Raw genomic sequence first — 288,358 nt, forward strand, 5'->3', positions numbered from 1 at the left:
TAAATGCAAGTTCCATTTTGATCTGTCTAGCAAGAGACAGATGTCTACGGCTTACCTGTGTCAGGATACCATGTATGTCATGTGGGGTGTAGATCACCATGGTGTGATCTAAGAAGTTTCTCTTTGCTGGCTTTGCAGCCATTCTACTCTGATGGAGGAAACACAAAAGGCTTAGTGATGCATTGAGGTAACTATTTGTGTCAGCAGTACATAAAAGAAAATAAAAACAAATCATCAACATATTACAAGAGGGTGGTGCCCTCGGGAATTGGCCAGGCGTCTAATACCAGCTTCATGCATCTGGTGAACTGGTATTGGACTATTCTGTGCCCCTTGTGGCAGCACTATTCAACAGTACTGCTTTCCTCTGAAATTAAATACAAACAAATACAGACAGTCTGTCGAGGTCCATCTGACTGGTAGCCCAAAGGCTCGAAGGAACGACACTAAGAACTTGTTTCTCTGCGTGCGTAAAATTGAAGACAGGTAGAGGTGTCGCTAGGTCTGCTGCCATCCGACAGAAGGTCGGGTGACTTTCAGACCTGGGGTGTATACGAGCCTCACCGGACGAGTGAAGTTCGATACAACATCCCAAGGATCCCATCATTTCGGTTCCCAATATGCTTTCAGGACTTTCCAGCACAAGGAAGCGCATGAGGCATCGTGACCCTTTAAACATTACCTCTAGTGGTTCAGTTTCTGCCAGCTGAATTGGCACTCCTGAAACCCCTTGCACCGATTACTGCTAGACAATCAGGCTGGTATTCTATTTAAAATAGATCAGAACCTTGTTGCAAAAAAAAAATTTAAATTAAAATTTTAGAAATTGCTGACCTGCAGTACCTGGATCAACTATGTCAGATGTCCAGTTCCTTGTGCTAAGCAATGACTCAGGAATTGGAGTTTGTCTTGGAGGTGGCTTACTATTTGTCAGGACCTGCGGAAAGCTGAGTTTCTGCAGTAGCTATCAAGACAAATACATGAGCCGGATCTACCAAGAGAGCAGTTAGTTTACAAACCTCCTCTGAACTGTAACTTGAGGTCTCAACCCGTATCGATCCATCCGGTGAAAATTTGATGGATGCAGATAAGGCTTGTAAGATATCAATACAAATAACAGAGACATGAATTACAACAAGGCAGAATAATCCACAAACATCTATCCACATTGAAATATGATATTCCTTAAGCAAATTCATTATTAATCTGATCCTGCCTGCAATGTCTCGTCAAATTTGAGAAGAGAAAAAAACTTTTCCTAACTGCCCAAGCTCCTCACCCCCTCCCTTTGTAGACAATAGAAGGATGAAACATTACCTACTTTTACATTATCTAGCTCCACCCCTTCGATGCTGGTCGTCTGCATGTCTCTCCTACAGAGCATTCTCTCAGAGACAGTGCAGTACTAACAGCATTTAGCAGTGATATAGACGTCCAACCAATCACAGAACTGACATTTACACAAAAAGAAAAAAACAAAAATATATCTTAAAATCCCTATGTTCTCTATTTTTAAGACCGTATAATTCACATAATTCATTACAAGTTTCTTATTTCATCAGTGTCTGTCTTCCTTTCTATGACACTGAATTTTATCTCTATGAAACAGAACAATAGCTAAGATATTAATAAGCAACTAAAACATTCAGGCTTTAAACAGCATTAATTATTAGTAATTACAAGACGTATACTTCTCTCCTAGGCTGGTCTGTGTTGAGGGTGGAGCAAGACCTCTTCCTATTGTCCTTCCCTCCCTTCTCCTTACATCACCTAGCTCCACCCCCTGTGGTCTGGCTCAGCGTTTGGTCTTTCTTGCCTCATTTTATTTCTAGCCACCGGACAGTATATACCATATAACACAATCTAACTCTCATACGGGCCCTTCATTAATACACGAATTCACACTCACTGGGGTTTTCATTCACTCATATACAGACTGATAAGTATCTCATGTGAAGTAGAAACTGGGATTGTATTTACTGTTCATAGAACTTCCCATATTGAACAAAGTATATATATATAAGAAAAACTCTTATGTACCGCGGTTTTTACATATTTTGTTCAGAATAGGCTATCCAATGACAAACATAATACAACTTATGCCCATTTCCACCCACATACTTATATTCACCCCTCCAGATAGCAACTATTATCACCGTTCATTGTTAAACCTTCTACCTTTCCTTAACTCATTCTTTGTTCTCTATTAACCTGCACAGTCTGCTCACACCATTCACTACTACAGAGACAATACAAAACCACACAGTATATTTACTTACACTTACATGAAGAAGACTAAGACGTACAACAAAGATTAGTTTACATAACAACAAGACATACAAGACAAATAATAGTGGTTATTTGTCACATAATTGTCCACAGATTTTGCATGAACTTACTTTATGCCCCCGAGGGACACAAACTATAAGAGGATTCCCTTTCTCTGATAACCCCTTACTGCCGTATCTATACTTGCCTTAATCCATCTGTCTAACATATTTTTATACAACCTTTTTGACTATCTCTGAATCTTTTCCCCAAACTTGCTGGTCTAAGACTCCCAAAATTCTAAACACCTTACTACATTCTTCTTCCCACAGCTAACGTGCCTTATTTGTCTTTTACTATTTCTCTAGCTGATTTCCATATAGGCATACTGCTTGCCCTGTACGTTTCCCATATTGTCTGTTCCTTTATCTAAACCGGCGTCTCTGATATCTTTCATATGCTTTTTCCCGTACTGTTACCAGAACTCATAGTTAAAGGTTCCTGCTTTTCTAAGTCCTATCTTTCTATATTTTATACACTTGTCTGCAATCGTCTCCCCCTTCTCTCTTTTTATTTGCCCCACAGACCCCTATTTGTCACCCAGACCCCTATTTGTCACCCAGACCTCTATTTGTCACCCAGACCTCTATTTGTCACCCAGACTTCTATTTTTAAGGGAACTTCTGGTGATATTATAACAGACTCAGTAAAAGCAAATTATGGCTAACATGACACAGACTATCAACTTACAGATTTCAACAATTACTACAGGCAACATGGCAATATACACACAAGGGTTCTTCCGTCTAGCACGGTCACTAAGAACACCGTAAATAACAGGCAGAAGCGTCCTATATAACATGCAGCAACTCACCCCCTGTCGACACGAGACTGAATGAAGCCAGGAGAGCCCAGAGCTTGAGTGGCAAGTCAAGAGCTTACCGTATACCGGTGTTTTGTAGATCTGGGGTCCCGTGGCCTCTGGTCCGGCTGGTCGGCAGGTAGTGTAGTCAGGTATCGGCTGCAGGTAAGGAGTTAGCTTCTGCCCCACGTTGGGCGCCAAATAAACTGTGGGGGGTCTGGAACGCAGACCCAAATGCGAATGTTGCCTGTATCCAAATTAAGAGGAAATATTATATAGAGTACTCATAGAGAACCATAATAAATCACTACACAGACCATCTAGTGATCAGAATGAATCCTGTTTATTATTGTACATTGCTAGTTTATATGCAAGATGAAAAGAAGGCGTTTCCAAATGTTACCTGATGCCTAGTTACAAAGTACTTTTGGTGACCAGACCCTCATTCCAACAGGTTACAACATGACTGTAAATCAAAAAGCTTTCTAAACAAAAGGTATCAACAAAACTGTTTGAAGTAGACATAAAACAGTTACAATGTGATAATAAAGGTTGACTCCTGGCTGTCTACTGGCTGAGTACTTTTGTTAATTACATTTCTTGTTTGACTAGAAATGTAATCTTCAAGGTCCATCAACAATTTGCACATCAAAAGAGGGGACATTGTTTCTAGTTTACACATAGACAAAACTGGTTCAGCCACCTACTCGGGAGTCAGCACAAAGTTGATAAGTTGGTATTCAGTAAGATAGCTGAATAAAATCTAATTAATCATACATCTAGTATTCTAAAATCAATATTCAAATAAACGCTTGAATATACCTTTTTACATATGATTCTATATCCAAATTCTACTAGCAACTTCCGGAATGTTTTACATATAATACATAACATTATATAACCAAATAACTAATGTCACATTTATTATACTGTTCCCTTATCTTTCTTATGTTAGGTTATTAAAAATATTGATTGACCCCTATCACTAGCGACCAGGCGTCCGGGATCCTCAAGAACAGAAAAGAAAAAAATATCTCTATTTAAAAAAAAAAAAAGTAAATAGAACTAATATAGGGGTCCAGTCTGAGCACCGGGGGTCAGTGCAGGAGTCAATGATCAGAGGTCCGTCCGTGCGTTTGCTGCATTGGGAGCATACTTGGGCATCTGCTCGTTGATCTTGCGAATGTAGTCAGACTTTTCTGCACAGCCCTTGCAGGTCTCACCCCAGTCGTCCAGGATTTTCTTCAGTTCCTTCACTCGCAGTTTCTTCAGGTCCACCGTGCTCAGGTCTATCTGCTTGTCTGTGGAGAGAATGGAGAGCTCATACCGGGACCCCTGCTGGTTCTGGGGTTGGCTTTGCCGTAGCCGATCTTCATGGCGTTTCTCCCCAGCAGGCGGCCGCTCATGGCCAGCTTGGCTCGATGCGCCATGTCCAGGTTCTGGAACTTGAGGAAGCCGTAGGCCGCCCCCTGGCCCCGCGCCGGCCGCTTGATGACCACTTTCTCGATGGGGCCGTACTTGTCGAAGGCTCGGCGCAGGTCGGCCTCCGACACGTTGTAGTCCAGGTTGCCGATGAACAGGTTGCGGGTGGCTCGGTGGTCGTCCTCGGGGGCCAGCTGTTCGTGGTCATCGTTGGCCTCATACAGGCTCTGGTAGTAGGCCTCTGCGGAGGTGCTGCTGGACGAGCTCAGGGCAGGCGCCAGCAGCAGGTGGCGGGGGGTGGGCAGGGTGGCACTGCTCAGGGGCAGCGGCCGGCTGGGCTGTTGGGTGAACACAGGCTCCACCAGCAGGGGGCGGTCGTACAGGAGGGGGCGCAGCTTGGCGTGTCGGGCTTGTCGGGCCTCGGCCGGCCGCCGGAAGTTGATGTACGCCACTCGGCCCAGGTCTGGCGTGTGCGACAGCTTGACGCTGATCTCCCCGAAGCGCTGGAAGTGCCGGAAGAGCCAGTCCTCCAGCAGCGGCTCCGGCAGCGCGGAGCCCAGGTTACTGATCAGCAGCGTCTTGTACTCCGGCACGTCCGCCTGGCTGGGGAGGAGCAGCGGCCGGGGAGGCGGATTGTCGCGGGGCCGCCGGGAGGAGGAAGACGAGGAGGAGGAGGCCCCGGCCTGGTTGGGCCTCTCCCGCCTTCCGGAGCTCTTGTGGTGTCCGCTGCCGGCCTCCTCCCGCCGCTCCCGGGCCCGCTTAGCGCGGCCAGGACTGGACTACCGTCTCTCGCTCTGCCGCTTCATGCTGCTCGTGGACTGGCCGTGCGGGGAAAACGCGCTCACCCCGCGGCCGCCATCTTCCACAATGAGTCGAGAGGGAGAACGCTTGACGTCATCAGGGGGCGCCAGGAACAGGGCGTGGTCCGACATGGTCATGTGACGTGCGCGCCAAGATTCGCTTCAAATTTGACCTCGGGGCGGGAATGACGTCAGTGACAGCAGCGCCGCGTCGCTATGGAGACGGGCAGGAGCTGTAGGTGGGTGGAACAGGTTCTAGGCGCCGGTGTGCGAGTCTGTTATGTCCCCTCACCTGTCATGCCGGTCAGTTTCTGAGCTGGACGGAAGGCATGTATTTATTTTCAGCACAAGGGAGGATACAAAGAGGGAGGCAAAAAACGGTGGGTGTTTCACTGTGCCCCGCCCATTTATGTAGGACACGCCCAACATCCGAGACGAGGCGTTTTACCGCGATTTTTATCGGCGTTTTCGAATGTACCTTGTTACTGCGTTCCATAGTGTATCTTTTAACGCACATCATCATTCTGATAGGTGATGAGGTGCGAGAAAAAGCGCCAAAATAGAGCAGACTGCTTGAACATTGTGATGTCTGAGTGCCTATCCGCAAGGCCCCTATTAAAATGAATGGGGGAGTCGCACCGCGATAAGCATGGCGTTCAAACTACCGCGGTAATCCTGGCATGTGTTAGGCCTCTCTCACACAGGCGCTTTTTACCGCGCTTAATGCGTTGTTCAGCGCTCCCATTGAAAGCAATGGCGCCGCAGACATGCGATTTTCGAGCAGAGTCTTATCCATATTTGTCTGTTAAGCGCACCTCGGCACCCATCACAATGTTGGGGTGCGCTAAAACACGCTGTCGGACGCCGACAGCACAAGTAAAATCGCGGCACTTTGCCGCATTTGTGTGTGTGAGAGCGGCCGTAGAGTGGCCTTTTTACTGTGATTAGCGCGGCATCGCGAGCGCGGCGATACAACGCTCCCCCTGATTTTAATCTGGCTTCTCAGACCTGTGTTCAAGCGATTTTCTAGCGCTGTTTGTTCTATTTTTCGTCATTTTTTAACGCACCCTATCACCCATTACAATGATGCGGGGCCATAAAAAGTGCCGTCGAACGCTGTGCTGTGCAGTCAAAAATGCTGCTTAAAATTGTGGTAAAATGCCGCAGTTTCAAATGGCGTTTAACAACATTTGTCCGTAAGACGCAGGTTTTGTCAAGTAGTGCGGATTTTACTGCATTTTTACCTGCGGAATGCTTTGTGGGATTTATAGCGTTTTTACATCAATTGCGCTAGACGCCGTAAATAACCCAAAGCTCTTCCACTGCGGAAGTTAATCTTGCGGTTTTGAAGTAAAGACGTACGGATTTTAACTGGCGCGGAGTTCAAGGTCCATAGGGATAACACTGTGACACAGAAAAGTCCGTGTGTCCTAATTCTGGCACGTCTGAAGGGTACCTGAGCGACCTGTACACGGGTTGGAATAGGCGCACGACGCACCGCAAGCAGCGGTTGTGGATTTTGATGCGGAACTGAAAATGGCGTAAACCTGCCTGCAATTCTGCATCAAAATTTTAATGTTGAATTTTGCCGCTGCAGATTTGGTTGCGTCCTGCGGTGGAAATCTGTCCCTTGCAGGTACCAGAATGAAGGTTTTTAACCCCTTACTGACGCAGCCTACCTTGGACTTAGTACATGAAGATTTTTGGTGTATTTTCTATTTGTCCATGATTTTTGTGTAGTTTTCATTGTTACCATTTTGGGGTACATATGATGTATTGTAGAACTTTTATTACATTTTTGTAGATGGCAGGGAGAGAGAACAACAATTTCTTTTTGGGGGGGGCGGGGGGGGTTAATCATGCAGCATGAATGCTGGAGAAAAAAAACATTCAGTGGGTCTCTATGGCTACAACAATACCAAAATTGTTATTTTTTTATTTTTTTAATAGTGTTTGCGGGATAAAAAGTGTGTTCACTCTTTTGTACAGGTCATTCTGGATGCGACAATATCAAACTTCAGATTTTTTTATTATAACTATATTTTTTTAACCACGTGCCCCCAAAGATAATTTTGGCCTACACGACAAAGCCCAATTTTTCAAACCGGACACGTTTCACCTTAGGGCTCCTGAACACGCGTGTATTTGTGCGCACAATATGCAGAGAATAGAACCCACTGATTTCACGTGGTCTTTCACACAAGCGTATTTTGTTCTATTTTCTGTTTGTTCTATTTTTCTGCGAATTTGCGCACCAAAGTTTCCCATAGAAGTCAATGGGTGTGAGAGTGGGGGGGGGGGGGGGGACCAGCGCAGATGCGTTCAAGTGAATAAGCCCTAATAAGTTTTAGGTTTTGTGTAAAACGTAGAGTTATTGGATCTATAGATTACAAACCTGCAACCGGGCGGCCTAAAATACATAAAAGACAATGCTGGTAAAAGTAAAGAACTGAAAATAAATTATTATCTTCATGTATATTGATTTTTTTTATTTTTTTTTTTAAAGATATTTAAAAAAGAATAGTATGTATGTATACATATAGGAAACGGACTCCCCACCACAGATGTGAAGGCAGCCGTACTCTGTTTTGAATACCATGTTGATTATAGCAATGGAGTGACATCTATTGGTTCGAAATTGCTATTACATGTAATGTAGACAGAATGGAATCAGATATTTATATTACTTCATAATGAATTGTGGGAAATAAATAATCTTTTTCTTTTAATCCATTTATAGAACAATAACACGTATGCATGATAATTAGAGATGAGCGAGCATACTCGATAAGGCAAACAATTCGAGCGAGTAGTGCCTTATTCGAGTACCAGCCCGCTCATCTCTAAAGATTCAGGTGCCGGCGGGGGAGGAACGGAGGGGAGATCAATCTTTCACTCTCTCCCCCCCTGCTCACCGCCGCAACTCACCTCCCACCCGCGCCGGCACCCGAATCTTTAGAGACGAGCGGGCAGGTACTCGCATAAGGCACTACTCGCTCGAATAGTTTGCCTTAGCGAGTATGCTCGCTCATCTCTAATGATAATTCATTTTAATTGCTAAGAATGTGCAAATATAATAGAATCCCTCTTTTATTTAACATTTGTTTCTTTTGTTATTAAATTCTGTATTAATTGATTTTAATTGCTGACTAGGCTAAAAAATAAGACAAAGTTCATATTTGCATAAAGCTTTGTCAGTAGAGATGAGCGAGCATACTCGCTAAGGACAATTACTCGAGCGAGTCTTGTCCTTAGCGAGTACCTGCCCGCTCGGAAGAAAAGATTCGGGTACCGGCGTGGGTGAGCGGTGAGTTGTGGGAGTGAGCAGGGTTCGGAAGAGAGAGAGATCGATCTCCCCTCCATTCCCCCCTGCTCTCCCCCGTCGCTCCCCGACGGCACCCGAACCTTTTCTTCCGAGCGGGCAGGTACTCGCTAAGGACAATGCTCGCTCGAGTAATTGTCCTTAGTGAGTATGCTCACTCATCTCTATTTGTCAGCAAAACAGCGGAGACAGAGGGCGGCGTGGCTGACCTATGACCCTCTGCTCCGTCGCATTCGACCGCCAGAGTTCAAATGTTCCTCCACCACTTTTCATTGTAACGGCTTGACAAAACCAATGGTCCATGACAGAGAAATGTGTTGCCTGATTCCTGCATGGAATTTTTACCTTTTAAATTGAATAAAAGGATTAATACTTACACCCCCCACACATCGCCTAGTCCCGGCACTGTTCTACTTAACTTCATTTTCCAATTGCATGCACCCCTAGTCAAATTACTAATGATGACCTGTCCGTCTGTGCTTGCTTGCGTGCGTGCGTGGGTGGGTTTGTGAGTGACTTACATGCTCCGCCCCTGATCATATGATGGTGATGTCATCATAGGTCCTGTAAGCACACGGCTGCTGTCCAGCTAGGTGTTCGTTAGTATTCCATAGCAACTGAGGCCACAGGGAGTTTGTAGTCCGCCGTAATCTACACAAGGATACAGGACCTTTGATGACGTTACCATCATGTGATCAGAGGCGGAGCACGTAAGTTATTCTCTCGGGATGAGTGTCACCGTCATGTGATCAGAGGTGGAGCATGACAGTGACATCATCACAGGTCCTTCATCTCCACTGCTGTGCTGCTTCTGATCTCTTGTATGGGATGAACAATGTATGTAGCAGTGCTGTGTGTGTGACGTGCATGTAGCAGTGCTGTGTGGCGCAGAAACACTGGTACTATAATTTCCTAATAATTACTAGTACTAGTACGAGGGACAATGCCAGCTCAGTGATATGTTCAGGACATCCTGGAGCCACATGTGTTCCTCTCATGGCGGCTTCCAAGAGGAATTTCCCAGCAGGATAATGGTCGGCCGCACACACAAGGGGGTCACAGGAATGTCTCCACGACATTGTCACACTTCCATGGCTGCCCGGTCATCAGATTTATCACCAATAGAACATGTATGGGAACATCAGGGATGCCAACTCTGTCAGCCTATGAGTCTGCACGATCTAGAGGCTCAGTTACAGCAAATGTGGAGCGATATGCCGCAGGATACCATAAAGAACCTGTATGCCTCCATGCCTGCCTGTATCACATCTTGTATCCAAGCTAGAGGCGGTACAACAGGGTACTAGAGCCTCCATGACCACCCTTTTCACACCTTGTATACAAGCGAGAGGCAGTACAACAGGGTACTGGAGCCTCCATGCCTGTCCGTATCACATCTTGTATCCAAGCTGGAGGTGGTACAACAGGGTACTAGAGCCTCCATGCCCACCTGTATCACATCTTGTATCCAAGCTAGAGGTGGTACAACAGGGTACTAGAGCCTCCATGCCCACCTGTATCACATCTTGTATCCAAGCTAGAGGTGGTACAACAGGGTACTAGAGCCTCCATGCCCGCCGTATCATATCTTGTATCCAAGCTAGAGGCGGTACAACAGGGTACTAGAGCCTCCTATCAAGGGGTCAGTTTTCCACAATAAATTCTCCTTTTCCCCTGATATTGTAACCACTTATATCAATGTTATAATCACACAGAGACAGTCTTATCCCCTCCGATAATGTCTGAGGAGTGATATTACTGACAAGGAGTGTATCAGGATGTGTGGCCTCTTCATATATTAGTCACATCCTACTATGGTGCATTGTGTGAAACACCAGTCTTAATAAATGTGCCCCAGTGTATTAATAACTTCCGATCCATTCTCCCCGTCTGTATCCATGACACACAATACTGTCAATGGCCGCCTGCTGTCAGGGTACATCCTGTCAGGTGAAAGCCAAAGTCCTTTATAGCTCTTTACAGTTCTGGACATCTATATAGCAGATTAACAGACAGTGCCGTTGTGGTCATTTATGTCCGGTAGAGGAACTCTTCTGCCAGTTGGCGGGGAACAGATGCCATTAATGTCAGGAACTTGCCACTAAATTCCTTTAGACACAAGACACCCTCGTCACCCTTTACATCTGGAGGAAGTGTGAAAACCACTTGTTAAACACAAACAGATATAAGAGCCGCCATGTCATAATGTATAAATATCCATTCTAATTGAATGGCTGTGATTGGTTCATCAAGCGCTGGCTCTTATTGACTAAGCCGTGGTGCTTAGCCAATCAGAGGCGCTTCCTGGAGGCGGGGTTTTAAAAAATCCTGACCAGGAAGCTGTGCCAGAGAACTTCAAGCAAGTACCAGGGAGCTTCGGAAGACATGCGGCAGACACAGATAGTGTCTTTTAGGTGATGTATGTGGGTTTTTTTTATGCAGCTAGGGCTTATTTTCAGGGTAGGACTTATATGTCAAGTCCCTCCCCGAAAATCCCGGCAAAAGATTTTCTCACAGTGATATCACGTCGCCCATATGAAACAGGTCTAAACCTCTACATGTCAATAGGGCCCTCCATCGAAGAGCTTTGGATGCAGAGCAAGTCTATCTATCTATCTATCTAATCTAATCTAATCTAATCTAATCTATCCTGGCTTCTGTAATTCAGACACAGGACTCATCCACTTATGTGGCAGCATTGAGCAGGCCTGATAAATCTTTGGTAATAAAAAAGGAAGAGATTTTAGAAACTTTTTTTCCCTCTATTTTAAAAACCTGATGCTTCTAAGTTAAGTGAATTGTGAAGCTGTTTATGAATATTTGGCTCCGGTGCAGTTGCAAATTGTGTCCGACACTGAATGAGTTAAGGGATAGAACACTTCCTAGTGACAAGTCGCCCGGGTTTGATGAACTTCCAAATGTATTTTGTAGAAATAAAAGAAAAAGATGAAGTGGGGCAACCGCAGTGTGAAATAGTCTGAAATGAGGAACAGGAGCTTGGTAGCAGGGATAGGATGGGGAAGACTTATTTTCTTAGGAAGGTGCACCCCCCCTGCGAAACGGTCTACCCCTAAGGTAAACATATGGAATAGCAGACAAAGAAGGAAAAGACTTTCTTTATGTCAATAATTTTTATTTGCATTAACAGGGTTATAGTAACATAACAATCAGCCTTCACTTTCAGTACAGATGTTGAAATCTGATTTATCAGTTGAAAGCACAAAATTATAGGAAAAAACTTTTTGAAGGGGTGAATATGGCGCAACCTTCAGACAAAGATGACTGTCACATATGTTTTTCCCTAAAGAGATCTTAGCTTATTGATAAGAACCAGCCTGTAAACATGTTTCAAGGTAAGTGAACCTCTTCCTTAGTACTTGCTGGGGATACAAGTTCCTGACAGTGTATCTTAGAAAAAGTTCTTTCAGCATGTAAGGGTACGCCACATGCAAGTTAACAGCGGTCCAGTGGGCAGGCCGGACTGTCAATGGTGGGCTGGTCGGATCATCTGCTGGTCTCCGTACCTCCCTAATCACCGCCCCTCTTTGCCACAGTTACTTGACGTCGCACCCCCTGTGTCTTCGCTGATCGTAGGACCAGACGTGGGGAATTGGCGGCACATGCGCAGGTGATTCTGATGAATTTGCGCAAATCAGGCACAGATGAACTGCGCATACACCAGACCTGGAGCTCATGGTGCAGAAGTCTGGTCGCAGTGATGTTGATGTGGGGGACATCTCCACGTCACTGTAGCAGAGACGGGTGGTGTTAAGGGAGGTATGTAGGCCAGCACAGACGATCCAGCCACCCACCAGATATGGGCTGGACTGCTCATCGGTAATTTGCATCCGGCACAGGAAGTTTAAAAACCAAAGGTATGTTTTGCGCAGGATGACTAACAAATTAATTGTGGAAATGTTTTAACGCTGTTGGGGGTTTAAGAGCTTCAAAACTGATGATGGGTTCACTTTAATAAAGATATGGACCCCACACCGCAGTCCCGACCGTACCCCTAAATAAGGATATAGGGGCCTATTTCACACGCTTGTCCAAGTAAACTGCACTCGGCTACGAGTAATAAATGTGCTAAGAGCCCTAAGCCTCTTAATACACTTGTTTCATCTGGTGACCCCTTCATCAGCCAGATGGAAACTTACACCATCTATGAGCTGGAGGAGGCTGTTGATATAATCTACGCCAATTTCTGGAATGGTTTACAGTAAATAATGGGCTGCACATGAACACACCCTGTAAAATTGGCCCCACACACTAAAGAAATGGGATGTAAATGCCCAAAAAGGAACACTTTTGATGCATTTGTCAAAACTGACTTTTGGATGCCAGCATTCCCCTAAATAGAGACTCAGCCCCCTAATAAAGATATAAACTCCAGACAGGAATATTAGGTCAGAGAAGTATGGAGGGGACAAGTTGTGGACAGATTTGTATGTCCATTTTTTGAACTGGCCTCTATGGACATTGCCACTATTGATCTGGATTATGATTTCTCCAGCAGGCTTTGGGGTATTTTGTCGCTTTCCGAATTGAGTGTCGTGTGCACACATCGTCGACCAGAATCAGACACAAATGCTTGTCTAAAACCGGGAGAGTCTCTACACTGTGTAGAGGCTCAGGCTTTTTATTATAACACATGACAACCGCCCTTCAATGGGCGTGCAACAGATTACATCAGTAACATATAAGATTCTCATTTGTTGGATCATATAGAATCCCCCACCTCTCTGCCCACCCCCTCTCAAGTCCAGTATAATGTGGACTTTTGTCCTAGCTGAAGTCATCTCCGTGTAGTGATGAATCATTGTTTACCTAGCTTCAGGATGAGAGTGGAAGGGGGCCTAGGTAAACACTCAGTATTGAACACAGGATATACACGACACTATGGCCTTTTAACTCTTAGAAACTGGTTGAGCAACTTCTATGTACTTAGAGCAAATACATCACCCATCCATTGGCTAGCAAATACCATGATTAGATTGTGTGTGTGTCCTTTAAACTCTTGAGCTAAAAGTCATTACAACAACAAAATACATTTGGGTTATATTAATCGATAGACATTTTATAAATAATCATCATGTCTATCACAATCCCCCCTTAAAATGTCTATCCTCTAATTCTCTATCTAATTTTCACAGTTTTCTGCGCATGAGCCTATAACTGGAGCGCGTTGAAGGTTCGTTTTAGGGTCTTCAAGGGGGTGTAGGACTTGTCCACTCCTTCTGGGGATGCATCCAGCAAACTCATGGTGGGGGCGGCTTTTCCAGCATCAGTTTCACAGGTCTCTCTGACACAGGGGATAACACAGCAGACTAGAACAGAAAAGGTAACCATCAGTTCACATACAACAGCGACGCCCGTCTGTGCCAGGATCCTTTACCACCCGCTCATCCATGGCGAGTGCTGGTCCCAAAAGTTAGCTCTTTTTAGTTAGTGCGGTCAGCTTCTTAATGACAACTGCGTCTTTACCCGCGGGTCACGTGTCGTCTAGGATGTAGGTACAACAAGTCTCCCCTATCATCTTACAGACACTCCCCTTTTTAGCTAAAGTCATATCTAAGGTCACTCTATTTTTAAAAAAGTCATAGTCGAGGTAGGTCCTATTGGTCGACTAGTCCCTATAAGGCGTCTCTAGTATAATTTATAAACCACTGCTAATTATAATAAACATAATTAATCCAGTCAACATTTATTTACCCTAATGATCAGGAAAATGGACTCGAATCTAGTTTTAACTTGGTCTCTAATTTTTAAAACTTGTCAGGTACCCCCCTTGGCTATCCTATGACGTCAATGTACACGTGTAGATCAAAACTACCACCAGGGGTCTCTCTTCTCGCTCTAGCATAATGTTACAATACTAGTAGCGTGAACAGGTACGCACGGCGTGGGACTCCCTAATCTTCACCCACACCAAAGTCCCTCCTGGAGATAGTCCTAATGGTGAACACGTCCAAGTCGCCTCACCCTTGCGTCAGGGTTTTCCCACTGCCCGTAAGTCCCTACTCCTAGGAGGGGGGGGGGATCCCTACCTTACCTCAGAGGGAGGCCATGGATTCCCTGGGCTCATTTCCGGGCATCCATACCCTCTATCTGTACAAGTTAACACCCCACAGGGTGTGCCCTCGCCGGAACCTAAGGTCTTCTGCACTATCCCTAGGCAAATGGGAATTCCACTGACAATCCATCTTAGGAGATCGGGGCAGGCACAGTACTAGTACATTTCTCCTTTTCTTTGGTAGCGTATGTGGTTGGCATTATCGGAACTGGCTCTTCATCTTTTTCAAACAAGGGAAACGTTGGTGTCTGACAGGATGTGGAGGAGCATAAGGGCTTTACTAAGGCACACTCCCCTGTCCAATTACCCTCCAGGCGGGTCCTCTACCTCATGTCTCCACAATGCCAGTAAACGTCTCCTAAGGACTGGACCTGATTCTGCATCTATTCCCCTCCTATCATACTGTAGGAGGAGCAATACCCGTTGGTGAGTTCCCCAAAAATCTCCCTCCACCCTGCCTAATTGCCTGGCAGGTGTGGTTTCCAGGGTAGTCAGTAATACTCTCTCCGGTGCAAAACACTTAAGTAGTTATAGAGTATTCCTTCTTCCATTTCTCACGGACAGTGTAATTAGCGGAAATGTTCGTGAAGAGACTAATAAACCACTCTTCAGCATCTACAGGGAGATTTAGGGGGACCATCCCCGAGTGTAGTCGGGCACTACCGCACACGCAACAGTTAGACTTGTTGCTCCTGTTAGCATTGTACCTCATCAACTCCAACCAGAGATTCTGGTCAGAGTAGCCAGTCGCTACTGTCAAGGTGTCCTCAAAGGTAGGGTCGGCTATGATCATCATGTTCGTCAAGGTCTTTATCTTACGGCGGAGGGGGTTAATTATGGGCACGGGACTAAGTGAAGGCTTCCATTCGGCTGCATCTACCATATCCCTTATTTTAAACTTCCCTAAGGGATCTGTCCTCCCGTACCGGTATGTCCCCAGACTATAAGTCTCCCCGTCCCCCGGGCTTGGATCTCCCATGGTTAATGTAAAAACCGCATTAAAACCAAGCAACATACTAAGTTCAGCCTTCCAATACCTGCTGTCCTTATTATTCTCAAGGAGGGTTATACGACTAATTAGGGATTTCCCGCTCTTATCTTTCTTATTTAAGGCACTTCACGGTTTATAGGACTAGTCTGTTCCTGCGTTACATCCCACTAATCCCCAATAACGGCAGTCTTCTCCCCAGACGTTATCAGTGGCGCAAACATATTGTATTCCCCGGGTATATAAGTCATATAACCAGCCGGACTGGGCTAAATCTGGCCTGCGGTGGGATCTTGCGCCTAGACACGGGACCACAGTACAATAGTCGAAGGAATATGCGGCTACTTGAGCATTGGACGAGTTATACTAGAAGGTAACCATACCCTCATATTCTTCCGACTAAGGATTCCAGTTGCCACCCTCCTCTCTCACTAGCCCTAACCAGAGTAACGTCTTTGGCACAACTAAGACTGGTCTCCCGGATCTGAAGCTTTCTTACAGTATGAAGCATGGATCCATGTAAGTCTTTCGGCTAGTTTCACAGCTGTGGCAGTAGTCAGAAGCACCTGGTAGGGGCCATCAAATCGGGGCTCAAGAGGGTGCTTCCTGAGGAACTTCTTGACGCACACCCAATCCCCAGGCTGCAAGATATGTGTCCCAGTGTCTGCCTCTGAGTCTGGAAGAGAACACCTGTGCATAGGCTTTGGTTAGTTCTTTAACAACGGAAATCACATACTTAGTCAACACATCAGATTGTAATTGTAACTACTGAGGATAGTAAAGACCTAGCCTTGGGGCTAGCCCAAACAATCTCGTAGGGAGATAATGTATAATCCCCCCTAGGTTCATATCTAACACTGTATAAGGCTATTGGATGACAGTTTTTCCAAAGTGGCGTCATTTTTAAGTATCTTACTTTTTAGCGTGCCACTACGTCTCTCCACCTTTCCACTACACTAAAGGTGGTACAGTATGTAAAAGGCCTGGGATACACCCAGAGCAGACATGACATGTTACATTCACCTGTGAAGTTTATACCTCTGTCTGACTCTGAATCACTTCTGGTACCCCATATTCACAGTTTACCTCGTTCATGAGCTTCTTTGCGGTTACCTACTTGTTTGCCTTGGTAACAGGGTCGGCCTCCAACCTGCAAAGACATCAACAACAACAAGCACGTATTCATACTTCCCAACAAGTGGGAGCTGAACGTAGTCAATTTGCAATCCCTGAAATGGGTAGAGTGGTCCCGGCAAGTGTGATGTGGCAAATTTACTTCTGCCCTGACTCACCTATGGCATAGATCATGCTAAACCGGACAAATGATGCAGCAGCTACAGAGAACCCAGAAGTCGCCCAACCTCTTTCAAGCGTCGTCGTCAGTGCTGCTTTACTGGGTGGGTCTTTGCGTCCATCAGCTGGGCCATCATGGGATACAGGAACTGTGGTGGGCAAGTGCTGTTGACCGTTCACCACACGCTGTCCTGTTTCTGCTGCTCCCATATTAGTCCATTTATTCTTTTCTTCCTTGCTGGCTTGTAACTGTAAAAGTCTTTTAGCATATCAAAGTCCAAATTTTTGTCAATGTCCAAAGTTTTTTACCACTGACTCATGCTGTCAGTATCTTTCTTCTTTCTTCCACGGCTTGAGGGCCGCTGCCTTTGCTGCGCTGTCAGCGAGGGTGTCGTCTCTCGCCTCTCCAGTGTAGGACTCGGTGCGAACTCTCAACTTTGTCAGGTAGAAGTAGGGCCTCCATGCGACTCTGTACCGCTGCACCATTCTCAATTGGTTGTCCTGCTAAGGTAAAAAAACTGTCTGGCCTTCCATATTGGGCCGTAATCATGAGCTGTGCCAAATGCATACCAGGAGTCAGTGTAAAGGGTTACCGGTCTTACCTCTCGCCACTCTACTCGCCTCAGTGAGGGCCTTCAATTCCGCTTATTGTACTGTGACATGCGGAGGCAGAGCTTCTGCTTCTAGGACATCTTGTGTGACCACTGCATATCCGATGTGGAGTCATCAATCCTCACCCTGGTACCATCTGCAAAAAGCTCAACATATGCATTATCAACAGAGGTTCTGATAACTGTTTGCATACCTGCAGTTTCTTACTGTATTAGTACTAAATAATCGTGCTGATGTTCTATTTCACATGGCTCGGAATCTTGTTATCTTATTCCATTTATTTATTTTATTTTTTTCAAACCCAATAGCTGATCTACAACACCTAGATCATCTATGACCCAGATCACCTATGCCTCCCCCCTTTTGAAGCGGAATACTCAATGGAAAAAGAGTCATTGCGTTCAAACTAGTAAACCAAGAGGCACAAAAACAAGCACTTTGTAGGTCAAGGTGACATTGTATACAGCGAAGTCTGAGCGAAAATCTCCTTACAAAAAAAATGTTGTTTTTTTTTTTTTTTTTTCCTTTCAGGTCGCAGTTAGTATTTTTTAACACAAGGGGGCGCCACACAATTCAAATTTTACGTCACCCAGTGTAATAGTATTTCAGGGTATGGCCAGCGTTTAGCTTTTACTCTCCTGTCGGAATATAATTATAGCTTCAGTGTAGACTGACACTAGAATATACAAAAGACTTAAAGAAAAACTAAAGAATACGGATGAATTAACATCCTACTCTGGGCAATTCAGTCCCTCTTTCTTCACATTAAAAGTAAAATTACTTCATCAAATTGCATGAAAAAGTTTGCTGGGTGACTATAGGGAAATTATTCCATCTGTAGGAGCCTTCCATAACATCATCTGTCTGAGCATCCATTGGAGAAGCGGGCAGTGGAAAACAGAGCCCCTGGAAACATGAGAGAGCGTCCCCTGTCATGTATTCCTGGTCTCTGCCCCCCATGCATCAACTCCATTCTTCCATGCACTATAAACCAGCTTAGTCCTCTACTATGTCCCAAGCTGCATCTCCACAAAGGTTTGTTTCCCTGAACTTATCACACATCCAAAGTGGCCACATCTTGGAGCGTAACAAAGTCTGGTCAAACAAAACTTTACTTCAGACAATCATGATGTTAGCACTGGATACAGTGGCATTGGGGAATATAGGCCTCCCAAGTGCAGCAAAATGGCCGCCAGAGGCAGAAAGGGGCGGGGCTACAAATCTCCCAGGTGAGGCAAAATGGCTGCCGGAGGACCGGGCGGGGCCAGGGGCAGCAGCACTTCCAGGTGAGGCAAGATGGCCGCTGGAGGAGGAAGGGGCGGGGCCAGGTCCTGTCCCGGATGGGGAGGGACCGGAAGTAACATCACACACCCTGAAAGTGAGCACATGGGGGGAAGTAACTTCAGGGTGGGGGCAGGCCTCACTACATTTACTGCAGAGTCACACTATGTTGGATTGTAAACATTGCAAGCAGGGCCGCCATTACAGGGAGGGGCTGTAGTCAACACAAAGACATTACATTGTTCATTAGCAATACACATACCCCCCTACATGCTTTCCCCTCTTCAATCTCTCAACTATGTTATACCTCCTCCTAGCAATCTAAAAACACCTTTCTTTCTGCTAGGCTTCCTGCTCATCTTCTGAAAACTTTCTACAGTCTATCTTACCTGTCCATACTCATTTCTGCTTATCTGTCCATGACCTAACATTTCTTTCTGCAACTTTTCCTTGTCCTTTCCCATTGTTCAGTAAACTCTGCTCCCTTCAGCAACCAGATCACAAGCTCTATGACCTTTGTCCTTGCTCACTTTGCTCAACTCTATGCTACCTGCTTATTCTAGCCTATTCGAAGTTTCTGGACACAATAGTGTTCCTCTTCTAAAATCTGCTTTCTTCAAATCCTTCCCATATAACCTCTTTCCCACTCAGAAAAGACAAAGGAAACAGAAAGGGTTAATTGAAAAAGCTTTCAGTTCACTCTCTTACCAGCACCCCTCCCCCAATAATCAACACTGCACATTCTTTCTATAATACCAGACAGACGGGATTACTGGAGAATACCCACAACGGCTCAAGGTATATATATATCTCATCCACCTTTATATCAACCAACCTCTACTAGTAATCCCCAAGAGCACTCCTTATACACGATCTAGACAGGACATTTAGCTATACACAGAGACTGACGATTATTTTCAATGACCAAAACCTCAATAATATTCTGGAGAAATCAGCCGTCACAAAGCACGACTATACTTCATACGTATATACCTTTCCACATATGAGAACATAACACGCTCAATCATAAAGTTAAGTATACGTATCATAAATCTTCCTAACCTCACACTAGTTTTACCTAGGAGCACGTGTCACTGGCGTGTTCCCTCAGACTTAAACAGCCGAGTCCGCCCTCCTGACACATTAACCCTCACAGAATTTATCTCTTGGTCTTGCATAAACAATTTTTAACCGTCTCAGACACAACAGCATACACAGCGTACAAAATACCCCTAGACAGGTAAAAACTGTGGTTTTTCCGAGTGGACAGACCTGTCTTTCAGTGAAGGTCCAGTCTGGATCAGGAACAGGCAGAAAAGCAGTCAGAACCCAGCTCACAGCGGTAGATTTACATAAAGCAATCTTACCGTGTTCTGTAGATTTTCGGGCCCCTGAGTTCTGCGTTCCATCTGCCGATCTCTGTACGTTCCAGGCTGTGACCTCACAGATCCACTCGCTCACCCAGGGACTCCACTGATCTGGATTATGATTTCTCCAGCAGGCTTTGGGGTATTGTGTCGTGTGCACACATCGTCGACCAGAATCAGACACAAATGCTTGTCTAAAACCGGGAGAGTCTCTACACTGTGTAGAGGCTCAGGCTTTTTATTATAACACATGACAACCGCCCTTCAATGGGCGTGCAACAGATTACATCAGTAACATATAAGATTCTCATTTGTTGGATCATATAGAATCCCCCACCTCTCTGCCCACCCCCTCTCAAGTCCAGTATAATGTGGACTTTTGTCCTAGCTGAAGTCATCTCCGTGTAGTGATGAATCATTGTTTACCTAGCTTCAGGATGAGAGTGGAAGGGGGCCTAGGTAAACACTCAGTATTGAACACAGGATATACACGACACTATGGCCTTTTAACTCTTAGAAACTGGTTGAGCAACTTCTATGTACTTAGAGCAAATACATCACCCATCCATTGGCTAGCAAATACCATGATTAGATTGTGTGTGTGTCCTTTAAACTCTTGAGCTAAAAGTCATTACAACAACAAAATACATTTGGGTTATATTAATCGATAGACATTTTATAAATAATCATCATGTCTATCACACTATAAGAGAGAAATAATGCCTCCATAATACAGCATCACCAAATACGTATATGCAGAATGTGGTGCAAAAATGCTCACCTCACTAAATTGAGCAATCCAGACACAACACCAGCAAATAGCAAATATCAGCTGTTGCCTTTCTGGAAGTGACAGATGGAATAACCTCCATAACGTGGGAATGAGAAATGAAAAACAGGTGCCCCAGGCATGGCTGATAGAAGACGATGAATGGTTCCAGAAGGTGAAGAGTAAATTACGCATTTCAGCCCTGGACGGGTACCTTCATCAGATTGTTTAATTTGGTGAAGGTGGCCATCCGACACTGAAACGCGTAATTGCGCCTGGGATCACTGGTTTTCATTTCTTATTCTATGGACATTGGGCAGGCTGTGAAGCGGGGAGAGGCAGATTAGCTGGACAGCAGAGCTGAGGATGGATTGGAGGGGTGCAAGAGTGTTGGATGGGAGGCCACAGAGAAAGACATTGCAGTAGTATAGATGGGAGGTGATGAGGGCATGCACTAGCATTTTTGTTGACTTAAGCCACTCTCACACACGGCGTCGGTAAAACGCAACGATTGTGGTAAAACATTTTAGCGCAATTTTTATTAGCGTTTGCAGTGTTTTTTTCACGTACCCCATCATTATGATGGGTGATGAGGTGTGTTTAAAAAACGCAGCAAAATCAAGTAGACAGAGCTCAAAAATCACGAAGTTAGAAAACCCCATATTCTTGCGCAGGTCTGAGAGGCCACATCAAAAGCAATGGGAGCGTTGTACTGCGATTATCGCAGCATTCAAAACGCTGCAATATTCGTGGTAAAAGCTCATGTGTGATAGTCGCCTGAGGGTAGCAGAAAGATCCTACTGAAGAGACATTTTTGAGTTGGAGGTGGCAAGGACCTAGAACAGTGATGAGCAACCTTTTGAGCTCGGTGTATCAAAATTCACCAAAAAAACGAGCATAACTCGGGTGGTGTGTCACTTCGAGAAAAAATCCATAAATTTGCGATATATATAGCTTAAATAACAAATATGTATAATTGTAATGTATAACTGTATTTAATAAACCCAAAACACCCATAGCACAAGCCCTCGCCTCTCCCTCAATTATCTCAGTAATGATGAGCCCCCAGCGGCGACAGCGCCCCCCAGCGGCGACAGCGCCCCCCAGCGGCGACAGCGCCCCCCAGCAGCGACAGCGGCCCCCCAACAGCGCCACCCACAGCGACCCCCCAACAGCGACAGCGCCACCCACAGCAGGCCCCAGCAGTATCTGCCCCCACAGAGGCCCCCAGCATTATCTGCCCCCCCACAGAGGCCCCCCCAGCAGAATCCGCCACCCACAGAGGCCACCAGCATTATCTACCCCCCACAGAGGCCCCTCAGCAGTATCCGCCCCCCACAGAGGCCCCCCAGCAGTATCCGCCCCCCGCAGAGGCCCTCAGCATTATCTGCCCCCCACAGAGGCCCCCAGCAGTATCTGCCCCCCACAGAGGCCCCCCCAGCATTACCGGACCCCCAGCGGTGACTGCCCCCCTAACCGCCCCCCCCCCAGCGGTGACTGCCCCTTTACAGCGGTCCCCCAGCGGTGACTGCCCCCCCACGAGACCCACGTACTTACCTTGTGGAAGCTCTGCTCCTCCTGTGCCCGGCGCGCCGCCAGCAGCGATGATCTCCGGCGCACACTGTGACGTCAGTGTGTTGCAGGACGCCTCCTCCCCCGGACGCTCTCACGGAACCAACAGGTAGGAGACGTCGGGGGACGGGGGGAGGAGGATCCTGGCTGCACACTGACATCACAGTGTGCGCCGGGATCAGCACTGTTAGTAGTGCTGGTTAGTGAATACCAGCAGGGAAGTCACGGCCCCTGCCGGTATTCATTAACGGGGTGAGCGGCCGCGTGTCAGCGACTATGGCTACGCGTGTCATAGGTTCGCCATCACGGACCTAGAAACATATAAAATTGGCTTGTTCAAAAAACCCCATGTTTCATCTAGTCTGCCCTTATAATATTTCTCATAGGTTCGATCTATGCTCGTCCCCAGCAGCTTGAATTCATTTATTGTTGATTTTCCAATCACATCTGCTGGAAGTTTCTTCCAAGCATTTACTACTCTTTCAGTAATACAGTATTTCTTGGTATTGCTTCTGAGTTTTCCCCAACTAATCCCCGACTGTGCCCCCTTGTTTTAGTGTGTAGTTTCTTCACTCCTGAACCGTATTTATACCTGTAACATATATACAGGTTTCGATCATCGCCCTTTGTGTCTTTTCTGATTAATTTTGCAAGCAATGAGTTGGCCGGGAATCAAATCCAGGTCAGCTGCTTGAAAGGCTGCTATGCTCACCACTATACCACCAATGCCCAAACAGATGATAGGGACCCCATATGCCTCTTAGTATAGCGAGAAGCTGTTCTTCATGAGATCAATTATGTATAAAATGGTGCAATGTTGACAATCTTGGGAAAGCGTTCGATAGAAAGTCAGGTTAAGTGCAGGAAAATTTGACCAACTCTTCATCTGGGATTCGAACCCCAGTCTTTCACGTGACGGAAAATATAATACTAAAGAGAAACAACCTTCTATATAGTATAGAGTCATTGATTGTGATTAAAGGGGTTGTCTCGCGGCAGCAAGTGGGGTTATACACTTCTGTATGGCCATATTAAGGCGCTTTGTAATGTACATCGTGCATTAATTATGAGCCATACAGAAGTTATTCACTTACCTGTTCCGTTGCTAGCGTCCCCGTCGCCATGGATCCGTCTAAATTCGCTGTCTTCTGGCGTTTTTAGACGCGCTTGCGCAGTCCGGTCTTCTTCCTGGTGAATGGGGCCGCTCGTGCCGGAGAGCTGGTCCCGCGTCGTCATCGTAGCTCCGCCCCGTCACGTGTGCCGATTCCAGCCAATCAGGAGGCTGGAATCGGCAATGGACCGCACAGAGCCCACGGTGCACCATGGGAGAAGACCCGCGGTGCATCGTGGGTGAAGATTCCGGCGGCCATCTTGGAGAAGGAAGAAAGAAGTCGTCGCAGAGCGGGGATTCGTGTAAGTAATATATATATATATATTTATTTATTTATTTTTTTAACCCATCCCTTGGGTTTGTCTCGCGCCGAACGGGGGACATGTTGGAATTCTGGATAGCAGTCTGGGATGAGTTAGTGAATCCTGCATTGAGCAGGGGGACAGACCCGATGACGCTGGATGTCCCTTCCAACTCGACTATTCTATGAGGGCAGGTCAAAAGAAGGACCACATAGTAATGTAAAAGGGCAAATAAGTCTAGAAGGAGCACAGATTAATGTAGAAGGCAAAGATGTTTAGAAAGAAGAGCACAGAGTAATGTAGAAGGTAGAGAAGTTGAGTAGGAGGAGCACAGAGTACAAGGTGTAGGACAGGTCTAAAATGGGGAGCACAGAGTAATATAGAAGACAAACAGAGTCTAGAAGGAGGAGCACAAAGTATTGTACAAGACAGTGGACATGTCTAATAGAAGAGCAGAGTAATGTAGAAGGCAGATGACTTGTCTTATAGAAGGAAAACAGAGTAATGTAGAAGGCAAGTGACTTATCTTATAGAAGGAAAACAGAGTAGAAGGCAGAGGACTTGTCTAAATGGAAGAGCACATTGTAAGTGGCAGAGGGCAAGTCTAACATGAGAAAGAGCAGAAAGCAATGTAGACGTCAGAGGACAGGTCTAGGAGGAGCACAATAATGTTTGGAGGCTTTTGCCGTTAGCAGATCATTGGTGACTTTAGTTAGGACAGTTTCGGTAGTGTGGTGGGGTCGAAAGGCAAATTGTAACTCTGCAAATAGTAAGCTGGATGAAGTGGAAGGACAGTTCAAACTGGACGTGCTGCTTAAGCTTTGAATTGATCTGCAGTAGTGAGATCGGACAATGGCTGGACCAAGAGAAAAGATCAAGGGATGGCTTCTTAAGGACAGGTGTGATGGTTGCATATTTAAAAGATGGGGAAAGGAAGGGGGGGGGGGGAGAGACACCAGCACTTACTGAAAGATTGAAAAGGTGGGTTAGGCCCGGGATCAACACAGTGGTAAGGTTGAGGAGAGATGGCATTGGGTACGGGTGTTGAAGTGCAATTTATAAGTAGAGACGGAGAAGCCGGTGAAGTGGAGAGAGGACTAGTCAGCTGTGCAGAGGGGTTGTGGGGATTTCAGTTTGAAGCTTTCTCTGATGTTGTCAATTTTGTGTTTAAAGTGTGTGGCAAAGTCTTCAGGGGAGATGAGAGGTGTGGGTTGGGGCGTCACGGGATGGAAGTGTTAGTTAACCGGGATTGCGGGAGAAGGGACATATGAGAGTAATGCAGTACTGCTGTTTTGAAGAAGTGATTACCAGTTGAGGACTGCTTGTTTGTATGTTGTGAAGTCTTCTTTGCGGTGGGTTTTCTTCTGAGCCCTGGAAGCTTGCCTCAGTTTCCTCATCAGGGCGTTGTGCTAGTGCTGTCTATAGATTTCTTGGGTTCTTTAGTCTAGGAGAGGGGTTACCAAGTTGAGAGCTAAAAGTGGTTTTCCAGGCAGCACTCGCTATCAGTGCCAGGATGCACAAGGGTCGGAGCGGAAGCCACTACTCCGACCACTGTGTAGTGGCTGCCACTCGTAATTACAGGTCTCGTTGAACTCAATGGAAACTGTACCTGCAATTACATTAACTGTGGCATTATAGAAGGCAGGGCTTCGTCTGGCTTGGAGTGATATGATAGAGCATAGTGAGTGTGCGACTGTCACAGCTTTTAAAGTTTCCATGTGGGTGCGCTATTTCCTGGACTGGGGGAGACGTTCATGAGAAACCGGAAGAGATTATAAGCTGTGGTCAAATAGGAGAGACAAGCGAGAGAGGTTAGATAGGGAAGAGAAGGGATGAAGATAAGTTCAGTTTGTGTCTCTGTGAGAGGCGGAAGGAGAATGTCCGTGATAAGGTGTCTGGAGGCAGCTGCATGGTGCGTGACAATGTGTCATGATGATGGTAGGAGCATCAGATGAAGGAAAGTGGAGGAGCCAGGTAGTGAAGCTGCTTATAGTATCAGACATAGCACATTTGTTCTGATAGGGTCCCTACGAACGCTCAAGAGTAACGTACTGCAGGTAAGAGGGCTGCAGCAGCAGGGAATTGTAATGTGTGACACGCATCCTGCTCGATTTATACAATGAACCCTTCAAGAGCCGCTGCAGATAACAACAAGGGTTAATATAACCCTACGTATCACATCACAGTGTAATGTTATAATATTCAGATTGTGCATGTGGCTGTGGAGCACCAGCTCCATCCTCAGACCATTCATAGGTACTGCATGAACTAGGGAAACTCAGCAGCCTGCTAACGAAGGTTAGGATACATAGAGTATGGGGATGAGCTATATTTGCAGATTGATATTTCAGTTTGAAACGTGACACATTGGTAACATACCGTCAAACTCGGGTATAGGAAAATGTCAGTAAGATAACTGATGTGATTGTCATGGTAGCCAGTGCATATAGCCATACCTTGGGGAGTCCGGGACCACTGCTATAATGCAAGAATGGCGCATATCACAAGACCTTAAGGTACTTTTACACAGAACTGTCAGGTGCAGAAGTGCTGAACAGTTATCGTACCGATCATCGCTTCTGTGCTTCCACTCAGGGGTGAGAGTTGTTGAGTGAATGGAAGTGGAGCCATAGATCTCTTCCTGCGCCCACCTCCATGCACTGCTTACACAAAGACAAGTTGTGGACTAGTCACTTCATTACAGTGAGCTGAAACTAAGCGACTAATGAGCGATTTCTCCCTCAGTGCCGTCAGATCCCACATTTGCACGGAAGAATTGAATTGATTTAAAATGAATAAATAAAGCGCTCATTTCAGTGATTTTTCGGCCGCTAGTTGGCCCATGTAAATGTACCCTCACACTGTAGGGAGCCCAGCTTTTAGCCAAGCAGTGCAACGTTATATAATGCATCAGTAATCCTTCCTACAACATTTTCTGATTGACCCATCTTAAGGGTATCTTTACATGTAGATATTTGATTTGAAATTCGCTGTGCTTCCGCAGTTGATTTAACAAGATACCGTGCTCCCCCTCACCAAGAGTCTTTGCGCTCTTATCACTTCCTTCATCAGGCACCCGGCGGCCTCTAGGGAGCGTAGCAACACTAGTCAGAGGCTGCGGAAGAGGCCACCGATGCTGCAGTCACTAGAGACTGCTAAGCGAAGGAAGCGCCAAGAATACGAAGACTTTGGATGTGAGGGGGAGCGCGGCTTCTTCCGAATTCAGTTGTAGAAGCATAGCTAATTTTGAGTCAGAATCCACATCGATGGGTCAGATTTTCACTCTGTTTTGCATGTGAAAATCCCACTACATGAAAACATACCCTAAAAAGAGTTTTCTGACACAACCCATCCTCAGGATAGGTCATCAATGGAGGATCAGCAGGGGTCAATTGCTCAACATTCCCACCAATCAGCTAATTGAAGGGACACCAGCACTCAGGGGAACGTCACGGTCACTTCAGTCCTTACTAGGCACAGCAATATGCACTGTCCAGCAGCTGTGCCTGGTAGTGCATCTCAGTCCCGGTCAATTGAATAGGACTGAGCTGTTCTCAGGCCCTGTGACCAATGAATGTGAGACGACAGGTGGGGAGCCCAAGTGGCAGACACCATTGATCACCTATTGAAGACATTTCCCGAAGATAGACCATCAATAGTGTGAAAAAACAAAAACGTTTATCTCTGGAACTGATAAGCTGCTGCATCTGCTCAGATCAGGAAATAGAAGCCGAGCCGGTATATAACGGAGTGGACAGAATCTGTGATATTTAATGTTAGCAACACCACACACAAACCATGAAAAACTGTGACCGGCAAGGAGTAGGGCAACGGTCTCCCTGGTGTAAAACAACAGTCAGCAGAGAAGCGTGCAGCTCGGTGTAGGATCAGCACTTAGTGACATCCTCGGAGATCCTGAGTAAATGCTTTGCCGAGTTGCATCCACAATTCTGCTGCTCCGTTGTGAGCGCTCACTGCTGCTTCCCACAAGCGTTCTGTCCGAGAGACATGGAAGATATCTGCATCAACTGAGCAGCGGTCCAGTCAGAGCAACACATTATTGGATGTCTTCTCAGTTCAAGGCTGATGGATGCTCTATGCAAGCAGAATTGTGAATGCAGCTCTGGAATATAGGATATGATGTAACAGTCGATTCATAACTGCATGTCATACATAATAAGTAACGTAAGGAGATGCACACAGTTTGCTCTGCCGCGCTCTCCCCGCACCGTACGATGGAGTGTAGCAGAGTGCTGCGTTGCCACCACTGCGGGGCATTTCATTTTTAATACAATTTTTTTTCTTTGCTTCCCTAGAAGAATATTTTTCTACAAGCGTCAGTAATACATAAAGAGGAGTGCGGGCAAAACAAGTCTCCTCCTGCGATATCTGCGCCAGGCCCTGTCCCCGCTTATGGCGGCATATCTACAGTGCTGCTACCGACTGAAATACTGATGACATCCAGCTAGCAACTGTTGGATAGAGCTACAGAAGTGATAGTGGGCAGCAGGTAGACTCATATCTTCGGGTGGGTTTCTGATGAGGTGCAGATCAGTGCGGCGCCGCCGCTGCTCTCCCCGGGCCATGACACGCGCAGCAGGACACAGAGCGGATTCTTTTATTTTCATAGAAAAAAAATACCACTCGAAGGAAACAAAAACTATATAATAAACCACCGCTGTAAACGGCCACAGCACAAAGGAATAACCGTGAACTGCGTTCTCCGCTAGCGACCAGGCGTCCGGGATCCTCAAGAACAGAAAAGAAAAAAATATCTCTATTTTAAAAAAAAAAAGTAAATAGAACTAATATAGGGGTCCAGTCTGAGCACCAGGGGTCAGTGCAGGAGTCAATGATCAGAGGTCCGTCCGTGCGTTTGCTGCATTGGGAGCATACTTGGGCATCTGCTCGTTGATCTTGCGAATGTAGTCAGACTTTTCCGCACAGCCCTTGCAGGTCTCACCCCAGTCGTCCAGGATTTTCTTCAGTTCCTTCACTCGCAGTTTCTTCAGGTCCACCTGCTTGTCTGTGGAGAGAATGGAGAGCTCATACCGGGACCCCTGCTGGTTCTGGGGTTGGCTTTGCCGTAGCCGATCTTCATGGCGTTTCTCCCCAGCAGGCGGCCGCTCATGGCCAGCTTGGCTCGATGCGCCATGTCCAGGTTCTGGAACTTGAGGAAGGCGTAGGCCGCCCCCTGGCCCCGCGCCGGCCACTTGATGACCACCTCCTCGATGGGGCCGTACTTGTCGAAGGCTCGGCGCAGGTCGGCCTCCGACACGTTGTAGTCCAGGTTGCCGATGAACAGGTTGCGGGTGGCTCGGTGGTCGTCCTCGGGGGCCAGCTGTTCGTTGTCATCGTTGGCGGTGGTGGCCCCGCGGCCACGGTCCTCATACAGGCTCTGGTAGTAGGCCTCTGCGGAGGTGCTGCTGGACGAGCTCAGGGCAGGCGGCAGCAGCAGGTGGCGGGGGGTGGGCAGGGTGATACTGCTCAGGGGCAGCGGCCGGCTGGGCTGTTGGATGACCACAGGCTCCACCAGCAGGGGGCGGTCGTACAGGAGGGGGCGCAGCTTGGCGTGTCGGGCTTGTCGGGCCTCGGCCGGCCGCCGGAAGTTGATGTACGCCACTCGGCCCAGGTCTGGCGTGTGCGACAGCTTGACGCTGATCTCCCCGAAGCGCTGGAAGTGCCGGAAGAGCCAGTCCTCCAGCAGCGGCTCCGGCAGCGCGGAGCCCAGGTTACTGATCAGCAGCGTCTTGTACTCCGGCACGTCCGCCTGGCTGGGGAGGAGCAGCGGCCGGGGAGGCGGATTGTCGCGGGGCCGCCGGGAGGAGGAAGACGAGGAGGAGGAGGCCCCGGCCTGGTTGGGCCTCTCCCGCCTTCCGGAGCTCTTGTGGTGTCCGCTGCCGGCCTCCTCCCGCCAATCCCGCTTAGCGCGGCCAGGACTGGACTCCCGACTCTCGCTCTGCCGCTTCATGCTGCTCGCGGACTGGCCGCGCGGGGAAAACGCGCTCACTCCGCGGCCGCCATCTTCTACAATGAGTCGAGAGGGAGAACGCTTGACGTCATCAGGGGGCGCCGGGAACAGGGCGTGGTACGACATGGTCATGTGACGTGCGCGCCAAGATTCGCTTCAAATTTGACCTCGGGGCAGGAATGACGTCAGTGACAGCAGCGCCGCGTCGCTATGGAGACGGGCAGGAGCTGTAGGTGGGTGGAACAGGTTGTAGGCGCCGGTGTGCGAGTCTGTTATGTCCCCTCACCTGTCATGCCGGTCAGTTTCTGAGCTGGACGGAAGGCATGTATTTATTTTCAGCACAAGGGAGGATACAAAGAGGGAGGCAAAAAACGGTGGGTGTTTCACTGTGCCCCGCCCATTTATGTAGGACACGCCCAACATCCGAGACGAGGCGTTTTACCGCGATTTTTATCGGCGTTTTCGAACGCACCTTGTTACTGCGTTCCATAGTGTATCTTTTAACGCACATCATCATTCTGATAGGTGCGAGAAAAAGCGCCAAAATAGAGCAGACTGCTTGAACATTGTGATGTCTGAGTGCCTATCCGCAAGGCCCCTATTAAAATGAATGGGGGAGTCGTACCGCGATAAGCATGGCGTTCAAACTACCGCGGTAATCCTGGCATGTGTTAGGCCTCTCTCACACAGGCGCTTTTTACCGCGCTTAATGCGTTGTTCAGCGCTCCCATTGAAAGCAATGGCGCCGCAGACATGCGATTTTCGAGCAGAGTCTTATCCATATTTGTCTGTTAAGCGCACCTCGGCACCCATCACAATGTTGGGGTGCGCTAAAACACGCTGTCGGACGCCGACAGCAAAAGTAAAATCGCGGCACTTTGCCGCATTTGTGTGTGTGAGAGCGGCCGTAGAGTGGCCTTTTTACTGTGATTAGCGCGGCATCGCGAGCGCGGCGATACAACGCTCCCCCTGATTTTAATCTGGCTTCTCAGACCTGTGTTCAAGCGATTTTCTAGCGCTGTTTGTTCTACTTTTCGTCATTTTTTAACGCACCCTATCACCCATTACACTGATGCGGGGCCATAAAAAGTGCCGTCGAACGCTGTGCTGTGCAGTCAAAAATGCTGCTTAAAATCGTGGTAAAATGCCGCAGTTTCAAATGGCGTTTAACAACATTTGTCCGTAAGACGCAGGTTTTGTCAAGTAGTGCGGATTTTACTGCATTTTTACCTGCGGAATGCTTTGTGGGATTTATAGCGTTTTTACATCAATTGCGCTAGACGCCGTAAATAACCCAAAGCTCTTCCACTGCGGAAGTTAATCTTGCGGTTTTGAAGTAAAGACGTGCGGATTTTAACTGGCGCGGAGTTCAAGGTCCATAGGGATAACACTGTGACACAGAAAAGTCCGTGTGTCCTAATTCTGGCACGTCTGAAGGGTACCTGAGCGACCTGTACACGGGTTGGAATAGGCGCACGACGCACCGCAAGCAGCGGTTGTGGATTTTGATGCGGAACTGAAAATGGCGTAAACCTGCCTGCAATTCTGCATCAAAATTTTAATGTTGAATTTTGCCGCTGCAGATTTGGTTGCGTCCTGCGGTGGAAATCTGTCCCTTGCAGGTACCAGAAAGAAGGTTTTTAACCCCTTACTGACGCAGCCTACCTTGGACTTAGTACATGAAGATTTTTGGTGTATTTTCTATTTTTCCATGATTTTTGTGTAGTTTTCATTGTTACCATTTTGGGGTACATATGATGTATTGTAGAACTTTTATTACATTTTTGTAGATGGCAGGGAGAGAGAACAACAATTTATTTTTTGGGGGGGCGGGGGGGTTAATCATGCAGCATGAATGCTGGAGAAAAAAAAACATTCAGTGGGTCTCTATGGCTACAACAATACCAAAATTGTTATTTTTTTATTTATTTATTTTTTTAATAGTGTTTGCGGGATAAAAAGTGTGTTCACTCTTTTGTACAGGTCATTCTGGATGCGACAATATCAAACTTCAGATTTTTTTATTATAACTATATTTTTTTAACCACGTGCCCCCAAAGATAATTTTGGCCTACACGACAAAGCCCAATTTTTCAAACCTGACACGTTTCACCTTAGGGCTCCTGAACACGCGTGTATTTGTGCGCACAATATGCAGAGAATAGAACCCACTGATTTCATGTGGTCTTTCACACAAGCGTATTTCGTTCTATTTTCTGTTTGTTCTATTTTTCTGCGGATTTGCGCACCAAAGTTTCCCATAGAAGTCAATGGGGGGGGACCAGCGCAGATGCGTTCAAATGAATAAGCCCTAATAAGTTTTAGGTTTTGTGTAAAACGTAGAGTTATTGGATCTATAGATTACAAACCTGCAACCGGGCGGCCTAAAATACATAAAAGACAATGCTGGTAAAAGTAAAGAACTGAAAATAAATTATTATCTTCATGTATATTGATTTTTTTGATTTTTTTTTTTAAAGATATTTAAAAAAGAATAGTATGTATGTATACATATAGGAAACGGACTCCCCACCACAGATGTGAAGGCAGCCGTACTCTGTTTTGAATACCATGTTGATTATAGCAATGGAGTGACATCTATTGGTTCGAAATTGCTATTACATGTAATGTAGACAGAATGGAATCAGATATTTATATTACTTCATAATGAATTGTGGGAAATAAATAATCTTTTTCTTTTAATCCATTTATAGAACAATAACACGTATGCATGATAATTAGAGATGAGCGAGCGTACTCGCTAAGGCAAACAATTCGAGCGAGTAGTGCCTTATTCGAGTACCAGCCCGCTCGTCTCTAAAGATTCAGGTGCCGGCGGGGGAGGAACGGAGGGGAGATCAATCTCTCTCTCCCCCCTGCTCACCGCCGCAACTCACCTCCCACCCGCGCTGGCACCCGAATCTTTAGAGACGAGCGGGCAGGTACTCGAATAAGGCACTACTCGCTCGAATTGTTTGCCTTAGCGAGTATGCTCGCTCATCTCTAATGATAATTCATTTTAATTGCTAAGAATGTGCAAATATAATAGAATCCCTCTTTTATTTAACATTTGTTTCTTTTGTTATTAAATTCTGTATTAATTGATTTTAATTGCTGACTAGGCTAAAAAATAAGACAAAGTTCATATTTGCATAAAGCTTTGTCAGTAGAGATGAGCGAGCATACTCGCTAAGGACAATTACTCGAGCGAGTCTTGTCCTTAGCGAGTACCTGCCCGCTCGGAAGAAAAGATTCGGGTACCGGCGTGGGTGAGCGGTGAGTTGTGGGAGTGAGCAGGGTTCGGAAGAGAGAGAGATCGATCTCCCCTCCATTCCCCCCTGCTCTCCCCCGTCGCTCCCCGACGGCACCCGAACCTTTTCTTCCGAGCGGGTAGGTACTCGCTAAGGACAATGCTCGCTCGAGTAATTGTCCTTAGTGAGTATGCTCACTCATCTCTATTTGTCAGCAAAACAGCGGAGACAGAGGGCGGCGTGGCTGACCTATGACCCTCTGCTCCGTCGCATTCGACCGCCAGAGTTCAAATGTTCCTCCACCACTTTTCATTGTAACGGCTTGACAAAACCACCGGTCCATGACAGAGAAATGTGTTGCCTGATTCCTGCATGGAATTTTTACCTTTTAAATTGAATAAAAGGATTAATACTTACACCCCCCACACATCGCCTAGTCCCGGCACTGTTCTACTTAACTTCATTTTCCAATTGCATGCACCCCTAGTCAAATTACTAATGATGACCTGTCCGTCTGTGCTTGCTTGCGTGCGTGCGTGGGTGGGTTTGTGAGTGACTTACATGCTCCGCCCCTGATCATATGATGGTGATGTGATCATAGGTCCTGTAAGCACACGGCTGCTGTCCAGCTAGGTGTTCGTTAGTATTCCATAGCAACTGAGGCCACAGGGAGTTTGTAGTCCGCCGTAATCTACACAAGGATACAGGACCTTTGATGACGTTACCATCATGTGATCAGAGGCGGAGCACGTAAGTTATTCTCTCGGGATGAGTGTCACCGTCATGTGATCAGAGGTGGAGCATGACAGTGACATCATCACAGGTCCTTCATCTCCACTGCTGTGCTGCTTCTGATCTCTTGTATGGGATGAACAATGTATGTAGCAGTGCTGTGTGTGTGACGTGCATGTAGCAGTGCTGTGTGTGTGACGTGCATGTAGCAGTGCTGTGTGGCGCAGAAACACTGGTACTATAATTTCCTAATAATTACTAGTACTAGTACGAGGGACAGTGCCAGCTCAGCGATATTGTGAGGGTATATATATATATTGCCATATGTTCTTTAGACTTTTATACCTATATGCAAGTTTTATTCAATTCCAAATGAGAAAAAAACTTATATGTCGCCTTACATCAGATATTCCAAGGCTTTGCAAGGCTGAGAGAGATGTTCTAGAAATTCAGAGATGATACCGAACCAGACATGAAGGACGCGTGTACTTGGCCGTTTTCCCAGAAGCAAGATATCAAGATGTTCCACTATGTACATAATTTTCACTGTCTTAGGCCGGAAATCCGGACTGCCCATATATGGTTATAAGCCCATCACCCCTTGTTGGTGATGGGACAAAGGGTATAAGATCTCATGTAATCTGTAATAAAGCTCGGCAAAGCGCAGCCATGTCCCGTGTGAGGAATGATACCAGACCTCTGTGTGGTGTTTTTTTCTTTACCGCCGGCAACGGGGCAAGTGGGGTGGGCCTGATTGGTGCTGTACTTAGAATATATTACCCTGACAAATGGCGCAACCAACTGGGGCGACAAAGCCAGAGCCTACAACGCATTCCACCCGGATCCACGCCACTGAGAAGCCGTCCTGCTGCAAACCGAGCCTGATCAACTCAGAACTCCAGGTAAGGCCAGCATATATTTGTTGTGTTTTACACTGCGAGTCTTGCAGCAGGACTGACTATCTGTGGTTTGTGACCGGACGGGTTGGGTTAAGAGTTCTACACGGTAACTCGTGTGGGCTCCGGGTTTGCCGTCATGGACCACTGACCGTGATATGCGCACCAATCGGTCACCCGGAAACTAGTCTGTAGTCTCTTTGTACTTTGAAGTTTTAACGTTTTAATAATAGTGGAGATTGTTGTATCTGCAGAAGTTTTTTTTTCTCTTACTTTTCATTTAGTCTCACAAGAGAAGGGACCCTCAGTTTAGTTTAGTTAGTTGTTAATGGTTTAGCAGAGAGGGATGCATTTTGTGAGATAGGCTTCATAGGAGAAGGGACCCTCGGTTGGTTTGCCTTATATATGGGGCTAACGATTTGATTTCAGAGGGATGCATTCTGTGAAGTTGGTTCCATAGGAGAAGAGACCTTCGGTTGTCTTGCCAGTATATAAGGGCCTGACAATTTGGAATTAAGAAGGATACATTCTATGGAGCGTGTTATTATTATTATTGTTGTTGTTGTTGTAATATGCGTAAGATCTTATTAAAGAAGATAGAGCCCCTCAAGGGCTGCCGCCGTGCGGATGAATCTGTAAAATGTAAGAAAACTCTAATGAAAATGTGTGACACCGACCCGCACGGCAGATTACAAAATGGTGTCTGGGAGGGAGGTCTTTAGGACCCAGAGGCACCTTGAAAGACCAAGGTTTGCTAGAAAGTGCTGGAGAGGAGAGAGAGAGACAGTCAGAGAAAGTTAGGTATGTACACATTATTTGTTTAAGAAAGTATCCGTAAGTGAAATGTTGAAAAGTACAGTAAGTGATCAAGAGGGCGTCAGGAGAGTGTCTATTGAAGGTTATATTGGCAGTTAGGTAGGGGAGAGAAGTATGAGGAACAAGCAAGTCGATAAGAAAGTTACAATGCATGTGATTTGTTGCCAAAGAAAGAAGAAAATGTGTATAATACAAGATAGATAATAGATATGGATATATATGTGTATATATGTATATACTGTATGTGCAAATAGTTAACTGAGCTTGCTTTTAGGGGAGAAGAGTTTTGTTGACATGTAGCTGCGAGCTTGTGTTCAGTCTTCAAGGTCAAGAGATAACGAAGCAAGAGAAAGAATGCAATAATAACCCTGGATAATATCTCTGCTTGCTGTAAAGGAATGAAGGCTTGAAATGAATTTAATTAATTATACCGTCTTAGTAGGCAGGAAACCTAGCATTCTAAGGTATATTCTTACTTATACAGGGGTTGAAAATGAAGAACATGTTGCGCTGTAATTATGATTTCAAAATGCAGGCAATAGTTTTAGCTAAAACAATTCAGTCTGTGTTTCATATTCGTAGAGAGATAACAGTTTGTTTTAAAAAGGTGGGGGCTTTCAGACTTCACTCCAAATTCAGGGTCACAGATTCTAAAACACTTCAGTGTTTAATACAGCATATAATAGCTTCAGTAAATAAGAAATATAGAATATCTCAGTCACTCAGCAAACTTTTTTTTCACATAATTTGTCATAAATAGCGCTCATTCACAATCTCATCTCAATAGAATCATGTACTTTATAAAATTAAAAGCACTCACCTCAATGTTTTTCAACTGATGATGTATGTTTGTCAAACTTTTTTTTGTCTGTGCATCTGTATGTACTGGTACACCTTCAATAGGGGGTGACGGAGCAGACTTGAGAGCATGGATGGATGAGAGTTAGTGACCCGTGTTCGGGCTGTATGGAATGTGTGATGCAGATAATGACTGGAGATAAAAGCCCTCCCCATGCATGGGACTTTGCTTGGTTGAGATGTGGACGTGTGGACTGTTACGCTGAAATGGAGCTGGGAAGAAAGACGCACGGAGCCAATATCGAAGGGGTGGAGCTAGATGATGTAATAGTACTTAGTAATGTTTCATCCCTCTTGTCCACAATGGAGGGGTGAGGAGCTTGAACAGCTAGTAAAAGTTTTTTGTTTTTGTTTTTTCTCCTGTCTCAGATTTTATAAGATATTGCAGGCAGGATCAGACTAATAATGAATTCACTTAAAGGGATCTCACATTTCAAATATGAATAGATGTTTTGTAGGGTATTCTTCCCCGGTGTAACTCTCTGTTATTGGTGCTAGCATTTTACAGGCCTTATCTGCTTCCATCAAATCTTTTTACAATGTTGTACTACCTTAAACCGGGTACTCTTGTTCCAATTGCGTACCCTGGTTTAAAGGGGGGAAGAAGAAGGCATAGGTGATCCTAGGTATTGCAAATCAGCCATTTTTAAATTTTTTGCAAGTCAGCCATTTTTAAATTTTTTGCAAGCCATTTTTAAATTTTTAAATTTTTTTGCAACAAGGTTCTGATCTTTTTGAAATAGAATACCAGCCTGATTGTCTAGCATTGATGCAACAAGAAAATTTTAAGTTTAAAAAAAAAAAAAAGTTACTGAAAGCCCTTGTTAATAATGCGTATTTTGAGTTGTTTTTTATAGATGGTACCCAGGGTGATTGACGACTCCACACTGGATATACAGTGGTTACACAACAAGATGTCCTAAAAGCAGAATGTCTCCGCATGTCGCAGTACAAGAAGCGGAATTAAAAGCACTCGCTGAGGCGTGTAGAGTGGTAGAAGGTAAGACGGCAAACATTTACACTGACTCCCGGTATGCATTTGGCATAGCTCATGATTACGGCCCAACATGGAAGGCCAGACAGTTTTTTACCTCAGCAGGACAGCCAATTAAGAATGTTGCAGCGGTGCAGTCTCATGGAGACCCTACTGCTACCTGACAAAGTGGAAAGCTCACACCAATTCCTACACCAGAGAAGCAAGAGGCAACGTCATCACAGACCAAACAGTAAAAGCAGCGGCCCTCAAGCCGTGGAAGAAAGAAGAAAAGAAGAATTTGACTAAACTTGGACTTTGATAAAAACTTGGACTTTGATAAAAACTTGGACTTTGATAAAAACTTGGACTTTGATAAAAACTTGGACTTTGATAAAAAATTTGGACTTTGATATGCTAAAGACTTTACAGTTAAGAAAAAGACAAATGGACTAAAAAGAGACGGCGTATGGTGAACAGTCAACAGCACTTGCCCACCATGATCCCTGTGCCCCATGATGGCCCAGCTGATGCACGGAAAGACGCACCTCTCAAAGCAGCAATGATGTTGATGCTTGAACTAGGACGAGTTGCTCCTTGGTTTTCTGTAGCTGCTGCATCATTTGTCCAATTTTGCATGATCTTTGCCGTAAGCAACAGGGCAGAAGTAAAATTTGCCACATCACACTTGCCTAGACCACTCTACCCATTTCAGGGATTGCAAATTGGCTACACTCAGCTCCCACTTGTTGGGAAGCATGAATATGTGCTTGTTGTTGTTAATGTTTTTCAGGTTGGAGACCTACTCTGTTACCAAAGTAAATAAGCAGGTAACCGCACAGAAGCTCATGAATGAGGTAATCCGCAGATATGGGGTACCGGAAGTGATTGAGTCAAACAAAGGTACACACTTCACAGGTGAAATAATGCAACACATCATGTCTGTTTTGGGTATATTCCAGGCTTTTCACACACCCTACCATCCGCGGAGTAGGGGAAAGTAGAAACAAAAGGCAATAGAGGAAATGGGCAAATCTTGAATTGAGTGTCTTCTATTAGTTTTTTCTTTTTCTCAGGAGGGTACATGCCACAGTATCAGAGTTTGGTGAATGATTTTCTTGTTAATTTTGTCATGAGCCTCTCCAAGGAATTGTTAGTAATCTATTCTGCAGTCTCTGCTTTTCTCCCAGGTCCTACAGATGAGTGTCACAATCTGAAACCAGGTGACAGGGTCTATGTGAAAAAGTTTGAGCGAGAAACCCTGTTTGAATGGCCTTACCAGATGTTGCTCACCACCCCAACTGCAGTCAAGCTTGAAAGAAAGTCCACTTGGATCCACACTTCGCACTGAAAAAACTAATGATCCTGCATATCCTTTACATGCTATAATGTGGTACAATTCCTCTAACACACACCTTTGACTACTGTACACTAGCCCCCTGTTTCAGAACAAATTAATACAATCAAATGTGCAATATGAAGACTACACTGAGGGTGAGAATCAAACACCGCATCGTGCTAAGAGAGAAGTTGACACTCAAGGTGGTAACTTTGATCCACATGTATACATAGATGCAATAGGAGTGTCAAGGGGGGTGCCAGATTAATTTAATACTAGAGATCATGTCTAAGCAGGTTTTGAGTCCTTATTTGCTTTTATCACTGTTAATAATAATGTAGATTGGATGAATTATATCTATTACAATCAGCAGAGGTTTGTAAACTACACCAGAGATGCTTTACAAGGGTTAGCTGACCAGTTAGGGCCCACTGCAACCATGGCGTTCCAAAATAGAGTGGCCCTGGATATGGTTTTAGCAGAAAGAAGTGGGGTATGTAATTTCCTGTTTGTGTATTATCCCTTTAATGTGACCAAAATTTCCCTTGTTTGAAAAAGATGAAGAGCCAGTTCCAATAATGCCAACCAGATACGTTACCAGAAGAATGTAGAGATGGACTAGTACTGTGTCTGCCTCGGTCTCATAAGATGGACTGTCAGTGGAATTCCCATTTGCCTAGGGAAAGTGCAGAAGACCTTAGGTTCCGGCGAGGGCACACCCTGTGGGGTGTTAACTCGTACAGATAGAGGGTATGGATGCCCGGAAATAAGCCCAGGGAATCCATGGCCTCCTTCTGAGGTGAGGTAGGGATCCCTCCCCTTTAGGAGTAGGGACTTACGGGCAGTGGAGAAAACCCTGACGCAAGGGAGAGACAACCGAGGAAGAGTGCAAAGTCTGATGCTTGATCTCCATATTAAGTTTTTTAGGGGGGTTTGTGAGGGTATATATATATATATTGCCATATGTTCTTTATACTTTTATACCTATATGCAAGTTTTATTCAATTCCAAATGAGAAAAAAACTTATATGTCGCCTTACATCAGATATTCCAAGGCTTTGCAAGGCTGAGAGAGATGTTCTAGAAATTCAGAGATGATACCGAACCAGACATGAAGGACGCGTGTACTTGGCCGTTTTCCCAGAAGCAAGATATCAAGATGTTCCACTATGTACATAATTTCCACTGTCTTAGGCCGGAAATCCGGACTGCCCATATATGGTTATAAGCCCATCACCCCTTGTTGGTGATGGGACAAAGGGTATAAGATCTCATGTAATCTGTAATAAAGCTCGGCAAAGCGCAGCCATGTCCCGTGTGAGGAATGATACCAGACCTCTGTGTGGTGTTTTTTTCTTTACCGCCGGCAACGGGGCAAGTGGGGTGGGCCTGATTGGTGCTGTACTTAGAATATATTACCCTGACAATATGTTCAGGACATCCTGCAGCCACATGTGTTCCTCTCATGGCGGCTTCCAAGAGGCATTTCCCAGCAGGATAATGGTCGGCCGCACACACAAGGGGGTCACAGGAATGTCTCCACGACATTGTCACACTTCCATGGCTGCCCGGTCATCAGATTTATCACCAATAGAACATGTATGGGAACATCAGGGATGCCAACTCTGTCAGCCTATGAGTCTGCATGATCTAGAGGCTCAGTTACAGCAAATGTGGAGCGATATGCCGCAGGATACCATAAAGAACCTGTATGCCTCCATGCCTGCCTGTATCACATCTTGTATCCAAGCTAGAGGCGGTACAACAGGGTACTAGAGCCTCCATGACCACCCTTTTCACACCTTGTATACAAGCAAGAGGCAGTACAACAGGGTACTGGAGCCTCCATGCCTGTCCGTATCACATCTTGTATCCAAGCTGGAGGTGGTACAACAGGGTACTAGAGCCTCCATGCCCACCTGTATCACATCTTGTATCCAAGCTAGAGGTGGTACAACAGGGTACTAGAGCCTCCATGCCCACCTGTATCACATCTTGTATCCAAGCTAGAGGTGGTACAACAGGGTACTAGAGCCTCCATGCCCGCCGTATCATATCTTGTATCCAAGCTAGAGGCGGTACAACAGGGTACTAGAGCCTCCTATCAAGGGGTCAGTTTTCCACAATAAATTCTCCTTTTCCCCTGATATTGTAACCACTTATATCAATGTTATAATCACACAGAGACAGTCTTATCCCCTCCGATAATGTCTGAGGAGTGATATTACTGACAAGGAGTGTATCAGGATATGTGGCCTCTTCATATATTAGTCACATCCTACTATGGTGCATTGTGTGAAACACCAGTCTTAATAAATGTGCCCCAGTGTATTAATAACTTCCGATCCATTCTCCCCGTCTGTATCCATGACACACAATACTGTCAATGGCCGCCTGCTGTCAGGGTACATCCTGTCAGGTGAAAGCCAAAGTCCTTTATAGCTCTTTACAGTTCTGGACATCTATATAGCAGATTAACAGACAGTGCCGTTGTGGTCATTTATGTCCGGTAGAGGAACTCTTCTGCCAGTTGGCGGGGAACAGATGCCATTAATGTCAGGAACTTGCCACTAAATTCCTTTAGACACAAGACACCCTCGTCACCCTTTACATCTGGAGGAAGTGTGAAAACCACTTGTTAAACACAAACAGATATAAGTGCCGCCGTGTCATAATGTATAAATATCCATTCTAATTGAATGGCTGTGATTGGTTCATCAAGCGCTGGCTCTGATTGACTAAGCCGTGGTGCTTAGCCAATCAGAGGCAGCGCTTCCTGGAGGCGGGGTTTTAAAAAATCCTGACCAGGAAGCTGTGCCAGAGAACTTCAAGCAAGTACCAGGGAGCTTCGGAAGACATGCGGCAGACACAGATAGTGTCTCTTAGGTGATGTATGTGGGTTTTTTTATGCAGCTAGGGCTTATTTTCAGGGTAGGACTTATATGTCAAGTCCCTCCCCGAAAATCCCGGCAAAAGATTTTCTCACAGTGATATCACGTCGCCCATATGAAACAGGCCTAAACCTCTACATGTCAATAGGGCCCTCCATCGAAGAGCTTTGGATGCAGAGCAAGTCTATCTATCTAATCTAATCTAATCTATCCTGGCTTCTGTAATTCAGACACAGGACTCATCCACTTATGTGGCAGCATTGAGCAGGCCTGATAATTCTTTGGTAATAAAAAAAGGAAGAGATTTTAGAAACTTTTTTCCCTCTATTTTAAAAACCTGATGCTTCTAAGTTAAGTGAATTGTGAAGCTGTTTATGAATATTTAGCTCCGGTGCAGTTGCAAATTGTGTCCAACACTGAATGAGTTAAGGGATAGAACACTTCCTAGTGACAAGTCGCCCGGGTTTGATGAACTTCCAAATGTATTTTGTAGAAATAAAAGAAAAAGATGAAGTGGGGCAACCGCAGTGTGAAATAGTCTGAAATGAGGAACAGGAGCTTGGTAGCAGGGATAGGATGGGGAAGACTTATTTTCTTAGGAAGGTGCACCCCCCCTGCGAAACGGTCTACCCCTAAGGTAAACATATGGAATAGCAGACAAAGAAGGAAAAGACTTTCTTTATGTCAATAATTTTTATTTGCATTAACAGGGTTATAGTAACATAACAATCAGCCTTCACTTTCAGTACAGATGTTGAAATCTGATTTATCAGTTGAAAGCACAAAATTATAGGAAAAAACTTTTTGAAGGGGTGAATATGGCGCAACCTTCAGACAAAGATGACTGTCACATATGTTTTTCCCTAAAGAGATCTTAGCTTATTGATAAGAACCAGCCTGTAAACATGTTTCAAGGTAAGTGAACCTCTTCCTTAGTACTTGCTGGGGATACAAGTTCCTGACAGTGTATCTTAGAAAAAGTTCTTTCAGCATGTAAGGGTACGCCACATGCAAGTTAACAGCGGTCCAGTGGGCAGGCCGGACTGTCAATGGTGGGCTGGTCGGATCATCTGCTGGTCTCCGTACCTCCCTAATCACCGCCCCTCTTTGCCACAGTTACTTGACGTCGCACCCCCTGTGTCTTCGCTGATCGTAGGACCAGACGTGGGGAATTGGCGGCACATGCGCAGGTGATTCTGATGAATTTGCGCAAATCAGGCACAGATGAACTGCGCATACACCAGACCTGGAGCTCATGGTGCAGAAGTCTGGTCGCAGTGATGTTGATGTGGGGGACATCTCCACGTCACTGTAGCAGAGACGGGTGGTGTTAAGGGAGGTATGTAGGCCAGCACAGACGATCCAGCCACCCACCAGATATGGGCTGGACTGCTTATCGGTAATTTGCATCCGGCACAGGAAGTTTAAAAACCAAAGGTATGTTTTGCGCAGGATGACTAACAAATTAATTGTGGAAATGTTTTAACGCTGTTGGGGGTTTAAGAGCTTCAAAACTGATGATGGGTTCACTTTAATAAAGATATGGACCCCACACCGCAATCCCGACCGTACCCCTAAATAAGGATATAGGGGCCTATTTTACACGCTAGTCTAAGTAAACTGCACTCGGCTACGAGTAATAAATGTGCTAAGAGCCCTAAGCCTCTTAATACACTTGTTTCATCTGGTGACCCCTTCATCAGCCAGATGGAAACTTACACCATCTATGAGCTGGAGGAGGCTGTTGATATAATCTACGCCAATTTCTGGAATGGTTTACAGTAAATAATGGGCTGCACATGAACACACCCTGTAAAATTGGCCCCACACACTAAAGAAATGGGATGTAAATGCCCAAAAAGGAACACTTTTGATGCATTTGTCAAAACTGACTTTTGGATGCCAGAATTCCCCTAAATAGAGACTCAGCCCCCTAATAAAGATATAAACTCCAGACAGGAATATTAGGTCAGAGAAGTATGGAGGGGACAAGTTGTGGACAGATTTGTATGTCCATTTTTTGAACTGGCCTCTATGGACATTGCCACTATAAGAGAGAACTAATGCCTCCATAATACAGCATCACCAAATACGTATATGCAGAATGTGGTGCAAAAATGCTCACCTCACTAAATTGAGCAATCCAGACACAACACCAGCAAATAGCAAATATCAGCTGTTGCCTTTCTGGAAGTGACAGATGGAATAACCTCCATAACGTGGGAATGAGAAATGAAAAACAGGTGCCCCAGGCATGGCTGATAGAAGACGATGAATGGTTCCAGAAGGTGAAGAGTAAGTTACGCATTTCAGCCCTGGACGGATACCTTCATCAGATTGTTTAATTTGGTGAAGGTGGCCATCCGACACTGAAACGCGTAATTGCGCCTGGGATCACTGGTTTTCATTTCTTATTCTATGGACATTGGGCAGGCTGTGAAGCGGGAAGAGGCAGATTAGCTGGACAGCAGAGGATGGATTGGAGGGGTGCAAGAGTGTTGGATGGGAGGCCACAGAGAAAGACATTGCAGTAGTATAGATGGGAGGTGATGAGGGCATGCACTAGCATTTTTGTTGACTTAGGCCACTCTCACACACGGCATCGGTAAAACGCAACGATTGTGGTAAAACATTTTAGCGCAATTTTTATTAGCGTTTGCAGTGTTTTTTTCACGTACCCCATCATTATGATGGGTGATGAGGTGTGTTTAAAAAACGCAGCAAAATCGAGTAGACAGAGCTCAAACATCACGAAGTTAGAAAACCCCATATTCTTGCGCAGGTCTGAGAGGCCACATCAAAAGCAATGGGAGCGTTGTACTGCGATTATCGCAGCATTCAAAACGCTGCAGTATTCGTGGTAAAAGCTCATGTGTGATAGTCGCCTGAGGGTAGCAGAAAGATCCTACTGAAGAGACATTTTTGAGTTGGAGGTGGCAAGGACCTAGAACAGTGATGAGCAACCTTTTGAGCTCGGTGTATCAAAATTCACCAAAAAAACGAGCATAACTCGGGTGGTGTGTCACTTCGAGAAAAAATCCATAAATTTGCGATATTTATAGCTTAAATAACAAATATGTATAATTGTAATGTATAACTGTATTTAATAAACCCAAAACACCCATAGCACAAGCCCTCGCCTCTCCCAGCCTCCCCCTCAATTATCTCAGTAATGATGAGCCCCCAGCGGCGACAGCGCCCCCCAGCAGCGACAGCGGCCCCCCAACAGCGCCACCCACAGCGACCCCCCAACAGCGACAGCGCCACCCACAGCGGGCCCCAGCAGTATCTGCCCCCACAGAGGCCCCCCAGCATTATCTGCCCCCCCACAGAGGCCCCCCAGCAGAATCCGCCACCCACAGATGCCACCAGCATTATCTACCCCCCACAGAGGCACCCCAGCAGTATACGCCCCCCACAAAGGCCTCCCCAGCAGTATCCGCCCCCCGCAGAGGCCCCCAGCATTATCTGCCCCCCCCACAAAGGCTCCCAGCATTATCTGCCCCCCACAGGGGCCCCCCAGCAGTATCTGCCCCCCACAGAGGCCCCCCCAGCATTACCGGACCCCCAGCAGTGACTGCCCCCTAACAGCGGCCCCCCAGCGGTAACTGCCCCCTTACAGCGCCCACCCAGCGGTGACTGCCCCCTTACAGCGGTCCCCCAGCGGTGACTGCCCCCCCACGAGACCCACGTACTTACCTTGTGGAAGCTCTGCTCCTCCTGTGCCCGGCGCGCCGCCAGCAGCGATGATCTCCGGCGCACACTGTGACGTCAGTGTGTTGCAGGACGCCTCCTCCCCCGGACGCTCTCACGGAACCAACAGGTAGGAGACGTCGGGGGACGGGGGGAGGAGGATCCTGGCTGCACACTGACATCACAGTGTGCGCCGGGATCAGCACTGTTAGTAGTGCTGGTTAGTGAATACCAGCAGGGGAGTCACGGCCCCTGCCGGTATTCATTAACGGGGTGAGCGGCCGCGTGTCAGCGACTATGGCTACGCGTGTCATAGGTTCGCCATCACGGACCTAGAAACATATAAAATTGGCTTGTTCAAAAAACCCCATGGTTCATCTAGTCTGCCCTTATAATATTTCTCATAGGTTCGATCTATGCTCGTCCCCAGCAGCTTGAATTCATTTATTGTTGATTTTCCAATCACATCTGCTGGAAGTTTCTTCCAAGCATTTACTACTCTTTCAGTAATACAGTATTTCTTGGTATTGCTTCTGAGTTTTCCCCAACTAATCCCCGACCGTGCCCCCTTGTTTTAGTGTGTAGTTTCTTCACTCCTGAACCGTATTTATACCTGTAACATATATACAGGTTTCGATCATCGCCCTTTGTGTCTTTTCTGATTAATTTTACAAGCAATGAGTTGGCCGGGATTCAAATCCAGGTCAGCTGCTTGAAAGGCTGCTATGCTCACCACTATACCACCAATGCGCAAACAGATGATAGGGACCCCATATGCCTCTTAGTATAGCGAGAAGCTGTTCTTCATGAGATCAATTATGTATAAAATGGTGCAATGTTGACAATCTTGGGAAAGCGTTCGATAGAAAGTCAGGTTAAGTGCAGGAAAATTTGACCAACTCTTCATCTGGGATTCGAACCCCAGTCTTTCACGTGACGGAAAATATAATACTAAAGAGAAACAACCTTCTATATAGTATAGAGTCATTGATTGTGATTAAAGGGGTTGTCTCGCGGCAGCAAGTGGGGTCATACACTTCTGTATGGCCATATTAATGCACTTTGTAATGTACATCGTGCATTAAATATGAGCCATACAGAAGTTATTCACTTACCTGCTCCGTTGCTAGCGTCCCCGTCGCCATGGATCCGTCTAAATTCGCTGTCTTCTGGCGTTTTTAGACGCGCTTGCGCAGTCCGGTCTTCTTCCTGGTGAATGGGGCTGCTCGTGCTGGAGAGCTGGTCCCGCGTCGTCATCGTAGCTCCGCCCCGTCACGTGTGCCGATTCCAGCCAATCAGGAGGCTGGAATTGGCAATGGACCGCACAGAGCCCACGGTGCACCATGGGAGAAGACCCGCGATGCATCGTGGGTGAAGATCCATCTTGGAGAAGGAAGAAAGAAGTTGTCGCAGAGCGGGGATTCGGGTAAGTAATATATATATATTTTTTTTTTAACCCATCCCTTGGGTTTGTCTCGCGCCGAACGGGGGGCCTATTGAAAAAAAAAAAACCCGTTTCGGCGCGAGACAACCCCTTTAACCCTTTGCAATCCAATTTTGGATTCAGGGTTTTCTAGGGGGCTTTCTCTTTCTGCCACCTGCGGGCTAGAGCCAGTGCTGGGATATGGGACATGCTGGAGAAGCTCCGACAACAGAGCGGCCAATAATATACAGTAAGAATACCCTGCCGGACGTCTTCGGACATTGGAGCTGTACAGGCTTCAATCAGAATGTCTTCAGACGTCAGACAGTGGATTGGAAAGGGTTAATAGGTCTGGTGGGGTGTTTTTGAGTGATGAGTTCTGTTTTTTGCATGTTGAACTTTATAAAGCAGGAAGAGAAGAAGAATATGGTTGATGGACATGTTGGAATTCTGGATAGCAGTCTGGGATGATTTAGTGAATCCTGCATTGAGCAGGGGGACGGACCCGATGATGCTGGATATCCCTTCCAACTCGACTATTCTATGAGGGCAGGTCAAAAGAAGGACCACAGAGTAATGTAAAAGGGCAAATAAGTCTAGAAGGAGCACAGATTAATGTAGAAGGCAAAGATGTTTAGAAAGAAGAGCACAGAGTAATATAGAAGGTAGAGAAGTTGAGTAGGAGGAGAACAGAGTACAAGGTGTAGGACAGGTCTAAAATGGGGAGCACAGAGTAATATAGAAGACAAACAGAGTCTAGAAGGAGGAGCACAAAGTATTGTACAAGACAGTGGACATGTCTAATAGAAGAGCAGAGTAATGTAGAAGGCAGATGACTTGTCTTATAGAAGGAAAACAGAGTAATGTAGAAGGCAAGTGACTTATCTTATAGAAGGAAAACAGAGTAGAAGGCAGAGGACTTGTCTAAATGGAAGAGCACATTGTAAGTGGCAGAGGGCAAGTCTAACATGAGAAAGAGCAGAAAGCAATGTAGACGTCAGAGGACAGGTCTAGGAGGAGCACAATAATGTTTGGAGGCTTTTGCCGTTAGCAGATCATTGGTGACTTTAGTTAGGACAGTTTCGGTAGTGTGGTGGGGTCGAAATGCAAATTGTAACTCTGCGAATAGTAAGCTGGATGAAGTGGAAGGACAGTTCAAACTGGACGTGCTGCTTAAGCTTTGAATTGATCTGCAGTAGTGAGATCGGACAATGGCTGGACCAAGACGAAAGATCAAGGGATGGCTTCTTAAGGACAGGTGTGATGGTTGCATATTTAAAAGATGGGGAAAGGAAGGGGAGACACCAGCACTTACTGAAAGATTGAAAAGGTGGGTTAGGCCCGGGATCAACACAGTGGTAAGGTTGAGGAGAGATGGCATTGGGTACGGGTGTTGAAGTGCAATTTATAAGTAGAGACGGAGAAGCCGGTGAAGTGGAGAGAGGACTAGTCAGCTGTGCAGAGGGGTTGTGGGGATTTCAGGTTGAAGCTTTCTCTGATGTTGTCAATTTTGTGTTTAAAGTGTGTGGCAAAGTCTTCAGGGGAGATGAGAGGTGTGGGTTGGGGCGTCACGGGATGGAAGTGTTAGTTAACCGGGATTGCGGGAGAAGGGACATATGAGAGTAATGCAGTACTGCTGTTTTGAAGAAGTGATTACCAGTTGAGGACTGCTTGTTTGTATGTTGTGAAGTCTTCTTTGCGGTGGGTTTTCTTCTGAGCCCTGGAAGCTTGCCTCAGTTTCCTCATCAGGGCGTTGTGCTAGTGCTGCCTATAGATTTCTTGGGTTCTTTAGTCTAGGAGAGGGGTTACCAAGTTGAGAGCTAAAAGTGGTTTTCCAGGCAGCACTCGCTATCAGTGCCAGGATGCACAAGGGTCGGAGCGGAAGCCACTACTCCGACCACTGTGTAGTGGCTGCCACTCGTAATTACAGGTCTCGAACTCAATGGAAACTGTACCTGCAATTACATTAACTGTGGCATTATAGAAGGCAGGGCTTCGTCTGGCTTGGAGTGATATGATAGAGCATAGTGAGTGTGTGACTGTCACAGCTTTTACAGTTTCCATGTTGGTCCGCTATTTCCTGGACTGAGGGAGACGTTCATGAGAAACCGGAAGAGACTATAAGCTGTGGTCAAATAGGAGAGACAAGCGAGAGAGGTTAGATAGGGAAGAGAAGGGATGAAGATAAGTTCAGTTTGTGTCTCTGTGAGAGGCCGAAGGAGAATGTCCGTGATAAGGTGTCTGGAGGCAGCTGCATGGTGCGTGACAATGTGTCATGATGATGGTAGGAGCATCAGATGAAGGAAAGTGGAGGAGCCAGGTAGTGAAGCTGCTTATAGTATCAGACATAGCACATTTGTTCTGATAGGGTCCCTACGAACGCTCAAGAGTAACGTACTGCAGGTAAGAGGGCTGCAGCAGGGAATTGTAATGTGTGACACGCATCCTGCTCGATTTATACAATGAACCCTTCAAGAGCCGCTGCAGATAACAACAAGGGTTAATATAACCCTACGTATCACATCACAGTGTAATGTTATAATATTCAGATTGTGCATGTGGCCGTGGAGCACCAGCTCCATCCTCAGACCATTCATAGGTACTGCATGAACTAGGGAAACTCAGCAGCCTGCTAACGAAGGTTAGGATACATAGAGTATGGGGATGAGCTATATTTGCAGATTGATATTTCAGTTTGAAACGTGACACATTGGTAACATACCGTCAAACTCGGGTATAGGAAAATGTCAGTAAGATAACTGATGTGATTGTCATGGTAGCCAGTGCATATAGCCATACCTTGGGGAGTCCGGGACCACTGCTATAATGCAAGAATGGCGCATATCACAAGACCTTAAGGTACTTTTACACAGAACTGTCAGGTGCAGAAGTGCTGAACAGTTATCGTACCGATCATCGCTTCTGTGCTTCCACTCAGGGGTGAGAGTTGTTGAGTGAATGGAAGTGGAGCCATAGATCTCTTCCTGCGCCCACCTCCATGCACTGCTTACACAAAGACAAGTTGTGGACTAGTCACTTCATTACAGTGAGCTGAAACTAAGCGACTAATGAGCGATTTCTCCCTCAGTGCCGTCAGATCCCACATTTGCACGGAAGAATTGCTGATTTAAAATGAATAAATAAAGCGCTCATTTCAGTGATTTTTCGGCCGCTAGTTGGCCCATGTAAATGTACCCTCACACTGTAGGGAGCCCAGCTTTTAGCCAAGCAGTGCAACGTTATATAATGCATCAGTAATCCTTCCTACAACTATTTTCTGATTGACCCATCTTAAGGGTATCTTTACATGTAGATATTTGATTTGAAATTCGCTGTGCTTCCGCAGTTGATTTAACAAGATACCGTGCTCCCCCTCACCAAGAGTCTTTGCGCTCTTATCACTTTCTTCATCAGGCACCCGGCGGCCTCTAGGGAGCGTAGCAACACTAGTCAGAGGCTGCGGAAGAGGCCACCGATGCTGCAGTCACTAGAGACTGCTAAGTGAAGGAAGCGCCAAGAATACGAAGACTTTGGATGTGAGGGGGAGCGCAGCTTCTTCCGAATTCAGTTGTAGAAGCATAGCTAATTTTGAGTCAGAATCCACATCGATGGGTCAGATTTTCACTCTGTTTTGCATGTGAAAATCCCACTACATGAAAACATACCCTAAAAAGAGTTTTCTGACACAACCCATCCTCAGGATAGGTCATCAATGGAGGATCAGCAGGGGTCAATTGCTCAACATTCCCACCAATCAGCTAATTGAAGGGACACCAGCACTCAGGGGAACGTCACGGTCACTTCAGTCCTTACTAGGCACAGCAATATGCACTGTCCAGCAGCTGTGCCTGGTAGTGCATCTCAGTCCCGGTCAATTGAATAGGACTGAGCTGTTCTCAGGCCCTGTGACCAATGAACGTGAGACGACAGGTGGGGAGCCCAAGTGGCAGACACCATTGATCACCTATTGAAGACATTTCCCGAAGATAGACCATCAATAGTGTGAAAAAACAAAAACGTTTATCTCTGGAACTGATAAGCTGCTGCATCTGCTCAGATCAGGAAATAGAAGCCGAGCCGGTATATAACGGAGTGGACAGAATCTGTGATATTTAATGTTAGCAACACCACACACAAACCATGAAAAACTGTGACCGGCAAGGAGTAGGGCCACGGTCTCCCTGGTGTAAAACAACAGTCAGCAGAGAAGCGTGCAGCTCGGTGTAGGATCAGCACTTAGTGACATCCTCGGAGATCCTGAGTAAATGCTTTGCCGAGTTGCATCCACAATTCTGCTGCTCCGTTGTGAGCGCTCACTGCTGCTTCCCACAAGCGTTCTGTCCGAGAGACATGGAAGATATCTGCATCAACTGAGCAGCGGTCCAGTCAGAGCAACACATTATTGGATGTCTTCTCAGTTCAAGGCTGATGGATGCTCTATGCAAGCAGAATTGTGAATGCAGCTCTGGAATATAGGATATGATGTAACAGTCGATTCATAACTGCATGTCATACATAATAAGTAACGTAAGGAATTTACTCCTTGCTGTTGGAGATGCACACAGTTTGCTCTGCCGCGCTCTCCCCGCACCGTACGATGAAGGAGTGTAGCAGAGTGCTGCGTTGCCACCACTGCGGGGCATTTCATTTTTAATACAATTTTTTTTCTTTGCTGCCCTAGAAGAATATTTTTCTACAAGCATCAGTAATACATAAAGAGGAGTGCGGGCAAAACAAGTCTCCTCCTGCGATATCTGCGCCAGGCCCTGTCCCCGCTTATGGCGGCATATCTACAGTGCTGCTACCGACTGAAATACTGATGACATCCAGCTAGCAACTGTTGGATAGAGCTACAGAAGTGATAGTGGGCAGCAGGTAGACTCATATCTTCGGGTGCATTTCTGATGAGGTGCAGATCAGTGCGGCGCCGCCGCTGCTCTCCACGGGCCATGACACGCGCAGCAGGACACAGAGCGGATTCTTTTATTTTCATAGAAAAAAAATACCACTCGAAGGAAACAAAAACTATATAATAAACCACCGCTGTAAACGGCCACAGCACAAAGGAATAACCGTGAACTGCGTTCTCCGCTAGCGACCAGGCGTCCGGGATCCTCAAGAACAGAAAAGAAAAAAATATCTCTATTTTAAAAAAAAAAAGTAAATAGAACTAATATAGGGGTCCAGTCTGAGCACCAGGGGTCAGTGCAGGAGTCAATGATCAGAGGTCCGTCCGTGCATTTGCTGCATTGGGAGCATACTTGGGCATCTGCTCGTTGATCTTGCGAATGTAGTCAGACTTTTCCGCACAGCCCTTGCAGGTCTCACCCCAGTCGTCCAGGATTTTCTTCAGTTCCTTCACTCGCAGTTTCTTCAGGTCCACCGTGCTCAGGTCTATCTGCTTGTCTGTGGAGAGAATGGAGAGCTCATACCGGGACCCCTGCTGTGTACCCGGACCCCTCCCCCCTGCCGTGTACCCACACCCCTGTCCCCTCCCCCCTGCCGTGTACCCACACCCCTGTCCCCTCCCCCTGCCGTGTACTCACACCCCTGCCCCCTCCCCCTGCCGTGTACCCACACCCCTGCCCCCTCCCCCCTGCCGTGTACCCACACCCCTGCCCCCTCCCCCCTGCCGTGTACCCACACCCCTGCCCCCTCCCCCCTGCCGTGTACCCACACCCCTGCCCCCTCCCCCCTGCCATGTACCCGGACCCCTTGCCCCCTCCCGGGTACCCGCACCCCTGCATGCTGCACTCACCATATTTCAGATCACAGATCTGACTGTCCTTCTTCTTTAACTTCTCACAGATCTTCTCAGCTGGGATGTGGTTACTTAGCGGCTTGGAAACCTCATTGGTGATCTTTGTGGCTGCGTCACTGGTGGCTCCGATGTAATAGCACTGAAGAGGCAAAATCTGAAGGTTAGAGGTCATGACCAACAAGGAATGTTCTAGAAATCTGTCTCCCCCCCTCCCCCCTTTAGTGGTGGCTGCATGCATGCGTATCCAGTAAAGTCCCCCCTAGTGGTGGCTGCATGCATATCCAGTAAGGATCCCAAAAGCAGTGGCTGCATGTATGCGTATACAGTAAGGACCCCCCCCGCCCATCAGTGGCTGCATGCATGTGTATGCAGTGAGGTCCCCCTAGTGGTGGCTGTATGTAGGTGTATACCGTGAGGTCCCCCTAGTGGTGGCTGTATGTAGGTGTATACCGTGAGGTCCCCCTAGTGGTGGCTGTATGTAGGTGTATACCGTGAGGTCCCCCTAGTGGTGGCTGTATGTAGGTGTATACCGTGAGGTCCCCCTAGTGGTGGCTGTATGTAGGTGTATACCGTGAGGTCCCCCTAGTGGTGGCTGTATGTAGGTGTATATCGTGAGGTCCCCCTAGTGGTGGCTGTATGTAGGTGTATACCGTGAGGTCCCCCTAGTGGTGGCTGTATGTAGGTGTATATCGTGAGGTCCCCCTAGTGGTGGCTGTATGTCGTGAGGTCCCCCTAGTGGTGGCTGTATGTAGGTGTATACCGTGAGGTCCCCCTAGTGGTGGCTGTATGTAGGTGTATACCGTGAGGTCCCCCTAGTGGTGGCTGTATGTAGGTGTATACCGTGAGGTCCCCCTAGTGGTGGCTGTGTATAAAGTGAGGTCCCCCTAGTGGTGGCTGTATGTATGTGTACACAGTGAGGTCCCCCTGGTGGTGGCTGTATGTATGTGTACACAGTGAGGTCCCCCTGGTGGTGGCTGTGTATAAAGTGAGGTCCCCCTAGTGGTGGCTGTATGTATGTGTACACAGTGAGGTCCCCCTGGTGGTGGCTGTATGTATGTGTACACAGTGAGGTCCCCCTGGTGGTGGCTGTGTATAAAGTGAGGTCCCCCTAGTGGTGGCTGTATGTATGTGTACACAGTGAGGTCCCCCTGGTGGTGGCTGTATGTATGTGTACACAGTGAGGTCCCCCTGGTGGTGGCTGTGTATAAAGTGAGGTCCCCTTAGTGGTGGCTGTATGTATGGTTGTTGGTAAACAAAGTCATATGATAAACTATGTCCAGGATTTGGAGCTCTGTATCAGCTAAACTGAGCTGTTTACAGTGTAAAGATAGTTTAGGAAAATTAATCAGCGTAGACTTTGGGACCAAAACATGAAATTGTAAGTTGTCATTTACTTGAAAGGGGTTCAGTTATTAAAAAAGGAAAAAAGAAAAATTCTATACTTACCTATTCCTCCCCGTCAGTCTTCTTACCAGATCTTCTCCTGGCTCCTCCAGTCCCCTGGGTCACCTCCCCTCCTGCCGGCCGGATCCTCCTCTTCCTGTGATGAGGCGTACATCGCTGGCATTCTGCTTCCTGCAGGCAGTGCCCGGTCACTAGTGATGTGGCGTTCACTGCCTACAAGGGAATGCCGAATCTTCAGCAGCCTGCTTTAGCGCGACTGTGCATGCATGATGTCTCAGCACTAGTGTTTCATATACTATAAAAGAAAACACTGGCGGCAACATGTTGCATTCATTGCCCTGCAGGAAGGGAACTGCAGCTACTGGACGCTCCAAAACAGGAAGAGGATCCAGCCGGCTGGAGGTGAGGTGACCCGGAGGGCTCAGAAGATCAGTGAGGAGAAGATCTGGTAAGAAGACTGACGGGGAGGAATAGGCAAGTACTGATTTTTTTTCTTATGACAGAACCCCTTTAAGAGTCCGTCCTGTCCTGCAGATTTCTAATACACTTTACATTTCCATGCCCGACTATTTTCCGCACGCGGTGTGAACCGGTCGGTGACAAGAGGGATTTTCAGGCTTTGGACGTAAAAATAAATAAGATTTCCCTTCACTGACAGCAAGCAGAGACTGTGAGGAATACATACATATGTATAGTAGAACGGTTAATGAACGTTTCATTAATTAAAGGGACGTTCCCATGTCCGCTTTCCAAACCCAAGATGGGAAACCGCTGCTATGTTTACCGGCCACCACTCACGGCAAGAGCAAGCGGCGTTTCCGTAGCGCGCACTGAGGTGAATAGGAGGTAGCGGACCGCCCTACAGCCTCAGAGGCTCTCCTTCATTTCAATGAGAGCTACGAAATCAGGGCTCAGCATTTTCCGACAGGCGGTCGGGTGGAGTGACGGGTTTTTCATATCGGCCATGAAAAGCTGAGATGGAAAGACCCCTTTAAGCCTCATCTGCAGAAGACTAGATGATCCGTCGGGGCAAATAACCCCCAACGAGGATCAGGCCTTCAGGCTACGTGTGCCGTAGATAGACCGTCAGCTCATGTGTAATTTGCGCTGGTCGCCATTGACTGATAAATGTCGCTCTCCGCTCAGACGGACCACAGAGTCATAAGATTCTATTCCTCCTCTGGGAGAGCTGGGTGACCACCGATGGCCGGCCAGGATTCCTGATCCGCCGCTCCCAACACCACGTAGCGTGGAGACCCGCCGCTCTGCGGGAGCCGAGAGCCATGGATGACATTGTGTATACCCCGCACATTGTTACTACAGGACAGCGACGGAGCTGTTGGGCGCCATTCACACGGTACATACAAATCTGTTCTCTTTCCCCTTGGCGGCGTCACATGACTTGAGCAGCTCCTTGTCCACCGCGGCCGCCGTGAACTCCACGTTCTTCTCTTTAAGGGACTGATAGAAGCGACTCAGAAACGATACGCACACTGCAAGGAACAAACATGGCGTCAGATCCGGCGCAAATCACACGAACACATCATCACAGCTCAACTAGGATGTCCGGTGGTATCCTGGGGAGACCCCCGAATCCCCTCGCAGGCCGACACCTGCACCATCTACAGGACTCTAGAGACCCCCAAAACACGCTAGGTTACAACTATCAGGGGCTTCTGCTGTGGACAGCTTGAGCTCTGTAGGGCCAACTGTAGGGAGTAGGGGACCCCTAGGACCCCGCAGATCAGGCATCAACAGGAGAGCTAGTCAGATCCCCCCCCAAATAACCTCAACAGTCATAACAAACCACCCCCATAATAATCTGCCCCCCCTCCTCCCTTTATCACAACAGACTCCCCCCTCCCCTAATAACGTGCCCTCTTATTTATAACTACAGTCCCCCTCACCTGTCATCACAGACCCCCAACGTGCGCCCATTTACCACTACAGACCCCCTGTAACAATGTGCCACTCACCCTCGCACTCTCCCGCTCTCAGCGTCTGGCCCCGGCCGGGCAGGAGCAGCAGGATGCCGGTTACCGTCAGGACGCACACAGTCCTCATCGTGGTCCGCCGCTTCCTCTCACACTGAGCTCACCGGTAACTCCAGCCCTGCTTCTCCTAGCAACCCCCTCCCGCCCCCGCCGCCTCACCCCTATTAGTCAGGCCGGTTCCACGCTGCACGTAGTGATTGGCTGGATGTGCCTGCCTGTTACACGTCACGTTCTCCTATTGGCTGATGCCCGGGACACGTCAAGTGCGGATGCGGGATAGTTGTCGACCGCTGATTGGCTGTGACGTGTCCATTCATACTGCGGAATGTCTGCCGTGAGTGCGGAAGTAAGCGGCCATCTTTACTAAGGGCAGACGCCCTCAGTGCTGTGAGTCACTTATTCTCTATGCCTATAAACAGGCTGGTGGGAATAGGAGTCTCAGCACACTGCTATGAACGGTTCTGGGGCTTTTTATGTGAAAGGGATGAAGCTCCAGCCTGCATGTCAGCTGGAGAAAAGTGTGGTACGGTGTTAGCCAGTAGACCAAAATGTGATTGTTCCCAGCAAGAGAAACCAAGTAATCTAGTAGATAGGATACCTTTAAATAGCCAACAAAAGTACATGATGCTATTGCGAGGTTTCGAAACTCCCAGTATTCGGATTCTTCCTCAGGCATAATGAAATAGATCCAAAAAGGTATGCATGTGTGTGTGTGTGTATATATATATATATATACACATACATATACACACACACACATGACAAGGCACAGACATGGATGTGATTGATTTGCACTTAAAGGGGTTGTCTCGCGAAATCAAGTGGGTCTATACACTTCTGTATGGCAATATTAATGCACTTTGTAATATACATCGTGCATTAAATATGAGCCATACAGAAGTTATTCACTTACCTGCTCCGTTGCTAGCGTCCCCGTCGCCATGGTTCCGTCTAACTTCGGTGTCTTCTTGCTTTTTTAGACGCGCTTGCGCAGATGGATCTTCTCCCTTCGGCTGGTCTTGGAAGCATCGGCGTTTTGGCTCCGCCCCCTTGTACGCGTCATCGCGTAGCTCCGCCCCATGACGTGTGCCAGTTCCAGCCTCCTGACGCCGATGCTTCCAAGACCAGCCGAAGGGAGAAGATCCATCTGCACAAGAGCGTCTAAAAAAGCAAGAAGACACCGAAGTTAGACGGAACCATGGCGACGGGGATGCCAGCAACGGAGCAGGTAAGTGAATAACTTCTGTATGGCTCATATTTAATGCACGATCGATATTACAAAGTGCATTAATATGGCCATACAGAAGTGTATAACCCCACTTGATTTCGCGAGACAACCCCTTTAAAAGAATTCCACAACAGGATGAGTAGAGAAATAAATAAATACTTAAATAGTCCACTAGTAAGAATGTGAAGGTTTTATGGTCCCTGAATTAGTGTTAGGGGGTCACCAGGCCAGAGTGTTATCTGATCTATAGAGTTCTCATACTTCCCAGTCACGTGTGAATCTTCGTGAAGAATTTAACCCTCTGTTGAAAGTTGTTATAAATTTGTATTCCCAAATTCTTCTTTGGCTTTGTGACTTGAAATTGCCTTTAAGTATAAGAACTTTCATGTGTTTTATGTAGTGTCCGTGACTAGAGAAGTGCTCAGCCACAAGTAATTATGTCTTTCTCTCTTTAATTATGTGGCGATGAGATCTCATCCTCGCTTTCAGTTTTTGTCCTGTGGAACTGGTTCACTGGAACCGCCATGGGCAGTAAAATGGCACCGCAATATGCCAACTTTTACATGGCAAAACTGGAGAGTGACTTTCTGGCCTCCTGCTCCAGGAAACCATTGGCCTACTTCAGCTACATTGATGACATCATAATCTCTGGACTAACACCGAACCAGAAGTAATAAAATTCCATGAGAAATTCAATGCATTCCACCCCACCATAAACCTGACATTAAGCTACTCGTATACTGAAATCAACTTTTTGGACACCCCCATAAAGATTTTAAAAACTCAATACAGACATCCCTACACCGAAAACCGATTAATTGACCTAGTGACCTCCTAACACTAATTCAGGGACCACAAAACCTTCATATCCTTACCAGTGGATTATTTAGGTATGCATTTATTTCTCTACTCCTCCTGTTGTGGTATTCTTTTACATGCAAATTAATCACATCCATGTCTGTTCCTTGTCATAAAGATGTGTGCGTGTGTGTGTGTGTGTGTGTGTATATATATATATATATATATATATATATATATATATATATATATATATATATATATATATATATATATATATATATATATATATATATGCCTCTTTGGATCTATTTCATTAAGCCCGAAGAGCACTGTGTTGGTTTGAAAGCTTGCAATAACATCATGTACTTTTGTTGGCTATTAAAAGGTGTCATATCTACAAGATTACTTGGTTTCTCTTGCTAGGAACAATCAGCTGGAGATCTATGGTGATTCTTTGTCTGCCCGAAGCAATTCTTGTTACTATTGTGAGTCAACGCCACACGCCAAACGTATCTCACAATTCTCATCATCATTTATTAGATGTGAACAATCACTATCTTCTGATTACTCCCAGTGTCATCTTTTGACTTCAGAGTTGAAATCTCGCAGCATCCCCTGCTGCTTCAGTGTCTGCGCAGAGCGTTCTCAGGGACGAATTACATAGTTGTTATCTTTATACCGTGGTACGAAAACATATAATTTCACAACTTCAGAATATATTTCAGTACTTTACTTGCAGCCGATTTACTCTTTCAATTGCAATGAGTGAACTCCGCAGTAAATATGGAAGAAATCCACCACAGATAAGACATGCGGCAGGTTATCACCGGCAGCTGGGCCGCCCCCTCCATGTGCGTTGTCAATGCACTGAAGCGCTACAGATATATTATTGTGTTCCAGATCAGGGGTTAAATGCGAGCTGCTGTAATCACCACTAATTCCGTTTATTTGTTAATAAGCACAAGTATTTATAGTCCTTCTTGACAATAAAAAAACAGCGATGTTTGTTTGATAACTGTTTCTGGGATTGTTAATTGGTTAATCTGTAAGCATTCCTGAGCTTGCCAGCTGGCAGTGTTTGGCGATCATTAATCAGTTACTGGAGCTTAGTTAGGCCTCCTGCCCACGGCTGTGTCGGACTCCGCCAGCGGAATATCGCAACGGGGTCCGACACGGAGCCCCCCAGAGAACCCATAGTCATCTCTCCGGATCTGCTGCGAGAGCCCTGTCCGGCACGCATGACGCAGTGGGCGGTGACGCGTATTACTGCGATACTTCCACTGTGCTCACAGCGGAAATATCGCAGGACAGACAGCTTCCATTGACTGCAATGGAAGCCGGCCACACGTATTTCCGCGGAAGATAGAACATGGCGCAATTTCTTTCACAATGTGGAAATTTGAAGTAGAATTCCGCAGCGTGAGCATTGGAAGGCAGAAAGCTATTAGGTTCAATAGAACCTAATAGCTGCGGATTTCCGCCGCAGGAAACGCATTAGTCCTTAAGGCTAAATATATGTATAGAGCATGAAATGAAGAACTCTTTATCATCTGTTTTACTATTTGGTCATACAACAAACTTTAATCAGCTGTCTTCCCCTGAATACACACGTGTGTGAGTGAAGATCAATCACAGCTTTTATTCTTCAGGCCTCGTAAACATCCTTGTAAACTTCTAATTGTCCTGTTTGTCACGTACAGTGAGGCTTTAGATTGTGGAGTGACTGGTACCCAACTTTCCGAGACACCGGACAAGCAATCATGAGCCACAGCCACAATTCTACAGCAATCTGCCTGGCCCTGCACTGTAAACCAACTTGTCCTGCACTGGACAAGAGGAAAGTGGATAGGACGATACCTATCGATCCTGCCTCTGTCCTCAATCACTCTGCAGTATTGCAAGCTGGCAGTTGTTAGAATACAGGCTGATTTGTACCCAGCTTTCCCAGGCTTCTGCATGCATGCAAAGCGAAAGCTCAAATTATCCACCTGATCTGTGGATAATAGCACTCCAGAGCTATACAATATGCATACAGCTGCCACCACCAATTTCTTAAAGGTAAACTAGAACCCGATTTATGAATACGATCTTCGGAGAATTTTGTCTCGTGTTAACACGGATGAGACTCACTAATTATTTTAAAGTTTAATTCTCAAAAAAAAGAGCAGTGCTTATTTATAGAAAAATACAAAAATGATGTTACAAGATAAACGGAAAGAGAGTTACATATGATATCCCAGACAGTAAAATAACAGGGATTAAAATAAAAGGTGTTACCATTCTTTGGCGTGGAGTCTCGCCAGGAAATCCGAACAGTCCTCTCGTAAGTGTCCTCCAAGTGGCCGACCCTGATCACACGTCCGTGTGTGAATTTTAAACTCTCACTGGGGTACTTCCATTTAGTTCCTTCCAGCCCCCGTGGGCGTCTGGCTTACCTTGGAACACATAATCCCTGGAATACATATTTTCTTCATAACTCCATGTGGGTGTGACCCACACCGAAAATATGACGACGACGCTTCCTCTCATGAGTTTACGTGCGTTTTGAGCCCACACCTGAGTGCTTTGGGTGTATCCCGTCCAAGATATGCGATTCTCGGTTTCTGAGCCTTTGTGCAAAGATGGGAGTCCCTGCATCTTATTCACGGTGATGCAACATTTCACAAAATATCATTTTCAGTGGGCTGCGACGTACAGATCTTTTATAATTTCTAAATTCCATTTTTTCTTTGTCTTGAGCCCTGTCCTTTGTTAACTTTGCCTCCAAAAGTTATCAGGTCAGCTGGTTATGGCCTTTAGGAAATGGGGCGGGGAAGTTCCCTGTCCTTATCTGCTAGTATACACATTTTCTAGCTGAAGTCTACTTCAAAGGTTTTTCAGCACTCAGCTTTCCTGGATGCTGAAAAGCATTTAACTAGAGATGAGCGAGCACCAAAATGCTCGGGTGCTCGTTACTCGAGACGAAATTTTCGCGACGCTCGAGGGCTCGTTTTGAGTAACGAACCCCATTGCAGTCAATGGGCAACCCGAGCATTTTTGTATATCGCCGATGCTCGCTAAGGTTTCCATTTGTGAAAATCTGGGCAATTCAAGAAAGTGATGGGAACGACACAGCAACGGATAGGGCAGGCGAGGGGCTACATGTTGGGCTGCATCTCAAGTTCACAGGTCCCACTATTAAGCCACAATAGCGGCAAGAGTGCCCCCCCCACCAACAATTTTTACTTCTGAAAAGCCCTCATTAGCAATGCATACCTTAGCTAAGCACCACACTACCTCCAACAAAGCACAATCACTGCCTGCATGACACTCCGCTGCCACTTCTCCTGGGTTACATGCTGCCCAACCCCCCCCCCCCCCCCGCACGACCCAGTGTCCACAGCAAACACCAAAGTGTCCCTGCGCAGCCTTCAGCTGCTCTCATGCCACGCCACACTCATGTCTATTTATAAGTGCGTCTGCCATGAGGAGGAACCGCAGGCACACACTGCAGAGGGTTGGCACGGCTAGGCAGTGACCCTCTTTAAAAGGGGCAGGACGATAGCCCACAATGCTGTACAGAAGCAATGAGAAATATAATCCTGTGCCACCGCCATCAGGAGCTGCACACGTGGGCATAGCAATGGGGAACCTATGTGCCACACACTATTCATTCTGTCAAGGTGTCTGCATGCCCCAGTCAGACTGCGTTTTTTTATAAATAGTCACAGGCAGGTACAACTCCGCAATGGGAATTCTGTGTGCACCCACAGCATGGGTGACTCCCTGGAACCCACCCGCTGTACATAAATGTATCCCATTGCAATGCCCTGAACAGCAGAGCTAACGTCAAATTAAATGCAGGTGGGCTTCGGCCCAAACTGCATGCCCCAGTCAGGCTCGAGTTTTTTATAAGTATACACAGGCATGTACATCTCCCTAATGGGAAGTCCATGTGGACCGACAGCATGGGTGGGTCCCAGGAAGCCACTGGCGGTACATAAATATATCCCATTGCAGTGCCCAGCACAGCTGATGTAACGTCAGCTTTAATGCAGGTGGGCAAAAAATTAATTGGATTACACTGTAGGCGAGGGCCCAAAAAAATTGGTGTACCAACAGTACTAATGTACCTGAGAAAAATTGCCCATGCCCAACCAAGAGGGCAGGTGAAACCCATTAATCGCTTTGGTTAATGTGGCTTAATTGGTAACTAGGCCTGAAGGCAGCCCAGTTAAAATAAAAATTGGTTCAGGTGCAAGTTTCAACGCTTTAATGAGCATTGAAACGTATAAAAATTGTTTACAAAAATTATACGACTGAGCCTTGTGGGCCTAAGAAAAATTGCCCGTTCAGCGTGATTACATCAGGTTTCAGGAGGAGGAGCAGGAGGAGGAGGATGAATAGAATACACAGATTGATGAAGCAAAAAGGTCCCCGTTTTTGATGGTGATACAGAACGATGCTTCCATCCGCGGGTGCAGCCTACGTATTGCTTACGTATCGCTGCTGTCCGCTGGTGGAGAAGAGAAGTCTGGGGAAATCCAGGCTTTGTTCATCTTGATGAGTGTAAGCCTGTCGGCACTGTCGGTTGACAGGCGGGTACGCTTATCCGTGATGATTCCCCCAGCCGCACTAAACACCCTCTCTGACAAGACGCTAGCCGCAGGACAAGCAAGCACCTCCAGGGCATACAGCGCGAGTTCAGGCCACGTGTCCAGCTTTGACACCCAGTAGTTGTAGGGGGCAGAGGCGTCACCGAGGATGGTCGTGCGATCGGCAATGTACTCCCTCACCATCCTTTTACAGTGCTCCCGCCAACTCAGCCTTGACTGGGGAGCGGTGACACAGTCTTGGTGGGGAGCCATAAAGCTGGCAAAGGCCTTGGAGAATGTTCCCCTGCCTGCGCTGTACATGCTGCCTGATCTCTGCGCCTCCCCTGCTACCTGGCCCTCGGAACTGCACCTTCTGTCACTAGCGCTGTCGGATGGGAATGTTACCATCAGTTTGTCTGCCAGGGTCCTGTGGTATAGCATCACTCTCGAACCCCTTTCCTCTTCGGGTATGAGAGTGGAAAGGTTCTCCTTATACCGTGGGTCGAGCAGTGTGTGCACCCAGTAATCCGTAGTGGCCAGAATGCGTGTAACGCGAGGGTCTCGAGAAAGGCATCCTAACATGAAGTCAGCCATGTGTGCCAGGGTACCTGTACGCAACACATGGCTGTCCTCACTAGGAAGATCACTTTCAGGATCCTCCTCCTCCTCCTCCTCCTCCTCCTCAGGCCATACACGCTGAAAGGATGACAGGCAAGCAGCATGGGTACCCTCAGCAGTGGGCCAAGCTGTCTCTTCCCCCTCCTCCTCATGCTCCTCCCCCTCCTCCTCAACGCGCTGAGATATAGACATGAGGGTGCTCTGACTATCCAGCGACATACTGTCTTCCCCCGCCTCCGTTTCCGAGTGCAAAGCGTCTGCCTTTATGCTTTGCAGGGAACTTCTCAAGAGGCATAGCAGAGGAATGGTGACGCTAATGATTGCAGCATCCCCGCTCACCATCTGGGTAGACTCCTCAAAGTTTCCAAGGACCTGGCAGATGGCTGCCAACCAGGCCCACTCTTCTGTAAAGAATTGAGGAGGCTGACTCCCACTACGCCGCCCATGTTGGAGTTGGTATTCCACTATAGCTCTACGCTGCTCATAGAGTCTGGCCAACATGTGGAGCGTAGAGTTCCACTGTGTGGGCACGTCGCACAGCAGTCGGTGCACTGGCAGATTAAACCGATGTTGCAGGGTCAGCAGGGTGGCAGCGTCTGTCTTGGACTTGAACCACCAAATTAAAGACATGGGCCAGGCATGGCACGTGCGTGAGGCTGCCGAGCTGCAGAGCCGCCACCAGGTTACGGCCGTTGTCACACACGACCATGCCCGGTTGGAGGCTCAGTGGCGCAAGCCAGCGGTCAGTCTGCTCTGTCAGACCCTGCAGCAGTTCGTGGGCCATGTGCCTCTTCTCTCCTAAGCTGAGTAGTTTCAGCACGGCCTGCTGACGCTTGCCCACCGCTGTGCTGCCACGCCGCGCGACACCGACTGCTGGCGACGTGCTGCTGCTGCTGACACATCTTGATTGCGAGACAGAGGTTGCGTTGGAGGAGGAGGAGGAGGAGGAGGGTGGTTTAGTGGAGGAAGCATACACCGCCGCAGATACCAGCACCGAGCTGGGGCCCGCAATTCTGGGGGTGGGTAGGACGTGAGCGGTCCCAGGCTCTGACTCTGTCCCAGCCTCCACTAAATTCACCCAATGTGCCATCAGGGAGATATAGTGGCCCTGCCTGCCTGTGCTTGTCCACGTGTCCGTTGTTAAGTGGACCTTGGCAGTAACCGCGTTGGTGAGGGCGCGTACAATGTTGCGGGAGACGTGGTCGTGCAGGGCTGGGACGGCACATCGGGAAAAGTAGTGGCGACTGGGAACCGAGTAGCGCGGGGCCGCCGCCGCCATCATGCTTTTGAAAGCCTCCGTTTCCACAAGCCTATACGGCAGCATTTCCAGGCTGATCAATTTGGCTATGTGCACGTTTAACGCTTGAGCGTGCGGGTGCGTGGCGGCGTACTTGCGCTTGCGCTCAAACAGTTGCGCTAGAGACGTCTGGACGCTGCGCTGAGAGACATTGCTGGATGGGGCCTAGGACAGCGGAGGTGAGGGTGTGGGTGCAGGCCGGTAGGCACTCGTGCCTGTGTCCTCAGAGGGGGGTTGGATCTCAGTGGCAGGTTGGGGTACAGGGGGAGAGGCAGTGGTGCAAACCGGAGGCGGTGAACGGCCTTCGTCCCACCTTGTGGGGTGCTTGGCCATCATATGTCTGCGCATGCTGGTGGTGGTGGCTCCCCAGCTGATCTTGGTGCGACAAAGGTTGCACACCACTGTTCGTCGGTCGTCAGGCGTCTCTGTGAAAAACTGCCACACCTTAGAGCAGTGGTCCCCAACCTTTTTGGCACCAGGGACCGGCTTCAAGCAAGACCATTTTTACAAGGCCCGGCAGGGTTGGGCGGGACATGGGCGGGGTTTTGGTTATAGGGGGCGGGGTTATGAAGGGGGTTGGAGTTTAGTGCATTCTTATTTAGTTATGACATTAGAATGTCCTGGCAGTACACACATAGGGCAGTGTATAATCTCCCCCCCCCCCCCAGCACACACATAGGGCAGCATATAATTTATCTCCCCCCCCCCAGTAATAGACAGCCCCCATCCCTCAGTAATAGACAGCCCCCACCTCTCAGTAATTAGCAGCCCCTCCCCCTGTAATAAGCAGGTCCCCCCCCCCAGTAATAAGCAGGTCCCCCTCCCAGTAATAAGCAGGTCCCCCCCCCCCAGTAATAGGCAGCGCCCCACCCCCAGTAATAGGCAGCGCCCCCCCCCAAGTAATAGGCAGCCCCCCCCCCCAAGTACTAGGCGGCAGCCCCCCCAGTAATAGGCAGCCTCCCCAGTAATAAGCAGCCCCTTCCCCTGTAATAAGTAGCCCCCAGCCCACCCCAGTAATAAGCAATCCCCCCCAGTAAGCAATCCCCCCCCAGTAATAACCAGGTCCCCCCCAGTAATAACCAGCCCCCCCAGTAATAAGCAACCCCATTCCCCTGTAATAAGAACACCCCCCCCCCAGTAATAAGCAGCCCCCCCCAGTAATAAGCAGGTTCCCCCCAGCAATAAGCAGGTCCCCCAAGCCAGTAATAGGCAGCCCCTTCCCCTGTAATAAGTAGCCCCCCCCCCCAGTAATAACCAACCCCCCAGTAATAAGCAGGTCCCCCAGTAGTAAGTAGCTCCCCCAGTAATAACCAGCCCTCCCAGTAATTGGCAGCCCCTTCCCCTGTAATAAGTAGCCCCCCAACCCATATACTTACCTCCTCCCTGCTGTCGCTCTCTGTCTGCTTGCCCTGACGTCAGCCCGGAACGCTTCCTCCCCGAGTCCTCTCCTGCGGAACTAATGAGCAGGGGACTCGGGGAAGAGTATCCTGGCTGCACAGACGTCAGTGTGCGCCGGCATCAGCGCGATTACCAGCGGGGAGCTGCGGCGCCCTCGCTGGTAATCGCTTCGGTGGTCAGCGGCGTCGGCACGCCGCGGGCCACATAGCACAAGGCAGCGGGCCGAATTCGGCCCGCGGGCCTTGTGTTTAGAGTAAAAGTTCCCGGCGGTGCCGCGGACCGGCGCTAAACACCCAACGGCCCGGCCCCGGTCCGCGGCCCGGCGGTTGGGGACCCCTGCCTTAGAGCACCTTGGCCTCTGCAGGGTGGCATGGCGCGAGGGGGCGCTTTGGGAAACAGTTGGTGGATTATTCGGTCTGGCCCTGCCTCTACCCCTGGCCACCGCACTGGCTCGGCCTGTGCCCACACCCTGACTTGGGCGTCCGCGTCCTCGCCCGCGTCCACGTCCTCTAGGCCTACCCCTACCCCTCAGCATGCTGTATTACCAGTAGTGCAGAAACAGAACGCTGTAATTAAATGTGCCGCTTATTGGCCTGTGGTTGGAGGCTGACTTCGCTTACGGAACGTACAGCAGAGCCAGGAAAGAATTTTGCGCAAGCCTGCTGTAACACTTAGCTGGCTGCGTATGAATTAGGACAACTACCCCCAGCAGAGACCCAGTACACTCAGGACGGTCACAGGCCGCCCAAATAGATTTTTTTTCCCAAATGTTTTTGGAAAGGCCCACTGCCTATATACACTAAATATGTCTTCTGTCCCTGCCTCACCACTACTGGACCTGCACTATGTAAAATTACTGCAGGGCGCAATGCTCTGCACGGCCGATATACAAAAAAAAAAGTGCAACACTGCAAAAAGCAGCCTCCACACTACTGCACACGGTTAGATGTGGCCCTAAGAAGGACCGTTGGGGTTCTTGAAGCCTAAAATAACTCCTAACGCTCTCCCTATAGCAGCTCCAGCATCAGCAGCACTGTCCCTGATCTCTGTCAGAATGCATCTGTGGCGAGCCGCGGGAGGGGCCGATTTATATACTCGGGTGACACCTGATCTCCCCAGCCACTCACAGCAGGGGGGTGGTATAGGGCTTGAACGTCGCAGGGGGAAGTTGTAATGCCTTCCCTGTCTTTCTATTGGCCAGAAAAGCGCGCTAACGTCTCAGAGATGAAAGTGAAAGTAACTCGAACATCGCGTGGTACTCGTCTCGAGTAACGAGCATCTCGAACACGCTAATACTCGAACGAGTATCAAGCTCGGACGAGTACGTTTGCTCATCTCTACATTTAACCCTTACACAGCAGTTTGCCAAACCACATGTGACTAAGGTAGCCATCTCATCCTGCATGGGTTAACATAACAATAGCCACTGAGACACACACAGAATGTCTGACAGGCCAAGTCTTTACAATATCTATCTAACTTATATTTGTCTACCTCTCTGGTATCTATCTACCCGTCTAATATCTATCTATCCATATATCACCTTGTCTAGTAAGGGCAAATTCAAAAGGGGAAGGATGTCAACTCAGCTTTCCCAGTGTCCTGAATGGCAGCTGATTGATGTTGGACAGCTGGGGGGACACTTTATTTGTCTCTTTATATTACACCGTTCATGTGCCAAACTATCTGAATACGTGTGTCAAGTAAATTACAGAATGGAGTGGGGAACAAGATACTACTGCTTGTTCTACATCTGTAGTATGAATGGGCTAATAAACCATATTCCTGTTAGCCATGTTCATAGACATCACATGAGGCTCACCATGTGGCCTCGGCGGTGTGTGTTCAGCACTTACCGTTTATGACAGACCATCATGCGGTAACACAAAGGTGTCAGGTGTAAGCCTAGCAAGGGTACAAAGGCCTGTATGATTAAGGAGGAACCATTGGTATGCTTCATGATCATGACCTGATCTCCTCCACAGGTGGGGAGGGGGGCAGGCATAGACATACAAAGGGCGTAGAGGATGCTGTAGGGGCATGAGCACACATTCAACAGTTTTTCTGCATCATCAAATGTTACAACCAGTACTTCGTGATTCTTAACAAACTTACTGTCCCAATCACCTTTATCACAGCAGATAAAGTGACAGCATCCCAGGCGTATTAGCAAAGTGTAGATTTTATTCCTCCATATAACTGCTACGTTTCGACCCTCTTGGGGTCTTTATCAAGCAAAGATAAAGACCCCAAGAGGGTCGAAACGTAGCAGTTATATGGAGGAATAAAATCTACACTTTGCTAATACGCCTGGGATGCTGTCACTTTATCTGCTGTGAATTGGATTTACTGTTTGGGGGCTCTGACGGCTCTGACCCCTCCACTGTGACGTGCATTCCATAGACTTGATAGTCTCTGGTTGACAGGTTTAAACATCCAGAAGTGTGCTGTGAGTTAACAGAAACGGATTCCAATCACCTTTATCACATCATTGAGTCTGTGTATGTGCGGCAGCAGCACATAGCACTGGTAACAAGAGTCTTTCAGGAACGAGGACTCTCTTGCAGCGGCTGGCATGTATCCAATAGTCTCTATCTTCCAATTTGACTGAAGTGTCACTTGTCAACTGGATATCGCATGGACCATCAGATCTTGGTTCTAACCTTTTTCTGATATGTCCATTTGAGGACAACCCAGTCACCTGAAAACAAAACTATGAGACTTCTCTTTTGAATCTGGATCTGGAATCGAAGAAAATACACGTTTATGAATGACAGTTAACTACTGATATAAAGCACTCATGTGGGAAGTGAGATCCTCATGCTGAGAACAGAGAAAGTATAGGCCCTACTAAGCAAAATTTTATAGGACTCAACTCAGCTGTAGGATTAGGCGTGGCTCTGAGTAGAGGGTTAATAAATGACTTCTGGTACACAATATGTACAAATTACTTCATTCTAAAACTTCTTAGCTGTAGTTTTAAACGTTAAATAATGTTCAGTACCGAGCACCCAAAAAGCAATCCTTGCACTCCTTTGAATGTAGAGGAGAAATAAATGAACTTCACTGGGGGGAGTTTGAATGACATCCAACTTTCTCTCAAAATCCAGGTCAGCCAAACGAAAATGAGGTAAGTAGTGAGAAATTCTTCACACAAATGTTTAAAAAAAGAAGAGATATCCGAACCTGAATCAGTTGCAACCATAGCAATGTCTGATGTATGAAGTGGGAGTAGGACTGCTGCATCCGTCCTTCGATTCCTATTTGGGAAGAGCTTAAGCCTGTACAACTGAGACACTGCTTCCGCGTTCTGGATTGGTCTACCCGAATGCGATTCCAAACTGTACCTCGAATCGGTGCAGACATTAACAGTCTTACCTTCAGCCAGTTTACATTCAACGAGCGCCATCAACTCTGCCTCCTGAGCAGACTTCCCAGGAAGGGAGTGGTTTTTGTCCAATTACCTTATTGTTGGATACCCCTGTATAGCCTATTTTTCTTGCCCATTTTCATGGTACCTGGAACCATGTATGAAAAACTCAAAATTTGTATTAGCAATGGGAGTTTCAACAACATTTTCAAGACCCCTAGTTCACTTTCCATTAATTCCAGACAATTATGTGCTTGAGATTTAATGTCATGGTCTACCCTTGCCGCCCCTACCTCTGCCACTTCCAAATTTAGCAGAAGTAATGGAGCTGGATTTAGAGCTGCCCTGATTGTAATGTGAGGGTGCTAGTAGGGTGGTCTCATATTTAGCTAAAGGATGTTTAATTTGTGCTCTATGCAGTATTTTTATGGCTGCATGAGGGATCATGACAGCGAGGGGACTCACAACACCTTGGGTACCTGCATAAAGACTTGTTACACATAGGGGGAAAAGATTTTTCATTACAATCTGCAACCATAAGAACTACACAAATGGTGCTTAACTCCTGATTCATTAAGGGACTAATAACCCTAATATCATTTGGAGTATTATCAATTATTGCTTGTATCACTGGAAGTATGTCTTCCCCTAATAAGTTGACTGGGCAGGTCTCTGACATCATAAATCTATCCTCATTGGAAATGTGCTACCCTTTAACCCCTTAAGGAACAAGCATGGTAAATATATGATGCTTGGTCCTGGGCTTTAATCTCGGCCAATAGCACAAGTATGGCCTGAGATTATACCTTCTGCTCCTGCAATCAAGCAGGAGCAAGTGGGATTCTCGGCTCGCAGACACAGCCGAGGACCCAGAGGAGGAGAAAGAAGCAGTTTTTAATTGCTTCTCCTTCCCAGGCTCAATGAGCGCTATGTACTAAAGAGAGGAAGCGGAAGTGTTACTTCTGTTATTCAACCCAGCGTCACGTGACCACCGGGTGCCCACTGGCACAGCAGAGCTACAGGGTCCTGTCAGAGCTTGATTAGCTCTGTTAGTGACTACTGTCAGTAAATGAGGCTGCTTTCCCCTGTAATTGGGGCTACTATGGATGCACTAGCTACTTCGGAAAAGCGTGAAATAATTAAAAAAAAAAGACAATGTGAATGACCCTCAGAGGTCTTCTATGATGTCATGGAGACATAGATGGTAAAAAAATTGTCACAAAAATAAGTTAAAAGAATAAAATAAAAATATATACATAAAAAAAGAAAATTACCCACCACCGACGCCAACCAAAACCGTCTTAAACAAAATGAGGAACCCATTCCTGTACTTTATTTAGTGTAAATACACTAATTTAAAAAATAAACTATGAATAAAATAAACAACTTTTTTTTAGCTTTTTACCCCTAATAAAACTAAAAGTGGAAAAAAAAGTCACTGAAAAAAGATATAAAAAATAGCCATATGTGTCACAGGAAAAAAGCAGCAAAAATAACTTTGGTAACTGAAGAAAAAAAAATAAGGCAGTAAAACAACCACATGGGTAAAATCCCTAAAAAGTGTCTGTTACTTTAGTACCAAAACACCCTGGTCCTTAAGCGGTTAAGTAACTCCTTGTTATTAATTTAATTCTGTTTGTAATGTACTTATTGGGCTTGTCAAGTACATACATATCTCATTTTAGCTTAATAATTCAATAGCAGTACCCAATATACTGCATACTAAATTATACATATATACATACACATACACATTCACACATACTACACTCATACATACTTCTTCTCTGCTAGGCTGGTTTGTGTTAAGAATGGGAGATAACCATTACATACACTTCTTCCCTTCCCTAACATCACCTAGCTTCAGCCCCTGTGGTCTGGCTAATTGAGCGTGTTTTTTCCCATTGAATGTCTAAAGGTCAAATGGTACACATCCCATATACAACGTGTGGACGGGGCCTTCACACATGCAAAGTCTCACTCTTACTCTTCAACTTTTTCAAGAACTCCACCCTGTTTAAACTATACGGGTCTCGGCATTGCCGCTTTGCACCCTGTATATTTGGGTGTCTATTTGGGTCATGATCAGGAGGGCAAAACACTACAGTGATCCCTCGTCTATTGCGTTGGGTTATGTTCCAGAGACCCCCGCGATACGTGAAAATCCGCAAAGTAGCAGCGTTATATTTACACAAATTATTCTGTTGGATGAACTGCCAAACAATCTCAAAAGTGAACAAACAGAGCGATGCTACGATCAGTAAGCCAATCAGCGCCTGATACAGAACACATTCCATCAGCCAATAGTGTGCCGTGTACAATCTCGCATTGGCAAGCGCTAGTGGCGTACTGTATTTCCTGTATGTACTGCAAAATTCCACAATGTAGCAAAAAACTGCGAAAACAGAATTATATATGGTCTATCTAAAATCCACAATGCACTGAAGCTGCAATCATTGAACAGCGATACAGCGAGGGATCAGTGTACTTCTATAAAACTATAGGGGTCTAGGCGTTGCCACTCTGCACCTCCTTAAGACACAACCTAGGAATCATACAGGCCTAGGCGTTACCACTCTGCAACCCGTATAGAGCTTCTTAGATGAAATAGATGTTCGGTTACCCTTTTATTTAGTCAGTCACAGCTTTCTGCAATAATCAAGCGATAAAAGCAAACAGGATGGACAATAATCCTATGAGAGTAATTTCCGTGGCTTCCCGTAATAGGAACAGTCAGGTCTTACATGGATGTTAAATTGACAATAGGTGCGTCTACCCTCTCTTTCCACATTATTCCAGGTTCAAGTACATTTGATGAGCTGTTCAAACAACAATGCCTTATTTCTCTTTCGTGATATTATCACACTGCAGACACAACCGTAACACCACTCCACCATTTGACAATCATATGCACTTCAAACAATCACAGAACTTACATTTACCCAAATAACAAGAACATACCTCTTTCTGGTTCTGTCCAGTTGATAAAAAAGTTATTTCGCCTTGTCCTGGGTTTTGTCATCAAATTTTGTCAGCACAATGGAGCGCTAAAGATGTATTATTGTGTTCCAGATCAGGGGTTAAATACGAGCTGCTTGGAGAATCACTGACAGGTCACACAGCACCCTGTGTAATCAAGACTGATTCTGTTTATTTGTTAACAAGCACAAGTATTTATAATCCTTCCAGACAAAAAACATTGAAAACGAACCTAGAGGGCACCTGACTTATACATATGCATAACTTGTTACAATTCTTTATTATTAGTTACTAAAACCTAGCGCGTGCAGTGATGTCGGTCTCTGGGCAAACTCTTCTCTAGTCACACGCTGTTTGCTAACTATTTCTGGAATCGTAAAGTGGTTAATCTATATGCATTCCTGAGCTTGCATGCTGACAGTGTTTGACGATCATTATTTAGTTACCCTAGCCTAGTTAAGGCTTACATAGTTAAATGTATGTATAGAAGATCAAATAAAGAACTGTTTATCATCTGTTTTACTATTTGCTTAGCACACTGATCATACAGCATGAATATATTTCTAAACAAAGTCCACCTTTAATCAGGTGTCTTCCCCTGAGTACACACTTGTGTAAGTGAAGGTCAATCACAGCTTTTCTTCTTCAGGCCTTGTAAACTTCTGATTGTCCTGTTCATGAGCCAAAATATCTGAATACATGTGTCAAGTCAGTTACAAAATGGAGTGGTAAACAAGACGGTTTCTCTCACAGCGTCATCGCTGTAGTTATGGTCTCCTCTATGGTATAAATGCTCATATCCAGCACAGTGGGGGAGGTAGTTGTCCAGAGATGAAAGAAGGTGACTGGAGTGTTTGCAGTGAGTTGTAAAACAATCCTTCAGTCATGGTGGCCTTTTTTATATAATGGAGTTGTGTTGGATCAGGCATGGTGAAAGACGTCCAGTGTAGGGATGTGGTTCAACACAATGTGAAACATTCTGCAACCAACTTGTATCGTGATGATTGGGTGTTCCAGTTGGGCGTTGCCCCATGCTAGACTAATAGTGTGAAAAGAAAAAAAGTTTGAAACTATGTTAGCCAGTAGAGTATAGTGTGATTGTTCCCAGCAAGAGAAACCAAGTAATCTTGTAGATATGATGCCTTTTAATCCCTAACAAAAATACTTGATGTTATAGCGAGCTTTCCAACCTATGCAGGGTTCTTCCTCGGGCTTAATAGAATAAAGCCCAAGAAGTATATATTAATATATTATACACATACATATAAAAAGGCATAGACATGGCGTCATTAACTTGCTTTTAAAACAATTGCAGAACAGGATGAAAAGAGGAGTAAATACTTTATTAGTCCACTGATAAGGAGGTGAACGTTTTATGGTCTCTAAACTGGTGTTAGGGGATCACCAAGCCTGTGTGTTATCTCTGCTCCAGATTTCTCATATGCTCCACTCTACCATGAAGCCGCCTGAAATATTTAGGCCTGTGTTGACAGTGTTAAAGATGGTTAAAAACTACCAAATTCTTCTATGACGTTTAAATTGGAAGTTGCCTTTTAATATAGTAACCTTCATGTGTTCTACGTTGTGTCCATGACTAGAAAAATGCTCTGTCACAGGTAAATCGGTCTTTCTTTCTTTAACCCCTTAAGGACCAAGCACTGTAAATATACGGCACTTTGTCCTGGGCTTTAATCCCCGCCGATAGCAAAAATACAGCACAGGATTAAAGTCTCTGCTCCTGCAATCAAGCAGGACAAGGTCAGGTCCTCGGCTGTTAGTCACAGCTGAGAACCAGGAGGAAAAGGGAGAAGCTGTTTTTAACCGCTTATGCCTTCTTCTTTCCCGATTCATTGAGCGCTATGTACTAAGAAGTGAAAGTGGAAGTGTTTTTTCCAATACGCATCCCAGTGATCACGTGACTGCTGGTTACCCATGTTACAGCAGAGCTGCAGGACCCTAGTAGACGCTGATCAGCTCTGCCAGTGACTATTGTCCTATGAATGCCCCAGCTACAGTGGAAAAATGTGTAATAAAGAAAAAAAGACCATGTGATTGACTCCCAGTGGATGTCATGGGGGTCATAGATGGTAAAAAAAAATAGTTAATGGAAAAAGTAAAATAAATTACAGAATAAAACAAAAAATATATACATGAAAAAGAAAATGACCCAAAGTCAATGCCAACCAAAACCATTGCCGTTTGTGCCCTGTAATCTGAAACCCTACATATTATATGTCAAAATGTCTGAAACAAAATGAGGAACCCGTTACTATACTTTATTTTAGCGTAACTATACTAATTAAAAAAAGACAACTATAAATGTTAAAACAATCATTTTTGTTAGCTTTTTACCCCCAATAAAACAAACACAAAAAAAAAAACGGAAAAAAAGTAAGTGAAAAAGATATTTAAAAAAATAGCCTATATGTCATGGGAAAAAAACGCAGCAAAAATAATTTTGGTATCTGAAGAGAAAAATAGGCCAGTAAAACCAGCACATGGGTAAAATCACTAAAAAGTGTCTGGTCCTTAAGGGGTTAATTGTATGGCGATAAGACCTCATCTTCACTAAGTTTTTGTCCTGTTTTTCCAACATAAAGGCCCCCAACAGGACATTCACTGCACCGGATCAGGTACACAACATTGGATGAGGAACATGTGAATGTCCCCGGATCTTATAGTCCTGCTGTGTGTTGGGGATCTGTATCCTGTCCGCAGTCAGTACATGTGAGCAGGTCTTACAGCTCCTTATATTACAGGGATAAGTTCCTTTTTGTGTGTCAGAGTGCAATGCACTCCTGATTATAAAGTTCCTCAAATTAGGAGGTTGCCTGTAACATAGGAGGGGAGGGTCCGGGAATATGATGTTCAGACGATCATCCTTGTGTAGGGTATGAGGGAGTTTCTTAGTACCTTTAGCTGTTGATTGCAGGTCACTAATAGAGGTACACAACCATTTTCTTCCTTCTCTGTGTATTAGAGTAGTTGATTCCTGGGTATCCTGGTGGCTCTGGTGATTTGGTCATCAATTGAGGTGGGATGGTAGCCCTGATTTAGTCCTTTTAAGATTGCATAAATGTTCCTCTCTGTCTGATGGGTTGGAGCAGATCCGGTCGTATCTGACAGCCTGGCTGTAGACAATGGACTTTTTAATGTGTTTGGGGTGCAAACTGTCCCATTTGAAGTATGTGAGTTGATCAATATATTTCCAGCAAAGGGATGTTTGTATTGAGTTAAAATTTTTATAGTGGTGTCCAAAAAGTTGATTTCAGTATAGGAGTAGTGTAATGTCAGATTTATGGTGGGGTGGAATGCATTGAATCTCTCATAGAATTTTATTAGTTCTTATTCACTGTTGGCCCGGATGATTATCCTCTTAACGACCAGCCCATAGTGTTTTTACGTCCTGCCCAAGTGGGCTTTATTCTCTGAGGACGTAAAAACATGCATCCTACAGAGAATAAAGCCCCGTGGGCTATGGACGTGACAGCTCCATGCTGTCGGTGCCCGCAGGTAGCCGACAGCATGGAGCTGTCATCCCGGGCTGCGGGGACACCCCCCCCCCCCGGCATTGCGATCGGCGCTATCCAATGGATAGTGCCGATCGCAATAAAGTAAATAAAAGTGCCCAAAAAGTTAAAGTTTCAGCTGCCCTGATGGATCCGATCCATCAGGGCAGATGAAAATACTCACCCACCTTCTCAACGCTGCCCGCTGAAGATCTGGTCCTCCCGGACCCGCCGCCGCTCTTCTGCGCATGCGCGCCAGACGATGACATCACGCGCATGCGCAAAAACCCCCGGCAAATTCAAAATCTCCTGGCTCCCGCCTCCTGAAGGTAGCGGTATCCATTGGATAGCGGCGATCGCAAAAAAGTTTAAAAAGTTTTTAAAAAGTGCTAGTTTCACCTCCCCTCATGGATTGGATCCATAAGGGGAGGTGAAAATACTCACCTCAGGTCCGACGATGTCCCCGGTGTTCCGGGACCTGAAGTCCCCCTCTGCGCATGTGGCCCGATGATTGACATCGGGCGCGTGCACAGAGGGGCTCGAGCCCTGAGAAATTCAAAATCCCTCTGCTCCTGGCTGGCATGTGTAGCCAGGAGCAGAGGGATGTCACTGGGGACATGATCACTGTCATCCAATGGATGACAGTGATCATGTAAAGTTAAAAAAAGTGTAAAAAAGTTTTAAAAAGTTTTTAAAAAGTTTAAAAAGCGTACGTTTCATCTCCCCTCACGGATCATATCCGTAAGGGAGGATGAAAGTACGTACATAAGGCCCCCAGATTTATCCGCGGACCTTACCCCAGCTTCTGCGCACACGCCCGTCGCCAAAATGGCGGACGCATGCGCAAAAGCTGTGGATTGCCAGGATAATTTAAATTCTCCCTGCTCCTGGCTACAAAACTTAGCCAAGAGCCTGGAGATTTCACGGGGGGCCGCGGTGAGCGGTTCCTGGTCACGTGTTCGCCGTTATACAGTGGATAATGGCGATCACGTAAAAGTTTTAAAAAAAAAATTGAGGTTTCATCTCCCCTCACCGATGCGATCGGTGAGAGGAGATGAAACTTTTTACCGGAGGCCTCCGTATTTGCAGCCTGACGCGATCCTCATCCGTGAACTTACCCGGATTCTGCACATGCAACCGCTGGGAAAGCACAGGACACATGCGCAGGAGTCGGGGAGCCCAGGAAACTTAAAATCTCCCTGCTCTCAGCGACCAACGGTCGCTGAGAGCCTGGAGCAGTGACGGGTGGCCTCGTTGAGCGGTTCCTGGTCACGTAATAAAAAAGTAGCGCTCTAACATAGGTCAGTCTCACATGACTGGATAGGAATTACGGATTCCGCATGCGTCTGATCCGCGGTAATACGCAGATCAATCGCATTGGATTACACAATTCCGCTCACATTAGCGGGTCGGAATTGTGTAATCCACTCGCAGAAAACAACGCAGCAGGTTCTATTTTACCGCGGATAGCCGCAACATAGAGCCCATTGTGCTCCATGGTCGCGGATATACCCGCTGCCCATACGCAACTACGTTGTGTACGGGCTGCGGGTACCAGTGTCATCGCTAAGCGACGGTGCGGGAAATACAAACAAAAAAAAGGTGTACTGTGCATGACCGCCTGTGTGAGTAGGCAGTTATGCGCAGTACATTACGTGGCCGTACGCAGGGGGTCACAGCCGGACTCACAGATGGGATCCGCTGCGGGCCTCCGCAAGCAGATTCCGCCTACGACTGCGTGAGCCCGGCGTTATTCAGACCGCTACCTGTAATCCGTAATTTACAAGAAGCCCCGGGAACGCTCGCCTTCATGCAGTTCCAGGAGCAGCTTGTTGAGCGCCTTCTATGTGAGACCGCCGCACCTCAGCAAGCTTACGGAGACTCACGGAACGCCACTTTTTACACAGAATACCCGCCACTGAGGTCATGAAATACCCCCAAAAAGCGGAGGAGGAGGGGGGATACATGGTTTTATTGCCCCATGGGCCCATTCCAACCAGCCTCCGTAATTACCCCTATCTTCGGAAATACCACACAGTTCACATTATTACTTTTATCTAAGATTTGCGAACGCCAAAAAGGGCGCGGAGTGGGGGAAAATTTTTAGGGAGTCAATTTTTATTCCGTACAAATAAGCAATGGGGCCTGGAATTTATTCAGTTGTGCCCTGAAATGCAACGGGTGTTCCCTCCTTTATAGGCCTTGCCATGCGTCCTGTAAGTAGATGAGGGCCACAATGGGTATGTTTCTGAACACGGGATAAACGGGGGTATCCATTTGGGGGTAAACGTCTTCATTCCTATGTACACTGTACAAAAAAACAGTTTTTAAATTTAAAAAATTGCCAAAAAAATTGAAAATCGTAACTTTTTCCTTCTGCTTTGCTTAGATTCATTCAAATACTGTGGGGTCAAAATACGCAGTACACCCCTAGATGAATTTATTAAGGGGTCTAGTTTTTAAAATGGCGTCATTTGAGGGGGTTCTTTATAGTTTTGGCCGCTCAATGGCTCTATAAGTGGGCAATTGGGCCTGGAATTTATTCAGTTGTACCCTGAAATACCAACGGGTATTCCTTTCATTGTAGGCCTAGCCATGTGTCCTGTAAGTCTATTAGGGCCACAATGGGTATGTTTCTGAACACGGGACAAACAGAGGTATCCATTTTGGGGCGAAAGTCTTCATTTATATGTGTGCTGTACAAAAAAAACTGTTTTTAAATTGACGCAATAGCCCACAAAATCGTAATTTTTTCTTACTGCTTCGCTTAGATCTATTCAAAAATTGTAGGGTTAAAATACACAGTACACCCCTAGATAAATTCTTTAAGGGGTCTAGTTTTCAAAATGGGGTCATTTGTGGGGGTTCTATATGGTTTTGGGCGCTCAAGAACTCTACAAGTGGGCAATGGGGCCTAAAAGGACTTCAAGCAAAATCTATGTTCTGAAAGCCACTGACTACTCCTTTCATTTTGGGCTCCATTGTGCATCCAGACATAAGATTAGGGCCACAATGGGTATGTCTCTGAACACGGGACAAACAGGGGTATCCATTTTTGGGTGCAAGTCTTCATTCATATGTGTGCTGTACAAAGAAAGCTGTTTTTAAAATGACAGAATTGCCAAAAAAACGAAAATCACAATTTTTTCCTTTTGCTTGGCTTGAATTCATTCAAAAACTGTGGGGTCAAAATATGCAGTACACCCCTAGATAAATTCCTTAAGGGGTCTAGTTTTCAAAATGGGGTCATTTGTGGGTTTTTTTTATGGTTTTGGGCGCTCAAGAACTCTACATGTGTGCTATGGGGCCTAAAAGGACTTCAAGCAAAATTTCTGTTTTGAAAGACACTGACTACTCCTTTCATTTTGGGCCCCGTTGTGGAATCAGATATAACATTAGGGCTACAATGGGTATATTTCTGAACACGGGAGAAATAGGGGGATCCATTTTGGGGTGTAAATCCTCATTTTCATGTAAACTATAGAAAAAAAAAATATGTCTTTAAAATGATAGATTTCCAAAAATATGAAATTTTACTTTTTCTCCTCTAAATTGAATTAATTCCTGAAAAAAAACTGTGGGGTCAAAATACTCATGACACCCCTCAGTGAATACACTAAGGGGTGTAGTTTTTAAAATGGGGTCATTTGTGGGGGTATCTATTATTCTGACACTCATGAGCCTTTCCAATCTTGGCTTGGTGTAGGAAAACAAAGTGCTAAAAAGTAATGTTAAATTTGTATGTCTCCTAAATGGTTAAAAAAAAAAACGAAAGTTGCTCCAATGTGCGCCCAAAATAAAGTAAACGGGTGGAAATATAAATCTTAGCAAAAATTTCTATATTATGTTTCCACATATTTAAGATATTGCAGTTGGAAATGTGAAAAAATGATGATTTTTTTCAAAATTTTCCCAATTTTGGCGCTTTTAATAAATAAACACAAGTTATATCGGACTATTTTCACCACCCAAATGAAGTACAACATGTGGCGAAAAAACAATGTCAGAATCGCTTGGATATGCAAAACCTTTCTGGTGTTTTTCCATGTTAAAGTGACACGTCAGATTTGCAGAATTTGGCCTGGTCATTAAGGCGCAAACAGGCTTGGTCACTAAGGGGTTAAGATGTTATCAATTTAGCAGAAATATGCCAATACTTTGATGGAGCAGGAGGCCATGAAGTCACTCTCCAGTTTTGCCATGAAAAGGTTGGCATATTACGGTGCCATTTTACTGCCCATGGCAGTTCCGATGAGTAGCAGGGATATCTCTTTACTATAGATGAGTGAGTATACTCGCTAAAGGCAATTGCTCGAGCGAGCATTGCCTTTAGCGAGCATCTCCCCCGCTCGAGACTAAAGGTTCGGGTGCCGGCAGCGGGCACGGAGCTGCGGGGGAGAGCGGGGCGGAACGGAGGGGAGATCTCTCTCTCCCTCTCTCCCTCCTGCTGACAGCCGCTACTCACCGCTCCCCCGCACCGGCACCCGAACCTACAGTCTCGAGCGGGGGAGATACTCGCTAAAGGCAATGCTCGCTCGAGCAATTGCCTTTAGCGAGTATACTCGCTCATCTCTACTCTTTACCAAAGCAGAAATAGTTGTGTGAGGATGAATCTTGTGAGTTGTAACACTGACTCAGAGGCAACCCCATTGGCCTCAAGGTGCGCCTGGCAGGCGGTCAGTCCATCTTTGTGCTGGAATCTAAGGATTCCATATGCATGGTGGCCAGGATGGCGCCATCGGGGAGGGGACCTATGTTTGATAGTTTGTTCAGTAGGTCCGTGCTCTCCTGCAAGTAGCTGGTTGTATTTCTCTACAAGTGGTTGTAAGACACCTTCTACCAATCTATCTTATTAAACTTGAGGAAGAACCTTAAGTAGTTCTGAAAGCTCTCCATATCATCTCTTGTTGTTAGCCAGTACAAAGTATCATATCTACAAGATTACTTAGTTTCTCTTACTGAGAACAATCACACTTTAGACTAACAATGGTGACAGTACTATAACTCTCGTCCTTACTATAAGGACGAGCTCACACGACTGTAATTCGCGGTGGCCACCCGCAAGAGGCATGTACGCGACACATAATGACATTATGAATCTGCTGCGTGCCACCCATCGCCATATACTATCTTGGCATGTATGGTCATGCAACATGGCCACCTGTGGGAGATTGTTACAGCATGTCCTGCGCAAAACCCATGCGTGGAATACACTATACCAACACTGTTGTGTGAGCCCAGCCTAATTCTTATCAGAAGGGGTAATTATCGTGCACTCCTAACCATGATAACTGGATGGTCAGAATTCCCCTGATCCAAGGTTCACAGGAAGAGTTGAGAACTTACGGCAGATTGTTACCTGTAAGGGCTCACTCACACGGCCGTGTGTTTCGCGTATTATGAGCGTATTTTTAACATGCGTAATACATGGTGCGAAGAATGCATTCATTTCTCTTGTGCTTGAAAAAAAAAAACGCATTTCCTATTTTGATGCGTACTATGAGTGTAATACACACCAATATAGGTAATCAGGATTTAACACATGCAGGGAGAGCAATCACACTGTGCAATGACAGCGTCAGAAGATCCAAAAATACTGTTGTGGGCACCACAGAAATACATATACGATGGCAGGGTGCTGATATTGTGCGCAACGGCGTAGAATAGAAGAAAACAACATAAAATACCAAGAGCACACCCAAAAAGGAAAAAATCATTTTATTAAAAATCAAGACACAAAAAAAAATAAAAACATCTAAAATCCATGATACAAAAAGCACACCTGTAATGGCCATATGATAAAGGGCAAAACCCACTGGAAAATGAGCCATCCTCCCAGGCTTGTACTGACACATAGTAGTTGTTACACGCCTATTCATTACTATACTCCCTAATAGTGCACCATTATTGAAGGTCACTGAGCTTTTTTTATATTATAGTTTGCTCTAAATTACTCTTTTCCACATTTGTGCAGGAAATTCCTTTGGTTTTTGATACACACACTGCGTTCCACGATGGCCGTGTCATAATGTATCTTGTTACCTTTGCTGATTTGCATTACTATGGGCTACTTGCCTTGCCATGACTCTATTTGTCTCCCTCATAAGGATGTCCGTTCCGCCCACCGCTGTGGACGTTTGCAGTTTCGGACACACATTGGGGGTAATAGGCTGAACTGGATGGACATGTGTCTTTTTCAGCCTTACATCCTAAGTTACTATCTTAGCAGGTGATACCCATCTATCTTGGATAGTGATACGTGTGGGAACACTTTTTCTCTGAAGTCCTCAGATGCATTTTGTTGATTCGGGCTCCTTGGCAGCATCTCCAACTTTGGGGGTTTTGGTAAGATATGATCTAATGTATTGGATGCCATATTATAAGACCGTCTTTTCATTTTAGATGTATTATTCATTGCACTTTACCTTATGGATTAGAGGTGTTCCCATCTTTGTATATATGTGTATATATATTTATATTTATGAATTGTTATTTGATCGCAGTATTTATTATATCAGTGTGAGATTTCATGGTATATTTTTCTAGGAATAGGATCCTCCGCTGTGAATATTGTTCATTCTATGTCTAATTGTGACAGGCTGCAGTGGGTTTTGCCCTTTATCATATGGCTGTTACAGGTGTGCTTTTTGCATCATGGATTTTAGATGTTGTTTTGTGTCCCGATATTTCTTTAAATTACTGTTATTTTCTCATTTTTGGATGTGTGCATAGGATTTTGTGTTGCTTTTCTCTCCTTTGCTTCACAATGAAAGCATCACAGAACTAGATTTGCCTCACTGTGCCTAATATTATCACACTAGTGCAAAAATATTCAGATTTTCGAAAGCATGTTAGGAAATACAGAGACCTCACATATGATGTCACCAGCGGAGAACACCAAACCATGTGTCCCATTATATACATAGGGGCCTCTAGAGCACGTCAAACTCAATGCCTGCTGGCTGACTCTGGCCCCATGATTTTATGTGGAGCTTGATAAGGTCCGGATACAGAAATATCGTCTCTCTGCTTTCTCCAGAGGACGCAACCAGCACTTGGCAGAGGGGGTGATGCCAGCACAAGGAGCACATCTTGGATTCTGAGCTCTGGCACACACTTCCACACTGCTCTGTTCTTCAGCTCACAAGTGGTGGCACAGCTCTGCCAACCTATCCCGGGCACCCTAGCCACCCTCCAAGGTAGGAAGCTCACTCACTGCTGAAGAGGTGGAAGGGGAGAAACCTCATCAGACTGCATAGAGCTGCACATCCATGGGAAGGAGTAGTTACAGTTAGGGCTCATTCACATAAACATATGCAATTTCAGTCCATTAAATCTGCAGCGTTGGCACAGAACAAAACTTGGCGTATTCACTGCGTATTTGGACATTCTTGCATTTTTTGTGGATATATTCACTGTTTTTCACATACGCAAAAAAAATGCAAAATGGTCCCATAGATTTCTCATGCTAATACAATACTCATGTATTGTGTACGTTCACTGTGTATTTACACGATCCCATTGACTTCAATGGGCAATTTTGGTTCATAATACAAATCAAAATAGGATATGTAGATATTAACTCAATGGGAATTAAGTGTTCGTATTACCCATGTAATATGGAGCAGAAAGACGCCTGTGTGAATGAGTCCTTATAAACGTCCCTTTGAAGGCAATCAGAATGCTGATGTGGCCCTCAATGAAAATGCGTTTGACACCCCTGATATATAGGGAAATTAGGGGGCGTCCATATGAGGTTATAGTCCCTAGAGGCCACTAGAGGGCATGAATGTGCAGTCATATACAGAAAGGTTGCTAGAGGTTGTGAACGTAATGTTACATACACAATGGCCACTAGAGGGCGTGCATATGTAGTGCTACATACCTGGAGACACTAGAGGGGGTGCTTATGACATTATATCCTCAGGGGCCACTAGAGGGTGTGCATGTCCAGTTATATACTGAAAGGCCACTTGCATGTAATGTTACATATACAGGGCCACTAGAGGACATAATGTTGCTTACACAGAGGCCACAAGAGGGCGTGCATGAGATGTGAGATAGGTCTTGCGCATACAGGTGTTGATGTGTAACATGATCGTACATCACAGTAATCGCAGGCGGCGTTCTCAGGGCGGTAAACTTTATTTTCATATAACAACCATCTGAAGGAAAAAAAATATCACAACAGAAACAGTGAATCGTATTTACACATAAACCGGACGGCACGCTGTGTGCGAGGGACATGCGGACACCGTATATACAAACACACACCCTGCAGGAAGCGGAGCATCAAAGACACAACACAGCACCGCCGGAGGCCTACAATATGAAGACAAATAACGAGGGTGCGCCCAGTCCCGTCTGATGGTGACAGAGGTGGGGGCAGGGTTACCGTTCCTCGCTACCCTCGTAGACATCAAGAGGTGAAACCTGGGGGCAGGAATCACCAAGCGGTGACAGGGCGGACAGGCCAGAATGTGCCCAGAGTCTGGGGCAGGAGCAAGAGACAAGCTGGAGATAACACAGATGACTGGAAGGAGCTCGGGGCGGGAGGAGCCGAGGAGCTGACGCTTCATCACTATCATACATGCAGGAACTCGAAATACTGAAGTCTAGCACTGATACCCAATACACAGACCTCTCCGCCTCACGTACACAGCGACCCCCATATACCAACCTCACGCTCCTAACACACAGATATACACACTGCCCCCATATACCAACTGCACACTCCTAATACACAGGTATACACGCTGCCCCCCATATACTAATCCCACACTCCTAACACACAGGCATACACACTGTCCCCCATATACCAACCCCACACTCCTAACACACAGGTATACACGCTGCCCCCCATATACCAACCCCACACTCCTAACACACAGATATACACGCTGCCCCCCATATACTAACCCCACACTCCTAACACACAGGTATACACACTGTCCCCCATATACCAGCCCCACACTCCTAACACACAGGTATACACGCTGTCCCCCATATACCAACCCCACACTCCTAACACACAGGTATACACGCTGCCCCCCATATACCAACCCCACACTCCTAACACACAGATATACACGCTGCCCCCCATATACCAACCCCACACTCCTAACACACAGGTATACACGCTGACCCACATATACCAAACCCACACTCCTAACACACAGGTATACACACACTGACCCCCATATACCAACCCCACACTCCTAATACAGGTATAAACACACGGACCCCTTATCCATACATGCCCCCTTACTCATACATCACTTCACAGTACTGACCCCCAACACTTCACATACACTGACTCATTACCCATAGACCACCCCATACAGTGATCAGTCACTCACCGTACATGCTTACACAAAGCTCTAGACACATGGACCTCCGTACACTAACTGCACTGTTCCCTCCTGCCCCATGCACGCTCCCCACAGACCCACCCTTGCCCCCCAGACTCCTCCACTGCAGTCCATGACTACGGTTTTCCCATATTGTGATCCCATCCGACCCGTGCCGCCTGCTCTTTGGACATGTGGCAGTTCCTCCTGGACCTCCGTAGCCGGTCGTGCTCTAAATTTCCCTCATCGTGCTCCCCGCTGGGCGATCGGGGTGGAGTGACCCCACTGGGGGCTGAGAGGCTTCGACAAGGTTGGACTTTGGGAGCTTCCAGCCCATTTGGGTCAGATAGGCTGTACCGCACAGGGGGGTAGTGCTGGAAACATCCGCTCTGCTGATCCTCAGTCCGGGAGTCTGTGCTGGGCGTTACATCAGGACAGCCGGGGAAGGTGCCCTCACTCAGGGAAGAAACACCACTGCTGGCGCTGCCCGAGAGCGGAGAGTTACTCCCGTCAAGACAAGACTGGGGGCTGGTGGGCGAGGCCGGGATCGTGTGCAGGGGGCTCTGCGGAGAAAGAACATAATGTGTAGTCACATGGCCTCATACAATAATGTACACTGTACATCCGCCACTATCTTACGAGACCAAGAGTTCATCCTGAGCCCCCTGGTTCATTAACTGACTGACACTGAAGCAGCCAGAGCAGAACGAAGAGGTAGATGGATGCAATGTAATCTACATAACAGGCTTATATATCATGTAGGAAAGCCAGGTAATGTAATAATAGTACCTTGCGTAGAGATCTGCTGGGTAACGCTGGACCCCCATCACCCACTGAGGGGTGAAATGCATCAAAGTGCAGAGAGTAATGGCCTGTGAAAAGACAAATTCAGGTATTAACGGCACTGTGACATTATCCTCCAGAGCTGTATTCACTATTCTGCTGGTGGAGTCACTGTGTACATACATTACTTATCCTGTACTGATCCTGAGTTACATCCTTATTATACTCCAGAGCTGCACTCACTATGCTACTGGTGGAGTCACTGTGTACATACATTACTTATCCTGTACTGATTCCGAGTTACATCCTTATTATACTCCAGAGCTGCACTCACTATTCTGCTGGTGGAGTCACTATGTCTATACATTACTTATCCTGTACTGATCCTGAGTCACATCCTGTATTATACTCCAGAGCTGCACTCACTATTCTGCTCGTGGAGTCACTGTGTACATACATTACTTATCCTGTACTGATCCTGAGTTACATTCTGTAATTATACCCCAGAGCTGCACTTACTATTCTGCTGGTGGAGTCACTGTGTACATACATTACTTATCCTGTACTGATCCTGAGTTACATCCTTATTATACTCCAGAGCTGCACTTGCTATTCTGCTGGTGGAGTCACTGTATACATACCCTGCGTCAGGCCTCTGGTGGTTGGTGTCAGGACGCTTCCGACATGAGAAGTGAGAAAAGGAAGAGACTCCCTGGTTCCACTGTCCAAACTCCAACTGCTGGGAGCTGCTAGCACTGTGACAATGCATCAGAGTGGCCAGAGGAGGCGCCAGTGACATGTCCAGGAGGCAAGAAGCACATAAAAGGCATAAAAGACAGGATTAGAAATGATGACAAGAAGACTAGAAAATACAAAGCACAAATCCACAACTGAATTATATATACAGCAAGAATAGCCTTTATTGGTCATATCTCCCACTCCCAATGAAGCTCCACCCACTGGGTATTACATATGCAATCAGCGCTCCTGCATATTTAACACTCAGTCACAAGACCCGTCAGCCATCTTTCCTATGACATGTGTAGTAAGTGGTGGGTAACGTCTTCACCTTTCTCCGCTACAGAGAGATTGGGGTCACTGCACGGCTTGCACGGTCCGAGGACCTGCTGGAACAGAGCTCGGGGGTAGACGCAACGCTGAAAGACCACCAGCAAAGGAAGAAAAGAAAGACATGAAGAAGAGAATACGGCCAACACAAAAGTTCCCTCCACCCACCCAGCTGCATTGCATTTTGGGACGAGTAGCGTTTTCTATACCAGACTAAATGTAAAGTACCTGGTATAAACACTACATATCCCAAAATGCACTACAGCCGAGCATGCACAGCATAGATGCTAATCTAGAAGGTGACAGGAGTGAGTTGCTGCCACCTGAAAGCTAATAGAAAAGCAGCAGAATTGTGAGTTCTGCTCTGGATACTAATGGAGTAAGAAATGATGAGATGGGATGACTCCTAGAACCTAATCTATCTACATGACGGCATTAACTCTTACCTGTCCGCTGTCTGTGCCTGTCTGATACAAGGCGCTAGTGGGCCGGTCCCGCGGAGCAGGAAGCAGCATCACCAGGTCACGTGAATGTCTGTACTTATCTGGGAGGGAGGGGGAGCCTACAGAGGGGGAAATACTGCTGTTACCACCCTATACCCCACATGATATGGGCGGCCATGCTCAGCGGCTTCCATTACCTCGTGTGCTGGAGGGAGCAGAGTTGATAAGCTGTGATGGTGCAGAGTGGGTGGAGCTGAGGCTGGAGGAGGAGGGGCTTGTGTACGATGAGGATAATGCGGAAACATTGGTGATGGATCCAGCGTGGAGGGAATGTGGGAGGAGCATCTGCAATAAAGTAGAGAGTCCAGATTATAGACTGCGGAGTCATCGCCTGTCACTGACATCTGCCCTAGACAGTCACCTGCATGCTGTACGGATCCTCTGTCTCGCTGTCCACAGCGGTGGGCGTGGTTCCGGTGTCACTGGAGGCGTGCGACGAGAGAGAGGATGAGGAATGGCGGACAGAACTCAGGACAACTAGGGGGCTGAGGAGGAAACACGGGAGAGTCACACACAGAAACAAATAGGAGGGCGTCTAATATATCACTCTGTGTCATATAAACATCTTTTAATTTGCTGTCACTTCCACTGCTCTCGGTGTGCAATCTTTTCATCCTTAGTGCCGGCTCCCCCTCCTGTACTCTCCCTGCGTGCAGGCTCCCCCTCCTCTACTCTCCCTGCGTGCAGGCTCCCCCTCCTCTACTCTCCCTGCGTGCAGGCTCCCCCTCCTCTACTCTCCCTGCGTGCAGGCTCCCCCTCCTCTACTCTCCCTGCGTGCAGGCTCCCCCTCCTCTACTCTCCCTGCGTGCAGGCTCCCCCTCCTCTACTCTCCCTGCGTGCAGGCTCCCCCTCCTCTACTCTCCCTGCGTGCAGGCTCCCCCTCCTCTACTCTCCCTGCGTGCAGGCTCCCCCTCCTCTACTCTCCCTCCGTGCAGGCTCCTGCACTCTTGTGCAGTAAATGTGTGCAGTCAGTATTCAGTCTCTCCCAGCCTTACGCGCCCTGTGCGCAGTCGCTCCCTCCCTTACTGTGCGCAGTCGCTCCCTCCCTTACTGTGCGCAGTCGCTCCCTCCCTTACTGTGCGCAGTCGCTCCCTCCCTTACTGTGCGCAGTCGCTCCCTCCCTTACTGTGCGCAGTCGCTCCCTCCCTTACTGTGCGCAGTCGCTCCCTCCCTTACTGTGCGCAGTCGCTCCCTCCCTTACTGTGCGCAGTCGCTCCCTCCCTTACTGTGCGCAGTCGCTCCCTCCCTTACTGTGCGCAGTCGCTCCCTCCCTTACTGTGCGCAGTCGCTCCCTCCCTTACTGTGCGCAGTCGCTCCCTCCCTTACTGTGCGCAGTCTCTTCCTCCCTTACTGTGCGCAGTCTCTTCCTCCAGTGTGAGTTATAGCCCCATTAGTTACCTGTGTCGGTGCAGCATCCTCATGCTGTCATTATTTAATGCCCCGTGTGATAATAAGATGTTGCTGCGCGGTAACGGCGGACAAGATGGGTTCATTTTCTCCAGCATGGGAAACTCCTGCAGAAACAGAAGATGTTTTAATGGCGGATTATTATAGTCTGCCTGTCACATATGGTATATACAGGCTTCATCCATTAAGTGGTGCACAGAATGTGTGGAAGTGAGTGGGTTCCATATATACAGTTAAGATAAGCGGAGGATTATTATAGCTATATACGGGGAATGGGCTATCTATATACAGTTTCAGTGAGCAGAGGATTATTATATCCTTCTCTCTTTACCTGGTACAGACTGGTGCGCATCACCTGGAACTGATCCACCAGCTTCTTGTGAAGAGGCCTCATCTCTGGGTGAACACAGCGCTCATGTACAGCCAGACCCACTCCCAGGACATGCACCTGAGGGACAGAAGACCCCCATCCATCATGGTCACAAGATTAAATACATCAGCATCCTGCATTCTGCAAACTGAACACTAGGGGGCAGCATTGTCATTCAGCCACAGGTTGCAGTCTTCTGCATTAGATGGATGATCCTGAGAGCTGCACAGTATAATCAGGGCTGAATGGAGGCGGACGCTCCGTACCTGCTCCAGCATGAGCTCCTTCAACTGACTGATCTTGTCGGCATCCTCAGGGTGTTGCGTGATGTAATCCTTATCAAAGAATGCCTGCCAGGAAGACAAGAGACAGTGAGAGGGGCACGGAGTGACGGAAAAGAAGGGATTAGGAGAGGGGGGAGGGATACATCAACAGGGACATCCACAGGGAGGAATATATAGGGACCAATAGAAAGACATTCAGAAGGGTCTACAGAGGAACATATAGAGAAGGCCTACAGACATACAGGGATAATTCGCAGTCTCTCACCTCTTGGTATCGGGTGATCCCCCCATTCACAGCAGCGTCGATGACTCCATTCAGACACATGCTGAGGAGGTTGATGTTCCCATGCAGATTGTGGTGCTGATACTGCGTGATGAGCGCTCGCAGCTCCTGAGTCTTGTTCCCCAAAACCTGCAGAGCGTTCTCCAGGGGGCTGACCTCCACCTGCAGAGCCACATTATTATACATCTGATGTGTGATTATCCCCACCTCCACCTGCAGAGCCACATTATTATACATCTGATGTGTGATTATCCCCACCTCCACCTGCAGAGCCAGATTATTATACATCTGATATGTGATTATCCCCACCTCCCCCTGCAGAGCCACATTATTATACATCTGATGTGTGATTATCCCCACCTCCCCCTGCAGAGCCACATTATTATACATCTGATGTGTGATTATCCCCACCTCCCCCTGCAGAGCCACATTATTATACATCTGATGTGTGATTATCCCCACCTCCACCGCCACATTATTATACATCTGATGTGTGATTATCCCCACTTCCCCCTACAGAGCCACATTATTATACATCTGATGTGTGATTATCCCCACCTCCACCTGCAGAGCCACATTATTATACATCTGATGTGTGATTATCCCCACCTCCACCTGCAGAGCCACATTATTATACATCTGATGTGTGATTATCCCCACCTCCACTTGCAGAACCCACACTGATTTTTATACATCAAATCTGTTATCCACCTTCTTTCACCTGCAGAGCCCACAGTGACCACTATATATCAGACATGTAATATGCCCTCACTTGCAGAGCCTACACTGATTATTATACATCGGAAGTACAATCATCCCTCATTCCCACCGGAGAGCCACACTGATTATCATATCTGAAGTGTGATATCCCCATGCTTCCACTTGCAGAGCCAACATTGATTATTATACATCTAATCAGTTATCATCCCTCTTCCTTCATCTGCAAAGCCCACACTGATTCCAGGACCACTACATATCAGACATATGATATCCCCCCACCTCCACCTGCAAAATCCACACTGATTATTATGCATCTGGCCTGTTTTCATCCCCCTCCCTTCGCGTGCAGAGCCCACAGATTATAGGACCACTATATATCAGACATATGATATCCCCCCACCTCAACCTGCAGAACCCACACTGATTTTTATACATCAAATCTGTTATCATCCCCATTCTTTCACATGCAGAACCCACAGTGACCACTATATATCAGACATGTAATATCCCCCCCCCCTCACTTGCAGAGCCTACACAGATTATTATACATTTGAAGTACAATCATCCCTCATTCCCACCAGAGAGCCACACTGATTATCATATATCTGAAGTGTGATATCCCCATGCTTCCGCTTGCAGAGCCGACATTGATTATTATACATCTGATCTGCTATCATACCCCTCCCTTCACGTGCAGAGCCCACAGATTATAGGACCACTATATATCAGACATATGATATCCCCCACCTCCACCTGCAGAACCCAGCTGATTTCTATACATCAGATCTGTTTTCACCCCCCACCCCTACAGGTTGCGCTGATCATTTACCAGCTCTCTCTTCTGCACTTCAAACCAACAGGAGATTCCCGGGAGGCTATGAGACAGTGTGAGGGTGCTGCGCTCTATCCATAGACTCTGAAGGTGAGAGATTAGACAGTCAGGTACTGGTTGAGACCCGGACAACCTTCCACAGGTTCGTCACATCACCCACCTTAAACTCATTGTCTTTGTCCCGGGCTCCGCGGTGGAAAGGTCGGTCGTAGCGAAACCTGCGGACGTTGTTTACTCTGTAGAAGCTTTTTATCCTCTCAGGGACCTGGTCCATGTTTAACACTCTTGGGGTGTCAGGTAGAGGGGTGACTGCATAAATCTGCAGGTCTGAGTGTAAGAGTCAAAGAAAAACCCAACAAAGCATCATGGAAGACCCCAACACTGCAAGTACACAGCTATGACCTGCACTAACACACTGTAACAAACCCAGCAGCTATATGAGCAGCGCTAGAGCAGGACATGTTCTCAACAGATGTAAGCAACTGCTGTTTCCATTCACTGACAGTCAGAGCTGTAAGGATTGGAAACACACAGGTAGTTACATTATATTTTACATTAGTCCTGGTATTTTCAGTGTTAGGCATGGTCATATAACACCCCCCCCTCGTGTATAAAGCCACGTGTAGGATACACTGAGAGTCGCTCTGCAGGATCGTGTCATCGGGATGGTTGAGATGTTGCATTGCAATGGCCTGCGGGAACTCGCTGAGCATCCTCTGCTGAAAGGCCTCCAGACGCTCGTAATCGTGACCTCGGCACACAAACTCTTTATTCTGCAGATAACAGAAAAAGGACGCCGTCGGTGAAGACAGCACACAAGTGGTGATCATTCAAGAGACGATCGTAAAGTGAAATAGGGGTGGTGTATTTTGGGGGGGGGGGGCAGCGCAGATGGGGCCATACACATGGGGGAAGCTTGGGAGTACATGGGAGTGATGTGTAGCTGGGGCCGAGCAAATGGAACATGGGATGTGAGGGAAGTCAGGGAGTACATGGGAGTGCTGTGTAGCTGGGGCCGAGCAAATGGAACATGAGATGTGAGGGAAGTCAGGGAGTACATGGGAGTGATGTGTAGCTGGGGCCAAGCACATGGAACATGAGTCGTGGGGGAAGCCTGGGAGTATATGGGAGTGCTGTGTAGCTGGGGCCGAGCAAATGGAACATGAGATGTGAGGGAAGTCAGGGAGTGCTGTGTAGCTGGGGCCAAGCACATGGAACATGAGATGTGGGGGGAAGCCTGGAAGTATATGGGAGTGATGTGTAGCTGGGGCCAAGCACATGAAACATGAGTCGTGGGGGAAGCCTGGGAGTATATGGGAGTGATGTGTAGCTGGGGCTAAGCACATGGAACATGAGTCGTGGGGGAAGCCTGGGAGTACATGGGAGTGATGTGTAGCTGGGGCCGAGCACATGGAATGAAGGACATGTGGGGTTGGGAGGAATTTACCCGCAAGAAAAACGGAAACTTCTTCCCATAAAAGCCCACTCTGAAGAACTCAGGCTCCAGTCTCTGTTGGTCCATTATATGGTCGTAGTAAGAGGCCTCCATTTTCTGCAAGAGAGAAGGAAAAGAAGAGGTTGGGGGACAGAACACATTTACCCCGCAAATATGGGGGAGCTGCAAGGTGAACATCCAGAACGAATGGAGTGGTGGTCACACATACTCTGTTGCTCCATTTATTTCAAAGGGATCACCTAGACTATCTCTGGAGGTCCAATGGAAATTAATAGAGTTGCGATGCACATGCTCAATCAACACATCATTCATGCAGGGATGCAGGGGCCTTTGGGACTCCCATTCTCAGGATCAGTAGGGTTCCTGGGAGATGGACCCCCCATGAACAGATAATTATTCCCTATTTTGTGGATAAGGAGTAACTTTCAATCCTGGCACAACTCTTTTAATGCACATCATGTATCCTAACAATGGTGGCCCCCGATGTAGAGTGCGATCCTGGACACAGCTAAAGGGGGATCCCACCCCATTCAGAGGACTCACCAGTATCCAACTTAAGCTCTGGTAATCATACAGCTTCTCGTACTGAGCTGCCAGCTCCCTGCACAGAGGAATCCCGTACTCCCAGCACTGAAGGTAGGGGAGAGGAAAGTCAGATGCATTAATACCGGAGCAGGAGGAAAGAAAAAGGTCAACTGTTACATATGACTAACATGTCATGTATATGTTGTCTCTGCCGTCCTGTATGCCAGTGTTCCCCAACTCCAGTCCTCAGGGACCGCCAACAGGTCATGTTTTCTGGATTTCCTTAGTATTGCACAGGTGATGTAATTATTGTCGGTGCCTCAGACATTGCTACAGGTGTTCTTACTATAGGATATCCTGAAAACATGACCTGTTGGTGGTCCCTAAGGACTGGAGTTGGGGACCCCTCCTGTACGCGCTCGCCTCTGGCACACGCCCTCCTGTACGCGCTCGCCTCTGGCACACGCCCTCCTGTACGCGCTCGCCTCTGGCACACGCCCTCCTGTACGCGCTCGCCTCTGGCACACGCCCTCCTGTACGCGCTCGCCTCTGGCACACGCCCTCCTGTACGCGCTCGCCTCTGGCACACGCCCTCCTGTACGCGCTCGCCTCTGGCACACGCCGTCCTGTACGCGCTCGCCTCTGGCACACGCCGTCCTGTACGCGCTCGCCTCTGGCACACGCCGTCCTGTACGCGCTCGCCTCTGGCACACGCTGTCTTGTACGCGCTCGCCTCTGGCACACGCCGTCTTGTACGCGCTCGCCTCTGGCACACGCCGTCTTGTACGTGCTCGCCTCTGGCACACGCCGTCCTCTATGCCTTATTTCTGTTATCCGCAACCACCACAGAGCCTGACAACACTGATGTATGCTGCAGCATTTCTCAATAGTATAATTTTTTCCCTCATTTTACAGCCAGTAGGTGTCGCTGTCCAGGAAGTGATCTGCTTCTCAGATGCCTCCCACAGACATCAAATACTGCAACAGTCACACCTGCCGCCTGAAAGTGGGAATTGAACCTTACAAACAGCAGGAACGAAGCGAGTAGTCACAGTCACTGAACTGTTCTATTAGCTATTGCTTACTTTCCCCTTGTTGAAGTAATGTATGATTTTGCGGCTCAGACTTTCTTTCCGCTGCCACTCGTTCTGGGCAGGATAATGAAGGAACTCCCGTAGGGAGCGATCTTCCCACTGCAGCGTCTCCCAGTACAGGAGCAGAGTAAACGCAGCTTCTGAAAAGGAAAAGCACATGAATGTTCAATGGATGTGTGTCCCATCACAGGTAGTGGCACTCTGGGATCACAGAGTTTGGCCACATGCACAGGGGCGGGTCGGATTCCGCATGTGGAATCCCACAGAGGAATCCGGCCCTAGCAGCAGTGGCGACCGTGCGTACCCGCTTTCTTTCTCGGTACTCTAGCACTGTGGATGGTCCGCACGACAAACATGTACAGTACAGATTTTTTTTAAACTCCTACTTTTCCAGCTTCATCGCTAATCCATTATGGAAGGGCCAGGGATCGGACGGCTTCCATTGGGTTCACTGGAAGCCATCCGCACAGAATTCACGCAAAAATAAGGCATGCTGTGATTCCGCTCATGTGTGAAGAATCCCTTTTCCATAGCATAATCTGGGCGGTATTTGTTGCAGTATCCGGAGGCGGACACCCGCTCCAGATTCTGCAAAGCAAATCCGCCCTGTGCATTCACCCTTTCTGTCTTCCCCTTGTGGTGGGGTACCTGTATAGCTCTCGGCCTGTAGATGTAAGTCGCAGAGCTTATGGATGTATCTGATGTACATCTCCTCCTTATTGATCTCAGATTTGTAGAAATTCTGTGTAGGGAAGAAGATCAGAGGGTTAAATCTCCTGTTGTCACATCATCGGAGGCGCTGCTGTAGGAGGAAACCGCACCGCTCACCATCAGATTCACCGTGCAGCCGATCTTCTTATTCTCAGTCTCTTCACCTTTCATGCAGTCTCTGCAAGGTAATACGAAGTGGTTATGCTATAGACAATGAAAGAGAAAGTAAAGGTGCACCTACTCCAGTCACATCCAAAGCTGCATTAAACATTCCATTAAGACTTGATACTCGACGTAAATACAAATTCTTAGGGTGACATTATATGGTCGGGTGAAGCTAACACACTACATCAATTGCAATGCAATACAGCAGAGGACTGGTATGGAGTGTGCCAAAAAGAGAGCTAACACCGAAAAAATCAATGAATGCAGCTCTGGATGCGACTGGAGTATAACACCTGTAAGAACTCATTGCACCTGTAGTCCAGCAGTCTCTCCATGAGGCGCGTCACTGACGTCACGAAAGAGGCACCCGGCTCTCTCCACGTCTCCTGCTCGATCTTCTCCAGCAAACTGTGGGGCGATAGAAAAAAAGAACAAACCATTTATGACTCTGAAATCTGAAACCGAAATACATAGAAATGGGGGAACACAGATAGAGACGCATGATGACTGGAGAGGAAGAATACACACAAACACACTCCTGTGATCCGACATCCAATAATCTGGCACAGAAAGCCACAGCAGGAGCAGGGAAGCAATGAGCCGATTCTGTCACACATCACAGAGATGCACAATAAAGTATACAGAACAGAGTGCACTTACCTTGGATATGGACCAAACAGCTGAGAGCTGCTCCGGCAGCGGGGGTTGGGACAAATACAAACATATCACAATGTGTCGCAATATACTGCCCCCTAAAGTACTGCAATAAAACATGCCTACAGAATAAGTGCATGCATCCTCTGCTGGAGAACTAGTAGTCCCAGAAGCACTTACAAGGCTGTACTAAGGATACAAAACAGAGTGAGAATAACTGCTGTAGTCTGTAAACTATTATTAAAGGGGTCTTTCAGGGCTTTGAAGTGAACCTCCAGTTAAGGGCGCCTACCCACTTGTGTTGCCGATTTTCACGCGTGAAAAACGCGGCGTTTTCTGCGCGTTTTTTGCAGCCCTCCATTGACAATCATGGGTCTAAAAGGTGCATTTACACTGAAAGATGATCGCTCAAAAATCGTTAAAATGACAGTTTTGAGCGATCATCTTTGCATAACTCTTAAGTAGCTAATTAGCTACCTAAACAGTTAAATGCAGGCAGACCAGGACACTGCTGATAACTCAGAGAACAGCAGCTGCTTTGTTCTCAGAGCTTTCGGCTGGTATCTCGCTGGGAAGTCAGGGTGGGATACCAGCTGAAAGAATGCTATCAGCGCCGCACGCTGAGAAAATCAGAGTGCGGCGCTGATAACAGTCATTGGTGATTTCTATCTTGCAAGAAATCAGTGATGAACGAATAGTGCACGATGGCCACATGTTTAGACACAACGCTTATCGCTCAAAATCTGATATTGATCACCCATCCCCAGTCTAGATTATCATTATCTAAGTCCTGGAAGACCCCTTTAGGAAAAATGATTTGCCACCTGATGATTAGTACAGATCTAAGAACACCTTTGGCGCTGACAAGATATTTCTATCCTCATCATTCCCGCTGTCTGTTAGTGACAATTTTCTCCTTTATAGCCAAAAACTAATTCCATTCTATTTCTGCTCACGGCTGAGGGTTTGTTACAGTGTATCCAGTCTAGACTGATACAGGTTATCTGCACTGATACAATGTAACAAACTATTAGGACAGGAGAGGGATTTGTGCTGCTGATGTGTTTACCTCACTGACGATTATATGGTCTGAATACAAATGTAACAAACCCTCGGGTGTGAGAGCTGTTAGGCCAGGAGGGCTTTACAGCAAGCAGAGATCTTGAAAATGAAGATAGTAAAACACAAAGTACAGTAGAGGACTGCAGAACTTTTAATACTTCCAGACAACTGGACCGTCCCTTTCACACAGGTATGTTTCCTGCCTGTATTATGTCTGTACTGTTTATGGACATAATACAGACAGCGTAAACCCCATTGAGTTTCATTTGTGTATTCAGACATGCATTTTTTTACACATGTAAAAAAATAATAAAATCGCAGCATGTCCTGTTTTGGTCCTTATCACAAACCTAAATTGACCATTAAAGTCTATGGGATTGCATTAAAAAAACAGCAGGTATGCAGTTGCATGCATCTTCACTGCGCGTTTATGCATGTTGGCAGGAGAAAGTGGGTAAAAAAATGACATCAATTGGGCCCTCCTTTTTATTGTACATACGTGGATGCAACACGCATGTAAAAAAAAATGCATACGCACCAAAAATGCACTAAATACACATGAAGTGAAGACTGTGCGATTTTTCATGCAGTAGAATTGCATATGCCCGTATGAATGTGCCCTTAGGATAAGTTCACATGGCACAATTCACCCCAGAATTTTCCGCATGAATTCCACCTCTAAAAAAACACGACAAAATCTGAGTTTTTCTTCTGCAGCTTTTGCTGCTGATTCACACACAGATTTAGGGCTGTTTCAGACGACCGTATATCGGCCGGGTATTCACGCCGGCCGATATACGGCATCTCTGCAGGGGGAGGAGGCTAGAAGAGTCGGGAGCAGTGCTCTGAGCTCCCGCCCCCTCTCTGCCCCCTCTTCGCCCCTCTGCACTATTTGCAATGAGAGGAGGTGGGACGGGGGCGGGTCTAAGTTCTGGGAACTAGCTCCCCCCCTGTCCAGCCTCCCCTCATTGAAAATAGTGCAGAGGGGTGGAGAGGGGGCGGGAGCTCAGAGCACTGCTCCTGACTCTTCCAGCCTCCTCCCCCTGCAGACAGAGGCGCCGTATATCGGCCGGCGTGAATACCCAGGCCGATATACGGTCGTCTGAAACAGCCCTTAGCCCTGTAAATGGGTAAAATCTGCGTGTGGAATTCTAGCATGGGAACTCGAGTTTCCGTGTCATGAAGTGACATGTCATTTCTTCAAGATGAGCAGAAAAGGGTTGAAATTCTGCACGCGGATTTTGCCAAATGACGGGGCTAAATCGGCGTACGGATCTGCAGCAGGAAGACGCGGCTCTTGCTGTGCTTTATAGAGGTGGAATTTATGCGCAGAATCGTGTGAGCAAACCCTTAGGCCTCATGTCCACGGGGAAAATAAGATCCGCTGCAGATTCTCCATGTAGAATCTGCAGCGGGTCCCTCCTGCCCCGCGGACATGAGCGCTGAAAATAAGAATTTAAAAGCATTTACCTATCCGGCGCGGGCGGAGAAGGTCAGCTGTTCCTCACGGCCGGATCTTCATTTTCGGCCGGCGGATGAATTCCTGACGCCGGCGGCACGTCGCCGGCACGTCGTCGACGTGCCGCGCGCATGCGCCGGGCACATCCGCCGAGCCGAAGCAAGGGAGATGCGGCCGTGAGGAAGAGCAGAGCTTCGCGGCCCGCTGCGGGTGAGTAAATGCTTTTAATTCCTATTTTAGGTCTCCCGCGGATCCGGACGGCTTCCATAGGCTTCAATAGAAGCCCGCGGGAGCCGACCCCGCGGGAGACCCGCACGAAAATGGAGCATGGTCCAGATTTTTTCATGCTCCATTTTTTTTAAAATCACTTTTATTGACCATCCGCGGGTATTTATCTACCCGCGGGTGGTCAATGCATCCCTATGGGGTGCGGATCCGCGCGCGGGAGATCCGCTGCGGATTTTAAATCTCATTTTGCCCGTGGACATGAGCCCTTAGGGTATTTGCATATAATGAAATCCAACACGGATTTTTCAGCGTGGATTGCGCCTCTAAAAACAAAGAATTATGCAGCTCAGCTTTGTATTTCTGCTGTTTCCCATGTGGATTTAGCTTTGCGAATCGGTAAAATCCGTGTGTAGGTTTTCTAACACAATTCCATGTGGATTGGGGTTAAGAAGTGAAATGCCACTTTTTATTGTGGATCCGCATGGAATCGCATTGGGAATCCCACACACGGATTTTGCCCATTAACAGTAGATTTCTGCTGCGGTTTTTGGAGGCAGAATTCACAAGTTAAAATCTGCGTTGTATTCCGCCATGTGCCCATACCCCCCACCTCCCCCTCCTGTGCTGATACCACCACTCTGGCTTACAGGAGACTGAAGAGTTCTCGATAATTTTCGTCGCCTTTCCCTTCGGACACCAGGGAGTCCAGTTTATCAATGAGCTCCGCCTCCACCTGAGGAAATGCATAGTAGGAATAATTAGATAAAAGGCAAAATTCATATCCGTCACATGAGTCTGTAAGATATGATACTATGGAGCTCAGCGCAAACAGCATATTTCATCACACACACTGCGCCATTCTATTTTCTGTCTAAAAATGGAGTGTGAACTACAATCACCCGATACACTAGTGTGGTCAACAATGGTGACCATCTACGGCCCAACTGATGCAGGATTTGGGTCCGCCTCTCACCTGTTTGAAGTTCCCATTGCGCCGCTGTTCACAGTCCATCATATCATGAAAAATGGGGATCATGATGTTGCGCACCTCAGGCTGCGGGACCAGCGACACCCCTAGGAAGGGTCCGATCATGCCTGGTATGAAGTGGTATTTGTGCTCTCCTAGAAAGCAGGGAGAGGAGGATATAAGACAGGGAGCAGGAGACGGGTGACAGCCGAGGAGACGACCCCAGAAGTCACTTACCCAGGTTCTGCCACATGTTAAACAGCTCGTATGTCATCATGACCCGCATATCACCGTACCTGGAGAGCAGAGCAGCGTAAGGGTTAATAATCATCACAGACACATTCTGAACCAGTCCTACTCACAGCTGAGGGTTTGTTATAATGTATCAATCCAATGCAACAGTACAAATGTCTCTCCTCTCCTGGACTGAAACTCTTAGGGCTTGGTCACATCAGTGTTTTGATTTCGGTTTTGAACCAACCCGTTTTTTTTAAATAGAACAGATCGCATGATGGAATTTGACCGTAAATAAACGGACACCAGTTTCCATTTTTTTGTAATGGATCTATTATACAGAAAAAAAGAAAACAGTTTCTATCAGTTTGTCTGTTTGCTTCCATTAACATCAGTTTTTAATGGATCAGTTTTTTATTCTTTTGTCTTTCTAATGCTCATTTAACCCCATAAGGACATTTGGTGATGAGGACACAACAACTTTTGGGGGAATTTCATCTCCACTTTTCAAAAGCCATGACTTTTTTATTTTTCCGTCTACACGGCCGTATAAGGTTTGGTTTTTGCCTTGTGGACTATCATTATTATTGGTACCATTTTTGTGTGGATATAATGTGTTGTAAAACTTTTATAATTTTTTTTGAGAGCAGGGAGAGAAAAGACAACAATTCTGCCGTTGTTTGTTTTTTTAGAACGTTAATCATGCAGCACAAATGACACAATACATTTTTTCTGTGGGTCAGTATGATTACAACTATATGAAAAAATATTATAATTTTTTTTAGGTTTTCCACTTTTGCACAATAAAAATACCTTTTTTAGGATGCATTCAGATGACCGTATATCGGCTGGGTATTCACGCCGGCCGATATACGGCGCCTCTCTCTACAGGGGAAGGAGGCTGGAAGAGCCGGGAGCAGGGCTCTGAGCTCCCGCCCTTCTCTGCCTCCTCTCCACCCCCCTGCACTATTTTCAATGAGGAGAGGCGGGACGGGGCGGGGCTAATTCCTGAAACTTAGCCCCTCCCCCGTACCGCCTTCTCTCATTGCAAATAGTGCAGAGGGGCGGAGAGGAGGCAGAGAGGGGGCGGGAGCTTAGAGCCCTGCTCCCGGCTCTTCCAGCTTCCTCCCTCTGCAGAGAGGGACGCCGTATATCAGCCGGCGTGAATAGCCGGCCGATATACGGTCGTCTGAATGCTCCCTTAAAATTATAATTATTTTTATTTGGCTGGATTCAAAGTCCCATAACTTTTTATTTTTCCCATGGACAGAGCTCTGTGAGGTCTTGTTTTTTGCGTGATGAGCTATAGCTTTTATTTGTACCATTTTGGGGTACATATGTCTTTTTTGATCACTTCTATTGATTTTTTTTGTGAGGTAAACGGACAATAAGCATTTCACGTATGTTTTTTTTTTACGGTTTTTGCTGCGCAGGATAAATAGTGTTCTCAAATTATAGTACAGTTCATTACAAACACGATGAAACCAAATATGTGGGGTTTTTCTTAATTTTTTTACTTTTGTATACAATTAGGGGAAATTGAGCAAAAAATTGTTTTTTTTTGTTTGTTTTTACATATTTATTTTTCTTATACTCTTTATGCTCCTATAGGGGACCTGAACCATAGCAGCTATGATACAGCATTGCAGGACTTATGTCCTGCAATGCCTTATCGCTTGAAATAGCGATTATAGGCAATGGCAAACCAGGATGCCAGTATCTGGCATCCTGTTATCATGGCAACTTCTTGGCCCTCCCTAAATTCACAGAGGGAGCGCCCTCCCTCTGTGAGCCCTTTACATCCTGTGATCTACAAGATGGGGGTCGCTGTCCTAATGTACCCCCACTGTTACAGCGGGAGTCGGCTTTCAGTAACAGCCGGCTCCCACTGCGGGATAGTGCGGGCTTACCTCTCTAATCTCGCACCATCCAAAGGATGTAAGTCCTCTTGCGTTAGGTACCCCACAGCCAGGACCTAAACTTTCGTCCACTAGCATTAAGGTGTTAAAAATGGATCTATTAGAAGGACATCAAAAACAGAACCAAACTGAAGCCTTTTCTCCAGTTCCGTCTTCCATTGGCTATAATGTAAAATGGATCAGTTTGATTTCAGTTTCTAATAAGAAATAATAGCACAGACTGCTGCGCTACGGTTTTTGTGAAAAAAACCCCCAAACAACTGAAACCAAATGGAGCGGAATTGAACTGAATGTAACTGAAGCTCAGAAAATCTAATTAAAATTGATGGGACTTAAAATGAAACAATTTTTCCCATTTTCTAGCTGCTCTGATGGAAATGAAAAAACTGTGATGTTAAAGAGGCCCTTACCTGCACTGATACATTTTGACAAACCCTTGTCTGTGGCAAGGGATGTAAATTAAGCCAAAATTACCCAAAAATCCAATCCGAGCAAAGGTAGCATAAAGTCAGACAAAAGTGGTTGGATATGCACCAAATTTATCATTCAGTGTAACATATCTGACCATTGGTCTAAGTCTAATCTGTCTGACTATTACTCAGGATTAATGAATCCATCCCAGTGCTTCACGTTCTCAGTATTTTCTGTGGGGGGGGGGGGGGGGGGGGGGGAGGCACTTACTTATCTAGGATCCTCCTTCGCTTCCCTGTTGCAAAGTTCTCTAGCTGCAGACTGGGCTGGTTAATGAACAGGACTGCTAGGCTGAAATAGGAGTTCCACACCTAAAAGGCAAATGACAGCAAATTCGTAAGGAGGGCCCCCTGTAAGCACTACAATATTATAGGGGCTCTATAACGCGGGAGGGGGAAACTTACCTTAAAATCAAAATCCTCTTCACAGAAGTTCTTGTGCACAGCGGGGGACACGTACTGAACGGTCGTCACAATGATGCTGGAAGAAAACAGTGGGAATAAGGACCAGTGACACTTTATTTTACAACTGCTGGGATTAAAAGGGGTTTTATCAGTCTTATGTAAATATCGTACAATGAAAAGTTCAGAAACATTCACTGACAGTAAGCAGAGTTCTTGGCAATGCTTGGTTTATTAGGTAGTTGCAGGGGTATATTACACCTGATGACATCACTAGCTGCTCCCCCGTACACCGGGCTGTAACACGGCTGATGACATCACACACTACTCACCTGTACAATGGGATATATTACATCTGATGACATTACCTGCTGCTCCCCTGTACACTGGGCTATATAACACCTGATGACATCCCCCTTTGCTCCCTTGTATACGGGTCTATACTACACCTGATGAAATCACCCTCTGCTCCCCTGTACACTAGGCTATATCACATCTGGTGTCATGACCCTCTGCTCCCGTGTATACTAGGCTATACTAACCCTGATGACATCACCCTCTACTCCCCTGTACACTGGACTATATTACACCCCATGACATCATCCTCTGCTCCCTTGTATACTGGGCTATACTAACCCTGATGACATCACCCTCTGCTCCCTTGTATACTGGGCTATACTAATCCTGATGACATCACCCTCTGCTCCCCTGTACACTGGACTATATTACACCTGATGACATCACCCTCTGCTCCCTTGTATACTGGGCTATACTAACCCTGATGACCTCACCCTCTGCTCCCCTGTACACTGGGCTATACTAACCTTGATGACATCACCCTCTGCTCCCCTGTACACTGGGCTATACTAACCTTGATGACATCACCCTCTGCTCCCCTGTACACTGGGCTATATTACACCTGATGACATCACCCTCTGCTCCCCTGTACACTGGGCTATATTACACCTGATGACAACACCCTCTGCTCCCTCATACACTGGACTATATTACACCTGATGACATCACCCTCTGCTCCCTCATACACTGGACTATATTACACCTGATGACATCACCCTCTGCTCCCTCATACACTGGACTATATTACACCTGATGACATCACCCTCTGCTCCCTCATACACTGGACTATATTACACCTGATGACATCACCCTCTGCTCCCCTATACACTGGACTATATTACACCTGGTGACATCACCCTCTGCTCCCCTATACACTGGACTATATTACACCTGATGACATCACCCTCTGCTCTCCTATACACTGGACTATATTACACCTGATGACATCACCCTCTGCTCCCCTATACACTGGACTATACTACCCCTGATGACATCTCCTGCTGCAGACGTGGCTCTTACTTGCTGGCCAGAAGTCTCATCACCGTCCAGTCTGGAGGGAAGACGCTCAGCTTCAGCAAGTTCCGAAAGACACAGAAAATTTTGAGCAGGAATTCCTAAAGAAACATGGGACATGAAATAGTTTATTCTCAAGAATTTACCCCCCTTCCCCCCCAAAAAAACACGAAAATTGTACAGTAAAGTTTCAGAATCTTCTGCTTGAATCTCAATTAATTCCTTATCTGCATCTGTTTGGAGATAAGCTGGGTGACAATCAACATGGCATCCCTCAGGGGCCACCACCCAGCTTAGGTAGCATTCAGTGATAATTCTCATACCGCCCCCATACTGCTTTATAACTAGGTCAGGTAACTGCTGTGTGGTCTCATTTTTACAGGGGCTTCTTTCTACAGGGCAAGGGCCTTTTTACATGGGTCGATAAATAGTTTAGATTTTCGCATCCAGTGGGAATCTGAACGTTCTAGTTCAGTGTAAATGCACGCCCCGACTGTACGCCAAATGAGAATTTGCTTGCTAATCGTTCAGTATCTGTATGCAGAAGACCGAACAATGGATCAGCCCATGTAAACAGGTAGTCGGTCACTTATGACCAACTGCCTGTTTACTTTTGATGAAGCCGGGCGGACCAGAACAATACCCGGCCGCTCAACCTCCATTCACTGAGCGACAGGTCATCCCATGTAAAAGGGCCCTTAGTTCTAGTCCTGTCCCATAGCGGCCACATCTAAGAGTAGCCCCCCCCCCACCCCACCTCAAGCGTCCCAGCAGGTGCTGATTCCTTTTCACTCACCTTCAGCTCTTCTTTGCTCTGGAAGTTGTGCAGCAGATGCTGGTAGTGAGTGTCGGACATCAGACGGAGCAGAGAAAGGAGACAGGAAACATACTCCCCCTAATGGGGGACTAGGGTCAGTGCAGTCATAGGGAGGGGGAAGGTGATGTGAGGTGGTAGGAGGGTCAGAGGTCACACTATAAGGCCACTCTCACACAGGCATTATTTAACCAGTACTTTACTACGTTTTTGTCAGGGTTTGTCTGCGTTTTTACTGCATATGCTGACAGTAACAATGTAGGCTAAGCGAGCTGACCATGTTACCATTTTTTTCCTCTTCCTGGTGGCATAAAAAGCAGCGTTTTAACTCACCCATTCATTTCAATGGGTAATGCATGGTGTCAAAAAGGGGCTGCAACACTGAAAACTAGATATAAACGCTGTACTAAAACGCTCATCTGAGAAGCCCCACTGAAATGATTGGCGGCTTAGGGCAGCGTTTTTAGCGGGTATTGAAAACGCCCACCAATGCTGTAAATAGACCCGCCTGTATGAGAGAGGCCTTAGGATCATATATAAGTCCCCCCTGCTTGTGTAGAACATTTATGCAGAATCTAGCACAGATGGTGATAACATCTAGTTACAGCGCCCCCTGCTGTCAGGATTTCGGCAGCACAAGGTTGTCCTGTATACAGTCCGTCAGCTGCGGGGAGCAGTCAGTCCTATATGGGTGCAGTGATGAGAGTCATGAGGAGAGCAATAAGGAGGATGATGAGGGTGATATGGAGGATTAGAGAGAAGAGAAATGGGTTAATACTAACAGTGATCTCTGCTGTACACTGCGGGCAGCGCTGGCCTCTTACCGCCTCTTGGGACTGCGATTTACTCATTATAATGAGCAGAGTCTGCAGAAGAACATCCAGCAGACTTTCCTGTAACATCTGCACCTCTTCTCCAACATCCACCTCCTGCCGGAAGACAACAGCGTCAGAGGGCATGGGGGCCAAATGCATCCTGGGACATACAGTACTGTGTTTTAAGCAGGTGTGGAAAAAAGGCTACAAGGTAAGAGCCCTTTTAAACGGGCGATAAGTTATTCAGATTCCTGTATCTAGCGGGAATCTGAATGATTATCTTCAGTGTAAATAAGGGAGATGGAATACCTCTGCAGCGCCACCTATTGGATGGCAGCATTCCTTTAAATCAATGCCAGACCCTTTATACAGGTCTATAGTGCAATGTTTGGGAATTGAAAACCAAACCAGAATCCATACACAGACAGCTGTTTCGGGGTTTTGCCCCTCATCAATGTGCAGTAGAATCCTGGTTTGGCTAGTGAGAAGCCTATGATGTGGGTTGGAAAGGGTATCATCACTCCTTAGGGAAAGCACTAAGAAGGTGAGTGAGGAGCCTTATAAGGCCATCCATGCTCCTCTGGGTAATATGTAAATAAGGGATATGGAACAATACTTCTATTGGGTGGCAGCATTCCTTCAAATTAATGCTTGACCCGTTAGACAGGACTTTTACAGCAATGACTGGGAATTGAAAACCAGAATCCATACACAGAAAGCTGTTTTGAGGTCTTTGCTCCTGATAAGTGTGCAGTAGGATCCTGGCTTGGCTAATAAAAGGCCTATGATGTGGGTCGGGATGCACCAAATAAAGGGCGAATGATAATTTGTTCGCTTCTCATTCGTCGTCCAGTTTCTGCATACATAAAACTATTTGCAATGGGAGGGGCGGGGCAGGGCGGAGCTAATCACCGGGACTTAGCTCCGCCTCTGTCTTACCCCCTCCTATTGCAAATAGTGGCAAGGGGCGGGGAAGTGGTGGGAGCTCAGTTCCTGCTGCTGGCTCTTCCATCCCCCCCCCCTGCACACAAGGACACCGTATATCGGCTCAGCATGAAAACCGAGCCGATATACAGTCGTCTGAATCCACCCTAAGTATGGTGAGGTTATGGCTGCCACTGACATCTAATACCAAATAACCAGCAAAAGCAAAAAAACTAACCGGTCTGAAGTGTCTTTTGGGTTCAACACAGATACTGCTTTTGGAAAAGTGTTGCCTAATTCTGGGCTAGAATAGTGGAAATGTTTTATTCTACTGTCCATGGGCGGAGCTGGTTAGTGTCACATGACCAGGGGGCCCTATAAGTGACTCCCCTCAACATTAGTCCGGGTTTAGGTTAATGCCTTGTCAGTGGATTCTCACAACCCTCACCGTAGAGCTGCTTTTGATGATAGAGAAAATACTGCTGAGTATCCCAGAACAGACAAGGAGCTCTTTCTGCTGACGCAGGTGGAGGTGGATGTGGTGCAGCACAACCGGTAAGAGGATGCGACGAGCCTCTGTGGAGGAGACACAGGACATGCAGCAAGTCTTAGGTCACATACAAACAGGCATTAAAGCAAGGTATTAAAAGGTACCCCCCAATTGTGAGTCATCCTCATCCATCCATCATCTCCCGAAACCTGCGCCATCCTCACTATGTGTATGTCATGCAATTCACTCTGACTTCCTGGCGCAGTTCATGAGATCTCAGTTCAACAACCACCATCATCCCGTTCAGTCAGTGCCGCACCTGGATAGGAGAAGAGTCGGCAATCCACGGTTCGGCCAATTGACTGTAACTTGACCACATCCATAGACTGGCCCAGGTGCAGGGTGCTGGGGAGACTGCTGAGCGTGCCACGTACAAACTCTGCCACCTCCGTCACCGAGAACATGGCCAACAACTCTTCAAAGATGGCAGGAAAGGAACTGAGGAGGGCGGCCTGCGGGAAGCAACAATGCATCACCAACCAAGGCAATGCAACAATGTAACAAAGAGGACCTTCAGGAGAACAGTGACTGCTGTATGGTTGTGCAGATCATGTATGTGTGGCCAATAATCTGATGCATCAAATAGTACATCAATGCCTGAGAACATTAAATATCACCCCGAATCCCACACACAGACGTAGCATTACTGGTGACAAGGCTTATGATATGTCATGGATGTATAATATACTGTTTTTCTGCATCTTCCCACTATTTCCTGTACTGCAGAAGTCACCTATATAGGTGAGACCTATAGCTCTGCCAATCCTGAGCTTCCAGGTTCATGAACAGAATGTCTAACCAATGTTAAGAATGACACATAGAAAGGGCAATAATAGAGAGGAGCGATGTAACCATAAATAAGAGTGCAGCCCTGTTATGGTCAGCAAGAGAAATCTCCTACCGCCTCATTATCTCCCACCTTTACATGGGACAACTGTCACATAAGTGCCCAATAGTCGCCCTAGTTCATTCACTGAAAGATCATCGCTCCTGGGCTTTCACACAGTGATAGTCATTCAGTGACTGGAGGCGGAGCTCACTGGAGATCTCTTCCGATTGCCTGCCTCCATTCAGTTGTCCTAAGTTGAACGACTGCCTGTTTACATTGATCAATAGTTGCTTGGCTTTAAGGTGAGCTAAGAACCAAGCAACTCCGACAAGTGAGCGATTTCTAGTTCAGCGCCCTATTGGTGGTTGTTTGTGGACGGGCTGACTATTGTCTAAAATCACTCCATGTAAAGGTAGCTTTAGCTGTTGTTGGGGCAGTTGATGCGACTCGTTGGAGGTGATCAGCAGACCTCACTGCTCAGCCTCATTACACAGAGAAGAGTCTGACTGATTTGTCTCTATAAATACATTTGTTTTCTGCAGTGCTGTGCAGTTGATAGCTGTGACAATATGCGTTCTAGCCAGTATTCCTTGTTTCAGTTCTCATCCAGTTTTGTCTAGTCTGTCCAGCCAGTTTGTTTGTTTTGCTCCTTGGTGTTCTAGTCCAGTCTTGTCTAGTCCGTCCAGGCACTGTCTCTTGCTCCTTGGTTCTCTAGCCCAATCTTTTCTAGTCTGTCCAGTCAGTGTGTCTTGCTCCTTGGTTTTTAGTCTAGTCTTGTCTACTCTGTCCAGTCAGTACATCTTGCTCCTTGACTTTCTCATCCAGTCTTGTCTAGCTCATTGAGTCACTGTGTCTTGCTCCTTGCTTTTCTAGTCCAGTCTCTGTTTCCTAGTTTGTCGTTTGCCTAATCTTTCCTTGTTTCTTTCTGTATGTCTTGGATCATTACAGAATTTGCTTCTTTAGCCTCTTGTCTGGGTCCTAGTGCTCTCTTGTGCTCAGGGATAGTATTTCAGACAGGGTCATCCATAAGGACAACTTAGGGCTGTTTAGTGAGATTGGGATCTGGTGTGGAGAGACAATGCCAGAGAGAGTTTAAGGAGAGACATATCTAGAGCCAGTGTTAGGGTCACCACTTCTTTAGTTGTTATTTCTGCTCCAGATTTTTGAATTTTCAAATGGTACGATTTTGATGTGCTTTCTCTGCTGCGAAAAATCTGCAGCAAATCTGCCATCTGTGAAAGCACCTTTAGGGTATGTTCACACAGGGTGGATTTGCCACAGATCTTCAATGTAAATCTTCCGTAGAAAATCCATGGCATTTACAGTAGTATCAATCTTAATGAGATTTTAAAAATCTTGTTCTTACGCTGCAGAAAAATCTGCTGTGGAAATGGACATGCAGTGCGGAATTTAAATCTGCAGCATGTCATTGATAGCAGCGGATTTTCGGTGCAAAATTCACCTCTTCAAATGAGGGGGCAAATTCTGCATCAAGTTCTGCATTAAAAACCACACTAATGGTGGGGTTTTTGATGTAAATTTTCCACTGTGGATCTGCCGTGTAATGTACACTATGGACACACTGCAGCAAATCCATCCCATGTTGACATGTCCTCAGCGCGCATTCACACATAGCACATTTTCAGGGGATTTTAGTGCAGATTTGCTGTGGATTTTCCCCAGCTGATAAAATCCAAAGCAAATCAGCTGCGTGTGAATGTTGAACGCATCCCAATAATAAGTCACTGGTATAATTTATGTTTCACTTTGTTGATACACGATTCATATAAATTTCTTGTGACTGTCTGGTTGTTGCGCTTTTCTGTTCTGCCATAAGTCCTGGGGGTATTTGAGTGTTGCTAAGTAAACTTGTCGTACACGTAAAAAGGTAAAGACATTAATTGCTGACTGCCATCATAGTTTGGTAATGAAGGTTCAGAAGTTGATGACACCAGAGACAAGTGAGACCCCAGGATCTGATGCTGAACAGTCAGCCCTGACACTAATTATGACATTGAACAAGTCCATAAGGAAGGGGAGTGAGGAGAGACATAGTGCACTACACAGGGGGCAGATCGGTACTCAGAAGTGGGGTGCCTGGTAAACCAGGGATAAGTGATGACTTTGGGGACACTTTCAGGTACTGATTAATCAGTTGCGTAAATAACAATTCCCCGGTGTGATGCTATATCTGGACTCCACTGAGGCTGCCTCAGATCCAGTACGGCTGTGAACGATGCCGATGAGTACATTGTGCCAAGGAATTGTCACTTATGCGACTCTCCAATATATCTTTGAAAGTGGCTCCAAGCTTAGGTTGATGTGCAGGGAAGAAAGTGACAGGGAACAGGGCGTGAGTCAATCATTCCACATACTGGGTCCTGGTGGGGTGTGCAGCAGGATATGGGGGGCTTTACTTACACAGCAGACTGTTGGTGGGCTTGTAGAGCCCGCAGTCTTTTGAGAATCAGACTCCCCTGCTCCGCTCACCTTTTCTCCAGCCGCGGGCTGCTTCTAATGTATTGGGGAGGACGAGGAGAAAAAAGGGAGTAGAAGGAGAAGCAGAGGGGCAGGGGGAGAGCAGATATGAAGCAGCAGAAAATAAGGAGATACTGCAGAACAGAGACATGAGAGATGGAAGAAGTGACGACCACAGCTCCTTGTCCAGAGCACCCCCATATAATGCCGAAGAGAGGAAATCCTTCACCTGTACTCATCATGGCTTAGACTCCAACTTTGGAGCTACATTCATAATGCTGCTACATCACACCTTATACTTCAGCCACATCTAGAGCTGCATTCATAATTCTGCTAACACATTATCTTAAACTCAAGCCACATCCAGAGCTGCATTCATAATTCTGCTGCTATATTATCGCTTATACTCCAGCCAAATTCAGAGCTGCATTCATAACGCTGCCATTACATAATCTCTTATAGCCCAGCCACATCCAGAGTTGCATTCATAATTGTGCCGTTACATCACCTCTTATACCCCAGCCCCATTCATCTGCTGTAAAATTATGGCTTATACTCTAGTCCCATCCAAAGCTGGATTCAAAATTCAGCCGTTACGTTGTGGCTTACAGTTCAGTTCCATCCAGAGCTGCATTCATAATTCTGCTGTTACATCATGGTTTATACTCCAGTCACACACAGAGCAACACACATAATTCTGGTTTTATGCACTACATACTTCAGTCACATTCAGAGCTGTAGTTTCAAATCTGTTAAATCATGAGATGATATAACACAAAATTGTAACAACAACTCTGGATGTTACTGCAGTATAAGACATAATATAACAGAATTGGAACTGCAGCTCTGGATGTGACTGGAGTACAAGACATGATATAGCATCAGGATTTTGAGTGCAGTTCTGGATGTCACTAGATTCTAAGACATTATGTAACAGCAGAACTGTGAATGCAGCTCTGGATGAGAATTGTGTAAAATATGATGTAACATAATTGTAGCTGCAGGTCTGGACGTGACTGGAGTATAGGGCAACGTAATTCTGGATCAGTACAAGATGCAGACCATTACTGGACATCAGGTATAGATTTCAAAGAAAAGTAAAATGATCTTCTATGGAGGAGGAAAACAAAGCATGAATTGAGAGATGAGAACCCATGACATTATTCCGTCTTGTCCGCCCCTATGGCTCAGTATGTGGACATGTCCCACTCACCTGTGTGAAAAGCAGCGTATCAGAGCTCCGTGTGTCCAGGCTCAGCACGAATCGCATGGACTGGAACAACTCATGAATGCTGCAGCGGAACTGTTCTTCCTCCAGGCCGCCCGTGGAGCGAGCGAAGAGCAGGCGAGACTGGACGATGAACTTAAAGAGGTTCTCCAGCGCCTGCAGAGAGATGAAGCACAAGGACTGTGAGCATGTGAGGATACAGAGGGTATACGACACAGTGAAGGGATTTACTTTACAGAGGCTACTGGAAAGAAGACAGGAACAAAGCAGAAAAGCATCATCAGCAGAGTTCATGGCTGCACGATACATAGGTGGCGCTGTGAGAGCTTAAAAGGGGCTGTACAAAAATAGACTTTTATCACCTATCCACTGTGGGTGCAGGAGGAGACAGGACCCCCATTCTCGGGATCGAGAATTCACACCTGCTGATCAGACTTATCACCTATCCTCTGGATAGGTAATAAAGTTGATTTTGGTAAACTCCTTTAATTAAAGGGGTTTTATATATATATATATATATATATATATATATATATATATATATATATAAATAAATAAAATGAAAAGTCATATAACTTTCTATTAAACTTCACGCATCAATTCTTCATTCTTTTGCAGATCCAGATCCCTGTTTTCTGTCAGGGAATAGAAACACTCCTGTTTAAATTCAGAGACCAAAGACTTGTACAGACCTAGTCCACGACGGAGGGTTTGTTACAATTGTATTGTGCTTGCATGTTCCTACACAGTGCACTCTTTGGTTCTGACTTTCTACAGTGTAGGAATGTACTAGTGCTGGACTTTCTATACAAGGTCCCATAGCGCCACCTATGTTCAAAAAGCAGAGAGAAGTATCTGCTATCTACAATGTCACTTCTATTGCTGCTGTCCCTACATCAGCAAATAACCAGTGTCCAGCATGCCGTCCTCACCCTCATAGCCTCCTGGATGTGGTCTTGCCTCACGAGATCTGCCGATCGCTCCATGTACCACTTCAAGCACCGGATCAGCTCCCTGCATAAAAAAAGAGCAGAAGACCTGAAGCACATCTGCTGCCAGGTATGAGCCCAGTCACACTCACAGAGCGTCAGATATCATGAATGCACCATGTGTATCAGGCTCCATATCAGCACCCATGGGCCCTTCCTCTCACCTGATATGACATTGTACCCCGATCCTGTACTTTACCACTCACCTATAGGCCAGGGCACCAGCAAAATGCTTCTGTATGTAGGTGTCCAGCACAGGCCGGAAGTGGTAATATTTACTGTCGCGCAGCAGGTTAATGATGAAAACCTGGACAGGAGTATAATGTAAGATATGAGCAAAACGCATGAAACATAGACTGATATGAGAAGAGGTAGAATAGCAAGTACAAAATATAACAAGCAGCATCCAAGGGGGAATACTCCAATGTTACTATCTATTACTCCTTGTTATCAGCCATTTGAGGTTGGGGAGAGGCTGATGGTAGTGTTCTTACATAACATGTGTGCTTACCAGGGACTGGAAGACGAGCAGACCGTACTTCTCTGTATTATCATCAAGGATGACAAAGAGTGTGTCCAGTATGTCCTGCAGAAACTGAAAGGCACAGAAGAGAATCCACCATTATCTGTATGTCTTCACCCCAAAACGCCTGCCAACCATCACGGTTTTGCTTAATGGGACACCAGTCACCTCCTTTTATTGATCTTGCACAAATGTATGAAGAAATTGCATAAGTAGCAACACCCCCATGTATATTATCCCTCCTCATAACACAGCAGAGAGGCTGCTGGTATCTCCACATCTATCAGCAGAACACAGGCTACTGTCCGAGCTGCAGCATTCTGAGGACATAGTAAATGACGGTGTCCTGGAGACCGCAGCCTCGTACCTTTACAATCTCCTCGCCGCTCACATGCCGCAGATGTCCGAGAATGTCCAGTATCCGATCTGGGTAAGCCTTCCACTTCAGAAGAGCCAGAAGGTCAACTGCGAGGAGAAAATGTAGGGTACAACCATATATTATGTAGTCATGACAAATGCTGTGCTAGCAGTGTAGGGGTAGATACAGCCATGGACGAGGACCAACTGTCCCTGAAAAATCGCTCAGACAAGCAATTTCCAGCAGTAGTAACTAATAAGTGTCTTCTCATCTCTGAATGGTCTATTCACAGTGATTGTAAGCAGAAAGAAGAGATCTATAGTGCGCTCCACCTCCATTTACTGGACTAATCGCTTCTGTATGAGAGCATGGGAGTGCTAGTCATTGGGACAGCTGATGTAGAGAAGTAAGGGCAGCAGATTTTGGTGCAATATCATTGGGACAGATCGCAGGCACTTAGGTACCAGACAGTCATCTCAAGTAAAAGTACTCTTGTATATGGACAGGTGTGGTACGTGCTGTACCCGCTGTTTGTATTAGGTATGGATACGTGTAAGGCCTGCTGTGCCTTCTGGTATATTAGGTATGGATAGGTGTGAGCCCTGCTGTGCCTTCCGGTATATTAGGTATAGATAAGTGTGAGCCCTGCTGTGCCTTCTAGTATACTGGGTATGGATAGGTGTGAGCCCTGCTGTGCCTTCTGGTATATTAGGTATGGATAGGTGTGAGCCCTGCTGTGCCTTCCGGTATATTAGGTATAGATAAGTGTGAGCCCTGCTGTGCCTTCTAGTATACTGGGTATGGATAGGTGTGAGCCCTGCTGTGCCTTCTGGTATATTAGGTATGGATAGGTGTGCGCACTGCTGTGCCTTCTGGTATATTAGGTATAGATAGGTGTGAGCCCTGCTGTGCCTTCTGGTATACTGGGTATGGATAGGTGTGAGCCCTGCTGTGCCTTCTGGTATACTGGGTATGGATAGGTGTGATCCCTGCTGTGCCCGCTGGTTATATTAGGTATGGATAGGTGTGAGCCCTGCTGTGCCTTCTGGTATACTGGGTATGGATAGGTGTGAGCCCTGCTGTGCCTTCTGGTATATTAGGTATGGATAGGTGTGAGCCCTGCTGTGCCTTCTGGTATATTAGGTATGGATAGGTGTGAGCCCTGCTGTGCCTTCTGGTATATTAGGTATGGATAGGTGTGATCCCTGCTGTGCCTTCTGGTATATTAGGTATGGATAGGTGTGAGCCCTGCTGTGCCTTCTGGTATATTAGGTATCGAAAGGTGTGAGCCCTGCTGTGCCTTCTGGTATATTAGATATGGATACGTGTGAGCCCTGCTGTGCCTTCTGGTATATTAGGTATGGATAGGTGTGAGCCCTGCTGTGCCCGCTCGTTATATTAGGTATAGATAGGTGTGAGCCCTGCTGTGCCCGCTGGTTATATTAGGCATGGATAGGTGTGAGCCCTGCTGTGCCTTCTGGTATATTAGGTATGGATAGGTGTGGGCTGTGCTGTCTGCTGGTTATATTAGGTATGAATAGATGAATGCTGCGCTGCACTTGCTAGCTGAATCAACTATGGATAGATATGGGTCATGCTGCACTTGCTGGTTGTATTAGAAATGGATAAGTGTGAGCCATGCTGTGCCCGCTGGTTGTATTAGTCACGGACAGGTTTGGGCCTTGCTGTGCCTGATGGTTGTATTAGGTATGTATATATGTGGGCCGTGCTGCACCCCGTACCGTTCTGTGTGAGCTTGGTTGAGGACAGCTGTGTAGAGATGGAGAAGGTCTCCTTTGGACTGCGTTGAAAGATGAGACTGGACGGGATGTTGGGGCAGCCGCTCAGGTCGTCCTTGCAGCATGGAAGCCCCAGGTAGAGCGCATGGTTATTGAAGGTGCTGTTCTCGTCACACTGTGGAGAGATGCATGATCAGGGGCTGCGGAGTGACAGTGGCAGGAGGCGTTCTAGAATAAGTTTGTACCTTGTAGACATAAAGCTCATGGATGTCGTCAGACAGCGTCGTCCCATCGTCTCTCATCAGTGGAGTAAAGGAAAAGCCAAACAGCTTCTTCTCCCCCTTATCCTTGGCTGTAAAAATGAGAAAAGCAACAGTCAGGTAGTGGGAGACTCAAGGTTATTTAAGGGGCGTCCACACAAAGGTCACCCATGGGGACAGATTGAGCTACTACTGTGAGAAGCTCTGGCTGCTATAGGGGGTGCAAAACTGTAGACCCCCATCTATAAGACTCAATTAATGCAGTAGCCCAAACTACACAAGCCATTCCCCAGAACCCATGCTGCCTGCTTTGCATGGGTTTGTATGTCGATTACCAATTATCGTACCCTAAACCTCCCCACCCTGCCTGCTATCAGCCCTTTGAGCATTGCTAGGACATACTGGAACAATGTCGGAATTCGAAGCGTAGATGCGACCCCCGGAATCTGTCGATAGGGATGGGCAGTTTTATCAGCTCCCCCCACCGGGGACTGTTGTTGTGATACAGGACGAATGAATGGTACTGCGTGCGGGGGGGCTCCCCGGTTCCCAGGCTCACGCAATCCTGCAAAACACAAGTCACACATTAGTAACCAGAAGAAAGAAATATACAACCTCACCCCTGGCACTTGGATCACATCATGCCATTGTCTGCAGGTGGAGTATTATGCAGTGTCACTTAGAAAACATCATCTGTATTTGCAGGGTCAGTTCTTCAGAGAAAAACATACATCCACATCAGGTGATTGATCCGCACATATCAAAATTTGATGCACTCACCCCATGACATAGAGTGACCTTACCATGTATGTCATAGGCCAGGATCATTCTACCTCAACATACAGTCTACAGATCAAGTAACAGTTTATAGTCTTGTACCATGACCAGGGCCGAATTATCATTGGTGCAATTGGAGTTCTGGTTCAAGGACCCACGATATCTGAAGTTCAGAGGGGTCCCTGGCGGCCTGCTCTCCGGTGGGCTGAGGGAGACCTCCAACACTGGTTCTCATTAGTTTGGCCGCTCTGGTCTGTTCCTCCTTACCTCTAGGTACATGTACGTGCTGATACACGTGACTGGCACTGGTCTCAGATGCTGAGACCAGGGACTTTCCAGTGTCAGTCACATGTCTGGCACATGCCGGCACTATCCGGGAGTACGTCCAGAGTGGCGTAAGGAAGAGTGCAACAGGTATGGTTTTTTTAAAAGGAAAACATAGGGGCATAATTACCTTTATGAGGCCCAGTAAAGGGGCATTATTTCTTTTATAGGGGTCAGTAAAGAGGCATTATTAATTATGGGATAGAGGTCCCTGTCCTCTCCATTTCCATGCCAATCCCTTATGGTGCACATTACTGTCATTCCAAAACCTGGCAAAGACAGCCCTGATGTGCACCATTGTAAGGCAGCGTTATATGCTGATGACCTCTCAATGTATGTGTCTCAGCCCCCAATATCCTTCCTGGTAATTCTATTTAGAATTTACGCGGTTCGGACTCTTGAGTAATTTTAAAGTAAACCTTAGTAAAATAGAGATCCTGAAGGTGTCCTTTCCTGATGAGGAAGTTGGTCACTTGACCAACCAATTTGATTTTGGGTGGTGATCATCCCCTCTTCAGTACCTAGGGGTATATATATCTGCAGACTTATCTTCTCTGTATCATTTGAATTACGTCTCCCTGTTGGAACGAACGATACGAGACCTGAATAATTACTCTAAGAAACACCTGTTCTGGTTTGGGCGGATAAATGTTCTAAAAATGGATATTGTTCAACACTTTCTTTATCTATTTCAAACACTCCACATTAAAATCCTGACCCAATTTTTTAAGCAGACTCAGATGGCTTTCTGAAGGTTTCTGCAGGAAGGACAAACCAGCCTACTCAACTATCAGATGCTGACTTGCACTAAATCTCGTGGAGGTGTCGGCATACGCGACCTTAAATTATACCACATGGCATCTCTACTCGCCAGACTGATTGACCCGACATTCCAAACAGTGGGTTGGCCTTAAAACAGCTCTGCCTTGGCCCAATGTCCACATACTACTGTGGTTACTTCCTAAAGACAAACCCTCCTGTGCTCCCCATTCCTTTTTCTCCGCTACCTGCCTATGCACTTGGGACAGGCTCATTACTAAAGTTGATCTCCTGATTCGCACAGATGCTCTACCCCCATTTCTTCACAACCCAGCTTTTCCCCCTGGAATAAACACTCACTGTTATGATGGCACCCGTCTAAATTGCATAATGGCAGCTCCAAGCTGCTTGCCCAGATTTTAAACTCTCCTGGTTGAAATACCTAAAGTTATTCTCCTTCTTAAAAACCACTTCTGGGACTTACCAACATAAATCCTCCCCGACTCTAATAGCAGATATCATTCCTACAGTAAAACCCTCCAATCACAAAAATGTACAATATTTTACTGGCACAAATCCCTCCAGGGTACCCTCACTTCATCAGGTCCTGGGAAAAAGAGCTGTCTGTCATAATTATGAACTCTGATTGGGATAAGGCCTTTGTGTTCACACATAACTGCTGCTGGCTTGTGCTGAGCAGGAACAACATGACAAGCCGCTAATTAGGTGGTATGTGTGTCCAGACCTCATTCATCGTATTTATCCAGCAATATCGGACTCTTGTTGGCACTGCAACTCCAAGGGAGAAACCATGCTTCATGTCTGGTGGGAGTGCCCGGCTCGTTGGCCTTTTTGGGACATGGTCTTCTGGATATATAAACAGGTTACACACAGCTCACTGGTTGCGTCTCCCCAACTGGCCCTACTTGCCATTATTCCAGTTCCTTTGCTCTGGTAAAAAAGGGCATGCTTTGCCACTCCTTGACAGCAGCCTATGGTGTAATTCCTTACCATTGGCGGAGCTCCCATCCACCATCGGTAGTGGAGTTTGTTCAAGAACTGCTAAGATTACGATGGCCACAAATTTTAGAATTCAGAATGGGGCGTGTGCGTGGTGATGTCTGGGGAGGGGGCATCATAATTGACTGCTCCATAAAATAGGCAGTCTCAATCTGCCCTGTCAATGACGTCATGCCTCCAATCACATCTGAATTGAATTGCATTGTGGAAAACGTAGCTTTTCCACATTCGAGGACTGTACTGTGTTTAGTGTAAACACTACATTTCCCACAATGCACCACAACACAGCATGCTCAGTGCAGGCAATGAAACTGCAGAGAGATGCTAGAAGATAAGAGCTAATAAGAAAGCAGCAGAATTGTGAATGCAGCTCTGGGGTTGACTGGTGTACAAGACTTGATGTAACATTATGTAGAGATATACAGTATCCTTCAATATTACATGATACAGATCTCTAATATCTTACCCTTAAGTTCTCTCCATCGGCATACAGAACGTGCATGATGACCTCGATATTCTTCTGCACGCTCTTCCCTCCTCTCTCAAAGTCTCCCCTCTCCAAAGTTACATACAGGTCGTTGCGTATGTCCCCTGTGATGATGATACACACGTTTCAGAAGTACTAACAAATTTGCAGAGCAGCGCACCAAAGCAAAAGCATCACCAATCAGCTGAGAAAAGCATCCCTAGCATCTGCAGAACATGAGCGCACCACAAAACTGCAGAGTATCACTCATGTGTAGCAATGTCAATGTCTGCCACGCCATGCACAAAAGACATAACACAACCCAACATCGTGCTGTACACTGGTCAGCTGGCAGAGCTCAACTGTGCAGAGCTGGGAAAGCATAATACGAGGTCACTACGTGAAAGTGGCGCCCTCCTCAGGCAGAAGATCAATGACTGGGCCCAAGCAGCGGTATGCAGAGAACTTACACTCTACTATCTGTGTTTCTAAGACACAAGGGACAATGAAAAAAAAAGAAGAGAGTGAGAGATGAGATGACCAGAGATGACGAGAGTGGGCGAAGGAAGGAAGAGACAGAACAGTGTAACACCAAGTCTGTGTGGCTACAGAGTGAGCAGAGCCGTGTGAGCGCCACTAATGGCCCTTTTACACAGGCGGACAGTCAGCTAAACGACTGTGCGAGCACTGACGTCACCACCAGGTCGTTAGCACTCGTGCAGAGCGTTTACAGACTTCACTGCTTGTTTGCAGGCTTCTCGCTCACTTTCTATGTGAAGTGCTGGGCAGGGAGCATTTACATAGAACGACAAGTCCGCGATCCAGCGATGGTTTTTAAGCTGAGTGAATAATGAGCTATGTATGATCACTTACGCTGCACAATTACTGCTCAAATTAATTTATTTGGACGAATTGTGAGCAAAAATTGTCCTGTGTAAATGGCCCATAAGACACGCAGCCAGGGAAAAGAGCAATCAGTGATAAGAGGAACGGGGCAGTGACAGTCACTGATGGCACGGCTCTCAGCATAGTATACATGTGCTGGAAGGACCCTATAAACAACACAACTCACACAGAAACCGAAGACAATGAACAGGGGAATCGGTCAGGACTGACATAATGGACAAGTGTAAGTATGTAAGTGTATGCACATATGTGTGTATACATACATACACTACATGGCCACTTTATTAGTGACCCCCATGTAGTAGCACGTTGGACTCCTTTGGCCTTTAAAACAGCAATTTGCGTAGCGTAGATTCCAGTAGGTGTTGAAATTGTTCTGTAAGAATATCGGCCCCTGCAGACAGGAAGCTTCTTGTAGTTGTTGCACATTAGATGGAGGCGCTTACATGTTCTGACCAGTTCATAGGAAAGGGTCATCAATTCATGCTGCTTGTGCCAAATGAATTCCCAACAGCATGGGGCAAAAGAAATCTGGATTTCTCTTACCAGGCAATTTTTTCTGCTGCTCAATGATAATCATTTTACGCTTTTTTGCCCACTGGAGTCTCGCCTTACTGTTTATCTTAGACACAATGGTGCGGGAACTGGTTGTCTGTTGTTATTGCCCATCTGTGCTAAGGAATGGCGAGTTGTGTATTCGGACACGTGAGTTAGAGCACCAGTAATGTTTTCGGCTGCTTCTGACTGTGCAGCGCCTGTTGTTCAGAACGATTCCTGACATCCTCCTCTGACCCATTTTGGTGCCGAGTTGTTTCCATCCATAGAATCCCCTTTCGCTGGATCTTTTCCTCAATCACGCCATGCGCAGTATTCTCTCCACACTATTACATAAGAAAATCCCATGCCGTTCACTGTGAAATCCCAACTACTCTAGCACCGATGACTAGGACTCGTTGGAAGTCACGCAGCTCGCTGGACTTTCCCATCTAATGTGGATTCACACTGACAGTGATCCACCGAAAACTGGTCACATGATTTTATACTGAACTCCGGGGTCACGGGGATCATTTCCATACAGGGAGGCACCAATCATTAGAGGGCCGGGGCTCTAATAAAGGGGCCATGCAGAGTATGTACATTCCCTGTACTGCTATCTCTATATTTTCCTGCGTCCTTCTCCATTTAAGACATGACACCACTTATACCTGGCATGATGACATCAGGGAACCCCAGTTTCCGGGTAACGGCTGCCCCTCTGTTGAACAGCAGCGGGTTTTCCCTGCGGATCTGCTCCATGTCCCCTCGCAGAAGTTGTAAGGACACGATAAGACCTGGATAAAAAGAAAAGTAACTATAACCTGTGACAACACCTACATATACCAGAAGGTCCGCGGCAGGTAACCTGGAAACGCTGTAAGGACAGTATCTGGAGAATCCCTGCATGCTTTCTCCCTTGGAGAGCAGTCTGTGGTTGGAGGAGCTCTCCGCAGTGCTGAAACCAGTTCAGCCAATACATACAGTAGTAGCACTGGTGACATAACATCAGGGGGTCACAGAAGGCTCCAGTGTAAAGAGTCTGGGGCATCAAACACTTGGCCAGGCAAATCTGCTAAAAACCTACAGACCTGGGAAAAATGACCCGGGACTGGGTAGGGTGACTCTGGTCTGTTGAATGGGACCCCGATCAGGTGGGGGTGAACCTGTTCTGTGAAAGGAGACCCCGGTTTGGAGAAAGTGACCCTGCTCTGGGGAGTGAGACCCAAGTCTGGAGAGTGAGACCCAAGTCTGGAGAGTGAGACCCAAGTCTGGAGAGGGTGGTCATGCTAAGGCTGGTACCGTAGTTGGAGCTGGGTGTGGAGTACTTGGTGCTGGTCTTCCGGATTATATTCTCATGGATCTGATACCATTCATTCTCATTATTACACCTGAAAGAGAGAATAACAAAATGATGCCATGTGAGTGACAGGGTGATAGATCGGTGAATGAAGTGTGAATGACAGTGTGGGCAACAGGAGGGGTGAATAACAGGGGGGACTGAAGGGGATGAGAGACAGCAGGGAGTGACAGGTGGTGACTAACAAGAATGCGTGACGGGGAGAATAACAGGAAGAAGAGTAATGAGGATAAGTAATGAGGTGAGTGACAGAAGTGCGTGATAGAGGGAGTGACAGGGGTGAGTGATGAGGATGTGTGAAGGGGGTGAGTGAAAGGGTGACACCTCAGCGCTGCACCCGGTCTCCCGCACCCACTGCTTGTAACATGCAGAGAAATGTGACAGCCTCCAATCATGCATTGCTTAGTTCTGATATTTGTATATTTCTCAATACTTAAAATGCTAGGTTCACTTATTGTATAAAAAATATATACAGACCCCCAAGTAAAGTATGCTACTCCATCCCCATGTTTTACACTGCTGCTCTGCTCCTTTAGAGCACAGTTATGATCAGTGACTGCAGTTCACCAGTATTGTTTATTGGGGTCTAATGTAGTCTTAAATCCACCTCCTGCCTCATCAGAAGCTCAGACTGTAACTTTTCTTTCCCCAGTACTTTACAGTGCAGCTCTGATTGTTCCGACTGGTGGCTTTGTATAAGTGAAAACATGGAAAGCAGGTGAAAATCATCATGTAATTGGTGCACTCCCAGATCTAAACATGAGTCAGACAGCTTTTATATCCTACACTCAGGGGCCAATTGCTCCATAGAGGCGTTTCTTTCTTGCATATCATACTGTTGAGCCAGTTTGCTTGGACCTTCTCCAAGACTCAATACATGACCTCTACACGGACCTTACCCCATTGTCAGGGAGATATGGAGGGCTTACTGAAATCCCCAGCACCTCTGTCAGGGGTCACTCTGCAGTTGTGTCAACATTCAAAGGGTAATGACCCCTAGGAGGGAACAACATTTCCACAGGGGTCAGTGTACTCACAGTAACCATGTGCTCATATACCACCAATAAGCCATACTTTAAAACCCCCCCTGCTAATATTGTGTGGGCTTCCTTCTGACCTGTCGAGGCTCAGACCCTACAAGAGCTCTGAAACGTCCTGTGGTGTCAGCAGCGGATCCGGTAATTACTCAGTGCCGCCTCCAAGGATCGGAGTTCTTCCCCTTGATCACCTGGGAGGAGAAGTCATCACCTTCATCTCTGTCATGGTCCTAAGTAGTTCCCGCAGTGAGGCCGGGCACATTATCCTGCTGAGGACGCTGCCATTAGAGCATCCCGCTGCCATGAAGGGGGGGCTTGTCTGTACATTATATAGGTGGTACGTGTCACATCCACATGTTTCCAGGACACGTGCCCAGCAGGACATTGCCCATCACACTGCCCAACTGGCTTATTTTCTTCCCACCCTGGTGCCATCTCTTCCCTTGATAAGTGCCGCACCCAGCAGTTCACATGATGTAAACCGTGATTCATCTGACAAGGCGCCTTTTTCCACTGCTCCATGGTCCAGTTCTGATGCCAACATGCCCATTGTATACACTTTTTGTGGTCGACAGGGGTCACGTGGGCACTCTGACCGGTCTGTGGCTACACTGCCTTATACACATGATGTCCTGTGCGATTCGAAACCTTTCTATCATCACCAGCAGAGACTTTATCAGTAATTTGTCCTATAGTCGCTCTGATGTGGGATCAGAAAAGACAGACAGCCTTCACCTCACACATATGAATGAGCCTTGGACATCCATCACCCTGTCACTGGTTGTCCTTCCTTGGAGTACTTTAGGTAGGTACTAACCACTACATAGCAGGAACACCCCATAAGACCGGCCGCTCTGATCCGGTGGTCTACATATCACAATTGGGCCCTTGTCACAGTCGCTCAGATTCTTGCACTTGTCCATTTTTCCTGATCACTTACTGCCTGATATATCCCACCCGACAAGCGCCATTGTCACCAGATAGTCACTGCTATTCACTTTACCCATCAGTAGTTTTATGTTATTGCTGATTGGTGCATACACTGTTATATTCTATGTACTCACATATAAACCTTCATGACAAAGTCCTTCTCATCTCGATGTTCGCACAGAGCCGGCAGCACTTCCCCCAGACTCAGTACAGCGCATCCGTAGGGTCTCCGGTAATGGATATGAGGGGGACCTTTCCGGGAGTCGTTTAGCAGCATTCGCCCTAAAAGAGAGTGAGAGGTAAAGTGACCTGTCTTCACATGAGCGACGATTCTTACATGGAGCACAGCGAAGGGGTCACCAACCTATCCGGATGACATGGACGATGAGGTGGAGGTCGCGCTTCACATCCTTACTGCTCAAATCCTGACAAAAAGAATAAACAAGTCACACATCATCAAGAGCAAAACCTTACTAACAGCAAGAATCAGACATCAGATGTCAGTAACAAGTTCCCTGAGCCCTGTCACTGTGCACACTGCCATCATAGCTGTGGATGAATGGAACGAGACAGGCGAATCAGGAAATTATAACTTCAAGGGCAGAATGTACCCGGCACATTATAGGGACTGACAACCTATAATATAATGTCATATCAAGGAGAACATAACACTATAAAGTACATCTCACTTCTAATTAGTGGAGTACAGGTTATATACAGAATTAATCTCCATTTATAACTATTTTACATTACTTATCCTGTACTGCTCCTGAGTTACATCCTCTATTATACTCCAGAGCTGCACTCACTATTCTACTGGTGGAGTCACTGTGTACATACATTACTTATCCTGTTCTGCTCCTGAGTTACATCATGTATTATACTCCAGAGCTGCACTCACTATTCTGCTGGTGGAGTCACTGTGTACATATATTACTTATCCTGTACTGATCCTGAGTTACATCCTGTGTTATACTCCAGAGCTGCATTCACTATTCTGCTGGTGGAGTCACTGTGTACATATATTACTTATCCTGTACTGATCCTGAGTTACATCCTATATTATACTCCAGAGCTGCACTCACTATTCTGCTGGTGGAGTCACTGTGTACATATTCTACATCCATGTATCACGTACGGTGAATAAGGCGCAGAGTCGCTCCAGCTTCTCCGGGTTCCTGGGGCCTCCGTTCTTGTTGAGTCGCACCATGAATCGCTCACTAGAAGGGCAGACAAAGTTTAATATGCCAGGGGCAGACAGGGGGTATGTAGGTGGCATGGATATAAGGCTGACGGGCAGAGACTAGCAGGGTGAATGATGGAGATGGAGTGTTATTCACCTGATCTGACGAGTCTCCCTCATGTCGTATAGTGAGAAGAAAAGATCCACATCCTCCCCGATGTTGCTGTGTGTGAAGCTCTTCAGGTTGAGCAGCAGGTGGTGAGGGATCGGGGCACGAGGTTCCTTGTGCCTCTGCCTCAGGGTGTCCGCCTAGAACAGTAAATTAGGTTCCAGGTCAGCAGCCTGGATCCAGAGTCTGTACTCTACCTGCCAGTCACCCCAGTGCCACCCGCATCTGCCATAATGCTCTGGTGTGACCTGTCAGGTACGGACAATGTCACAGCTGAGCCTGCTGTCTGCCCAGTCGTGTTCTGTCTGCCCAGTCGTGTTATGGGGACGCCTTAAATCAGACTGGGGGGTCCACTATATTCCCACAGAAATCAAAAAGCTGCCAATACTGATATCAGGGCAGATTTGCCATTCAGAATCTAGGAAAGCTGGGTCCACGGCATTATGGGAACTCTAATGGCTGCCATATTTGTTGTCACTCAGTTTTCCTAGGATGGGGGTGACTCCCTGGTCACCATGGAGCTGTCATGGCAGTGCCTGCAGACCTGGAAGGTATTTGTGTTATCCCATCGGCCACCCTCTGTCGCCCCGTTTTCCGCAGCCCTCCCTTTACCTGGTTTGTGCTCTGCTGAACACTGTGTCGACTTGACAGATGCTGCGGAGAAAATAATAGATTGTCAGAGCTGCACATTTCCCTGAAGTGACGAAGGGGTGAGAACGTGAGCGAAGAGCCGAGAGGCCTGACATCACATAACTGGAGGCAAATAACCAGAATGAACGTAGAACATGTCAGTGAATGGCAACATTGAGAGTCTGAAAAGGTGTCCTGATCCAAGACTTCTCACAGCTGAGGGGTTGTTACTATGTAGCAGTTGACCGCTGTGTGAGCAGCACTAGGTCTTGGGATCGGTGCGGGAGGGGAGTTATACTGTATTACCTGCTGCCCCCATTTTTCCTGGTTTGCCACCGATCCGCTTCTTCCTGACCCGTCTCTTCATTCTTCCAACATGGTTGTACACTCCTGCCACTACTTGATGTATGCAGTGCATCGGTAGTCTGACATTTCCTGGTGCTTTCCGATTGGCCAGTAAAGCTTGTGTGAGCACCACTGGCCAATCAGAGCAGTGTGCAATGTCTTAGACTAGCGATCCACCTCCAGTGCGCTCCATGTGCATCAGGTAGTCGAAGAATCGCTGCGGCTATGTTGTGAGAATGAAAAGTGGCCCCAGGAAAAGCTGGATCAGCAGATGAATGGAAAGAAAGGATGGCAGCAGGTAATATAACTTCCGCTTCTGGTCCCTTTGTCGAAGGACTGCAGGTTGCTTTAATATTTACAGTCACTGACAGCAAGCAGAGATTTTGTACGACAAAATATATTATAAAATAGCAGAATCTTCAATCGCTGATGAGCAACGGCCTATACCACTATTGACTTTTATCCCCTATCTGTAGTATAGGCAAGCCTGCAGTGAAAAGGAGAGGGGGACATGGGACTCCATTCTCAGGATCAGTTGGGGTCTCCATGGTGAGATGTGTATTGATCAGACTTGTATCCCCTATTCTACAGATAGGAGATAAAAGCCGATTTTAGTAGAAACCCCTTTAAGTAGAATTCCTAATCATGTAGGATACCAGTGTGAGCTCTCCCCGAGAAATACTGGGGGCGTTATTATCCACTAAACAGCCCCCTAAAGTGCCAAATAAGGGAGCTGAAATGGAAGCACTCCCTGGTTGTGTGGACTCACATGGTGTATCACATGATCCCGCTCAGCCAGTCAGTTTTGAGAATGAGGAGTATAGGTCAAATGATCCTTTTCAAAGCAGCTAACTGGTTGATAGGGATCATGTGATGCACCATGTGACTCCACAGAACCAACAAGTGCTTTCTAAAGTATAAAGGTTGTCACAATGAGGGAATCCCATTTAAAGGGGTTTCCCATTAAATACATTCACCCTTTTTATCCACCGGGGATAAATGCCTAATTGTTGGGGTCCAACCACTGAGACACTCAGCATTCCAGAGAACTATGCACCCCAAATGCCCCGTGGGGGGAAAAGCCTGAGGGGGTGAGGGCTAGGCCTTATTCACTCGGACGAGTGTGATTTCAGTCAGTGAATGATTTCCCTTCGAGTGTATGTGTGTTTTAGGGTGCGGGCAGACGAGCGCATAAACGGCGCGTTTTTGCGACCAAACGTATATACGTGACCATCTGAGGCAATGGTTTCGAATTTATTCGTTCACATGGGCGATTTTACGGCGCGTAAAAACGGCAATTCGAAAAAAAACGGAACATATGCGACCGAAATACGCGCCAACGCATATTCGATCGCCGAAAAGACCGTTTGCAAAGTAGGAACAAACGAAAATACGCTTTCTAGCTCTGGTCGTGATCGGTGAAAAACGATCGATCGCTCGGGCGATTATACGTTGCGCTCGTGCGAACGTAAATATGCCTACGCTCGTCTGCCCGCACCCTAAGGGTGCATTCACACGAACGTATATCGGCTCGGTTTTCACGCCGAGCCGATATACGTTGTCCTCATGTGCAGGGGGGGAGGATGGAAGAGCCCAGGAGCAGGAACTGAGCTCCCGCCCCCTCTCTGCCTCCTCCCCGCCCCTCTGCACCTAAGGGTGCGGGCAGACGAGCGTAGGCGTATTTACATTCGCACGAGCGCAACGTATTATCGCCCGAGCGATCGTTTTTCACCGATCACGACCAGAGCTAGAAAGCGTATTTTCGTTTGTTCCTACTTTGCAAACAGTCTTTTCGGCGATCGAATATGCGTTGGCGCGTATTTCGGTCGCATATGTTCCGTTTTTTTTCGAATTGCCGTTTTTACGCACCGTAAAATCGCCCATGTGAACGAATAAATTCGAAACCATTGCCTCAGATGGTCACGTATATACGTTTGGTCGCAAAAACGCGCAGTTTATGCGCTCGTCTGCCCGCACCCTTAGGGTACGCTCACACATAGTGGATTTTGGTATGGATCTGCACCAAAATCCAAACCACTTGGTGCAGATTTTGACGCGGATCCGTAACAGATTTCAGCCTTCAATGGAAGGGGTGACGTGCGCTGTGGATCCGCGTCCAAATCCATGTGAAATTCCATTGCAAATTTTAATGCAGATTTGAAACAGATTTTGGTGTGGATTTTGAGCGGTGGAAACTCCATACCAATTCCGCTTCATGTGGATGTACGCCCACATCAGTCTTAGCGCATATACGGCGACCGTGTTTTCACGCCTGCTCTGTATAAGCGCCTGAAGGTGCGTTTTTCTACGATCACGGCCAGCGTTTTTGTGTCCATTTACACAAGCATCCCTTTTAGCGAAAACAAAACGCAGCACCCCAGAAAACCCTCACCCTGCGAAAAACCTCCGGGTACCTTCCAATGCCTATATAAAGGCACCTGTAAGCTTTTGGCAGGGTTGGATGCTGCAAAAATGCCTCCCCCTCCCTTCTGTTTCCCTACTCCCATGGGAGTCTATGGGACCCACGTGCGTATATTGGCCAAAAGATAGTTCCAGAACTATCTTTTGGCTGAGCGTATATGCGCCGGCTGCGTATATGTTCTATTTTTCGCGCTGACGGCATATATATATGCGCTGTATATTTGCCCATGTAAACGGCTTAATGGGAAACCAATGCTTCACATGGGTACCATATATAGGCCCAGGTGTGAAAACGCCGCGTATATGCGCTCGTGGGAATAAAGCCTTATTGTGGATTTGTGTTTGTAATATACGAATGTCATCCGAATGTAATTTTTTTTTCATGCCCGTTGAACTCAATGGGTGCATTAAAAAAGAAGAGCAGACGCGCATGCCATAAGAGTGAATCCCATTTTCTTCATGCACCTATTGACTTCACACGAGCGTATGCACATTTGCGCGTGTCCTAGCACTGAAAGAAGCTTTTTGCATGTTTATGAGTGTATTTTACTGTACTTTTCTTGCCCGCAGGCATGTTCATTTGAGTGTAGTAATCAGGACGCACCACTTGAAATGGTTAATGAGTTCCAGCAGAATTATGCAGTATATCAGGCATCTTCCTGTGTATTTTGTGAGCATTTGCGCAGCGCCATTGATTTTTATGTGGATCTCTGGTGCGCAAATGCGCAGAAAAATAGGACAGCATGCTGTGGTTTTTTTTTTGCGTGTCTGAAATGAATGTGGATAAAACAGACATGTAAACCAACCCATTAAAAATGCTGGGTTCTATTCTCTGCATATTGTGATGCATAAATTTTGCGTGTGCTAACGCTCGTGTGAAGGGGCCCTAATGGGTGATTTTGGTAAGAGAAAGCACACCAAAATTGGACATACTACAATTTTTTTTAACACGAACCAGCAGTCTGTGAAAAAAAAATAATCACACGTGTGAACGGCTGCATTCGCTTTAATGGGTCCGAGATCTGACAGCTGTAAACTTGCCCGTCTGAATAGATCCTAATAGTCAGGTTTACGCCACACACCAGTCTATGTGGACTCCTAACAAGACCCGAGAGCCAAAAGCTGTCAGAGCATGCTGAGAGTTGTAGTCATACAGGAGTTGCTATGGTACTACTTTACTGCCACAATCCCCAGAGAAGAAGGAGCGACTGACGTGTCTTACCATCTTGTACAAGTCAGAGACGCTGATCTGGTCAGAATCTACGGCTTCAAACTCCTTGCGGGGAACTAAGTCCAAACCCAGGTGTCTGCAGAGAGAGAAGATGGTCAGAGGATGGTCCCACGCACCCAAAGCCCATCGGGTCACCCAAATCAGTACTTACTCATTGCCCCAGTCGAGCCGCACGGTCAGATGTCTTTTGACCTCTCGCACCTGGTCCTGGGTAAGGTGACCCGACAGCAGCTGCCTGCGCAGGTCAATCACCTCGTTCATCACATGCCGCAGCTTGTAGAAGAGGTCGACCTTGTGCTTCTGCAAGGGAAGAGACATCCAGGGCGGAGAAGAGATGATAGGAGTTAATGACAGATTTGTGAGAGTCGGGGCACATGACTGTTCGGGATCAAAAATACAAACATTCATGTAATTTTATATAACACACTGTTCCTCATCATTTTCAAGATCTTTGCTTGCTGTCAGCAAATAGAAGCTTTTGCAAATTATAATCCTCTTTACAATCTTCTGGGAGGTAAGGCTGGCGGCAGAATAAACCTCCCTCCTGTCCTGGGCTTCAGGGTGCGGGCAGACGAGCGTAGGCGTATTTACATTCGCACGAGCGCAACGTATAATCGCCCGAGCGATCGTTTTTCACCGATCACGACCAGAGCTAGAAAGCGTATTTTCGTTTGTTCCTACTTTGCAAACGGTCTTTTCGGCGATCGAATATGCGTTGGCGCGTATTTCGGTCGCATATGTTCCGTTTTTTTTCGAAATTGCCGTTTTTACGCGCCGTAAAATCGCCCATGTGAACGAATACATTCGAAACCATTGCCTCAGATGGTCACGTATCTACGTTTGGTCGCAAAAACGCGCCGTTTATGCGCTCGTCTGCCCGCACCCTCAGGCTGATAGATCTTACCTGCACTGATACACTGTAACAAGCCTTCAGCTGCAAAAGCAGGACAAGACCAAGACAGGTTCACTGGATGTCAACAAGAATGGTCCCATTCACTGACAGCAGGCAGAAATCTTGAAAATGGCAATGAGCTGTGTTTTAAGCAATGAATGAAGCTTCTATTCACCCCTAAACCCCACTTGTCACTATAGTGAAGTCCTCAACAGGAGGAGTAACAGTGAATAGACTGCTCTAGTGATTATCAGATTGTTCCAGTGGTTATTAGACTGCTCTAGTGATTATCAGATTGTTCCAGTGGTTATTAGACTGCTCTAGTGATTATCAGATTGTTCCAGTGGTTATTAGACTGCTCTAGTGATTATCAGATTGTTCCAGTGGTTATTAGACTGCTCTAGTGATTATCAGATTGTTCCAGTGGTTATTAGACTGTTCTAATAATTATCAGATTGTTCCAGTGGTTATTAGACTGCTGTAGTGATTATCAGATTGTTCCAGTGGTTATTAGACTGCTCTAGTAATTATCAGATTGTTCCAGTGGTTATTAGACTGCTCTAGTGATTATCAGATTGTTCCAGTGGTTATTAGACTGCTCTAGTGATTATTAGATTGTTCCAGTGGTTATTAGACTGCTCTAGTGATTATTAGATTGTTCCAGTGGTTATTAGACTGCTCTAGTAATTATCAGATTGTTCCAGTGGTTATTAGACTGCTCTAGTGATTATTAAATTGTTCTAGTGTGTATTAGATTGCTACAGTGATTACTAGACTGCTTTAGAGAATATTATATCTCTCTAGTAATAGACTGCTCTAGTGATTATTAGACCCCTCAAATGAATATTAATTAGACCACTTCAGTGGTTACTAGACCGCTGGTGTGATTAGTAGACTGCTCCATTGATTAGATAATTCTAGTGATTAATAGACTGCTCCAGTGGATATTAGACAGCTCTAGTGAATAAGCGCTGTGGAATATGTTGGCGCTATACGAATAAAGATTATTATTATTACTAGACTGCTCCAGTCATTATTAGACCAATCTAGTGATTAAGAGACTGCTCCAGTGCATTCATATGGTATATTCTGCTGTCTAAATCCGCAGGTCTAAGTGCAGATTTTGACACAGAATTGCGGGAAGACTTCTGACACTTTCAATTCTGCATCAGAATCCGCACATGAGACTTGCAGCTTTTGGTACATATTTTTCTGCACGTTGGAATATTTGCAGCGTCCTCTGGAATATTTTGTCCCGTGTGCAAGCTGACTCCAGTGATTCTGATCTGTTCACTTTACTATGACTGTCCAATAATCCGGAAGATCTGATAAACCCGCCTTGCATCTTTTGACAGGCTTCAGCCACAGGCTCTATGCTCATTTATTCCTGCACTCCCCTCTGCTTCAGGGTCTCTCCACTGTGCTGTATTACAGTGCAGTGCAGGCTGGTGCAGTCCCCCGCGCTCCTGGCACTGCAGTCACATTCTTCGCCTCCTCTGACCCCACTTACCGTCATTATGACATTGCACTGACATGAGATTCTTTGATTTGCCGCCTGCAGCTGTCTGTTCTCTATTGTGCCATCGTGTCATTGTCTCACCTGCCACTCACTGTATCAGATCTGCAGCAGTGAGTGGGCAGCAGACAGGCACAGATCTGCTGTATCCACCCACCAGTGACATCATCAGAAGAATGTACAGAGAAGCCAATCATGGCCCAGCGCAGATGGGAACGAAGCTTCCAGCTCTTTTACAGTCTGCACTTAAAAAGCCATCTTATATTTTGCCGTACTTTGCTTTTATTACCTAGTCACATCCAGAGCAACATTTATAATTCTGCTGGTGATTTATTCCTATATGACACTTCTGTCCAACCTCTTTATTAAACACAGAAATAGTCTCTACTACTGTACAGAATGAAGGCACCTGAGCAGAGCAGGCCATGTAGAGACTGAACCAGCAGGGGGCAGCAGTAGATAGAAGGTTCTCCATACTGTGCAGACACTGAACCAGCAGGGGGCAGCAGGAGATGAAATTTCTCAATTCTATAAGTTTTGAAAGGAACCAGGCAGAATTGTGGCTGCATTTAGAGTATGATGGGCCCCCTAACATGACATAATTCTCAAGCCTTTGCGAATGAGTGACAATCGACAAAGTGTGGTGATCAGCGCTTGTTTCTGCTGTTCACGTGCATCACTGGTGTAGGGATGAGTAGTCGTTACTATGATTGGTCATTTCTATACAGAATTCATTTAATGGCGGCACATCTACCCATTTACATGAGGCAATGATCATGCATGAAAGTTCGGCCGAAGATTTGTTTCCCTGATCGGCAGCCTGTGTGAAAGTACACATAATCAGCCAACGAGGGAGTAAGCACTCGTTCATCGGCTGAGCATGTTTTTTGTGTGGTCATGCAAATACTAGTTCATGGCGGCAAATCTATCCATCCAAATGAGCATAGGTGTAGCCAACAAATGCATTGGGGACAAAGGATCGTAGTAATAATAATCATATATCCCCCTATCAGCAATCGTCTGCCACACGTGAGCACCAATAAATATACCTTGTCAATCAGTGCTCATTTACAAGGGCCCAAGAAGCATATACAGTAATAGGGCCTTCAGGACATATTCACACAAGCGAGTGCGATTGGCCAGTGACCCACTTCACTGTTTACGTGTCTTACATCAGGTTTTTTTTTGATGCATCAGTGGTATTTGAGTGTAATCCGTTTTTTATGCGCATCCAAAAAACTGGAAGGTTACCTAACTGATGTTGCTTAAAACTCCCACTGAAGTCAATGGGTGCATGAAAAAAAAGGAGCGTGCATGCATGCCATGCGAGTACATTCCTCTTTTTCACGCACCTATTGACTTTAATGGGCACATCATGCAGCTCTGGTTGTTATTTTAGTAAAAAACAAGATGCAGCCGCAAAATTATGAGTGCAGCTTTGAATGTGACTAGAGAATACAATTTAGTATTTCACTAAAACCGTAGGATTTCCCCAGACAGTATCTGCTTGGAGGATGTGCGTGACATAAGTCAGCCCTGATCCATGTGCGGAGGGCGACGAGCGGAGGATGCGGAGGCTTTACATGACCCCAGAATTCCATTTCAAGAGCATTTTGCATTAACAACATTTGGGGCCGGGATCTGTCAATCACACAAAGCTGCTCAGATCCACGCCGGCCGCCCTCTCGCTCTTGATCGCTTTTCTGGATCTCAGCCAAGGCTACAAGTTTCCATCTCCTCTGTGAGTTGCTTTGGTAACTGAGATCCTTCCTGGATGCACCAGTAACAATGCGCATTAGTAGAGCGTTCCACGACGTGGCCGGACTGCGGTTTATCTTTCTGCCAGTGGCGCTCACGTTTACGAGACATGTATAACATTCAGTTTGACCCATAAAACTAAGGCCAGACACAGGAGGCTCGATCTATGGCTCTGTTCAGAAGGGAAGATGCGTCGCAGTGCTGGATAGGTCATCCAAAAATGGATCCCAACGGCACCTGACTTACAATGACATCCGCTGAGATTGTCTCACTATTAGACTAGCAATGGTGAATCCGTGGAGACCAGACAGAAGCATGCGCCAATCTGATAGGTAGACAAATTGATTTCCCCAGATTACAATAAATCGATTGGAATAGCCATTTTCGGCAATAGTCGTATTGTGTCCATACAGCCACAGGATACGGAGTGAGAAATTGCTCAGTAGTCACTAGTCGCTTCGTTTCAGCTTACGGAAAGGAAGCGACTGGCGAGCGGCTTCTCTCTCAGTGTAAACAGGAGTCGTTCAATCTCTGAAAGACTGCCTGTTTACTGTCAATGAAGATGGGAGGCTGGAAGAGATCTCTGGCGCGCTCCACCTCCATTCACTAAAAGGTAAAGGGTACTTTTGCACGAGGCAACTCTTGGGCTTATGCATCCAACAGTCTTCCCAATGGTTGGCACTTGTGCGCTTGTACACCTTTAGGGCACTTTTAATACATGCCAATTGTCGGGCACTTAAGTGCATGACAGTCGCTCCAATGACCATCACCCTCGTGCTTTTATACAGCAGCAATAGTCATTCAGTGAATGGAGGCAAAGCGCGCTGAAGGTCTCTTCCGGCCGCCCACCTCCATTAACAAAAAACAGGCAGCCACTCAAAGATGAACAGCTGTCCATCGCCTTTTTAGTGTAGTTTTGCATGGGCCAAAAAATTGCTCAAATGAGTGATTTTTAACAAGAGTTGTCCCATGTAAAAGCGGCATTCTGGGAAGTGTCGTCTTTACACCAGACATTGTGCCGTCTTCAGATAGAGGAACAACTAAGGTTTAATCTGAACCATGTAATGTGCGCCAATCAGCGAGATCGGTGATGGCTTGTCTGGCCAATTCAGTATGTATGAGGAAAGTACCATCGGTGATCCCCCATATGGTTTCATCGCTGCCGGCAGCACATCCGCAGTTTACATGGGGAGAGTTCTTATCGCCAATGATTTTTAGTGCCACATGAAAAATGCGATGACCCGACGAATGAGTGTTTGCATGTTCTTTGGGTGATCAGCGGCACCTTCACACGGGCAGATGAAATAGGGCAAAAGCCCTTAAAAAAAGTCCGGTCACCGAAAAGTCACATCCTACACCAATCGCTATCCCGAGATGAGGGGCTGTAGACAACTTACTGTGGCTTGTGGTGCATCATGCGGCCTATTCTGTCCCGTGTGTAAGGTCCTTCAGAGGAGCTCAGCTGGAAGTCTGTGTACAGGCATGCTGACTGTTTCCAATAGATATTAGCAGAACGGTATGTGTCCATTTATAAACATGTTAGGGGAATGTACCATAGAGGCAGACCATGCTACGAGGCTGCTGCCCATGTAAGCCAAATCCCTAATAGTACTGTGTGGTTAGAACTGCTGCAGGTATCCCTCAGGCCAGCAACCAATGACGCGGGGATTAACCCAAGGGTCACAGAGCGCAGATAGGGCAAACAAGCCTTCCTATAGATGTTAAAAGTACACCCCATATACCCTTAAACACAAAAGAGATGAGACTGTGTGCGGTCAGCACAGCTGCGCGATGTCCTGGCGAACGGTGATCACTGGCAGGCCGGCAGCTGTCAGCTCCCATTAGTGACTAATAGCGGGAGGTCAGACATAATGCAGCCTGGCACCTGGCAGGTAACTCTTGGCGATGTGTTTATAGGCACCGGCGGGCATCTCCCATAGAAGACGGAGCGATGAACCTGTCTGAAGTAATCGTGTGATCAACCATGTGGAAGGAATCCTCACTATAATCATAATGCCGCCAAAACGCTGTAAAACGTCCGCTACCTCATCCTCCTGGCAGCCGCACCGAATCGCGTCAGGGAAGGTGACCCATCCTTCAACACAGCTAGGCAGACAATTAATATTCTACTGCACCTGCCACTGAAAATAGTTTATTTGTCGGAGCGCCCACGCGGTGCTGGAGACATCCAGAGCTGTCAGAAATACACGAGGCCTGCAAACGGCGATCCGCAAATCCTGAGTATGGAGATTCTCCAGATGAGCGCCTCCTGTCAATCTGCAGGTTTATTCAAGGCTGATAGCAAATCCCATCACCTGTGTAAGTAGGTCAGTGGACTGTGTACACTAGATACAGTGTAGCAAACCCTCACCTGTGAGAAGTTTTAGGCCCTGTTCACATGGCGTTTTTTTGGCGCGGATTCGACGATGAAATCTGTACCGTTTTAGGATTCAAGTGAATGCTATGGAAATCTGAACTGTAGTTCACATGGCATAGTCTTTCTGGAAAAGTCAACATCATGGAAAGAAAAAGAACTGACATATTAAATGGTGGTAAATCTATGTGTGAATCCGCAACAGAGGCTTATTGCAGCAGATCCATGTTGGAAAACTTCAACATCAATCTGCCGCATTGATCACAACGCAAATTTTACCTCCTCATTTGAAGAGGTGAAATCTGAGCTAAAAATTGGTAGCATTTCCGCTCTGTGTGAACATAAACCTCAGTCCTCAGTCACTGACAGCAAGCAGAGATCCTGAAGATGGTAAAAAAAGTACATTAAGAACAGAAGAGAGAAAGCAGAAGAAAAACAACATAAGGGCGCTCTCATATGGGACGGAATATTCCACTGCGACAAAGTACCCTGCACCACGATCTGTGGACATCCCTCAAGGATATGTTTCCACGTAAATTATACCTAAAAAATATGGCGTCAAAATCTGCATTTTGTTGCTGCAGTTTTGCAGATCTGCACCTGGAATTTACTTTTGCAATGGGAAAAATACATGTGCGAAATTCTGGTGCGGAAAGTCGCATTCCTGCATCGGAATTCCACATGTGGTTCTTGCCCATTGACAAGGTAATTTTTGCATGTGGATCCTCACAAATCTTGCGCAATTACGAACCCCATTCTTTTGAATGGAGTCGTATACATGAGTGATGTTGAAAAAAATCGTGGCATGTCCTATCTTTTGCGTTCCTCGGAAGGCTTTGGCCATTATCTTCAATGTGACAGTGAAAGGCATTGCACGCCATGTGATGTGCATGTAAGTACAATGGGAAACACTTGCTGACACTCTAAAACTCCTAAAAGCCACGCCGGAGGATCGCTACTTCACAGAAGTGATGGGAGGTTCTGTCAGAAAGACGCCTCACATCAGCGTGAAAACGCAGTTTCTCGTCCCGGTATCGTGCCTGTGTATGGGTATACTGAGGGTCCTTTCCCATGGAACAGAATTATCCCCAACCTGCAGCAGATTTTGCAGCCATACAGAAAAATCCACACAAAAACTTGCATGTCGGTGATGCGGATTTTAGTGCAAATTTGAAAATGGCAGAAATCAGCGGGCAATTCTGAGCCAAAATCCACATTTAGACCTGCCGATTTTTACAGAAGGCATCCTGAGGGTATGTTTTGCATGGTGAAATCCAATGCAAAATTTTCCACACGGATTCTGCCTGTAAAACCAGAAATCCACGACTGTGCAGCCACAGATCTGCACATGGATCTAACCCGGTCAGTGTTGTATTTAGGCATGCAGATCCACAGGAAATCGCATCAGAAATTACTCAAATGGATTTCGCCATTCGCGGGGCTAAATCTGCCTGTGGACCCGGGCTAAAATACGTGGCAGAAATGCATTGGCGTAGCCGTAGATTTCTTTTGTCAATTTAAGAGGTAGAATCTGTGCAGAAAAACTGTTGGATTCCTCCAGTGTGAACATATGTGTAGGGCCCATCCACACGAGCGGATGCAGCCCATGACAGAATGCACTGATTGCACTGCATGTGTGTGAGTGCGTGTGTGCATATGTGTTGCATACGTTTTGCTGTGTATTTGAATTTCCTTTAAGCCCGTGACCATCTGTGTGTCATCTATTTTTCAAGCGCTCAAAAAAAAAAGAAAAAATTACAAGGCTGGCGACTGATGTCATTTTTTGTTGTTTTCACTACCTCTTGGCAACGTGTTAAAAAATACGCAGCCCACAAGCGTGTAACATCTACGTTCACTCGCTGCATTTTTTACATTCCCAGACTTTCAGGGCCCAAAACAGGACGTGCTGCAATTTTTATGCACGTTTGAATCTACCAATTTATTTTAATGGTGTCGCATTCAGGCAGTAGAAAAGACGGACAGCGCCCAGACAGTAACGGTCAGCCCCTACGAATGGGCATGAAGGCGCCTGTTCACTTTCCAGCAGCGGTTTGTGTCCCAGAGCTGTTGTTCCCACTTCGGACAGTTGTGGCTACAGTCGGCCATGTTTGAGGCTCTGACGCGGAATCTTCTGGTCACCCCGGCGTATACAGAAACTTCCTGCTCTGATCTCTATGGCAGATAACTTGCAATATACGCCGTCCGGAGAAGGAAGCGACAAAGCGAGAATCATCTTAAATATTGTCCTATAAAACATGCGATGAATTTGTGCCTCCTGTACTGAGCGGCGTCCTCTCTGCGGGCATTACGGGGCTCCTGCGGCCTCCCGTTCTCAGGCACAGTCGGGGTACCAGCCAGGAGGAGGAAAGATGTGAGTGGGCACAGACAGAAAGACAGGAGACGGTGCGTGGGAAGCGCGGTTTGCTGGGTCTCCATGGAAACACATAGCACAGAGCCTGGATACAGTCACTCGCGCTTCTTGCTACCAGAAAAGGGTTAAAAATGCTGAACTTCAGATGTGCAAGTTCAGACCAAGAACCCAAAGAGAAAAGAGTGCGAACCAGGGAGGCTCCGCGCATGCAAACCGCAGAACGCCATGTTATTACATGTCTGTGACAAGTATCTTTGTAAATACTTTACGGATTTAGATCGTATCTCATACTCTAGTCACATCTAGAGCTGCATACATGGTGGCCACTCACAGACGCAGCTTACGATCTGCACCGAAGCATGATGATTTGTACTAAACACTGCATCTCTCACAATGCACCGCAGCAGAGGAGCTCCTGTGATTTCAGCTACATCATCGCGCAATGCAACTAATCCGATAAACAGTTATTGGCACTTCCTACACCAGTCTTTAAAAAAAGTTTGTGGGAGTAAATTGCGCCAAAGTAATCAAAGGAGCGTATCGCCTAAATTTGGAACATTATGACAAAAACTGGTGCAAACTACTTAATACGTGTGGGCCATTATGTCGAAACCTCCAATTTATATATAGGGTAAAAACCATCCTATATCATGTCAGGCTCTCACAGCTGAGGGTTTGTTACAATTCTTCAGTATAGACAATCCTCTATATACAGCAGCACAAATCTCTCTCCAGTCCTGATAGCTTGTTACAATGTATCAGTGCGAGTAAAATGTATCAGTCCACAGTTCACAGAGGATTGTCTAGACTGGACACAGTGTAACAAACACTCAGCTGTAAGCTGTGTTAGTGCAGTGTTCACACAGCGGATCTCTCTGTGGTTAATGCAGAATTAACATTGATTTTGCTTAAAATCCACTGAGAAATCCAATTTCAAAAGTGTCATATTGTGACACTGATTCCCATTACAAACAGTCTTTGTCCACACGCAGATTTTAAGTCTGGAATGCAAAAAAAAAAAAACAAAAGTAGTGACCTGTCGCTCGTTGGGGTGTGTTCACATGGAGGACTCCGCTGCAGGATTTTCTGTGCAGACTCCGCTTGTCAAACTCTGGAAAAAATCTGCAGCTCCACGTGTGGATTTAGTCCTGTCAACGTGCAGAGTTTCCAACACATTTTTGCGCTCTTTGTGGAAAATATGTCAGAAATTCCGGATTTTGCCCATTGACAGGACTCAATCAGTAAGCGGATCCACAGCGGAATCTGCCATGTGATCATACCCTTAGTGCATGTTCACACGCAGTGGATTTTGGTGCAGACCGCATCTGCAACATATTTTCCGCTGCTGATTTATGCGCGAATCTGCATCAAAATCCACAGCATTTGGTGCCGATTTTCATGCAGATCCACAGCAGATTTAACCCTATCAGTTTAAGGCCAGGCTCACACGGGCAGATTTGTATTGCGGATTCTGCGATCGCCATCCTCGCAGATGATCCGTGGTAAAAGGCGGGCATTGAAAGGCGGCATGTACTTTCGATTTCTCATTCACACTGGTGAATATGAATTGCGTATTCCATGAGTGGAAGAAAAATCCCAGAATGCTCTATTGTACCGCGGAATCCGTGCGGATGGCCTCCGTTGATTTTGACAGACCCATGCTCCGTATGCAATTAACATTGCGGATTGTCTGTGGGTACTAGTATCATCGCTAAGTGACAGCGTGGGAAATACAAATGAAGAAAAAAACTATACTACGCATGCCCACCTGCGAGCTGCCACGGTCACCTGCAATACAGGTTAATGAGGTATGCAGGGTCACTGGTGTGGACTCCGCTGTGGGCCTCCTGAATGCGGAATCTGACCCACTCGTGTGAGCCCCGTCCTAGGGAAAGGGATCGTTATGTCCTGGCAATAAAGGATATTTGCCCCCATTTTCTGTGCCACTTTCCCACGTTGCCTCAATCAGGGCATCGCACTAGGTGATGTCACAGAGGATCCTTAAGATACGGAGACACCAATAAATGAATGGCAGAACTACTGGCATCGCAATGTGGGCAACATTGCAGTGGTTTTTATTGCCATGCATCATAAACATTTGCACAATGGATAAGGGATACGCGTTGATGGCGCTGCATCTTTTACACCGAGTGTTGATGAGATTACAAACACTCCCATTACTCAAACAGTTTTCACATACAGGAAATATGAACCAAAAATACCCATCACTCTGCCATGTCCAATAGTCAGCTCAGCTGGTCAGTACAGGCGCAAACAGGATTGATATATTTACTGTTACACTTACCCGCCTCCCCTCCAATCCTGGAGTATGGGGAGGTAAGTGTATTATAAACTCCTTTTATTGCGCTATGGCCAAATCTGAGAACTAATGCACTTAAATCCCAGGAGAGTCACCAGTGGCGGGCACCCCATGTAGCCTCTGACCGATGCCAACATGTGGGGGAGGGGGCGACTGGGGATTAAATCCATGGTATCCAGCCATGGCAGGAGGACGGAGATAATATGATGAGGGGATTTACACATTGGTAAGGGTCAGGCGGAGGGGGAGGGGCACAATGTAAAAGATGAAGCTGCTTGGGGGCTGCAGTCCCAAACGCAGAAACTGGGTCACCGTAATAAGGTCACATCAGCACACGGGCGGACGAAGCTTCTATAGAGGCAGAGGAACACCATGATGGGGTCTGTAGGTCTGGACCGTGCTCAGCACCAGGATGGTATATGATAGGCTTAGATACACAGCTCAGCAGACAGTATTATACATAATCAGATTAGATACACAGCTCAGCAGACAGTATCACATATGATAGGATTAGATACAGCGGCTCAACAAACAGTATCTCATGAGACAGGATTAGATACATGACTCAGGAGACAGTTGGTCAGGAAGGGTATAAGGAGAGCACCTAGTAGGTGTGACGAGACTTATAAGGCCATGCATGTACTTCTGGGAAATATGGAAATGGACAGATTGAACAATGCCTCTATGGCGCCACCTATTGATAGGCAAATCTGAGTTCATGGCAGTATAGTTCCAGTTGTTCCCTTGGGGTCAGTGGAGGGGTAGGTGATGGGTCAGTGACTGTCCACAGGGAAAATGGTCAATCAATGGACGTTTCAAACTGACGTTGATGCAAATGACAGAGAATCACATGTACAAGAGTTAAACGCCTGCATATATGGAAGCAGCCGCTTCCACTGTTCTGCTGCACTGTGAAATGACGCACAGGTTGGTTATGGCAGTTCTCCATCTTGCTGGTTACATATGGGAAATGGGGATAGTGAACTCCAGGGATGAAGGGCTAGCAAACCCTCCTCATCTTCAGAGGAATAGAAGGGGATCATCAGCCATCTTTGGAGAAGGAGCTGCAGTCTGTACCTTATCCACTGGGCACAAAGCTGGTGTTGGGGCAGAAGAGTGGTGCCCATGAAACTGCCGTGTGTACAAGGCGAGACGGGTTCAGAGGGGTCATTCCTAGAGAGGGAAAGAGCTGCAGAGGCTGGCGAGTCTGAGACCCGTGTAAGGAGCTGGTGGTTGCGTGCCATCCAGATCATTGTAATAGCCCCTAAACAAGGCCAACATCATCCTAGGACTGGTGACCCCATGGTTGAGCACACTCTGTGCCTGCAGCTGTGAAGGGACGTGGGCAGCTCCTGAAACTGGTAGTGCCCAGAGACCTGTGGGGGCACCAGAGCATACAAGGTTGGTGCATCCCCAGGAATAATGCTAAGTGAGGCAGAGACCCCCCTCAGAGGAGGGTCTGGAGAGACTGCAGAGACACCTGGGAGGAGAGTCTAGAAAGACTGCAGAGAGACCCCAGAGAGAATAGTCTGAAGAGGCTGCAGAGAGGCCCCTGAGAGGAGATTCTGGAGAGTCTGCAAAGAGACCCCTGAGAAGAAAGTCTGGACAGGCTGCACCGAGACCCGTGAGAGGAGAGTCTGGAGAGTCCACAAAGAGACCCCAGAGAGGAGAGTCTGCAGAGAGACCCCAGAGAAAAGAGTCTGGAGAGGCTGCAGAGAGGCCCCTGATAGGAGAGTCTGGAGTGTCAGCAGAGACTCCTGAGAGGAGAGTCTGGAGAGGCTGCAGTTAGACCCCTGAGCGGAAAGTCTGGAGAAGCTGCAGTGAGACCGTTGAGAGGAGAGTTTACAGTGAGACCTCTGAGAGAAAAGTCTGGAGAGGCTAGAGTGAAACCCCTGAGAGGAGAGTCCGGAGAGACTGGAGTGAAACCCCTGAGAGGAGAGTCCGGAGAGGCTGGAGTAAGACCCCTGAGAGGAGAGGCTGCGGTAAGACCCCTGAGTGGAGAGTCTGGAGAGGCTGCAGAGAGACCCTGAGAGGAGAGTCTGGAAAGTCTGCAAAGAGACCCCAGAGAGGAGAGGCTGGAGAGTCTGCAGTGAGACCCCTGAGAGGAGAGTCTGCAGTGAGACCCCTGAGAGGAGAGTCTGCAGTGAGACCCCTGAGAGGAGAGTCTGCAGTGAGACCCCTGAGAGGAGAGTCTGCAGTGAGACCCCTGAGAGGAGAGTCTGCAGTGAGACCCCTGAGAGGAGAGTCCGGAGGAGCTGCAGAGAGACCATGAGAGGAGAGTCTGGAGAGTCTGCAAAGAGACCCCTGAGTGGAGAGTCAGCAGCAGACTAAAAGAAAAGCTTTTTTGCCCATAGCAACCAATCACAGCGCAACTTTCATCATACTTCAACAGAATAAGCAACATTGACAGCTGTGCTGTGATTGGTTGCGTAACAGTGTGTTGCAGAGATTTTTTTTTTAGTCAGCTTTCATAGCAGTGTGTATTGGGCTAATTTTCCGTGGCCCATCCTTTTCAACAGACTTTATGCCTCACATCATCTACATCCACACAAACAACATGAAGCCACCTCTCTCAATCACGCACAATCCTTGGGGTAAATGTACATGGTCCCATCACACTGAGCTACACTTCCTGAGCATGGATATATATATATAGACTGCAGTCACCGTTCTCGGACGGGCTCTCTACTAGTATTTTATATCCACCACATGCCTGAATTTTGCACACATATATGTTATATCCACCATCTGCCTGATTCTTGCACACATATATGTTATATATCCACCATCTACCTGATTCTTGCACACATACATGCTATATCCACTACCTGCCTGATTCTTGCATACATATATGTTATATTCCCCATCTGCCTGATTCTTGCACACATATATGTTATATCAACCATCTGCCTGATTCTTGCACACATATATGTTATATCAACCATCTGCCTGATTCTTGCACACATATATGTGTTATATCCACCATCTGCCTGATTCTTGCACGCATATATGTTATATCCACCATCTGCCTGATTCTTGCACACATACATGCTTTATCCACTACCTGCCTGATTCTTGCATACATATATGTTATATTCCCCATCTGCCTGATTCTTGCACACATATATGTTATATCCACCATCTGCCTGATTCTTGCACACATATATGTTATATCAACCATCTGCCTGATTCTTGCACACATATATGTTATATCCACCATCTGCCTGATTCTTGCACACATACATGCTTTATCCACTACCTGCCTGATTCTTGTATACATATATGTTATGTCCACCATCTGCTTGATTCTTGCTTACATATGTTATATCCACCATCTACCTGATTCTTGCACACACATATGTTATATCAACTACCTGCCTGATTCTTGCACACATATATGTTATATTCACCATCTGCCTGATTCTTGCACACATATATGTTATGTCCACCATCTGCCTGATTCTTGCACACACATATGTTATATCAACTACCTGCCTGATTCTTGCACACATATGTTATATCAACCATCTGCCTGATTCTTGCGCACATATATGTTATATCCACCATCTGTCTGATTCTTGCACACATATATGTTATATCCACCATCTGCCTGATTCTTGCATACATATATGTTATATCCACCATCTGCCTGATTCTTGCATACATATATGTTATATCCACCATCTGCCTGATTCTTGCACACATATTTGTTATATCCACCATCTGCCTAATTCTTGCATACATATATGTTATATGCACCATCTGCCTGATTCTTGCGCACATATGTTATATATCCACCATCTGCCTGATTCTTGCACACATATATGCTATATACACCATCTGCCTGATTCTTGCACACATATGTTATATATCCACCATTTGCCTGATTCTTGCACACATACATGCTATATCCACTACCTGCCTGATTCTTGCACACATATATGTGTTATATCCACCATCTGCCTGATTCTTGCATACATATATGCTATATGCACCATCTGCCTGATTCTTGCACGCATATATGTTATATCCATAATCTGCCTGATTCTTGCGCACATATATGTTATATCCACTCCCTGCCTGATTCTTGCACACATATATGTTATATCCACTCCCTGCCTGATTCTTGCGCACATATATGTTATATCCACCATCTGCCTGATTCTTGCGCACATATATGTTATATCCACCATCTGCCTGATTCTTGCACACATACATGTTATATCCACCACTTTATTCATATAGAAAACAAAATGGTATGAGGGGTGACATCCTGGATATTACTAAACGGGGCTGACTGAATCCAGGGTGGAGGTGTAGCGAGTGTGAAGCTGGTAGTGATCACACCACATCAGACCTTTAGGCTCCCTGGGTCATGTACGATCCATATCAGTTCCCCAGGGTGCTGACCGTGTAGCACATAATATGCACATTCACGGCTCATCACATATGTGAAATCTCAACGTACGGTCTGCAGCCACAGATCCCACTGCTCCACTGAGGCGTGAGTCACAATACGCCTCAAGGTTACACTGCTACTGATGTTGCACAGGGATAGCGTGCATATAATAAAGGGGAAACTAGCTGCAGATCTCTATTATAATATGCACCCCTCTGTGCCTATAGGACCCTACACTGCCCAGCCTCTATATGACCCTACACCGCCCTGCATCTATAGGACCCTACACCGCCCTGCATCTATAGGACCCTACACCGCCCTGCATCTATAGAACTCTACACTGTGCTGCCATCACAGAGTACAATACTTGTTACTACAGCAACAACTACTTTGAAGAGACCGGAACACGTCAGTCACATAACCCCTTCATTACCAGAGGTGACAGCCCCCCAACAGCATGATTAGTACAGTAATGCACATCCTCCTCCGCGTTGTCAGCGCGCTATTTAGCTTGTCACGACTCCATCAATGTCGGAGACTTACCACGTACAGCTGCTTCCAGAGAGAGGCCCATTCTTGCAGCGTGGATGTCACCTCTGTGACAAGAGGGTCTTCCACAGGAACCACGGTCTCATACTGCCTGTAGGGGAGAAGACAGAGGTCACATGAGGCCAGTCACATCTTAATACCACCGTTGTCTGACTTCTTCTACTTGGCCTGGACCTCCAGCACTGATGGCCGGAGCCACTGATTGCATATTCAATAACCGAGGTGACACTCAGATAGTTACTCTGGGAAATCAGTGACATTTGTGTCATCTGTAATACATTTATTAAACAAGTGCACAAATCCACAGGGTCATATAAGAAGATGCAAAGAGCCTCCTCACTTAGATACGGTTACCATATGGTTCCTACATTATAACAACTCATAGCTGCCATCTCCATGACAACTATTTTCCCACAGCAATGATCAAGTCAGGCTCCACCCCCTCAGGTGCAAGCAGTCATGTGACAGGCTCGCTCGGACCAAAAAGGTTAGCTGAAAGGGACTAAAAAAAAAAAGGAAAACGGGGTTCATTTAGCTCCGGTACAATTGATGATGTAATGCAACGTCCGAGAACATATTGTTCACAGCGTTCTGACGCCGACCTGCCTTATAACCCATAGATAAGCCTCAGAATTCTGCTGCGGATTTGCATGCGGATCCACGCGCAGATTTGATTTAGGGCGCGTTCACATTGACGCCACATAGTTCAGTTCTGCTACATCATAGGAGCAACGCAAAGGTGAATCCTGAAGTGCCGGTGAAAGGTGCCATTTACTATAATGGGATACGTCTGGATTCATTTTCCAGGATGACGTAACACTGCGCTATTTCTTCCTTAACCCTTTCCAATCCACTGTCTGACGTCCGAAGACATTCTGATTGAAGGCTGTACAGTTCCGATGTCGGAGGATGTCCAGCAGGGTATTCTTACTGTATATTACTGGCTGCTCTGTTGTCGGGGGCCTCTCCAGCATGTCACATACCGCAGTACTGGTTCTAGCCAGCAGACAGCGCCATAGTATAATGGCAGAAAGAGAAAGCCCCCCGAGGAAACACTGAATCCAAAATTGGATTGCAAAGGGTTAATATAAAGTTATCCCCAACCTGCAGGATATTGGCTAACTTCATGATAGGTTGGGGTCTGACTGCTGGGACCCACACCAATCCCGAGAACTGAGCGATCGAAGCGGAAGTGGCACAGGCATGCCGCCACTCCAATCTCTTCAATGACAGAGCTGGAGATTATTGAGCGCAAGTACTTTGGCAATCTCAGCTGCAATGGCTGAAGTGAATGGAGAAGCGATGCCTGTGCAACCTCTGCTCCGTTGATTCGGGGGCTGATTGGACCCCAATGTTTAGGAATGGTGGGGTTGACCAGCACTTACCATAAAGTTAGTCCCTATCCTGTGGATAGCAGATAACTTTATAACTTGGCACAATCCCTGCAATGGAAATCTGTGATGCAGGCTCTGAGGAAGAGGTAAACAAGCCTTTTGCCTCATTCAATGTAGCTAATCCGTATACAGCCACCCCATGTGGTTTACACGTGGAAATCACGTTAAGGCTCATTCCCACAGGCGTATGCATAAAACACTGTGTGGGTTCACCCTGTAAGCTGGTATCGCTACGTATGGCAGAAGTAGTGCACTGTGCATGACAGCGTATCTCACGTACGCTGTCATGCACAGTGTGACTAGGGGCGTTGCATATGCAACGCTGCCCATACGCAATGTATTGCACATGGACAGTTTGCATACACTACCCATAGAAAGCAATAGGGCTGTTTGTGTGTGCTACGTGGTAGAGCATGCTGCGATCTTCTTCATGAGCGCATCTATACGCTAATGTGAATCGATCAATGAAAATCAATGTACTTTCCTTGATTCCATTCACCATGTACTACGCAGGCATGCATAATATGCGGTGAGATCATGGAAGTGTGAATGGACCCTTAAGAATTGACATGTGAATTCTTTTTTTTTTCTGTGGCGCAGATTTCAAAATCTGTATGAACTACAGTGCGGATTTCCTTTGCATTCAAAGGGATCTCAAAAGGATGGGGATTCGGACGCAGGTTGTGGCTCAAAACCGTCATCCAAAAAACGAGAATGAGGAGGACTCTACATCATCTGTGTATCAGTACATTTACAGGACACCTCCTCGCCTCTATGTCATTTACTGACTCCAGTGTCCACTGATGGTTCTCTCTCCTCCATTACTGTATAACTTTGATGTAGTCTGAAGTCCACCCCCTGCTGTAGGAGATGCTCAGTCTGCTCTTCAGTCCCTTCCCCATGTTTTACACTGCAGTTCTGCTCCATAAAGGCCCAACTCTGATCAATGTCTTCAGCTCAGCTACAGTGCCTGTTGTCTGAAATCCACTTCATCAGATGCTCAGGCTGCGGCTCCTCCATGTTTTACACTGCAGCTCTGCTTTACTGGGCCTTTGGCACTATCCGTACCTTGTCTACAGAAGTCTGGGGGAGTCACTGAATGTGTCACTTGGATCCAGCTGGCATGGAACACCAAATTAGCTTTACATGCCATAATACAGAGAATTGGGGAATGAATGGCAGCTGCTGTCTTCAAACATTCCGGTCACGGGTTCAGTTCCCAGACAGGACCCTAAGGACTAGTGCAACCCAAAATGAGTGGCGGTCGTGCCAACAGACCACCAGAGCCAGAGGGCCAGGAAGGCACAAGTAGAGACATAGGCGCAGAGTCCCTGGCTAAGGACGGGGTACAGTAGGAGAGGGAGTCTTCCCCCTGCTGAATGTATGTGGGACTTCAACACTATTCCTAGTCAGGGAGCAGAGTGTTGCCTTAACTGCGGAGAATTGCAGATGGCCAGATATATTCAAGCAGCCCAAAGAAATCTATGCCCATGTGCAGAATGAGTGGAAGTTTCCCTTCCGCTCAATTGATGACCAATTGAGCAGGGTTCCCAGCATGCAACCACATGTACCAGTGCGGCCTGGCAAGAACACCCATATGCATGCCAGGAGAGAAAGTCTTCCTTCCAGCTTGACCAGAGACTAGATGGCCACAGATGACGATGACAGATGGATGCCTATCATTGGTCACCCCAAAAGCAGAATGAGGACCTGCGAGGGGAGTGTGGCCTGCTGTGATGCAGAAGTGGACAGGAACCTCTCTGCACTTGCGCATTGGGTGCCCATACCAGAGAGTAACCAGGGAGGTTGTCACCAGTGGTGAAAGGTGGTTTTGGGCCAGAGAACATGTCCCTGTACCAGGGAGGTCCTTCGGGACTGCAGGACAATTAGAGACTGTGTATACAGTTAACCCTTGGGACTGTAAGGCCATTGACCTGAGGACTGTGGACTGAGACCTGTTACCCCATGTAGCCACAAAGTCGTCGCCCCAAGGACTGTGGACCGAGACCCTTTACCCCATGTAGCTACAAGGTACTGAGACCCATTACTTGAAGCAGCCGTAGGGCCTAACTGAAATTGTATTAGTAACGCTACGGTTTTCAGTGCCCCCCTATGGAGTGTAACCAGTAAGTAGATGTTCAGTAAAAAGTTAATATTCGCTGTAAATCATCCTCGCCTCCGCCTGCCATTTATTTCCACACTATCCGAAAGAACAAGCTCCCCCACGATATTACACCCCCATGATGTGGTACTACACACACTCCCCCTGCCCCCGCACATACATCATATAACATATTGAGCAGCTACAGTTCCCAGCATACAACCACATGAACCAGTAGAGTGTAGCGCACCAATATATATGTATAGACACATCTATAGCTAGCAATGCCCCCTCCTCATGGTACATACATTCCTCTATATCATCAGGTGTAATTACATGTAGACATATCCTAACATACACATACCATCACCTATCCTTACATATCATTCATAAGATGGCACTGCCTGGCATATATTAACATACACTGACAATCACATGTCCCGACTCTGCGCAGCCTGGCATTTCCTAACATATCATACATGTAATCACATACAATGGCATATCCTAGCATATATAAAGAATCCCATATTACCTATGATGTTACAGGCTGGCACATATGGACATATCATACAAATAATGATCTCTCTCATACTATGGCACCAACTGGCAAATCCTGACATGTCATACATACTGTGATAATGTAAAATGTTACATCCTGACATCATACACAGAACTAGAGCCCGGAATATCCCACTATATTATACATACAATCACATATCTCATACAATGGCACAGCCTAGTATATCTTAATATATCATACATACACTCACATATACAATGGCACAGCGTGGCATATCCTTACATATCATATATACAATCACATATACAATGGCACAGCCTGGCATATCTTGACATATTATATAAAACAATCATATATCTCATACAACGGCACAGCCTGGCACATAGTGACATCACATATATGGTGGCACAGCCTGGCATATCCTAACATACCGTATATACAATCACATATCTCATATAATGGCACAGATAGATAGATAGATAGATAGATAGATAGATAGATAGATAGATAGATAGATAGATAGATAGATAGATATTTGATGGCATAGCCTGATATATCATGCATACAATCATATAGGATGGCACAGCTTGGCATATCCTGATACGTCACATATACAATCACACATCTCATATGATGGCACAGCCTGGTATATCCTGATATATATACAATCACATACAATGGCACAGTCTAGCATATCCTGATATATATATATATATAAATATATATATATACACAATCACATATCATGCGATGGCACAACCTGTTATATTCTGACCTATCATACAGTCAGAAATCTGATTGATGGCACAGCCTGGCATATTCTGGTACATCATACATACAGCTGTGCAGTCTTGTGGTGCATTTATGTGGCAGTAAATGGGTTAAATGACAAGAGACTCCCCCACTGGTGCCATTGCCACACACACAGCATGCCCCCTCTGTGCAGACGTCTGCTCCCGTCCCCCCATGCCATACATGCACAGTACGCAGGGCACATCTCGGAGGTCGGGCTGTCTGGATCTCTGGCCAGGTGGATGGAGATGAGAGAAGGATGGAGGCTCCTACCTCTGCTGTATGGCTGCCTCCTCTCCGATCTGTGCAGTAATGAGGCATCCAAAAAGGAGCGAAACATAAACCTCCCACGTACCCTGCACAGATCCCCAGAGCACACACACAACCCGCAGCAAGGCACACACAACCACAGCAAGACACACACACACAACACACACACAGACACACAACCCGCAACAAGGCACACACAACCACAGCAAAACACACAGACACACACACAATCCGCAGCAAGGCACACAGACACACACAATACAAACCACACACAGACACACAATCTACAGCAACGCACATACAGACACACACAACACACACACAGACACACAACCGGCAGCAATGCACACACAGCAACAGCAATGCACGCAGACACACACAATGCACACACAGACACACAACCAGTAGCAATGCACGTACAACCTGATGCAGCACACACACAACCATAGCAAGGCACACAGACACTCAACCCATAGCAAGGCACACAGACACACACAATACAACACAGACACACAACCCGTAAGAATGCCCACACAACCACAGCAACGTACACAGGCATACACACAACCCGCAGCAACGTACACAGGCACACACACAACCTGCGGCAACGCACACACAACCACAGCCTGTAGCACCGCATACAAACACACAACCCGCAGCAACATGCACACAACCATAGCAAGGCACACAGACACACAACCCGCAGCAAGGCATACACAAACACACACCACCACAGCAAGACACACGTAATTCAACGCTTACACAAACACATAACCTGCAGCAATGCATACTCAACCACAGCAAGGCACACAGACACACACACACAATGCAATGCACACGCAGACACACAACCTGCAGCAAGGCACACACAACCACATCAAGACACACAGACACACAACCTGCAGCAACGCACACACAACCTGCAGCAAGGCACACAGACACACACAATACAACGCACATACAGACACACAACCCGCAGCAATGCACACACAATCTGCAGTAAAGCACACAAACACACAATACACACAGACACAAAACTCGCACTAAGGCACACACAACCACAGCAAAGTACACAGACACACAACTCACAGCAAGACACACAGACACACAACCTGTAGCAACGCACACACAACCTGCAGCAATGCACACAGACACACACAATACAACGCACACACATACACACAATCCGCAGCAAGGCACACACAACCACAGCAAGGCACACACAACCACAGCAAGACACACACAACCACAGCAAGACACACACAATTCAACTCACACAGACACACAACCTGCAGCAAGACACACACAATTCAACTCACACAGACACACAATCTGCAGCAAAGCACACACAATCACAGCAAAACACTCAGACACACAATCAGCACTAACGCACACAACCACAGCAAGACACACACAATTCAACGCACACAGACACAGAATCTGCAGGAAAGGACACACAGCCGCAGCAAGGCCTACAGACACACACAATGCAATGCACATGCAGTCACACAACCCACAGCAACGCATACACAATCATAGCAAGGCACACAAACACACACAATACAACGCACACAGACACACGACCCGCAGCAACGCACACACAACCACATCAAGACACACACAACACATGCACAGTCACACAACCCACAGCAAGGCACACACAACCACATCAAGACACACACAGTCACACAACCCACAGCAAGGCATACAGACACACACCCTGCAGCAATGCACACACAACCACAGCAAGGCATACAGACACAACACATAACACGCACACACAACCACAGCAAGACACACACAGACACACAACCAGGAGCAGAGCACACAGACAGCAAACCAAATGCACATACATCCAACAACAGCAACAGACACTCAACCAACAGCAAAGCTCACATATATGCACACTTTCTGAACAATTTTGTCTGTTATGGATGACAGATGCTGGGCGACAACCACTAATCTCACATCATCCATTATACTGCCTATAAAGGGTTATCACCTAACTTTGCACATGTCCAGAAGGGTAAATGTACCTGCACTGCCGTGTAGAGCTACGATTAACTACCCTGTAGTTCTAGCATTGTATTCATGTACCAGGAGGCTCAGGATGAACAGAACTCCAGAAAGAGGAGTGCTGCAGTGAAAGGGATTCTGGGAGGACACAGGTAAATGTAACACTGCCCGTCATCTATAGTCAGACACTTCAGTCGCTTTTGTTGTATGGCACAACTTCCACTATAGAGGGAGGAAAAAGCCAAGATCTGAGCTCTGCAGGAGGACTTAATGAGATGAGCCCCAGTGGAGGAGCCAACCTAGGAGGACAAGTGTTCTTATTACACCAGCGTCTATCAGTCCAGCAGGAGTAGTCACCCAGCTTCTCCAGAGTCCTGAATGACAACTCTGTCAGTGAATTCCCTAATACAATGCATCGTGGCTGGGCGACAACCACTAGTAGAGCTGGAATGGTGGCCATATGGGTTGTCACCCGACTTACAACCAGAAATTACTAATGCGGTGGTGCTGGCATCAGACCGTACTCTGACAGCTCCCTGTATGGAGAAGAATCTGAATTTCACATCTTGTAGGATCCAGCAAGTGAAGGTGAACGTCCTGTCAATGAGGATGTCATCTTGACAAGTGTGTTAATGCCTGGCGCTCATGAAATATGCATGTTACAGGGCTGCATCACCATCAGAGTGGCCTGGAGAAGATGAATATTTCATGTCCATCCTACTAAGTGTTCACCTTGCTGGAGAAGCAGCTGCACAGGACTGCCTGGTGTCCGGGAGAAGGTAGTGTATTAATAAATGCAGCGGCACCGACACCTTCACAGATTGTGACCGTCGTCTCTTGGAGTCTTCCGCTCTCCGCAGGCGCCGACCTGTCACACTGATCACCGGCGCAACCTCATTCTGTGGCAGCCGATTACCCTGCAGGGGCTGAAAATGTCATATACTGGATCCACTTACAGCTCGTCACTAGGACAAGCCGAGACTCGGGGGCTTCTCCGTCAGGTACCACAGAGGCAGCAAATAAGTGGCGGAAGGGCAACCTCTTAGAAGTTAATTTTACGTATTGGGTTACGTAACTTTGTATATACTTTACTGGTCTTGATTTACATTGTGTGTTATACTCTAGTTGCAACCAGAGCTGCATTCACAACTCTGCAGTTATATCATGTCATACTCCAGTCACATCCAGAGCCACATTCACTAATTTGCTGTAACATGTCTTATCTACCAGTCACAAGCACTATTCCATTCACAATTTTGCAGTAACGTCATGCCTTATATTCTAGTCACAACTAGAGATGCATTCGCAACTATGCAGTTCTGTAATTTCTTAAATTGCAGTCACAACCAGAGCTGCATTCACAATCTGAAGTTATATCATGTCTTATACTTCAGCCAGAAACAGAGCTGCATTCAAAATTATGCTGTTATATTGTGTCTTATACTCTGGTCACATCCAGAGCTGCATTCACTATTTTGTTGTTATATCACATCTTATGCACTGGTCACAACTAATGCTGCATTCACAATTCTGCTGTTACATCACACCATATATTTTAGTCACAACCAGAGCAGAATTCACTATTCTGCAGTTATGTCATTTCTTAAACTGCAGTTACAATCAGAGCTGCAATCACAATTCTGCCGTTACATTGTGTCATATACTCCAGTCACATCCAGAACTGCAGTCACTATTTTGTTGTTATATTACACCTATACTCCGATCACAATCAAAGCTGCCTTTACAATTCTGATAGCTACTTCTTGTGCTTAAGCACCCACCTTTACCACCTCAGCAGAAGTCCCAGAGGGCACTATAGAAAATATATGTAAGAACTACATCTCCCACAATGCAACATATCAGAGCAGGTTCTCTACACACAGTGATCTGATGAGGCGAAGATTTGGGGTATAAGAAGTGTGAACAAAAAACAAAACAGCACAATTATGAATGCAGTTCAGGATTTCCCTGGAGTATATAAGAAATAAAATTGTAATAGTCAACTGCTGCTTTGGATGTGACTGGAGCATAAACATGTTGTAACAGGAGCATTGGGAAGGCTACTTTGAATGCAACTAAAAAGTAAAAGATATGACAATGTCAAAGTTGTGAATACAGCTCTGGATGTGACTAGAGAAAGCGCAGAATAAGTAAAGGATGTTGTATATAGATCTGAACAGAAACTGCGTCTTGGTGACACTTCGGGAATCTTCATCTCATTTGCGGCATGGATCACGTCTGGACAGAAGGCTTGTACGGTTTGCAGACACAATGACGTTTGGGTTATGGCTTTGCCAGACGCCATCTTTTATGGAGATTAGTAGTCTATGTAAGGGGCCTGATGATTCCCCCGCCAGTTCTCATGTAAACTGCATTATTGAGCTACTGGAATGGGAAGTAGCTGCCTGACCACCACCCTCAGGTGTTTTTGCTCTCAATGAGCTGCTATTTCTCAGTCATCCACATGCTCCCACATCCTCATACAGCTCTTCCTGGCAGTCAGTCATAGTGGTACAACCATCATCCGACATCCCCGACACTGATCAGAGTCCTGCACCGGTACTACTACCCCTCTCAGCTCCTGTGCAAGTTGTCATGGTAACTACATTGGTGTCACAGAGCTTTCCCATAATCCAGTGATAGCCCCCCCCATTACATCACATATGGTGTCCGCTCGCCTGACTCACCCTCTGTTGCTGACTGTGGCTTTCTTCAGGTGAATCACATTGATGGGGAAGATTCCCTGCAGAGAGAAGATAAGAAATGTCACAGAAATGTTCACAGGAGTCTCATTACTTTACCTTCCCAATGAGGAATTTAAGAAATCAGCAACACGACCTAGCGAGGAGACCCCCATCACCAAATGAGAAGATTGCTGGAAGCCAGTGAAGAGCCCCTAGAACCCAGCAAGGAAATACCCAGCAAGGAGACTACTACCGTGTTTCCCCGAAAATAAGACAGTGTCTTATATTAATTTTTGTTCACAAAGGTTTAACTTTTTTACATGTATAGCTGCCTGGACACTATTTAAATTGACTTTTTAAATTAACTGTTAGCAGGGCTTAATTTTGGAGTAGGGCTTGTATTTCAAGCATCCTCAAAAAGCCTGAAAAATCATTTTGCATCCTCAGAAATTCTGGAAAATCATGCTATGTCTTATTTTCAGGGTATGTCTTATTTTCAGGGAAACAGGGTAGCAACCAGTGAGAAGATTGCTGGAATCCAACAAAGAGACCCCCAGCACCCAGCCAGACGACCGCTGGAAGCCAGAGAGGAAACCCATGGAATCCAGCACAGAAACATCTAGCAAACAGCAAGGGGACCCCCAGTGAGTAGACACCCTGGAACCCAGAGAGGAGGAGAGCCCAACACCCAGCGAGGAGACCCCTGACACCCAGCGAAAACACCTCCCAGAACCCAGTGAGGAGACCCCTGGAACCCAGCATGTAGACCTCTAGAATCCAGCGAGGGAGATCCCCTGCACACAGCCGAGAGAAACCTGGAATTCAGGAAGGAGACACACGGCACCCAGCCAGGTGACCCCTAGTAACCAGGAAGGAGACCCCCGGCACCCAGTGAGGAAACACCAAACACCCAGCTAGCAAACCCCCAAGCACTCAGCTAGAAGACCTATACTATTGATTACTCAATCTCAAAATAGGTTATCAATAGTTGACCAGAGGTGGTCCACTGATTGAAATCCCTGCCAATCAGCTGTTCGCTGGGCCCACTGTCATTGCGAAAGGATCCGACTGCGCCGCACACACTGCAGTGGTCTGAGTTGGTACACTGTTTCCCTGAAAATAAGACCTACCCCAAACATAAGCCCTAGCATGATTTTTGAGGATGCAAAATGCTTTTTACGGATTTTTAACTATTCTTGAACTATTAACTATGCTGCTTCAAAATTCGTGGCGAAAGGCTGCAGATTTGAAGCTGCATTACTCCCACTGAAATCTTGCTGTATTTCCATGCGGTCATTCCGCGAGATTTCTGCTGGATTTTGCTCCCGTGTGAACCCAGCCTTAGGGTGCATTCACATGTTGCGGGTTCATTTTGAACGCAGTATTACATTACACTCATATGGCATTTGGGGCCCATATATGGTGTCTGTCCTGGGGTTCTGTCTGGAATGTCACAAACATCAGACGGAACCCAAAGCCGCCATTACTAAGTTGGTGACCAAAGCCGCCAGCTCTCCTCAGGTACAACAGGTTTCTGTTAGTTTCGGGCATTTTAGCGAAACAGGATAGCGCAATCACCATAGTGTAAAGAAAGTGGGTCTGGAATGTGGCTGGAAGCTGATGCCAGTGTGACCCGTCTGTAGAGCTCAGTGCCAGCGGGCACATCAGCCCCTACTGGAGGTGGTCACAGGCGTTATGTGCCCCTGGCACGTGGAGACGATGGCCAGGGATACTCAGGCTGTGGAGAGGTCGCTAAAGTGTCACCGATGAGCTGGGAAGCCGTCTCCAGACCCCACTGGTCCCCACGTGAGGACCCCGGCATCCTTTAAAGGTTTCTATGGAGATGTGAAGAGAGAGTCTGCAATGAGTGAGTATAAAGCGGCCATTGTGCTGGCCCTCGCCCACCCCCGCCTCTCCTCGCGTCTATCGTCCATCTATACGGATCTCTTCTCTTCCTGTTTTTCTCACGCTGGTTTTTCTGCATTTATCTTGTATCTATCGTCTCCTGTCAGCAGGAGGACACCAATCTCTATAGGATGGTGGGAGAACTACAGATCCCAGTACAATGCTTACAGCGCATAGACTTCTCACTGCCCTCATGTTTAAGAGTAATGATCTAAAGGGGGCAGAAAGTTCCAGCAGAATATACAAGAACTACAACTCCCAGCATGTACTGTCACACTTTACAAAAGGGGGAGGGAAATGAGGAAGAGGAGAGTTATGGTCCTTTTTGATGGGACAATTTCAAGTGCTGAAGTGTCCAAAAGTCATCCCAGCGATTACTGTTGCTGTGCTTTCACACGATAATTGGTCAGTGAATGGAGGTGGAGCATGCCAGAGATCTCCTCCACCCCCCCACCTCCATTCACTGTATGCAGGAAGTTGCTCGTAGAACTTTACACGAGCCGATCATCATCTGATTTTTATGCTTGCCAAAACTGAATGACCAGCAAATTATGGTTTGTTGTTCAGGCGCTGGCAGCGCCAACATGTGTGATTAGTGTTCAGACTCACACAATCCAGCAATAATTTGAACATTGATCGCTCTGTGGAAAAGGGCTCTAATGAGGAGGAGTGAGGAATAATGAGGAGGAGAGGATAATGAAGGGGGAGGGGACAATGAAGAAAGGGGAGGGGACAAATAAGAAGCTGAAGCAGACAATGGGGAAGGAGACAATGAAGAAGGGGGAGGGGACAATGAAGGGGGAGGGGACAATGAAGAAGTGGGAGGGGACAATGAAGAAGGGGGAGGGGACAATGAAGAAGGGGAAGGGGACAATGAAGAAGGGGAAGGCGACGATGAAGAAGGGGAAGGCGACGATGAAGAAGGGGAAGGCGACGATGAAGAAGGGGAAGGCGACGATGAAGAAGGGGAAGGCGACGATGAAGAAGGGGGAGGCGACAATGAAGGAAGGGACAATGAAGAAGGGGAAGGGGACGATGAAGAAGGGGAAGAAGACGATGAAGAAGGGGGAAGGGACAATGAAAAGTGGGATAATGAAGAAGGGGACAATTAAGAAGGGGAAGGGGACAATGAAAAAGGGGGGGGGGACAATGGGGAAGGGGACAATGAAGATGGGGAAGGGACAATGAAGATGGGGAAGGGACAATGAAGATGGGGAAGGGACAATGAAGAAGGCGAGGGGACAATGAAGAAGGGGAGGGGACAATGAAGAAGGGGGAGGATAATAAGAAAGAGGAATAGGATAATGAGTAAGGGGGGTATAAATGAGGATGGGGAGGGTGTAATGAGGATCGGAGGAAAATGAAGGAGGTGAAAATGAAGGGGGGGAGGGTAAGGAGGAGGGGTCGGATGAAGATGCAGAAGGCAATAAGGAAGAGGAAGGGTTGAGGGGATGGTAATGAGAAAGTGCAGGGCAATGAGTAGGCTGGAATGATGAGGGGAGGATAATGAGAACAAGAGGGTAAGGAGTGGGAAGGGTACTGAATAGAAGGGGATAATGAGGAGCTAGAATGCAATGAGTATCAGTATTCTAAATCAATACACAAAATATAAGAAGGAATGCATGGAGGTGGAGCTTAGTCACAGTCCTGGTTCTCACTGTGCGCTTATTTCCACAGCCCCACCTTCAAACACGAATGGTAAATAATCTGATATAAACTTCTGCAAAGGTGAAAAAAATTCCAAAAGCATCAGGAAGCTGAAGAGTGAATTTCGCCCAGGAGGCGCCACCACATCTCTATTCACTCGGTTTACTGCATTAACTCGACTGCTGCGCTCTTGGCTATGTGTCGCTAAGTGCCTGCTCTGAGAGGAAAACACGAGAACACGGTGAAAGAGAAAATCCCTTCTGCAAGAATTCACACAAAGATATTCACATTTGCTGCTTCCACATCCTAAAAAGTATTTGTCCCCCATACTGTTAGACATAACAATTACTAAAAATTTTGTAACTATAACCTATATAAAACATAGAACTGGGCTTGGCCCCCAGGACTACAACAACAACTGGGCTTGGCCCCCGGGACTACAACAGCAACTGGGCTTGGCCCCCGGGACTACAACAGCAACTGGGCTTGGCCCCCGGGACTACAACAGCAACTGGGCTTGGCCCCCGGGACTACAACAGCAACTGGGCTTGGCCCCCGGGACTACAACAGCAACTGGGCTTGCCCTGAGAGGACAACAACAACTAGGCTGGCTCCAGGACTACTACAACAACTAGGCTGGCTCACAGCATGCTCTATGTTGTCACAAACGGCTTCCATTGAAGTCAATGGAGGCTGTCCAACCCGCGTCATCACTTAGCGACGGCATGGGTAATAGAAACAGTAAAAAAAAAAAAAATCAAAAAAAAAAAAATCGATCATCCGCAATACAGATTAATCAGGTACACAGGGTCGCCGTCCAGGCTCACAGCTGGAATCCTCTGCGGGCCTACCACATGCGGAATCTTGTCTGCCCGTGTGAGCCCGGCCTAAGTGTGTTTCATGTAGCTTCCACGTTGAAATTATGTTATGGAAGAAAAAAAAGAGACATGTGACACCTTGACATGGCTTCCAAATCTGCATTGGGTAGCCACACATGGTAACCACTCAATGGAGATAATCTGCATGCGGATCTGCATCAGTGCAAAACTGGCAGAAATTCGATACTCCGCCTCATATTTCAGCCACGGTTTTCCACCGCAAAATCCGCACACGTTACATGTGAATTTGCTTTGGATTTCACCCCAGTCATCACTCCCCGTCTAAGTTACAACTACAGGGGGACAATGACTCCACTTACTATGGGGGAGGATTTATGAATGACTCTGATCATCGTAATTATAAGGGCGAGTTCAGACACACACAGCATCATTGGTTTGGAATTTCAGCTGCAGAGTGCGCGCCACAACAATGAAAGTACAATGTAAATGAAAGGAATCTTTACGAACCCCATTCACTTACAGCAGAGGAAAGGAAAATAGACATGCTGTAGATGTGAAAACCATCAGCATGCGGTTGTGGAAAAGAGATGGATTTTTGCCACGAATTTCATTCCCTGCAATGCAATTGTAACGTCCCGCAGCGACCGAGACACGAGGAACATGCTGAGGAGATGGTGGGGTAGAGATGGCACTTGTCACGGTGGCTCTACACAACTCAGTCAAGGCACCGCTAGGCCTCTTCCAGGCAACGCTGGGGAAGCAGTTACCCTAATAAGTACTGTGGTGGATCTGAAGAGTTGTCACGCGTGATGCCACTATTCCTTTAGGGCTCATGTCCACGGGCAAAATGACATTTAAAATCCGCAGCGGATCCCCCGCGCGCGGATCCGCACCCCATAGGGATGCATTGACCACCCGCGGGTACATAAATACCCGCGGATCGTCAATAAAAGTGATTTAAAAAAAAATGGAGCATGAAAAAATCTGGACCATGCTCCATTTTCATGCGGGTCTCCCGCGGGGACGGCTCCCGCGGGCTTCTATTGAAGCCTATGGAAGCCGTCCGGATCCGCGGGAGACCTAAAATAGGAATTTAAAGAATTTACCTATCCGGCGCGGGCGCGGAATGTCAGCTGTTCCTCACGGCCGCATCTTCCTTGCTTCGGCTCGGCGGATGTGCCCGGCGCATGCGCGCGGCACGTCGACGACGTGCCGGCGACGTGCCGCCGGCGTCAGGAATTCATCCGCCGGCCGAAAATGAAGATCCGGCCGTGAGGAACAGCTGACATTCCCCGCCCGCGCCGGATAGGTAAATACTTTTAAATTGCTATTTTCGGCGCTCATGTCCGCGGGGCAGGAGGGACCCGCTGCAGATTCTACATTTAGAATCTGCAGCGGATCTGATTTTCCCCGTGGACATGAGGCCTTACTCCGTTGGATGTCCAACGGGCAAATAAGAAAGTCCACACAGTTGAATTTGGAAACTTCAATCACTGGGAACGGGCAGTGACTGGAACTTTACTTGTCCACTTGAAAACAACTTCACACACCAGTGCAGGAAGAACTGTTCAACGAGGTCAGGGAGGAGGACACAGGATGACACTGGGCCTACAGTCTAGGTTATCAGTATGATTCCACTCCTGGACACACATACCGGAGGAGAACACAACGCTCCACTGACACTCACTTGCAGGTGGACACTTGAACACTGCACGGCCGCTCCTTCTCTCTCTCTCCTAGGATAGGGGTCCTGGGATTATGTCATCAGGGTACCTCTCCTCTGCTTCCATCACTTCAACACATGAGGGTTGAAGGTACCCCCATGTGGTCGGCACTCTCCCTCCACACTCAACTGTTGAAGCCAAGGATCTCCAATGACAGCCAGCCAGAACAGAACACACATTTTGGCTTGCACTCATATTTATATCTTACATACCCACGTGACAAGACAATTGGTTACAATTTCCAGACATACCCCAGCCATTCACAGACATTAACCACTTACATGCTGCAGCTGTGCAATACACATAACTAAAGACAAGACAATTTGCACAGTGCATCCACATTGAAGACATGACATGTATGACAGTTATACAGATATACAGACTTTTGGCCACTACACAATAATTGAAATCTGCACAAAAATCCACGCGAAAGTAATGTGACGCTTAGCCAATCAGAGCCAGTGCTCGATGAACCAATCACAGCTATTCCATGAATGAATGAATGGCTATGATTGGTTCGTCGAGCGTCGGCTCTGATTGGCTGAGCCCCCAGCACTTGTGAACCAATCACAGCAGCCCTTCCTGGAGGTAGGGATTTTGATTCTCTAATCCATAAAGGGCTGAAAGAAGACTGAAGACGAGTGCCGGACGTTAAGAAGAGACCCGCGCTGGAGCCGGACAGCGCTTTTTTTAGGTGATGTATTATTATTATTATTTTTTACTGCAGCTAGGGCTTATTTTTAGGGTATGGCTTATATTTCAAGGTCCCACCCACCTAAAAAAATCCTCACAGGTTGGGCTATAAAGTCGTGTGACTTTGTAGCACCATAAAATCGCAGTATAGCAGTGAGAAAGCTCAGCGTTATCACACGGACCACCAATGTAATATTGCTGCAATTTTTTCACATTGTTATTGTGTCTCCCGTGTGGATGCGGCCTAAAAGCTGTCCAAAAAAAAAATCTGTGTTCCCCATAGCAACCAATCACAGTGCAGCTTTCATTTTACCTCAGCAGTATAAGAAATAGCAACCAATCACAGCGCAGCTTTCATTTTACCTCGGCTGTGTAAGAAATGAAAGCTGGGTTGTGATTGGTTGCTACAGGCAAAAATTACAGGGAAAGTCAGTGAGTTTTCGATTTTTAGTTACGCCAATATTCATCACCTAGTGCTGAAGAACGCTCAGGCAAAATTTCACTCAAATCGGACCAGAACTGAGGATTTGTGTACTGCACAAACAGATTTTGCCTTTTATATATAAGATTACTGCAGGATTTCCCTGTGAAATCTGCAATGGAACTTCCACAGTGAATCTGCGATGTGTGAATCTATGTACATACGGGGCGGAAATGCTGCAGAATGCGTGAGAAGCTATGTGGACAAGATTGAAAAAGTCTCATTCACATGAAGCGGAGAACTTCTGCACCAAATCAACAGCGCATTAGAAATACACTGAGGATTCTAAATCCACAGCATGTCATTTTGGTGAGAAAATCGTGCGAGATTTGTGCTTTGCGAGACTCACAAATTTCGCACAGCTATGAAATCCATTCTTTTGAGGCCCCCTTCACATGGACGACACGATATCACCGCGAGAAAATCGCAGCAATACGGTATCGGATTGGTGGTCCTTTTAAAAAGGACTGCGAGGGCGATATCAGGCTGTGAATCACAACCCAATATCATCCTTGCCATTGGCAGGAGCCCTAACAGCAAAGTGAATTAGATTTTAAAAAACTGCTGCAGAAAAAAAAAGTCAGCTGCGGAACTAGATATGCAATGTGGAATTTAAATCCGCAGCGTCAATTACAGCTGTGGATTTTGGGTGCGGTATCCACCCCTTCAAACGGGGGGATGAATTCTGCATCAAAACCTGCATAAAACCCACACAAATTGGTGCAGTTATTGATGTGGATTTTGCGCTGCGGATTTGCCGCTGGGAGGACAATCCGCAGCAAATTCCTTCCTGTGTCAACGTCAACAAATCTCACAACATTGCATTAGTGCAAACGTCGCAGATGTGAATGAAACCATTGAAAAGCATGGATTTCATAATTCTGTTTTTTCACTCGCTATCGCATTGCACAATTTTACTGCCAGTGTGAAGGCAGCCTGAGGGCTTTTAGCCTCTTGCGTTTTTTTAACGCTGCGACATCGCTGAATATTTTTTTTACTGTGATTGTCAATGGGACGTTCTAATGTTAAAATTGCATTGCAGGGAAAAACAAAAACAAACACAAAAAAAAAAAAAATTGAAGAAGTGCAGACTTGCGATTTTTGTGCGATGCTATTTTAATATTAGATAAGTCCCATTGACTTTTGCAGTAAAAAAAACGTAATTGGGTAAAAGCCCTAAGGGTTTTCGCGCGATGCAAGAGGGAGTAAAAATGCAGAATTATAAAACCCATGATTTTCAATGGTTTCTTTTACATTTGAGAGGTTTTCACTCCTGCGATGGTGAGAGAAAAAAAAATTGTGACATGCCTTAACTTTCGTTTTGCGTTTTTTTTTTTTTTTTTAAATCTCCCATATTTCCCTATGGAGCATTTTTTTTATGACATCGCAAAGCATGTACTTGCAATTTTTCTATTGTGACAAAATCACACGATAAAACGCATGAGAAAATCGTAAGTGGCAGCGATGTTTTACTGAGAAAAGCATCGCTCATGCTCAAAGATCACAGGAAAATGACGCGATTAGCTCGTGTGAAAGAGGCCTGAGGGTATGTTCAGGCGGTAGAATTTTCCATGCGAATTCCACCTCTAAAGACTGTGGATGTCACTTCTTGGCAGTAAGCCACGCAGAAATGCATCAGAATTCTGCACAGGGCTTTTGCCCATGGCCAGGGCTAAATATGTGTGCGGATCCACAGCAAAAACTAAGGCAGAAAGGCGCGGATTTTGATGCTTTTGGAAGATGCTGAATTCGCACTAAATATTCTGTAGCAAAATCTGCCATGTGATCATACTTTAATAAGGCCACGGGCAAATTGTGGAATCTATGGGGATGATCCGCAGTTCAAGCTGCCCATAGGAAGGCATAGGCGTCCACAGCTGCATTAAAGCATGCGCATTTGCTTTGTGGACCTTTTGGTCTGGAAAACAAATCGCAGCATGCTCCATTTTGCTGCGGTTTCCACACGGACAACTTCCATTGAAGTCAATGAAATCCGTCCGATCCACAGCCTGTCCGCAATTCCGGATTCCACAGGGGAAGCAGGAGAATCTAAAAAAGAAAAGGCACTTCCGCACACATCCGCAGTGAAGACCCGGACAGGTAAGCACTGTCCTTGGCCGCCGACAGGGCCGGATTCCGCTGCGGGCTCCTGCATGTGAAATCCAACCCACCCGTGGACATGAGGCCTAATAACAGTAAAAATCCATAGGGGAAGTTAGTTTTGCTGCGGATTTCGGAGTGCACACCATGCTCTACTGCTGCAGCAAATTTTCTCTACGGGATTAATTTGTTACAATGCAATAAAGGCTCCTTTACACTGGCAAGCGTGATATCGAACCAAAATAGAGCATGCTGCTTTTTGGATTTTGCATTTCCAAAAGTGCCAAAGCGAGAGTGAGAATGAACCCATTGAAAAGAATGGCTTCTATTCTCTACGGATTACACGTGTACATTTTGCACGCTCATGTGAAGAAGGTAAGCGGATGTTGGAGAAAACTTGCATCTTGCACGGATCTTAAGTTGCATCAGGTCTCTACTCCAATTACATCTAAAGCTGCATCCACAATTCAATATGAAACTAGAGACAGTCAATCACTACAAACGGAGAGATCCATGGTGTCAGACAAGAGGGGATAGATACAAGAAGGGAGGAGGATGAGGTCAATGGAAGGAGAATGAAGGAAGGATCTCCAAGAGAGGCCTGACACTACAGATGAAATATTCCGGGGCTGCCGCACAATCTGCTCCGCGGGGCTCTTCCTGACTCCTTTTTATAGATTGCAGCTTTCACCAGCACTAATGAACTGTTAACAAGTGTGCAATTACTTATGCAAATGTACAGCTGGAGGCAGGCGTGGTCTAGTGACTCATGCCTCAGCGACTCAGGGGACAGAACATGGCAGCTACTACAGGGGAGCGCCCAGAGGCCGCCACGCTGCAGCGGGCATGACAGACATGTAATGAGGGGAGGGTCTATGCAATTTCGGTCCTCGAAAAGCTCCCTGTTTTCACTGCATGTGTTTTGGATGCGTCTGTATTGCATCCGTATTCAGGGTGTTTTTCAGGCATGCAAAAAAAAAATTTGCAAGAAGGCCCAATGTATCACTTCTTCCCCAGATGTCTCCTGGCTACGCGTAAAAAAACAAACAAGAAAAGAAAGCCCCCCACAGTGTAAAAACATGAAACTGCGCATTCACTGCATTTTTACACTATCCCATAAACTTTAATGGGTGATGTTTGCCTAAATATAAACGAAAATAAGAGACGCCTTTTTATTGGTTTACATGACTGATGGGTTCACGAAAAAAATGCTCATCTACAGACAACAGTGGCGCTGGCGCTGTATGCTGTCTATGTGACAGCCGTAGAAAATACGGGCGTAATACGGAGAGAAAATACGCCTGTGTGAATGGGCCCTAATATTGAGCCCTAACCAAACCTCAAGACCCCACAGCGCACATTCGCCTTCTCCTATGGAGCCTGGCACTTATATCTGTATTGTTATGTAGAACTGCATTCGTTCTTTTAGTTCATGAGGTTTCTTACTGTCAGTCTTCACTGCAGTTCTTGCATTCTATTTATCAAACAGAAGGCTCAGTATAAAAAGAGCCGGAGGATTCTCTCTTGTATTGTATACTGTAACTCTTATTATTAACAAGCAATGCGGCATCCGTGCAGTGGGGGCATGGCGCTGTGGTTGTTGAGAGGCCAGGGGCCAACTCCTCAGGATCCATAGGGCCGTCTCTAGCTTGGATACAAGATGTAATACAGGCGGGCATGGAGGCTCTACTACCCTGTTGTACGGCTTCTAGCTTGGATACAAGATGTGATACGGGCAGGCATGAAGACATTCAAGTCCTGTATGGTATCCTGCGGCGTATAGATCTAGATCGTGCAAACTCACAGTCTGTCGAAGTTGGTGTCCCAGATTGTTCTGTACATGTTCTATTGGCGATAAATCTGGTGAAAGTGACCCCCTTGTGTGTGCGGCCGAGCATTATCCTGCTGGAAATGCCTCTTGGAAGCCGCCATGAGAGGAACACATGTGGCTGCAGGATGTCCTGTACATATCGCTGAGCTGTCAATGTTTATTGACCCCCACTATTAGGGGTGACTGACTGTCATATGTGATGTCCCCAGACCTCACACCAGCAGGGGGCAGTGTGCCGCTCCACAGCAAAGGCAGGATTGAGGCGCTCACCCCAAGGTCTTTAGACACGAACACGGCCGTTGTCAGTCTGGTCAGAACGGCCCCGGTGGCGGGCAATTTGTCGATAGGACCATCCAGCTTCTCACATTCCAATAATGCGCCCCTCTCAGGCTCTGATAACGGGGTGAAATCTCTTCTCTGCGTCGTAGAGGCGTCTAGTGGCCAACAAGCTCTACACAAGCGGAAGAAGAGGTCACTACACACAAGGAGCCTCCGAGAGCCTTTTATAGGCCAAGGGGGGAACCACTTTTAGTGTCTCTGGTGACAAGACCGTTCATCATTTGTATATCTGCCTGAGATGGAACTGCATGCCGGGTTTTGCAGCAAAATGACAACAACTTCCAAGGAAGGGATTGTTGTTGTTTTTTTGGTTTTTTTGAATACTGTCCTCTGTGCTGCTAGCTCACTGCTTCTTCCACCATGTAAGACCTCTGGCACTCTAACGTTTTTATTTGTCATCTGTGTGTAGTCCGTTAAAAAAAAGCATATTATTCTATGGTGCAACATTTACCACAGAGATGCTTTAAAAAAACTCATCACATGCACAATTCTGATCTTTTTTACGGATAAGATTCACCCATTTAGGTCAATGGAGAGAGAAGTAAAATGGACACAAATGCCGTCCTTGTGCGGTCTGTGTTGTTGTTTCGTTTTTTTGGGCCCCGTAGTGACAAGCCTGTTTGCGCCTTAATGATCAACACACTTTTCAGTTTTCTCCATCATCGCATTCCAGGGGCCATAACGTTTTGATTTTTCCGTCGTCATAGCCATATGAGGGCTTGTTTTTTACCGGGCAAGTTGTATTTTTTAATGGCATTATTTTTGTGTAGATATAATGTGTTTTTTATAACTTGGGGGAAAAAAAGAAATTCTGCTATTTATTCTTTGAGTTTCATTTTTACGGCGTTCAGTATCCCAAATAAATAATGTGATAACATTCTTCTCTGGATCGTCAGGATTCGGGTAACACCAGGTTTGTATAGTTTTTTTTATGTTTTGCAGCTTTTGTACACAAGAAATTTTTTTTTTTATTTGCTTTTATGTTGCTGTATTCTAAGAGCCGTAGTATTTTTATTTTTCCATTGACGGAGCTCTATGGGGGTTTGTTTTTTGCAAATTCTAGTCATCATTTATCCAATATTTGGCAACATATAACATTTTGATTGCTTTGTATACCATTTTTTTTTCTAGAGGCAGGATGAACAAACTTTGTAATCCTAGCTTGTTTTTTATTTTTAACGGCGTTCACCGTGCGGTATAAATGACATCTTAAATAAATTCAGCAGGCCAGTACAATTATGCCAATGCCAAATCTATATAGTGTTTTTGCTTTTTTTTCTTGCAACTTTTTCACAATTTTATTAACAAAATGTATCTTTTGATTATCGCTGCATTCAAAGACCCCTAATATTTTTTTTCCCCATAGGTGCTATAAAAGGTTGGTATTCTTTTTGGTGGGATCAGTTGTACTATTTATTAGAACCATTTGTTAATTCATGTGATGTTTTGATCACCTTCTATTCACTTTTTTGAAAGATTAACCATTTTCGCCATGTTTTTTTTTCATGACGTCATTACGAATGCAGCAATATCACATATGTGATTTTTAGCTCTTATTTTTTTACATAGTAAAGGGGGAAAGGTGGGGTTATGGTGGTTTTTAAATTTTTTTAATACTCTTCTTTTTTTTTTTTTACTTTTTATTTTTGTCCCACTGGAGAACTAGATTATCAGCATCTGTTATCACTAGAGATGGGCGAGCATACACGCTAAGGACAATTACTGGATCGAGCATTGTACTTAGTGAGTATCTCCCCGCTCGGAAGAAAAGGTTCGGCTGCCGGCGCGGGTGAGAGGTGAGTTGCGGCAGTGAGCGAGGGGGGGGGGGGGGGGGGAGAGAGGGAGAGAGAGATCTCCCCTCCGTTCCTCCCTGCTCTGCCCCGCAGCTGAATCTTTTCTTCCGAGCGGGCAGATACTCGCTAAGGGCAATGCTCAATCGAGTAATTGCTCTTAGCGAGTATGCTCGCTCATCTCTAGTTATCACTCTTCTAATGCACTACTATACATCAGTACAGTAGTGCATTAGAAAACCTAGGAAGCGCAGCCAGAAGCTGAGCCTCATATCCCAAAGAAGCTGGCAGACCTGAAGACTATATCCAAGCCTCCGGGTACCACATCAACCCATCAAGATCCCACGATCACATTACGGTGGTCTGATAGGTGGCAGCCCAGCTCATCCGACAGCCAATCACCTACTCTCTCTGGCATGGGAGACCCGCACAAGGCTTCTAATGAAGCACCTAAAAAAGATGGTCAGAATAAAGCCCCTTAACAGCTGCCGCCAAAAGACATAAGGGCAATCATTAAGGGGTTAATATGCAGGGGAAAAAAAGAATTGGCCTTGTTTTCGTTTTTTTTGGTGGACATGAAAAACACATGGTATACAGAGCAAAAAAAATCTGACCTATGGAACGAATACGGAGGCCACACGGAGCTGCACACATATGAAAATGCATCCATTTTTTGCCAGTGTAACATGGACGTATTAACGCATCTGTGCACCTAGCTAAGGGTGCCTTTCCACTTGCGTTTTTTTAAAGCTGCGATATTGCTGCATTTTTTTAACGCGATTGTCAATAGGACTTTCTAATGTTAAAAACGCATCGCAAGTTTGTGCTTTGCGATTTTTGTGCGATGAATATTTAATATTACAAAGTCCTGTTGACAGCTGCGTTAAAAAATGCAGCGTTAACGCAGCGTTAAAATACGCAAGTGGAAAGGCATCCTAACTCTCAGTCTGTGACTTCTGTCGTAATTAGGATTCCCCTATCCTAAAACACTCTGTGCTGCGGGGGACCCTGCACCTCCCACTATGTAACTTTCAGTTTGTGACCCCGCACAAGATCAGCACTCCTCTCCTGAAATACTCCTTGTGCCATTGAGAACAGTGCCGGTTGTGGGACGTCCCACCAGCAGATCAGCACCACGGACAGCAGAGTACACCGCCAGCTCCACTCCTCACACTAGATAGCAGTTATTATTCCTGTGGAGCAGATCCCTAAAGGGCGGCATAGAAATCCCCAGTCATCGGTTCTGCATGCAGTTTTACTTATGGTTATTATTATTATTTTACTACAAATATTGTACTTATTTAATTGTAATGTTATATTTTTGTGTTGATACCTCACACGTGTTTTATGTATTTATATATTTTTCCCCCTGATGTCTTATTGTCTAGTTCTAGTATTTAATCCAGTGGAACTGATGAAGGGGTTCTGCCCTGAAACGTGTTTTTCCATTGCTGGTTGTCTATTTTACCAATTAAAAGAGCAATTTCCATCTAATTCTTCTGACTATTCTTATGGTCGCTGCGCCGAGCCACCAGTTTTTTTTTATTTTCGCCTCCTCCAAAAGCGACCAGAGGGCAGAGTCTTAAAAAACGAATAGAAAACCTCTCTCTGTTGCCCACAGCAACCAATCACAGCATAGCTTTCAATTCCTATCTGTCTCTGTCGCCTACAGTAACCAATCTATGCAGCTTTCCCTTTGTCTGTCCCTGTTGCCCGTAGCAACCAATCACAGCACAACTTTCATTTAATATTCTGCTACTGAAAAGTGAAAGCTGTGCTGTGATTGGTTACTATGGAAACACAGAGAGGTCTTCTATTAGTTGTCGCTGAGGATCTGCCATGTCTGAATGCACTCTGAGGGTATGTCCATGTGGTGGAATTCACAGTGGAATTTTCCGTGGCGAATTCTGCTTCTAAAAACGTGATGAAATCTGCAGCTTTTTGCCATTATTTTTGGTGCGGATCCGCATAGACAATTTGCCGTGTCAATGCGCAAATTCCGTGTGCAGAATTCTAATGTGCTTTAAGAAGTTACGTATCACTTTTTGATGCGAAAGTGCGATTTTCTGCATGAGAATGCAAGACGTGGATTTTGCCCGTTGACAAGTCAAAATCCACGCCAATAACCACAGCAGAAAGACACGGATTTTGATGCGGCTCGTGAGGCGGAATTCGCCATGGAAACTTCTGTGGTGAATTCCACCATGTGAGCATACCCTTAAAGTAACATCTGATTACACTTAGATTTTTTAAGAAGAAATGCCATTAAAACATCAACAAAAATGTCCCTAAACTCTTGCATCCCCCCATGATGCCTGCTTAGCATGACCCCCCCCCCCCATAATACACCCGCCCGTGGACCCATCTTTATGATGAATCTGATGTTCGCCATGCTGCTGGCTGTTACCTTTGCATTGGGGTTTTTGATAGAAGATCCTCGGTACCAACCTGTAAGACAAGAACAATGATTAGGACTCATCTAGCATAAAACACAGAGACAGCATCAGCAAACCTCCGCCTACTGATGAACTACAAGTCTCAGGAGGGTTTACAGACAGCTGAAGCAGGTGGAGCACTGGTCACCCTGTCTGTACACTCTGATGGGAGTGATGCCACGACATGTCCTACCCAGTGACCCAGCACCACCCTCCCTTCACTTTTGTGCAGAGGATTAAACTAGGGGTGGGAACATTAATTAATTAAGTATGCAATGGGGTGCAAGAATAAAGGATGGAAGAAAATTCATGTCTTCCAGGAATCTAGAGGCATTTGTATTCCTCTGAGTGACGTAGTAAGGGATACTCATACCTGTATTCCCAAGAGGCACCTCAGCTCCTAAGACTTCTACAGAAGCCATATGACTAATCCTGCAGGACTCCTGGCACAGACTAAAGGCTGCTACTGCAGTGCCCAGTGGAGAGCAGTTGTCACCCAGCTTTCTCCAAGCCCTGAATGACACTTGCATTGGGTATATAGGATGTCAGCACTCTTTCTTCTACTGCCTCGCTTGTGTGTCAGTCTTTACTGTAGTTTTGGCATTTAGTTCATGAACCAGAATCCTCCCAGTGTTTTCCAGTAGGAGGTATTAACTATAAATAATAGGAAAATAAACCCTGTTACTTTCACCAATAATAATGATAGGTCCAGAGCTGGGATCTATGGCGGGCGACGGGGTAACTTCACTCGGATACATTAAGCAGCAGGTAATACCTAGAAAGTTTCTGAGGTTAAAGTGTTGAATTCTTAGTATTACTAAGATGCCTCGGCAATACCACAATCCTTCCAGCGTCCGGTGAAGTGTCAGGTCCTGTAAACAAGCCTCACTGAGTAAAGCAGGACATCGAGCTGTCAGCAAGGTGTGCGTGCAGGAGAGATGGCAACATGGCACGTGGAGAGGCGAGGTGCCACCGCCGGAGAACACAGCCCTCAGCACCTCGGCACGTGTTTACAATAGGACATGACAGACACATCAGTGACAGCCTCTTATCAGAGTGACTGATGCAGGGTGAGCCGCACGCCAACCCCGTCTCTACCATATACTGGATTCCACTTGTCTGCTGTGGGCTTTACTACAAGTAACAATCCAGTCCTGATCACACAGCAGAGGGTTTGTTACAATGTATCACAGGCAATTGCCAGGCACAAATGTTCGGTTGTCCGATATAATCGGCCTTCAAAATGTGCAAACAGTCACTTGTTCGTCTTGTTTATGACAGCATAAAATGTTGGCTGGTCACGTCTTCCCATGTGAAGACCAACGATAGCTCCATGGGGAAGAACGAGAACATTAGAAGGAACCTGTCAGTTGAAAAATGGTTTTAAAGCCACCGCCATAGTGTTGACACAGGCAGGACAACATGGTTGTACACAAGTGGAGCCTTGTAGCTTCACCCCTTTAAAGGCTGTGCATCCAGTATGCAAATATGCTGTCTCAAGTCAAAGAGGTGTGCCATCATGCCTCAGAGTTGGGGTGTCACAGCCAAAACCTGTCCATCAACGATGGAAGCGCTGTAACCTCGCAAACCTGGTGTGCACCTGCTGTGGTTGCAAATTTCTGGCACATGCACAGTGAAGTGAGGAGTATACACCTTGTTGGCACACTGCCCATGCACCAGAAAATGTGGCTGAAGGGGCGCAGGGCACGTTTGTGAGATTTTAGCACTACCAGCATTGATGTCAATAAATAGGGGGGGACGGAGAACGGGAGGAGAGGGTGGGTTTCAGCTGTGATGCGCTGACTTGGAACGCTGATGGCACCCCCTTTGTGACTCAAGACAGCATATTTGCATATTGGGCACGCAAACAGCAAAGTAATTTCTAGTGGTGCTAAAAGTCTTCTTTTGTGTACCGCCACATATGGGCTGCTTATGTTATGCTGCGTAATACTATGGCGGCGGTTATAAGATGATTTTTCTGTTCGCTCCCATTATCCTCTGCCATGTGTGGAAGGAAGTGAACAAGCGTTGACTGACATGTTGTGTCAATTGGGCTGATTTTCAGTCAATGTAAATGTACTCTAAGTGAGAAGCGAGATCTAGACAGAGGCAGAAGTACACAGAGTGCAAGGGCACACGGTCGCCTGGAAGTATCCTCATTGGCACACTTTATACACCATACCGTGTTCTGTGGATTTAGTGCAGTCATCATATGTACAGCTCCTTTTTACAGAGAGTGAATCTCCACGTTATCAGTAGGTCCAATAGTATATCCATTGGCCTCAATAATAGAAAAGTATGCAGTGAGCTCCCCCTAGTGGTGGCTGCAGGTGGACAGAATGTTATCATATGACTCTGTATCAGTATTTAGATCTATTATAAGGTTAATCAGCGCAGATTATCTGATCTATCCAGGCATTCTCTGTAGAGATATGAACTTGACGGTCGGTGTCAATGATTGGTGACCTGTACACAATGCTGTATTGGCTGTGTAGGTTCAGTGGGACATGAGGATCCTGCTGATTACAGCTCTGGGGGCTAAAACACTTATGAATCCCAGTGTAATGAAGCAAGTGTTACTTTGCCGTGTTGTACATCCCATTAGTAGGATATTACATTCACGCTTATTATTCTCTTAATGTTTTTCCACTTGGTTGGAAATCGTCCCGACTGCAATAACGGAAATTACAAATGCATCAGAGGTAGAAACTTAAAGGGAAACTCCGGTAAATAAGCCGAATCCCCCACCGCGGCTCTCAGCAAAGCTGCTGCTATATTCCAGGAAGGATCCTCTATATCATTGCCAGGTGCAGGAGGATGTGGATGACAATGACCAATCTCCTAACTCCTGCGGAGACTAATGCCTAGTGTCAGAAGTGATGGCGGCATTCAATAGTGATGGCTCCACCAGCTCTTCAGCCCGCAAGATGTCTCCTGGGAAAAGTAATATAAGGAAGTGGCTAACAGAGGGCGACGGTGTATACAGTCCTCGGTGATACATTGTTGCTCTGTATGTGTTACCATAAGGATACGTTCACACCTAGAGGATTGTCCGCAGTGGAACATCTGCACCAAAATCCATGTCAGGTTCTGTGTCAATAAACACAAAAAAATCCACATTTTTGCATGGATCCGTATAAAGAAGTGACGTGTCACTACTTCAGGTGGATCGGAATGGAAACACTTTGGAGGTTCCACACATGTATTTTGCCCATTGACAGGGCTAAATCCACATGCAGATCTGTGGCAAAAGCTATGACAAAACAGTTGCGGTCTTCTGCAATGGTTTTATAGGCGGATTCCGCATGGAAAATTCCACATCAGACTCCGCCGTGTGAACATACCCTTGAGAGGTTGTGAATGCTGCACCTCAAAGAATGGGATCAAAGACCAACCCCAAACGCTTCTAAAACCGTGGCCTAACTAGAAAGCACTGCCCCTTATAGAGCGCATCGCCCGCATTAGTTACATCTGTTTCTTGAAAAAACTTGCGCGATAACACATGTGGGAGGCAGAATGACGGCCATATTGGTTGTCACCCAAATTCAAATATAAAGGCCATGGTCACACAGGCAAGTGCGATTTTGGTCAGTGAAAACCCAATTGATTTCACGGTGCGTGTGTGTTATATCAGTATTTGTTGAGTTTGCAATGTGCGTATCTCATCCAAGTGTCGTCTATTTTTTACGCGCATCAAAAAAAACCAAAAACACGGAAGGTGGCACAACCCAAAACACTCATTGCTGTCAATGAGTGCGCAAAAAAGGAATGGTGCAGACACACAAGTCATGTGCGTGCATTCAGTTTAATGAGTCTGAGTTGTCAGTTGCAAACTTGGACAGAACTCGGATGTTAAACTCACTCATGTGAATAGGACCTAAAGAAGAACAGTCCAGGCACTACTGATGCCCTGTATTATACATGCTGCAGAAGTAGTCGCAACGTGGCACTGTGGTACGGCAGAGGCTCCACTCCTCGCATCCTGCACTAGGGCAGCTTATCAGTAGAGCCGGGAGTTTTGCGCCCATTAGGTGGTCCGGCGTGTCCCACAGTCCGTCATCTCACTCACCTTCACATTTTTCCAGGATATGCACGGTTTCTCCCAGTTCCAGAGTTAACCCTTGAGGTACTGATCCACGGAAACTAGATATGACTGAAACACAGAGAGACAAGACAGATTATAGCAGAGGTAACAGGGTCAGTTACATCATTAGCACCCCCCTATTCCTGGGTCACAGTGCAGGTCTGTGCATGGAGGGTGATGCTGTGCGACATTTCCGGAATGTGACAACACTTACGGGCTGCGTTGTGGGATGTGACATGACGGGGTTGCAGTGTACGGCTGCAGTGTGATCATCGTGTACTGAACATTATGTAGGATGTTTGTGTAGGTTGGTGACCCTGAGCCCTGCCAAATGATACACTGTAACGCTGCATGGGAACGCCGTGTTATGTCGCTGTGTGACCGCAATGTCATGCGGTGTGATAACAATGTGACACTAACGCTGTAGAAGTGTGACTGGCGTAACCACAGGGAGGTATTCTATTGTTCCTCCATGTATCCCGGCTGCTGGATGGAAACTTTGTTGCATTGTGTAGTGTGAGAGTTGTTACATTGTAACCATGTGTGTGATGTGTGGCGACATTATAACATTACACGTATGTTCCTGCACGCAGCAGTATGTAGAGACGTAACAATGTGACATCCGTGCCCCGTGAGGTTGTAAATGTTGTGGCAGCTGCATTATTTGGCTAGGATCTCGGTGACAGCAGCATGTTGTGAGAGCGTCTGCCGGCGTATATGATGCGCTGTGACCCCACGAGACATCTCCGTACAGCCAAACCATGACCCCATGAGATACTGCCATACAGCCAGGCCATGCCCACCATCAGACAGCTTTGTACAGCTATACTGACGCAACGAGACAGCTTAGTACTGTCAGGGCATAATCCCACGAAACGGCTCCGTACTGACAGGGCATAACCCTACGAGACAGCTCCATACTGTCAGGGCATAACCCTACGAGACTACTCCGTTCTTCAGGCCATAACCCCACAAGACAGCTCCGTACTGTCAGGGCATAACCCTATGAGACAGCTCCATACTGTCAGGGCATAACCCTACGAGACAGCTCCATACTGTCAGGGCATAACCCTACGAGATGGCTCCGTACTGTCAGGGCATAACCCTACAAGACTGCTCCGTTGTGTCAGGGCAAAACCCTACAAGATGGCTCCATTGTGTTAGGGCATAACCCTATGAGACGGCTCCATTGTGTTAGGGCATAACCCTATGAGACAGCTCCATACTTCAAGCCATAACCCTTCGAGACAGCTCTGTACTATCAGGCCATAACCCTACGAGACGGCTCCATACGGTCAGGCCATAACCCTACGAGACGGCTCCGTACTGTCAGGCCATAATTCCACGAGACGGCTCCGTACTGTCAGGCCATAATTCCACGAGACGGCTCCGTACTGTCAGGCTGTGACCCCACGAGACGGCTCCGTACTGTCAGGCCGGGACGCCACGAGTCGGCTCCGTACTGTCAGGCCATAATTCCACGGGACGGCTCCCTACTGTCAGGCCGTGGCCCCACGAGACGGCTCCGTACTGTCAGGCCGTGGCCCCACGAGATGGCTCCCTACTGTCAGGCCGTGGCCCCACGAGACGGCTCCCTACTGTCAGGCCGTGGCCCCACGAGACGGCTCCCTACTGTCAGGCCGTGGCCCCACGAGACGGCTCCCTACTGTCAGGCCGTGGCCCCACGAGACGGCTCCCTACTGTCAGGCCGTGGCCCCACGAGACGGCTCCCTACTGTCAGGCCGTGGCCCCACGAGACGGCTCCCTACTGTCAGGCCGTGGCCCCATGAGACGGCTCCCTACTGTCAGGCCGTGGCCCCACGAGACGGCTCCCTACTGTCAGGCCGTGGCCCCACGAGACGGCTCCCTACTGTCAGGCCGTGGCCCCACGAGACGGCTCCCTACTGTCAGGCCGTGGCCCCACGAGACGGCTCCCTACTGTCAGGCCGTGGCCCCACGAGACGGCTCCGTACTGTCAGGCCGTGGCCCCACGAGACGGCTCCGTACTGTCAGGCCGTGGCCCCACGAGACGGCTCCGTACTGTCAGGCCGTGGCCCCACGAGACGGCTCCGTACTGTCAGGCCGTGGCCCCACGAGACGGCTCCGTACTGTCAGGCCGTGGCCCCACGAGACGGCTCCGTACTGTCAGGCCGTGGCCCCACGAGACGGCTCCGTACTGTCAGGCCGTGGCCCCACGAGACGGCTCCGTACTGTCAGGCCGTGGCCCCACGAGACGGCTCCGTACTGTCAGGCCGTGGCCCCACGAGACGGCTCCGTACTGTCAGGCCATTATCCCATGAGACAGTTTTGTACTGTCAGGCTGTGACCCCACGAGACAGCTCCGTACTGTCAGGCCATGACTCCATGAGACGGCTCCGTACTGTCAGGCCATTATCCCACGAGACAGCTCTGTATTGTCAGGCCATAACCCCACGAGACAGCTGTATACTGTCAGGTTAAAATATCTCGAGACAACTCTGTACTGTCAGTCTATAACCCCACGAGACAGCTCTATACTGTCAGGCCATAACCCCACGAGACAGCTCTATATTGCCAGGCTGAAACCCCATGAGACAGCCCCATATAGCCAGTCTGTGCCCCCCACGAGACAGCTCTATACTGCTAGGCTGAAACCACATGAGACAGCCCCATATAGCCAGTCTGTGGCCCCCATGAGACAGCTCCGTGCCGTCAGGCTGTGACCCCGTGTAGACAAGTCTCCGGAATCATCAATAACCTCGGATCCATTATTCTGGCGTCTGCTCAGAGTCCATAGAGCCATCTAAATGGACTGCGTCAGCGCCATATCTCTTCCCCTGTGACACCCTGACGGGGAGCGCTCTCGCTCAGCTCTCTCTCTGCTGCTGCAGTACTAACCCTTTCACTGCCATATTCCTGCTCATCAAAGCCGCCTGCCAAGAACCTGCTGGCGTAACCCACTCCAGGCAGACAACTCCAAAAATAATGAGTCGCCCGTCACAAATAGCACATGAGTAACAGGCTTACTCACCCCCTGCGCCCGCTGCCGGGCCGCGTCGAGCCTCCCACCAGGGCAATCACATCATCTCGTGCTCCCAAAGACAGATGGCTCCCAGAATATCGTATACAAGAGCAGCCCCCCAAAGACTTCTACTACGTAACAGAGAGAAGGCGACAGCCATAACTGATCAATGCAAAGACAACTGAGGATAAACAGGGAGGGTTTAGCATGGGCCCCAATCCAGGGGGCCCCCTATAGCACAGAGGTGACAATCCTAATAATCCCACCACTATTATAGTGTGCAGCTGGGGGGGGGGGGGGGGGGGGACTACAACTCCCAGCATGCCCTGACCCACAACTGACACCTGGAACATTCCACTTCAGAGGTCGCATGGGGTCCTCTTTATTAGTCTCATATACTCTGCACAGTCCAATTAGTTATAAAATGACCTAATTACCTGCAGAATCAGCGCAGAACGGTGCCGACCTACATATAAGAAATCAGCTCCAAGCTAGAAAGAACCAAAATGCTACACAAGCCCCCAGATGGTCTGCAAAACGGGAACTCTCAACATGCCCCTACTACCTGCAAAGAGGATGGGTCAATAAGCAACAAATAGTTAAAGGGGTACTCCAGGACATTCACTATTGATGAGCTTTCCTCAGGATAGGTCATCAGTAGTTTATTGACTGGGGCCTGCTGCTCGGGATCCCCACCGATCAGCTGATTGCTCCCCCCTGCTGTCAGTGCAGGGTGATGGACGTCGTCATAGGTGGTAAGGGGAGGAAGTGTAATGGATGGCTTCCCTCCAATTGAAATCAATGTGAGAGCTGCACTTCTACTACAATTCTTCCTCTGACCACCTATGACGATGGCCAGCGCTCTGCACTGACAGCGGGCTGAACAATCAGTGAAGACCCCAAGCAGCGGCCCCTGTTGATCAACTACTGATGACCTATCCTGAGGATAGATTAACAGTAGTTAAAGTCCTGTAATACCTCTTTAAGCCTAGCTGTACGGAAATGACCTCCCGATGGGTACAGCCCCTACTTATGGAGGTGTGGGGTATTACTGCAGCGCCCCCTGGGGGTAAGAGTTAATGCTCCTGATATACACTTATGGCTCAGTTCACATCAGAATTATGTTCTCCGTTCTCCGACCAAAAGATGAAAAAAAAACAGACCCGTAAAAGTCTTGTTGATTTCAATGGTGAAGGAAATCCCTTCCGCTCGTTCAGTTTGCATCTGTTCTGCTATTTATTCAGTTTTTTTTGGATGGAGAAAATGGCGCGGTTTGCAGTGCTAATTCTCCCATTCAAAATAATGGAACCATGAGGGAATGGTCAAATCCGTTTTTTATTATTTTAACACCGAAGTCAATGGGAAAGAGATGTAAAGGGGAGGTTTCCGTTTCTATCCATTAATTAATCCATTTAACGGATCCGTTTTTCTCAACTGCACTTGCACAGACAGAGTATAAACAACGGATCAGTCATAAACTAATAAGAAGGATATTACAAAAATAAACGGAGATCTGAAAGTGGACGAGGCTTATCAAAGGGGAAAGGGAGGGGGGGGTAGCTGCGCCGGATTTATGCATAATTTACATACATAATTGTATCAGAAATGTACGCAAAGTCCGACTTGGAGTACTTCTTCATTTAGGCGTTCGGAGGTCCGGAGATGCGCATCTTCATGTATTAGGCAAATTGTGCACTGGGCGAAATTATAGTAAGACCAACATTGGAAATGTCAGTTTTAGTAAATTTTTTCCAAAGTGTCCATTTTTTGGGTTTTTTTTAATGGATGCGTCAAACTTTTCCAGTAAAACGGACACTTTGATCTCTGTTTGTTTCTGTTATGCTTCAGTTTCGCATCAGTTTGCTTTAATTTTATAACTGATCTGTTAAAAACTGATACATGGGTCAGGAAGGGTGTCGTTGCTCCTTAAGAAGAGCCCCTAGGTGCAATAGGTGGCGCTACAGAGGTACTGTTCCATCTTCCCATATGCAAAGTGATACATAACACTGATGTGAAGGGATTGTTCATATCAGCGTTGGAGATCCCGCTTGGAAACTTTGTCGCTAAATTCCATTAGGATACTTTCACACAGATGCCAATATTCATGCCCAGTGGACAGAGTGGAATTTACCATCACGGAAACCAAAATTCTGATGCAGAGCTGCTTCTAGAATTCTGCCATTTTCAATTCTGCATCAAAATCCGTATGTTAGCAATGCAGAATTGTTCGCAGGGCCACAGATTCCGCTGCGCCCCACAGAACTATTCTACCCTGCACCTGTCAGAATAGCTAGAATGCCACGGCTGGAAGTTTCTTCACTTTTGCAGTCACAGTTCCGACCACGTGAACACTGCGGCATCGCCCACCATTAGCAGGCCACGTGACTGACTGCCGTTGACGTTGCGCCACCGATTTTTTTTCTGCCATAGAAGATTCGAAGGTATTTGTAAATATGTTGATTGTGGACAACTAAATGGGAATGTCCTTGAAGAGAGAATGTCACTTCAGACAGTGATGCGGATCACCTCATATATCCTGTGCCTCTGCAGTCACACTCCTGCACACACAGCTCTGCGCAACCACCACCCACACACTGCTGCACCGCGCACTCACATGTGCAGAGCCTCGTGTATGGGGGGCATTAGAGTGCGCTGTTCTGGCCCCACCAGCAGAGAAGGGTTAACAGACCTCAGCGGGATCCTCCCTGGCTATGGGTGGCTTTACACAGGACAATTATCAAATGAACAGGCGGTGGAAATATTCGCTAAAGCGTACGAATGACTGCTGCTTGTGCGCTTTTACACAGCGCGATTGTTATTCACTTTCTCAAATTCGCAATCACTGAATTAATTTTTGGGAACATTTATACGGTCCGAAATATGGTTCAGCGACTAATTAGGGGTGTGAGGTTCTTAGGCGGACAAGTGTTTGAAATTTCAACCCCCTTTCCAATACAAGCTCATTGGTTGCCAAGTCCACTGAATGCACATAAATATGTGTGAGCGGTCTGAGCAGTCAGTGCTGCGGCGAGTGTCATTTTGAGGAACAAAATCAGCCAGAGACCGCGGCAGAGGGCGCTCCGTCGAAGACCAGCAGGGACTGGTCAGCCGAGGATCATTTCTGTATACTTATGTGTCTTTGGGAACCAATGAGCAGTAAGTGGGAGGGCAAAATATTCAAAAAAGGCGGAGCCAATCAGTATTTGTGGGGGCACATGCCGAACAAGCGCACAATGATTACCTGTTTACACCAGACAGTAAATCAACCAGCGACTATTTTAAGGTGAGCAGAAATGAGGCGACTAGTGAATAAGTTCTCACTCATCACCCAGCAAAATAAAAACCTAAAATAGACCCAATTCTTTTTTTCAGTATCTTTTTAAAAAACGGACAGCACACGGGTGGTGTTTTTTTTTGTAACCCTATAGACTTAAATGGGTGAGTCTCATCCGTAAAATAGATCAGAATAGTGCATGCCAGGAGTTTTTTTTCTCACAGTCCATGGTGTGTCTACCCACATAGAATATCGTCCGTATGTTGTCCGTGTCGTCTTTTAATCAAGCGATAAAATACTAGTGTGCCAGGGGCCTGAGGGCGGAGTCCGATGACCGCGGTTTTCTCCCCTTATACTGCTGTGATAATATCCGTATAACCGGACAAGGCGAAACCACTGATCATTAGGGGATTTCAGAGGTTTTGTTTGCACCACCTCATTTCACGCCCATGATTTGTACAATCAGGAAAAGATAGGACCTGCCCTAACTTTCTAGCATGTAGTAAAACTACGTGCGCAAAAAATCGTGCAGCACCTATCTTCCCGCAGTTATTTTCAAACTCTGGCGTAGAGAGTGAAGAGCTGGCGAAGGGGATAGCATTCGCTTTGTTGAGACGCAACTACCCTTCATGCTGCCGAGAGTAGCTGCGCCTACAGCAGTCTGAATGGGCCCTAAGTAAAGGTAAAAAACACAGTGAACACAGATGTTATGTGTATGCGTTTCGATTTTTATACATGGCAGTAAAAAAAGTGACATTAATTGGGCCTTTGGGGGGGGCTGTGTGCGTGAAAATGGATGGCACACGGACACAAAATGTGCGCACATACGCAATGAAATCAGTCTGTTTCTCACACAGCGAAATTGCATACGCCCGTGTGAATGAGTCCTAATAGCGATTTCTATAAGACCCTGTACAATATCATACAACACAGATCCAGCATCCAATATTACAGGAAGTCCAATAATCCGGCGTACAACTGCAGAGGCGTCCCACCAGGTAGGCATCAAAGAAATTGCTGGCATTAATAACATCCCAGCTTCCCTACCTGATCGTTGCCCCATGTAAACAGGGCAGCGATCAACCGACAGACAAGCAGATCTTTTCTTGTTAGCAGCACGTCTCATGAGAATGGGGGATGTGCTGGGAGAATAACCATTGTATTAATGATCCATTATCCCCATAGGCCTTGTCCTCACTGCAGATACGCCTCACAATTCATGGCAGAAAACAGCGGCTAAACTGCGGTTTTCTGTTGCGGATTTGCACATGCAGTTGATGTTGATCCGTATACGAATAACCCATTTTTTTTTAAAGTGGCTAATCTGTATACTTCTCGAAATCCGTGCCAAGAAGTCACATGCTACTTCTTCTTTTGCGCACACGGATTTCACTACATATAGACTACAGCATGAATGGGACGCTTATTTGCACTCTTTAAATGCAGATTTGATGTTGGATAAACACAGAATCGGCGCAGTGTGAACAGGGCCATAAGAGTCCGAATCCTTCATGAAGGTCATTCAAACCAATGCTGATCTCGTCAGATCAAGCTGTCCAGAGGAACTGTTACAGGCTAGGACTACAGCCTATTCTGTGACTGTCTGATAATCCAGCACCATCAGCTCAATTCATGCCAGATGAGAGGAATGTAACTGTGAACATATAAACTATATACATATAGTGATATGATAGAGTAGAGAACGTGTCCCCAAGAGCTTACGATCTTCAAAACTCTTCCACCATATAGGACGATATACTAATGGAGGCAAAAAAAACATTAATCTTGGATCCCCTGCAAAACTAATCCTGCTCACTGCTGAGCGTTTGTTACAGTGTATCCAGTTTAGACAAGCCTCTGTGGCCCCCAGACTGATACATGTTGCCTGTACTGATACATTGTAACAAGCTACCAGGACAGGGAGAGATTTGTGTTGATGACAGGCTTTTTCACAGAGGATTATCTTCACTGATACACTGTAACAAACAGCCTAAGAAAGAATATTATAATTCACTGACAGCTAGCAGAGAACATGAAAAATGTATCAAATGGTGCACAATGACGATGAGAGTTTATTCACATGGATCAATTTCCCTGCGTGTATATGTGCGTGTTGCATATGTGCTTTTTTACATGCATGTACCATCCACGTATCATCTGTTTTTCATGCGTGCCAAAAAAGAAAATCAAGAAGGCCCAACTAATGTCCCTTTTTTTTCACTGACTCCTGGCAATATAAGTGAAAAACGCAGCGCACACGCATGTAACATCCATATTTTCTGCATCCTGTAGACTTTCATGGGCAATGCGAATCCAGACCAAAATACAACATTCTGCGGACAACCATCGGTTCGCATAAAAAATGTACATCTGAATGCAAAACGTTACTTCAATGGGTCCGTGTGCTGTCCGTATTTAGTCAGTGGACATACGGACAACACAGGGGCAGAAAATAAGCCCTCGTGAATGTGCTCTAAGGGTTTATTTACATGGGTGCGTGTGATTTTGGCTATGAAAAATGGAGTGCTATCAATGCATGTGTATGTGCATGACATTTGTACGCCTTGTGCGTTTTTTATGTCCATGTGTCATCCATTCTTTTTCACGCAAAGAAAAAAAAAAAGATTGGTCCCATTTTTTTCTAGGTATGCTTAGCAATGATTAGCAAAAAATGGCGTGCACTCGGATGCCATTTGCGTGTGCTCCGTCTTTTGTTTTGCACTTTCATTGACTTGAATGGGCTATTCTGGTAGGTGAAAATGGAGCAGAAAAGCACATGCTGAAATGTCTTTTCACGGAGCACTGGTGCAGTGCAGTTAGTTAGGCTGGATTCACACGGACAAGCGCAATATCGCACCGATATCACGCTTGTAAAAATGCAATTTTCACTGCAAGTGTTTTTTGATTTTTGATGTGCGGAAAAATTGTATGTTTTCTTACAAATCGCTTTTTTTTTTTCAGTATGAAAATTGAAAAATCGCACTCGCATACCACTGCAATGTGATTTTATAACTTGCCCTTAGCAAATAATGGTCGAGTTTTCTGCAATCTCGCAGAAAGGGCGGATTCAGACGAGCGTGGTTTTGTTCCCTTATACGGCCGTGATCATCATATCCGCATAACGGGAAAAACAAAACCACTGATCTCGATGGGATTTCAGTGGTTTTGTTTTCACCACCTCTTCTCCTGCCCGTGATTTGTACAGCCGGGAAAAGATAAGACCTGCCCTATCTTTCCCGTACGTAGTGAATACATTGTGTAGGGCAACCGCTATCTTCCCGTCATTTTTTTCAAACTTCTGCGCTCTCGTGCAGAGTTTGAACTGCCGACGAAGGGGAAGGTAATCGTCTCATTCAGGCGCAGCTATGCTCCATGCCGGTGAGCATAGTTTGCCTATGGCAATGTGAATAGGCCCAAAAATAGGACATGCTGCATTTTTTCCATCACGGTGTTTCGCTGCGAGAGAAAATCGCACATGTAAATAGGCCCATTGGAAACAAAGGGTGCTATTTCCGTACGAGTTTTGTGTGCCTCGCACGGACACTTTCCCCTGTAAATCCAGCCTCAGCTATAGGCGTGACTATGTTCATCAGCATGGAGCGTAGTTTCGCCTGTATGAGGGGAATCCCTTCCCCTTTGCCAGCGCAGGAGTATGAAAAAAGAGGCGGGAAGATAGGTGCCGTCAGATCTTCCACGCATGTAGGACAGGGCAGGTCCTATTTTTTCCCGACTGTACAAATCACAGGCGGAAAAAGAGATGGTGAAAATGAAACCACTGAACTCCTATTGAGTAATGTGGTTTTGTTTTGTCCTGTTATATGACCGTGATTATCATGGCAGTGACCATATTCATCTAAATCCGCCCTAACAGACATGGACCAAAAATATGGTGTGTAAATAAGCCTTAAATTTGTTGCATCTGTAAATATGTCTAGAGATGTGGAGTCACCTTGTAGCCGCCGGGCTACTGGAATGAGATTTGCAACAAATTTAGCAAAATTTCAAAACAATCGCCATTCTTAAGTCTGTCTAAAACCCTTCTCCCTAAAAAGCTGAGTGGGAGGCAGAACATCGGCTCTTTTTGGCGCCAATCAATAGTATATTGATTGGTGCCAAAAAGAGGCGTACCGTATGCCAGAATTCTGGCGCAACACCAGAAATATCAGTGTCCCAGGGTCTATCAGCAAGTTGCAGAAATTCTCTTTATACATTTTACCTATAGAAGACCGAACTGACGTTAATGGTGACATAAGAGAACCACGTAGGTATCTATGGACTCCCTATACAACGGCAGGATTTGATAGCATTGCTGCAGTGTGTAATGGGTGCGCAATAACAACATTATACCAGGGAATTACTAGTCATGCGATTCCCTCTATGGCAACCCTCCGCCTTTCCTCGTCTACGCCCGCCATCCTCTGACATTATATACACAGGGAGATCGGAAGGCTTTCCGGATAATTGACCCTATTACTGCAGTGCCGGCCGGGGATAGGACAGGTCTCTATTTGCACACTTGCTGCTTTCTCGTCCCCATGCTCGCATCTGAGGTTTGCGTGAATTAAGGTCAGACACAGCCCGGAGAGCAGCAGGAGGGGCGGCGATCCGCTCGGCCAGAGGATTATTTAACGCTGATTTGATTATAACAATCATGTTGTCCACCGTCTCCTGCGCAGATATAATCCTGGCCTTTCCTGGAGCCGCTATTGACTCCTTCCTATTTGTGCTGCCAGGATGATGCCAAGGTGCCGCAGGTCCCAGTGCAAAAGCTTTACCCAGGCCGAGCGCATAGCTGGCAGTAATGTCATAGCGTATATAGGCTCTATAGGCAGTGAGTTCATTGCAGTCACACCCCAGTGTCTATGGAGGGTCACTGTGACCCCTCCTTCTCTACCATTGGCTTGACACCAGATGCCTGAAGTGCTTTTTTGCATGTTCCCCGCCATAATGACCTCAGTGCTTGCTCAGCACCTCTGCAGATGCTCTTCTGCTGGTCCCCGGGGACACATGGCAGGATCCTGCATTCAGCACTAGTTGGTCACTCCGCTGAACTGCAGAATAGAAGTGGCCATGAAATTCGGCAGACTGAATGCTGCCCAGAGTGGAGATGGGTGGGCCATGGAGAAGTGGTTGCAACAGGGACCACCATCACCCACCTCTAATCATCCATACAAACCAACATACTTGTAGCAGACAATTATCCGGCAGCCACTCTTCACTCCAAGGGCCAAACCTGAATATACAATGCCTGATGATCCAACACACTTTAAAAGGATAAGTTTTGCAAGTTTCCAAAAAATGTTGTCACTATTTTCAAGATCTCTGCTTGCTGTGATTGGACAACAGACCTTAGGGTTCATTCGCACAGACGTATGCAATTTCAGTCCCTGATAAATGCACCAATTTCGATGTGACATCCCTGTTCACTGTGTTATGCTCCCATAGAATTTCATGGCTGACAGACCAAAAGAGGACGTGCGGTTTTATTTATTTTGCACATATCGGTCCATAGAAAAATGTAAGCATGCAGCGCTTTTTGTGCCATCCAAAGGCAGCTGGGCGGAAAGCAAGCCGACCACATTATAGTCAATGGGGTCTGTCCAGGGCACTGTCCTGTTCCATCCACAGATGGAGCAGATCGGTTGCAGGGATTCCCCTTTCCTGCTCGACGAACCGAACAGGAAAGCGGAATCCCCAGTGCAGATGTGAAAGCACCTTACAACAGCAGCACAAATGTCTCTCCTGGCCTGATAGTTTGTTACAATGTATCAGTCTGGAGTCCACAAAGGATTGTCTACACTGGATACAATTGTAACAAACCCTGAACTGTGAGAAGTAGGCCTTATGTCCATGGCCAAGCATGGATTCTCAGTGTGGAATCCTGCAGTGGATTCCTGCCGTGCCCACAGACATGAGGCAAAAATACATTTACTCGCCTGTTCGGACACGGCAGGGGTCTCCTCCGTCGTGGCTGAATCTTGTTTTCTTCTGCATGGTGAACGCGCTCTGCTTTTTAAAAAAATCTACTACTTTCCTGCAGATCCGTGACACGTCCGCAGTGTCAGCTGCAGGTGTGCCGCGGAACGGACAGCTTCAATTGACTTCAAAAGAAGCCATCCCTGCAGGATCAGCAGAAAAATGGAGCATGCTGCAATTCTTTCCCTGAGTGCGGTCCACATGACCGGAAAAAATGACATCCGCAGGTATTTAAATACCTGCGGATGCCCAATAATAGTCTATGGGAATATTGAACTGCAGATCATCCGCGTGGGTGACCCACATGGATTCCGCAATTCAATTATGCCCGTGGACATGAGGCCTTAGGTCTTTCATGTAAAGAGAAATGTTTCCATGCGTCAACTGCAAGCAGAGATCTTGAAATCAATGAGGAACTATTACAATGTTTTATACACTCAGCTATATGTCTCTTATACGGGGGTCGGCGGCGCGCAGTCCGGTTATCTGCGCACTTCAGTAATGTCTGGAGCTTTCAGTTTACTTAGAGCTTTCAGCACAGATTAGCCTAATTAGATCGCCTTTTCAACAAAGGCACAGCCCTCCCCCACCAGGAGAATCAGGAACCATCCCGACCCCTGTGGTGTCTGCGTAGGCGCTCGCTGAGGGGTAGAGCGCTGAGGGGTAGAGCGCTGAGGGGTAGAGCGATGCCCACAGACATTACAGGAAGAGACCCCCAATAAGCTCCTCACCATAAAAGACTGGAACCCACTATAAGTTAAATAAGAACCCATCTCTCTAGCTCTCTATTTCTCCTCTCTAGATATGAAGTCCCTCTAGCTCTTCTCTATATAACTTCTCTCTATTCCTCCTAAGTGTGAGCCTGTCTGCTACTTCTCTCTATAAATGAGATTGTCTTTCTATATATTTCTCAACTCAAATCTCTTCTCTCTAGATGAGCTTGCCTCTCCAGTTATTTCTCATCTCATATCTCTAATTCTCTATCCAGACTCTCCATAAAACTGTTTTCATAACTCTTATTTCTCCTCTCTAGTTATGAGGTCATCCTCCATTACTCCTCTCTAGATACAAGCACATCCTTTACTACTCATTCTCTAGGTATGTGCCCGTTCTCCATTATTCCTCTGTAGATATGAGCCCATCTTGCATTATTCCTCTCAACATATGAGCTTGTCCTCTGTAGATGCAAGCACATCCTCCATTACTCCTTCCTAGATATGAGCCTGTCTTTACTACTCCTCTCCAGATAGGAGCCCGCTTTCTGTTCCTCCCCTCTAGATACGAGCCCACCCTCCGTTCCACTCTAGATATGAGTCCGTCCTCCTCATTAGATATGAGCCTGTCCTTTGTTCCTCCTCTCTAGACACAAGCCCGTTCTCTGTTCCTCCTTTCTAGATACAAGAACACCCTCCACTACTCCTCTCTAGATACAAGCCCATCTTTCACTACTCCTCTCTAGATAGAAGCCTGTTCTCTATTCCTCCTCTCTAAATAGGAGCCCGTCCTCCATTGCACTCTAGATATGGGTCTGTCCTCTGTTCCTCCTCTCTAGACATGAGCTCGAGCTCCACTACTCCTCTCTAGATATGAGCCCATCCTCTGTTCCACTCTAGATATAAGTCTGTCCTCCTCTCTAGATACAAGCCTGTCCTCTGTTCCTCCTCTCTAGACATGAACCTGTTCTCTGTTCCTCCTCTTTAGTAACAAGCACATCCTCCACTACTCGTCACTAGATTCAAGCCCATCTTTCACTATTCCTCTATAGATAGGAGCCCGTTTCGTGTTCCTCCTCTCTAGATATTGGTAGGAGCCTGTCCTCTGTTCCACTTTAGATACGTGTCCGTCCTTTGTTCCTCCTCTCTAGACACAAGTTCGTCCTCCACTACTCCACTCTAGATACGTGCCTGTCCTCCATTACTCCTCTCTAGATACCAGCCCGCTGTCTGTTCCTCATCTCTAGACATGAGCCTATCCTCCACTACTCCTCTCTAAATACGAGCCCATCCTCCGTTCCACTCTAGATACAAGTCTGTCCTCCTCTCTAGATATGAGCCTGTTGTCTGTTCCTCCTCTCTAGATATGAGCCCGTTGTCTGTTCCTCCTCTCTAGACATGAGCCTATCCTCTACTACTCCTCTCTAGATACGAGTCCGTCCTCTTCTCTAGATATGAGCCCGTCCTCTGCTCCTCCTCTCTAGATACGAGCCCGACCTACATTCCTCCTCTCTAGATACAACCCCGTCCTCCATTCCTCCTCTCTAGATACAAGCTCGTCCTCCATTCCTCCTCTCTAGATACAAGCCCATCCTCCATTCTTCCTCTCTAGATACAAGCCCGTCCTCCATTCCTCCTCTCTAGATACAAGCCCATCCGCCATTACTCATCTGCAGATGACTTGCAGCCTATATCTCATACGATCTTGCAACAGATTTTCCTAAGTACGTTGTTTCCTCACAAACACTTTATTAATCTGTCTATGGAGGATGAATAGCGGCTGATTAATCTGCAGCTTCTCATCTTTCTGCAATAACTTAGCAAGTAACTCATTAGCTGGCAGCCTAATTACTATGCATTTATGTTAATTACGGAGATAAAAATGTGCACACAACACTCTGTCAGCTCCGGTCACACACTGGTTAAGAGGCCGCACATAATAGTAGGATATAAATAGTGCGCGTTTCCAAGACAAACTCGTTATTCTCGCACAAAGCTCCGATCGGATGATTGACCCCCGGCTCACACTGGAAACTGCAATGTGGCCTTATTTACTAATGCAAAGAAAATGCTACCAAATCCCCTCAGCAACTGACGGGACGTCCCCAAACCCGCAGAGGAAGCGGATTCCATATAGTATTAGCTAATGCATGACCCTCGCGGGCCTTGTGTCCACGTATCTGAAATCAGAGACAATTCTCCAGTTTGGTAAATGTACTACAATGGGATTAGAGGAGATAAACATTCCTGATTCATCTCATACTTCGCATTTATCAGTTTTTGTCAACCGTAACATCCCTAAAATCAATTACAGCCCTAATGGAGGGTGAACCGTATATCAGGCGCACAAATAACACGGCGATGGCTCAGGATCGCTCCCCTGGGACAGGATATCAGGATATTGTGCAACAGTCCAAGTAGTTCTCGTAGACCAAGTAATGGAGTCCATAGACACGAAAGTGCAAAAAGATTCGTCACATGAGCCCAGCGGCATCAGGCGACCAGTGAGGGGGATTTACTAGGCAAAATGTGACCGAAAATGGACATGCTGTACGCCAAAGTTGTTACGTGTTCTAGACACTGTTTATATCTAGAGGCGTAAATGTATATAGGTATACAGGAGATATAAAGAGATACAGTATAGCCCTACAGGGGTTGCACATACACTGAACAGACCCTTTATTAGAGCCCCTGTCCCTTTCATGATTGGCGCTTCCCTGTATTGAAATCATCGCTGTGACCCTGGAATACAATATGGAATCACGCGACAAGTTTTCCGTGGTTCAGTTTCAGTGTGAATTCATAGTTGATGGGAAAATCCAGCGATCTGAGCGACTCTCAACGAGGCCGGGTCATCAGTGCTAGACTAGCCGGGGCTGGGATTTCACTGCAACCGTGTGGGGTTTTCTTATGTAATAGTGTGGAGAGTATAGCGAGATTGGCGTGATAAAGGAAAAACATCCAGCGACAGGGGATCCTGTGGATGGAAACAACTCGTCATCGAAAGGGGTCAGAGGAGGATGTCAGGAATCGTTCTGACCAATAGGCGTGGCACAGTCAGGAGCAGCTGAATACAACACTGGTGCTCCAACTATTGTGTCCGAGCACACAACTCCCCGTTCCTTAGGACTATAACAGCAGATGACCAGGTCCTGCGACATTCTGTCTGAGAGAAACAAAAAGGCAAGATTCCAGCTGTCAAAGGAGCGCAAAAGTTGCATCACTTAACAGCAGAAAAACAACATCTGGTTAGATGGATCCAGTTTTCTGTTGCACCGTGCTGATGAGAGGTTAGAATTTGGCACAAGCAGCATGAAATGATGACCCCTTCCTCTCAGCTGGTCAGAACATGTCAGCACCTCCATGTAATCTGCAGCAACTACAAGAAGCTTCCTGTCCGCAGGGGCCGATATTCCAGCAAGATAATTTTATCACCTAATGGAATCTACGTCATGGCAAATTACTGCGGTACCGATGGCCAAAGGAGTCCAATGTGCTGCTAAATGGGGGTCTCTAATAAAGGGGCCATTCAGTGTTTAGGTGCTGTACAGGTGATACATGAGGGTAGATGAGATACATGTAGATACAAGGAGGAGGCATCCTCTGTTGGTAAACATAAGGTGGAGCGATGTTGGGATTCAGAGCCATTTCTGGGAAGATGTATGAGCGGCTCGTGGCCCCAGGGACCAGTGAACGTGACCTGATCCTTCCTGTCAGGCTGAGACAGACTGAGCGTAAATGGAGCAGCGCTCTAATATTAGATCTCTCCACATCCAAGAGGAAAATTACCTCCATCAGCGGCTGACACTGCGGAGCGCGCTGCTCACCGGACACCAATGATAACCTCTACAGTCCTGGCACGGCGAATAGACTATGTGATCTGTGCCAGGACTCCCTGCTCCTCAGAAGGAACGGAATTCAAGAAAATCGCGGTTGTGGTGAACTAGGTGAAAACCAATATGGTGACCGTTATTGGTCCCAGGAGGATGACACCTCCAGTTATAACTAGGCAGATGGGTCATTCAGGAACCAAGTAAAGCTGAGTGACAAACAAAGTAAGCGCTATTATAACTCCCATGGGGCAATCACCTAACTTTCCGAGGCAACTGAATGGAAAATAACTGCTGGTCATTGATATTGTACACTGTGTCCTATAGTGGATGTATGTCCCTTCCCTGCTCTCCATCCTCTGGATTTCTACCAGGTCAGGTGTTTTGTCCCCGGATTCCAGCTTACACCTTCACCGTCACATCCACATTGTCTTCCAGCACAGCAGAGCTCACCCTGCGCCGCTGATCTGCAGCTTATCCTATTTCCTGCACTGAATGATTTACGCTCATCTAGTTGAGTGGAGCCAATTAAAGGAATCTGTCTTTACCGATGTATTATCACCATACAATTCTATCATACTACCACCCCCAACATGACTGATCACTGGACATGGCCATAATACACTTCTATTATACTCTATACACAGAGTACTACAACCCCCAACATGACCGACCACTGGACATGACCCTAATACACTTCTATTAAACTCTATACATAGAGTACTACAACCCCCAACATGATCAAGGACTGAACAGAACTGTAATACAAGTCTACTATACTCTATACATAGAGTACTACAACCCCCAACATGATCAAGAACTGAACAGAACTGTAATACAAGTCTACTATACTCTATACATAGAGTACTACAACCCCCAACATGACCATCCCCTAGACATGACCATAATACACTTCTATTAAACTCTATACATAGAGTACTACAACCCCCACCATGACTGATCACTGGACATGACCATAATACACTTCTATTATACTCTATACACAGAGCACTACAATGCCCAACATGACCGACCACTGGACATGACCCTAATACACTTCTATTATACTCTATACACAGAGTATTACAACCCCCAACATGACCGACCACTGGACATGACCCTAATACACTTCTATTATACTCTATACACAGAGAACTACAACCCCCAACATGACCGACCACTGGACATGACCATAATACACTTCTATTATACTCTATACACAGAGAACTACAACCCCCAACATGACTGATCACTGGACATGGCCCTAATACCCTTCTATTATACTCTATATACAGAGTACTACAGCCCCCAACATGACCGACCACTGGACATGACCATAATACACTTCTATTATACTCTATACACAGAGAACTACAACCCCCAACATGACCGACCACTGGACATGACCCTAATACACTTCTATTATACTCTATACACAGAGTACTACAACCCCCAACATGACCGACCACTGGACATGACCCTAATACACTTCTATTATACTCTATACACAGAGAACTACAACCCCCAACATGACCGACCACTGGACATGACCATAATACACTTCTATTATACTCTATACACAGAGAACTACAACCCCCAACATGACTGATCACTGGACATGACCCTAATACACTTCTATTATACTCTATATACAGAGTACTACAGCCCCCAACATGACCGACCACTGGACAGGACCCTAATACACTTCTATTATAGTCTATACATAGAGTACTACAACCCCCAACATGACCGACCACTGGACATGACCATAATACACTTCTATTATACTCTATACACAGAGAACTACAACCCCCAACATGACTGATCACTGGACATGGCCCTAATACCCTTCTATTATACTCTATATACAGAGTACTACAGCCCCCAACATGACCGACCACTGGACATGACCATAATACACTTCTATTATAGTCTATACACAGAGTACTACAACCCCTGACATGACTGACCACTGGACATGACCCTAATACACTTCTATTATACTCTATACACAGAGTACTACAACCCCCAACATGACCGACCACTGGACATGACCCTAATACACTTCTATTATACTCTATACACAGAGAACTACAACCCCCAACATGACCGACCACTGGACATGGCCATAATACACTTCTATTATACTCTATACACAGAGAACTACAACCCCCAACATGACCGACCACTGGACATGGCCATAATACACTTCTATTATACTCTATACACAGAGAACTACAACCCCCGACATGACTGACCACTGGACATGACCCTAATACACTTCTATTATACTCTATACACAGAGAACTACAACCCCCAACATGACCGACCACTGGACATGACCCTAATACACTTCTATTATACTCTATACACAGAGTACTACAACCCCCAACATGACCGACCACTGGACATGACCCTAATACACTTCTATTATACTCTATACACAGAGAACTACAACCCCCAACATGACCGACCACTGGACATGACCATAATACACTTCTATTATACTCTATACACAGAGAACTACAACCCCCAACATGACTGATCACTGGACATGACCCTAATACACTTCTATTATAGTCTATACATAGAGTACTACAACCCCCAACATGACCGACCACTGGACATGACCATAATACACTTCTATTATACTCTATACACAGAGAACTACAACCCCCAACATGACCGACCACTGGACATGACCATAATACACTTCTATTATACTCTATACACAGAGAACCACAGCCCCCAACATGACCGACCACTGGACATGGCCATAATACACTTCTATTACTCTCTATACACAGAGCACTACAACCCCCAACATGACCGACCACTGGATATGACGCTAATACACTTCTATTATATTCTGTACATAGAGTACTACAACCCCCAACATGACCAATCACTGGACATGGCCATAATGCACTTCTATTATACTCTATACATAGAGCACTACAACCCCCAACATGACCGACCACTGGACATGACCATAATACACTTCTATTACTCTCTATACACAGAGCACTACAACCCCCAACATGAACGACCACCGGACATGACCATAATACACTTCTATTATACCCTATACCTAGAACAATCACTATAACCCCCAACATGACCGACCACCGGACATGGCCATAATACACTTCTATTATACTCTATACACAGAGAACTACAACCCCCAACATGACCGACCACTGGACTTGACCCTAATACACTTCTATTATACTCTATACACAGAGTACTACAACCCCCAACATGACCATAAAGGCTTCTGCAGACGAGCGCAAATATGATCACCACTGTAGAGAGTATTTGCATATAAACCAGTCAAAAGTCTTTTTTTAACCCTTTAAACTTTGCACTATTTGCACGCGGAAGAAAAAGAAAACAGAAAGATAGGACTGGACATATACCTTCTTGCATGTATAAAAAGTACGCGCAAGACAGCTAGGGCAAGGCCTATTTTTTCTCACACGTAGGAATATTGGGCGAGAAATATGGCCGTGAAAACTAAACTATCGAAATATTCACTACCGCAAAACGTTCTGAAAATACAGACATCTTTTTACGCCCTAAAACAATCTATTATACTGTATCTATAGAGCACTACAACCCCCAGCATGACATGATATAGAACAACTGTCTTGGTCACTGGGCTACAATGGAGACATGAGGGCTGCGGAGAATTAGTTTCTGCATTATGAGATGCAGCATGGCGACAACTACCCCCATCATCCATACTTCTGTATATTGTAAGCTCATGTATGCCAAGGAGGGTGGATAACCGCAAGGATGAAGCATTTTCTGTAGTGCATGCTCTTCTCCTGTGAAGGGCTATAAGATATCTCATCACGTCCTCCTCGGATGGATCATGGGGGGTGGGGGGACGAGACAGGATGTCTGCTAACCAATAACCTCCTCCTCCCGGCACACATCTCTGGTTGCACAACGCCAAAGACGCCGAACATTGAGATGGCAACGTAATTACAACCACAAAGTCAGCTATAGTCCCCTTACAGCCAGCTACAGCCCCCAACAGTCAAGTATAGCTCCCCCAACAGCCAACCAGAAACGCTACCAACAGCCAACTACAGCCTTCCAACCAACAGTCAACTATAAATTCCCACCAACATGTGAAATACAGACCCCCACCAACTGCTCAACTACACACCCCCAGCAGCCAACTAGCCAACTAGAGACCCCCACTTACATTCAGCTACAGCTTCCCAACAACCAAGGTGAAACTCTACCTAGATAACTACGGCTTCCCAACAGTCAACTACAGACCCCCAACAGCCAATTACGGACCCTCACCAACAGTAAGCTACAGCCTCCCAACAGCCAACTAGAGACCTTGCTAACAATCAGCTACAGCCTCCCAAAAGCTAACTAAAGACCGTCACTAACATTTAGCTACAGCTTCTCAACAGCCAAAAAGAGGCTCTATCAAATTAGCTACAGCCTTCCAACAGCCAACTACAGACCCCCACCAACCAACTACAGCTTCTCAACAGACAATTACAGACCCCACCAACAGTCAACTGCAGATCCCCAACAGCCAACTACAGCCCCCAACAGTCAACTATAGCTCCCCCAACAGCCCACCAGAAACCCTACCAAAAGTCAACTACAGACCCCCAACAGTTAACTTCAGCCTTCCAACCAACAGTCAACTACAACCCCCCACCAACATGTGAAATACAGACCCCCACCAACTACTCAACTACACACCCACAGCAGCCAACTAGAGACCCCACCAAGGGTCAGCTACAGCCTCCCAACAGCCAACTAGAGACCCCCACTAACATTCAGCTACAGCTTCCCAACAGCCAAAAAAGAGTCTCTATCTGTTTTATAGCCATGTTGTCTTCTCTCTCCTCAATCTGTATAATTATGAACAGCTTTTGCTTTGTATTAATGAGATTGTGATACATTTCAGCTCATGTCTACTGCAGGATTGTAAACCTCATAAATTTCTAATAAAAATTACAGTTGAGAAAAAAAAAGCTCTATCAAATTAGCTACAACCTCCCAAAAGTCAACTACAGACCCCCAACAGCCAACTACAGACCCCCACCAACAGTCAACTACAGCCTCTCAACAGACAACTACAGACCCCACCAACAATCAACTGCAGAGCCCCAACAGCAAACTAGAGATCTCACAGTCAACTAGAGATCCTTAACAGTCAACTAGAGATCCTTAACAGTCAACTAGAGAGCCTACCAGCAGTCAACTACAGACTCCCAACAATTAACTATAGCCTCACACCAGTTACCTAGAGATCTCACAAACAGTCAGCTACAGCCTCCCAACAGCCAAATAAACCCCCCCAACAACCAACTACAGACCCGCAACAGCCAACTAAAGACCCCACCGACAGTCAACTGCAGTCTCGCAACAGTTAAGTAGAGACCCCCACCAAAAGTCAACTACAGACTCCCACCAACAGTCAACTACAGACCCCCCCCGAACAGCCAACTACAGACTCCCACCAACAGTCAACTACAGACCCCCCCCCCGAACAGTCAACTACAGACTCCCACCAACAGTCGACTAGAGACTGCCCCAACAGTCAACTACAGACCCCCACAGTCAACTACAGACCCCTCACCAACAGTCAACTACAGACTCCTAAAGTCTACTTCCTGTTTACATCCAGAGTCTGAAAATCTGTACAGTTCTTTTACAGTAGCATCCAAACTAGACAATCCTCTGTGAGCTGCACACATCAGCAGCATATCCCTCCTGTCCTGATAGTTTGCTACAATGTATTAGTGCAGCTAACATGTATCAGTCTGAATTTCGGGATGTTAGCAAGCAAAGATCTTGAAAATGATGAGAAATCGAAACACAAAATCTACAGAACTCTTCACTGTATGATTACGAGTGTCCTGGTTTCATGGCGTCACAATCCCCGGAATGTTAAGAAATAAGGAAAATAAATAGCTTTTACTGCTGAGATTCCTTGTGATGGATCCACTGACATCTACGGGACAGTCAGACAAGAGTTATAGTCTCACAGGTTAATGCACAATATTGGCCAACCAGAAGAGCAGAGAGAGATCAGGTGACATCTATGATTGTGGAGATCCCCCACAGACTCTGGTCATGTGACGGTGAGAAATAATAATCTCCCTTGGATCTGAAGGCGTCTCAGGCCATAAACGGTCAGTAAATCTGAGGAAATGCGAACAATCTGTCTCCTGCAGACTACAGCTGCTGGTAATACAAAACATAGTATGTGCTGCATTAGTATCCAGGCCCCAGGCTGGGCGCTCTGACAACCGGAGCTGCGCTCTCAATCAGAGGTCACCCCATCATCAGCGCGGCTAATTGTCTCCTAGTGTAGTTGCCTTCTTAGAGCCCTTCCTTGCAGTTTTGCTGAATGTGACAAACCAGCAGCCTCAAGAAACAGAGAAGCCGTGAGAGAGAAACCTCAAAACAGAGAGAAACCACAAGAGACACAGAGAAACCACAAGAAAGAGAAATCACAAGAGAGAAGCCATGAGAGACAGAGAGAAGCCACGAGAGACAGAGAGAAGCCACGAGAGACAGAGAGAAGTCACAAGAGACAGAGAGAAGCCACAAGAGACAGAAAGAAGCCACGAGAGAGAAACCACAAGAGACAGAGAGAAGCCACAAGAGACAGAGAGAAGCCACAAGAGAGAGAGAGAAACCACAAGAGACAGAGAGAAACCAAAAGAAAGAGAAGCCACGAGAGACAGAGAGAAGCCATGAGAGAGAGAAACCAAAAGAAAGAGAAGCCAAAAGAGAGAAACCATGAGAGACAGAGAGAAGCCATAAGAGAGAGAGGGAAGCCACAAGAGACAGAGAGAAGCCACAAGAGAGAGAGAGAAAGAGAAACCACAAGAAAGAGAAACCACAAGAGAGAAGCCACGAGAGACAGAGAGAAGCCACAAGAAGGAAAAGACACAAGAAACAGAGAGAAATCACAAGAAAGAGAAGCCACAAGAGATATGACCTAGCAGTCACAATTGAGGGAAGTTACAAGAGAGATGTCGGTAGCTACAAGAGAGAGGACAGGAGCCACAAAAGAGGTGACAGTCGCAAGAGAGAAAAGCTATAAGAGACCCAGCAGGCACAACCCAGAGGGAAGTCATGATTGAGGGTGTCAGCCACAAAAGAGAGAGCAGCAGCCACAAGAAAAGCTACAAGACAGATGACAGTCACAAGAGAGAGACAGCAACAGCAAGAGATGTGACGCTAAATGATAAGCTGTGATTTCATTACTCTGGGAACATCCAAAGCGGAAAAAAAGACTGTGCCTCTCTCAGCATCGGGTAGCCATCGTCTGAGCTCCCATAATGCACTATTCTCTGGCAACAGCCAAACCAGTGCAACTGTAAATGCAGCTCAAGATGTGACTAGAGAATCAGTGCAATTGAAGGAAAGCAAAGTTCCTGAAGTGCTGTCAAAATTCTGGTGTCCGTGTAGGGATATAACATGGATATCTGCAGCCTCTACCACAGCGGCTGGCCGGCACCGACGAGTTCCTCTAGACATTATCCCTGAAGGTGGAGGAGGGGCAGCATGTAGAGATAATGAAGGGTCTAATCTCTTCAAAAAGTTGATGGGATCAAAAAGCAGAGAATTATGCGGATTATTACTGTTCAGGGTTTTATATAAAAGTGACGGCAGGACAAAAAAAATCAGTGACATTCTAATATTAATCATGTTTTAGTTTCTGCCCATTTTCAATACCTCTGCTTGCTGTTACTAGTGAACATTCATTGTTAAAGGAAGTCCTTCACCTGAAGTTATCATCCGAAACCAATCCTGCCAGCAAGATGGCCACAACAGGGAATGTCAATGCACATGCGCTGATTCCAGAAGTGCCGCACATGCGCAAGAAGTGGAAAATACGGCGTCGCCAGCTCAAGGGAGATGAAGATGTCAACCAAAAGCCAGGCGGAGACTGACAGCCCAGACAGCCCGTGATTTTATTGCGTTTGTCTATTTTTTTCTATGTCTTTGTGCAATCCGTGTGTCATCCGTTTTTCAAGCAAAAAAAATGCAAGAAGGTGCAACATGCTGACAGACAACACACCCGTGTGAATGGGTCCTTAGGCAACGCCGTCCTGCTAACGCAGCTTCTTACATGAAAACCCATCTTGACCTATTACTACTCACAGCTGAGGGTTTGTTACAACATATTCCAGTCTAGCTAATCCTTTGAACCGCTACATGTTACCTGCACTGATACACTGTAACAAACTACCAGGAGAGAGATTTGTGCTGCAGCTGATGTGTTCACCTCACAGAGGATTGTCTGCGCTGATACACTGTAACATTTCTGCATGTGATGTACTGTTTCTAGTACTTGTAGTGCGCTCATCTTGCATGCAGTGCAGCACAGTGTACGCAGCTCCATCTGCAGAGCCTCTGATTGTTTGGCAGTGAGTGGAATAAAAGCGTCTTTTGCGTCCCCCTCTAATTACAGAGCATAAATATCCCAAACTACGCGATGGCGTGCCGCACAGGATGGCGCCTTCAGGCCAATTTATGTAGACAAAATTGCAATGGAGGAGATTAAAGTGGAGACCACCGAAATCTCTAGTGACAGATGCAGGGATGTCCCCCGCCCTCCACCAAATCACAGCTTGACATCTGGAGCCTTAATGCCCCCGAATCCCCTTCTGTGCAATCAGAAGGAAAGAGCCAAGGAGTGTGGCGGCTCCATCCACGGATCCTGCGCTGTTTCCGAGGAGAGGGAAGGATGAATAGGTCAGGTGCGCAGAGGCACAGAGTTGCCCCCTATTGGAAACCCATAACTTGAACCCAAAGAACTGCAGGTCCGAGACAAGCAACTGGCCCATTGCCAACATTACTCAATAGCCACACAGCTGGATAATCATGAAAACTGCACGCATGTACATATGTAGTGTTCGGAAAACTGCTGGATGCCATTTTGCATATTTTATTAAAGTGACCTTCCGCTCCTGGTGGCCTCCTTTATTCCTGTACAGACACTGAACGGCCTGTTCCTGGGACCTCACTCTGGTAATCAAAGATGGCCATGACTGCCGATGCATACTGTGCATTAGTAACCAGCCATTACATTCTGCTTTCTGATTGGCCAGGGCTGCTCAAGTGACCGTAGCTGGCTAACCAGACCAGCGTGAGACTGGATGTCGCCCATTCAGTCACTAGAGAGCAGTGGTAACATCACTATGAATGCTGCCTATCCAATCACTGGAGAGCAGTGGAGACATCACTGAGAATGCAGCCTATTCATTCACTAGAGGTCAGTGGTGACATCACTGAGAATGCAGCCTATCCAAGGACTAAAGGTCAGCGGTGACATCACCAAGAATGCTGCCTATCCAAGGACTAAAGGTCAGCGGTGACATCACCAAGAATGCTGCCTATCCAGGGACTAGAGAGCAGCGGTGACATCACTGAGAATGCTGCCTATCCAATCACTAAAGAGCAGTGGTGACATCACAGTGATTGGATAGGCAGCATTCTCTGTGATGTCACTGCTGCTCTCTAGTGATTGGATAGGCAGTATTCTCAGTGATGTCACTGCTGCTCTCTAGGGAGCAGCAGTGACATCACTGAGAACAGATCACCTAAAGTGATTTCTGCAAGTGATGAATAGACTAAGAAGTGGCGCAGCCAATTTGGGAAACCACAGTAGGGTCCCATTAACTGGTGGGCACAAGATAACATACCCCTTTCCAGTCCCAGGACAGAGGTTCACTTTAAGAATACATTTGCACTGCAGAATCCAAGGCAGAAACTCGCAGCTGAGCTATGCAAGTAAGTATGCGGCCACTAATCCACATGTAGATTCAGCCTTCTTCAATGGAATCCGTCTGTGCAATTCCCATAGCAGATTCCAAACAGAAACAGTGCAGAATCCGCATCAAGAAGTAACACGTCACTTATTTTTGACGCGCAACTCAAAAATCTGGCATATCAAAATAACAAGGCAGTTTTTAGAGCCAAAACCAGAAGGAAACAGAAGTAGAAGTCCTTCAGACTTCCTCAACCTCCTACAGACTAAATCATAGCTGTGATTTAATGGAGCAGAGCAGTAGTATAAAGCAGCACCCTGATGAGGTAAACACCAATAGACAATGCAGCTAAGGTCACCGACCCCAGCCGTGTCCTCATGGAGCCGTAATATGGCCAAGGCCGGACATTGGCTGTAAGGGTTCGACTTTAATCAGAACTACAACTCCCAGTATGGAGGTCTTCAGTGTCGTGCTCAATGTAGGTTAGTGCTGCCCCTCCTGAGATCCTCCAATTCTCTGTTGTCTGATTACAGAAATCGCCATAAATTGTTTTTTTGCACAGAGAAGGAACATTTCCAATTCTGATGCCGTTTTCTAATCCGCGCTCTCACGCTGAGAGATCCGCACACTCTATGATTACGCTTCATTGGGTAACAGCAATTGGAGATAACAGCCGGTCATAACAATAAAAACCAAGAAATTGTCACTAGACCAATAAAAAGACGAACATCGTATGCCAAAGTTTACCTAAGGTGAGAAAGTTCTGGTCTTGTGTGACTGCTGGATGATAACAGAGAGCAATAGATAAATGTTAAAAATAAGATTCACTAGAGAGCAGTGGGGACATCACTAAGAATGCAGCTTATCCAGTCACTAAAGAGCAGCAGTGACATCACTAAGAAGGCAACCTATCCAATCACTAGAGGGCAGTAGTGACATCACTGAGAATGCAGCCTATCCAATCACTAGAGGGCAGCGGTGACATCACTGAGAATGCAGCCTATCCAAATACTACAGAGCAGCAGTGACATCACTGAGAATGCTGATGGTCCAATCACTAGAGAGCAGCAGTGACATAACTAAGAATGCAGCCTATCCAATCACTAGAGAGCAGCAGTGACATCACTGAGAATGCAGCCTAGCCAATCACTAGAGAGCAGCATTGACATCACTGAGAATGCAGCCTAGCCAATTACTAGAGAGTAGCAGTGACATCACTGAGAATGCAGCCTAGCCAATCACTAGAGAGCAGCTGTCACAACACTGAGAACAAATCATCTAAAGTGATTAACAACAAGTTCCCGCATGCTGATTTCTTGGATTTATGTCACCAGGGTTTAGCGGCTCGTAAGGGATGCTGGCAGTTGTAGTCAGATAACCTCCATAGTTGTGTCACACTGTTGCACTCTTGGGATCTTGTTTTCTGATGCTCTAACACAAACTCTCTCACTGCTGAGAGTAATCCACACGAAGGCGCTCTCACCCGGATCCCAGCGCAGCTGCCTCCAGCTGTGACAAATAACGCGGGTGCAGGAGGACAAGTGATACCAAGAACAGGAGATCACTGCTGACCAGGTGGCAGACAGACAGACACAGAACTAGTCAGCGTGCAGCAAATGTGCTGTGTACTGCCCCTACACACTGTGCAGACACTGCTGGTTGAGTATAGTATGTGTAGGGTTGTATTGGGGTGAGTGTAGTATGTGTAGGGTTATGTTGGTTGAGTATAGTATGTGTAGGGTTGTATTGGGGTGAGTGTAGTACTTGTAGGGTTGTGTTGGTTGAGTATAGTATCTGTAAGGTTGTACTGGGGTGAGTGTAGTACTTGTAGGGTTGTGTTGGTTGAGTATAATATGTCTAGGGTTTTGTCGGTAGAGTATAGTATGTGTAAGGTTGTATTGGGGTAAGTGTAGTACTTGTAGGGTTGTGTTGATTGAGTATAGTATCTGTAGGGTTGTACTGGGGTGAGTGTAGTACATGTAGGGTTGTGTTGGTTGAGTATAGTATGTGTAGGGTTGTGTTGATTGAGTATAGTATCTGTAGGGTTGTACTGGGGTGAGTGTAGTACGTGTAGGGTTGTGTTGGTTGAGTATAGTATGTGTAGGGTTGTGTTGGTTGAGTATAGTATATGTAGGGTTGCATTGGGTAGATTGTAGTATGTGTAGGGTTGTGTTGGTTGAGTATAGTATGTGTAGGGTTGTGTTGGTTGAGTATAGTATGTGTAGGGTTGTGTTGGTTGAGTATAGTATGTGTAGGGTTGTGTTGGTTGAGTATAGTATATGTAGGGTTTTGTTGGTTGAGTATAGTATGTGTAGGGTTTTGTTGGTTGAGTATAGTATATGTAGGGTTGCATTGGGTAGATTGTAGTATGTGTAGGGTTGTGTTGGTTGAGTATAGTATGTGTATGGTTGTATTGGGGTGAGTGTAGTATGTGTAGGGTTGTGTTGGGTGAGTGCAGTATGTACAGGGATGTGTTGGGTGAGAATAGTATGTGTAGGATTCTGTTGGGTGAGGGTAGCATGTGTAGTGTTAGTTGGGTGAGTTTAGTATGTATAGGGTTGTATTGAAAGAGTGTAGTATGTGCAGGGTTGTGTTGGTGTATGCAGGGCTGTGTTGATTGAGTGTAGTTTGTGCAAGGTTTTGTTGGGTGAGTGTAGCATGTGTAAAGTTGTGTTGGGTGAGTGTGTGTAGGATTATGTTGAATAGAAGTAGTGTGTGTATGATTACGTTGGGTGAGTGTACTTTGTGTAGGGTTGTATTAGGGTAAGTGTATTACGTGTAGGGTTGTATTAGGGTAAGTGTATTATGTGTAGGGTTGTATTAGGGTAAGTGTATTATGTGTAGGGTTGTATTAGGGTAAGTGTATTATGTGTAGGGTTGTATTAGGGTAAGTGTATTATGTGTAGGGTTGTATTAGGGTAAGTGTATTATGTGTAGGGTTGTATTAGGGTAAGTGTATTATGTGTAGGGTTGTATTAGGGTAAGTGTATTATGTGTAGGGTTGTATTAGGGTAAGTGTATTATGTGTAGGGTTATGTTGGTTGAGTATAGTATGTGCAGGGTTGTATTGGGCTGAGTAGTATGTGCAGGGTTGTGTTGGTTGAGTATAGAATGTGTAGAGTTGTGTTGGTGTTGGTTGGGTGAGTGTAGTATATGCAGAGTTGTGTTGGGTAAGTGTAGCATATGCAAGGTTGTGTTTAGAGAGTGTAGTATGTGTAGGATTATGATGGGCAAGTGTAATATGTATAGGATTATGTTGTGGTGCATGTAGTGTTTAAAGGCTTGTGTTGGGTGAGGGTAGTAAATGAAAGGTCATGTGACGTGTCATGGTGTAATGTAGTGTTGTGTAATGTACTGTGTAGTATATATGGTGTAGTGTAGTGTAGTGTTATGTAGTGTACTGTGTAGTATATATGCTGTAGTGTTGTGTTGTGTAGTGTACTGTGTAGCATATATGGTGTAGTGTAGTGTACTGTGTAGCATATATGGTGTAGTGTAGTGTTGTGTAGTGTACTGTGTAGTATATATGCTGTAGTGTTGTGTTGTGTAGTGTACTGTGTAGCATATATGGTGTAGTGTAGTGTTGTGTAGTGTACTGTGTAGTATATATGCTGTAGTGTTGTGTTGTGTAGTGTACTGTGTAGCATACATGGTGTAGTGTAGTGTTGTGTAGTGTACTGTGTAGTATATATGCTGTAGTGTTGTGTTGTGTAGTGTACTGCGTAGCATATATGGTGTAGTGTAGTGTACTGTGTAGCATATATGGTGTAGTGTAGTGTTGTGTAGTGTACTGTAGTATGTATGGTGTAGTGTAGTGTGCTGTGTAGTATGTATGGTGTAGTGTACCATAGTGTATACGGTGTAGTGTAGTGTACTGTAGTATGTATGGTGTAGTATAGTGTAGTGTGCTGTGCAGTATGTATGCTGTAGTGTTGTGTAGTGTACTGTGTAGTATATATAGTGTAGTGTTGTATAGTATAGTATGTACGGTGTAGTATAGTGTAGTGTGCTGTGTAGTATGCATGGTGTAGTGTACCATAGTGTATACGGTGTAGTGTAATGCAGTGTTGTGTGGTATATGGTCACTATTGTGGTGACATGCCTGCACTCTCTCCCAGTGTTGTGTATAGTGTAGTACATACAGTGGAATGTGGTGCAGTATATGGTATTGTGTAGTATATATACTTTAGGGCTTAAAAAGGCGGATACATGTGCAAATACGCTCGCCGCTATAGAGTGTAATAGCGCATAAACCAGTGTTTGTTGTCTTTTGTTGATTATTCAAACTGCACTATTGCACCCGAGATTGAAAAACAAGAAAATCAGGCATACAGGTCCTGTCCTATCTTTTCTGGCGTGTAGTAGTAACGTGTGAGAATTCCACCAGTGTAAACGAAACCATTGAAATTAATGGTTTCATCTTGTCCCATTTTGCGCCCGTGACTGTCATGGCCGCAAAAAGAGACAAAATCACAGTCGTTTGAAGAAGCCCATGCAGTAGTGTAGTATACGGTGTTGTGTATTGACACGATGACATTTCTACACTCTCCGCTGGTGTTGTGTACACTGTAGTACATACAGTTTAGAATATGGTGTAGTGTAGATCAGTGTTGTACAGTACATACAATGTAGTGTTGTGGTGACATTCCCGTACTCTCCCCTGCAATTGTGTATAGTGTAGAATATGCGGTGTAGTATATGGTTTAGTGTAGTACAGTGTTGTAGTTATATGGTGTAGTGCAAAATAAACGTGTGGTGTAGTATATACAGTGTAGTGTAGTACAGTATATACAGTGTGGTGTAGTATATACGGTGCTGTGTATTATATACGGTGTAGTGTGACATTCCTGCACTCTCCCCAGTTTGGTGTAGTATATACTGTGTGGTGTAGTATATATATGGTGTAGTATGACATTCCCGCACTTTCCCCAATGTGTTGTAGTGTATACAGTGTAGTACATTATATACCGTGTGGTGTACTATACAGTGTAGTGTGGTGTATAAAGTGTGGTATACACCGTATGGTGTAGTATATACAGTGTAGTGCAGTATATACTGTGTGGTGTAGTACATCTGGTGTAGTGAGACATTCCCGCACTGTACCCGGTGTTGTGTAGTGTAAACAGTATAGTATATACAGTGTAGTGTAGCGCAGTATATACCTTGTAGTGTGGTGCAGTATACATGGTATAGTGCAGTATTGTGTAGTATATAATATGTAATGTGGCAGTGACATTCCCGCACTCTCCTCAGTGTATAGTACATACAGTGTAGTGTGCAGCAGTATATACCATGTAGTGTAGTGCAGTATATAACTTGTAGTGTGGTACAGTATATACCTTGTAGTGTGGTGAAGTATACACGGTGTAGTGCAGTGTTATGTATATTATGTAGTGTGGTGGTAACATTCCTGCACTCTCCTGTGGTGTAGTATATACAGTGTAGTGTGGAGCAGTGTATACGGTACAGTGTAGTGCAGTATATACCCTGTAGTGTGGTGCAGAATACACCGTGTAGTGCAGTGTGGTGTAGCATATAGTATGTAGTGTGGCGGTGACATTCCTGCACTCTTCTCTGTGTGATGTAATGTATACAGTGTAATATATACCCTGTGGTGTAGTATATACAGTGTAGTGTAGTGCAATATAGCTTGTAGAGTAGTGCAGTAAATAGTATGTAGTGTGGCGGCGACATTCCCGCACTCTCCTAGGTATGGTGTGGTGTAATGTATATATAGTGTAGTGCAGTACATACCTTGTAAAGTAGTGCAGTATATACCTTATAGTGTGGTGCAGTATACCCTGAGTAGTGCAGTGTATATAGTATGCAGTGTGGTGCAGTGTAATGTATACAGTGTAGTATATATCCTGTGGTGTAGTATATATTGTGTAGTGTAGTATATAGTATGTAGTGGGGTGGTGACATTCCCGCACTCTCCTCGGTGTAGTGCAGTATACACAGTGTAGTGTATAGAAGTATATACTATGTAGTGTGGTGCAGTATACACAGTGTAGTATACAGTATGTAGTGCAGTGCAGTATACCTTGTGTAGTGCAGTGTAGTATATACCATGTAGTGTGGTGCAGTATACCCCACGTAGTGCAGTGTAGTATATAGTATGTAGTGTGGCAGTTACATTCCCTCACTCTCCTCGGTGTAGTGCAGTATACACGGTGTACCGTATAGCAGTTTATGCTATGCAGTGTGGTGCAATATACACAGTGTAGTGCAGTGTAGTATATAGTATGTAGTGCAGTGTAGTATATAGTATGCAATGTGGTGCAGTGTCCCCCGTGTACTGCAGTGTAGTATATAGTGTGTAGTGTGGTGCAGTGCCCCCCCGTGTAGTGCATTGTAGTATATAGCGTGTGTTGCAGTGTAGTATATAGTATGCAGTGTGGTGCAGTATCCCCCATGTAATGCAGTGTAGTATATAGTCTGTAGTGCAGTGTAGTATATTGTGTGTAGTGTGGTGCAGTGCCCCCGTGTAGTGCAGTGTAGTATATAGTATGTAGCGCAGTGTAGTACATAGTATGCAGTTTTGTGCAGTATCTCCTGTGTAGTGCAGTGTAGTATATAGTGTGCAGTGCAGTGTAGTATATAGTATGCAGTGTGGTGCAGTATCCCCCATGTAGTGCAGTGTAATATATAGTATGTAGTGCAGTGTGGTATATAGTGTGTAGTGCAGTGTAGTATATAGTATGCAGTGTGGTGCAGTATCTCCTGTGTAGTGCAGTGTAGTATATAGTGTGTAGTGCAGTGTAGTATATAGTGTAGTGTATAGTGTGTAGTGTGGTGCAGTGTCCCCCATGTAGTGCAGTATATAGTATGTAGTGCAGTGTCGTTTATAGTATGTAGTGTGGTGCAGTATCCCCCGTGTAGTGCAGTGTAGTATATAGTATGCAGTGTGGTGCAGTATCCCCCATGTAGTGCAGTGTAGTATATAGTGTGTAGTGCAGTTTAGTATATATTGTGTAGTGCAGTGTAGTATATAGTGTGTAGTGTGGTGCAGTGTAGTATATAGTATATAGTGCAGTGTAGCATATAGTGTGTAGTGCAGTGTAGTATATAGTGTGTAGTGCAGTGTAGTATGTAGTGTGGTGCAGTGTCCCCCGTGTAGTGCAGTGTAGTATATAGTGTGTAGTGCAGTGTAGTATAGAGTGTGTAGTGTGGTGCAGTGTCCCCCGTGCAGTGCAGTGTAGTATATAGTGTGTAGTGCAGTGTAGTATAGTGTGTAGTGTGGTGTAGTGTCCCCCGTGTAGTGCAGTGTAGTATATAGTATGCAGTGCAGTGTAGTATAGTATATAGTGTGTAGTGCAGTGTAGTATATAGTGTAGTATATAGTGTGTAGTAGTATCCCCCATGTAGTGCAGTGTAATATATAGTGTGTAGTGCAGTGTAGTATATAGTGTGTAGTGTGGTGCAGTGTCCCCCATGTAGTGCAGTGTAGTATATAGTCTGTAGTGCAGTGTAGCATATAGTGTGTAGTGCAGTGTAGTATATAGTGTGTAGTGCAGTGTAGTATATAGTGTGTAGTGTGGTGCAGTATCCCCCATGTAGTGCAGTGTAGTATATAGTGTGTAATGCAGTGTAGTATATAGTGTGTAGTGTGGTGCAGTGTCCCCAGTGCAGTGCAGTATATAGTGTGTAGTGCAGTGTAGTATATAGTGTGTAGTGTGGTGCAGTGTCCCCAGTGCAGTGCAGTATATAGTGTGTAGTGCAGTGTAGCATATAGTGTGTAGTGCAGTGTAGTATATAGTGTGTAGTGTGGTGCAGTGTCCCCAGTGTAGTGCAGTGTAGTATATAGTGTGTAGTGCAGTGTAGTATATAGTGTGTAGTGTGGTGCAGTGTCCCCAGTGCAGTGCAGTGTAGTATATAGTGTGTAGTGCAGTGTAGCATATAGTGTGTAGTGCAGTGTAGTATATAGTGTGTAGTGTGGTGCAGTGTCCCCAGTGTAGTGCAGTGTAGTATATAGTGTGTAGTGCAGTGTAGTATATAGTGTGTAGTGTGGTGCAGTGTCCCCAGTGCAGTGCAGTGTAGTATATAGTGTGTAGTGCAGTGTAGCATATAGTGTGTAGTGCAGTGTAGTATATAGTGTGTAGTGTGGTGCAGTGTCCCCAGTGTAGTGCAGTGTAGTATATAGTGTGTAGTGCAGTGTAGTATATAGTGTGTAGTGTGGTGCAGTGTCCCCAGTGCAGTGCAGTGTAGTATATAGTGTGTAGTGCAGTGTAGCATATAGTGTGTAGTGCAGTGTAGCATATAGTGTGGTACAGTGTCCCCCGTGCAGTGCAGTGTAGTATATAGTGTGTAGTGCAGTGTAGTATATAGTGTGTAGTGTGGTGCAGTGTCCCCAGTGTAGTGCAGTGTAGTATATAGTGTGTAGTGCAGTGTAGTATATAGTGTGTAGTGTGGTGCAGTGTAGTATATAGTGTGTAGTGCAGTGTAGCATATAGTGTGTAGTGCAGTGTAGTATATAGTGTGTAGTGCAGTGTAGCATATAGTGTGTAGTGCAGTGTAGTATATAGTGTGGTACAGTGTCCCCCGTGCAGTGCAGTGTAGTATATAGTATGCAGTGTGGCGGTGACATTCCCGCACTCTCCCGGGTTGTATTCCCATCACGTCCCGTGTCACACGGTATCCCGCGCACTATACACGGTGTCCCGGCGAGGCCCCGGCAGCTGACACTCACCCACTCCGTATTTCTCCTCCTCAGTTGGAGTCCACATCGTCCCGGCCGCCCGCGGGTGATATCACAGTGCCCGCAGCATGGAGGGTGCGGGGTCACCCGGACTGGCGGGCAGCAGGGGGCCCCAGGAGCGCCGGGGGGGCCCGGGAGAGCCGCATGTCCTCCGCGCTGTGTACACGCTGATACTGGGATGATGCACCGACAGCAGCGGGAGGAGGAGAAGGAGGAGCGGGGAGGACGGCGGCGGCGGCCCGGAGAGGAGGGGAGAGCAGCAGCAGGCCCCGCCGCCTGGTACAGGTGTCTATATGTGTGTACAGGGGAGCCTACGGACAGACCACACTCAACCGGTCCCTCCTGTACTGTATAGGCTATATACCCCTGAGCTATGTGTACTGCATATACGTCTCCTGTACTAGATATATATACACATTCCTATACTGTATAGACCCCCCCTATTATATATAATCCATGTGCTACATAGAATATACATCTCCTATACTATATATCATATACACGCATGTACTACAGTATATATAGTATAGACCCTGACCTGGACTGTATATAACATATATCCCTGTACTACATACAATATAATCCACATGTGCTATACATAATATATACCCCCTATAAATCACATATAATAATCTTTATTTATCCACCTGTACTATATATAATATACCACCTCTATGTGTATAATATATACCCCATATGTATATAATATACACCCCCTGTTCTGTATATAACCCCCTGTGCTATATATAATATACATATATATTCTTTGCAGGATCCTTGTGTACTGAGCAACATAGCTGTGTTTTTCAACACAGGTGAAGAAATATGTGCCCCCACCCCAACATACCCCAAAAGAGGTTCTTCTGGCGCATCTTGGGTAAAAAAAAAATGATACTGTGGATGCGTTCAGTGTAAACGTCATATACGATATACATCCCCCGGTGCTATATACTCTATATTAAAGCCCCTGCAGTAAATATAGCACTCTGTACTATATATGACATACTCCGACAGATACTGTAAGTAATATATTCACATGTGTACTATATATAATATACCCTCTTTACTATATATGATACACACTACACTGTACTGTATATAATATTCATCCCCCAGTACTATATGTAATATACTATCTCATGTACTGTATATAACACACATCCCCTGGTACTATATAGTATACACCCTCTGTACTATAGAACATGTATAATGTATGCTCCCACACTATAGATATAACATACAGAGTACTGTATATATATATCTCCCCTACTATATATAAAATACACACTCTGTACTTTATATAATATATACCACTCTATATATAATACACCCCTCCCCCACCATCATCTGTGGCCTCTGTATCTTCTTCCCTTTTCAATCAGGACTTGTCGCTGTCCGCGGTTCTGAAAAATATTTTCTATTGTATCCTGAGAAATACCCTGATCTTCAGTGCAGATGCTGGCGAATCAGCACATGACAACAGCACCTTTACTGCAAAGAATCCTTCCCTTCACCCACCACACTGCTCTTGTGGGGGAGGCGCCCACTTTATGCACAGTAACCTGCCATTTATACTTGTGGCTGTTCTCTTCCTCTCATAGCGCTATAAGGACGTATTCTCCCTATCGCGTTCACTGCGTTCTTTCGCACCTGCTTTACGGCTTCCCTTTATAAGGATGCAGAGGCGGGTCTGTTATATGATGGATACCGCCGCTCACCGCAATACACAAACTTATAATGCGCTCCGTTCGAGCTCTGTTGTGGTGCCCGTTGTTTTGACCAGAAAAATAGCGCAAATGTGACCATAGCATTACATCTGTACGTAACTTATTTTCGTGTTTCATTACCAGACAGTTTTTCTACTTTTGTCTGACAACAAAAATACTGGTGTGTAGCACGGAACAACAAAGCGCCAGCGGCGGCGCGTCCTGTACTACCAATGGACAAAATTGTGACAACCCCTCCCCCCCGGCACGCCTCCTTTGCTAGAATTAGTGGCAATGATCGTATTGATTCTATAGGGGGGCATCTTGGTGATTTAGAGAAAAATGTAGGATTTAATATGTTGAGTTGTGTTGCCCCCTTGTGGCCGGAGGGCAAACTGCATTATGTTCTTCTGGCTGCGTCATATGCCGAGCACTGAGTTATATGGTATATGATGTTTACACTGAACACATCCACAAGATCAATTTACCGAACGTGCGCCAAAAGAGCATCTTTTTGTATACATTGGCGGGCACATATTTTTTCAGCTGTGTTGAAAAACATAGTCAACTAGTAAGTACCCAGAGATCCTGCAAAGAAATGTCCACAGTACCGTATATGCTTCTTCTAGAAAGTGCCAAATGGGAGGCTGAAAAGGAAGCCGTTACTGGTCTTGTGGAGTCACATGATCACTTTCAGCCAATCAGCAGCTCTGTCTAGGATCATGTGACAGACTGACTAGTGTGCAAATATGATGATGGAACAATACTTCTGCAGCGCCACCTATTGGACGGCAGCATTCCTTCAAATCAATGCTTTGCCCTTTACACAGGTCTGTAGAGCAATGATTGGGAATTGAAGTCACGTGTTGTGTCACATGTTCCTTCTCAGCCAATCAGCAGCTCTGAAAAGGACCATGTGAAACAGTATTCTGTCACATGATCCAATACAGAGCTGCTGATTGCCTAAAAAAGTGATCACTTCCTGGTTCTGTGCAGTTACATTGTGTGTCACATGATCACTTTCAGCCAATCATCCCTGGCAATGCGATCGCCAATGGATAGTGCCGAATTCCGATCACAATAAAGTCAAAGAAAAGTAAAAAAAAAGGTTAAAGATTCAGCTGCTCTGATGAATCGGATCCATCAGGGCAGCTGAGCATACTCACCTGCCTTGTCCGTGGTGTCCCGCGGAGAAGGGGTCCTCCAGGACCCTTCACTGCTCTTCTGCGCATGCGTGCCAGACGTATGAGGTTACGTGCATGCGCAGAAGTCTAGGAGTCCCAGCAAATTTGAGATCCCCTGGCTCTCGGCTCCTGAAGGTAGACGAGAGCCAGGAGATGTCACTGGGGACTGCGGTGACCAGTCCCCGGAACCATGATCGCCACTATCCAATGGATAGCGGCGATCATGAAAAGTTTTAAAAAGTTTAAAAAAAGGTAGTTTCACCTCCCCTCATGGATCGGATCCATGAGGGGAGTTGAAAATGCTCACCCTAGTTCCTACGCAATGTCCCAGTGTTCCGGGACCTGAAGCCCCCTTCTGCGCATGCGCGCCCAATGATTGACGTGCACAGAGGGGCTCAGGCCCCAGGAAATTAAAAATTCCTCTGCTCTTGGCTACCAAGTGTCACCGGGGACGTGATCACTGTTATCCAATGGATAACAGGGATCATTTAAAGTTAAAAAAAAGGTGTAAAAAAGTTTTTTAAAAAAGTTTGAAAAAGTAAAACAAAAGTTTAAAAAGCTCATGTTTCATCTCCCCTCACGGATCATATCTGTGAGAGAGGATGAAATTACGTACCTATGGCCCCTGGATTTATCCGCAGACCTTACCTGAGCTTCTGCGCACGCGCCCGTCGCCAATACGGCAGACGCATGCGCAAAAGCTGAGGATTGCCAGGATAATTTAAATATTCCCTGCTCCTGGCTACAAAACTTAGCGAGAGCCTGGAGATTTCACGGGGGGCTGTGTTGAGCGGTTCCTGGGCACGTGTTCGCCGTTATCCAATGGATAATGGCGATCACGTAAAAGTTAAAAAAAAGTTGAAGTTTCATCTCCCCTCACTAATGCAATCAGTGAGAGGAGATGAAACTTTTTACCGGAGGCCTCTGTATTTGAATCCCGATATGGACCTTCCCAGATTCTGTGCATGCGACCATTGGCAAAACCCCGGACACATGCGCAGGAGGCGGGGAGCCCAGGAAATTTAAAATCTCCTTGCTCCCAGCGATCAACAGTCGTCGAGAGCCTGGAGCAGCGACCTCGTTGAGTGGTCCCTGGTCATGTGATAAAAAGGTAGCAATCTACCTTAGGCCTGTCTCACAAGACCGGATAGGAATTATGGATCCCGCATGCGTCTGATCTGCGGTAATATCAGCGGGTTGGAATTATGTAATCCACTATCCGAAACATAGAGCCCATTGTTCTCCATGGTCGCGGATATACTCGCAGCCCATACGCAACTACATTGTGTACCGCCTGCTGGTACCCGTGTCATCGCTAAGCGACGGTGCGGGAAATACAAACAAAAAAAGGTGTACTGCACATGACCGCCTGTGTGAGTAGGCAGTTATGCGCAGTACATTACGCGTCCTAATGCAGCGCTATGGCCAGGCTCACAGCTGGGATCTGCTGCAGGCCTCCGCAAGTGGATTCCACATAAGGCTGTGTGAGCCTGGCGTTATTCAGACCGCTACCTGTAATATGTAATTTACAAGAAGCCCCGGGAACACTCGCCTTCCTGCATTTCCAGGAGCAGCTTGTTGAGCGCCTTCTCTGTGAGACCGCCGCACCGCAGCAAAATTACAAAGCCTCACAGAGCGCCACTTTTTACACCCCATCCATGCTACTGAGGTCATGAAATACCCCCCAAAAAGCATGAGAGGAGGGGGATACCAAATTTTATTGCCCCATGTACCCATCCCAACCAGGCCCTCGTAATTACCCGTGTTTTCGGAAATACCACACAGTTTACACAATTACTTATATCTAAGATTTGGGGAACGCCAAAAAGGGCATGGGGGGGGATTATTTTTAGAGAGTCAATTTTTTTTTCCCACACAAGTGGGCAATGGGGCCTGGAATTTATTCAGTTGTGCTCTGCAATCCAACGGGTGTCCCCTCCATTATTGGCCTAGCCATGTGTCCTGTAAGTAGATTGGTGCTACAATGGGTATGTTTCTGAACACGGGACAAACTGAGGGATCCATTTTGGGGTGAATGTCTTCATTCCTATGTGTGCTGTACAAAAAAAACAATTTTTAAGATGATACAATTGCCAAAGAAATGAAAATCGTAATTGTTTCCTTCTGCTTTGCTTAGAATCATTCATATACTGTGAGGTCAAAATATGCAGTACACCCCTAGATAAATTCGTTAAGGGATCTAGTTTTCAAAGCGGAGTCATTTGTGGGGGTTCTTTATCATTTTTGGCTGTTCAATGGTTCTACAAGTGGGCAATGAGGCCTGGAATTTATTCAGTTGTCCCTGAAATCCATTGCGTGTTCCTTCCATTATATGCCTAGCTACGTGTCCTGTAAGTAGACTAGGACCACAAGGGGTATGTTTCTGAATACGATACAAACAGGGGGATACATTTTGGGGTGAAAGTCTTCATTCCTATATGTGCTGTACAAAAAAACTGTTTTACAATTGACACAATTGCCAACAAAATGAAAATTGTAATTTTTTCCTATGGCTTTGCTTAGATTCATTCAAAAATTGTAGGGTAAAAATTCTCATTAGACCCCTAGATGAATTCATTAAGGGGTCTAGTTTTCAAAATGGGGTCATTTGTGGGGGTTCTCTATGGTTTTGTCCGCTCAAGGGCTCTACAAGTGGGCGATAGGGCCTAATTAAAGGCATAAAAGGCCCTTAAGTAAAATTTCTGTTCTGAAAGCCACCAACTACTCCTTTCATTTTGAGCCCCGTTGTGCATCCAGACATAACATTAGAACCACAATGAGTATGTCTCTGAACACGGGACAAACAGGGGTATCCATTTAGGGGTGCAAGTCTTCATTCATGTGTGTGCTGTACAAAAAAACTGTTTTTAAAATGACAGAATTGCCAAAATAACGAAACTCATAATTTTTTCCTTCTGCTTTGCTTAAATTCATTCAAAAACTGTGGGGTCAAAATACACAGTATACCACTAGATAAATTCATTAAGGGGTCTAGTTTTCAAAATGGGGTCATTTGTGGGGGTTCTCTATGGTTTGGGCCACTCAAGAGCTCTACAAGTGTGCTATGGGGCATAAAAGGCCTTTAAGCAAAATGTCTGCTCCTTTCATTTTGGGCCCCGTTGTGCATCCAGACATAAGATGAGGACCATAATGGATATATTTCTGAACACAGGACAAACAGGGGTATCCATTTTGGGGTGTCAATCCTCATTTTTATGTGCACTATAGAAAAAAATATGTCTTTAAAATGACATATTTGCAAAAATATGAAATTTTATTTCTTCTCCTCTAAATTGCATTAATTCCTGGAAAAAAAAAACTCCACGGAGATTCAAGCTTCAGAGCATGGTAGTTCTGTAGAAACTGTTTGGGTAAGAATACAAGAAGAGAACAACAGAAAGGACACCATTGTAGGCATTTACTAGAGGCCACCTGGACAAGCAAAAGATATAGATGAACTCTTTCTACATCAGATGGCCAAGCTCCCAAAAAAGCACAACATAGTAATTATGGGAGATTTTAACTATCCAGACATTTGATGGGAATCTCTCTCAGGTAAAAGTAATGGATCCAACAAATTCTTATCAGCTCTTGCTGACAACTTTATCTTCCAAAGGGTAGAAGACAAAACAAGGGGATCTGCTATCTTGGACCTAATCCTTACCAACAGGGAGGGAATGGCTGAGGGAGTAAGGGTGGCTGGGACCTTAGGAGGCAGTGATCATGCTATCCTTGAATTTTGGAAAAAAAGGGAGGAAGACCCGAGAAAACTCAGACCTCAAGGTTGGATTTCATAAAGGCAGATTTCAATGAACTCAGAAAGAGGGTAGGAAGAATCCAATGGCTGGATATTCTTAAGGACAGAAATGTCCAAAAAGGCTGGGAAATATTGCAAAATGAGATTCTCAAAGCATAATCGTTAACAATCCCTAAAAGAAGGAAGAATGGGAAGCATTTAAAGAATCCAGGATGGATGAACACAGAACTTGCACACGTGTTAAAAAAAGAAGAAACATAAGTTTATCAAATGGAAAAGGGGGGGAATATCTAAAGAAAAATGTATTGCGATCTGCAGAAACTTTAGGGCAAGTGTCAGAAAAGCTAAAATTAATAATGAATTGAGGCTTACAACAGAGGCCAAAAGCAATAAAAAAGGATTTTTGGGGTATGTCAAAAGCAAAAGAAAAGTCAAAGATAGTATTGGATGCTTACAGGATGAAAATAGTGAATTGGTTCAGAATGATGTGGAGAAGGCCGAACTTTAAAATTCCTATTTTGTATCTGTTTTCTCTCAGAAAGTAGATTAAACATCAACTGATCTTCCCTGTGCTATTGGGGGAATAAAAGAATGCAGGCTATCAGTAAGCAGAGAGATGGTGAGGGAACACTTAGCTAACTTAAATGAATTCAAGTCTCAAGGTCCAGATGAATTACATCCTAGGATACTAAAGGAAGCAGTGGAGGTAATTGCTGAGCCACTCGCCATAATCATTGAAAATTCCTGGAGGACAGGAGAAGTCCCAGAAGATTGGAGAATATTGAACAAAACAGCATGCATGGAAGTACTTGGATGAAAATGGAGTAATTAACCAGAGCCAGCATGGGTTTGTAACAAACAAGTCATGCCAGACTAATCTAATTTCCTTCTATGACAGAATCACTGACTGGGTTTATCAGGGAAATATGGTGGATATAGTATATCTTTACTTTAGTAAAGCATCTGACAAAGTATCTCATAGCATCCTTATTGAAAAAATGACCAAATATGGGATTGACAAGGCAACTGTTAGGTGGATTCATAACTGGCTGAGTGATCATACTCAAAGAGTGGTCATAAATGGCTGCACATCCAGGTGGAAGAATGTATCAAGTGGGGTACCACAAGGCTCTGTCCTAGGCCCAGTGTTGTTCCCTGAAGGAGGGAATTGATGGGAAACTGATCAAATTTGCCGTCGACACAAAGCTAGGAGGGATAGCTAACACTAGGGAAGAGAGAGAGAATTCAAAAAGATTGTTAGAAATAGGGTTACCGCTAGGGGCGCCAGTGTCCGGTTGATGCGGGATGCTTGTCCTGGTGTTGCGGGGGCCAGGGCTGAAGGCATTGTCCGGGGTTCCCCCACTCTGGTGGTTGGTTGCGGCAGCCGGCGGCGTGTCCCACGTCGTGTGCGGGCGTGCCTGCCCGCTGGTTGGCTGCGTGGCACTCGGGCCGGTGAACGCCGCCGGGTGGTGGCAACTTTATGATTCCCTCCAGTTGTCACGTGACTTCGTCCCGCCCCTCTGGGCGGGGTGGTCTGCATATATACCTCGATGAGCCTGACTCTGGTTGCCAGTGTTTGGTTTGACTCGTCTGCCTACACCCGCAATCATTGACCTGACTTTAGTGTGTTTTGACTTCTGCCTTCCATTTGACTCTGCCTCTGTTTTGCCCTCTTGTACTTCGCACGTGTGTCTTTCGGTTTAACCCTGCTTGTATCACAACTGTTCCTTGTTGCTTCCAGTCAGCTATGTGGTGCTCACCTGCCGGTCTCCCCCTCCCTCCTTTCTTGGTGTCCCTATCACTAGTGCAGCGCAGGGACCATCACCCAGTTGTCGCCCTAGGGGCCTAGCCCAGAGGGGCAAGTAGGTAGGGACATGGGAGAGGGCTAGCGTAGGAGTCACCTGTCCATCTGCCCCTGCCAGTCCTAACAGAAACACTGGCCCAAAATGCTGCTGGGTACCCGTTTTGACCTTCCCGCTTGACTCCTGATATGGAGCCTGTGGCTGCTCTTGCCAATCAAGTGCAAGTCTTGACCGGTATGGTGCAAGACCTGTCCACCTGGCTCCAGCAACAGGCAGACCGCTACCAGTACTTCGGTCACTACTGCTGTAGCCCGAGGGTCGGGGGTCAAATCTAAGATCTCTCTACCTAACTTTTTTCTGCTGACCGTAGGATGTTTTTCTCTTTCCGGGAAGCCTGTAAGTTGTATTTCGTATTGCGTCCCCACTTGTCAGGTTCTGAATACCAGAGGGTGTTATTTCACGTTTGAGCGGCGACCCTTTAAAACTGGGCATTCTCACTACTTCCCAACTCGCGGCCTCGCCAATCGGTAGATGCCTTTTTTACGGCCCTTGGGCAGATATATGATGAGGCAGATAGGGCGGGGTATGACGTGAGTAAGCTATTGAGCCTTCGACAGGGAAGATGTCCCGTGGAAGAATTCTATTCCCAGTATTGCAAGTTTTGTGTGGAATCAAGATGGAATGACCGCGCTCTTTGTTTTTAACTGGTTGTCTGAGTCCGTAAAAGATCTGTTGTTGTCGCACCCAGAACCCAGACGTTAGAGCAGGTCATGACTATAACGTTAAAGGCCGACCATCGTCTTAGAGCCCGACGCAAGACGCAGACCAAACTGCCTATCACCCGGTCTGAGAATCTGTCCATGACCTCAGCTACCAACGAAGTCAAGTCAATGGACGTGGGCTCTATGTCCCGACATGAGCATAGGGAATTCCGGCTCAGGAACCAATTATGCCTTTATTGCGGAGGTCCAGGTCATCGGATCGCCAACTGCCTCAAGAAACAGCCGCCAGAAAACTTCCACTCCTAGGTGATGTCCAGAGGAATCGCTCAGGAGCTCAAGTACTTCCAGAATGTTCCAAATTGTTTGTGCCGTTCTCTATTTCTTATAAGGCTCATCATCTCAACAGTCGGGCCTTTATTGATTCGGGGGCTGCCGCGAACTTCATTAATTTTGAATTTGTCAAATCTATGTCCGCAGATCTGTTACTGTTGAATCCTCCAATCCAGGTCTCGGTTATTGATTTCACTCCGTTTTCAGCGGGGTTAATCAGTATGAGGACTCCTGAACTAGTTTTTTCTGTAGGGGCGCTACATTCTGAGGTATGTACCTTTCTTGTGATGGAGAGCCTTTCAGTTTATTTCGTCCTTGGGTTACCCTGGCTCCGGCTTCACAATCCCCAGATTGATTGGTCCACCTTTGAACTAGTGCAATGGGGGCAGGGTTGCAGTGAGCATTTGGTCTCAGTCCAGGTGCATTCCACTGAGTGTAATGTACGGGGGTTACCTCCTTATATTGAGGATTTTTCTGACATTTTTTCGAAACAGCTTTCGTAGATGTTACCTCTGCACCGTGAGTGGGATTGCCAGATCGATTTTATCCCCGGGGGCAAGATACCCAAAGGAGGAATATATAATGTACAGTGCCTGACTGCGAGGCGATGAAGAAGTATATTACAGAGAGTCTTGCCAAGGGACATATACGTCCTTCCGAATCACCCGCAGGGGCAGGGTTATTTTTCGTGGAGAAGGATGGTGGCCTCCGTCCCTGTGTTGATTATAGAGCCTTGAATAGGATAACCATCAAGAATCAGTACTCTTTACCCCTGATTCCTGACCTCCTCAACCAGGTCGTCGGAGCCGTTGGTTTTCCAAGCTCGATCTTCGGGGTGCCTATAATCTCATCCATATCAGAGAGGGGGATGAATGGAAAACAGTGTTTAATACTCCTTTGGGGCATTTTGAATGTCTAGCCATGCCATTCGGGTATGTAACGCGCCAGCTCTTTTTCAAGGTTTTATGAACACCATTTTTCATGACAACCTGGGCACGTTCATGGTTGTATATTTGGATGACATTCTGATATTCTCTTGTGATTGGGAGAGCCATGTCAAGCATTTATGGAGAGTTCTTCCACGCCTTCGAGCTCATCATTTGTATGCTAAGTGGGAGAAATGTCTTTTCGGGGGACAGGAGATTGCTTTTCTTAGATATGTCATTTCTCCATCAGCCATCCGGATGGACTTGCACAAGGTCAGGGCCATCACTGAATGGGTGCGACCCGCCAACTTAAAGGCGTTACAACGCTTTTTGGGGTTCGCAAACTTGTATCGGAAATTTATTAAGAACTTTACTTTTCGGTGGTGGCCAATCCCTTGACTGACCTGACCAAGAAGGGGGCTATGGTTGATTCCTGGTCGCAGGAAGCTGTGGAGGCCTTTACACTTCTCAAGAGGGCTTTTTCCACAGCACCAGTTTTGGCACAGCTGGATCTAGTTCACCTGTTTATCATTGAAGTGGATGCCTCTGAGCGTGGTGAGGGGGCAGTCCTCTCGCAGGAATCTCCCTGCCAACACGGTCTTCAACCCAGTGGGTTCTATTCCAGGAAGTTTAATCAGGCAGAATGCAGCTACGATATTGGCAACAGGGAATTATTGGCCATAAAATGGGCATTTGATGAATGGAGACATTTCTTAGAGGGCGCTCGTCATACTATCACGGTCCTCATGGACCATAAGAATTTGGTTTATCTAGAGTCTGCCAAACGCTTGAACGCTCGTCAGGCAAGGTGGGCATTGTTTTTCTCGCGTTTCAATTTTGTAGTCATGTATGTGCCTGGGTCCAAGAATGTCAAAGCTGATGCTTTGTCATGCAGCTTTGTGGTACCCGAGGTAGAAGAGCCTCAGCCGGAGAATATTCTTGGTCCGGAAGTGGTGGTAGCCGCCCTTACGTCCAACGCCTCTGCTTTACTCCTGGAGGCTCAACAGTCCATCCCCAAGGGCCTCCCTGAGGGAAGGTTATTTGTTCCCCGTGCCTTGTGGCTCCTCATATTTGAGGAAATTCATTTGTCGGTCTTAGCAGGTCACCCAGAAGTCCAAAAACACCCTGGAGCTGTGTGGCCATATGTATTGGTGGCCACAAATGTCTCAGGATGTCAAGAAATTTGTCAAGTCCTGCCCTATCTGCGCTCGAGAGAAGAGTGTATGGAGACTACCTGAAGGTACGCTTCATCCTCTTCCCATTCCGGAGAGACCATGGACCCAGCTGTTGATGGATTTTATTACGGACTTGCCAGAGTCCCAGGGGTGCTCGGTCATCTTGGTAGTCGTCGACAGATTTTCTAAGATGGCGCATTTTACTGCTCTTAAGAAGCTTCTGTCCACTCCTGAGTTAGCCACCATATTTATCAAGGAGGTTGTGTGCCTGCACGGCGTCCCCAAGGATACTGTTTCCGACCGGGAAGTCCAATTTGTTGTCCGTTTTGGAGGGCTTTTGTAAGAGTATCGGTATCGGGTTGTCATTTTCCTCTGCCTACCACCCAGAGTCTAATGGGCAGATGGAACGTATGAACCAGGGACTGGTTCAGTACCTCAGAATGTACGTGAGTGATTGTCAGAGTCTCTGGGTAAATTATTTAGCGTTGACTGCATTTGCTATAAATAACCATACACATTTGGCGCCTGGCGTGTCTCCCTTCTTCTATAATTTTTGTTTTAATCCCAGTTTTGCGGTGTCTTTTTTCCCCTCTTCCTCTAACAATCCTTTTGCAGATACTCGGGTTCAGGAGCTGTGGGAGGTGTGGGAGAAGGTATGGGGCAACTTGGAGCAGGCCAGGGGTGCGATTCTAAGGAGTAGAGGTACACGTACTATTTCTGAACCGTTATCCGTGGACCAGTTGGTATACTTGTCTTCCAAGAATCTGAAGTTAAAAGTGCCTTCCTTGAAGCTGGCTCCCCAATTTGTGGGCCCTTTTCCAGTCACCAGAGTGATTAATCCTATGGCGTACGAGCTGGCACTGCTGGACACGTGGAGAATCCATAGAGTTTTCCATAAGTCGCTCCTTAATAGGTATGTCCCTCCAGTTCATAGACTGAACATGAGTCAACAGTGTGATGCAGCAGCCAAAAAGGTAAACACAATTCTGGGATGTATTAAGAGAAGCATAGAGTATAGATCACGTGAGGTCATCATCCCCCTCTACTCTTCCTTAGTCAGACCTCATCTGGAATACTGTGTCCAGTTCTGGGCACCTCACTTTTAAAAAGACATAGACAAACTGGAGCAAGTTCAGAGAAGAGTTACCAAGATGGTGAGTGGTCTGCAAATCATGTCCTATGAGGAGACTTAATAGCTGTCTACAAATATCTGAAGGGCTGTCACAATGCAGAGGGATCAGCCCTATTCTCATTTGCATGAGGAAAGACTAGAAGCAATGGGATGAAACTGAAAGGGAGGAGACACAAATTAGATATTAGAAAAAAACTTTCTGACAGTGAGGGTAATTAATGAGTGGAACAGGTTACCACAGGAGGCGGTGAGTTCTCCTTCAATGGAAGTTGTTCAAACAAAGGCTGGACAAATATCTGTCTGGGATGATTTAGTGAATCCTGCACTGAGCAGGGGGTTGGACCCGATGACCCTGGAGGTCCCTTCCAACTCTACAATTCTATGATTCTGTGTTAGCAGCTGGTATGGGGGTGGCCCTGTAATGAGTCGCCAGTCACAAATGTCCCCCTGGCTGCTGGCATCTTCATAAAAATGTGCAGGTGGTTTGTGGCTTCCTCAAGACATACCATAGTCAGGAGTGTACATAGAACTCCGGCTCCATACCGGAATTTAGAAGTACGTCCCCATCACCAAGAAAATGTATATATATATATATATATATATATATATATATATATATATATATATATTCTATAAGACAACACAGTGGGTTTAGATATAGCGTTTCATCTCCAGTATATCTCTGAATAATGCAGTCACTATATAATAGTCAAATACCAGTTCTACACAGTGATAGTGATTACAGTGCACTTACTTCCAGTGATCACAGGTGACATCTCTGATTAGAGGTATCAGTTTCTTTTTCTATCAGGGCCCAGACCGCTATAAAGACCACTTCCAGCCACAACTTGTTTTTGTACACTCTTCCCATCCTACTGGTGCACCCAATATATCCCTCTCAGTACCCGCATATTAAGGGGGTATTCTGGCTTTTTTTAACTGATGACCATTCCCCTGCATAGGTCATCATTAATTGATGGATGGGGGTTCACCACTCGAGATCCCCATCGATCAGCTGATCATTTGGCACACTGTCAGTGCCATGGGCTAGAAGTCATCATCAGTGGTCAAAAAAGGAAGTCAGAGCACCAACTTCACTCTCATGCTCAGGAACATGGTCACGTCCTGTCCTAAGCTGGAAGTGTAAGAGCAGCGTGGTGCTCCGACTTCCTCCTCTGACCATTGATGATGACGTCCGACGCACTGCACTGATAGCATGCCAGACGATCAGCTGATGGACGGAGGTCCAGGGGATAGGTCATCAATTAAAAAAGACTAGAATACCCCTCTGTGGCCACACTTAATAACAGTGCCCTCCTACTTGGACCCAACTTGGACCCTCTGTGGCCTCAACAAAGTGCCCTTTCTGTGGCCCCAACTAAACAAAGTGCCCCCTGTGTAGTGCTGCCCTGTAGATATTACACAGCTGTGTAATTATTTTTTACTGGCATTTAACCAAAATAAAAAATAATTAGCGGCGCCAGCCTCCAGACTGAATTACTGGCCAGGCTGGTTGTTTATTGGCTGGGTGGTAACCCTAAGTCCAGGATTTTAATATCACAGTGGATTTTCTACACTGGATACATTGTAACAGCTCCTCAGTTGTTACAAGTATTAGGTCAGCACTCGTTTTCAGATTTTGGATGCACACCCAAAAAAATCAGAGAATGTGGCCTAACTTAGGCTGCCTGCACATGGGTATGTTTGCATTGCGGAATAAGTGAGCGTCCGCCTCCAGGTTCCGCAGCAAATACCATCCATAACATGCTATGGAAAAGCGCTTTTTCCTGCACATAAGTGGAAATCAATTGCGGTTCTTGCAGAGGAAAAATCATGGCATGCTCTATTTTAGTGCAATACGTGCACAGATGGCTTCCATTGTGGACCGGTCGCAGATTCTGCTCATTGCCTAGCGACGGCGCGGGAAATTCTGTACTGCACATGTCCTATGGCGAGCCGTCCGGACCATATGCAGCACAGGTAAGAAGAAAAGAAGACAGGTACACAGGGTCACGCCTGGCACAGAGTTAGATTCCGCTGCGGCATCCCACATCCGGAATTCGACCCAGTCGTGTGCAGCCAGCCTAACTGTTATACTGATACTAAATACAAGGGCAGGTGTAGAACCACAACCCTCAGCATGCAGACAGGCAGACTATATAGCAGGTATGTGAGTGGTTGTTAATCAGTATTTTGCACCTGTGCATTACTTCTCCATACAACAATTTGGCTGTCTGCATGCTGAGGGTTGTGGTTCTACACCTGTCCTTGTATTTTGTATCAGTGCATCAATAAGTATGGCTGCTGGCAGTGATTTTTTTTAAATTGACATACTCCTTTTCTGTGACTTGTATGTGATATTAATGTAGGGACTCGCAACAAAAAAATGGGGGCCCTTGACGTGCGCTTGCAAGCTTATGTATTTTGTCAAAAATATTGACGAACACCTTGTATTTATCATTACGTTTTCAGTAAGCAGTCCGGTTTTAAATACTGCAGCATTTCTGCAGCATGTGAAGAAACCCTTTAAATCCCATTCTCTGATATGACACTAGTGGCTGCTGTAGTAAATGTGTATAAAAAGTCTCCTGGTCTCCTGACAAAAATGTTGGTTTTCACAGAAGTTGTTGCTTCAGTTTCTATAGTGACAGTTTTCATTAGGCCTCACGCACACGGGCAGATTTGTATCGCGGAATATGGAGCAGGTGTCTGCCTCTGGATTCCGCAACAAAAAAACACCTATGGCATGCTGTGGAAAAGTGATTTTTCATGCACATGAGTGGAAACCAATTGCACTTTCCGCTCGTGGAGGAAAAATCGCAGCGTGCGCCCTTTTTGCATGTATTCCACACAGATGGCTTACATTGAAGTCAATTGACATCGCAGAAAGGTCACAGATTCTGCATCATCTCCAGGCAATAATGCGGGAAAAGCAGGAGTTTAAAAAAAAAATTGTACTGCGCATATCTGATGGCGAGCCGTGCCAACCATCCGCAGTACAAATTTGAAAAAAGAAAAGCAGGTACGCGTGGACGACGCTGCTGCCAGGGACGGATTCTGCATGCGGAATCCGACCTGCCTGTGTGCATGAGGCCTTAAGTTGAGGCTATTAGGGCTTCCACCCACTTGCATTTTTTTAACACTATGTTTGTTTAACACAATTGTCAGTGGGACTTTCTAATGTTAAAAACGCATTGCACAAGAATTGCAAAGCACAAACTAGCGATGCGTTTTTGACAATAGAAAGTACCATTGACATTTGCATTAAAGTTAACGCAGCATTAAACAAACACAAGTGTGTGGGAGCCCTTAGGAAGAGGGATCAGATGAACTGCAATAAATTGTAACGTCATTACTTGCCTTAATCGCAAAATCCTCATTTTCACTAAATTTCAGCCCTGCCTCAAAATGACCTGCTAACATAATTTCAGTGATGTTATGGTTAGCTCACGAGAAAGTGTTAACGAGGACAAAGCCGGTAATATTCTGTCATGGTGACTGAGTTATAAGAGCAGACTGGTTGCTATAAAAAGTAATATGGTGGTTAAAATAATTGTTTTCTCCTATTAACCATGGTTACCTCCAAGGAAACGTGCAGTCATCATTACTTTGCATTAAAAGTGCTTTAGGCCTCGTTCACACGAGCGCTGTTTTACACTGCGCTAAAAATCATGTAAACGGGCAGCTGCTCCTGGAGGAGAGAGAGAAGAAGCCCTGCGGGGCTTCAGGATTTCCCTATAGCAGGAAGAAAGGGAGTGGGGCTTCTGGGGGATTAACCAATAGCCCCGCTCTGTCTCTCCCTTATATAGGTTAATCCGCAAAGGATATCCCCATAGTGCAGAAAGATTGGGTGTGGCTAGAGAGTGGGAGGGGCTATAGGGCTTCTCAGGGATTCCCCATAGCAAAAATAAAGGGGATGGGCTAGAGGGTGGATCCCTCGCCCCCCTCTCTCTCCCTGCTATAAGGAAATCACTTGGGGAGAGAGGTGGAGGGAGTCCCCTACTGCCCCACTGCTGGGGAATTGCCTAGCAGTGGGGCTGGAAGAATCCCCAGCTGCAAATAGCAGGACATTTAAAACATGCTGCCCAGAAGCACATTTTAAATGTCCCATTGAAAATTCCTGTTAGTCACCGCAGGGATTAAGGGAACCCTTGTGGAGACCCGTCATCCCTGCGGGGACTAACAGGAGTTTACAGCGGGACATTTAAAATGTTCTTCTGGGCAGTGGCTTTAAATATCCTGCAGTAAGTAGCGGTGTATTTCCTTGGTCGGCAGAAATTGTTTTTTTCTGCACAGGAGTTTCCATAAACTCCAGCTCCCATTGGAGTCAATGGAAACTCCTGCGCAGCTTGCACCAAAGATAGGTCAGCTCCATATCTAAGCTCTGCGGCACGGACCTTAGATGCGGGCATTGTAGCTACGCATGTCCAATCTTTGGTGCGAGTATTTAGCGCATCTAAAATTCCTTCATGTAAACATTTCTATAGGAAGCCATTAGTTCTTATAGAAGCGCTCTTTTCATGCGCCTATATTGCTCGTGTGAACAAGGCCTTACACGCGAGGAGGCAAGATAGGCCCTAAGTCAGCTACAGGATGGGTTCAGCACCCGTGCAGAGCTGGTCAGTGTATCTGCACAGTGAGGCAAAGGCTTTTGGAGGCGGCCTGGTGTCAAGAAGGACCACAAGGAAGATAAATGGAGATGAAAATAAAAAAAAAAAAAAAAGTTGCGTCCTTAAGTACCAAACTAGGCCGCATCCTTAAGGGCGCCTACCCACTTGCGATTTTTTTTCCTGCGATGTTTTGCGTTTTTTCTCAAGAGCAATTAGTATAGAATGTGTTCTTGTCCATCTGGGGTTTTTTTTCCGTTTCGTGGGGTTTTTTCACATAGGAACTGTCAGTTGCATATGTGTCCTTATTTTTCTCTTAATGCACCCATGATTGTCAATGGAGGGCTGCAAAAAACGCCGCGAAAAACGCACGGAAAACGCCGCGTTTTTCACGCGCGAAAATCGGCAACGCAAGTGGGTAGGCGCCCTTGGGGGTTAAATGAGTGCAAAATATAATTAGTGTTCACAAATTACAGGCTACATAGCTATCCTATAGTGCAATGGTCTGGGCATGCTGGGAGTTGTAGTCCTACTGGAAGTCACAGGTTGTGGTTGATGATAGCGGTCTGTGTCTGCCATAAGATTCCACATTCTTCATTATTTCTCTGGATTTTTAGCATCTTGGACACAACATTCTCTGCAGGTGGTCAAAGGTCATCATAGAATCTCAGCCCCCGGGGGTACAAATTGCTCACTGGGGCAGCAGTCACATTTACCAAAATCTAACGACAGTGAGTGGATTCATGCATTAATTACTTCCACATGACCTGAATCCCCATCATCCGCTGGATAATCAGATTTCATCCTTCATTCATCTTTCAGCCGTCGGCAAGTTTCCTGATCAGTGTTCTAGTTTTATCTTATGGAGCAAAAATAATTTCCCCCCCTAAACTCTTCCCCAGAATCACCCGATTCCAGTCTTACCTTGACCTCCTAGGTTGGTGACAGATGCTGGGTGATAAGCCATATTTCCAATAACCATAGTCGCAATGCTATGTGCACTTACATTCCCCCCTTTTCCCCAGGCAGCTAGCCGCATAAAGGTAATGAAGGGGGGTGGGTGGGGGGAAACATGGCCAGCCTTAGCTATGTGCAATTCGTGCAGTCACACTGGCCACCACCTGTAGAGGGAACCCCAAGCAGATGTAGGTCCCCTTTAAGTATGCTTGAGTGGGCAGATGACCTTCTTCCGCATCTTGTGAAACTACAAGAATCCTTCTCCTTCTGGCTCATCTCCTCAGATGCTCTGAAGCACCACTGTCAGCCCATCGGCTTTACCACAACACAATTGGTTAGTTCCTCTACTGCATTCATGTTAAGAGCTTGGTTCTGGTGTTGTACCAATGTACTAAGCCTGGTTATGGTGCTGTATTAATGTTAAGAGTTTGGTTCTGGTGCTGCAATTATACTGTGAGTTTGATTGTGATGCTGAATTTATGTTATAAGCTTGAGTCTGGTTCTGTATCTATGTACTGAGCCTGTTTTTTTCTGTATTTATGTATTGAGCTTAGTGCTTATGCTATATTTATATTATGAGCTGGGTTCTGGTGTTGTACTTATGTTAGGAGTTTGGTTCTGATGCTGTATATATGTAGAGGTTGGGTTATGCTGTATTTATGAGCTTGGTTCTGGTACAGTATCGATTAACTGAGCTACTGTACTGCTATAATTGTGTCATGTGCTTGATTTTGGTGGTGCATCTATGTACCAAGATGGGTTTTGGTGCTGTATTTATGTCATGAGCTTGGTTCTGGTTCTGTAGTTAGATTATGAGCTAGGTTCTGCAACTGTATTAGGCCTCATGTCCACTGGGAAAATAAGAATTAAAATCCGCAGCGTTTTTCCCGCACGCGGATCCGCACCCCATAGGAATGCATTGACTACCCGCGGGTAGATAAATACCCGCGGATGGTAATTAAAAAATTTCTGGAGCATGAAAAAAAATGGACATGCTCCATTTTAGTGCGGATCACGCGTGCGGGAGCTCATAGAGCACAGAGCTCAATTGATCTCCCGCATGAAAAATAAAAGACAATTACAGTGCATCCGCAGCCCAAATCCACGTTACAAATCCGCAGAGGTTCTGATTTTCCCCGTGGACATGAGGCCTTAATGTACTTAGATTAGTTCATGCTATATTTATGTTATGCACTTGGTTCTGGTATAGTATTTATTCAGTGGGTATGCCGCTATCTTGCTGCTTTCTGCACAAGTAGAATACAGGCAGACTGCCTGTCAGTGCAATATATATAATTTCTTTTCTTATGACAATATATATATATATAATTTCTTTTCTTTGCATTTCGCATTTTTAACAAGGAGAAATGCAAAGTCCTACATCTGGGCAAGAAAAATGAAAAAAGTTCATACAGAATGGGAGGAATTGAGCTAAGCAGCAGCACATGTGAAAAAGACTTGGGTATACTAATAGATCATAGACTGAACATGAGTCAACAATGTGATGCAGCAGCCAAAAAGGCAAACACAATTTTGGGATGTATCAAGAGAAGCATAGAGTCTAGATAATGTGAGGTAATTATCCCCCTCTACTCTTCCTTAGTCAGACCTCATCTAGAATGCTGTGTCCAGTTCTGGGCACCCCACTTTAAAAAAGACATAGACAAACTGGAGCAAGTTCAGAGAAGAGTTGCGAAGATGGTGAGCGGTCTGCAGATCATGTCCTTGGAGGAACGGTTAAAGGATCTGGGAATGTTTAGCTTGAAAAAAAGAAGGCTGAGAGGAGACTTAATAGCTGTCTACAAATATCTGAAGGGCTGTTACAGTGCACAGGGATCAACCCTATTGTCATCTGCACAATTAAAGACTAGAAGCAATGGGATGAAACTAAAAGGGAGGAGATACAGATTAGATATTAGACGGGGAGGGTGATCAATGAGTGGAACAGGTTACCACGGGAGGTGGTGAGTTTTCCTTCAATGGAAGTGTTTAAACAAAGGCTGGACGAATATCTGTCTGGGATGATTTAGTAAATCCTGCACTGAGCAGGGGGTTGGACCCGATGACCCCGGAGGTCCCTTCCAACTCTACCATTCTATGATTCTATGACAGGGGACATGAAAAAAAATTTGCACAGGTAACCATCTAACCTAAGGACTGAGCTGGGGGGGGGGGGGGGGACAAATTATCTTGATTGAGCCTATGGATAAAAAGCAGGTTATTGTCAGGGGTAGATGGTACCATATTATAATTGATGGGGAAAGGAAGAGAGACCCTCCCTTTTGTGGGGGAAACATGAGGACGACAATACCAGATTGATATAAATCATGATCACAACATTTTGAGACAAAAATGTTTTATCAACAGTCAATCTTCATAAATATGTATAATATGTACACACCGGACCCCCGAGGGGCCCGTCATATATACTACAATAAAACGCAAGACCATAAAAACATCCAAAAGTCACACACGGACCCTATGACAACACTTCATCGCCCTCAGCAAAGTCATGAGACCCTAATCTGTAGATTCCTTCACAGTCCTATTGGTTGTTGCAGCCAGCAGGGGGCGCAAGTCCAACCGTTTGTTTCTTGCGGCGTTTGTTTAGTAATCTGTTGGTGGACGAGTTGAGATCTTTTATCTTCACTTGGTCATAGTCAACTCTCATGGTGGCCAGAGCGCTGGTCATTTCCTCCTGAGAAAAAAAAGAAGTCACACGGAATCAGAGCACAGAAGACAAAACGAGGACAAGACCGCAGGAGGGCAGTACTTCTCTGATGTTCTGCTCCCAGCATGAATGGACAGAGAAAGAGAAGACTGTGAGGAAAAGAGCTGGGATCACGGAAAGAGGAAAGATCAGGAGAAAACATGAGGTTGTGGAAAAACAATTGCAAGAGGATTAAAGCCAGTTTCACACAGCCGAGGGCGATATTGGGCGCTGCTTCCACCGGCCCCATTGAAAACAATGGGCAATATTGCAAAAAGATAGAACATGCTGCCTTTTTTTTCCTGCATAGCATTGCAGCGCGGTGCCATGCAGGAAAACATCGCTCATGTGTATGACCCCTTTCAAAAGAATGGGGTTCATATTTGTATGAGATCTGTGTGTCTTGCAACGCACAAATCTTGCACGATTTTCTTGGCCGTGTGAAACTGGCCTATAGGCATTATATCTGGGGTGAAGAAGAAAAGATCAGAACGGTAAGGAGTAGAGGGTCTAGACTTGGGAAGAGAGGGTCTAGACTTGGGAAGAGAGGGTTTGGGATTGAAACCTCATTGTGCTGAGCTCATTGCAGACTGATCACTTACCTTAACCTCATCCCAGTGTTCTTTATCTTCCTGCAGGACACGAGCTGTGTGCAGTGGGGTCTGCGGGACTTCCATGGATTGCTGCACAGAAGAAACCACCTTGTCAGCATAGGTACAACATGCTACTAGACTGATAGAAAACTAGACACCGCTCAGATAGGCAACAATTAGAGTTGAGCGAACGTACTCTGTCGAGCTTGATGCTCGTTCGAGTATTAGCGTACTCGATGGTGCTCGTTACTCGAACGTGCATCAAGCCGTGTTCGACCCCGCCCCAGTTTTTGGTCCCTCCCCACCACGACGCAGCATGTGTCAAACACACGAACCAAGAAAAAAAAAGGCTCGGGACCCGGCGTCCCGCATACAAAAATGCTTGAGTCTCTCATTGTAGCCAATGGGGTCCGTTACTCAAGTAGAGCTCTCAAATTTTACGAAAAGCTTGATTTGAATAACGCGGACCCGAGCATTTGGGTGCTCGCTCATCTCTAGCAACAATATTAAATAAAAAAAAAAAACCTAAGAAAAATGTCCACAGTCTACAGAGGGAGCAATGTGCTCCAGGTATAAATCACACAGCGCTGCCTCATGACTGAAGCTGGGACTCCTCACATAACCACCTAGTGTGTATAAACATCCTCAGGTTTTTTGGTCTCCTACTGTCCCTAATATGAGACATTTATCACAAGCTGGGAGACATTTAATGGAGAGGTCTTGGACCCCCTGATCTTGTGAATGATGAATCTACATACGTTGATCCAGGAGTGGTTCATGAACTGGGGGATTGTCATCCGCTCGGTCGGATCCGTCCTCAGAAGGTGCTGGATCATCTGTTTGGCTGTTAGAAAAAGGAAGAAGTAGTGAAGTCAGTCAGTCTCATTCATTAATCACTAGTACACACTTCCATTAAGCAGACTTTAGTGCAACATCAGATGGTTGATTGTGAGCGGCAATTAGAGTAGGGCTACACAGTGACTTCAGCTGTGACACAGATTGCGCGACCAAAGATTGCAGACAAAGGGAGATGAGAGTCCATCATGGATTTATGCTACAATCTACTCTCAGCCTCTGGGGTTGACTATCGACTCCCCTCCTCCAGATTGATTTCTGCCACAAACGCATGGATGCTAATTAGAACATTATGTTGTTTTTCCGCATCTTGCTTATATTCTGTATATTCTGTTTATATCTATTATTTATCTTTCTTGATACCTTGAATATATATGTACTTTTATCACTTTAAGGCCAAATGCACATGGCCGGATTTGCATTGCGGAATCCGGAGCAAGCATCCGCAGCAAATACTACCCATAGACATCCTATTAAAAATCGCTTTTTCCTGTCCATGAGCGGAAATCAATTGCAGCATGTTCGATTCCAGCGTGGATGCAGACATAGGGGTAAGAGCGATGGCTGTCCCCTACTCCATCACACCTCTCTCGCCTCTACTCCCAACTGAGCTGCTTCATCTCCAACCTGCATAGACAGTTTCATCTCTCCACAGCCTCACCATCCGCAACGGCGACACTTACGCTCCATTGTCTACACTTCTGCCTGCTCCATCCTGCACATGCCTCACCACCATCCGCAAAGACTGACTAGCTCACACCCATGCTTGCTTTGTCCATGCTGATGTTTATGCTTCGTGTTGCCCATGCTATGTTATGTTATTGCTCGCTTTGTTGCTCACGCTTATGTAATACTCTGTCCTGTCCCTGTATATGCTTACGCTATGCTCCTTTCTCTGCACTGAGTGCTCCCCTCCACTTTCGCCTCCGCCTCACCACCTGCCACGAACTGCTGCACACACATCCCGCCTCACCTACCCCACTGCTCATTTGAGTGTGTCGCGTACCTCAACATGGCCGCTCGACCTAGCAGGAGGCAAGTTTACCCCTCTAACACTAACACCCTGCACATTAACACCCTCATCTTTGCTCTAACCTCTACCGCTATCCTCACTGCCTGCTTCCACACCTTCCTCCTACGTCCAGCCTCAACAAACCCTACATCAGCCCCTCCCTGCTCTCCTCACCCATGCACAGCTCTCACACACTCCTCAACTCCCTCAAATGCCTTCTTTGCCCCCTCACCGCCAAGAAACACCACAGCCACCCGCACAAATCCCTCAACCATCTGCTCACCCTCACTACCCTGTTACTTTTAGTTGCGGGGGACATCTGCCGTAATCCCGGGCCATCCTGTACCGCTCCCAGCCACCCCCCCCCCACACCAAACCTACACACACCCCCAAGCCCAATCTCTAGTCCACACGCATTCCCCCCTGTTCACTTCAAATGTGCCCTCTGGAACTCCCAATCTGCATGCAACAAACTCCTTATCATCCACAACCTCTTCACTGCTAAGCGCCTAAATCTATTCACCCTCACCAAAACCTGGATTCAGCAGTCCAACTCTGCCTCCCCCACTGCATTTTCCTTTGATGGCCTGCAGTTCTCCCACACCCCCAAATCAGATGACAGGCACAGCGGCAAAGTAGGTGTTCTCCTCTCGCCAAACTGCACCTTCCAGCTTATTCCCCTGGCTCCTTCCCTCACCTTCTCATCTTTCAAAGTACATACCCTGCGACTCTTCCGTCTACTCCCTCTACGTGTTGCAGTTATCTACCGGTCCCCAGACTCCTCCCACTTATTCCTTGATCATTTTTCTGCCTGTCTTCCCCATTTCCTCTCCTGCGAACTCCCAACCCTCATCCTAGGTGACTTCAACAACCCCTATTAACAACCCCATCTCCCCATCTGCTAACCAACTTCTAACCCTCACCTCCTCTTTCAGCCTATCACAAGTCTCCGACTCCTCCATTCACAGAGACGGTAACATTCTCGATCTAATCTTCCTTCGCCTCTGCCCCTCACTTTACTAACTCCCCTCTTCTCACTCTCGGACCACAATCTCCTCTTCATTAGGCACCCTAACATCTCCCCAGACCCTCCCATGTATCACTCTTCCAGACCGTCCGCACCCAACAATTTGCAAAGACTCTACAGTCCTCCTTGTCCCCCATCTATCTCCTCTCATGCCACAACCTGGCTGCCGAACATTACTCCAACACCCTCAGATGCGCCATGGATGAAGTGACACCCCCCGTGACCAGAGCACTAAACCTCAGACCACGACAATCTTGGCTCATGCCCCAAACGCACTTCATCCGGCGGTGCTCTAGGTGCGCTGAATGGTGGTGATGTAAATCCAAATAGCCTGCGGACTTCATCCAGTTCAAATTTATAGTTAAAACCTATAATCTCGCCCTCCACCATGCTAAACAAGTCTATTTCACCTCTCTCGTCTCCTTACTATCCCACAACCCCAAAAGACTCTTCGACACATTCCATTCCCTCCTCAGCCCCAAAAAACAGGCCCCCACGACGGATCTCAGTGCCGAAGAGCTAGCCACACATTTCAAAGAAAAAAAAATTGAAATTATCTGCAAAGAATTCCCCAAACATTGCACAGCTAGCCCTTATCCCAGCCTCTTCAGCACCGCACCCATCACTCACTCACTATCTGTACTCAAACCAATGACAGAAGAAATCTTTAGACTGCTTTCCGCTGCCCGCCCCCCACCACCTGCACTAGCGACACTCTCCCCTCACACCTCCTCCAGTCCCTCTCCCTAGCTGTCATCACCCACCTCACTACCATCTTCAACCTCTCCCTGACCTCTGGCATTTTCCCCTCCCCTTTCAAACACTACACCATATCTCCTCTGCTATAGAAACCGACCCTCGACCCAACAGACGCTGCCAACTACTAACCCGTCTCTAACCTCTCCTTTATCTCTAAACTACTTGAATGCCTGGTCTATTTCTGCCTCACATGCTTTCTTTCTCGACCCCCTCCAGTCGGGTTTCTGCCCCCTCCACTCGACCGAAACCGCCCTCACAGAATTGTCTAATGGAGGGGCGACTACTCTCTACTAATCCTCCTTGACCTCTCCGCAGCATTTGACACTGTTAACCATCACCTCCTCCTAGTATGCTTCGCTCTATCGGCCTAAAGGACATTGCTCTCTCCTGGTTCTCCTCCTACCTCTCCAACCGCACTTTCAGCGTCTCCTTTGCTGGCTCTATATCCTCTCCACTTCCTCTCGCTGTCGGGGTCCCCCAGGGCTCGGTCCTTGGCCCCCTTCTCTTCTCTATTTATACAGCCCCAATCAGGATAACCACTCGCAGATTTGGCTTTCAACATCACCTCTATGCCGATGACACCCAGCTATACACCTCCTCTGGTGACATCTCTGCACCTTTCCTCAAAAACATCACAGACTGTCTGTCCGCTGTCTCTAACACTATGTCCTCCCTTTTTCTCAAACTTAACCTCTCAAAAACTGACCTTGTTTTTCTACCCTCTACCAGCTGACCTCCCCTCAAACATCTCCATATCATAAGCTGGCACTACCATATCCCCCTGACAGCACGTCCGCTGCCTAGGGGTCACATTGGACTCGGACCTCTCCTTCACCCCCACATCTAACCCCTGGCCCGAACATGCCATTTATTCTCACCATAAAACACTTTCATTATTTTAGGCTTACACAAAAGCATTTTTTTTACAATGCACTGAAATCTATGGGGCAAAAAAAAAAAAATGCTTAGATCCATTTTAATTCCATTTTTCCGCCCTAAAAATGAAACATAGAGACGAAGTTGTGACTTAAGCCCTAAATGCAGGTTGGGCCCTTAGGCTGCCATTTTGCAGGGCTAAACTACAATATTACGCAGTGCAACCTGCATCACAGCCACAATCGCTATGTAGCTCTAGCCTTACCCTGATTGTTATGCCAGGGTCTGCTCCATCTGACATTGTTGCAGTTCTAGTATAAAAGCCTCTTTCACCCCAGTGCTACTGGTATTTACTTCCACTGTACATGCCAGACCCAACCTGGTATTTTGTGTCGGATGTGCACCAAAACCTTTGAATGTAGCAGATGATCAGACACGAACGTTTGTTTCTCCGATTTCCAACCCATGTGAAAGAGCATATTATCAGCTGACAAATAAAATACCTAAATCTGCTTGCCGGCGGCATAATTCTCCACATAAAAGGGGAGACGTGCCGTCACTGTATGCGCTCTGTATGGGGACAAATGGTCGTAGTAACAATTGTTTGTCCTCAATCCAGAAGATGGCCAGGAAGGAGCACTGATTGACCTGCTTAGTCGATCCGTGCTCAATTACATTAGCCTGACGATTGCTTAATGTAAAAGGACCCCTAATTATACTCCAGTCACATCCAAAGCTAACGATTCTGCTAGTTTCCTGCTTCCAGAGAGCAATGCATTGTGGGAGCTCAGATAAGATATATAGTTAGACTATGTTGCCAGGTCACATGTCTGTCAGCGTGAGTAGAGTTAATCTGCTGTCTGTTTCCAATAGTAGCCAGCAGAATTCTAAAACTAAAGCTGCTTTGGGTGTGACTGGAGGAAATCACATCATTTCAAATGGGTATAAATTGTAGTGAAGTGTTTAGACGTTCCTATTAAGGCCATCCCTTTAAGGCTGCATACCTTCTTCCGACACGTCATTCCATTCGGGTGCTGGAAATTCATACTGCCCCATCCGGATTCTCTTCTTCATCCCAGGGGAGATGGCTTGGCCAGTGTTGGAGTAGAAAGGAGGGTAACCACATAGCCTGCGGACCAAAATTAACATTCTCATTATGGGATACCAGTCTGGATACAACAACTCATACAAGAGTTGTCACCCAGCTTTCCCAGATGCTGACAGAACTGAGAAACGTCTGACTGTTGCAATTCAAGTGAATGAGCAGCGGCAAGTGAGAAGCGGCACAGTGTGTTATACTTACAGGATGTACATGATGACCCCCAGCGACCACATGTCACATGACTTGTCATACTTTTCTGGACCTAGCACTTCAGGAGCTGCAAAGAGGAGATGATCTGTTACAATGTGTCTGCAGCCTCCTTCAGGATGACTGGCTATGACACCCAGAAATGCTCCGCTGCACTCACCCACGTAGTATGGAGTGTAGCACGGAGTCTGCAGCGCATTCTGAATCAGCGTCTCCTTAGAAAAGCCAAAATCAGTGATTTTCAGCTCCGCATTGCTGTCCTTGGATGTGTAGAGGAGATTCTCAGGCTGTAGGATCCAAAAGGTAAAGAGTCAGTATAAGACACCAGATCACCAGCCATCAGTAAGAAGAACATAAAACACCATATCAGCAGCCGTCAGTAAGAATACAAAGTATGAGATATGAGATCACCAGCTGTCAGTAAGAACAGGAAATATAAGATATCAGATCACTAGCCGTCAATAAGAATAGGAAGTATAAGATTTCAGATCACCAGGCATCTGTAAGAACAGGAAGGGTTATATATCAGATCACCATCTGTCAGTAAGAACAAGAAATATGACATAGATCAGTATAAGACACCAGATTACCAGCTATCAGTAAGAACCATTAGTCTAAGGCTGGCTTCACATAAGCACAAGTTCAATTGCACGCGTCTCAGCATAAGGTATTTGCGCACTGAGCAAGGTTTTTTTTTTTGCAGGCGTAACGGCATATTCATCCGCACTTTTTCTGCCCGCAGGGCATGTTCATTTCTGCGCGTCAAATAAACAAACTAATTGAAATGGCTAATTAGTTGCAGAGGTGTTCTTGTTCCAGCACATAAGAGAGATGGAACAATACCTCTGCAGCGCGTCACAGGTCTCTTGCTAGCCAAGTCAGAAACCTACTGCACACTGAAGAGGGGCAAACCCCCTGAAACTGCTGTCTGTATATTGATTCTGGCTTGGTTTTCAATTCCCAGTCATTGTTACAAGGCTTGTATAAAGAGTCTAACATTGACTTGCAGGAATGTTGCCTTCCAATAGGTGGCGCTGCAGAGGTATTGTTCTAGCTCCTTTAATTGCATATTACCCAGAGGAGCATGAATGGCCTTATAAGGCTCCTTACTCACTCACCTTCTAGGAGCTCTCCTAGGGAAAAAAGATAGCGTTTCTGTTCCAGCACAATTACGCAGTGTTTCACACATCTCCTTGCGTATTGCGCGCGCATTTGCACCCCCTGCTTCCCCCATTGATCTCTATGAGGAGCTTTGGTGTGCAAATATGCAGAAAGATAGGGCAGGTTTTATTTTTTTTGCGTGAACGAAGTGGTTCTGTTCTCTGTGTATTGCACGTGCAAATACGCCTGTGTGAAGCCGGCCTAAGACACTAGATCACCAGTAAGATCGGAAAGTATAAGACATCAGATCACCAGTCGTCAGCCTTCAATAAGAATAGTCAGTATAAGTCACCAGATCACCAGTCGTTAGTAAGAACTATTAGTATGAGACACCAGATCACCATCTGTCAGAACAGGAAGTATAAGATACCAGATCAGTATACCCCATAGCTGCAGATGCCCCCAATTATGCCACACACCTTTACATCTCGGTGAGCGATGTTCAGTGCATGGAGATGCTTAATGGCCATTCCGATGTCACGCATGATCTCAGACGCCTCTAAAGATAGATGAGAATAATTATCAACAATGATCAAAATCTCTGCTTGCAGTTAGTGAATGGAAACAGTACTTGTGTACCTTCAGAGTCTGACCAAGTTCTACTCACACAGCTGATGTGACTTTGTAACAAATCAGTGCAGACAATCCTCTGTGAGCTGAACAAAGAACAGCACAACCTCCCTCCTGTCCTGGACTGCAGGCGGATGGCTCCGATGGTCCGACCTGCACTGATACACTGTAACGAGTCCATCAGCTGTGTGAGGAGGACGAGGCTTTAGCTCTAAAACTATGAAAATTCCTATTCAGTAACAGCAAACAGAGATCTTTAAATGGCGAGGAATTGACGACAAAGTCAGGCTGATGAAGCTGCATTTATAACAATTAATCTCGTGATCTCACCTCGCTCAGTGAACGCTTGGTCCCCCCTCTTCTGGATCCTCGTAAAGAGCTCCCCACCCTGCATGCTGAGTACAAAATACGAGAGACACAGTGAGCAGCAGGAAGGAAACCAAGGATGCTGCCATAAAGTGAACTGCTGTTAAGAATTGACCAACACCACTGGGGGGCAGCAGCTGCTACATCACTGATAGTTGTACATTATCCTACATGGAAAATGGGAATCATACCCGATTCCTTAGGCTGTTTTACCACAAGTGGTGACAGAATTTAATGAGCCTCCAACCAGAAATACCAGAGACATCACAATCCTCATCAAAACAGGCAGCCAGGTTCACAAACTATTACATATAGCAGTCATGTGATCTGCGAGTAACAACTGGTATAAGAGGTGGGAGCTGCCTGCAGGTTATTGTCATCTGATAACAAGTCCTGAGTCATTAAAGCATTACATTCTTTACACTATTATACACTCTTTGTCAAAAAGCAATCACGCCCCTAGAAGAAGTTGTCGTTTTACTGCAAAACTCGTCCTGCAGTTCCATATCAGGCAGATATACAAATGATGAGAGTTGTGGTGATTAGATAACAGTCTTGTCACTCGAGGCCCTAAAAGTGGTTCCCCCTGGCCTATAAGAGGCTCTCGGAGGCTCCTTGTGTGTAGTGACCTCTTCTTCCGCTTGTGTGGAGCTTGTTGGCCACTAGACGCCTCTACGACGCAGAGAAGGGATGTCACCCCGTTACCAGAGTCTGAGAGGGGCGCATTATTGGCATGTGAAAAGCTGGATGGTCTTATCGATAAATTGCCGCCACCTGGGCCATTCTGACCAGACTGTTAGATGTTGGGACCAGTGGATGTGTGAGGGATCACAAGGCTCCTGGGCTCAGGACCACCCGACAGACCACGAGTAGTGAGGATCATCTGATCGACAAGCACAAGCAGCTCCAACTATTTTGTTATTCACCATTCAGAGACAGATGGCGCCGTCATTACACCCCTGTGTCTGTCGGAACCATTTTCAGAAGGAAGAATAAAAAGCATTTACAGAGACCAGGATGGATGAACGCAGAACTTGCACACATGTTAAAAACAAAGAAAAATATGTTTACCAAATGGAAAGAGGGGGGAATATCTAAAGAAAAATATAGTGTGATCTGCAGAAACTGTAGGGCAAGTGTCAGAAAAGCTAAAGCTAATAATGAATTGAGGCTTACAACAGGGGTCAAAAGCAATTAAAAAGGATTTTGGGGGTATGTCAAAAGCAAAAGAAAAGTCAAAGATAGTATTGGATGCTTACAGGATGAAAATGGTGAATTGGTTTAAGAATGATGTTGAGAAGGCCAAACTTTTAAATTCCTATTTTGTATCTGTTTTCTCTCAGAAAGTAGATGGAGCATTAACTGATCTTCCCTGTGCTATTGGGGGAATACAAGAATGCAGGCTATCTATAAGCAGAGAGATGGTGAGGGAACACTTAGCTAACTTAAATGAATTCAAGGCTCAAGGTCCAGATGAATTACATCCTAGGATATTAAAGGAAGCAGCGAAGCTAATTGCTGAACTACTCGCCATAATCTTTGAAAATTCCTGGAGAATAGGAAAAGGCTCTGTCCTAGGCCCAGTGTTGTTCAACATTTTTATAAATGATCTGGAGGAGGGAATTGATGGGAAACTGATCAAATTTACTGACGACACAAAGCTAGGAGGGATAGCTAACACTAGGGAGAGAGAAAGTATTCAAAAAGATCTAGAAAAGCTTGAACAGTGGGCGGCGACTAACAGAATGGTATTTAACAAGGAGAAATGCAAAGTCCTACAGCTGGGCAAGAAAAATGAAACAAAACCCATAAAGAATGGGAGGAATTGGGCTAAGCAGCAGCACATGTGAAAAAGACTTGGGTACCGTTTGGTGCGGAAAACAAATTGCAGCATGCTCCATTTCAGTGTGGATTTCGTGCGGATGGACTTCTTAGAAGTCAATGGGTGCGGTCGATCCGCAGTGCATCTGCAAATACAATTGCGGATGCACTACGGATTTGAAAGTTAAAATCAATTAGGTATGTGGGGAAAAGGATCGGAGGTGGGGTTGCAGAATTTTTCTGCGCAGATGATCCACAGTACATCCATGGAAAATTCTTCTTAAAAATCGCATGAAATAATTTCCGCACTGGCACGCAGGTTTTCCGCTGTGAAAATCTGCAAGTGCCGTAGACATCGGGGCTTAGTTTCATGGCACCGATTGCATGGACTGTCTTTCACACCCACTGTCATCTCCATTTGCAGTGGTGTTGTGAACAATGAAACTGGACGCTACGGAGTGGAACCAGGTTGTCTTCAGCGACGAATCCAGGTGAGTGCCTCATTCCTGCCTTTGCTGTGGAGCGGCACACTACCCCCACTGCTGGTGTGATGGTCTGGGGAGCATCACATGACAGTTGGTCACCCCTAATAGTGGTACGAGGGACAATGACAGCTCAGTGATATGTTCAGGACATCCTGCAGCCACATGTGTTCCTCTCGTGGCGGCTTCCAAGAGGCATTTTCCAGCAGGATAATGGTCGGCCGCACACACAAGAGGGTCACAGTGCAGTTACCGAGGCGCAGGGCCCAAAGCTGAGGAGATGGTGGGGTAGCTGTTAGGGAAGTGACGGTGGCACTACCATCTCCTCCCCTGAGGGACGCATGCAACCCTTTACCAAGGCCCTGGCAGGCCCCTCCAGGAAACGTTCTTGCAATGGAGGATTAGCTTTAGGACAACTGTGATTTGTGAGGAGGCAACTCGAGGCATCTTGATACATACAGTTCTCGTTATCTGTAGCATCACTGTCCCAGACTACTTCCCTCACTGTCTCTACCAGCCAACACTCACTGTTTAGTTGTCCATTAGGACACACTCTCAATCCTTCCATGACTTCCAAACTCTAGACAAACTGGGGGTGAAACGAGGTATTCTCAATTTCCATGTAGATGGGATACTGCTCCGCTTCCCCCATCTTGGAAAGGCCTAGATGGGACTTTCTTCTGACGGTCACACTTCCCTCAGATGGATTGTAATCCACAAGGAGACATGCAAGCTCACTTAGAGACTGTCTGGCGGGCTGACTGATTGCTGGGTTCTCTGATCATCCAATCTCCATCTCTATCTCTCTTGACTCTCCTCATTTGCACACCTTGCAAACACATATATCTTTCATGCTCATGTGACAACATTAGATACACACAAACTGTTACATTATGGACAGTTATGGAGGGGCCAGATATGTATACCTCAGGCCGCTACAACAGGAATGTCTCCACAACATTGTCACACTTCTGTGGCTGCCCGGTCACCAGATTTATTGCCAAAAGAACATATGTCCAAGCTATAGGAGCCCAACAAGGTACTAGAGCCTCCATGCCCCCCGTATCACATCTTGTATCCACGCTAGAGATATTGCAACAGGGTACAAGAGCCTCCATGCCCACAAATATCACATCTTGTATCCAAGCTAGAGGCGGTACAACAGGGTACTAGAGCCTTCAAGCCCGCGCATATCACATTTTATATCCAAGCTAGAGGCAGTACAACAGGGTATTAGAGCCTCCATGCCCCCCATATCACATCATGTATCCAAGCTAGAGGCGGTACAACAGGGTATTAGAGCCTCCATGCCCGCCCATATGACATCTTGTATTCAAGCTAGAGGCGGTACAACAGGTTACTAGAGCCTTCATGCCCGCCCGTATCACATCTTGTATCCAAGCTAGAGGTGGTACAACAGGGTACTAGAGCCTCCCTTCAAGGGATCAGTTTTCCACAATAAGTGACCCCTTCGCTCTGATATTGTAATCACTTTTATCAACATTACAATTACACAGAGAACGTTTATTTCCGTTCCGACAACTTCTAGCAGAGGGATTAGGTTTGACAATGAGTGTATATCAGAGGTGTCTAATATGTGGTGTTTTATTTGAAACCCCACTCCTTTATTAGACCCCCGACCCCTCTAACATTTGGTGCTTCCCTGTATGGAAATCAACCATTCTGTCTAAGAGAAATAGGAAGACGGCAAAAAGCGCAAAAATTGTATCATTGAGCAGCGGAAAAATATCTCCTGGACAGTTGGATTTAGATTTCTGTTGCACTGTGCTGATGGGAGGTCAGAATTTGGCGCAAGCAGCATGAATCGATGACCCCTTCCTAGCAGCTGATCAGAACATGTCAGCACCTCCATCTAATGTGCAATAGCTACAAGAAGCTTCCTGTCCGCAGGGGCCGATATTAGTGCAGAACAATTTTATCACCTTGTGGACTCTACATCACGTAGAATTGCTGTGGCTCTGAAAGCCAAAGGGGGTCCAACGCACTACTGGATGGGGGGCTCTAATAAAGAGGCCATTCAGTGTGTACATCTCTGTTTTTGCACAGTCAGCGCCATTCTCACCACTCCATGACAATCAGCAGGCATCGCTTCCCTCGGTGGATATTTTCGTAGACGTCCAGCACTGACACGATATGCGGTCCCCCTGACGCTCTGGTATGGTAATCCACCTCTCGCCGGGATTTGGGGCTGTCATAGAGAATCTGGGGGGACACAAGAGAATATCGAGGTAAATAGAAGGATGAAACCAGTAGGAATTATAATAAAGTGTGACCACAGTAGCCGACCACGTCTCATCTTCCTCCATTCAAAAATTTATTTCTAGGTCCTCTGCAGCATTTTCAGCTTGCATTCAGTGTTGGTGCACTTGTCACATGTGTCCCTGTAACAGACAACATGCAATGCATCTTAAAGGGACACTCCACATTAATAAGGCCACTGCATCAAGACAGGTCTAGGGGTGCATGACGAGAACATTGTTCTTCCTCTTTACAAGTCACTGGTCAGAACACACATGGAATATTGTGGACAGATTTGGGCACTGGTACTCAAGAAGGACATATCAGAGCTTGGTCCGGTACAAAGGCGGGCAACTAAAGAAATAAGTGGAATCTCTACAATACCCAGAGAGGTTATCAAAACTGTAGTTATTTAGATTAGAAAAAGACTGCTGAGGGGTGACCTAATAACTATGTATAAATAGGTCAGGGGATAATAGAGATCTCTCCCATCATATATTTGTACCCAGGACTGTAACAAGGGGGCGCTCTAATAATGAAGTATAAATATATCAGGGGACAATACAGAGATCCCTTCTGTCATCAAAATACTAACGACCACCAGTCTGTCCGTGCGTGAGTTACATGCTCCGCCCCTGATCACATGACAGTGATGTAATCACAAGTCCTGTAAGCACACGGCTGCTGTCTGGCTAGGTGTTCCTTAGTATTTCATAGCAACTGAGGTCGCAGGGGGTTTGTAGGGGATGGAATATTAACGAACACCTACAGCAGCCGTGTGCTTACAGGACCTGTCATGATATCACCGTCATGTGATCAGTTGTATGAAGAATGTATGCAGCAGAGCTGTATGTGATATGCATGTAGTAGTGCTATGTGTGTGTGTGTGAGACATGTATGTAGCAGAGATGTGTGGCACCACCAGAAACACTGGTACTATATAATTTCCTACTAATAACTAGTCAAAATACTAATGACCATTTGTCCGTAAGTGAGTGACATGCTCTGCCCCTGATCACATGACGGTGACATCATCACGGGTCCTTCAATATTTTGACCAACTCCAACCGTCATCACGGGTCCTTCAGTGAGTTACATGTGATGAAGTCATTCACTTTATTATATTATTTATAGTACCAGTGTTTCTGGTAGCGTAAAGCGCCACTTATAATATAATATAGTGAATAGCTGGCAGTGCATACTGACCAACAACAGTGAAGGATAGTTCTTTCTCACTATCTTCACATCTCCTGAACGTGATATCATGTCATCTCAAGTGCTAATGCCGCCAACACCAGTCCAGCCTTCATCTAATTGTCAACCTTTGTCCAGTGTTCAAACAGACCATCGTTGTCGTGTAAACATAGTTCAATGCTGCTGTGAAGCTAATGCAGCTTGCATGACACAGCGACAAGCCACGATGTCACCTCAGTCACCAGCTGAATTTTGTACATTTTGCATGGAAATATTTTGACCAACTCCAATCCCTTTCACTATATTATATTAGTAAGTGGCGCACTACGCAACCAGAAACACTGGCACCAGTCTATATATACCCAGGACTGTAACAAGGGGACGCTCTACTAACTATAGACTCATGTATCATGGGGTGCTACTGGTGCATTATGTCTCCACCGCAAGTATGGGTGGAGACATGAGTTGACTGGGTTGAGTTATAGGGAACGCCCACAGCTTGCCCGGCATTCATCCATCCATGTGGCGGGAGACGGGAGCAGCTTCAGCTGTGGCGCCTCCATCCATGTGAGAGCGGGGTCGGCTTCAGCGGTTTCGGAGTACGAGAGTGGAGATGTGAGGCCAGCAGGGAGAGTTACAGCGGGTCCGGAACTTAAGATGGTTGACCGCCGGGGAGAGTGACAGCGGACCCAAAAGGGGGGATGAGAGGCCGGCGGGTAGAGAGACAGGAGCCGGAAGTGGAGATGGGAGACTGCCGGGGAGAGTGACAGCAGCGTCAGTAGGGGCAATGGGAGGCTGGCAGGGACAGTGACACGAGGCTGGGGAGATGTCCAAGCTGTCAGCAGGGATGCCAATGCATGTGTGTCTCGAGAGGTGTGTCTCCATCAGCCAATCCGCAGTTGTGGGCGTGACCTGACCATCCCCTGTAACTCAGGCCGGCCAACCCATGTCTCCACCCATACTTGCAGTGGAGACATAATGCACCAGTACCTCATGAGGCAATACAGAGATTTCTACAATCATCTATTTATACACAGGACTGTGACTGTAACAAGGGGGTGCCCTCTAGAGGAAAGAAGGTTTCTACACCAATATAGAAGGGGGTTCTTTACAGTAAGAGCAGTGAGAATATGGAACTCTCTGCCTGTGGACGTGGTTATGGCAAAATCAATAAAAGAGTTCAAGATGGACCTGGAAGTCTTTCTTGAGCATTTCAATATTACATGTGATATCACGGATTACTTCAGAAGGGCCGGTGATTTGAGGATTATTCTGATTGTTGAATTGGAGTTGGGAAGGAGGTTTTTCCCTTAAATAAGGAAAATTGGCTTCTACCTCATTGTTTTTTTTGCCTACCTCTGGATCAATATTGGGGTTAAATAGGAAGAACTGGATGTTTTGACCTTACATACTATATTACTTTGAATTTTTGCCCCTGTATAAACTACGTTGACAAAAGTATTGGGATGCATATAGAAGGTGAGGAAATTCGATTTTATTCACATTTTTCAATCTGCTGTTGGGCCGCCTTTGGCCTCAATGACTGCAGTAACCCTCCTAGGCCGCTTTCCACCAAATTCCCATCGATGTGTGGAGGGATTTCACTCCATTCCTGAAAGAGAGCTTCAGATAATGATGCGAGGGATGGTGGGTGTGTTGGGAGTGCACGGCTATGGCTTTCTAGTTCATCCCAAAGATGGGATTGAGCCCCGGACTTTGGGCTGGCCAATGAAGTCTGCAGACGTTCTGCTCCTCCACACCTCATGCTATATGACATGTGGCTCAGTCATGTTGGTAGAGACACAGAGCTGTACCAAACTATTGCCACAGGGTAGGTGATGCCACATTGCCCAGAATGTCTCTGTACCCATTGGCATTGAGGGTGGATGTCAGTATAAACAACAGCCCTTGTCCTTACCAGCAGAAACACCCCCACACCATAACACAAGCTCCTCTAAACTTCGCTGTTGAGACAATGAGGTCACGTAGAAACCGCTCTCCGGGCAACCGGCACACTCAAGTGCTGCCATCCGATCGGAAGATGGCGTATCGTGATTCAGCCACAACACTTGCTTCCAATCATTTACAGTCCGACGCTCCAAGCACCATCGCAGGTGCCGCTGTGCATTAACTGCTGTGATGTTGTGTGCAGCCACTCGTCCATGAAAATCCTTCACATGCAGTTCCCTATGGATGGTTCTGGAGCCAATGGATGGTCCAATGTCCTGTGAGACCTCCTGATGAGGGCAGACAATGTGTGTGATGCCCTCACAGCTGGTACAAGACTTTGTTGTCCACGTTCTGTCAGTCTACAAGGTCTCCCTGAACGTGACTGCACCGCACACACCAGATGGTGTCCTTCTCCCAATAACATGTGGATTTTTGCGATGCCCGTACTGATTGGTTGGTGACATCCCACCACCAGACCCCGTTGTCAGCTCTACACCTGGGGGCATCTGATGGTTTCTGTACTCCGATATGATGTGTGATCCTCTCCCTTATACTCACACATCACCGGACAGCACAGGATCGTTGGGGGGGCACAATACTTTTGTCAACATAGTGTAATTGAATCAGAAGCCCCTGATCCCCTCTTCAAAGAGTCCTTGCCTTCAGAATTATCTATTTCAGCATTCTTCCTGTGTGGGGCTATCATTAAAGAAATGACAGACCTGAAGCCTGCAGCCCCTCTGTTTCCCCTTGATGACATTTCCAGTACTGTGATCTGCTCGTTCAGTGATATCATAGGGACAATGCCTAAATCTAAATCACCACCTACATCAATGTCCGCAAATACCAAGAACAATCTACACTTTGTATATAGACTCTGATGTGGTTTAGGATTAAAGAATTATCCCTATGAAAACAATGAATGGTCAGTGTAAAGAACAGGAAGTGTTGGCAGGAGGATATAGGAGAACAGAGGCTTAAGGCCACACAGGATTATGGTGGTTTTAACTGTCCATTAAAGGGCTCTTACACAATGATGTTGGCAGTACTCCTTCAAATGGTATCTCCACCCAAACCATGTATTAGCACCAGCCGCCTATAACTGTGGATGATGCGGGTGGAGTTAATTGGCGTCTGAATGGAGACAGGTGTGCTGCAGTGGATAAGTATAACGTGTGTAATATACAGGTCAGGGCTATGAAACAGAGGGGGCAACAGTAAGTGCATCTTTCTGTTCTCCGCAGCAATCGTCCATCCTCCACTGCTGCTGTGACAGAAATTACATAAATGGCTTTAATAGAAATAACAAGTAATTATTTGGAAATTATAGTACCAGCGTTTCTGCTACATGCACAACAAACAGCTGTGCTACATGCACGTCACGCACACAGCTCTGCTACATGCGTGTCACACACAGTTCTGCTACATACACATCACATACACAGCTCTGCTATGTTGCTTTTGCATATGAGCTGCATATGATTTATGAACCTCAGCAGCTCGCACACACACAGCTCTGCCACATGCGCGTCTCACACACACACACACAGTTCTGCTACATACACATAACATACACAGCTTTGCTACGTTGCTTTTGCATATGAGTTGCATGTGATTTATGAACTTCAGCAGCTCGCTGAGGAGATGTTTGCTTGGAGCTTTCGCATATGAGCTGCATGTGTTTTACAAGCTTCAGCTGGTGGCTGAGGTGAAATCGTGGCTTGTCGCTGTGTCATGTAAGCTGCATTAGCTTAATGGTGGTGTTGAACCCTCTGTGGTGACATGTTAGCATGACAGCGACACTTTGTTTCAACACTGGACAACGGTTGAGGATTAGATGAAGGCTGGGCTGGTGTCAGCCGTATTAGCACTTGGGATGACCTGATATCACGTTAGGAGACTGAAGAAGGGCTATGCTTCAATGTTGTTGGACAATATGCACCGCCAGCTATGTATGTGGACATTTTCTGAGGTGTTATTTAATGGAGTCTCCACACAGGTGTCCAGCTGTCCCACAACATACAAATTGCCAGACTGAGTACTGCTGTGTCCATAGCAACTGGGGCCACGGGGGTTTGTGGGGGATGTAGTCCCCCCATAATCCCTCATTCAGCTCGGAGACCATGCGACTGATCACATGACGGTGACATCATCACAGTTGCTGGCAGCACACGAGCTATGTATGTGTACATTTGTGAGGTGCCATTTATTTGAGTCTCCACCCAGGTGTGCAGCTGTCTCATAATCAGGTTCAAACTTCCAGACTGAGTACTGCTGTATCCATACCTACTAAGGCTGCAGGATGTAGTCCACTCATGATTCCTTATTCAGTGCACACTGTGATTATGTCACAGTCATGTAATCAGGGGGTGGAGCTAAGAGGCAGTAACTGATTACATGATGGTGACATCATCACAGGTGCTCGACATCATCACAGGTGCTCGTATTTCCAAGATAGATAACCCGCAGCACTCCAGAGTATGCACTTTAGTGCAGAGGTATTTCTTTTAATGCAAAGCTACCAAAGGGACCATGGACCTCCAGTCCCCTATGGTATCTAGAGCAGCAAAAATAGTAGCAGCATCAGATGGTGAATTTAAAACAAATCAACCTTTATTGCTTCATAATGTAAAAAACAGGCAACATTTCGACTATAGGAAGTCTTTCTCAAGCCTCTTGGCTTGAGAAAGACTTCCTATAGTCGAAACGTTGCCTGTTTTTTACATTATAGAGCAATAAAGGTTGATTTGTTTTAAATTCACCATCTGATGCTGCTACAATTTTTGCTGTTTTGATCATCACAGGTGCTGTCAGACTCTGCATGTAACTCACACAGCACACACGGACGGACGGACAAGTGGTCATTTTCATCAGGACTGTGCAGGTGCATTCCATACCAAGAAAGTCCGTTCTACAGCGTGCAGGTGCATTCTATACCACTCATCTCCATTCTGTACTGCACAGGTGCACTATGTACCATTCTATATCATATAAGTGCATTCTATACTGTGCAGGAGCATTCTATACCATACAGGTACATTCCATAGTGTTTAGGTCCATTCTGTGCCATGCAGGGACATTTGTTATCATGCAGTTGCATTCTATATTGTGCATGTTGGCAGCATGGTCTTCCACATTATAACAGTGAAGGAGCGTTATAAAAGGAACGGATGACATCAGTCACATAAATAGAAGCTTCTCGGCACTGGAGCTATGTGACATAAAGGGCAGGGAGGTTTATGCACTTCCTGTCTCTCATCTTACTGAACAACATTCCTCACTCCAGTCTTAAATGGCTGATGAAAGGGAACAATAGTCTCCATTCACAAATTCATAGACTGCAAGTATACTGTCCCTTTAATTCAGAAAGCTAGTAATATTAGTTCATGGGGGCCCTAAAAAAAAGGCCCCCGCTGTCAGCAGCCTTAAGACCCATTTACACTGAAAGAATGTTGAGCAAGTGATGTCCAACACTCGTCCCCGCACATACTGCACAGGAGCGAGCATCGCTGGGTCGCTCACAGACCGGACGGGTTCTTGCGAGCTTTGTACTAATATTCGCACATTCGCCTCAGTTATTACATGACGCACGCTATTGATACCACGAGATTTGATTAACTTCATGCATGCGCTATGCCTGGATATGGAAGCTACTGGATGGCAACATGACAGTGGAAGGTACAGCCCACTACACGTACATAGATATATATCGTACTTATGTATTTAGGATACACATGTTTGTCATTAGTTATAATTGGGGTGTTGTCACTACTTTTTGATTGGTGCCTCATATCTTATGTGATGGTATTTAAAAATGTACTTGACTACAGACTTCAAGTTTAAAAAAGGCCACTTGTCAGCCGAAACATAGCTTTTTTAGATGGAATAAATAAAGCTCTTTTTTATTTAAAGACTTCACCATTGATGCTGCCACTGCCTCTTTATTAAATATGGATCAGGGGCGGAGCATGTAACTCACTCACTCACGGACAAGTGGTCGTTAGTATTTTAATAAGGCATGCTGATATACCCTGTGTATCTCCTCTATATAACTATATATGTACAGCTGGTCTACGTAAAACATCAACTGCATATAGTGATATTGAGCATGCTGGTATAACCTGGGCATCTTCTGTATGTATGTATGCGTGTATATATATATATTATATATATATATATTATATATTACACACACAGAACAGGTGTAATCACCCATTTACACATTAAGGTTATCGTTCAAACTTCGTTTAAATGAACGAATTTGGTCGATAATCGTTCAGTGTGAATGCAAAAAAAAGAAAGCACACTATTCATTCACTTGTCATTTTCACTGACTTTCTTGTCACTATCACTGGCTTCTCGTTATATGTAAACGCTCCACACTATATAGAATATATGGACAGGTGAATGGGAAGGTGCTGGATGGAGTATATACATATCTCACTCAGACACTTAGTCTCTGGGTGGGTGGGGTAAGGATTCGGTCCAGAGCTTCTTGTGGATCTCAGTGAGCTCAGCTGAGAACACTGAGCTCATTCCTGGCACATAAAAGACTGCAAGTCCAGGCAGTCAGTGTCAGAGCCTTGAAGTGAGTGCACCTATCTGATCAATAGTTGCTGTAAGCCAGTCTTGGGTGAGAAGAACCTAAGGTATGGGTGCCTGCACACGAACGGAATTTCCAGCGCGTTATTTTAGGCACATTATCTGCCCCAGACCGCAGCCAATATACTCCTATGAGGATCCGCAGTTGTCCCCAGACGGACGGATTTGTATCGCGTTTTTTCACGCGCGTGAAAAAAATCTGCGACCTGTTCTAATTTGGGTCGGATTCTGCGCGTGAAGCCTCCAATACAAGTGAATGGGTGCGTTTTTTCACGCAGTACATCCGCAGTGCAGCTGCAGATGGAGTCACTGGTTGCTATGACTACAGGAAGTAGGAACTGTAGGAGGCGTCCCAACACACAGCACAGAGCTTCACAGGCAAATTTGTAGAGGGAGATAGGTAGTATTTCTTGCCAATGCAGGATGTAAGAATGCAAAATCTGTAGTAATGAATTCCTCTTGTGAATTTTTTTGCAGTGACTGAAATAAAGTCACTCTGGAGAAGCGCCCGAAAAAAGTTACATGGATCAACCATGCCCACAAAGACATCTGCTCACCAGGTGAAAGCATGTTGCCAGAATAATTTAACGGTGCTCGCACAAGCAAGAGGGACAAAACGGAGTCTAGGTGTTGGTTTTAAAGCTGTTTTCCAAGGAATGGGCAGTTATCTAGGGGTTGGGCTTACGATAAGGGGTGTCTGCTGGTTTTTCGGCGCGTTTTTTTCCGCAACACATCTGCGTATATCCGCGCGTGATTTTTCACGCATCCGCACCTATCCGCAAGCACATTTAGGTACCATACGCGCGTGAAAATCCGCTAGCGGAATCCGGAACGCTCGTGTGCAGGCGACCTAAAGCTGGTGCCTTGCTGAGTTACGGCGTATTTTGTGTTCTGGTTTGCACTAAGCTCAAGGGCTGCCAGTGGCTGCTGTTTATTTGTGTTACCTTGTTTATTGCTGGAAATAAGAAAGATAATAAGAAACTTGAACTATTGGACTACATGAGCCTCTGTGATGTCGCCAACCCCACCCCCTACACAGACCTTACTGTAGTATATATCCGGGTATATCAGCATGGTCCATATTGCTATATACATCTATATATAGTGATACGGAGCATGGATATCTTTGGTATATAATTCTATATTCACAGCACCGCATGATTGTCGCTCCCCTCTTCCGCTATCGGACACCGCCGGCCATATCCTGTGGCTAGCAGTGCACTGATATACTGCAGTTGTGATGAATCACAACTACAGTCTCTCAGCGCAAGGGAGGACCGCACACTGGGGGATTCTGCAGCGTGGAATTGGCTGCCGGCTGTCCCGGGTAAAGGCCCTTCCCTCCCTGAGTGTCACCCGAACTCAGCCCATGACTGTTAGACAGCATATGGCGGGGCCCCCCTAGCCAAGGAGCCGGGTCGCAATCGCGACCCCTAGCGGTATGCCAATGCTCCAGATCTGCGCACTCTATTCTGCTGCTGGAGTCACTGTAATCATTCTTCCTTCTTTGTACTATAAATCACCCTATGTGCACTGACTTCCTGTTGGGCTTGTGTTCTACAGAGCAGCCAATTACAGGAGGAGGGGGTGTATCTCAGACTACAGTAGATAAGGTCTAAGAACTGTACTGTCCTGACCTGAAAAGCAGAAGGAAGTGAGGGACCTTGCAAGCAGGGCTCCTCCCCAGTCAGTACTGACTTGCATCTCAATGTACCATCCCTTTAATCAGTATTTATTATATTCTTGAGCGTGGTGACAATATTATGTTGGATACATGGAGTGATGAAAGGCATTTAACGCTGCGGCCAGAAGGTGACTCTCCCCTCCCCCCGGCATCCTGCTCACCGGATAATGATTAAGCCATTGACTCAAGCTCCTAATCAGATAAAATGCGACTATTCAGCAAGTGCGATATAGAACAAAATATGACCTGCCGTGTGCGAACACCATGAGCTACAGTCTGACCGAGGATAGTACTCTGTGATGAGGACTGCTCTGTTTACATGTAGCAATCATCAGTCTTATCTGAGCTACATATAAACTGACCGCCCCACTCCGTATCCAGTAACAATCAAACAGGAAACGCCTTCATGGCGGACAAAGATTCACGTAGCGAGCTCAGACCGATAGCCAGAAACCCACACGGTGATGTCACAGCACAGGGGGGATGTACACGGTGATGTCATAGCACAATAATGCAGTAGGATATGAAGTATAATAGTAAGGATGCACACAGGAGGGTAATCGTAGGGCTCCATGGTAAGACTTGGCATAGAACCACATTACATTTTTCAAGCTCCCTTCCATTGTCATCATTAAAGGCTCATTTACACATAACGATTGTCGCTCAAAATTCATTCAAACGTATGAAAGTGCATGATAATTGGGCCAATTTTCATTGTCGTTCAGTTTCAGCTTACATAAAAATCATGGTCGGCCCGCTGGCCTCTCAAACCCATAGGAATGTGAAGCACTGAACAAGAAGTGAACAATTCTCAATGATCTGCCTGTCTAAACATTCTGCACGAGCGCCAACAACTAGCGGTGACGTCACCTGCTCGTCCAAATGAGAAGCGTACTGTATAAAAGGGGCATTACTGCAACTTGTATATGTTGTTAGACCCCCTAGTGGATGCTAGATCTGCTACTCTGGTAGTTACACCTATGACAACCCCATTCTCTGTAAGTGTCAGGAGATATGAGCCCCCTGAGTCAGATCTGGGGGACCCCACTGAGTAGGGGATGTCAGTGTTGGGTGGAGTTCCCCTTGAGGATCAGGGAAGTCTCAGGACTGGAGGGGGGGGAGCATTTTCTAAGCAGTTTCTTTTTAAAGATCAAAAGTAAGTGTGAGAGTCCGATATGTGCGGCGGTCACAAGTCCGCCGGCTCCGGTTACTCCATCCCTTCCTCCACTGCAAGCTGAGAAATAATGCCAGGAACTCTGGTGACAAATGTTCCATCCATGAGCGGTGAACAACTCTCAGCCTTACCAATGATATCACTGAGGCACGAGGCACAGAGCACCTCGTTACTGTGTATTGCCACACATGGCTTCTGCACTTTGTAAACTTTTATATGGAGTAATTCCATCTGAGGAGTCAGCCCTGTACACCGGTGTCACCCGGCTTTCCCAGAATCGGATAGAGCAATGTAACAGAAGACATGACATTACAGCTTATGTGGCACTACAAGTTTCAGCATGAGTCGGGAAGATAGCAGTAGACAACCAACCTAATTCTAAAGCTTCTCGCTCAACCGTGCTACATCTGTTCCGCTCAGTGACTCCTACACAATTCTCACGATACGTCTAGAAGGTTCCGGCTGCGACGTGTTCTAATATTTCCATTATCTGCACTTTGTACTGAGCGCTGTCTGCTGCGTGGTGTTTATCAGCAGCGTCTGCATGTATGGTGGTTTATAAATACATGTGTAATATGGTAAAAGATATACACACAGCTGTGTATATACACTCATTATCAAACCAATCCCTCCCACAGAAGTTGTTGGAATAGAATGAAACTTCCTCTCTGTGATTGTAACATTGATATAAGTAAGTGATTACAATATCAGGGGAAAAAAGGGTCATTTATTGTGGAGAACTGACCCCTTGATGGGAGGCTCTAGTACCCTGTTGTACCGCCTCTAGCTTGGATACAAGATGTGATACATGGAGGCTCTAGTACCCTGTTGTACCGCCTCTAGCTTGGATACAAGATGTGATGCGGGCATGGAGACTATAGTACCCTGTTTTACCACCTCTAGCTTGGATACAAGATGTGATACGGGCGGGCATGGAGACTATAGTACCCTGTTTTACCACCTCTAGCTTGGATACAAGATGTGATGCGGGCATGGAGACTCTAGTACCCTGTTTTACCACCTCTAGCTTGGATACAAGATGTGATACGGGTGGGCATGGAGACTCTAGTACCCTGTTGGGCCACCTCTAGCTTGCATACAAAATGTGATATGGAGGCTTTAGTACCCTGTTGTACCGCCTCTAGCTTGGATAAAAGATGTGATACGAGCGGACATGGAGGCATACAGGTTCTGTATGGTATTCTGCAGCATATCCCTCTACTTTTGTTGTAACTGAGCCTCTAGATTATGCAAACTCGTAGGCTATTGTAATGTAGGTGTGTGTGTCTATAATATAGAAGTGTATACATGTGCATTTACGGCAGTATAGATATACAGGCATGTGTACAGATGTGCATTTATGGTGATTTATTATACAGGTGTGTACATGTATTGTAGCGCATGTATACATCCGTGTGTGCATATATAATGTATGAGTTTGTGTATACATGTAATAGGAAAAGTACTGGAGGGAGTGTACATCTCCCCAGATGCTTAGCCTGGGTGAGATGAAAGTCTTGTATAGGACTTCCTCTTGGGTCCCAGCTTCCACTGAGTTCCTTGCTGGGACATAGACTGTAAGTGCAGTCATAGTGGGCCCGTGTCCACTGTTTGTATGATGGCAAATGCTGCATATTACCAGCTGAGCAAAGCACTGTCTAGTTAGTGCCCTGCCGGCCAGGTGTTTTTATATCTGTTTACTGCACAAAGTTTATGTGCTGCAAGTGGCTGTTTTTCCATTGATCTTCTGTTGCTGGAATAAGAGTGCTGGATGGACCCCAAAAAAATGAAAAAGGTAAAAGTTACACTCCTATCCTGGCAACCCCACCCTCCATCCAGTGCGGCAGCTCCAATGCTTGCCGCACAGAACCCAGACGAAGTAGCGGGTGGTCATGTGCAAATAGAGGCCATAGAGGAATCATCACTGAAGTCTGTGACTGGCTAAGCGGTCGTGTGCACAATGAACGGCCAGTGACCGCCAGCCACTTCGGTTTCTGCAGTATTGGACAAGGTTTTTTTGGGAGGGATGCAGACTGAATTTTATTCATTTTAAACCCTTAACCTTTTTTTGTCCTTAAAAACCTATTTTAAGGTATGTTTATGTATTTGCATAAATGTATATGTTTGTGTGTTTGCTACGTGTGTGTATGATATTGGTCAGTGTTTGTTTAAAAAAAAAAAAATCTCCAGGAGCAAAATAAGTTCTGACTACATCTGGGAGCAGTTTTTTGATATGATGTATCAGTGTCAGATGCACATTGTGCTCTGGGACATCTTCACATGTGACAGGTGACATCACTGCTCTCCAAGTAGAACTGATGAGATCATCACCTGCTAAGAACATGTGTGGTGCTTATAGCATATAATGATTTGCTGAATTAAAGGGATGTGTCACATTATATAAAGCGGTTTATAAGGCAGACGCCAGACTGTCAATTATACAGGACTAGTAAAAATCTTGTCCCAGGACGGCGGCTACAGCCTCTTTATATACCGTAAATATACAGCTCAGGAACATGATGCAGTGGAATCAGGAATAATGCAAAGGCGTCAGCTATTTCCAATGAAATACTCGGGGCGAACCAACGTGGAGGTTGCTTTGTGTGTTACCCAATTGCCTACTTTGTAGAAATTATCAGAATTTTTCTTTTATTCTTATTTTTCCGGTAAACAACCTTTCCAGGGTGAGCCATGGAAACGGATCTGGAAAGTATGTATGATGGTAACTTGCATCATTGTTTGATACTAATATTATAACACACCCATCCCCCTCCCCCTGATGTCAAGCCCTCAGAATTCACAGTAAATGATCCTCAGATACAGAAATGTGATATGAATGGGAACAGAGCCTGTAGTCCAGTTCCTGCCATCCACATTATAGCTGATGCAATGGCCTTTGTGATACATCCTCGCAGATCATGGTGGGTGGTAAGGGGGGCATGTAGACTCTAAGGCCCCCCTCACACAGGAGCTTTTTACCATGATTAGCACGCACTTTCAGCACCGCTCTAAACGCGGTACAACTTTCGCATTATTTTCAAAGGACTGCTCACACAGGCAGCCGCTGAAAAATGCCGCGATTTCCGAGCCGTGTATGTTCTGGTTTTGGGTGTTTCAGCGTTTTTAAACGGTCTGCGTCACCCCTTAAAATGCATGGGCAGAGTTTTTAGCGCTGTTGAAAACACGGAATGACTTTGGTACTGTGTTCTTGAAAGTGCTAAACGCCCTAGCTGCACTACGTGGATGAAAAAAAAAAAACAATACTCATCTAGCAGGCACCGTCCGGGTCCATCCTCACCCCACTGCTCTCTAGCGCCCCTGCAGTTGGCAGTGCCGACAGAGCATCTCTTGCTGGTAATGGGGATTGAAAACCCCGCTCCCAGCAAGAGAGTGCACGGATTGGTTTTCAAGCGCTGGCTCATCCAATCGCAGCCGTTCAATGAATGGCTAGGTGAGTATTGCCTTTTTTTTAACTCCGCTGTCTTGCCTGTGTCTTCAGCTCTGCTAAAAAAGCAGACAAAACGCTGTCAAAGCTGCTGAAACTGCAGTAAACGCAGTGTTGAAAAATGCAGCATTTTTGCGAACACCCGTGTGAGGGAGGTCTAATACCCCCCAGAGACAAAATTCACAATGGATAAGGTCCGGGAAATGTGGGGGCCAAGGAAGATGTTCAGCATTGTCACCGCTGATCCATCTGTGTGGTAGTCGCCGGTTATTTCTGACTTGTGATAATAGGGGGGGCGGGGCATGTCCACGTGTGAAATCCCTCATAGAGAATAAAGGGGCCGGACACTTTCCTGCAGGTTATAGCACAAAACACATTAAAGGGGTTGTCCCGCGGCAGCAAGTGGGTCTATACACTTCTGTATGGCCATATTAATGCACTTTGTAATGTACATTGTGCATTAATTATGAGCCATACAGAAGTTATCAAAAGTTTTATACTTACCTGCTCCGCTGCTGGCGTCCTCGTCTCCATGGTGCCGACTAATTTTCGGCCTCCGATGGCCAAATTAGCCGCGCTTGCGCAGTCCGGGTCTTCTGCTTTCTTCAATGGAGCCTCTCGTGCAGGATGCCGGCTCCGTGTAGCTCCGCCCTGTCACGTGCCGATTCCAGCCAATCAGGAGGCTGGAATCGGCAATAGACCGCACAGAAGAGCTGCGGTCCACGGAGGAAGAAGATCCCGGCGGCCATCTTCACCGGTAAGTATAGAAGTCACCGGAGCGCGGGGATTCAGGTAAGCGCTGTGCTGTTTTTTTTCTAAGTCCCTGCATCGGGGTTGTCTCGCGCCGAACGGGGGGGGGGGGGGGGGGTTGAAAAAAAAAAAAAAACGTTTCGGCGCGGGACAACCCCTTTAACCTTGGGGGAGTCGCACATATGCTCCACATAGGCAGGTGGGTTGCCCCTCCCCCACATTCTGACATTGCAGTTCTTGTGGTGAAACCATTGCTTTCCATTAGGCCTAATGCACACAGGCGTATTAGCATTGCCAAATCCAGAGCGAGCGTTTGCCTACAGATTCCGCAGCAGATACTGCCCAAAGTATGCCAGTAAAAATTTCTTTTCCATGTCCACCAGCGGAAATCAATTGCGATTTTTGAAGCATGCTCTATTTGAGTGCAGACAGCTTCCATTGAAGTCAATGGAAGCTGTCCGATCTGCAGATGGGCCACAGAATCCGCATCATCACCTAACGACTGCATGACACAATCTGCACTGCGCATGTGCCCAGCGGGTCCGCAGAACAGACCCGGACAGGTAAGCAGGGGTTTCTGGCCGGACACCGGGTCGGATTCGGCTGCAGAATCCGACCCGGCTGTGTGCATTCGGCCTTAGTCTGCATATTCTCACAGAACGTCGCGCACTTTTTCGTCCGGTTTCAGGGCAGGTAACAACTGCATTGGTAGGGATAACATTGCAAACGTTTATGCAGAATCTCCCACACAATTGCTGGCGGGACGTCCAATTTTCTGCTTGCTCTGATGGTGAACTTCAGAGGGCTTAGTGTGACATTTTGAGCGGACACACTCTGCTGTTTCCACGCTTACTGGTGGACGGCTGGATGGTTTCTGCTTACGCATGCAACCTTTTCCCTTAAAACTAGAGCATAGCTTACGAATTGTGCGCCCGCTGGGAGGATCCTCACCAAACATTGTTCGAAAATGACATTGCACACTAATAACTGACAGGTAGACGTGAAAATCAAGGTCACAAATGGCTCTCCAGTCGTCTCTGGCAGCCATTGTGTCTCATATATCCCTAATGACTACTATGGCAAAATAAAACCTTTTTGGGCCTCATTTAGCAAAACTGTCTAACAGTAAGATGTCCATGTTGCCCCTAGTACCAATCACAGCGTGGCTTTCATTTTACCTCAGCAGCTTGAGAAATGAAAGCTGTGCTGTGATTGGTTGCTATGGGCAACAAGGACCATCTTACTGTCAGACAGTTTTGCTACGTTTTTGAGTTTGTTTCCATTGGTAGCAAATTTCTGTATCTGAGTGTCACTAAATGTGGGTTCACATCGGGAAGATGTTTTGTAATAGCCGGTGTATATAAGTACCAAACAATCATGTAAGGTCTCATTACAAAGGGCTTGTTTTCTGCATGACGAGTTGTATGCTTTTTTTTTTTTTTTTAAAAAGTACATTTAGAAGAAATCATTACATTTTGAAATATAAGTAAAATACAATATAATCGAACAGTATACCAAGTTAGTAAAGCTACAATAAATGCTGCTCTCAGATCATGTATAAAACCTCTTTATCCAAGAGATGGCTAATACAATAATGGCCAGGCCAGGGCCAACCTTCATCAGGAGTGGGTGTTGACAATGGGATCCAGATTTTCAGAAACCCTTTGTGTCAAGTTATCATTACAAATTCTACATCGTTTGTCATAAACAATAGTTCGTTCACCATTGTAGATGGTACATTGAGAACATGAGAACAAAAAACAGAAAAAAAGTTAATTCAATGTCAAATGCACACAGGGTTGCCATGGAAAATGAAGCTGTATAAAAGGAAAACCTGTCTGTTGCCCCTAGCAACCAATCACAGTGCAGCTTTAGTTATATTGCTGCGTTAAAATGAAAACTGCAAAACAATAAGGTTCAAGTGAATCAGCTGATTTTTCTGGTGGAGGGATACATGTGAGTGGCACATGCACAATCAGCCTTCGCGAGTGTGCTGCCCACCCTGTAGATGCTATGGTGATGATGAGCGAGTGTGAGACAAAGCACGTAGTTACACAATACATACAGATCAGGCTAAGAGCTTGTTCACATTAGCGCTAGTTACTTCCTTTCCATTTTTGGAGTAGAGAAATGGAAATAAAACAGAATTAAACATTTCAGGGTTTTTTTCCACTACAATGGGGTATAAAAAAAAAAAAGTAATGTTTGCTTCAATTTTATTTAATTTGTGTTAGACGCCTGCCTAGAAGGGCATCTGACATTATAGGATAGCTTACAGCCTATACACCTTACATGGGTGTATTTGTGTAATATGCAGAGAATAGATTTCAATAGGTTGATTCACAATTCCATATTTTGCGCACACATTTTGGTGGCACATAAAAAATTAAACCATGCGTTATTTTTCTGCGCATTTGCACACCAAAGGTCACCATAGAAATCAATGAAGGATGTGCAAATGCGCGTGCAATACGTAAGGAGATGGGTGAAACACTGCGTAATTCTGTTGGAAAACGCACATCAGGAACCAATTGGACATTTCTATCAATACGTTTTTGTTGGCTGCGCAAATTAACATGGCAGGCACAAAAGGTACAGCAAAAACCACCGATGAGCGTACAAAAAAGCCTTATTCATTCTGCAAATACGCAGCGCTTAAGCGTATTTGCGTGCGCCTATGCTCAGGTGAAGCTGGCCTAATGCTGGCTTCACACGGGGCGGATTTGCCACAGAAATTCCGTGTGGAATTTCGCCACCGCTAATCTCGGGATTAGCCAGCCATATGGACGAGATTTCTGAGAAATCTCGTCCACACGGCACGGCAAATCTGCTGCGGCTAAGCCGTCAGAAGCCGCCGCTGTGGCGTGGATTTGCCGACCGCAGAATGTCCATTTTTTTTTTCCCCACTGCGGCCGTGCTCTCCTCTTCAAAGCCGCCGCGGGTTTTGCAGCAGCGGTTCTTCCAGCGGAAATCTCGCGTTTTTTTGCTGCGGCCAAACCGCGGGATTTCCGCCGAGAATCCGCCCTGTGAGAACCCAGCCTAAGGATGTGACTAGAACACATACCCCCCCCCCCCCCTCCAGGCACAGACCCTTTCCCCCTTAGGATAATAACAGATCATGGCGGCGCACGTTCCCTCGCTGCGGTCTGACATAATTAGACCCGTCTCCTGTGGAGACACATTCCAGGGCGGCACACCTGTGCACCAGGTATTACACGCCTTCAGTCCCAACACCCACACCAGCGGCTGCACCCACAACAGTCTGTGGATCCCAGCCCTAGGCTGATAACGCTCAGCGGCAGGCTGAAGGTGAACCAACTACAACTCCCAGCATGTCTGCTGATATCACTGGACAACAAAAATGCACTTTGAAATGTTTTCCTTTGTATGAATAAACTACCCTAATTTTAGGCCGGGAAACGCGAAATTGACATTAGATTGTTTATTAGCTCTGGTTTTTAAGATATACGAACCTCAAATTAAAATACGGTTTCTTAAAATAACTAAACTACCCTAATTTTGGGTCGAGGACAATGAAGGTGGCATATTTTGTTTAGAAGGCCTAACTCTGGCTTTATAGATATACAAACTACAAATAAAAGGGCTTAATCACGGGAACAGATTCTCTTTGATAGTCGCTTGTACTCCCCCTCTGGGGCGTCTCTTGTCACCGTCCACTAGTAGTCCGCAAGCAGAGAAGCTTCCATCTTCCCTGATACCTTTGTTACATTTTCGATCTATCCTAATGGAATCGCTCTCAGTGTTGGTCACTTGCGGCGCCGCAGTTGTCAGGGAAGAATGTAGGACATGGGTATTGCATGACACTTTGCAACCGGTGGTACTTTTCTACAAGTTTATTTACAATCTCAGCGTAGTTGTCAGCTCTTCGATTTCCCAGGAAGCCACGCACAACCTCTTTAGATGCCCCCCATGCTGCTTTCTCATGACCCTGAAGAACTTGCTCAAAGTTTTCATCTTTAAGAAGCTGACAAATCTGAGGGCCAATGAAGATGCCTTTTTTACCTTTAGCATCACCAAGCTGTGGAAATTGTCTTCTCCACCCTAGTTTATCTCCTTGACATGAGTCCAACTTAACCGAGCTACATCTCAGAGCCAAGAGCGAATTTAAAGTTTTCAATGTCATTTTTGTGTCTTCCATGATGAAATGATTAAGAAATGGCTATTTTCACCATTGACCAATGTATGCCATGTTTCCCTGGAATGGCAACAGGCAACAACAATTTTATAGTCTCAAACATTGTGCTAAGCCCTCAGCTATGAAGAGCGGATGTCACAAAAGGGTCTTCAATCTCTGAATTCAAACAATGAAAGTTCCCATTTGCTGACAGCAAGCAGAGATCTAAAAAATGGTGGTGTAACTACCAGGCATAGCGGTTGCTATGGGGCCAGCAATTAACGCTTTCCAATCCACTGTCTGACGTCTTAAGACATCATGATTTAAGGCTGTACAGCTCCGATGTTGGAAGGTGTTCCTTAGGGTTCTCTTACTGTATATTGCCAGCCTCTCTGCTGTCGGCGCCTATCCAACGTGTCACCTCATGCAGTACTGGCTTAAGCCAGCAGATAACGTTGTTGTATAACGGCAGAAAAGGACTAAGCCCCCCCCCCCCCCCTAGAAAAAACGAGGTTATAAATTGGATTGGAAAGGGTTAAAGGTTTCTGTGTCCACTCAGACATTATCTGCAGATGGGGATGAAAATTGATTGGGGCCCCTGCCAAGTAGGACTGTGGAGCCCCCCCGGCCGCCCTTCTGTGTGCATCATCCCCTCACTACTGAATTACTCTAGTCTGTCACATTACGGGTTTTCTATATATGACCTGCGTGCGCAACAGCGTTTTTTTTACTATACTCTGTGTGCAATTGCCCCCACCAATGCTCTCAGGCTGCTTTCACATGGACTAGAATCTCACATCACATCACTGAAAAATCGCACGAGTGAAGGCGACCTAAGAGCCGGACAGTCTTCCCAGAGATTATCACTCCTGTGTGAAAGAATAGTTCCATGAATGGAGGCTAAGTGTGCCAGAGATGGCTTTCAGGCGCCCGCCCACATTTACAGTAGGCAGGCGTTCATAGATGAATGGTTGCCAATTTACACGTGTTGATCATTGTTTATGTGCCCGCCTAAACGGAACAATAAGCAAACAAATCGTTCAGTTGCTGGCAGAATTTACACGGAATATCACTCAGATTCGCACGATCAGCAATAATCTGGACAATCCTTCTGTGTAATGGGGTTAGACGGGCATAGTCCTCACACAAGCTGGCATCAGTACTGGGAATTCAGCTTTGAATGCGACTTGGGTATTAAGAAAAAAATGGTAAAGTGTGATTATAAATGTCGATGTTCGATTTCATAAACTTTCCAAAATAAACAAACGACTGTATGTCAAATGTTCAGCTCACAATATATCCTTCTCGCTACCACACAGAAAACGTGCAAAAGGTTACAGTTTATTACACATCAGGCCCCACATCCCACTCTTATGAAAGCTGTCTAAAAAAGAATCTAGCTATGTTGCCCATAGCAACCAATCACAACGCAGCTTTCATTTCTTAAGAGTGCTGAGGTAAAATAAAAGCTGCGTTGTGATTGGTTGCTATGGGCAACAAATTCTTATACTGCTGAGGTAAAATGTAAGCTGTGTTGTGATTGGTTGCTATTATACTGCTGAGGTAAAACTAAAACTTTGCTGTGATTGGTTGCTATGGGCAACAACGATTTTCTTTTAGGCAGCTTTCATAGCAGTGTGGTGGGGGCCTACTTTTCTGCGGTCCACACGTCTAGAAAACTGCTTGCAGCAGATACTCTGCCCAACTAATGGAAGCACGATTTTGATGATTAGGTTGGCAAGATGGTACGGCTATTGGCAGCCGTGGCTGCACAGAGTCTCAGCCACATGTGGGTTTTGATACGTGAGCGCAGTCTAAGGCTTCATTCACACTGATCTATTTGTGCTCCATATTACAAGCATATTTTTTCTATGTGTAATACAAATGGCATATAGCCCATTGATTCAATAGGGTAATTCAAACCTGCTTTACATGCGGGAGGGGAAGGGGGCAAGAGAAGAATCACAGCATGTCCTATCTGGGTCTGGATTAGGGACTAAAATCGCCCATTAAGGTCTATGAGACTGCAGAATTATGCAGTGAACATATATGCATATTCAGGGATAAAGGCAGGAAAAATCTATGGGGGGGGGGTGTTTTTTTTTTTTTCTTCGCAGATAAAAAAATACAGTGAATATGCAAGGGGGAAAAAAAGGACCAAATATGCAGTTTTAGTCCGTAAAAATGCTGCGTATTTCATGTATCGAAACAGCATACGCCTGTGTGAATGAGCCCTAAGACCCAATAAACCTTCATTTAGTAGTGACATGAGGAGCCGTAAGTGATGCTCTCCCCCACCCATCTAGAACTCCACATCACTAGTTGCCAGGACTAAGGCCCAATGACCACGAGGGAGTTTAATCTGTGGAATTTACGGGAAAGCAGATGGGTGGTCGTGTCATCCCACAGGAACTGCATGGCGCACATCCCTACAGAGCTTCCTGAAGTCACCCACACAATACTGGAGACACAACATAAGGGTCTCTTAGACGAGACTATTCTCGTGGGGCGTCACTGCTAGCACATTAGTTCCCAGGCAGTTACATCATTGGCGCATTCGTACGAGAATCCTTCAGTCCCTATATCAGCGAATGAGAGGGGCTGAATGAGCGCGGTTTAAAGTGAACGAGCCAACTCTTGTTTTTATGCTTGCGTGAAACAAACGATAAGCGAAAAGTTAATCATCGTCCAGTCATTGGCTCGTGCTTGGTCCGAACAATTATCATTCACTTTCACTCATTAGAACGATAATCGTTCTATCTAAAAGGGCCCTAAGAGAAAAGGGACCTCCTGTTAGCAGTCATGTCAGTCTAGAGAGACTGACTGTCCAACTGGTGGATAGTGTATTACTGCCTGTTATCAGCCATTTCTGACTGAGGACGGACTGACTGCAGGAAAGATAGATACATTCTATTGCTAGCTGTTATCAGCCATTTCGGGCCAGGAAGAGGATGACTGTGGACAGGTGACTAGTCTAGTCTCTGGTATCAGGCCAGGGAGATATGACTGTACTCACCTGTTCTACAATCTATTGTTCCCTGTTATCGACAATTTTTGGCTGAGGAGAAGCTGTAGGAGAGGTAAGTTCTCTATCGCTCTCTATATTCACCTCTTCTTTAGCCTAAAATGGGAGATAATCTATTGCTCGGTTATAAGATGGGGAGATGTGACTTTAGGGCAGGGTCTATTGTTCCCTCTTACCAATCATTGTGAAGGGAGGGGGGTGGGGGGTGGAGTTGTGACTGTGGGACAGGGGAAAACAATCCATTGCTCTCTGTTATCAGCCTTGTAGGCTGACCGAAGTGTCGGTGACGTGAAGTGTAGAATCCTCCCTGATCACTACTTTATATCATGCCTCCAGCAAGGAGTACCTTCTATCTGTATCTGATATCAGCCGCTCTTCTTGGCATTTAGGGCTTCTTACCCTTTAAAGATACCAGCCTACAATAGTTATCTGCTCCAGGCAGCCACATGGTGCTGCACCCTATGTCTTAGGATGGTATTGACTTGGCACATATCTTAGAAAGATACACTGCCCAATGACATGGGCCTGCCCGTTCCTTGATGCCACACTATATGCAAGACCCGTGAAGTGATCTGTGCCACTTTCCATAAACTGCCACTCACCTCGTGGCACGCCTCATATTCTAAATGAATGGTCATGGTGGCCGCATTGTACCAGTCTATCTTATTTCATGGATCAGCCCTTGTCATTCTGCTCCGGGGACTGGCACGGGCACTTATGGTTGCCACTTACCTTCAATGCGCACTTCTGCCCAGTGTCTCTTCGGTAACACTCCAGCACTTTGCCATTGATGCCCAGGCCGAGCACCTGCTTGGACACTTTGTAGTCATCGGTGATGGCGTGACGCTTTATATCATATTTAGTGGTCTGAGCCAGGGTCGGGGGGCTGTTGGTGCCAGTCTCTTCAACATTGGCATTTTCCTCCATGATGCCCACTCAAGAATCTTCAGTAAGAACCAACCTCATGGCGACAGCTCGGTGCTAAAGTCCTGGTGACTGTGACTCCCACAGTAAATCTGCTCTTCCACAAGGGAGGGGGAGCAGAGGAGTACAGGAGGAGTCAATGCAGCAGGGAGGAGTGGCGGTGATTAACCACTTCACTACTGCAGGGCTGCCACCCAAAACTATCTGCTGCTGCCGTGAAATGTGAATAATTGCCCCCTTGATACTAATCAGATTCCACGTACATAGACTATTGCATTGAAGACCCACAAACCATACGGTGCACAGAGTGTAAGAGGGCAGGCTTATGGTCCTCTTAAATATTTATTGTATCTCTAGGCATGGACTTGGGAGCAGAGGACATATCATCAGGTAGATCTGCCATTCAGAAGTCTGAGAAAGCCGAGTGACAACCTCTGTTAGAGCTGCCATATTCCTACCTTCCAGCTCAACGCCCCTTAGAGATGAGGCAGATATGTACATGTTCATAATTACCGCAACATTATACTAAATTCCAAAGACCTAGATGTCACCTGTCACCCAGATGTGACAATGTCACCAAGTATTTTAACCCCTTAGTGACGAAGCCTGTTTGCACCTTAGTGACGGAGCCAAATTTTGGAAATCTAACGTGTCTTTAACATAGAATAACTATGTAAAGCTTTTGCATATCCCAGTGATTCTGACATTGTAATTCACCACATATTGTACTTCATTTAGGTGGGAAAAATAGTCCGATAGAATTTGTGACCATTTATTAAAAGTGCCAAAATTGGGAAAATCTGGGGGGAAAAAATGTATTCACATTTTCAACTGCAATATCTCAAATATTTGCAAACACTGTACAAATTTTTGCTAAGATATATTTTTCCATCTGTTTACTTTATTCTGGGCACACATTTTGAAATTTTTTTTAACCATTTAGGAGACGTACAAATTTAAGACTACTTAACATTTTGAGGAACACTTTGTTTTCCTACACCAAGCCAAGATTGCAAAGACTCATAGCTGTCAGAATGATAGATACCCCCACAAATGACCCCATTTTAAAAACCACACCTTTTAATGTATTCACTAAGCGGGTTTTTGAGTAATTTGACCCCACAGTCTTTTTTTCAGAAATGCAATTTAGAGGAGAAAAACTAAAATGATATTTTTGCAAATATGTCATTTCAAAGACCTGTTTTCTTTTCCATAGTGCACATGAAAATGAGAATTTACACCCTAAAATGGATCCCCCTGTTTGTCCTTGTTCACAAACATACCTATTGTGGCCCTAATATTATGTCTGTATGCACAACGGGGCTCAATCCGAAAGAAGCAGCTGGTGGCTTTCAGAAGACATTTTGCTTGAAGGCGTTTTAGGCCCCATTGCCCACTTGTAGAGCCATTAAGTGGCCAAAAACAGAAACCCCCACAAACTACCCCATTTTGAAAACTAGACCCCCTTAATGAATTCATCTCGTGGTGTACTGCGTTGTCTGACACCCCCCCCTCCCATCCCCCCTCCACAGTTTTTGAATTAATCTAAGCAAAGCAGAAGGGAAGAAACTACAATTTTTGTTTTTTTGGCAATCGTGTCATTTTAAAAACAGGTTGCTTTTTTTTTTTTTTTGTACAGCCCACATATGAATGAAAACTTGCACCATGTTCATAAATATACCCATTGTGGCCCTAATCTTCTGGCTGCAAAAATGGGGCCCAACCCAAAAGGAGCATTGAAGTTCAACTGTTTTTAAATTTTTAACCAGGCTCTCTGCTACCCTTAGTAGCAAGGAGATTTTAAATTTCCCGGACCTTTCCCAGCTTCTGCGCTTGCGTCCTCCATTTTGCTGACATGTGCATGAACCGAAGCTGGGTTAAAGGTCGGGGGACATCACTGGAGGCCATGCAAATATGCCAGTGTGCTGGAGGCCTTAGGCAAGTAATTTCACACCCCTCATGGATCACATTCGTGACGAGAGGTGACGTTTTAACTTTTTACTTCTACGTAATCAGTTATCTATTGGATAGCGGTGATCACATGACTGGGAATTGCGTACTGCGGCACCCTGTGAAATCTCCAGGCTCTCTAGTACGTTTGGTAGCCAGCAGCAGGGAGATTTTAAATTACCTTGGCAATCTGCAGCTTTTGCGCATGCGTCCGCCACTTTGGCGACATGCGCAGAAGCCGGGGTAAGGTCCAGGGATAAATCCAAGGCCTTAGGTACATAATTTCATCCTCCCTCACAGATATGATCCGTAAGGGGAGATGAAACTTTAACCACATACAGCGGTCACCGGTGACATCTCTCTACTCCCAACTAGACATGCTAGCCAGGAGCAGAGGGATTTTAAATTTCCCGGGGCGCGAGCTCTTCTGTGCACGTGCCCGATGGAAACTCAGAAGGCGACGTGAGGTACTGGAAGGACCAAATGCCGCCCGACATCATGGAGGACGGGGGTGAGTATTTTCACCTCCCCTCATGGATCCGATCCATGAGGGGAGGTGAAACTTTAACTTTTTCCAACTTTTCTGTGATAGCCGTTATCCATTGGTTAACGGCGACCATTGTCCCTGGTGACCGGTCACCGCAGTCCCCGGTGACTTCTCCTGCCTCCCAGGCGATCTGGGCTTCTGTGCATGTGCCGCCAAACTTTCCTTGGCGCGCATGCACAGAAGACAGTGGAGGATCCGTTCCGGAGCAGTACATCGCGGAGTACCTGGGTGAGAGGTTTCAGCCCCCCTCATGGATGAGATTCGTGAGGGGAGCTGAAACAATCTTTTATTCACTTTTTATTAACTTTAATGTGATCGGCGCTATCCATTGGATAGCGCCAATCGCATTGCCAGGGGGGCCTCCCTGCAACCTGGGATGACAGCTCCAGGTTGTCGGCTACCTCTGGTAACCTACAGCATGGAGCTGTCACGTCCAGAGCCTGCATGGCTTTAATCTTCAGGGAATGCATGTTTTTATGTCCCTAAGGATGAGGCAGTCACTAAGGGGTTTAACTAGTTTCTCTCAAGGGAGGCCTTGTGGACCCGGAAGCCGAGGGGTGAACCCCTCTAAGGCCTCATGCCCACGGCCGGGTCGGATTCCGCCTGTGAAATATCGCAGGGGAAAATCAGACCTGGTGCCCCCCATAGACCCTATACTCGCCTCTCCGGACCCAACGCGAGTGTCCTGTACAGCTGGGCTGTGACGCGGATTCCTGCCAGACTTCCACAGTGCTCACTGCAAAAGTATTGCGGAACGGACTGCTTCCATTGAATAGAACATGCTGCGATTTTACCCCCCCCCAAAAAAAAAATTGCGCATGTAATACACAGTATTATTTTTACTGATAGCCTGAGTAAAAACAAAACATTGCACGTGTTTGTTTTTCAGACAAGAATAGCACTAGATGAGAATCTTAGTCATAACTTTTTTTTTTCTCGCCCGTGTAAGCAGCCCAAAACAGAATACAGTCCAAGGTGCACTGACCGGATGAGCTCCTGGAAAACTGTGGCAATGGCGCCCCCTGTGGTTCACATAGGGAACGCTCTGCAGGATAATGGAGAGCTGGTGATTGCCAAGGAGTCACTTAGGGGAAATAAGAGAATGAGGAACTGACACCTGAAATAAAGAGCGGCAAGCATTTCTGCAGTGCTCAGTGGTTCTGTGAGGTCAATAAAGTAAGGGCCATAACTGAGGCAAGAGCCGTGGGTGAACGCCCACATGGCATGGGTTTGTAGGGAGGAGCAGGAGATTAACAGATAAGGTGGTTAGGGTGAGGGCTAATGCTAAGAGACTGGAGAGCAGGAAAGGCAGGCTATTTACACGTCAAGATTATTGCTCAAAAAACAAATTTGATTGATCGTTCAGTGTTAATGTGAGAGGGGGAAAAAAAATCCACTTAAAATCTAATTTGCTCGCTGGCTTCTTGTCCTGTGCAAACACTCCCTGCTCAGCGCTTCACATAGGAGAAGCCAGCGAGTGGGCGGCAAGTGTGACTGGGGGTGCTCACTCCCTCTTTTTAATAAAACCGACCACTACAACGAAAGCTGGCTTTTACAGTGGGATAGGCCAGAGCTTTATTAAATAACATTCTTAACGTTCATTTACTTTAAACTTTCAAAAGAAACGATCCTTTCCATGCTTCCCCAACAAGATTAACTTTTATTCGAGTTCAAGAAAACGAGGCGTAAGAAAGCCCCTCAGCTAACTGGGCTTGAAAAACCGCCTTCTCCTGACAATTGCTGACATAGAAAGTAAACTTTCCACCATGAAGGATGCAGCGTATCGCCTATGCTGCACTCTGTCCCACCCCACCTGCCACCATAAACGCCGCCCCCAACCCATAGTGCAGCTTGACAAGTAAATGTCCAACCCTATCTCGTTGATATGAACCCCATCTCCCCTAGGCATACTCCTCTCTACTCTCCAGCTCCCAATGGTGTACTGCCACCCCTCCTAATGACTGTACAAGTTTAGACACGTTAAAATTACCCCCCCCCCTTCTAGCCCTGTCTATTGCCTCCTGATCTCTAGCCCCTCTCCAAACCCTCCTTGCTGCTATAGCCAACCAAACTATAATTGCCCTGTTGAAAAACTCCCCAAAACATATTATGTCCTGTCTCATCAGGGCTGATAGTTCACCCACTTTCACCTTTCCTAGATCATTTCCGCTGACATGGATAAGAAGAATTAAGTTCCTTGGGGTCCAGCTGCTGATCCTTAGAACTACTTGTAGCAGCCTGAACCACTGTAGACCTCTGATCCCGTGCCACTCTACCACTGCGTTCTTCAATCCTAAATTCTTCCCGATGGACCGTACTCTTGATCTTTTCTTCGCCCAGTAAATGAACGAGTGCCCGACCAGCCACACGTTGTATTCCACACTGGCTATAACAAAAACCATCTCTCATAACAAAACACCACTCATTCCTGCTAGGCATTGAACAATTAAATGACTCTCAAATCCGGGTGCACATATGACTGATACGCATCCTACTTCTATCTACCCAAACGCTTCACTTCCTTTGCATTCAAACCGCATGAATACACAGTTGTCACTGCTCCGATTCTAAAAGGAGTTCTCAACTCTTTAGGGTCCAAAGCCAATTTTTTTCATGCAATACTGCATGACTGATAAACTGATGGCTCATAACTGGAGATCCCGATCCATGGACCAACAGTTGGCCCTTTCCCCAAATGCTGCGTTAAATAATGTGCAATAGCCTAACTGGGCACCACTCCGACTCCACGGCCTTTAAACTCAACCATTCTTCCCTAACGTATAAATCTGTCTGGGACTTCCTCACGCATACCTTTGCTATGCCGTCCTTGAATCTTAACCCTTCCGGTTTAAACTTACCAGCCAAAACCAGCTCACCCACTCTAAGGGATGCCAAAATTGTCAGTGCAAACCAGACACTGAAGAGCAATGTTTCTTGTTAATTAGGCACACATCCTCTAAAATTTTAACATCAAGCCTAGCAATGCGAAAGTAATAGGCCGCCTGTCGTCCACAATCTTTTCTCCAACCCTTAAGATGTCTAAAAACGAAATCTTTAGTCATGTCCGGCTGACCGTGCAATTGCAGTAAAAAGGAAATGCCCGAAAGATGTTTTCTAGCCACACCCACCGACACCCGTCTTCTGCAAAATCCTGACATTAAATCGGAAGACGACCAAATGGTATTGTAACTCCTCGAAGTAGACTCAGTCACTGATGCTCGTCCAAAACTCAGGAGCTCTCTCCTACTATTTCCCATAGGGCGATGTAGCCCTTCGACATCTGCTGTCGGGTATAGTTCTCTGAAAGACCAAATCTGAATACGAGAGAGGGCCTCAGCCTCTCTGCTTTCACATCCTGGAACATGCTTGGATCTAAATTTTACGTTGTACTGCAGGCTCAGCAACATACCAGGACCTGGGGCGAGGAGGCAGATTGCTTGTTAATCACCTGAGCCACCATCTCCTGGTCCAATCAAAAACATATGCTCCTGTCTGCCATCTCTGGACCCCGTACCTTCATACCGCCACCACTAGGAGAAAGATCATCAGTAACGCAATGTTTTTGACCCACTGCTTTTTGAACCATGACTTGGCCAGGGAGACCTGCACCAATGACCTCCAAAAATGAATCCAAAACCAATGGCTCCTGACGCATCCGAGAACAAAGATCTTCATTCGAAATCTCCTCCTTTTTGGCATGTCGCTTGAATTTGGTGCAGCATCACCTTACGGCAAATGCCAACTGTCTCAACTATTTGCTGTACCGTGCTACTTTTTTGACCAGTAACCAAAAAAGTTTTCCAAAGCAAGACAGTGGACTGACTGTTTTACTCTTCTGACAACAAGATCCTGACTTATTTAATCAAAACCAGAAAACATAACAAAAATTTGCAAACTGGCGAAACCTTCGGCCCGACAAATTACAAAAAACAAGACATATTTATGAATTGGCTTCAGGCATTCACCATTTTAGCTAGCGTCACTGGGAAAAAGGTGCCAGACGACTGTTCCCCTCCTTTTTTTTTTTTTTGCTACAGAGATGCTAAAGAGGAGGCATACTAAGTATACAGCGGGCAGACCTGGCTGCAATATGATCAACAGTTCAGGCAAAGAAAAGCGGTTTGTCCTAATAGGTGGGACTACAAGGACATTGACCTCTGATTGCGGGCGATAGCCCCGGTAAGACAAGGACGGTCCTTTTAAGGGGGAGCCGAATCATCTGGCTCGGTCATTAGTTTTCATGCTTCTGGGCAGTCAGCAGGGCAAAAGAGAGGCCTATATTGGCAATTTAATGAAGGCCAATGCAAGTTCACTAGAAACTGTAAATTTAAGCACATCTATTCCCATTGTAACGAGACATCCCATTGGGTATCCCGTTGCTTTAAAAAAGAAAAGTGAATATTAGGTAAAGGGACAACTCTGCCTGAACTTCCAGTTATCGTCCCATTTCTAAATCTGTTCCCTGATGGGGTTAAGCGACAACTTCTATTTTCGGATTTTCAGGAGGGTCTCTGAATTCCACTTCCTCTGCATTGCATTCCTTGTTCCACTAGAAACCTTCAGTCTGCCCTTCTGCATCTGGGCATAGTAAGGCAAAAGGAGGTGCTTGTGTCACATGGCTGGGCCTTCTAGAGAACCTCTTTTTCCGGATTTTGTTTCCCTACTGAGTTTAGTCCCCAAAAAAGGAGCCGAATAGGTTTTGACTAATCATTTATCACATACATTTATCTCTGCCAGTAAGAGAATAGACCCTGAGCTTTGCTCCTTGCTGTATACATCACTTGATGCGGCAGTTGTATGGGTACAGCAGTATGGTAGAAGGGCACTATTGGCGAAGGCAGATATTGAATCAGCATTTCTGCTTCTCCCAGTTCATCCTGTGATAATTAATTTGTTATTGGGAGTGGCGTATTTTGCTGAGCGGTGTTTGCCTATGGGTTCGTTTTTTTTGTTTTGATTTTTTTTTGGCAAGTTCGCAAGTGTTCTACTCTCTAATTGACGATACAGTGGGAGGCACAACGCTTAAGGATTCTGTTAACTCCGGAAAAAAGCAGAAGGCCCCCTCTACTTGTTTTAGTTTCCTAGCCATCACTATCAATATGGAGAGAATGGAATGTAGATTGCCGGCAGATAAACTAGACTCCCTGCACCAAGAGGTTGATCCGGCCGTCGCAATAAAGATTATACTGAGGAAGTTACAATCCCTCTTGGGTAAACTTCATTTTGAGTGTCGGATTATGCCCATGGGAAGGGGGTTTTGCCATTGTTTGGCAGTGGCCATGGCGCGAGTAAAATCAGACCCTCGTTACATTTGTTTAAGAGAACACAGGGCAGAATTTGGAGATTTGAACACCTTTCTTGAAGAGTATAACAGGAAATCCTTGAGGATTGTTGAGACACTTGAAAATTCTGATTGTAAATTTTTTAATGATGCCCTGCGGTTCAGGGTCCTGCATGTTCTGCCACGGACAATGGTTTGCTGCTCAAAAAAAAAGGTTTGGTACCATGTTACCCAGTAGAGCAAAACTTGATTGTTCAGCGTAGTTATACCTTTTCAACCCCTTAGTGCCGCAGATTTTATTTTTTTTTCTATTTTCATTTTATTTTTTTTTAATTCTAGGAAGATTCTGCCATCTTTCAGTGCGTCTTGTTTCTATGGCGCAGAAACTGCAACAAAAGTGATAACTTTATTCTGAGTCAGGACCATTACTAGGATACCAAATTTAGTCTTTTTTTTGCTGTGCTACTTTTTATATTTAATTTTTTTTAAATTTTCTGCGTGCAATAGCCTTTTTTTAGTTTTCTGTCCACATACTGTAGTTGTGCAAGGATAATTTTTTGTGAGTCGTCCTGTAGTTTGCGTCCCCCCCCCCGTCCCCCTCTATCTTCTGACGACATTTATCGCGCGGGGTAAATAAAGCATTACTTTGATAGGTCGGACTTTTACGGACGCAGTGATGCCAAATATGTATTGATTTATTTTGATTCTTTTATTATAAATATGGCATGGTGAGGGGAGGGGTGGGAGGTTAAACATTTATTTTTAATGGCAAAATTTTTTTTTTAGTCCCCAGAGAGGACAGCATGTGATGCTTTGTTTGCTACTGCAGTAAGATGTAATGCCATAGCATTACATCATATTGCGATCAGGCAGGCATTCTATCACGGGACCCCCGTGGGACTTAAATGCCCTTTACAGAATTGACAGCAGCATTTAAAGGGTTAACAGCCCCAATGAGCTGCAATCTCCCTTCATACACCTAGGACGTAAAAACACTATAGGGCTGTCACTAAGGCTCAATGTCCATGGGCAAAATAGAATTTGTAAATCCGCGAGACTGTCCCGCACGTGTGATCCGTGCCCATAGGGAATCATTGGACACCCGCAAGTAATTAAATACCTGCGGATGTCATTTTTCCCTGGCACGCGGATCACACGTGCGGGAAAGCACCCACAGCGTGCTCCATTTTGTGCGGGTTTCCCGCCCGGATGGCTCCGGCGGCTTCCATTGAAGCCTATGGAAGCCGTTTGGTCCCGCAGCAGTATTTGTGCTGTATCATGGGAAAGCAGGAGTTCAAAAAAATAAATAAATAAGAATGCGCACAATATGCTGCTGGCGTGCTGAGGACATCCGTCAGGCCGAAGAAAGAAGATCCGGCTGCAACGGAGGGCAGATCCACAGCATCCGGACAGGTAAGTATATGATTTCTTGGCCTCATGTGTGCAGGACCCGCTGTGGGATTCTGCATGGGGAATCCGTGCGGGCCTGAATTTCCCTGTGAACATGAGGCCTAAGAGGTTAATGGCTAACAAGGAGTCAATGCTATAGCAAGCTTTCAATACCAAAATTATGTATTGCTTTGATAGATTGGACTTTTACAGACGCAGCGATACCAAATATGTATCTTTGTTTTATTTAGATTTTATTATAAATCTGGCAGGAGCGGGGAGGGGGTTAAACTTATTTTTTTTTTTAATAATAATTAGTAAAACTCTTTAAAACTTATTTACTTTTCTTTTTAGTTCCCAGAGGGGACAAGAACTTGTGATGCTCTGATTGCTCCTGCAGTATAATGTAATGCTATAGCACTACATTATACCACAATCTGACAGTCAATCTATCAAGCCTCGCCACAGCCCACTTGCAATGACAGCCATGGGGCCTTCCAGAAGGCCCCCCCCCAGCTGCCATGACAACCGCACGGCAACCCATGATCTTATGGCAGGGGGCAGTGTGGGAACCCCAAACACTGGTTGGGGCATTTAAATGCCCCTGTCAGAAACCTCGCAGCAGAATCAAACCCTATGCCCCGGCATTGAACCCCGTGTACCTATCATCTATTTTTTTTTTTTTTCTGTAATTTTTAATTTCACAGAAACATTTGCAATTGGGTATCAGGGAGTGGAACGCTTGTCTAGACTATTAGCACTATGAAATGTGAACTAGTCATGTCACGACATTCGAGTAAAATATGCAGTAGATCCATGAATCAACATGAAAATATTATTTGCAGGCGGGCCAATGTTTTTTCTTTATAGATATTATTTTAACAGTAACCTCATCTTGACGTTTTTCTGCACTGCGGATGTGCCGGCTGGCGTGCCGCAGCACATGCACAGTACAGTTTGTCTTAAGACTGCCGTTTCATAAGTCATATTATTTCTGCCGATGCATGACTTGTTCTGCCTTTGACACCCAGTATCGCCTGTGTTTACAGTGGTGTTGTGAACGATGAAACTGGATGCTACGGTTTAGTTTGGGCGCTGACGACTGCCGGGTTCGTGTCTGGAGACCTCGGGGTGAGCGCCTCAATCCTGCCTTTGCTGTGGAGCGGCACACTGCCCCCTGCTGGTGTGATGGTCTGGGGACATCACATATGACAGTCGGTCACCCCTAGTAGTGGTACGAGGGACAATGACAGCTCAGCGATATGTTCAGGACATCCTGCAGCCACATGTGTTCCTGTCATGGCGGCTTCCAAGAGGCATTTTCCAGCAGGATAATGCTCGGCCGCACACACAAGGGGGTCACAGGAATGTCTCCACAACATTGTCACACTTCCGTGGCTGCCCGGTCATCAGATTTTATCACCAATATTGTTCAGTTACAGCAAATGTGGCGCGATATGCCGCACGATACCATACAGAACCTGTATGCCTCGATGCCCGCCTGTATCCCATCTTGTATGCCAGCTAGAGGTGGTACAACAGGGTACTAGAGCCTCCCATCCGCGGTCAGTTTTCCACAATAAATTCTCCTTTTGCTCTGATATTGTAACCACTTACTTATATTAATGTTACAATCAAAGTTTCATTCCGACATCTTCTAGGGGAGGGAGTGGTTTTTACACTGAGTGTTTTTACCTGCTGCATTCAGTGCAGAATTGATTTACTTCCATAATAGAGCGCCCCCTGGTGTTTGGTGTATAATATTCATGTCTATGTGATGAGCAGAGTGCTGCAGGACTCACAGGTTCAGTTGCTCTCCCCACAGCAGGTCTCTAAATAATGATGCTCTGTTCTCTGTAGGGCAGCCAATAGAAATTGCTTCCTGCCTGTCAGGAGAATCTTCTGTGCACTATATGCCATTATAGCTGAAAAGAGGTCTCCTAAAGGTGGCAAAAAAAAAAAAAAAAGATTAGACACACATCCAAAATGAAGTACATATACGAAGGCGCAATGTAAAAGGCAAACCTACAAACAGGGTTAATAGCTGCTACTGGCACCAAGAAATGTGCCAACATGGCATATACCACTATATGTACTAGGTGTAGAAATGGGAGGCATAGTTTGGGTCATTTTTATGCTAGTTCCTGACAGGTGTAATCTACGCCATATTTATGAAATGAATGGCGCTTGCGCCAAAAATCTTTGCCAAAATTTGAAATTTCAAAGTTTACGAAAGACACATGCAGTCAATATAGGAGGTATAAGAACCTGATATGCCCCAAAATTTATGCTACACATGTCTAAAAATACACAGTAAAAGCATGTGACCGTTTTCTAGCGTTATTTGCACCAGAAAACATATGCATTATGAAAAGTAAATAAGCCCAATTGTATTTGCTCTCTATAAGGCGGCTACAATTCACATCCAACACTTTACCCACCTTCTGCCCCCCTCCCTCTGGCATCCCAGACTGGTAGCTGCAGCGCATGTTCCCCTCACCTCTCCTGCAGCCGTCTCACATGCACCTTCCGGCTTGCATCAGGCACCCTCCCCCTATGGGCTCACTCACATGAAAGTATTTAGCCTGCATAGAAGGCCCTCTGATTTACATTGGGCCATTCAGACCTGAGTTTTTTTTTCTCACATTTGTGAAAAAGTGCAGTACGACCTATTTTGGTCCATATCATGTGCATTGTAGGCTGTATGGGTGTTTAAGATACACAGTGAATGAATATGTGTCGTGGCACAAACTGTTACATTTATTCTAGCTAAAAAAGATTTTTTACTCACCGTAAAATCTGTCTCGTCATTAGGGGACACAGCAAAGACCGTGGGATATAGCTTCTGCCACTAGGAGGCGACACTAAGCACAAAAAAAGTTAGCTCCGCCCTCTGGCTATATCCCTCCTGCCGACACCAGGCTAATTAGTTTGTCATGCCAGCAGTTGGAGTAGCCATGCAGGTACAGAGAGACAACAATAGCTAGTCATATGACATGTTAACAAAGTTTCACTGTAAGGAAAAACACGCAGCACCATGTGCGACTTACAGAATCCAGAGTCCGACCAGGACCACCAACCGTGTCATAGAAAGAAAGAAAGAGGGGCGGGTACTGCGTCCCCCAATGACGAGAGATTTTACGGTGAGTAAAAAAAATCCTCTTTTCTCGCTCGTGTCATTGGGGTACACAGCAAAGACTGTGGGATGTCCCACAGCCGTCCCCGAGGGTGGGTACAAATAAATCAACACACATGCGGTCAGTTTACAGCCGTCTGTAAAACCTTTCGACCCAGCGAAGCGTCGGCTGACGCCAGCGCGTACTCACCTCCTGCGTCCTTGCTGAAAGAAAAAGGCGGCTCCCCAGTTCCAGCAGCCTACCCCTACTGCATCGCCTGCCCATGGGAAGGGGATGCGGACCTCTGCACCAAACAAGGGGGGCTCTCGCTGGCGGGCCACATGTGGATATATATGATCTGGATGTGCCACCTTTTCTTCTGAGGCGGGCCGGGCAAGAATCAACCTGGACAAACCAGAGGTTGTTCGCCCTGCTCTCTGTTCGGGTTTGATGGGGAGCGTCCTGCCTCCCTGTCTAATCCTGGCCCTTAGACCAGCCCTAATGGGCACGACCGTCCTCCTACGAGACACTAAGTTAAAAACGAATTAGCCTGGTGTCGGCAGGAGGGATATAGCCAGAGGGCGGAGCTAACTTTTTTGTGCTTAGTGTCACCTCCTAGTGGCAGAGGCTATATCCCACGGTCTTTGCTGTGTACCCCAATGACACGAGCGAGAAACTTTATGTATTATCTTGATTGAAAAACAGGAACTATATGTAGTATAGATGAAGCAAAGTTATAGGAACTTAAGTATATAGAATATGTTGAAATGTTATGAAAACCTTGAGTGGATCTGTTTCCTTATCTTAACAGTCAGAAGACTTGCGTGGTCAACATTTTAAGACTATTTTATCAGCAGACAGCAATATCCTGGTCAATAGTTTTGCAATAACTAACTTTACATGACAACTCCTTCTTTCCTGCATAAAAGCTAGTAATATCTGTCAATAAACAGAGTCCTCTTCTGCTATAAGACAAGTCCTCTTGCGTTATTTCCAGATAGGCCGCCTGCAGACGGGTGGCAATTCCGCGGCGGGATTCCCCGCAGAACTTCCGCCCCTGGACGCCTGCATAGGATTGCATTACAATACGCAATCCTATGCAGACGGCCACGGTTTGTCTGCGCGAAATCCCGTGCAGCAAACAAACCTCGGCATGTTCTAATTCTGTGTGGGGCTCGCAGAGCCCCGCCCAGAAACGTCACTCACCGGCCGCCGGCTCCGCTCTGCACATGCGCCAGCTGACCGGCAGCCGGCACATGAAAGGAGCCGGAGCTGCGGAAGCGGGTGAGTCCACGGTGTTCCCTGCAGACGCTCGGGTCGGGTCCCGCTGCGAGAATTCTCGCAGCCGGATCCGACCCGGCTGTCTGCAGGCAGCCATACTGTTAACATCTCCTATTCACAGGCACTCCTCCATTATGATTTGGCACCTGACAACAAGGTCAAAGATCCTTACCGGAGTGGTTTAGATAACATCTGGCGCCCAAACAGGGACTACAAGGATTGAAATCAGACCCAACTTACCTGGACAGGTGAGCCGCACAGATCCATAATCAGGAAAACAGACGGCTGGTAAAAAGACTTATTCTTATCCCTCATTTTGTCTCTGTGCGTCTCTTTGCCCTGCATTGGGTAAGTTACCCTGAAGAGATTATAAAATTATATCCTTGTGGTCCATTTTTATGACGTACAACCCTGTCACATAAGTGGACTCATTGCCTAGTTTTGAATGAATGTGTAACTCTGTGTGCTTGATGGCTGTAATAGTATCAATAGGTTGGACAATAGTCCTAGTGTGGATATTCTATGATCTGAGTTCTCTGATTCACTGGTGAGGAGTTCCGGATCCCTGATGAGGAACCGATTGTCTAGGTTGGTTCTGCACTGTGAAGCCTGAGTATTCACGGTCACGCAGCAGAAACACCTGTATATTGTCTGTAAGACAAGTGTCTGCCTTGTGTCAAAAATCTCTTGCCACAACTAGACCTAGTATCCTCAGACGGGGTTACCCTCTCCTTTTACTAAGGAGGAAAAAGGTTATCAAAAACCCACACAAATTACCAGTGAAACGTGGGTAACAGATGGTCTAAGAAAACCATCTCAGATAAGTCAGAATGGATAATGGCCAAAGACCTAATAAGGAGTGTGGAAGGTAAAGAGATAGACATCAGGGCCTTGCATTCTCTAGCTATCATGAAACAAGACACCAGACATGGAACCCTTAGTCCCGATCTGTGGTCAAATGCAATGATAGAACATAAAGGCAGTTTTCAAGATGCTAAACTCCCGAAGGCAGCTGAAGGTTGGGATAGATGTGCCCGTCTGATTGCTAAAGGAAAGCTAGAGGAAAGAATTAAAAATGATAGTGTCATTAAGTATAGGATGAGGAAGACAATCGGTAAGCATGTAGCCCCGCCCTATAACCCCAACGATGGCTCCTACTGGGCTTGCCACCATTGTGGTCAGCAAAACCCCAATTGGAGAGACACCTATCTGGCTTATGGAGCTGGTAGAGTTTGTGTTGAAATAAAAACCCCATGAGCCCATTGGGAACACGGGATTATGTTAATTTTTATGCTCACCTAGCTCCAATTCTTATATTGGTCAGGACAATGGTGATCTGGAGGAATCCACTAAAGCTGTTTAATTAAGGCCGATGGACTGAAGTACTATACGTAGCGTACAGTTGAAACAGGAAGATACAGGAACTTAAGTATATAGAAGATGTTGAAATGTTATGAAAACCTTGACTACTTCTGTTTCCTTGTCTTAAATTGTCGACCACACAAGTCTTACGACTGTTAAATCAGCAGACAGCAATATCTTATGGCCAATAGTTTTGCAATAACGAACATGACAACTCCTTTCCTGTATAAAAGCTTGTAGTATCTTTTAATAAACAGAGTCCTCTTGAGAACTCTCAATGAGGAGTATTCTACTATAACACGAGTCCTCTTGCGTTATTTCCCGATACTGCTAGCATCTCCTCTTCACAGGCACTCCATTACAATTTGGCACCTGACAAGGTCAAAGATCATTACCGTTGTGGTTTCGATAACATATGCATGTTACATGTGTATTTGCTGTGAAAAAAAAAAAAGCGTGTAATACATAGCCGACATAAGCCTGTGTTAGTGAGCTTTTGGTATAGCTTTGGATGCTTTTACATCTACCGAAATTTACTAAATTTTCCACCTTGCTGAAAAATTCACACCAAAATCTGTACATGTAAGGGCTTACTGACACGGGCGTATACACACTCCCCATTACACATGTAATATGTTGTGCTAAATCCCCATTGATTAGCATTGGGGCATTCAGACCTGCGTTTTTCAAAAAAATGCAGCATGTTCTATTCTGGTCTGTACTGGGGCGTCAGACTACCATATGTGCAAATACTCTTCCTTCAGCGCGATGTATTTGCGCATGGACGAGCCATTTTTGCAGGTATATTGGCGCACAATACTGTATTTTTATTACACTTATGTGCACACTCCTGGCCCAGATTTAAAAGGCTATTTAGCCTAATGAGGTCCTGATTAGAGATGAGCGAGCGTACTCGGAAAAGCACTACTCGCTCGAGTAATTTGCTTTATCCGAGTATCGCTGTGCTCGTCCCTGAAGATTCGGGTGCCGGCACGGAGCGGGGAGCTGCAGGGGAGAGCGGGGAGGAACGGAGGGGAGATCTTTCTCTCCCTCTCTCCCGCCCGCTCTCCCCTGCTCTCCCCTGCAGCTCCCCGCTCCGTGCCGGCACCCGAATCTTCAGGGACGAGCACAGCGATACTCGGATAAAGCAAATTACTCGAGCGAGTAGTGCTTTTCCGAGTACGCTCGCTCATCTCTAGTCCTGATGTGTTATTTAGCCTAATGAGGTCCTGATGTGTTATGTGCATGCAGGGAATATGCTCACAAATATCGTTCATGAGAATGGATTCATTGAAAGTGATGGATTCTATTCTGAGTTTTGCAAGCAAATGTTTTATTTGAGCAAAAGCGCGCCAATACGGTCTTCTGAAGGAGTGGACCGCTGAAATCAATGGGCCAGCGTAAATGTGCATGATACAAAAATACTTGCTGCGTATTTATGCAGGAAATCAATGGACCAAAAACTGCACACTCCCATGTAAATGAACGCGAACACGTGGATTTTGTTATGGATTTGAAAGGCTTAAGGGTATGTTTACATGGTGTGCCAATCCTCGTGGAATTTTCTGCGTGAATTCTGTGCCTATCTGACGCGACTTGTGGTGTGGAATTTTGCCTGTCAACTGGCAAAATCCTTGTCTGGAATTCTGAAGTGGAAACAAGTGAACACACCCCAATTCTGCTGCAAATCCACATGTAAACGTATGGTTTTCCATGGTGGAATATTCCGCTGGGTGTTGCAGAAACATTCTATTGTAACATCATCTGCCACATAACTGGGATCTCTGCCAGTGTAACAGCGTGGGGATCCCACAACGAAGCCCAGATCCTGACTGGTGGGATGAAAGGATGAAGACTGGGGTACCTTAGCATCAGACCCAAAGCCAAACCAGTGTGTGGCACAGTAGGTCAACTTCCACTGATCCTGACCAAAGCCAATATGGCAGCACTAGCCTCTCCTCTGAATGCCATATAGAGGAGATCGCCTCCTCTTGGAAGCCTTCTGTCAATTAGTGCCAACTTATTCAAGTCCAGTGGCTGCAGAGAGTGTTTTATACCCATGTGACTTGTTCACATGTGCAGACTCGATAGTCATATTTGTACAAGGTGTAATAGGATGGAAAAGGCTGGGGATTGTAATGCCACATATAGATGGTGGAGTTCAAGGAGTCAAAGATGCTGGAGATGTAGAATAGAACACTTTATTGAGAATCAGCATTTTGAGGCAGGACACCTTTTTATCATCAGATAGCGGGACAATGTGGGCCACATACCTTTCCTGCTGGCCACTACTGGTCATGAGCACCCTGGAAGAAGCTGGATCATGATGAATTGTTTGAAGAGGTGGCCCGACTCGAAACACGTTACCTTCTGGTTCTCAAAGTGTTCTTCTATTCTACATTACTGACATCTTCGACTCTTAACCTCACCATCTCTAGAGCTTGCACCACCGTCCTAGCCTTTTCCACCCCATCACCTTATGCTTACTGACTATCAAGACCTTTGGTCAACCCACGTTACTAGGCCAGCAGCACTTATCTCCAGACCTTTTTGGTCATATGGTATTATACATCGGTGTTCCTCACATCAACCATCCCTCTTTTCTCACCTGTTTTTTCTTGTTTGCTATAACAAAGGTGTAATAGCAGGCAGGGTACCTTGCTGCACACAATATGGGACTCTCCAGCTCTTGAACATGAGTTTGGTAGTTTCTCACAACTTCTAAATACACATCTTGGTTTCCCAGGAGTAAACTCCCCTAAGGGTAGTCTCTTAGGCCTAGTAATAGAATTTCTTCCCATGCCATATGGTAGGATTGTCTAGAGACCTATGTTTTACCCTGGGAAAACTAATCTTCAGAACTGGAAACCTTCCCAGGAGGCCTTTTGTCTCTCACCGGATGCTACTAATTGATGTTGATCTTAGTGTATAAACTGGACTGTTCCACCAGGGGGACGCCAGACAGATTCCCTCAGATTTGGGGATGCTGGATGAATGCCTAAACAGCACTGGCCTTAAGTTAGATGGCACCCTGTGCAGATTTTTTTGTGCCCTAGTTCTTATTCCAAGTCAAAAGGAAAAAAAAATATGTTATACTAAAAGGGAATCTGCTTGTATTCTGCCTGTGGAGAAACCAGCAAGATAGCAGCATGTCCACTTCAGAAGAGCTTGGAAAAAATACTGTAACAGTACAAAGCTCTTAATTTAAATATAGCACCAGAACCAAACACAACATAGTACTAGAACCAAGCTCATAAACACAAATACTGCACCAAAATCAAACTTGTTATATAAATGCAGCACTAGAACCAAGCTCAGACCGTTAATACAGCACCAGAACCATAAACACAGTAGTAGAGCTAAGTGACATTGTTGCATGAATGCTAATGAGCTGACAGCAGTGCCATCAACACATCAGAGGTGAGGAAACAGAGCAGAGGGGAGGATGACTCATGTAGCTCAAAAAACACTCTTGTGCAGAGTAAGATCATTTGGCCAGGCGGATCTAAGGAAGGTGATCGCACCTAGCCTACATTCACCTGGTATCACCCCCTTCCCATCCTACAAGCTGGTGGCTTGGCACCCTGCGCAATTAATAGTGTCCCTTGTAGTAATAGTGCCACTATTAGAAACCTCTATACTATTAGTGCTCCCCCCCCCCCTCCCCATTAGGTGCCACAGTCTCCACACCTTCTTTGCTCGCTGTCCCTTCAGATCCTGCTGATCTCCTCCGCGCCTTTATGCAATTGTAAAGCTAAAATAGTCCTGTATTACTCCCCAAACTGATTTTGACAATGCCAGGTTCCTGGGGACACCTATGTTCAGTAGCCCTAAGGTACACAGGATTTGGATATGTGCTGTAGCAACACCTGGCTGGGTGTGGGGTCGGTGAGGACACAGCGGCTCACTTAATCCATGTAAATGTCAAAATTACTTTTATTTTCTTCAATATTCAGAGGTAGCAAGGAAATCCAGTGCAAACACACACAGGCCACTGGCAGCACATAGTACTAGGGGCGTAAATAAAGGCTCAGGGGCCCAAGTGCAAAAGTTCAGCTGACCCCCACCACCACCACCCTTCTCTGTCGGTACTCATACCCAGAGGCGTAACTTGAAGATTTGGGGCCCCAATGCAAAATCTAACAGGGCCCCCCCAACTCTAATGCTTTATTCATAATACTGGGCTCCCTATATGGAGAGGAGAGGCCTTATGGGGCCCCCAATGCACCCCATCCCCTATAGTTATGCCCATGCTTAGTACTATAAAAAAATAATAAACGCTTGCCCGTCAAGGTCCTAACTAAGCAGTAGTTCCCTCACTACCAACAGTGGCCTAGCGCCACTACATGTACCCAACAGGGTGTCAGTCTGGAGGTGTCCTTCCTCATCAGACTCGTGGCCGTGCCAGACATCAGGCTTTCAGCCCCTCTCTCTGAGCTTGGCCTTGCTCTGGCTTCTGGTAGCAGCTCTGGCATCCAGCTTTCCAGCCCCATTTTTCAGTGAGGAACTGAATGTTGCTGGAGATTTTGGCTCCTCCAGACACCCCCACACAGCTGTCCCTGCTGATTAGCACACCTGCAGTACACAGAAGGCCTGGTTACAGCCCCCTGCAAGCCATTCTGTGCACAGCCTTGCCACAGCACATACTTTGTTATTTTTACTCTTACTGGCTGCAATTTGACTAAAGATCCGTGGGAGATCTTCCTACACAAGAAAATCCCATTGGTGCCTTGTGTCTCCTGTACCCTCATTTCATTTGTCTTCCGAGCTGTAAGACAAACTATAGCAGCTTCTTGGAACAAGTCCACTTTAGACTTCTCAGACGCATGGCGTGGTATATGGTGGATGAGAGGCTTACAGCCATTTTGTTGGACAGAATGGAAATGTTTTCGGTAGTTTGGTTGCCTTGGGTTGACTATATCAGTCCTGTGTGGTCCTTTTGACTGGCAGATTTACCTATGCCTTTCCTTTATGTTGCAGTTCTGCTCAGTTCTCCCCTGCATCCCACAAGTTTGTCCTGGGGAGCGGGTACTTAACACAATAGGACACAAACTTACATCCTGCAGATAACACAGGCTCAGAAACTGAACCCACATTGGTGAGACCCCCCCCCCCCCCTGCTGTTAACCCCTTACATGGTGTGATCAATTCAGATTGTGGTATGTAAAGGGTTAACAGAAGGAGCTATAAAACCACATAGGGCTGTTAGGACATATGATGGGAGGAGGGGGGCCTGTGTTTGGTATATAAAGCAATGCATTGCAGTACAGAAGTACTGCAATGCATTATCATATTGCATCCCTTTGCGGAAGTAGCGATCCTCTGGTACGGCTGACAGCCATGGCGGAGGATCGCGAAGTGTTTCCATTAGTTTTCAATGGGAAACCTGGTATCGCACTCGCTTTGCTGGCCCCACTGATGCGAGGGCATGTCCAAACATAGGACATGCCACAATTTTTCCCCCGATTCTCAGGGGGGGGACGGGGGACCCCCCAAAAAACGCTCATGTGCATGACCCCATTCAAAAGAATGGGGTTTGTATTCGTGTGAGATTCTCTGCCATGTGAAAAATCGGCCTATATGCTTATTTGGTCCATTTTGCCTCCCCCCAAAAAAACGCAGTTGAAAAAT

The 288,358-nt window shown here is 46.2% G+C and overlaps 4 protein-coding genes across 4 annotated transcripts; all 4 read right to left on the bottom strand.

Annotated features, from left to right (window-relative positions):
* Positions 1 to 4,246: 4,246 nt before the first annotated feature.
* On the bottom strand, positions 4,247 to 5,484 carry LOC136620238 (putative RNA-binding protein 15B). Its single transcript, XM_066594944.1, has 3 exons — positions 5,398 to 5,484; positions 4,491 to 5,331; positions 4,247 to 4,431 (listed from the first exon to the last, which is right to left on the bottom strand). Exons 1-3 carry the CDS (start codon positions 5,482 to 5,484, stop codon positions 4,247 to 4,249), a joined length of 1,113 nt encoding a protein of 370 aa, XP_066451041.1.
* A 45,486-nt stretch (positions 5,485 to 50,970) lies between these two features.
* Positions 50,971 to 56,191, bottom strand: LOC136621408 (mesencephalic astrocyte-derived neurotrophic factor-like). Its single transcript, XM_066596894.1, has 4 exons — positions 56,027 to 56,191; positions 55,416 to 55,543; positions 52,644 to 52,785; positions 50,971 to 52,291 (listed from the first exon to the last, which is right to left on the bottom strand). The coding sequence occupies exons 1-4, from the start codon at positions 56,112 to 56,114 to the stop codon at positions 52,107 to 52,109; spliced, it is 543 nt and encodes a 180-aa protein (XP_066452991.1). The 5' UTR covers positions 56,115 to 56,191; the 3' UTR covers positions 50,971 to 52,106.
* A 28,503-nt stretch (positions 56,192 to 84,694) lies between these two features.
* On the bottom strand, positions 84,695 to 210,975 carry DOCK3 (dedicator of cytokinesis 3). The gene is made up of 54 exons (XM_066596896.1): positions 210,812 to 210,975; positions 175,544 to 175,627; positions 171,447 to 171,487; positions 155,694 to 155,749; positions 145,908 to 146,004; positions 129,886 to 130,034; positions 129,726 to 129,810; positions 125,720 to 125,761; positions 125,096 to 125,247; positions 124,894 to 124,975; positions 124,120 to 124,180; positions 123,890 to 124,037; positions 121,731 to 121,819; positions 121,100 to 121,225; positions 118,989 to 119,113; positions 116,045 to 116,207; positions 115,628 to 115,734; positions 115,386 to 115,557; positions 113,653 to 113,750; positions 113,274 to 113,357; positions 112,969 to 113,069; positions 112,706 to 112,787; positions 111,759 to 111,929; positions 107,498 to 107,690; positions 107,137 to 107,264; positions 105,732 to 105,878; positions 104,932 to 105,030; positions 104,142 to 104,236; positions 102,768 to 102,843; positions 102,574 to 102,674; positions 99,977 to 100,035; positions 99,746 to 99,894; positions 99,420 to 99,505; positions 96,030 to 96,056; positions 95,682 to 95,777; positions 95,322 to 95,382; positions 95,142 to 95,235; positions 94,485 to 94,633; positions 93,418 to 93,504; positions 92,866 to 92,970; positions 92,050 to 92,191; positions 91,579 to 91,745; positions 91,416 to 91,502; positions 89,849 to 90,028; positions 89,566 to 89,649; positions 89,261 to 89,377; positions 88,921 to 89,036; positions 87,884 to 88,007; positions 87,660 to 87,807; positions 87,466 to 87,581; positions 87,021 to 87,108; positions 86,593 to 86,706; positions 85,958 to 86,040; positions 84,695 to 85,731 (listed from the first exon to the last, which is right to left on the bottom strand). The coding sequence occupies exons 1-54, from the start codon at positions 210,846 to 210,848 to the stop codon at positions 85,306 to 85,308; spliced, it is 6,096 nt and encodes a 2,031-aa protein (XP_066452993.1). The 5' UTR covers positions 210,849 to 210,975; the 3' UTR covers positions 84,695 to 85,305.
* A 20,482-nt stretch (positions 210,976 to 231,457) lies between these two features.
* On the bottom strand, positions 231,458 to 267,909 carry MAPKAPK3 (MAPK activated protein kinase 3). The gene is made up of 10 exons (XM_066596897.1): positions 267,610 to 267,909; positions 244,743 to 244,882; positions 240,321 to 240,385; positions 239,840 to 239,919; positions 238,420 to 238,546; positions 238,254 to 238,329; positions 237,955 to 238,079; positions 233,180 to 233,265; positions 232,431 to 232,511; positions 231,458 to 231,816 (listed from the first exon to the last, which is right to left on the bottom strand). The coding sequence occupies exons 1-10, from the start codon at positions 267,802 to 267,804 to the stop codon at positions 231,664 to 231,666; spliced, it is 1,128 nt and encodes a 375-aa protein (XP_066452994.1). The 5' UTR covers positions 267,805 to 267,909; the 3' UTR covers positions 231,458 to 231,663.
* Between the last annotated feature and the right edge of the window lie 20,449 nt (positions 267,910 to 288,358).

This window comes from Eleutherodactylus coqui, chromosome 3, assembly GCF_035609145.1.
Source record: "Eleutherodactylus coqui strain aEleCoq1 chromosome 3, aEleCoq1.hap1, whole genome shotgun sequence".
NCBI classification, from domain to species: domain Eukaryota; kingdom Metazoa; phylum Chordata; class Amphibia; order Anura; family Eleutherodactylidae; genus Eleutherodactylus; species Eleutherodactylus coqui.

Bases quoted from the DNA above. Each gene is read 5' to 3' on its own strand.
- LOC136620238 (XM_066594944.1), bottom strand. From the start codon at position 5,484: ATGTCGGACCACGCCCTGTTCCTGGCGCCCCCTGATGACGTCAAGCGT. The intron at 5,332-5,397 runs GTGAGCGCGTTT...GAGAGACGGTAG, and splicing joins TGGAAGATGGCGGCCGCGGG to TCCAGTCCTGGCCGCGCTAA. The intron at 4,432-4,490 runs GCAAAGCCAACC...TTCTCTCCACAG, and splicing joins CGCCATGAAGATCGGCTACG to ACAAGCAGATAGACCTGAGC.
- LOC136621408 (XM_066596894.1), bottom strand. From the start codon at position 56,114: ATGAGGACTGTGTGCGTCCTGACGGTAACCGGCATCCTGCTGCTCCTG. The intron at 55,544-56,026 runs GTGAGTGGCACA...TGTTCCTTGCAG, and splicing joins GAGAGCGGGAGAGTGCGAGG to TGTGCGTATCGTTTCTGAGT. The intron at 52,292-52,643 runs GTGAGTGCAGCA...TTCTCTCCACAG, and splicing joins GATCTGTGATCTGAAATATG to ACAAGCAGATAGACCTGAGC.
- DOCK3 (XM_066596896.1), bottom strand. From the start codon at position 210,848: ATGTGGACTCCAACTGAGGAGGAGAAATACGGAGTGG. The intron at 105,031-105,731 runs GTTAGTATTAAC...GTCCCCCATTAG, and splicing joins AGTGTACAGCAGAGATCACT to GGGGAGTATGTTTCCTGTCT. The intron at 99,506-99,745 runs GTGAGAGGCGGA...GCATTTCCTCAG, and splicing joins GCAATGGGAACTTCAAACAG to GTGGAGGCGGAGCTCATTGA.
- MAPKAPK3 (XM_066596897.1), bottom strand. From the start codon at position 267,804: ATGGAGGAAAATGCCAATGTTGAAGAGACTGGCACCAACAGCCCCCCG. The intron at 239,920-240,320 runs GTGAGATCACGA...ATCTATCTTTAG, and splicing joins CCAAGCGTTCACTGAGCGAG to AGGCGTCTGAGATCATGCGT. The intron at 232,512-233,179 runs GTATGTAGATTC...TCTTCTGTGCAG, and splicing joins TGAACCACTCCTGGATCAAC to CAATCCATGGAAGTCCCGCA.